The sequence below is a fragment of the Crinia signifera genome, chromosome 2, assembly GCF_055691185.1.
Source record: "Crinia signifera chromosome 2, ASM5569118v1, whole genome shotgun sequence".
Lineage (NCBI taxonomy): Eukaryota > Metazoa > Chordata > Amphibia > Anura > Myobatrachidae > Crinia > Crinia signifera.
The window spans coordinates 19,760,045-20,048,402 of NC_139218.1; the positions used below are offsets into that span (position 1 = coordinate 19,760,045).

General features: G+C 45.7%; 3 protein-coding genes across 5 annotated transcripts in view; 1 reads left to right on the forward strand and 2 right to left on the reverse strand.

The window, feature by feature from the left end:
- Nucleotides 1-36,589: 36,589 nt before the first annotated feature.
- SH3BGR (SH3 domain binding glutamate rich protein) lies at nucleotides 36,590-93,843 on the reverse strand. The gene is made up of 9 exons (XM_083170661.1): nucleotides 93,705-93,843; nucleotides 85,355-85,431; nucleotides 67,835-68,020; nucleotides 66,734-66,814; nucleotides 47,547-47,603; nucleotides 42,419-42,499; nucleotides 40,869-40,895; nucleotides 39,297-39,402; nucleotides 36,590-36,895 (listed from the first exon to the last, which is right to left on the reverse strand). Exons 1-8 carry the CDS (start codon nucleotides 93,841-93,843, stop codon nucleotides 39,322-39,324), a joined length of 729 nt encoding a protein of 242 aa, XP_083026787.1. The 3' UTR covers nucleotides 36,590-36,895; nucleotides 39,297-39,321.
- Nucleotides 93,844-93,875: 32 nt separating this feature from the next.
- On the forward strand, nucleotides 93,876-187,666 carry LCA5L (lebercilin LCA5 like). 3 transcript variants are annotated; one of them, XM_083171687.1, is made up of 8 exons: nucleotides 93,876-93,916; nucleotides 98,703-99,100; nucleotides 101,669-102,183; nucleotides 103,074-103,211; nucleotides 116,075-116,165; nucleotides 139,303-139,403; nucleotides 140,188-140,257; nucleotides 187,423-187,666. In XM_083171687.1, the coding sequence occupies exons 2-8, from the start codon at nucleotides 98,800-98,802 to the stop codon at nucleotides 187,620-187,622; spliced, it is 1,416 nt and encodes a 471-aa protein (XP_083027813.1). In that variant the 5' UTR covers nucleotides 93,876-93,916; nucleotides 98,703-98,799; the 3' UTR covers nucleotides 187,623-187,666. The 3 variants fall into 3 exon arrangements, with proteins under 3 accessions (XP_083027813.1, XP_083027811.1, XP_083027812.1); XM_083171685.1 differs by lacking the exon at nucleotides 187,423-187,666 and adding an exon at nucleotides 145,694-146,668; XM_083171686.1 differs by lacking the exon at nucleotides 187,423-187,666 and adding an exon at nucleotides 145,694-146,668 and having other exon boundaries at nucleotides 116,075-116,156.
- A 14,429-nt stretch (nucleotides 187,667-202,095) lies between these two features.
- Nucleotides 202,096-288,358, reverse strand: part of GET1 (guided entry of tail-anchored proteins factor 1) — a 101,309-nt gene continuing 15,046 nt past the window's right edge. The window contains exons 3-5 of the mRNA XM_083171689.1: nucleotides 254,389-254,456; nucleotides 214,079-214,193; nucleotides 202,096-202,932 (exon numbers count right to left, since the gene is read on the reverse strand). Coding sequence (XP_083027815.1) covers nucleotides 202,859-202,932; nucleotides 214,079-214,193; nucleotides 254,389-254,456 — 257 coding nt within the window. The 3' untranslated portion in view covers nucleotides 202,096-202,858. The remainder of the gene's footprint in view (nucleotides 202,933-214,078; nucleotides 214,194-254,388; nucleotides 254,457-288,358) is intronic.

Here is a 288,358-nt window from a genome sequence, read left to right on the forward strand (position 1 = left end):
GCCCCCAGCCCCTGTGCAACCCCCCAAACTTCTCCCAATCAGTGCACAGGAAATAACCCTAGCTATGCATGATAAAACTAAATAGTATTAACTCTTGCAGTACCAGGGTATTACATAACCCCCTGGCAATAAGCGATGTCACCCCCTGCAAAGACCATATGTAACCACTGGCAATGAGCATGTTACCCACTGGCAAAGATCATATGTAACCACTGGCAATGAGCATGTGGTTCTGGCAATGAGCATGTGCAATGAGCAAATCACCCCTGGCAAAGAGCAAGTAATCCCTTGCAATGAACAAGAAACTCCTGTTAACCAACATGTTACCCCTGGCAGCAAACAATTAACCCCTGGCAATGAACAAAAAAAACTCTTGTAACAAGCACATAACCCCTGGCAGTGAGCAAGAAATCCCCGGCAATGAGCAAGTAACCTGTGGCAACAGGCAAGAAACTTCTAGCAATGACCTCACAATCCCTCGTAACGAGCATGTAATCCCTGGCAACAAGCACATAACCCCTGGCAACGAACAAGTAACCCCTGGCAGTGAGCAAGAAATCCCCGGCAATGAGCAGGTAATCTCTGGTAACAAGCATGTAATCCTGGCAATGAGCAAAGGTTAAAAAAAAATTGTACAATTAATGTATGGTGGGGGGGTGGGGGGGGGATCAATATTTCTAGTTTTGCCGCTAATTACTAGGTTCTTCTACCGTTCCCCAAACTCCAGCGCCTATATGCCACAGAGTGGGAGATTGTGGACTGCATTTGGAAAACCCCTCTAGAAATACTGCGATTACCACTGTGTCATAGCCATCCTGTACAATACGGGTCTGTAACGCATCGTCCGTGATTGAGTCATACCAGCCAGCACACAAGCGGATCAGAAAATAACAACACTACATCCATATCACTTATACATTTCCTAGCTATGATGGAAGGAGATGAGCTGGAAATGAAGAGGAATCATTTAAACTTTTTTTTTCCCATTGAGATGTAACTTTGTAATATGATGCCACTACATGTGGCAGAGTACAGAGACATCATCACCTTACTGCCACCTGCTGGAGGATGCCCATCCACTGTGCCAGTCTGACTGTATATGAGGCACTTCCTGGGACTGACCAAACTACATTCTTACTGCCTTATTTATAAATCACTATAGGCTTCATTCAGGGCTAAGAACAAATAGAAAAGGAACATTGGGGCAGATGTAAATACATCTGCCCCATTGTTCCCTGAATAAATCATTTGGCAATACAAGGGAGCCAATGCATTTAATATTATTGCATGCAAGGAAAATACGGACAGCTTTTGCATGTAACCAACAAACACTGTACAGCTGTACATTGAAATGTAGTTCCACTTGGACAAACCCCTTTTAACCCTTCCCGACATTTGACGTATATATACGTCATGGCCGGATGTACTTCCCGACACATGACGTATATATACGTCATGACTTTAAACTGTCACCGCGTCTAGGGACCGCGGTGACAGAGGGACGATGTCTGCTGTCCCTGACAGCAGACATGTCCCAGCATGCCCGGGGGGCGGCGATGCCTCCCCCCCGTCGGCGATCGCTGCGATTGGCTGTTCAATGTGAACAGCCAATCGCAGCGTTTTCCTGTGTTACCGGCGAATCAGACGCTCGGTAACACAGGGATCAATCACCGCCGGGTGTGAGGGGGCGTGAGGGGGTCCACCGGTGATGACCACACCTCACCCCACCTCACCCCACCTGCCCCCAAGGCTGTGATTGGTCCGTCGGACCGACGGACCAATCACAGCCATGGCGCGTGATTTAAACTAACGGTGACTGCGCTGCAGACGCCATTCCGGTCTGGAATTGCGTGCAGAGCGGTCACCGTGCCAATCTGTCGTGATATACTGACCTGATCCTTGCCTGATACTTACCTGATCACCGCTGGTAGCGTGCTGCCAGCAGCTGGATGCTTCCTCGATCTTGTGACTTTCTGTGTGCTGCTGCTGCAGTGTCATAGAGTGACAGATAGTGGAGGTTATTCTGATCGGTGCGGCCAAACGTGCGTACGTTCCATTTTAACGTACGCTCTCCGTACGCGGCCGTTGGGGTTAAGTCCACCCACAAATCAGCCGCATACGTACGGCCAGAAACAACGCCTAAGGGGAGTGGCGTACAATTGAGCGTACGCCAACGTACACGGACTCCGACAACTGGCGTACAACAGAGTGTACGCCACCGTTTACGGACGTCTCTCGTCCGTCTTCCCGCCGACTTCTTGCGGCTATCTGAGCGTACGCCAGCTTGTACGGACGGGTCCCTATTGTTTTCAATAGAAAACTCAGCTTATATCACCGCTCGTGAGAGTGAGCGTACGTCCGTGCACGCTGGCATACCCTTCACATATATGGACCTGCAAATCTTGCCTTTCAACTAGAATTCTGACAATTAATCTAATTATTCTAATTGTTATTCAATTATTGTTTTCTATTAACTCAATTGAAGATTGTGTGCAAAATAGTGGGCATGGGCTTAAAACATTGCTGAAACATCCTTTGTAGGTGTTAGATGTGGTTTATGTTATTGTATCATAAATACAAAACCTATGTTTGTATTAGAGTGAACACGTTGACACATGTCGACTTGTGTAGATTGAGTGTGCTACTGTGTAAAGTCTATGAAAGCACGTAGTGAATGTGTATAACTGTTTAACAAATACCTACCTTAGCATATATAAGCAGGTCTTAAAAAAGATTCTTACCTTAAATTAAACAAACCTTTAAATGTCGAGAAGTATAGAAAGATAAGCTTACAATGTGTTTGAGTGCTGTGTGTGGCTGGCAGGTAGTGAAATCATGGTTTGGACTTAATAGACTGCAGCATTGCTTATTACATTCAGGTGTATGTGTTTGAGTAGTAATCAGCGTTAATTAGCAAACCCAGGCGCACGCTGGCATGCGGTATCTGTAGGGGTGGTCTGAGCTGGCGGTTGGTGGCCGCCTGTTTTGTGTCCGAAATGAACGGTGCTTTAGCCGATCGTGCGGTAGTAGCACCGTTCATTTTTGGTGCACACCCCCGTGTACGCCCATATTTACGCCCATTTTCCCTCATTATTTCGGCCGCTCCCCTCATCACGCCCCTATGCCGCCCCCAATGCCCGTACTCTCGCGTACAGGTTTTTTCGCACGGAGAGACCCGTCCGTAAGCGTTGTGGAGTGTTCGCGCCTGCGCATTGGAGATGGTACGCATGCGCAGATCAGTAAAAACCCCGGAACGTACGCGTACGGGCCGGCCGCACCAACCAGAATAAGGCCCAGTGAGAGATAGTGAGAGATAGTGAGAGATAGTGAGAGAGAGTGCTATATTTTGTGTCTGCTGCCCCCCTTTTGTGCTGATCAGTATATCTGTGCTGATCAGCAACTTTTTGGGGTTGCATCACTGCATCACTGATCTGCAGTTTTTTTTTTTTGGAGAGTGCAGTGGGGTTTTGTTTTTACACCCACGTTGCTTTTGTGGGTGTCCTGTGGCCGCTGAGCGCTGATCAGTGACGTACATCACTGAACAGCATTTTTGGCACAGGGTTGATATAATTTTTTTTCTGCAGTTTTTTTTAAATTGTTTTTTTTTTTTTGGAGAGTGCTGTGGTTTATTTTTTTTAAATTGTTTTTACACCCACGTTGCTTTTGTGGGTGTCCTGTGGCCGCTGAGCGCTGATCAGTGACGTACATCACTGAACAGCATTTTTGGCACAGGGTTGATATAAATTTTTTTCTGCAGTTTTTTTAAATTGTTTTTTTTTTTGGAGAGTGCTGTGGTTTATTTTTTTTAAATTGTTTTTACACCCACGTTGCTTTTGTGGGTGTCCTGTTGCCGCTGAGCGTTGATCAGTGACGTACATCACTGAACAGCATTTTTGGCACAGGGTTGATATAATTTTTTTTCAGCAGTTTTTTTAAATTGTTTTTTTTTTGGAGAGTGCTGTGGTTTATTTTTTTTAAATTGTTTTTACACCCACGTTGCTTTGTGGGTGTCCTGTGGCCGCTGAGCGCTGATCAGTGACGTACATCACTGAACAGCATTTTTGGCACAGGGTTGATATAATTTTTTTTTTTTTATTGGGATCAAATTCCTGTATAAAGTATTTTTTTTTTCTGCACTACATACACACTACACACTACATACCCCCCGTGTTGAAATAAAGTTTGTACCCCCCCTACACTATACACGTGTTGAAACATTACACTTACAGAAACACAAAAATAAAAATGGCATCCCAAATGTCATCCCAAATGTCATCCCAGTCATCCAGAAGAATGTATTCAGCGGAGGAGGCATATGCCATGCTTGCCTCTGACTCTGACACAGCCAGTGATGCAAGCGGGGAATTTGAAGGATTCGTCTTAACCTCATCTTCCTCCTCTAGTGATGAGGGACCCCCTCAAAGATGCCCCCGTAGAGCAGCTGAGACCCCCCCCCAAATGATTGATCCCGTATGGACCCCACCACCAGACAATTTTGAGCCCCAGGTTCCTGAGTTTTTGGCCATCCCAGGAATCCAAATTGATTCAACAGGTCTCAGAGAAATTGACTTTTTCAAATTATTTTTCTCTGATGATTTTATAAATTTAATGGTGGACCAAAGTAATTTATATGCCCAGCAGTTTATTGCTCAAAACCCCACGTCATCATTTGCTAGGTGGACCCCTGTAGATGCAGTAGAGATGATGACGTTTTGGGGTCTGGTGTTACATATGGGCATAGTAAAAAAGCCAGAAATTAGGCAATATTGGAGTACAGATGTTCTGTACAGCACCCCACTTTACCGTATGGCCATGGCTCGGACTCGTTTTGAGACAATCCTTAAATTTTTACATTACACCGATAATGCACAGTGCCCACCCAGAGATGATCCCACCTTTGACCGGCTATTCAAAGTCAGGCCGGTCATTGATCATTTCAGTGCCAAATTTGCAGAGATGTACATCCCTGAAAAATTTATTTGTATCGACGAGTCCCTTATACATTTTAAAGGAAGGGTTAAATTCCGCCAGTACCTTCCCAGTAAGAGGGCAAGGTATGGCATAAAAATGTATAAACTGTGTGAAAGCACCTCAGGGTACACCCACAGGTTTAGGGTATATGAAGGGAAGGATTCAAGAATTGAACCGCCAGAATGCCCCCCCTCCCTCGTAGGTGTTAGTGGAAAAATTGTCTGGGATTTAGTGCACCCCTTCCTGGATAAAGGTTATCACCTCTATGTGGATAACTTTTACACTAGCATCCCCCTGTTTAAGGCCCTTGGTTCAAGAGGTACAGCAGCTTGCGGTACTGTGCGCAAGAACCAAAGAGGCCTCCCAAAAACGCACGTTGCCCAATTACTGAGAAGGGGTCAAAGCAGGGGAATATGCACCGAAAATATGTTGTTGGTCAAATATAAGGACAAGAGGGATGTCCTTATACTGACAACAATTCATGGAGACAGTACTACCTCCGTCCCTGTACGCGGTACCAGTACCCACACCTCAAAACCTAATTGTATCCTAGATTACAATAAGTACATGGGCGGAGTGGATCTTTCAGATCAGGTACTGAAGCCGTACAGTGCCCTGCGGAAAACAAAAATCTGGTACAAGAAGCTGGCCGTGTATATCATCCAGATGGCACTGTATAACGCTTACGTGCTATTCCGTTCTACCAGCCAGAGGGGGACATTTATGCACTTTCAAGAGGAAGTCATAAAGGGCCTAATATTTGGGAACCAGCAGGCAGAGGGCCCCAGTACTTCTAGTACTGGCCCCCGTATTGTACCAGGGCAGCATTTTCCTAACGAAATCCCCTCCACTGCAAAAAAGGGCAGGACACAAAAAAGGTGCAAAGTTTGCTATAAAAAGGGAATAAGAAAGGATACTATTTTCCACTGTGAAACTTGCCCCGACAAACCCGGCCTATGTATAAAGGAGTGTTTTAAAATATACCACACATCTATGGATTATTAGGTTCATCATTTCACCGTGCTTCGGGGGTCTTGCTAATGCCACATAGTACCCACCATTCATTCCACCAGAATCTGAGCTGCAAAATCCAAAAATCACTCCTTCCCTTCTGAGCCCTGCCATGCACCCAACTGGTATTTTTTGGTCACATATGAGGCATTGCCATACTCGGGAGAAATTGGGGCACAGATTTTGGGGTGCTTTGTCTCCTTCATTCCTTGTGAAAATGAAAAATTTTGAGCCAGAACTGAAGCTCCCGTTTTTCTTATGAGACTGCGTCCCCTCGTGGGGCTCGCTACACTCGCCACGCTTCGGGCACGGTGGCTCGCTGCGCTCGCCACACTATATAAAATCAACTCCATGCGTTGTTGGATAGTAGGGGTATGAAAAAATGGGGTGCATTTACCATGGGAGCCCAGATAATACATAAGTACCGCTTTTTCTCCTTCATACCTTATGAAAATGAAAAATTTTGAGCCAGAACTGCATTTTTGTGTAAAAAAATGTAATTTTTCATTTGCACAGCCCAGTTGTATCAAAATTGGTGAAACCCCTGGGGGTTTGAAATGTACACTATACCCCTAGATGAATTCCCTGAGGGGTGTTGTTTGCAAAATGGGGTCACTTGTGGGGGGTTCCACTGTATTGGTGCTTTGGGGGTCTTGCTAATGCGACATAGCACCCACCAACATTCCACCAGAATCTGTGCTGCAAAATCCAAATATCACTCCTTCCCTTCTGAGTCCTGCCATTTTTTGGTCACACATGAGGCATTGCCGTACTCGGGAGAAATTGGGGCACAGATTTTGGGGTGCTTTGTCTCCTTCATTCCTTGTGAAAATGAAAAATTTTGAGCCAGAACTGCATTTTTGTGTAAAAAATTTAATTTTTCATATTTTCACTGCCCAGTTGTACCACAATTGGTGAAACCCCTGGGGGTTTGAAATGTACACTATACCCCTAGTTGAATTCCCTGAGGGGTGTAGTTTGCAAAATGGGGTCACTTGTGGGGGGTTCCACTGTATTGGTGCTTCGGGGGTCTTGCTAATGCGACATAGCACCCACCAACATTCCACCAGAATCTGTGCTGCAAAATCCAAATATCACTCCTTCCCTTCTGAGTCCTGCCATGCACCCAAATGGTATTTTTTGGTCACATGTGAGGCATTGCCGTACTCGGGAGAAATTGGGGCACAGATTTTGGGGTGCTTTGTCTCCTTCATTCCTTGTGAAAATGAAAAATTTTGAGCCAGAACTGCATTTTTGTGTAAAAAATTTAATTTTTCATTTTCACTGCCCAGTTGTACCACAATTGGTGAAACCCCTGGGGGTTTGAAATGTACACTATACCCCTAGTTGAATTCCCTGAGGGGTGTAGTTTGCAAAATGGGGTCACTTGTGGGGGGGTTCCACTGTATTGGTGCTTCGGGGGTCCTGCTAATGCGACATAGCACCCACCAACATTCCACCAGAATCTGTGCTGCAAAATCCAAATATCACTCCTTCCCTTCTGAGTCCTGCCATGCACCCAAATGGTATTTTTTGGTCACATGTGAGGCATTGCCGTACTCGGGAGAAATTGGGGCACAGATTTTGGGGTGCTTTGTCTCCTTCATTCCTTGTGAAAATGAAAAATTTTGAGCCAGAACTGCATTTTTGTGTAAAAAATTTAATTTTTCATTTTCACTGCCCAGTTGTACCACAATTGGTGAAACCCCTGGGGGTTTGAAATGTACACTATACCCCTAGTTGAATTCCCTGAGGGGTGTAGTTTGCAAAATGGGGTCACTTGTGGGGGGATTCCACTGTATTGGTGCTTCGGGGGTCTTGCTAATGCGACATAGCACCCACCAACATTCCACCAGAATCTGTGCTGCAAAATCCAAATATCACTCCTTCCCTTCTGAGTCCTGCCATGCACCCAAATGGTATTTTTTGGTCACATGTGAGGCATTGCCGTACTCGGGAGAAATTGGGGCACAGATTTTGGGGTGCTTTGTCTCCTTCATTCCTTGTGAAAATGAAAATTTTGAGCCAGAACTGCATTTTTGTGTAAAAAATGTAATTTTTCATTTTCACAACCCAGTTGTACCACAATTGGTGAAACCCCTGGGGGTTTGAAATGTACACTATACCCCTAGATGAATTCCCTGAGGGGTGTAGTTTGCAAAATGGGGTCACTTGTGGGGGGGGTTCCTAACTTTTAGCATCTTATGGTGCCTAGAAACCTACATGGTGCCTAAAAAATAATCTCATAAAAAGGAGGCTCCAAAATCAAGTAGGTGCTCCTTCTATTATGAAGCCTGTGGTTTGGTCAACGTGCACACTAGGGCCACATATAGGATATTTATGAAAACAAAATAATTGGGGGAATCAATTTTTAGTCACATTTCTCTAGTAAAATCTACTGTGTTCCTTAGAAAAATGTATTAAAATTGAAAATCTGCCAAAAAATGAAATTTTGAAATTTCACCTACACTTTGTTTTAATTCCTGTGAAACACCTAAAGGGTTAACAAACTTCCAAAATGCTGTTTTGAATACTGTTAGGGGTGCAGTTTTTGAAATGGCATCATTTATGGGGGTGTCTCACATACAAGTCCCTCAAAGTCACATCAGAACTGAACTGGTCCCTAAAAAAATCAGTGTTTGAAATTTTCTTGAAAATTTGAGAATTTGCTATTCATATTTTAAGCCTCCTAGTGTCCAAAAAATTAAAAGGAGGTTGAAATAATGATGGCAACATAAAGTAGACATATGGTCTTTGTTAGTTATTAACTATTTTGAGTGGTATGATTATTTGTCTCACAAGCAGAAAATTTAACATTTTGAAAATTGCTAAATTTTCCATTTTTTTACGACATTTTGGTATTTTTCACAAAAAAACACAGACTGTATCGACCCAAATTTACCACTAACTTGAAGTACAATGTGTCACGAGAAAACAATCTCAAAATCACTGGGATAAGTAAAAGCAAAAAAAGTTATCCCCACTTAAGTGATACATGTCAGATTTGAAAAAAAGGGCTCTGTCAGGAAGGCAAAAACAGGCTGCGGCGGGAAGGGGTTAAACTCATATAATGTAACTCTGTATACATTATGAGTCTGGGCCTAATTTAGACCTGATCGTTGGGCTGCTAATTTTCGGAACCCTGCAATCAGGTAATCACCGTCCAACCACAGGGAAATCCCGCCCCGTGCAGGCCTGCGAATTGCTTAGCACGGCTCACAAAAAAATGTCCGGTGAACACCCCCAAACGCGAGCTTCCTGTCAATCAACTTGCGTATGACCAGCAATAAAAAACTCAGCAGGATGTTATCGCAGTTGAAGCTGAGGACCGGGGCTTTCAAACGAATCCAGCCCCTCATCGCTAGCCCCCGGGAACTGGAGATACCTCCAGGCAAACCTGGAACATTTTTCCCATAGGATAACATGGGACCCGCTAACAGGGCCGGCAACATAAATCTTGGGGCCCTGTACAATTATATTTCTGGGGCCCCCCACCTAATTCCAAATCCACACAACGCCCTTCTGCATGAGCCTCATTTAACCTTTTGCTGCTCCAGATCCTGCTTTCAGGTGCGGACTTCTCTCGTTCTCAGTCACCTCCCGGCAAGTGCACCTCCATCGAAGACAGCAGGCAGGTGGGCGGAGGCAGGCTGGCGTGCAGGCGGGCGGCGGAGAAGAGGCGGGCAGGCGGAGGCAGGCCGGCAGGTAGGCGGGCGGTCACTGGTGACGTGTGACCTCTACTGTCACGCTACGCAGGCCGCACGCCGGGTCAGTTTACGGGAACAGCCGGGCAGCGTCTGAGCGAGTGCTCAGATGCTGCCCGGCATTAGACTGCGCATGCGCAGTCTAATCCCGAAATCCCGGGATTGAAATCCCGGACTTTTTTAGGCCAAATCCCGGGATCCCGCCGATCCCGGGATTGGCCACACTATCGCCTACCCTCTTTGAGCTTGCCATAGAACCCTTAGCTATTATACTCCGTACCTCCTCCGTAGTTAAGGGTATCGCTCTTGGTGGGCGAGTGGACACTGTCACCCTGTACGCAGATGACACTCTCCTGTTTCTTAATGATGCTGAGGCCTGATTGGGGGCGATGCTTGAGATAGTGGAGACATTTGGATCATTCTCGGGTCTGCTGATTAACTGGGGAAAATCGAGCATCCTTCCTCCTCTCCCCTCCAGTGGGTCCTTAAGTTTAAATATGTGGGCGTCTGGATCTCTCCTAGGATAACAGAATTTGTTTCCCTCAATATTGATCCGGTCACCACTAAACTCAAAGGGCGAATTCATCAGTAGAAAAAGCTCCCGCTCATTGTTATGGGCCGAATTAACCTTATTAAAATGTCGATACTCCCTAAATACCTATATCTTCTTCAACACTCCCCAGTTTACATACCTAAACGTGTTTTTATGAGCATAGATAGTCTGCTTTCTTCCTTCATCTGGGGGAAGAGGCCGCCTAGAATTGCCCTTAAAACTCAAACTAATTCCAGATTAGATGGCGGACTGGGCCTCCCGAATTTTCATCTTTAATATATAGCGGCACAATTAATGCATCTTTTAGACTGGATCCTGGGTCGCTCTGTGATTCTACCTTTGAATGTTCCTATACCGAGTGTGTGGGGTCCCGTCTTTCTCATACTCAATTTCTTCTATCTTTCCCTTTTACCCCTGTCCTCCCTCCTCTGTTCAGACAAGCGCTACTGGTGTGGCGTCAAGCTCATAAATCCTGCAACTGGAGGGGCATATTGTGGAAAAAGGTTTGTTCACCTAGATGAACAATACAGGCGCTTATAGGACGGGATTTAAAGCTAGCTGCTCACACCTGGGGGGGGAGGGTCAGTCCCCTATTTAAAAAATCGAAAGGAAACAAGAAAAGAGGATGGTGGAGCGCTGAACCTATCAATAACACACTATGATCAATTGGGTATTACATTAAAATAAACATGAATTTAATATAAGATATATATAATCTAAACAATACTAAGTTGATAAAAATATGCATAAAGATAAAAATAAGTAGCTACGGACAATGAAGGTTTGAATATTACCACTTGTTCCTAGTAATGATCCCTTATAATGATATTGCCAGATCTCCCCTTTTGTAATCCAAGTGACTGGTATTGTGGGTATCCATATACCTGCAGAAGCCCCAAGTTGTAATTCCTGAGGGTGTTTTTCAGGTACCTGTGTATACAGGTGGGGTCTCCAAATTTTGAGCAGGTGGTGGTGTCCCTTGATGGCAAAGTCCAGTGTTGGAAACAGGTGTATTTTTGTGGGGTCCAGAGAATGTCCGGTAGGGATCTGGTTCAAGTGAATGAAGGATATATTGTCCAATGTCCAGTAGCTAAGCAGCACCTGACGCGTTTCGTTGTTATCTAACAACTTTTTCAAAGGTCTGGAGGGGCATAGACAACGAAACTCCTTTATGGTATAATAAAACATTCCCAGAGTTCTGACAACTTTCAGCTGACAATATTTGATTAAAGGTGGGCCTTAAGGAGCCCATACACGGTCCGTTGTGTAGGGCTCCGTTCTGTACTATGCGATGCGCGCTCCCGCGCATCACATAGTACGGTACAAAAAGTATGTGCTGCACATACTTTTTGTACTAGGTACACATCGGAACGGATCGCAGTGCATGCACACTGCATGCACTAGGGATGCAATCCGATCCGATGTGTACTTTAAAAGTATAGAACGGACCGAAAAAAAACGGACCGTGTATGGGGGGCATCACATCGGTCTCCCAGCTATACCTGGAGGGGTCCATTAAATCATTCCAACAGCTGTCCGAGGAATTCCAATTATCAAAGGGACATTTCTTTCAGTACTTACAGCTCAGACATGCCGCCCAGACTCAGTTTGGCAGCTCTCCCCCCTCCGCTTCTAACTCCCCGATTAAAACTCTCCTGAAAAACCTGACCCGAGGGGCCAAATATCTACTATATACAACAGTCTTAACAGTCAGCTTGATATAAATAGTCTTGACTCCCTCAGAGCAAAGTGGGAACCTAATATTGGGGTCTCGGATGGAAGGCAATGGTTGCAGATCTTAAGTTCGGTCAAATACACAACCCCATGCTTGAAGGACCAACAAATCTCATTTTATGTACTACATAGAGCCTACCGCTCCCTAGTGTCCATGCATAGGGCGGGGCTTAGACCTGATGACACCTGTCCTAGATGCGCCTCATCCAATGGCGATTTCTGGCATATGTTATGGTCATGCCCACCAGTGCACGCCTTTTGGGAGGTGGTCTGGATAGATATAACAACTACTGAGCCCTCTCTGCCTCCCATTGACCCCAAGTACTATATGTTCGCTCTGGACCTTGAAGAATCCTTCTCTCCCCCAATATACAAATATGTATTATGCCTAACTACCTTGGCTAAAGTCCTTATTGCAAGGAAGTGGTTTGAAGCCTCCTCTCTGAATATATACTACTGGAGAGCCCTGGTAAATAAGGTATCAGGACATGAGAGATTCACCTATAAGTCCAGAGGCTCACTCGCTCCCTACCTAAACAAGTGGAGCAGATGGACCTCCTCTAGATTTGCCTCAGCCATTGACATTCAACATATTCTAGCGAGCCATTAACACTTGGGAAGACCTGTTACCCGTGGGTTCCATGCAGTGAGAAATTACAATGTACCCGAACTTCCTCACTTCATGTACATGCTTTGCACCCAGGGCCGGCGCCACCACAAGGCAGCTTTAGGCATTTGCCTAGGGCGTCGGCCACTGGAGGGCGGTGGTGAGCAGCAGCAGTAGAGCTTCTGCCGGCGCCGAGGGGAGAAAGCGGCTGGGAGCCTGGGACTGGAGCAGGTGAGTCAGCCATACCCCCGCCCCTGGATAGCACCGCATCTGTAATCCCCCCCCCCCCCGTGGAGCGATACGGCATGCTGCGGTAACTCATCCCCCAACCCGAACACCCCCTCCCCCCCCCAAAGTGGCAGCCGCATAGACCCCCCGTGGTGGAGAGGGTGAGTGCCACCCCCCCCCCCCCCCCCCCCCCCCGGCCTGGGGAGCTCCAGCGTGTCACACCGGCCCTGTTTGCACCTAGCAACATACCAGTAATGCGTACCTTTAATTTCTTTAATTTTCTTTAATGTAAGGGGGGCGGGGGGGTTCTTTGTTTCTTTGTCTTAAGGTTTAAAAGTAAAAAAAAAAAGAGAATACACAATTTATGTATACACATACAGTAGCATGATTTGTGCAGTTCTACATCTCTGTTACATGTTTGTGCTCATCAAATAACTGTGATTCAAACACGACTGCTGTAAAACAAATGTACATTTATTGTTGCCAACATGTACAAACTTTTCCGGATGTAACTTGTCTTACTGTATAATTATGCTCATTTCATCTTGAATTCAATAAAAATACACAATTAAAAAAAAAAAATTCACTTAATATAGTGTGTCCAGTGTCATAGTCAAATATAAAAACGTGTACAAAGTATGGAATACACAAAAATAAATATCATAAATCGCAACTCATTACAATAATGTAAAATGTAAAAATCTGATCGTATCGGGACTCGCATCTCACGGCATATCCTGCCGTGTGTAAACACCATTAGAGTTTCTTTGAGCATAGAGTGGAACAAAGGGGTTTGAGCAGCGCTGGGTTTCACTGAGAGAATCACAATGTAAATTCAAACAATTTATTGTATACAAATATTTTTACAAGATAAAAACAATAAAATATGAAAATAAAACATAAAAATAAAATATTGTACGAAAATAAGTATAGGGGTCAAGGTTGCAACCTATTATTCCTGCATAGTGGAAGGAAAGGACAAGTCTCCATTATATAAGTGGTCTCCAAGAAGGCCCTTGGGATCTCCAATAATTAGGGGTGGAGAAAGTTAATCTCAATGATGTGACAAAATGAGATATCACAGTGGATTGGGGGTGGGGGGGGGATGAAAAAAAAAGTGTAAATTTTGCATAAATATCATCCCTGCTCCTAGCCTAGTGACATCTAGTGACACTTATATAAAATGTAGTAAAGTAGCTATATATTGTTAAGTGGTACTGCCTCTACTCTAATACTCCAAGTCAAGTATAAGTAAAACTTGGAGAGAAAAATAAGAGGAATACCATTAACATATACCCCCATCCTATACATGTATAAATATTAAAACAAAGGAGGTTATTCTGGTTGGTGCGTACATTTCCGAAATCTTTCGGAGCGGTCCGCACGCCACGCTGTGCGGACATCGTACAAAGAAACGCCCACCGGACCTCCGCTTACAGATGGACTCACACTAGAAGAACAGGGCGTGTTTACAGGCGACATCCAAACCTTGCGTGTGCGGTGGATACACACATATTCTGCACGGTCTTACAGCGTATGCACGGTCTTACCGTGTCGGAACGGACGGGACCCTGGGCGTACGCAGGGATGCGGTGTATTTTCGCAAAAATCACCACTCTTATCTGAACTCCGAAATCGGTCACATGACACACTTATGCAATTAGGTTACCTCATTAAAAAGTGTTTGTTTGCTATTGGAATCAATTAAATCCTAATACATACTTAAACACATTACTACTACATTCATTACAGACATTAACCCTTTCTGTTTGACGTTATTGTAATAAATTTATATTTTTATCCCCAAATGTGTGGTTTTATTGGTAAATGTAGAAGTTACATGTATATTTATATTAGTGATAGGAAGTTCTGTCCATTGGTTGCAGTGTAAATGTGTGTCAAAACTGCAGCATATATTTGTGTGTTTAGTAATGGTCCATTTAAGCTGCAATGGTTCCAATTGAAGCAATGAGAAGAGTGTAATTAATGAGTAATGAGTAAAGGAGTGGATTGTATTGTGTTCAGCTGACATTGGTTGCGGTGCGCCCGTACTGATTGGGCGTTCCGAATGCATAGTGCATGACCGAGTGGTGTCCGCAAAGAAATACTTGCTTATGGACACCGCATATTTCTTGCCTTTTGGTTCTTGTGCATTCGGTGTGCTGTCCGAATGCACGCCTACCAGAATAAGTGCACTCCCTCGTGTACGCCCATGTTTACGCCCAGTTTAGCCCACTTTGAAACTACGCCCCTGTGTAGTTCCGAATGATGCCCATAATACGCCCATATTTCACGAGTTAATGCGGTGCACATTTCTGTACGGTATTAGTGAGAACAAGTACGGTTACCATGCGTGGCACATGCGCATAGCGTTGCCCACGCATGCGCAGACGGCTAAAAAACGCCATCCGAAAGAGTGCGCGAAAGTACGCATCGACCAGAATGAGGCCCAAAGTGACGAGTGCTGACAATTTTCAAGATCAGCCACTAGATGGGGATATTGAACAGTGCATAACAGGGAAAGAGAGCTTACCCGAATTGAGCAAATCCCTGAAATGATCCTATTTGTGTTGTGGGGAATCTATAACTGTTCATAACACCACTGGGTTACCACTGTGTAAATAAATAAGAGGCAATACCTCAATATTTAAAGGTACACACACCTATTACACAGTGTTAATAAATAAGAGGAAATACCTCAACATTAAAAGGAACCAAGCTACTTGCACCCACTACAATTCGTTTGAAAAGCATCAAGAATACTGAAATAAAGATATAAAATCATAAATAAAATCTTTATTCAAACTATTACATACTTATCAAAGATCAGTATCTCCCTGCTACCTAACCTATTTTAATCTATATACACATTTTCTCTTACTTTTCTTCACAAGTGCAATTAGCACTTTATTATATGTTGTGTGTCAAGTGTGTCTAAAACGCTTTAAAAAAACTCCTTCAAAAAAATTTCCCTGCAAGTAGGAGCTCTTTCCTGTAAATCCACTGATTAAAATGGACACAGGATTTTGAAAAAACTATTTTTAAAAAATTGTTTGAAATAAAGATTAAAAGATTTTAACGTGTCTATTAATTTCTGTCCTTTTGGAGTGCATCCGCAGAGCAAATCTTTTCCTTACCCCCCTCTTTACTCTGTATAATATTTGCCTGGATGGCACCCCCGCCAGAATAAATAAGGCGGCACCTTGAGAACCCCCTAAAAAAGCTAATACACAGGGGTAATCTTTTGTGTGCGAAATACCCATATCCCCCTTTCCCCATTTCCCCAGCATCTACGATTCTGTGAGGAGACATGAAATACGTTAACTGTTGGTAGCTCTCAAGGACAGGATTGGCCACCCCTTGTCTAGATCTTAAAATTCAGATTACTGTAAACACTGACTTGCTGCTGCATCACACGCACTGTGATTGCGTTGGTATCACATGTTTGTCTCAGAGTGCGAGTAAAGTAAATATATCTTACACAAAGCAAACACAAGTGGTGGTGATCACACATCTAGCTTATAGGCCAATTAACTAAGGCATGCATGACTTGCTACAGAATGATGAACCCTTCAATGGTTTTATATTCTAGCAGTGCAGTGACTAATACCCTGTTCTCACTGCCGCAAAAACCCGGGTATTTCCCAGGGCAAGCTGAAAATTCCCATGTCCTGTCTCAGTGTGAAAGGGTTTTTGTGAAATTCCTGGGTGTTATGCCCCGGGAATTAGACACGGGTTTTTTGCAGGGTTTTTCCTGGGTAATACACGGGTGTACATCAGTGTGAACAGCACAGACCCGTGTTTTTCACACATGATGCCAAAAAACAAGCTCATTGGGGGATGTAATCATGTGATACGTGACATCCATTATATGCTACGCAAGTACCTATACATTATACGCAATTATTATACATATACAATATACGCATTATACATTATACGCAAGTACGTATACATTATATGCTATACAAGTACGTATATAGTGAAAATCACTTTAATGTACATATGATTAATATATGTACATAAAAACATAAATGTCTTGTCCTTATTATTAATATTTTATTAAATGTTGTAATAGCCATGATAAAATCTATGCAGTGTGCTGGTGAAAAAAGCCCTATTTAAAATGACATAATCTTTAGGCAGCCAATAAAAGCGGTTTTTAAACAGACAATCACAGTAATTAGTACAAATTTCCCAACAGCCAATCAAAGCTGCTATTACATTCCACACACTTGAGGGAAGGCAGACCATGGAAAGCAGTGTGAAAGGGGCAGACACGGGAAATTGTGAAGGTGTGAAGGGGTTCTTTTGAGCTGAGAAGCTCTGTGCCCCCTCAAAAATCCGGCAAGAAAAACCCAGGATTTTGCAGGGGCGGCAATGAGAACATGGTATAACAGAGGATCTTGGTTATAGCCCCTGAATATTCCCTGTATGTACTGACTGAATATGTGATTGGGAAGTTTAAGCAGTGTGGTCTGTGTTCTGAAAGGCTGGCAGGGCGCTAGATTAAGTTGCAGAGTATAATAGTGGCATGACTAGAAATGATGCACCCTCCTGCCAAAAAAGATTCTTGCACCAACCCATACATTAATTATAATTTGTTTTACCTACATGCTCATTTTCATTTACATGCTCGTTGCCAGAGGTTTATTGCACCTTGCCAGGGGTTAAATGCTCGTTGCCAGGGGTTACCTGCTTATTGCCAGGGCCTTCTTGCTCATTCATGGCTAGATGGGAGTGATAACCGTACTCATTTAGGCAGTAGCAGTCCCATTCCTGTGGTGCCCATAAGGGGTGCATAGAACGGTGAATAATCCAAATGGCAAAGTCTCAACACTCACAATTAGTAGGATCCCATTCGATTAAGCTCACTTGCATGGAGCGGATTTCTTGGGGTGGAGAAGAATGGAGGATGATGTTCACCTTATATTTTTCAAGGTCTGGTCTGGGTAATGGCGGTCTACTGCTGAAGAGCCCAAGTTGGGGTTCCAAATTGAAGAGTGCCGTATTGTTTTAAAGAGAGTCAGCTTGTTGGGTACCACCAGTACATGTTCTATATTTGGCAATCTCTGCAACCTGATTGGCTGGAGCAGCTGCCGTCACACGCTTCAATTTCATATCTTCACCCACTGTCTTTCCTCCAACCCTACCAAATCACGGGAAACTGCACAGTATTGCCAGGCGTCAATAGCTGATTTATTGTTAGTGGTGCTGCCAGGGGTGCCCGGGTGGTGCAGTCATGCCCCCAAAAAGTGCTATTTCTCCCTTTAAGAGAGAAACAATAGTGTTTTTGTAAATATCGGAAAGATTCTATGGTTTAGTATATTGTCTGTACTTCTTCTGGGGTCATAACTTTTATTCTCTCAGTGCCAGCATGAACTGTAAGAGATCCACGTCTTGTATAGATTTTGTAAGACCAATTAACCTTAAGATATTGCTTTCTGACCTGTTCTCTGGATCATTGATTTTGGCTTGTAGACCCTCATTTATATTTTCCAATACCCTGTTGGATTATGCTTACGTTGATCTTTTTGCCTATTTTTCAAGGTTATTGATTCTTTTGTTATAACTTCTAGGAGTTTGTTGTGAAAAGTTTATAGGCGGGATGCACTAAAGCAAAAATGCGGTAAAAACCCCGTTATCGGGTTTTTGCATTTTTGCATTTCACATTTTGGTATGAACTAAATCCTGATCGCTGGGTTACTGCAACGGGGGGTGTCGCTAGAAAACCCTGCCAATACTACATAGAGAACTATGGGCTTTTTATCGTGACCCCCACCACCCCGCACCGACCTCCGCCACCCTGCACTGATGCACGCCACTCCCGCTCACCTGTGTCCTTGCAGCCTCCTGCTGTGCTGCCCAGACCAGTGACCTCCTCCACCCTAGCCCCATACTTCCCCTTACGGGTGCAGGGAGGAGGAGGAGCCAACAGCAAGACGGGGTACAGAAGGAGGGGGAGAGCTGCCAGGGACCCGCTGTCACATCGCCAGCTGCATCGCAAAGGGAAGCTCTTAATGCAAGAGCTGTCCTTTGCGATAATAATCACATATGTTAGTGCAAATGCGATTATCATCAATGCGGTAGCCGGCGATGTGTGGCGGAGAGGACCAGCGGATGTTAGTGCATCCTGTCCTAAGTGTTTTAGGATAATGATAATTGGTCTCCATGGCAGCCTCACTACACATGTCATCAAGCCCGCTACCCAGGATGCACTCAGCAACCCGGCGGCGCTGGCATTGTAAACGGATATTTTAAGGATCTCTCACAGCAATGTTGGCATTCAAAGGGTTAATAAAGAAAAGGTTTGCTTGACAATTTCTACGCCTATTTGGACAGATACCCTTGTCACTCAAAGGGTTAACACAGCATTATCTGTAATATTATATAATAATCTCCTCCTCTTCCCTGGGGTGTATCAGCACATTCCCTGTGGTTAACCCCTTCCCGCCGCAGCCTGTTTTTGCCTTCCTGACAGAGCCCTTTTTTTCAAATCTGACAGGTATCACTTAAGTGGGGATAACTTTATTTTGCTTTTACTTATCCCGGTGATTTTGAGATTGTTTTCTCGTGACACATTGTACTTCAAGTTAGTGGTAAATTTGGGTCGATACAGTCTGTGTTTTTTTGTGAAAAATACCAAAATGTCGTAAAAAAATGGAAAATTTAGCAATTTTCAAAATGTTAAATTTCCTGCTTGTGAGACAAATAATCATACCACTTAAAATAGTTAATAACTAACATAGACCATATGTCTACTTTATGTTTCCATCATTATTTCAACATCCTTTTAATTTTTTGGGACACTAGGAGGCTTAAAATATGAATAGCAAATTCTCAAATTTTCAAGAAAATTTCAAACACTGATTTTTTTAGGGACCAGTTCAGTTCTGATGTGACTTTGAGGGACTTGTATGTGAGACACCCCCATAAATGATGCCATTGCAAAAACTGCACCCCTCACAGTATTTAAAACAGCATTTTGGAAGTTTGTTAACCCTTTAGGTGTTTCACAGGAATTAAAACAAAGTGTAGGTGAAATTTCAAAATTTCATTTTTTTTGCAGATTTGCAATTTTAATAAATTTTTCTAAGGAACACAGTAGATTTTACTAGAGAAATGTGACTAAAAATTGATTCCCCCAATTCTTTTGTTTTCATAAATATCCTATATGTGGCCCTAGTGTGCACGTTGACCAAACCACAGGCTTCATAATAGAAGGAGCACCTACTTGATTTTGGGCCTCCTTTTTCTGAGATTATTTTTTAGGCACCATGTAGGTTTCTAGGCACCATAAGATGCTAAAAGTTAGGAACCCCCCACAAGTGACCCCATTTTGCAAACTAAACCCCTCAGGGAATTCATCTAGGGGTATAGTGTACATTTCAAACCCCCAGGGGTTTCACCAATTGTGGTACAACTGGGCTGTGCAAATGAAAAATTACATTTTTTACACAAAAATGCAGTTCTGGCTCCAAATTTGTCATTTTCACAAGGAATGAAGGAGACAAAGCACCCCAAAATCTGTGCCCCAATTTCTCCCAAGTACGACAATGCCTCACATGTGACCAAAAAATACCATTTGGGTGCATGGCAGGACTCAGAAGGGAAGGAGTGATATTTGGATTTTGCAGCTCAGATTCTGGTGGAATGTTGGTGGGTGCTATGTCGCATTAGCAAGACCCCCGAAGCACCAATACAGTGGAACCCCCCACAAGTGACCCCATTTTGCAAACTACACCCCTCAGGGAATTCATCTAGGGGTATAGTGTACATTTCGAACCCCCAGGGGTTTCACCAATTTTGATACAACTGGGCTGTGCAAATGAAAAATTACATTTTTTACACAAAAATGCAGTTCTGGCTCCAAATTTGTCATTTTCACAAGGAATGAAGGAGACAAAGCACCCCAAAATCTGTGCCCCAATTTCTCCTGAGTACGGCAATGCCTCACATGTGACCAAAAAATACCATTTGGGTGCATGGCAGGACTCAGAAGGGAAGGAGTGATTTTTGGATTTTGCAGCTCAGATTCTGGTGGAATGTTGGTGGGTGCTATGTCGCATTAGCAAGACCCCCGAAGCACCAATACAGTGGAACCTCCCCACAAGTGACCCCATTTTGCAAACTACACCCCTCAGGGAATTCATCTAGGGGTATAGTGTACATTTCAAACCCCCAGGGGTTTCACCAATTTTGATACAACTGGGCTGTGCAAATGAAAAATTACATTTTTTACACAAAAATGCAGTTCTGGCTCCAAATTTGTCATTTTCACAAGGAATGAAGGAGACAAAGCACCCCAAAATCTGTGCCCCAATTTCTCCCGAGTACGGCAATGCCTCACATGTGACCAAAAAATACCATTTGGGTGCATGGCAGGACTCAGAAGGGAAGGAGTGATTTTTGGATTTTGCAGCTCAGATTCTGGTGGAATGTTGGTGGGTGCTATGTCACATTAGCAAGACCCCCGAAGCACCAATACAGTGGAACCCCCCCCACAAGTGACCCCATTTTGCAAACTACACCCCTCAGGGAATTCATCTAGGGGTATAGTGTACATTTCAAACCCCCAGGGGTTTCACCAATTTTGATACAACTGGGCTGTGCAAATGAAAAATTACATTTTTTACACAAAAATGCAGTTCTGGCTCAAAATTTTTCATTTTCACAAGGAATGAAGGAGACAAAGCACCCCAAAATCTGTGCCCCAATTTCTCCCGAGTACGACAATGCCTCATGTGTGACCAAAAAAATGGCAGGACTCAGAAGGGAAGGAGTGATATTTGGATTTTGCAGCACAGATTCTGGTGGAATGTTGGTGGGTGCTATGTCGCATTAGCAAGACCCCCGAAGCACCAATACAGTGGAACCCCCCCACAAGTGACCCCATTTTGCAAACTACACCCCTCAGGGAATTCATCTAGGGGTATAGTGTACATTTCAAACCCCCAGGGGTTTCACCAATTTTGATACAACTGGGCTGTGCAAATGAAAAATTAAATTTTTTACACAAAAATGCAGTTCTGGCTCCAAATTTGTCATTTTCACAAGGAATGAAGGAGACCAAGCACCCCAAAATCTGTGCCCCAATTTCTCCCGAGTATGGCAATGCCTCATATGTGACCAAAAAATACCAGTTGGGTGCATGGCAGGACTCAGAAGGGAAGGAGTGATTTTTGGATTTTGCAGCTCAGATTCTGGTGGAATGAATGGTGGGTGCTATGTGGCATTAGCAAGACCCCCGAAGCACGGTGAAATGATGAACCTAATAATCCATAGATGTGTGGTATATTTTAAAACACTCCTTTATACATAGGCCGGGTTTGTCGGGGCAAGTTTCACAGTGGAAAATAGTATCCTTTCTTATTCCCTTTTTATAGCAAACTTTGCACCTTTTTTGTGTCCTGCCCTTTCTTGCAGTGGAGGGGATTTCGTTAGGAAAATGCTGCCCTGGTTCAATACGGGGGCCAGTACTAGATGTACTGGGGCCCTCTGCCTGCTGGTTCCCAAATATTAGGCCCTTTATGACTTCCTCTTGAAAGTGCATAAATGTCCCCCTCTGGCTGGTAGAACGGAATAGCACGTAAGCGTTATACAGTGCCATCTGGATGATATACACGGCCAGCTTCTTGTACCAGATTTTTGTTTTCCGCAGGGGACTGTACGGCTTCAGTACCTGATCTGAAAGATCCACTCCGCCCATGTACTTATTGTAATCTAGGATACAATTAGGTTTTGAGGTGTGGGTACTGGTACCTCGTACAGGGATGGAGGTGGTACTGTCTCCATGAATTGTTGTCAGTATAAGGACATCCCTCTTGTCCTTATATTTGACCAACAACATATTTTCGGTGCTGTCACGGACCCACCGGTCGCCTGCTCCGATACGTCAATCTGAGCAGCTCCGGCCGTGACTGGGGTTCACTCAGGACACTCGGGTCCTTTCCTTGAGGTACACTGCCACCAGCCAAAACCTGATTTTAGCGCCTGAAACTGCGCAAGGGGCGGCTTGGCTCGCCCCTGACCACACAATACAAGATAACAATGGTAACGTTTTCCAGCCTTTCTCTCCTGAGGCTAATGAGTCTTAAGAACACAGAACCAGAACTGGGAATATGTATTATTTATTCCTAGGAATACTACAGAGCTTTAAACAAAATGGTTACAAGACATTACAATGATTTTAAAAGTACACACAACGATTCTTAAATGCAATTTCAAAAATAAAAAGGGAAAAAAGACAGAACCTATCTTACACTTAAATACAGATCCTGACGTGGGGGGGTCCTCCACAAGAAATCTCTCGTCGCCTACAGCCTGATTGCTAGACCCCCAGGTAGTGACGCTGACTATAGGGAGAAAGGTCTTAGTTATACCTTGCAGACTCCCTCATCCCTCCCACCCTTGGGATTCCACTCTTTCCATGCTGAAGGAGTGTGGAAGGTCCCTGGCAATCTACAGTCTGCTGTTTTCAACGTGATTGATCCTCTTTCCTTGCATAGCAGACCCACTGATAAGAGATGTGAAGGAAGGGGACAAACTCTAACCTCTTCTCCTGGACCATGGTTTATGAGGGGCTCAGATCTTATCTTACATCCTAACTCCGGAGGAGTCCACAGTTGTCACACTGAGGGAATACAGGCCTCAAACTCAAACCAGGGTCACCTACAGTTTACATACAAGACATGTCCTGATTCCAATACTCACAGGAGACATAACTATTACACCAATATCAGACATACATTGATTGAACAGATAATCATAACAGGAGGCATACGTTAATTTGATCGATCACCTGATCTGATCGTTACACCTCCCCCTTTTAAAATGGCGCACAGAGGCGGTGACCCACGTCACCGTCTCATCAGTGCGCTATTAACTACATCACCTGGACAGGTAGCAGTGGTCTCTGTGCTGAGACAGACTGCCACTGATTCTGCGGGATCTGTACTAACACTTCACTATACTTGACGTCTGTCATGGCACCACCTGACGCCATAGCCGTGGCTAGGGTGGGCAATGGGCATAGTCCCTGTCCCTCTCGCAGGAGATGGCAAACTAAAAGCACACAGGTGTCCTCGAACCCATAGTCTGTGAGCACACTGATATAGGGGGAGCTGTGTCCATCCCGGCTGGTATTGACACAGCCCACCACAGCTGTGCGTCGGACTCCTGGACACGGATTCTCCCCTGCAGCTGGCAGTTTGGCCTTACTCACTGAGATCAGTACCAGACCATTCCTCCACACCCCAAACGGCCATCCCCCTGGGACTCGTAACTCAGCACGTCTACCTATACCACAGGTGTGGGGCATTCTCCCAGCACTATATACAGACTTAAACATGTCTTCCCGGCACCTCTCCTGAGCTGACTGACCCCCCCTCCCCTTCACTGGGGGGAAGGTCCACTCACTCAACACCTCATCCTTTTGTGAGGAGATTCGCCCTCTGTGTCTGTGTGTGTGAATTGTGAAGGGGGGCACGTTTCTGCAAGGGGGAATACCAGCAGGTCATTGTCACCTGTCTCTGAAACATCCCAGCTCAACTTTTCCGAGGTTAATGGAGCTGAGTTTACCTGTGCTTCGCAGGCCCTCCCACCCTTCTGGTTACACACAGCAGCTTCCCTACTAGCCACTGGCTCTATTCCTGAAACAACCCTCTCACTGTACCCAGGGGTATCTTTCCCACTTCCCAGGTATGGGGCAGCCTGTGCCGGGTTGGTTCTCAGTTCTGCGTGGAAAGCCAAGCTTTCCATGGCCGTCCAGGACACCTTCCTGAGCCTGACCTTCCCTCCCAGACCCGCAGGTTCTGTGGCTGGGGTGGTGCCACTGAGGTTCTCAGGAGAGGCATCCGTTATCCAGTGACGCTGGAAAAATGTACTCTCTGGAGGGTTCTCAGTGTCTGGAGGTAACCCCTGCTGTGTTCCTGTATCTGTGTTTGTGTGGCTACAGGAAGGAGGGGGGTTTGGGGGGAAAGCTGCAGTAAGGGACACTCTCTCCCTATCTGACAGGTCTACAGTGCACACAGGACCCACCGGGTCACTTATTATACCTGGGACCACATTTCCCACAGTAGCGCAAGACATCACATTATCAACAGTAACATCAATATCATAACCTGGGGAGACATCCTGCAATACCTGCAAATTAGCCTGTGCATCTCCCACAACACATGGGGCCCATCCTGCTGGCTTACAATTGCACCATGGCAAACCCGCTATATCTGGATCCCATTGTCTCTGAGCAGGAATGGGGTTATCTGAGCATGTTGTCACCACTAACTTATTGGCAGGTACATGCGCTGCCTGCAACCAACTCAGATCTGTCCCATTTGTGTAGTTAGCGTCCCATGGCCCGATGTCGCAACCAGACATCACTGGAGGAACAGGGTTAACGTCTAGCACAGCAACCTTAATGACATCACCAGCAGCACTCCTACCACTGGTGAGTGAGGGTGTCTCATTCCCAACTAGATTAGGGCATTCATTTAACCCCACAAACTGGCAAGGATTACCCACTATACCTGTCTCTAACTCACCCTCCACCTCCACCGAAGATACGGCACTATCACAGATCATCCCAGGGGCTTCACACAAAATAACAACATTGCAATGTTCAGCATGGTTACATACTACCTGAGATGCATCATATGGTTCAGAAGGGTTAGCGACAGCGGGGACAACGTTGACAGATATGTGTGGAGTTAATAAAAGTCCCACATCAGTAGTCCCACACATACTTGTGTGCATACAGTCAGAAAGTCCCATTCCTATTTCCGACATAGTCTCTCCCCTGCATACTTTCACTATGCAGTCAGCCGCTTCCGGCAACAAATCTGGAGCAACGGGAGGGAACATGCTGCTCACATCTTCCAGCAGTTTAAACTGGGCCTTGTGATGTGAGGTCTCTGGAACAGGTTCCACACCGATTGTAGCCGGCCCGGGTACCATGTCCATGAGGGAAACCCCGGTAGGCTGTGTCGTTGGTTCCGTAGCTGGTGATAGAAGCTGTTCCAGGCGATTTCTTTCAGCATCTGCCCAGCGGCACTGCTCTTTCCACCATGGAGTATCGAGCTTTTTACAATCATAAGCATATTGCTGCGCTATTTCAAAACAGTCCGTCAGGTCTCTCAGCAGTAACCAAGGAGTCGCATCGGGACCCCAGGTTAGAAACTCACCGCGATACATGCCGAAAACATTGCGCTCATCATTTCGTGCACGGGTGAGCCGCTTGATCATCTCCCAGCGGGAATTGTTGGGGCAGGAGATACCTTGCAGCTGACATTCTGTAGTGAGTTCTTCTGGGCTCATAAGCCTAAACGGATAATCATCACCATATGGGTCAGAATACTCACTGGGCTCTTCTGGTGCTGTAGGGGATTGGTACTCTGCAGTCTCCCTGACTGCCACACATCCTACAGTCTCCCTGGTGCTAGCAGAGATGTCACCTCTCTGAGCATCGGCTGTAGTGTCCAGGGCCAGCTCATTACTCACAACCAAGCTGACACTCACTTGGCTTCCTCTGTCTGCTTCCAAGACAGGGAACTGTGCATGACGCGGTCCGGTGAAATTCGCGTCAGCGGTCATTTGGGACCTCTGTCCCTTGTTAGGCTCCCCATGATTGATAACAGAGTCCACACCATGATCCAACACATTATTTACTTCCGCAGACAGTAAAAGTTCAGTACGAAGCCCATCTCCTGCTAACTCAGTAGCCACGGCAGATAAAGTCTCACGTAAAGGTTCGCCATCATGATGCCCTGTATCATCCTCCACTGGTTCACCAACAGCGATCAGCCCCCTGAGCCTCACCAGTTCCAAATGGTACTCACGCTCGGCCTGACGCTCTGCAGCCTCTCTGTCGACAATGGCTTTGCGCTCCGCAGCCTCTCTGTCGACAATGCCTTGGGGTTCACATTCTTCAATTGCCTGCTAGCAGCTAGAAGGTCGCTCTGCAGTGTAGACTTGCTGGGTCCAGCAGAAGTGTTTGACCCTGGCGCGGAATCGTTTGTACTGTCCAGTGCTGACTGAGCCCCTGGGGTAGGATTGTCCATGGACTGGTTTCCTCCAGCAGCTAGAGTCCGATCGGCATCCACTAGTGCCTGAATCATACGTTTTCTACTCTGGCCAGACCAAGGGATATTCCTCTGCACACACACGACCGCCAGGTCATCTCTCCTCATCTGCTGGTAATCAGCCATCCGGAGTCTCACACTTGTCAAATAAAATGATAGGAAAGAAAAACAAGAGAAGGAAGGGAACAGAAATTGCATCCACTGTGTGACTTTTAAAACTATAGTAAAGCTCTGAGTTCTGATTCTGGTGATGTGGGTATTTCTCACAAAATTCTACCCACACTCACTTAAGTTCTTAAAGAGAAAAATGAATTCTCCACCCCACCGCTTGCCGCCAAATGTCACGGACCCACCGGTCGCCTGCTCCGATACGTCAATCTGAGCAGCTCCGGCCGTGACTGGGGTTCACTCAGGACACTCGGGTCCTTTCCTTGAGGTACACTGCCACCAGCCAAAACCTGATTTTAGCGCCTGAAACTGCGCAAGGGGCGGCTTGGCTCGCCCCTGACCACACAATACAAGATAACAATGGTAACGTTTTCCAGCCTTTCTCTCCTGAGGCTAATGAGTCTTAAGAACACAGAACCAGAACTGGGAATATGTATTATTTATTCCTAGGAATACTACAGAGCTTTAAACAAAATGGTTACAAGACATTACAATGATTTTAAAAGTACACACAACGATTCTTAAATGCAATTTCAAAAATAAAAAGGGAAAAAATACAGAACCTATCTTACACTTAAATACAGATCCTGACGTGGGGGGGTCCTCCACAAGAAATCTCTCGTCGCCTACAGCCTGATTGCTAGACCCCCAGGTAGTGACGCTGACTATAGGGAGAAAGGTCTTAGTTATACCTTGCAGACTCCCTCATCCCTCCCACCCTTGGGATTCCACTCTTTCCATGCTGAAGGAGTGTGGAAGGTCCCTGGCAATCTACAGTCTGCTGTTTTCAACGTGATTGATCCTCTTTCCTTGCATAGCAGACCCACTGATAAGAGATGTGAAGGAAGGGGACAAACTCTAACCTCTTCTCCTGGACCATGGTTTATGAGGGGCTCAGATCTTATCTTACATCCTAACTCCGGAGGAGTCCACAGTTGTCACACTGAGGGAATACAGGCCTCAAACTCAAACCAGGGTCACCTACAGTTTACATACAAGACATGTCCTGATTCCAATACTCACAGGAGACATAACTATTACACCAATATCAGACATACATTGATTGAACAGATAATCATAACAGGAGGCATACGTTAATTTGATCGATCACCTGATCTGATCGTTACAGGTGCATATTCCCCTGCTTTCACCCCTTCTCAGTACTTGGGCAATGTGCGTTTTTGGGAGGCATCTTTGGTTCTTGCGCACAGTACCGCAAGCTGCTGTACCTCTTGAACCAAGGGCCTTAAACAGGGGGATGCTAGTGTAAAAGTTATCCACATAGAGGTGATAACCTTTATCCAGGAAGGGGTGCACTAAATCCCAGACAATTTTTCCACTAACACCTACGAGGGAGGGGGGGCATTCTGGCGGTTCAATTCTTGAATCCTTCCCTTCATATACCCTAAACCTGTGGGTGTACCCTGAGGTGCTTTCACACAGTTTATACATTTTTATGCCATACCTTGCCCTCTTACTGGGAAGGTACTGGCGGAATTTAACCCTTCCTTTAAAATGTATAAGGGACTCGTCGATACAAATAAATTTTTCAGGGATGTACATCTCTGCAAATTTGGCACTGAAATGATCAATGACCGGCCTGACTTTGAATAGCCGGTCAAAGGTGGGATCATCTCTGGGTGGGCACTGTGCATTATCGGTGTAATGTAAAAATTTAAGGATTATCTCAAAACGAGTCTGAGTCATGGCCATATGGTAAAGTGGGGTGCTGTACAGAACATCTGTACTCCAATATTGCCTAATTTCTGGCTTTTTTACTATGCCCATATGTAACACCAGACCCCAAAACGTCATCATCTCTACTGCATCTACAGGGGTCCACCTAGCAAATGATGACGTGGGGTTTTGAGCAATAAGCTGCTGGGCATATAAATTACTTTGGTCCACCATTAAATTTATAAAATCATCAGAGAAAAATAATTTGAAAAAGTCAATTTCTCTGAGACCTGTTGAATCAAATTGGATTCCTGGGATGGCCAAAAACTCAGGAACCTGGGGCTCAAAATTGTCTGGTGGTGGGGTCCATACGGGATCAATCATTTGGGGGGGGTCTCAGCTGCTCTACGGGGGCGTCTTTGAGGGGGTCCCTCATCACTAGAGGAGGAAGAGGAGCTTAAGACGAATCCTTCAAATTCCCCGCTTGCATCACTGGCTGTGTCAGAGTCAGAGGCAAGCATGGCATATGCCTCCTCCGCTAAATACATTCTTCTGGATGACTGGGATGACATTTGGGATGACATTTGGGATGCCATTTTTATTTTTGTGTTTCTGTAAGTGTAATGTTTCAACACGTGTATAGTGTTGGGGGGGTACAAACTTTATTTCAACACGGGGGGTATGTAGTGTGTAGTGTGTATGTAGTGCAGAAAAAAAAATACTTTATACAGGAATTTGATCCCAATAAAAAAAAAAAAAAATGAAGGGGTTAAAAAAAAAAAAAAAAGGTCCTGCGCCAAAAATTGAGCACAGATGTTGGTCAGTAACGTCCATCACTGAACAGCGCTCAAAGGCAACAGGTGTAAAAACAATTTAAAAAAAAAAATACCACAGCACTCTCCAAAAAAAAAAAACAATTTAAAAAAACTGCAGAAAAAAAATGATATCAACCCTGTGCCAAAAATGCTGTTCAGTGATGTACGTCACTGATCAGCGGCCACAGGACACCCACAAAAGCAACGTGGGTGTAATAAACCACAGCACTCTCCAAAAAAAAAAAACAATTTAAAAAAACTGCAGAAAAAAAATGATATCAACCCTGTGCCAAAAATGCTGTTCAGTGATGTACGTCACTGATCAGCGGCCACAGGACACCCACAAAAGCACCCACAAAAGCAACGTGGGTGTAAAAACAAAACCCCACTGCAATCCCCCCCCCCCAAAAAAAAACCTGCAGATCAGTGATGCAGTGATGCGACACTGATTAGCAGTGAGGGGCAGCAGGCAGACAACTGTGGGTGCAACCTGACAGGGTATATATAAAAAAAAAAACCCTGGACCCCCAAAAAGTTACTGATCAGTTAATTAATTTAAACTGATCAGCACAAAAGGGGGGGCAGCAGTCAGTTGCACAGGCAGCACAACCTTTGGTGCAACTGACAGGTATATATATAAAAAAAAAAAAAAAAAAGTTGCTGATCAGCACAGATATACTGATCAGCACAAAAGGGGTGCAGCAGACACAAAATATAGCACTCTCTATCACTCTCTGTCACTCTCTGTTACTATCTGTCACTATCTCTCACGATCTGTGACTCTATGACACTGCAGCAGCAGGACACAGGAAGTCACAAGATCCAGGAAGCATCCAACTGCTGGCAGCACGCTACCAGCGGTGATCAGCGGTGATCAGGTAAGTATCAGGCAAGGTTCAGGTATGTATATCACGACAGAGTGGCCGGTGACCGCTCTGCACGCAATTCCAGACCGGAATGGCGTCTGCAGCGCAGTCACCGTTAGTTTAAATGGCGCGCCTTGGCTGTGATTGGTCCGTCGGTCCGACGGACCAATCACAGCCTTGGGGGCAGGTGGGGTGAGGTGTCGTCGTCACTGATGACCCCCTCATGCCCCCTCACACCCGGCGGTGATTGACACCTGTGTTACCGAGCGTCTGATTCGCCGGTAACACAGGAAAACGCTGCGAATGGCTGTTCACATTGAACAGCCAATCACAGCGATCGCCGACGGGGGGGGGCGGCATCTCCGCCCCCCCTGGGCATGCAGGGACATGTCTGCTGTCAGGGACAGCAGACATCGTCCCTCTGTCACTGCGTCTCTAGACGCAGTGGCACTTTGAAGTCATGACGTATATATACGTCATGTGTCGGGAAGTACATCCCGGCCATGATGTATATATACGTCAAATGTCGGGAAGGGGTTAAATATACTGTATCCAGCAACAGGTGACTGCATCCACTGTGCTCAGCAAGGGGAATGCTCTGCTTACATCGGGGAAATACTACATCTCGTGATGCGTTGGGATCAATATACATTTTTTGTGAGTGTCCCAGCCTCTGGGCCTAATTCAGTACGCATCAGTACGGCCCATAGGGCACATGCACAAGGCCGTCCTGCAATGGAATCCTGCTACTTTTTCATCGCTGGCTGTACGCAAGTTGATTGACAGGAAGACGACATTTGGGGTTGGTAGCCGCCCATTTTCTGTGAATGGCAGGGAAAACACAGGCTAAAGGGGAAGTCATGTGACGTCAGCTCCAGCCCCAATCAGCCTGTTTGTATCACAGCCGCTGAGTAAGTCCTGGGCTACGCACACACTGCACACACTGGGGAATCATTACATGGTGAGCGGCTGTTATCTGGGAGTGTCAGGTAATACGCAGGCGTGGCCAGGTGTGTGAGGGGAAGTCATGTGATGTCAGCTCCGCCCCTGATCAGCCTGATTCTATCACAGCCGCTGAGTAAGTCCTGGGCTATGCACACACTGGAAATCATTACATGGTGAGCGGCTGTTATCTGGGTGTGTCAGGTAATACGCAGGCGTGGCCAGGTGTGTGAGGGGAAGTCATGTGACATCAGCTCCGCCCCCGATCTGCCTGATTCTATCACAGCCACTGAGTAAATCCTTTGCTACACACAGACTGCAAACACTGGGGAATCATTACATGGTGAGCAGCAGTTATCTGGGAGTGTCAGGTAATACGCAGGCATGGCCAGGTGTGTGAGGGGGAAGTCATGTGATGTCAGCTCCGCCCCTGATCAGCCTGATTCTATCACAGCCACTGAGTAAATCCTGGGCTACACACAGACTGCACACACTGGGGAATCATTACATGGTGAGCGGCTGTTATCTGGGAGTGTCAGGTAATACGCAGGCGTGGCCAGGTGTGTGAGGGGAAGTCATGTGATGTCAGCTCCGCCCCTGATCAGCCTGATTCTATCACAGCCGCTGAGTAAGTCCTGGGCTATGCACACACTGGAAATCATTACATGGTGAGCGGCTGTTATCTGGGTGTGTCAGGTAATACGCAGGCGTGGCCAGGTGTGTGAGGGGAAGTCATGTGACATCAGCTCCGCCCCCGATCTGCCTGATTCTATCACAGCCACTGAGTAAATCCTTTGCTACACACAGACTGCAAACACTGGGGAATCATTACATGGTGAGGGGCTTGCCAATGGATTTTGCAGCTATTTGCAGGCCTGCAATGTTTCCTCAAGCCATGCTAAGCCATTGGCAGGACTGCACAGGGCAGGATTTCACTCTGGCGGGGCGACATATACCTGATCGCAGGGCTCTGAAATTAGCAGCCGTGCAGTAAGGTCTGCATGTTATAATTGATACTTACATTGCGGATTAGGCCGATATTATCACATCCGTCCCTATGGCGTCACACTGATTTCACAGGAGCTGTCTGAGCCGTCTCAAAGAATGCACTAAGGAATGGGACAAAGGCTTCGGGCAGTATTCAATGAGAAAAATTTGCCGTGTTTTATGGCGAGTTTGTGCTTTTCTCGCGACGGACGGAGACTTTTGCTCTCAAAAAGCCAGCAACCCTATTCAATGTGCACTTCTCGCCGTCTTTCTGAGTGATTTTCGCCGTGTCTCTCCGTGTAGCAATTCTCCATCTTTTCATGGAGAAGTGGAATGTGAACTTTTTAAATAAAAGGGTTTTTGTTTTAATTTTGGTGTAAAAAAATCAGGAATTTTATTCTGTGAAGGGGCATGTTATTTTTATTACATGAATATATATTGTAATTAAAAAAAAATATATATTTTTTTTTTACACAGAGCAGCCAGCAGGGGGCCGGGAGCCGAGCCGCTCATTAGATATATTTACTGCACCCGATCATTACATATGCATGATCGGGAGCAGTGACTATACCCGGTCCCCTGCTGGCTCTGGGGGGGGGGGGGGGCAGCTTGTGCTGCCTGGGTCCCGGGGAGCCCTCCTCCCCTCCACAAAAGTTCTGGGGCAGGCAGGGAGACTTCAATCTCCCTGCCTGCCACCGTCCCACGGCTCCCTGCCGCGGATGCTCGTCCGCTGCAGGGGTTAAAATTCGCCGCAAGGGGCAACTCGCCTCTCCGACATTGAATACAGGGAGAGCGAGTGGCAGCCAGCCCTCCGGAACACAGCAAGTGTGCAGCGAATCCTAAACAGGATTCGCTGCACACGGCGATATTTTATATTGAATACTGCCCTTTGTGTCAGACCAGACTAGCGAACAGGTAAACGGTGATCACTGAACCCCTGCGCCGTCCGAATTGGGATTCTGATGGCAGCGAAAATCCCGACTGTCAGGAGGTCATCCAGAACCCTATCAGTGCATATACTGTACCTATGAATATGTTCAATACGTATGGTAACAATCTATTGTGTAATATTCTCTATTTCATTGTAATTTCCCGCCAGGCCAGAGCAGGTAGCCCGCTACTCCCCGAGCGGTCATACGACTGCCCCTCATATCAGTCATACTGTCATACTGTCCCAGCATCAGGTATAACATGGCGGGGCTGGTGGAAACATGGCCACACACTGAGGTACCTAGCGGAACTATATTCCTACTTCTAAAGACCACATCGGGTGTAAGATGGCAAGGCTGGTGGAAACATGGCTCAGTGTAATCATATTCCTAAAATCAGGTGTAATCTGGTGGAAATATGGTCGCACATTGAGGTGCGTAGTGTGCCTCCTTTGGTAAGGACGTGGGAATGAACCTCTTCGGAGGTGGCCCTCTGAAAGGGATTTTGTAACCCTGTGTTATAATATCTAACACCCAGGCATCCTGGCCTAGAGAAGCCCAAGCGTCCCTGAAGAGTGTGAGACGCCCGCCCACTTTTGTCACTGTCGGGCGAAGCCCCTGACAGTCATGCAGAGGGTTTGTCCTCTCCTTTATTGGCAGGCTTCTTGCGAAAAGAGCCAAATTTTGACTTTTGTGTCTTGCCTCTAGAGGACTGAAACCTTCCCCTGAAAGACTGTCCTCGAAAGGACGCACCACCTCTAGGGGAGGGCCGAAAGGACGGCTTAAAAGCAGAAAATCTGGACGTCTGCTTTGCTGAGGAGGCCGGCAGGAATGTACTTTTGCCGCCTGTGGCCTGTTTTATAATCTCCTCTAATTCGGTACCAAAGAGTACCTTTCCTTTGAAGGCTAATGTTTCCAGAGCCTTCTTGGACTCATTGTCTGCTTCCCAGGCTTTAAGCCAAAGCACTCTCCTGGCATTAATGGAGACTGTGGACACTCTGGTTGCCATTTTAATAGCTTCCTCCTCTGCTTCAACTGCATATTCTGCCGCTGCCTTAATCTTTTCTGCAAGCAGTAATGCACCAGGGTCAGCCTGCAGCATGGTGCATAATTCACCAGCCCACTCTATCATGGCCTTAGAAACCCAGGCTGAAGCAATAAGGGGTCGTAAGGTAAACCCCACCCCTTCAAATATAGCTTTGAGGTTTCCCTCCAGCTTTTTATCCACAGAATCTTTAAAAGCTGCACCGCCTTGTACTGGTAATACAGTAGCCTTGGACAAACGTGCCACTGAAGCGTCCACAACTGGGACCTTTTCCCAGAGCTCCGCATGAGACTCTGGCATGGGGTACAGACTAAGGAATCGTTTAGGCATCTGAAGCCTCTTATCAGGAGTTTTCCAAGCCCCTTCCAACAATTCCTGTAACCCCTCATCTGAAGGAAAAGTAACAGCCTCCTTCCGCTGTCGCTTAAAAACACCTTTAACAGGAGTCTTATCCTCCACAGTCAGCTTTAAAGCCTGCTTCACAGCTACAATGAGATCCTCTATACCAGCAGCAGAGTTCTCTTCCAAATCATCACCCTGATCCCAGGGGATGTCAGTATACTCTCCTTCCTCTTCATCTACCACAGTAGTTAAAGCATAAGACCTTCTAGGGGTCCCTGCCACATCATCCATTTTGTCCAGCATTTCACTGAACCTGTTAATCCCTTTTGCAGTATCCTGCATCACCTGGATCAGTGCAGGATCTGCCTGGGTAAGAGGCAAGGAGCCAGACGACTGCTGAGATGATGGCATAGGTCTCTGTGATTCTACCAGCCCATCACTCTGCCTGTCCAAAAGCTGCACCAAAGCGTTTACTGACCTGCCTAGGGCCCTGGCCCACGCAGGTTCCATCTGCTCTGCCCTATGGGGATCACTGCCCATGGGTCTCACATCAGCGCAAGTAATACATAAGCCCCCCTTGGCCATCTGCTCAGGGACAAACTTTTGTGTGCAAACATTGCACGCGCTCAGTGCACTAAGGGCTCCCTCCCCCAAAACCACAGCCTGATGCTCAGACATGATGCAAGTGATAAATGTATATCTATCAGTATACACAGTGCAAACAATGTACAAGCGTTTATACAGAGCAATGCACCCAGTCACTTATCTGTCTGTTGGTTTCAACTGCGGGGAAGCGATGCCCAGGAAATCCAAGTCACTCTGCCAGGATCAGTTAGCCAGCTCAGCTCCGCTGCAAGCGTTCTGAAAGGCGCCAAAGTCAGAGTGAAGGAAGAGACCACAGGTCCCTGCTGCTGCGGGGTCCGTGACCTTTTGGCGCCAACCACCCCCAGCAAGCCGCTCCTTAGGTAGGATTTCCTAGTTCCAGTGTCTCCCCCTCAAATGGGGATCACTTGGAACATGCCTGTCACAACGCTGCTGTCCTCTCATCTAGGAGCTCAGCGTGTAAGCTCCGCATAAAATGGCCGCCGCCATCACGGAACGCCTGTCCCCCATGATCCCCACCTAAACGTGGAGCCGGTTTCAGGGTACTCCGGAGCCCAGGCAGCCTTTTAGAAAAGGCTATAAGCGCTGCACAGGGAGACCAGACAGTGTCTCCCCTGTGCACAGTGAGCTGACAGGACGCGCTTCTGTCAGCTCCTGCTGCGCAAGCAGTGTGAGGATTCACTATGAGAATCCTCACACTGTGCCTACCTAGCTAGGGTAAAAGTTAATAAAATAATAAAAATCCCCTAACTACTCTAATTCTTCGGCTGCTCCTGCAGCCCTTTAGAATAGCACCCACTCCAGTGGGCACCTAACACGAACTGAAGAGTCCAGGGATGCAGTAGGGGAGGAGCCTACCCTCTAAAACTTTAGGATAGGTGCCTGGCTCCTTCGGACCCTCCTACATCCCAGTGTTGAGCTGTGTCACCAGGACCATTGAAAGAGAAATATTGCTCAGTTTCTCCTTTTCATCAGCGACCAGAGATGGTCGCTGATGAAAGGGAACCTCTGCCGGGCGGTGCCGCAGAGGTAATCAACTGGTCGCAGGAGCAAGCTCCTGCAACCAGAGATTAGAATGGGGCTGAAAACGGGAGCGCGCACCTGGCGATTTATCGCGGGGGGCACACTCCCATCACTGGCAATATGGTCGCCTGCGACCATATTTCCAGCAATTTCAGCCCCTATCGCCCCCGTGTGTACACAGCTTTAGACATGAACCTGGCCACCTGTAGATGATTCAATAAATGTAGCAGAGATCTTTTCTTAAAAACAAATTATTTTCATGCAAATCACATAGGAATATAAAATGACAAATTTCCCAAGTCACCATTAAAAACAATACAACTTTTATTTCTAACTTTATTACAAATTGTGTTCACAATATAAGTTCACATATCCGGGTTCTAACAAATCCAGCGGATATTCAGTGCAAAGTGTTACACGGTCACTCATGTGAAAAGCCCTTGCTGAAATGAGGATAAAGTGCCAAAAAGAGGCTTTGCAGAGTAGTTCTTACATAGTCCTTATCTAGAGAGCCAACCTGTAGGATTCCGAAATATTCATTGTGGGAACAAATTGCAGCGTAGTCTGTAGTCACCAAGTGCAGGTCATTGGTGGGAAATCATTTTGGGCAGCCTACGAGGAAACAGAAATATAATAAAGACTCCAGATTTACTACATGGGGAAAGCCGGTAAGATGTGGGGGAGCAACCTACTCTTCCGGGGCTGCGGGGGACAGTGTAGGCACAGACGGTAGGGACATCTCAACATACTGAGAGGGATTCCATAATATTCCTCCCAGTATCTCCAGTGGCCCCGGAGGATGGGCGGGGGGGTTTGATTGGGTACTTTTTACGCGGGCCCAGGTCCCATGGAGGGGCCCGGGTCTTGCTCTCCCCTCCCACATTGTGGGGAGGAGGGCAGCCAGTGAGAGTGAACAGGTTGCTGATGTAGCACAGCCTCTCTCCCCAGCTCAGCAGCAGCCTGTCCTCTCTCTCTCTTTCGGATTCCTCCCAGCATGCCCCACGGCCAGCGACGTCACTCAGATCCGGAAGTCGCTTCGCAAAGGACAGCTCTTATCGGAATTAACCTTTGCGTTAATAAATCGCATATGTTAGTGCATATGTTATTATTAACAATGCGGTACCCGGCGATGTGGGGCGGTGGATGTTAGTGCATCCCCCCATATGTTCGAAAGTTAACTAAGTGGAGTTTTATTTTCTGTCACAAGGTGGCAGCACAACACAGGCTGACCAACAATGTATGACATTTTTTTAAATGGGAAAAAACTATATACTCCTATATATATACACCGAAACACATTTCATGTTGCAGGATAATGGTGACCTGTTTTGTCTTGACAGTCACACCACAAGGCACAACAGAAGGTTATTGAGGTTTCTCAATTCCAACTAGATATCGGTGACTCTCCTTACAAACACTGGAGAGAAGTTTGCAGTTATTGCTTAAGCATACCTCCCAACTGAGCGCCCGAAAAGGGGGCGGGACGTATGCAAATGAGGGCGCGGCTTATGCTAATTAGCCGTGACTTCATTTTCATACGAGAATAGACGTCTCCCAACTGCCACCCCCCGCAGCGGGACAATGCCTGCCGGGGGTGGGACAGCGGGACAGGACCCGAAAATCGGGACTGTCCCTCTAAAATCGTGACAGTTGGGAGGTATGCTTAAGGCCTGAGGCATAAGTGCCTACACTGCATCCAGTCAAGGCTGCCATCAGAAATTGTAAGACCCAGGAAGGACACATCAGACAAGACACACCACCCCCCCCCCCCCCCCCCCCCCCCCCCCCCCAAAAAAAACACATTTAAATACCAGATCCCAAAAATACATTGAAAGAGCCAGTTCTGCATAATACACTCCAGCTCCCATCATGTGCGCCTCCAGGCCCCTCATGTTTTACTGCAGCCAGTCCCCTCCTATGTCACTCTAGCCCCACCCCCTGACCACTCATATAAAGGCCCCTCATGTGTCAATGCAGCCAGTCCCCTCCTATATCACTCTAGCCCCACCCCCTATTCACTCATCTCCAGGCCCCTCATGTGTCACTGCATTCCGTCCCCTCCTATATCACTCTAGCCCCGCCCACTCATCACTCATCTCCAGGCCCCTCATGTGTCACTACAGTAAGTCCCCCCTATGTGACTCTAGTCTAGCACCACCCTCTATTCACTCATCTCCACGTCCCTCATGTGTCAATGCAGCCAGTCCCCTCCTATGTCACTCTAGCCCCACCCACTCACCACTCATCTCCAGGCCCCTCATGTGTCACTGCATCCAGTCCCCTCCTATATCACTCTAGCCCCGCCCACCCATCACTCATCTCCAGGCCCCTCATGTGTCACTGCATCCAGTCCCCTCCTATATCACTCTAGCCCCGCCCACCCATCACTCATCTCCAGGCCCCTCGTGTCACTGCATCCAGTCCCCTCCTATATCACTCTAGCCCCACCCCCACATCACTCATCTCCAGGCCCCTCATGTGTCACTACAGCCAGTCCCCTCCTATGTGACTGTAGCCCCTCCCCCTATTCACTCATCTCCAGGCCCCTCATGTGACAATAAGTTATTTATGTTATTTCAGGGTTGCCGACTTTTTAATGCTCCTCTCCGGGAGAAGCCCGGAGAGGAGACTTTCCTTACCCGATCAGGGGGCGGGGCTTGACGGTGACATCATTAAGCCCCGCCCCCATGACGGAAATTGTAGAAATGACTGATATCCATGGAGGGGGCGGGGCTAAAATGACGCGATTGTGTCATTTTAGCTCCGCCCCCTCCTCTGAGACCCGCGGATTGCGGCATTTACATGCCGCGATTCGGGGGGCTCAGGGGAGTCCCCCAGATTCCGGGAGGGTTGCCCACCCTTCCGGGGGACCGGGAGGGGGGCCCGATTTTCGGGAGACTCCCGGGAATTCCGGGAGGGTCGGCAACCCTGTGTTATTTAGACAAATATCTACATGATATCAGAGAGTGAACCAGACACATTACTGGATGGTACAGTGATCTGCAAGCAGTACCTGAATATAGGGACAATACTGATCCCTATGACTCTTCTTCTTCTGCTTCTTCCTCTTCTCCTTCCTGTTCCTCTCCTGCTTGCTCATCATCTGCTTCTGCTGCCACCTGGAAATGGAAGACGCATATCACTGGTGGTGAGAGCAGAGCTGGGAAGTCCTAGGTTCCATGCTTCATATTCCAGAGCCCGATAACCCAATAGGGTAGACATGGCCAAACTGTGGTCCCCCAGCCGTTGTGAAACTACAGCATGACTGGCGAGTCCCTGAGCACCCATAGACGTGTGTAGCAGCATTACAAGGGGAGCTACATGGGTATTAGCCTAGGACGCCTGGAACCTTTATCCGACCCTACATATATAGCAATGTACATATAATGTAAATGCACAACACACAAACACGAATTGGTGAGTTGGAATGTATGGGCTCCGTGTGTCATAAAGTTATATTGTAAGTGTGTTTGTGTGTTTTTTTTTTAACTATTTGCTGCTGGGGCACTACTAGTCCCAGCGGGCCCTTTATTGCCCCGCATGCTGGTACTTGTCGTTCTCCAAGTCCCTGCATGAGGTGCTGGCTTGCTGGGAATTGTAGTGCCACAGCAATACACAATGGTTTATTCTTTTTTTTACAATATAATCAGCTTGAGGCCCACCGCCCAGGGGCATCGAGGACAGCCCCGGGCTTCATCATGGTCAGGTAAGTCCTGGAGGGGAAGGACCCCTTCTTTGGGGGGTCCCCACTTCCCCAGGACCCCTGCCCATGCTGACCAGTCAGGGGGAGAATGCTTTGCCCGGGGGGACTTGTATAAAAAGTCTCCCCCCGGCTGTGGCATTACTCTGCTCGCTGGTTGGGCCCGGTGCTGGTTCTTGAAATATGGGGGACCCCTACTCATTTTGTCCCCCCCGTATTTTGGGAACCAGGACCGGCCCTTGAGCCTGGTGCTGGTTTCATAAAATCCTGGGGACCCCTATTTGTTTTGCCCGGTGATTTTATGAAATTAGGACCGGCTCTTTGAGCCCGGGGCTGGTTATGCTCAGAAGGGGGGACCCCATGCCATTTTTTTATTTTTATTTTTGTTTTAACTCTTTTTATACACCAGGACCATGCACAGATCGCAATGATCTGTGCAAGTCTCGGACATATTCGCCCATCAGAACGTAGGGCCAGATTCTCTAAGCTTCAAAAGTGATAAAATGGAGAGTGGTAAACAGCCAGCCAATCAGCTCCTGTCTGACATTTTTCAAACACAGTCTGTGACATGGCAGGTAGGAGCTGATTGGCTGGATGTTTATCACTCTCCATTTTATCACTTTTGAAGTTTAGAGAATCTGGCCCCTGGTCTGAAAAAAGTGCAATTTTTAGACACCTCAAAAGTGCGATTTCCATTAAATAAGCGATTTGTATACTTTTCTATGCGAAAACATCTGGATGTGATAAAACTGCGAATTTTTACCGCCAAGTGAGAGAGTGCGAATTATCACACAAAAAGTGTCACAAAGAATCACAAAGCTTTTATCTTGCCAATGACGAGAAATTAAAAGCAAATCAAATGATACATTTCTGAGTTAACTTTACCTCCTCCACTGCTGCTGCTTCTTCTTCCTGCAAAAGCATCACACAACAGGGAGAGTTATAGAAAATACATTAAGAGATAATAATAATAATAATAATAATTGTATTTATATAGAGCTCTTTCTCCAACAGGACTCAAGGCGGTAAACAGATAGAATAAATGTAATACAGTACAGGAACAATTAAGTACAGAAAAGCTTTTTTATAAACGATACTTAAGGGAATTGCAGAAATGCTTGAGTAAACAGGTAAGCCTTGAGTCTGTTTTTTGAAGGATTCTAGAGTGGTGGCCTCTGGAACTGTGCGGGGAAATGAGTTCCATAGAGTCAGAGCCGCATGGTTAAAACTCGACACCCAGATGAATTATGGGAGATTCTAGGTACTGCTAAAAGTTTTATATGGGGTGAATATTTAAGTGACAAATAGAATGTACGGTACTTTTTTCCTAGCACGGCGCCCGTCGTGGGTCATCGCATACCTTAAGTTAAGGTATGGGATGGACGCGATTTTAGGGCTATTTTTAGTCTTTTCCCCGACAATTAAAAAATCGCGTCCATTGCATGCCTTAACTTAAGGTATGCGATGCGACCGACGCGATTTAACATTAAATTAATTGTATTCAATGTCAAATTCCTATGTAAAATCGGGTCCATTGTATGCCATTATAATGGCATAAAATGCGACCAATGCGATGGACCCGATTTTACATAGGGAACAATGTTAAATGGCCCAATGGACCAGATTTTTGATTGTATACCCACCCCCAAAACATGGCGAGCGCAGCGAGCCCGCGAGGGGCGGCGTTATGTGCCCTCCGACCTTTTCATACCCCCACTATCCACGTTGGCGTGGAGTTGATTTTGGTACTTATTTCCTAGCACGGCGGCTGCAATCAAGATTGTATCCATCGGGTCCAAAAAAGTCGCGTCGATCGCATCGCATGCAACCAAATCGCATGCGATGCGATCGACGTGATTTTTACATTGGAATCAATGTGAAATGGCCCCCAGACCCCAATTTTTATTGTTTGCCAACCCTGATGGGTGAAATGGCGAGCGCAGTGAGCCACCGAGCCCGAAGCGTGGCAAGCGGACGCGCATTACTTCACAGGTATTACGCGTCCGCTCACCACGCTTCGGGCTCGCCACACTATATAAAATCAACTCCACGCCGACGTGGATAGTGGGGGTATGCATAGGACGGAGTGCGTGTACCGCCACCCCTCACGGGTCCGCTGCGCTCGACACGCTTCGGGTTGGCGTTAATCGTGGGGTGGCGTTAACATCAGGGTGGGGATACAATGAAAATTGCGGTCTGGGGGGCATTTAACATTGGGGCCAATGTAAAATCGGGTCTCAGGGACCATTTTACATTGGTTCCAATGTAAAAATTGCGTCGATCGCATCGCATGCGATTTGGTTGCATGCGATGGACGCGATTTTTTAGGTCCCGATGGATACAATTTTTATCGCTGGCACCGTGATAGGAAACAAGTACCGAATGTACAAACGTGAACAGCTGGTAAACGCTAAAACCAGACAGCTCCCTTGTACCTGCTTCTCCTCAGCTGCATCAGTGGCCTCTGCCTGGGTGTCTTCCGGCTTATCCTCAGTTACAGGGGAAGTGTCAGTACTCTGAGAAGTGGAAATAGTAATCAGGTGTTAGTCATTATACTGTATAATAGGAAAAGTAGGATTAGGCGCTTGTACACTATAACAGAGTGCTCGATATATGACTTTGGGCCAGATGTATCAAGATTCAAAAAGTAATAAACAGCCAGCCAATCAGCTGTATAAAGGAACACGGTCACTAGCTCGGCCCAATTTAGGATGACATACATTGTGTTGACCACTGGAAGTCGACATGGCTATGGTCGACAGTGGGAAGGTCGACATGAGAGGTTTTTTTTAGCTGACGTGTCGACAGGTGGTATTTCATACCCTACCATCCACTACGGCGGGGTGGGAGAATAAACTAGTGCGCCGTTTCCCGAATCCTAGAGGCAGCAACATTTTCCCTTTTTCCGCACCGCTGCTGCGTCTACATCTCCTTAATGGCTACATCTCCTTAATGCACCACAAAGAACTCAAATATATACAATAAATACAATAAAGCAACATTAATGGTGTCGATGGAGTTCTGGAAATAAAATGGTGCCTATAACAAATAAAGCAGTTATCACAATGTACGAGTGATGAGAAGACACTTCTAGTAACCATTAGATGCACCAAGCTGTTCATTACTCCATTGATACCCCGTTCTCACTGGAGCCAAATTCCCATGTCTAGCATGTAGACCCGGGAATTTTCCTTTTAACACGGGATTTTTGGCAGTGTGAACGGGTCGCATATCCGGATTTCATACACGGGTAAAACCCTTCCTTCTACCCACGTCTGATACCCCTTTCAGACAGAAAAGTCTGAAAATCCCGGCAAATACACGGCATTTCAAATGCTGTGTCAATTTGCCGGGAGCAGCCTGACCACCCTTCACACAGAAGAACAAATTACCGGGTTGAAAATTTCTACTCGTAATTTGCTGAATAACACGGGTATTTCTTCTGTGTGAAAGGGTTAACACGGGTCATAAATCCCGTGTCCTCGACCCTGGTCAATTCCCGGGTCGGAGACACGGGATTTACGACACGGGTGTGCCCTTTCACACAGAAAAAGGACCCGTGTATTTAATGAAATTCCCGGGTGGAACTGCTTCACCCGGGTATTTCATTTTCTGTGTGAAAGGGGTATGAGATCCGGATATGCAGACACGGGTTGACCCGTGTTTAAAGGCAAATTCCCGGGTAGAACTTCTTCACCCGGGAATTTGCCTTGCAATGAGAACGGGGGTCCAGCGCGTCAGTCCCCGGCATTTTAATGCCGGGTAAAAGCCGTGTCTTTCTCACTCGCAGTGAGAACACGGCATTAGTGAATTAGCACATGTAACCCAACCATGACAGTTATGGGTTAACGCTCTAGGGGGCGCTGTCACCTCAGGCATTAGTGCTGAACAACCAATCAAGAATACACACACAAGTTGCAGCCACCATTAAGGAAAGACAGTCCAAATATTACCAGGAAATAAGTTGCTGAACAGCAGATAAAATGAAGGCACAATAACAGCCTGTTTGTGTCTTTCACCGTGGCAACAGTAAAGTGATAGGTGGGAGGGGGGGGGGGCGGTGTGTGTGTGTGTCAAGCGCGCCCCTAGGCACAGAATACGCCCAATGACAATATTTTCTTGATCGTGCGCCATAAATTCTATACTGAAACCTTGCTACAATGAGAGGTGTGCCTCCTACCTCCTATCTTATCATTTCCAGGGTGCCCCGCACAAGTACATTAATAGTACAGAGAATGTGCTGTGCAGACAGGAAGGGTTCCTGACAATGCTGTGTAACGCTGTACTGCACGGTGACATCATTTCACTATCTGTGCTGTGCAGACAGGAAGGGATCCTGACAATGCTGTGTAACGCTGTGCTGCACGGTGACATCATTTCACTATCTGTGCTGTGCAGACAGGAAGGGTTCCTGACAATGCTGTGTAACGCTGTGCTGCACGGTGACATCATTTCACTATCTGTGCTGTGCAGACAGGAAGGGATCCTGACAATGCTGTGTAACGCTGTGCTGCACGGTGACATCATTTCACTATCTGTGCTGTGCAGACAGGAAGGGATCCTGACAATGCTGTGTAACGCTGTGCTGCACGGTGACATCATTTCACTATCTGTGCTGTGCAGACAGGAAGGGATCCTGACAATGCTGTGTAACGCTGTACTGCACGGTGACATCATTTCACTATCTGTGCTGTGCAGACAGGAAGGGATCCTGACAATGCTGTGTAACGCTGTACTGCACGGTGACATCATTTCACTATCTGTGCTCTGCAAACAGGAAGGGTTCCTGACAATGCTGTGTAACGCTGTACTGCATGGGGACATCATTTCACTATCTGTGCTGTGCAGACAGGAAGGGTTCCTGACAATGCTGTGTAACGCTGTACTGCACGGGGACATCATTTCACTATCTGTGCTGTGCAGACAGGAAGGGATCCTGACAATGCTGTGTACCGCTGTGCTGCACGGGGACATCATTTCACTATCTGTGCTGTGTAGATAGGAAGGGATCCTGACAATGCTGTGTAACGCTGTACTGCACGGGGACATCATTTCACTATCTGTGCTGTGCAGACAGGAAGGGTTCCTGACAATGCTGTGTAACGCTGTACTGCACGGTGACATCATTTCACTATCTGTGCTGTGCAGACAGGAAAGGTTCCTGACAATGCTGTGTAACGCTGTACTGCACGGTGACATCATTTCACTATCTGTGCTGTGCAGACAGGAAGGGATCCTGACAATGCTGTGTAACGCTGTACTGCACGGTGACATCATTTCACTATCTGTGCTGTGCAGACAGGAAGGGATCCTGACAATGCTGTGTAACGCTGTACTGCACGGTGACATAATTTCACTATCTGTGCTGTGCAGACAGGAAGGGATCCTGACAATGCTGTGTAACGCTGTACTGCACGTTGACATCATTTCACTATCTGTGCTGTGCAGACAGGAAGGGATCCTGACAATGCTGTGTAACGCTGTACTGCACGGTGACATCATTTCACTATCTGTGCTGTGCAGACAGGAAGGGATCCTGACAATGCTGTGTACCGCTGTACTGCACGGTGACATCATTTCACTATCTGTGCTGTGCAGACAGGAAGGGATCCTGACAATGCTGTGTACCGCTGTACTGCACGGTGACATCATTTCACTATCTGTGCTGTGCAGACAGGAAGGGATCCTGACAATGCTGTGTAACACTGTACTGCACGGTGACATAATTTCACTATCTGTGCTGTGCAGACAGGAAGGTTCCTGACAATGCTGTGTAACGCTGTACTGCACGGTGACATCATTTCACTATCTGTGCTGTGCAGACAGGAAGGGATCCTGACAATGCTGTGTAACGCTGTACTGCACGGTGACATCATTTCACTATCTGTGCTGTGCAGACAGGAAGGGTTCCTGACAATGCTGTGTAACGCTGTACTGCACGGTGACATCATTTCACTATCTGTGCTGTGCAGACAGGAAGGTTCCTGACAATGCTGTGTAGCGCTGTAGTGCATGGTGACATAATTTCACTATCTGTGCTGTGCAGACAGGAAGGTTCCTGACAATGCTTTGTAACGCTGTACTGCACGGTGACATCATTTCACTATCTGTGCTGTGCAGACAGGAAGGGATCCTGACAATGCTGTGTACCGCTGTACTGCACGGTGACATCATTTCACTATCTGTGCTGTGCAGACAGGAAGGTTCCTGACAATGCTGTGTAACGCTGTACTGCACGGTGACATCATTTCACTATCTGTGCTGTGCAGACAGGAAGGTTCCTGACAATGCTGTGTAACGCTGTACTGCACGGTGACATCATTTCACTATCTGTGCTGTGCAGACAGGAAGGTTCCTGACAATGCTGTGTAACGCTGTACTGCACGGTGACATCATTTCACTATCTGTGCTGTGCAGACAGGAAGGGATCCTGACAATGCTGTGTAGCGCTGTACTGCATGGTGACATCATTTCACTATCTGTGCTGTGCAGACAGGAAGGGTTCCTGGCAATGCTGTGTAGCGCTCTACTGCACGGGGACATCATTTCACTACCTGTGCTGTGCAGACAGGAAGGGTTCCTGACAATGCTGTGTAACGCTGTGCTGCACGGTGACATCATTTCACTATCTGTGCTGTGCAGACAGGAAGGTTCCTGACAATGCTGTGTACCGCTGTACTGCATGGTGACATAATTTCAATATCTCCGTTATAAAGACAAATATACCTTGTTTTTCTGCTTTTGTTGAAGAAATATAACTGTTTGGGGGGGTGATTCCAAACTTCTTGCAGGGCGTTCCAATGGCTACGCGGGCGGGGTGATGTGTGCCGGGCCCGCCCCGCCCTGTCTTCGTCCCAGCACTCAGTTTCCACTGACTTTTATTTGTGAAACCATGAGAAATCACTTGATGGTCGGCAGCGAAGACGTGCGAGGTGATGTGTCTTTGAAACACATCCCCGTGCACGGTTGTATGGGGAATAGGCAGCAGGGGAGGGCTCTCCGATGATTGGTCTTCACAGCATACCGAGCCAAACAGAATGAGGCCCTTGATGTAATCTTAAAAAAATGCTAAATGTACAGAGGAATGCAGCATTGTACTTTCAGCTAGCTCTGAATTAGATGAAAAGGAGGCGTGACCTTGGCAGAAGGGGGCGTGGCTTTACAGAAATGCCGTGATCACAAGCCACACCTCATATTTTTTGCTGTCACTATGGGGGCATGGTCAGTGCACAGTGAGCTGCTGGCCACGCACCCAGTCTATTTCTCTCATGAAAAGATGCTAAGCAGGGGGCATCCCAACCGCCACAACCCACGCCAGGACTGCTGCCTGCGATAGGACAGTCCCATAAAAATGGGACAATCCTGCGAAAAATAGGGAGAGTTTGGGGGTATGCTGTTGGGAGGTATGGTATGACTGAGGCACTTTCATGGGTGCCTTTATTTTATAATAAAATCGTGGAAAATGAATTATTTTGGTAGTAGTGTTATTGCTTCAAAACCAAATCATATTAGGGTTAATTAATTGGGGTTAGGAAATTAACAGGAGCTATACTCATTTATTACCTGGCTGTCTTCTCCTGGGACTTCTCCATTCTGGAGGTCAGGTGATATTTCTATTTCCTATGTTGATATGAGGTGGAAACAAAAACACGTTATGTAAATTTTTTCAGTCTTATTTGTGAAACTTAACCAAGAAAAAACTAATTTTCTACACACATCAGATATTCAGCCAGTAATCCCACTGCTGTACACTACAGCCAAAAAACAAAACTTGATAACAGAGTGCTACAGCTTGCATTCAAGTGAACATGTATGATTTTTCTATTTATGGGAGAGATGTACTACTAAGCCTTGAAAAGTGATAAACTGGGGAGGAACAATTCAGCTCCTATCATTTTTGAAACACTAGTACATTAGCCCCCATATAAGACAATACCATTGGCAGCTACAGAGGTGGGGATGTGGCACAGTTTAATACTCAAATAGGGGATCCTTACCAACTGCCAGTGAGTTTGGCCGGCAGTTTGGGTTGGCAGTTGGTGTGGCTCCCCTATTGGAATTTTGAACTGCACTGTGGCCCCACCCCTGGAGCCGCCATTAGATAACATGTATTTTAGGTATAGAGATTTTGTAAAATCTTAGATTTAATAAAGTATACAAATATTGTAGAATATTTTCTCTTGTGGGCAGGGAAGAACTAGGAAATGTGATGTTTTAACAGAACTTCCTGTATTTCATATCCAATACTCCTGCTTTATTTGTCAAAAACATTGGGTCACTGTCAAAGCTCGTTATGATACAAAAGATCTTCGTTTTACACTCGCCGAGCCGTTTGCTCCAGGAATGGAGGGCTGGGTGGTGGGCAGTGGGTGGACTCAGAGATACACCCATCGTTTCATGCGCATGACCACAAAATGGTGGATGCACCCACAAAAATGCTGGGCGTATCCCTGAGAACGCAGGCGTGTCGATGATGACAAAAGCAGTGAAAAGCCTGCTACAGTGTAAATTATGTAATTTAGCCCCACCCTCAACCCATGCTAATCACAGGCTTTTGCCCACCTTGGGGGCAGGGCCTGATGACATGACATACATACAGATAGTGGTAGATGCTCAATTAGTTCAGTAACACTACTCAGGTGCATGAGGGAGGGGTTAATGACATGACAATCTGGCCCCACCCCCAAAGTGATGTGCTACTTTTCCTATCTGGACTTCTCCCACTGAGGAGAAATAAAAAGTAGGTAAGTGTGTTTCTAACTTAAAGGTGAAATATTAATTTTCTTGTTTTACTTTTTATTCTATTTAGCCTGCTAATAATAATTATAATTCTGTGCTACTATAACAACCACAGTTACCTGGCACAAAACGTTTTTAGTAGAGAGACTTGGGATCTCCCACCTGACCTGGGATATACAGGGGGGGGGGGGGCAGGTGATCGGTAACTATACTTCCCTGCAAACTAACTATATTCCCTGCACCCGGATACTGGCATTAATATTCTTACTGCTGGCATCCCTACCTTTGATCATCCATTTGTATTGCAAATTGGGAATGTGGCGGCATGCCACTCTATAGTCATTCATTTTACTGGGTGTGACCTCACAGCACTCCCCAGTTCTCTGCATGCTGGTCGAGTAGCAGGGCCGCCGACAGGGGGGTGCCGTGGGTACAGCTGTCCCGGGCCCCGGCCTCTGGAGGGGCCCGAGCAGCTGCCAACAGTGGCAAGGTGCCACACCACCACCTCCGCACAATGCATCCCCAACCCGGCGCCCTTCAGCCAGGCACGCACAATACACAGTGCAGCCTGCAAAGTGCCGAGCCAAGGATACAGAGGGACTCGGCACTCTGCAGGCTGCACTGTGCTGTGTGCGCTCCCAACCATCCAGGAAGGAGGAAGATGCCGCGCGCCGCTGCTGGTAAGTAATAGTAATTGGGGGGGGGGGGGGGTTCCAGCGCGTTTGTGCCACTGGGGGAGGGGGTACCGCTGGGGGCCCGGTGGCCTGGACTGAAGGTCAGTCCCGGGCCCCAACATGACTAGTGGCAGCCCTGGCGAGTAGACCAACAAGAGGTTGAGCTGTACATCCAGGCTTTCCCGATGGTCCGGTCCATCAAGCCATCAGCTCTTCTAGCATTTGCCAGAAAGGCCGGTTGGCCAGTCCGGCTCTTGCAGTTATACAGTAATCCCACTGTCTGTTTAAAGACAGTATTTAGTTGACAAACTACAACAAAAAACAATGCTGTTGATTAATAACACATAAAGAGCGGGTGTCCAGTATCTATTATACAGGTTGCTGAGGCACGGCACCATTAGCAGATAAAGCAGGAGTGTTCCCGTAGAGACAACAGGCTGGGAGGTGACACACTGGACATAGCTGATTCTCAGTGCTGCAGCTAATCAGGAGTTAGCTGTGACATCAGCCATCTGCTCAGACAGACACATGCATATTGTATGACAGTCCATGCACTAGACTGGGAGGGCTACAATTCTCTGCCGCTGCTGCTCCTGCTGATCTAAGCTTACTGCCTAGAGCAGTGGTTCCCAAACTGTGCGCCTAGGCTCCCTGGGATGCCTCGGTTTGGTTGTCCAGTACCAATTTAAATTATTTATGGTCCATGTAATAGGCAAAATCAGTGCTTGTGGCTTCCAGTTTTGAAATATGTGGATAAACAGAAGTGGATCCTGTCCCTCACCACATAACTGGACCTAAGGATGACATTGTGGGGGGGGGGGGGCGGGGTGCCGGCGCGCGAGGGGGGGTTGCCGTTGGGGGCTTGGGCTGAAGGTCAGTCCTGGGCCCCAACATTACTAGTGGCGGCCCTGCTCGGTAGCAAACTTTGCACCTAGGGGTGCCTTGACAAATATTCTGATAATCTAGCGTGCCGTGATGCAAAAAAGTTTGGGAACCACTGGCCTAGAGTATACTAAATGTTTGCTTTATACGCTATACAGTACATAGGCATAACGTAAACAAAGCTCTTCAATTGCACAAACATCCACCACTGAATCATCTTGAGCCGATTCTTAAAGAATCAACATTTCTATAAGTAAAGGTTGAATCAATACAGTTACCTTCAGAATTCATTGAATAGGATCAATCCTACAACTGTGCTACATATTGTATAAAGCTCTCTCTGGGCCTTATTCTGGTCTGTGCGTACTTTCCCGCACTCTTTCGGATGGCGTTTTTTAGCCGTCTGCGCATGCGTGGGCAACGCTATGCGCATGTGCCACGCAAGTTCTCCGTACTTGTTCTCACCAATACCGTACAGAAATGTGCACCGCATTCACTCTGGAAATATGGGCGTATTATGGGCGTCATTCGGAACTACACAGGGTCTTAGTTTCAAAGTGGGCTAAACTGGGCGTAAACATGGGCGTACACGAGGGAGTGCACTAATTATGGTACGCGTACATTCGGACAGCACACCGAATGCACACGAACAAAAAGGCAGGAAACATGCGGTCTTCATAAGCAAGTATTGCTTTGCGGACACCACTCGGTCATGCGCCAGGCATTCGGAACGCCCAATCAGTACGGGCGCACCTCAACCAATTTCAGCTGAACACAATACAATCACCTACTTTACTCATTACTCATTAATTACACTCTTGTCATTGCTTCAATTGGAACCATTGCAGCTTAAACACATGGGAGTAAAGGGGCAAGAAAGAATGTTTAGAACTTAGCATGATGTAAGGGTTAATCTAAAGTGGTAGTAAAGTGTTTAATTATCAATTTGAGAAATAATAGATGACCATTAAAAACAATCCCTTTTTAATGAGGTTGCCTAATTGCATAAGTGGGTCATGTTATAGATTTCGGTGTTCAGATAATAGTGGTGAGTTTTGCGTAAATACACCGCATCGGTGCGTACGGGCAGGTTCCCGTCCGTTCTGACGCGCTAAGACCGTGCATATGCTGTAAGACCGTGCAGAATATGTGTGTGTCCACCGCACACGCAAAGGTTTGGATGTCGTCCGTAAACACGCCCTCTTCTTAAAGAGTGAGTCCGTCCGAATGCGGAGGACCGGTGGGCAATTTTTCGTACGATGTCTGCACAGTGTGGCGTGCGGACCTCTCCGAAATAAATCGGAAATATACGCACCAACCAGAATAAGGGCCTCTGAGAGAGTGCCGAAGCGTGCAACCTTGCCCAATGTGCAGGGAGCGTGTAATGCAGTAAGTATCATCCTGACTGATCAAAGCCATCATCATCAAAACCTCCAGGCTTCCCACTTCACTTAGGAAGTGGGCGAAGTGCGGGAGATGTAGCTGACATATACTGTAGATAGATGGTTGAGCTCTGCAAGCAGTCTCTTAACCAAGTGTATACATGACTAAGGCCCTTATTCTGGTTGGTGCGGCCGGAGCCGCACACGGTGCTCCGGCCGCACAAACCAATCCCCGCCCACGAGACGGATCGCCACGGCCGTCCGTACACGGACGGCTGGCGATCCGCATAAAAATGGTGGAGGCGTACGCCTCCACCATGGTGGGAGCTGCCCCCTGCATTCGATGGTCGTCGACCATCGAAGGCAGGTCCGCACGCCCCAGCAGCTCCCGCAAGCTGAGACCACACGGACAATCGTCCGTGTGATAGCTTGTATGGGGGCTGAGAGCTGACATCCGGCGACGTCAGCTTTCCGCCCCCATTAGATTGCGTCAAACCCTCATTACCATGCATACGCCCCGCGTTTGCATGGGAACGCCCATGAAACGCGGGGCGTACACATAGGGAAATGAGGGTATGAAGCCCCTCACGCCCCTATACGCCCCCTTTGCGGCGGACGAAATACGTCTGCGGCGAAGGGGGCTGCACATGCGCAGATTGACCTCTGCGCATGTGCAGAATAAAAACATCGGCGGTACGGCCGCACGCGGGCCGTACCGTCCGAATCAGAATAAGGGCCTCTGTAACCTTAATAGCTTCAAATATCTAATTCAATATTATTCACCAACTTAAAAGGTCAAACTTTCTAGATGTCAGGTGCATGTTGTTTATTTGCCACTAGGAAATGGTCAGCATGTGACAGATCAACACTATTACAGTGTTATTGGAGCATCACAGTGCTGCACGGCTGTAAAGTTCTTAGCCCAGTAGAGATTTATCTTCTATCACCTGTATACTTTTATTTTTAATACAACCGAACCGCCTACCAACCTGCAGGCTTCTGCAATTAGATTGGGCCAATGTTTCCAAAAATCAGGACCCAACCCGAATTTCTACAATAAAGCATTAGGTTCCAACTTAAAGTATGAAATATTGCCATTTACTCCACCTCCCCCAGTAGGTATAGGATCACTAGGTCGACATAGGAAAGGTTAACATGCATTGAGTCAGCCAATGAAGGTCAACAGGATTTCGGTCGACACCTTGAAAAGGTTGATGTGGCTTTAGGTCGTCAGGGTCATAAGATTGACTCAAGCATTAGGTCGACAATGGGACGGTTGACAGTCAAAAGGTCGACATTGGTTTTTCACTGGTTTTTTTTTGAGCGGACACATGCCGACAGGCGGTATTTCATGCCCTACCATCCACTAGGGCGAGTAGGTAGAACATAGTGTACCGAGAGTAGCGAAGCACCATGCCTGAAGCATGGCGAGCGCAGCAAGCCATTTGAGGGGACGCGGTGCACTTTTTTGGTGTCCATGTCGACTGTATCGACATTGGGACAATTTTTCTTGGAAAATCCCATGTCGATTTTACTATTGTCGACCTAATGCTTGTGGCCCTAGAGCCATGTCAACATTTTAAAGGTGTCAACCTATTGTCCTGTCATCTTTCAGTGGTCGATCCATAACGACCCTTGTTGGGACGACCCAATGGCGCATACCCCCCAGTGTAGCTTTCCATTCAATACTAAGTTTGCGGCTATTACCAAAAAAGGTTCAATAATTACAATTACTGTTTAAAAAAGAATTCCCCAAAGTTTGCTCACTGGATATGTTCCAAGCTCACACCCATAAAGCACATACTGACCCTTTTCCGGCCAACTGGCAGAGGGTTGTGGCAAAGAATTATGTTACACAGAATCTGCAGGAGCAGCCACATTGTATAACTCTAATCGGACCACAGACAAACTCCAATATCAGTGCATCCATATCATAGGCAAATGCAGGGTTATGGTTTCCCGGAAACCCCCCACCTCAAATTATGATAACAATGGTATTTAATATTATACCTCCCAACTTTTTGCCCATTAAAAGTTGGTTCGGACATTCAAAAAATTATGTGGGGCTATATCCCCAAATGGATGGGGCCTAGTGTTGCGATCCCCATTTTCATCATTGGGGGCATGCCCACTGTTTTCCGAGCAGCTAGGAAGCCCCGGTTCTCTCCCGGCACTGTGCACATGCTCTTCATCAATTGCCAGCTGTAGGGCAGAGCAGTGGTCTCCGGCTTCCCCCAACTGTCCCCCTCTGCCCACAGGACATTGCCACCAGCGGGAAGGACAGCAGGACAGTCTCCAAATAGCGGAGGCAGTTGGAAGGGATGTAATATGATTACTAGAGCTGGTACGGATTCGGTATGGAATCCCGGTGGTCAAAATCCCGACCACCGAATTCCCGACAAGGGGGGGACGTGGTTCGCCCCCCTTGCAGGCACGCTGCTCTTGCCACGCAGCAGGCCCGGTGCCTCGCTACACTCGGCACGCTAATTTATTCTCACTCTATGGGTGTCGTGGACACCCACGGAGGGAGAAAGTTTCGGGATTCCGGCGTCAGGATTTTGACCGCCGGGATTCCGACCGCCGGGAAATTGACCGCATCCCGCTTGTACCACATCATTCAATTTAACCCCTTCCCGACATTTGACGTACATTTACGTCATGGTCGGGATGTACTTCCCGACACATGGCATAAATGTACGTCATGACTTTAAACTGTCACTGCGTCTAGAGACGCAGTGACAGAGGGACGATGTCTGCTGTCCCTGACAGCAGACATGTCCCTGCATGCCCAGGGGGGGCTGCGATGCCGCCCCCCCGTCGGCGATCGCTGTGATTGGCTGTTCAGTGTGAACAGCCATTCACAGCGGTTTCCTGTGTTACCAGCGAATCAGACGCTCGGTAACACAGGTGTCAATCACCGCCGGGCGTCAGGGGACATGAGGGGGTCATCGGTGACGACGACACCTCACCCCACCTGCCCCCAAGGCTGTGATTGGTCCGTGGGACCCACGGACCAATCACAGCCAAGGCGCGACATTTAAACTAACGGTGACTGCGCTGCAGACGCCATTCCGGTCTGGAATTGCGTGCAGAGCGGTCACCGTGCCTATCTGCCGTGATACTGACCTGATCCTTGCAAATACTTACCTGATCCTTGCAAATACCTTACCTGATCACCTGATCACTGCTTGTAGCGTGCTGGACGCTTCCTGGATCTGACTTCTTGTGACTTCCTGCTGCTGCTGCAGTGTGATAGAGAGATAGAGAGAGATAGAGAGAGAGATAGAGAGAGATAGAGAGAGATAGAGAGATAGTGACAGAGAGTGCTATATTTTGTGTCTGCTACCCCCCCTTTTTGGGGGTGCAGGTTTTTTTTTTATATATATATAACTGTCAGTGCTGCTGCTGCAGTGTCATAGAGTGATAGATAGTGATAGATAGTGAGAGATAGAGAGATAGTGATAGAGAGTGCTATATTTTGTGTCTGCTACCCCCCCTTTTTGGGGCTGCAGGGTTTTTTTTTATATATATAACTGTCAGTGCTGCTGCTGCAGTGTCATAGAGTGATAGATAGTGATAGATAGTGATAGATAGTGAGAGATAGAGAGATAGTGATAGAGAGTGCTATATTTTGTGTCTGCTACCCCCCCTTTTTGGGGCTGCAGGTTTTTTTTTTATATATATAACTGTCAGTGCTGCTGCTGCAGTGTCATAGAGTGATAGATAGTGAGAGATAGAGAGATAGATAGAGAAAGATAGATAGAGAGAGATAGTGACAGAGAGTGATAGAGAGTGCTATATTTTGTGTCTGCTACCCCCCCCCTTTTGTGCTGATCAGTATATCTGTGCTGATCAGCAACTTTTTGGGGGTGCAGGGTTTTTTTTTTTATATATACCTGCCAGTTGCACTGTCAGTTGCACCAAAGGTTGTGCACCTGCTGCCCCTCACTGGTAATCAGTGTCGCATCACTGATCACCTTTTTTTTTTTTTTTTGAGGGTGCTGTGGGGTATTTTTTTAATTTTTTTTTATCAAATTTTTTTGATCAAATTCCTGTTGCCTTTGAGCGCTGTTCAGTGACGGACGTTACTGACCAACATCTGTGCTCAATTTTTGGCGCAGGACCTTTTTTTTTTTTTTTTTTTTTCTGCACTACATACACACTACACACTACATACTACATTTAAATAAAGTTTGTACCCCCCCTACACTATACACGTGTTGAAACATTTCACTACCAGAAACACAAAAATAAAAATGTCATCCCAAATGTCATCCCAAATGTCATCCCAAATGTCATCCCAGTCATCCAGAAGAATGTATTCAGCGGAGGAGGCATATGCCATGCTTGCCTCTGACTCTGACACAGCCAGTGAGGCAAGCGGGGAATTTGAAGGATTCATCTTAAGCTCCTCTTCCTCCTCTAGTGATGAGGGACCCCCTCAAAGACGCCCCCGTAGAGCAGCTGAGACCCCCCCCCCAATAATTGATCTCATATGGACCCCACCACCAGACAATTTTGAGCCCCAGGTTCCTGAGTTTTTGGCCATCCCAGGAATCCAATTTGATTCAACAGGTCTCAGAGAAATTGACTTTTTCAAATTATTTTTCTCTGATGATTTTATAAATTTAATGGTGGACCAAACTAATTTATATGCCCAGCAGTTTATTGCTCAAAACCCCACGTCATTATTTGCTAGGTGGACCCCTGTAGATGCAGTAGAGATGATGACGTTTTGGGGTCTGGTGTTTCATATGGGCATAGTAAAAAAGCCAGAAATTAGGCAATATTGGAGTACAGATGTTCTGTACAGCACCCCACTTTACCGTATGGCCATGACCCGGAATCGTTTTGAGTTAATCCTTAAATTTTTGCATTACAACGATAATGCACAGTGCCCACCCAGAGATGATCCCACCTTTGACCAGCTATTCAAAGTCAGGCCGGTCATTGATCACTTCAGTGCCAAATTTGAAGAGATGTACATCCCAGATAAATTCATTTGCATAGACGAGTCCCTTATACATTTTAAAGGAAGGGTTAAATTCCGCCAGTACCTTCCCAGTAAGAGGGCAAGGTATGGCATAAAAATGTATAAGCTGTGTGAAAGCACCTCAGGGTACACCCACAGGTTTAGGGTATATGAAGGGAAGGATTCAAGAATTGAACCGCCAGAATGCCCCCCCCCCCCTCCCTCGTAGGTGTTAGTGGAAAAATTGTCTGGGATTTAGTGCACCCCTTCCTGGATAAAGGTTATCACCTCTATGTGGATAACTTTTACACCAGCATCCCCCTGTTTAAGGCCCTTGGTTCAAGAGGTACAGCAGCTTGCGGTACTGTGCGCAAGAACCAAAGAGGCCTCCCAAAAACGCACATTGCCCAAGTAATGAGAAGGGGTGAAAGCAGGGAAATATGCACCGAAAATATGTTGTTGGTCAAATATAAGGACAAGAGGGATGTCCTTATACTGACAACAATTCACGGAGACAGTACCACCTCCGTCCCTGTACGAGGTACCAGTACCCACACCTCAAAACCTAATTGTATCCTGGATTACAATAGGTACATGGGCGGAGTGGATCTTTCAGATCAGGTACTGAAGCCGTACAGTGCCCTGCGGAAAACAAAAATCTGGTACAAGAAGCTGGCCGTGTATATCATCCAGATGGCACTGTATAACGCTTACGTGCTATTCCGTTCTACCAGCCAGAGGGGGACATTTATGCACTTTCAAGAGGAAGTCATAAAGGGCCTAATATTTGGGAACCAGCAGGCAGAGGGCCCCAGTACTTCTAGTACTGGCCCCCGTATTGTACCAGGGCAGCATTTTCCTGATGAAATCCCCTCCACTGGAAAAAAGGGCAGGACACAAAAAAGGTGCAAAGTTTGCTATAAAAAGGGAATAAGAAAGCAAACTATTTTCCAGTGTGACACTTGCCCCGACAAACCCGGCCTATGTATAAAGGAGTGTTTTAAAATATACCACACATCTATGGATTATTAGGTTCATCATTTCACCGTGCTTCGGGGGTCTTGCTAATGCCACATAGCACCCACCATTCATTCCACCAGAATCTGAGCCGCAAAATCCAAAAATCACTCCTTCCCTTCTGAGTCCTGCCATGCACCCAACTGGTATTTTTTGGTCACATGTGAGGCATTGCCGTACTCGGGAGAAATTGGGGCACAGATTTTGGGGTGCTTTTTCTCCTTCATACCTTATGAAAATGACAAATTTTGAGCCAGAACTGCATTTTTGTGTAAAAAAATGTAATTTTTCATTTTCACTGCCCAGTTGTATCAAAATTGGTGAAACCCCTGGGGGTTTGAAATGTACACTATACCCCTAGATGAATTCCCTGAGGGGTGTAGTTTGCAAAATGGGGTCACTTGTGGGGGGGTTCCACTGTATTGGTGCTTCGGGGGTCTTGCTAATGCGACATAGCACCCACCAAAATTCCACCAGAATCTGAGCTGCAAAATCCAAATATCACTCCTTCCCTTCTGAGTCCTGCCATTTTTTGGTCACACATGAAGCATTGCCGTACTCGGGAGAAATTGGGGCACAGATTTTGGGGTGCTTTTTCTCCTTCATACCTTATGAAAATGAAAAATTTTGAGCCAGAACTGCATTTTTGTGTAAAAAAATGTAATTTTTCATTTTCACTGCCCAGTTGTATCAAAATTGGTGAAACCCCTGGGGGTTTGAAATGTACACTATACCCCTAGATGAATTCCCTGAGGGGTGTAGTTTGCAAAATGGGGTCACTTGTGGGGGGGTTCCACTGTATTGGTGCTTCGGGGGTCTTGCCAATGCGACATAGCACCCACCAAAATTCCACAAGAATCTGAGCTGCAAAATCCAAATATCACTCCTTCCCTTCTGAGTCCTGCCATTTTTTGGTCACACATGAAGCATTGCCGTACTCGGGAGAAATTGGGGCACAGATTTTGGGGTGCTTTTTCTCCTTCATTCCTTGTTAAAATGACAAATTTTGAGCCAGAACTGCATTTTTGTGTAAAAAAATGTAATTTTTCATTTTCACTGCCCAGTTGTATCAAAATTGGTGAAACCCCTGGGGGTTTGAAATGTACACTATACCCCTAGATGAATTCCCTGAGGGGTGTAGTTTGCAAAATGGGGTCACTTGTGGGGGGGTTCCACTGTATTGGTGCTTTGGGGGTCTTGCTAATGCGACATAGCACCCACCAACATTCCACCACCAAAAATCACTCCTTCCCTTCTGAGTCCTGCCATGCACCCAACTGGTATTTTTTGGTCACATATGAGGCATTGCCATACTCGGGAGAAATTGGGGCACAGATTTTGGGGTGCTTTTTCTCCTTCATACCTTATGAAAATGAAAAATTTGGAGCCAGAACTGCATTTTTGTGTAAAAAATGTAATTTTTCAGTTGCACAGCCCAGTTGTATCAAAATTGGTGAAACCCCTGGGGGTTTGAAATGTACACTATACCCCTAGATGAATTCCCTGAGGGGTGTAGTTTGCAAAATGGGGTCACTTGTGGGGGGGTTCCACTGTATTGGTGCTTCGGGGGTCTTGCTAATGCGACATAGCACCCACCAACATTCCACCAGAATCTGAGCTGCAAAATCCAAAAATCACTCCTTCCCTTCTGAGTCCTGCCATGCACCCAACTGGTATTTTTTGGTCACATGTGAGGCATTGCCATACTCGGGAGAAATTGGGGCACAGATTTTGGGGTGCTTTGTCTCCTTCATTCCTTGTGAAAATGAAAAATTTTGAGCCAGAACTGCATTTTTGTGTAAAAAAATGTAATTTTTCAGTTGCACAGCCCAGTTGTATCAAAATTGGTGAAACCCCTGGGGGTTTGAAATGTACACTATACCCCTAGATGAATTCCCTGAGGGGTCTAGTTTGCAAAATGAGGTCACTTGTGGGGGGGTTCCACTGTATTGGTGCTTGGGGGGTCTTGCTAATGCGACATAGCACCCACCAACATTCCACCAGAATCTGAGCTGCAAAATCCAAAAATCACTCCTTCCCTTCTGAGTCCTGTCATGCACCCAACTGGTATTTTTTGGTCACATGTGAGGCATTGCCGTACTCGGGAGAAATTGGGGCACAGATTTTGGGGTGCTTTTTCTCCTTCATTCCTTGTTAAAATGACAAATTTTGAGCCAGAACTGCATTTTTGTGTAAAAAAATGTAATTTTTCATTTTCACTGCCCAGTTGTATCAAAATTGGTGAAACCCCTGGGGGTTTGAAATGTACACTATACCCCTAGATGAATTCCCTGAGGGGTGTAGTTTGCAAAATGGGGTCACTTGTGGGGGGTTCCACTGTATTGGTGCTTTGGGGGTCTTGCTAATGCGACATAGCACCCACCAACATTCCACCAGAATCTGTGCTGCAAAATCCAAATATCACTCCTTCCCTTCTGAGTCCTGCCATGCACCCAACTGGTATTTTTTGGTCACATGTGAGGCATTGCCATACTCGGGAGAAATTGGGGCACAGATTTTGGGGTGCTTTGTCTCCTTCATTCCTTGTGAAAATGACAAATTTGGAGCCAGAACTGCATTTTTGTGTAAAAAAATTAATTTTTCATTTTCACTGCCCAGTTGTACCACAATTGGTGAAACCCCTGGGGGTTTGAAATGTACACTATACCCCTAGATGAATTCCCTGAGGGGTGTAGTTTGCATGGTGCCTAAAAATAATCTCATAAAAAGGAGGCTCCAAAATCAAGTAGGTGCTCCTTCTATTATGAAGCCTGTGGTTTGGTCAACGTGCACACTAGGGCCACATATAGGATATTTATGAAAACAAAAGAATTGGGGGAATCAATTTTTAGTCACATTTCTCTAGTAAAATGTACTGTGTTCCTTAGAAAAATTTATTAAAATTGCAAATCTGCAAAAAAAATGAAATTTTGAAATTTCACCTACACTTTGTTTTAATTCCTGTGAAACACCTAAAGGGTTAACAAACTTCCAAAATGCTGTTTTGAATACTGTGAGGGGTGCAGTTTTTGAAATGGCATCATTTATGGGGGTGTCTCACATACAAGTCCCTCAAAGTCACATCAGAACTGAGCTGGTCCCTAAAAAAATCAGTGTTTGAAATTTTCTTGAAAATTTGAAAATTTGCTATTCATATTGTAAGCCTCCTAGTGTCCAAAAAAATTAAAAGGAAGTTGAAATAATGATGGAAACATAAAGTAGACATATGGTCTATGTTAGTTATTAACTATTTTGAGTGGTATGATTATTTGTCTCACAAGCAGAAAATTTAACATTTTGCAAATTGCTAAATTTTCCATTTTTTTCCGACATTTTGGTATTTTTCACAAAAAAACACAGACTGTATCGACGAAAATTTACCACTAACTTGAAGTACAATGTGTCACGAAAAAACAATCTCAAAATCACTGGGATAAGTAAAAGCAAAAAAAAGTTATCCCCACTTAAGTGATACATGTCAGATTTGAAAAAAAGGGCTCTGTCAGGAAGGCAAAAACATGCTGTGTCAGGAAGGGGTTAAGGGACAGAGCAGAGCTCCGGCACATAACCATTGGTAGCAGCGTCTTATAGCTAAGGTGCTGTGTGTGGATCTGAGTATTCAGTCAGTGAACTGAACCAGAGAGTAGCTACCAGGAAGAAGAGACAGGAGCCTTACCATGAGGTGGGAGCATGTGTGCTTAAAAACGGCAGAACTGGATCTATTATATTTGTGTATTTATTTATAATGGTAAGCTCAACCTTTTGCTGACCACCTATTTATATTATTTAAATGTTTAATACAACCCATAGTATAGCCCATCTATAGTTTTAAATATCTATACTGTATTCGATACAAATTATACAATATGCATAATATAAAAAGATCAATGGGTTTATTAATTTCAGGGTCGTTGCTCGGTTCTTCTACTTCTCCTCCATACTACTACACTTGACATCATCAGAATTCTTATCCAGTGATCTCTGAGACATCCATCTGGATCAGGCATGTCCACACTATGGCCCGCCAGCTGTAGTGAAACTACAAGTCCCATCATGCTTTGCCACAGTTTTGCTATTAGGGAATGCTATTGCAAGGCATGCTGGGATGTGTAGTTGCACAACAGCTGGAGGGCGGTAGTTTGGACATGCCTGGCATAGAGTAGTGACCACAGATATCCGCTCTCAGCTATTGGTTACAATTACAGCAAAGATTAAAAAACATAATGGGTGTGTAAAGAAGTTATATTCTCATTAACCGCCCACTGTGGCTGATTGCCCCCATATCTATGCTTACTGTCTCAGGCCTAGCATTATTACAGGTATAATGAGGACTGATTATGTACAAAATGTTAGCAGTGTACCAAGGAGAGTGGGAAAACATCCTTTCCTTACTAATCACTGACAATAAAACTGATGGGAAGACAGAGGTGCAGACGGACTTCATGAGCCAAAGGTTCCCTGCATAATTCTGCCGACGCAGTACAATGGGAGCACATAACATGAAAACTGCTACCATATTTTTTATTGTTGTTCTTCTATAGAATCTTTTAGGTGTTGATGTATCAAGCAGTGAACATATTTGGGAAGTAGACCACGCTTTTCTCTGCTTGATGGTTGGTACATCAATCCCTTAATCTTGAAAGTCACCCTGAGAAACAGAATTGCACCTGATCCAGGGTTTGACAGGGTAACCACTGCCCTTAATGCAATGAGGCTTTCCCCAATATTAGATTTTTTGGGGAACAAGACAGGTTGTGATGGCAATGTGAGGTGTATATGGGCGCAGTGCAGATATGAGATAGACATGCTTGGTACCCCTTAAGTGCTAGACTACCCCCAACCCTATTCCCTTCCCAAAAATCGCACTGATGCTGTGCATGTCCTGTTCTGCAAAATAAACTAATAATCACCTAGCAAAGTATCCTAGCAATCCAACTCCTCCCATCTATTGACGTAAACCTCTGCACCAACGCAGACACAGAATTATTGACTTGCTAGTCCACGTGCTAACCTGTAAAACCTGAGGTGCATTTGCATCAAAGTGAACGCTGTAAAAAAAATGTTTAAATGAACTGGACTAATGCAGTCTATTTATCAAGTAGTAATAATCCTTTCTTTTCTGGAGAAAGGGGATGCGAATGTGTGGTATTATAAACTGCAGGGGAACACTGTTTTGTATTGCTGTGATCTAGAAGACATCTGCTGGCACAACCAATATAGATAGTACCCAAATGGTGGTATCCCAGACCCCCCTATCCCCCACCCCCACCCCCGGAATGGGATCATTCGTCAGACTGCATTTAGGTCTACAAGCATTAGGTCTACACCATTAGGTCGACTTGCATTTAGGTCGACATGGGTTAGGTCGACAGGGCCATTAGGTCGACAGGGTCATTATGTCGACAGTGAAAAGGTCGACATGGGTTTTTTTGTTTTTTTTCAAAAAATCTTTTTTTTTTTTTAAGCGTCGACATGCTTTGGGCACGGTGCCTCAATACGCTCGGCACACTATTTTATTCTCCCACCACTCCCTAGTGGATGGTAGGGCATGAAATACCGCCTGTCGGCACATGTCGACTCATAGAACAGTCAAATGACCCCATGTCGACCTTTTGCCTGTCGACCTTCCCCATGTCGACCTAATGACCCTGTCAACCTTATAAAAGTCGAACTAATGACCCTGTCGACCTAATGACCCTGTCGACCTAAATGCAGGTCGACCTAGTGGTGTAGACCTAATGCTTGTAGACCTAAATGCTGTAGACCAGTGGTAGCCAACCCTAGCCTACGAGAGCTACCAACAGTTCACATTTTCCAGACAACCTAGCTGCTGCACAGCTGCACTCATTAATCACTGACACATTTTAAAAGATACACAGATGGAGCTTATTAGCTCACTTGTGATTCTGTGAGGAGACCTGCAAAACATGCACTGTTGGTAGCTCTCGAGGGCTAGGGTTGGCTACCCCAGCTGTAGACAATATGACCGTATCCGTCACCCCCACCCCTCCCCTGCATCTGCCACATGTGTGTGTTTTGATACAGCTGACACTGAAATGCACTGGGGCCACTAGAGGGCACCCAACTCATACAGAGAGAGGGAGGAAGAGGAGAGCATTGGATGCAAACCATTTATAGGTGCGTTTATTTACACACATTTATTTTGGGAACAATACCATACAGTTTTGCTTACACCATTTACTTCGGTAGACAATTTTTATTTACAACCCACCATGGCTGAAGTTGCCGGGTTCCACCTAACAATGTCCCAGCTCTGGTGACATTTTTATTGGCAAAATCCGATCTGCATCCACAGTCTTATATCTTTGGTTTTAAATCAGGGGCTTTAACCCTTTGAGTGCCAGCGTCTCTGTGAGAGATGTGCAAAATATCCGCTAAATATGTCAACGTCGCTCACATTTGTTATATAAATTCAAATAAAAATGTGTTAAAAAATATGATATTTTTCCTATAAAGTAAACATTACAGGTCAATATGATGGATAAAATTTTGTTTTGCAAATGTTCGCACCTATTTTGCCAAATTCGCTTGGCGCTCAAGGGGTTAAACACGTTTAATTCTTTAGCTACTGTACCGACATTAAATGAATGCAGCTCACAATATATAAACTTTATTTATTACCCAGAATAAACCCATGCAAGCACGGGGAGAATATACAAACTCCACAGTTTGGACCATGGAGGGGTTTGAACCCATGACCTCAGCGCTGTGACGCAGAAATGCACATGGCCAAACGCCAAACATCGGGGCTGGGGACGAATTCGGATTGCATCAAGCGATCCTGAATTGGCCCCTAAGTACAGATCTCTTTGTAAAGCTGGCCATACATCTACAGATTTATTGTTTTATCTGACTGGTTGGAACAACAAAACTGGTAATGGATCACAGCAAATAACAGTTGACCATTTGCTTCAAAATGACAGAAAACTGCCAAAACCTGTAATTATATTACCAGGTTTTTGTTCCAACCAGCCAGATCAGACAATAAATCTGTAGATGTATGGCCAGTTTAAGAGGCCCATTTATCTGGGTGGAATGTTACCGCCCAGGATCGCATTGTAAAATGCAATACCAGCGGTGGAATGTATCATACCTGACCATGCTGGGACAGGGCAAGCAGGGACAGTGGACTCGCAGCCTTGCAAATCAACCAGAATAACCCCCATTACACGATGTTCGCGCAGAGTGGTCATAGATACCATGGCAAATCGTATAGTGTGTACCCAGCCTAGGGCCTGATTCATAAAAATACAAAACACAAAAACAGCGACCTATAGTAAACATACAACTCTGGGGTGTATTCAATGGGCAATGGTGAGCTATGATGGCGAGAAGTGCCGATCAACTGACCCCCCCCCCCCCCCTTCACTCGCCGTTTCCACCTTGCCTGCTTGCGAGGTGGGAACGGCAAGTGCGGACGGCCAAACGGTGAGGCTTGCCGCTATATGCAGCATACCCGCCTATGCGGTGAACCTCGCTATTTCAGGGAATCCTCACCATCCTCTCATGGTGAGAATTTCCCCGGAACATAGAATATGGCGAGCGGCCGGCTAGGGGGCTGGACGGCGAGGATGGATTTTCCTCGCCAAAAAAAAAAAAACCCCAATGAATCAGCCCATTTATCTCAAACTGCAATCTTAACCAAATTTAATCAGATTACTTGCAGCTCCAACAAGAATCTTAAACGTAACATTATATAATTAAAAACTAGTATCAAGGAAACATAAATTTGAAGGTATAAAAATGGGAATTAATATGTGTATGAAGACAGACACAATGTTTATTAGATTAAAAAGGATAATGAAATAACATACTGTACATATAGTTTGGGGGATGATTAGATTGTGGACAGGTGTGTACACAATGGCCGATATATTGGCTGTATGATTGAACAGCTGATATATCGATGCAACATCAGCCAGTGTGTACCATCGATATATCTGTGAACAGCGTTGTTCAGATATATATCATGTCAACTGTGCAACACATCATGCTGTGTGTAGTTCTGTTCCACCGACCACCCATATAGCCACGCTGAGAGACGTCTGTGATTGACAGCTCAATGGGCGGGTTCATGCAAATGTGCCAGCGCATTTATGATGTCAGTCCTGAAGGATCGAGCCGTGTGTATGGAGAACATGCTTCCAGATCCGTCTGTTTATATATATCTGCAGATTAATTGATCTGCAGACATATCTATTAGTGTGTAGCCAGCTTTAGTAGCAGACAGAACCCCAAAACCTTGACATTTCTAACATCATAATAGCATTCTTAAGCATTATTTGACTGCTCAGCTTCCCCCACCTCCCCTCTTCTCCTAAATGATTTTACCACCATATTATCACGGCCGGTGGAGGGTGGAAGTTGGAGCAGGTGTCCCCCCAGATGGCATGGAGGTGAGTGGAAAACTCCCCCCCCCCCCCCCCCCTGGAGCCACTTTGCCGCGCATAGCCCATTAAACCCCCCACTCCACCCCCATGGAGTGATTCGCCAACAGCACGCCTGGAACTTCCCCCCCGTGTGTAGCAGCAGGCCGGGTAGCCGGGTCCGCTGCACGCCCGGATCTGCCGCACGCCCGGCACCATCACCCACCACGCCGCATCTCCAAACCCCCCTGGAGTCATCGGCGCCCCCCACACACACACGTGGAGTCATTGGCACTGCCCCCCGTGGAGTCATCGGCACCCCCGATGACTCCATTTGGAGGGTCTGAGCCATGGTACCAAAGGCCTAGAAAATTACCTGCAGGTGGCGCTCAAACATGAAAGAAAGTTTGACCCTAGAGGCCCAATTGACAGTTTGAGAAACCCTGGGGCAGATGTTTTAAGCATTGGAGAGTAATAAAGTGGAGAGCCTGCACTAACCTGCTCCTAACTGTCATTTTTCCAAGTACAGATGGTTGTAATCCAGTTAGGAGCTGATTGGCTGGTACTTTATATATCCAATTAGAATATCTCCCTCCCTATTTCAAGGGTGTTATTTGAATGTGTTTGCAAACGTGACCATATAAGCAGATTCAACATCCAGTATAGCAGAAAGAGGCCAATACGAGGACGACTTTACCTTTGATCTTGCAGGTTGCGCCAGACCCAGAAACACATAGATTTCATTCCCTTCTTTCGCATCAAAGAAGGACTCAAAGTCCTGAAATAAAAAGACTGGAATTAAAAATGGTCTAGTAAACATCCAAGTGGAAGTGTGATAAGAATAATGCTATAACTTAATTCATACCTCCAAACTGTCCCGACTTTTTATCTCCAGCTTCGGTAAGCCTGATTCTATTGCACAGGCTGAGTAGGTTCTGGGTTATGCACAGACTCCACACAGTGGATAAATCAGGGCCATCTTAACACATGGGCTTAACTGGCAGCTGCCCAAGGGCCCCCAAATTATATGGGTCTTTGAGCTGGGGCAGATTGGGTTGTGGGCATCTTCTTTGGCGGCAGTGGAGAATGCTGCCTAGTGACCATGATTGTGAATCACACACAAAAGGAGAAACCAGGCAGCATTCACTTCCTGCTTCCCAGTCTGCAGACAGACAGTGATTGGGCTGTCAGCATGCTGGATGGTGGATGGCTAGAGCTATCCACCAATCAGAGTCCAGCATTCACTTCCTGCTTCCCAGTCTGCAGCCAGACAGTGATTGGCTGTCAGCATGTTGGATGGTGGATGGCTAGAGCTATCCACCAATCAGAGTGACTGCCATTCCATGTATGGAAGCAAGTGGAAAGATGACATAGGACCACAGAAGGAGTGTGTTATGATTTATTTTTTTATTACATTGTTTCCAGTGAATGGGTGTGGAGGGGCCCCAAATGAATTTCTTTGCCCCGGGCCAACAATGCTGTTAAGATGGCCCTGGTTTGGACGGCAGCAATCTGATCACAGAGTCCTGAATCACCCCGCTGCAATTAGGTCTGAATAACCCACTAAGTATCATTATCCGTACAGGTATCAGGCCGAATACATCAATACTGTAGACTCCAGAAAGATGAAAAGTTCTATCATCGGGATCACTGACAATTGAGTAACACTGAGCTTATCACCATAGCGAGTGTTGGTTGGGTAAATATTAATTTAGAGGGGAAAGAGAAGCTGGCGTGTTCGTCCAGAACGCAGATTGTAGGTGTTTTATTCTGTGTTACTTATGACATCACCACCTACCCCACAATACTGCTCCTCGTTAAAGATCTGGGGAGGAAGAGGAATCCCGTTCTTTGGCTTTTTCTCCCCGGGTACGTTGTCTCTCATCCACTGTCGGTTGTCATCATTACACGCAATGTCTTTTGCTTCATAATCAATTCTGTTTGCCTCCAAAAAACCAACCACTTCCTGTTGTTTCTTCTTTATCTGTTTACGGAAGGACAGAATATATTAGATCATTATATTGTTTTTGTTTTTCATTCATAGTAGTTGATGTTGAAAAAAGACGTACGTCTATCAAGTTTGACCATTTTACAGGACCCATTACAGGGTTTGGTCTAGATGTGGTATCCCCATTTGAATATATCTCCTTTGTTTCAACTTTCGGCTAATGGGGATTATGGGTTGTAACCCGAAATGATTTTTTTTTTCTCAATAAATGTTTGTCAAACCTTTTTTTTTTATGTATTAATTTTGTCTGCCAACACCACCTCTTCTGAAAGGGAGTTCCATACCCTTACTGCCCTAACAATAAAAATAAAAAATTTCCTTCTAAGGGTACGTAATCTCCTCTCCTCTAGTCTGAGCGCATGCTCACGTGTCTTAAGCAGCCCATACACGTCCCGATGCGTGCGTGCGTTGTGGGCTGCAATAGCAGGGATCACATTGCATTGCATGTGCATGCATTGTGCATGCAATGCGATGCAATTTGATGAAACCTAAGTACAAAAAGTATGTGCAAGCACTTTTTGTACTGTGCGATGAGGTGCGCGAGAGCGCGCACCTCAAAGCACACATCGGCTCAGCACGCTTAGCAGCGTGTATGGGCAGCTTTAGTCTCCAACCTCAAAGCAAAAAGGGTTCCTGAAAGTTTGTTATATTGCCCCCTGATATATTTGTACATGTTAACGCATCTTTGCCAGTGTAAACCTTTCCTAATAGTTTATGGTCTCCATTCTTTTTATTAGCTTGGTTGCCCTTCTCTGGATTTTCTCCAGCTCTAAAATGTCCTTTCTGTAATTTGGGTCCCAAAAGGGCACTCCAAATTCCAGATGAGGTCTCACCAGTGCCTTATAGAGTGATATAATTACATTGGCTTCCCTAGTTTCCATGAACCTTTTAGCCTAATACCCCTCTCACATGGAAAAAATAATCCGGGTCGACCTGGATCACTGTGCGGTGTGAAAGGACCTTTAGAAAGATCCCAGCTCCAGCAACCCGGCAATCCAACCCGGGTTAACAGAAGGGTTTTACCCGGGTCGGTTCTTGGTTGCTGTGCGGAGTGACTGGGTTACCAAGGTCCCGTTCACACTATGGAGGAGGCAGCGCTTGGAGACATTGTCAGCTCCAAGCAATGCTTCCTCCCCCACTCCCCGATGACACGCTGCTGCTCAGGCCCGTGTGATGGCAGCGACCCAGTTTATTCACCTCGCAAATGTGAGGTCACTCCTGGGACAGATCTGTGTCCAAATCCTGGGAGCTACCCGGGATTTATAATGTGAAAGGGGTACTAGTGGCTGCACCATGACACTGAGTACTGCACCCCAGTTTGTTATCAATTTGGACTCCAAGGTCCTTTTACAATTCTGAAGAGGCCCCAGCACTGAACCCTGTGGCCAGGCCTGACATCAGGGGGAGACTATGGGGATTCCAATCCCGGGCCCAGACAAATCTGAGGGCCTTCATTGGCTCCTTTCGCCAATCGCGGTATAGTGATGCTTGCTATCACTGCGGTGGAGGGTTAAGGATGGAGCAGAGCAGATCTGCTAGACACACAAGGCCAGATGCACTAAGCATCAGAAGTGATAAAATGGAGAGTGATAAACAGCCAGCCAATCAGCTTCTACCTGTCATGTCACAGGCTGTGTTTGAAAAATGTCAGACAGGAGCTGATTGGCTGGTTGTTATCACTCTATTTTATCACTTTTGAAGCTTAGTGCATCTGGCCCCTAGTGAGCAACAACCACTTTCCCTCCCATTTTCTGTGCAGCAGGCAAGCAGGCCACCTGTAAACAAGAGGAGCAGTCACACGGCCAGCACATACTGTACACCCACGATGAAGCGGCTAGTAGCAGCAGCAGTAATGAGTCCTGTACGCTGTGCCCAGCCCTGGCCAGGCTGTAATAAATCAGGAAGACTTGGGGGTGAGGAAAGGCTCTTCCTATCTCTCTCCCATACCTCCCAACTTCTGTCCGTATGAAATAGGCGAAGCCGCGCGAGCGCCCGAAAAATGCAAATGAGGGCGCGGCTTATGCTAATTAGCCGTGACTTCATTTTCATACGAGAATAGACGCTGTGCGCATGCGCACAGCGTCTATTCTACTAGATTGGGGGTCTCCCAACTGCCACCCCCCGCAGCGGGACAATGCCTGCCGCGGGTGGGACAGCGGGACAGGACCCGAAAATCGGGACTGTCCCTCTAAAATCGTGACAGTTGGGAGGTATGCTCTCCTCCCCTTCCTATTCAGGCTTCATGTTGCCTTGGTCGCAGTGCAATGCCTCAGTCTGGGGCTCTGGGGTTGGCAGGCATCAGCACCTTGACAGAGGCGCAGGGGACAGGAGAAAGTCGGCACCCCCCATCTACCTGGCGGCATTCGCCGGGAGGGTTAAAATTCGTCGCCTGGGGCAGAGAGCCCCTGAGGCGTTGAATAGGGCGGAGGGGCGGCTGCCGGGCGAATCTCCCTGAAGGGAGAATTGCGGCGAATCCTACACAGGATTCGCTGCCGCCCACGATTCTACCCATTGAATACCTGCCAATGTATTTGACAAAAAAACTGGTTTACGCACCGATTGATACCACTCCCCCACTATAGCTCCACCAACATTATTCACATCTCCACCCCCAGGACTCTGCCTGTTTTGGTATTCCACTTAGTACCGGTATCAAGCTTGAAAATGCACCATTTACCACCACCATCTGTTCTCTATCCTGCAGCTAGTTTCTTACCTAGCTACAAAATTTTAACCCCTAGTCCAAAATCCTCCATTTTATTAATCAGTCTCTAATGTGACAAGGGCCCTTATTCTAGTTGAATCGGACAGATACCTATTTTGGACAGGAACCGAGTGTTCTTAGCCCCGCCTACCATATGGATCGCTCACACCGTCCGAATGCGGTAAGACGCCGACCGATGGATGTTTCATTTGAACACTTCCCCCATCTAGGGGAACCTCCTCATCCTACGATGGTCGCCGACCATCGAATGATGGACTGAGTGGTCAGTCAACACCGAGTACTCCAGACCACTCTGACATTTTTCCGAATGAAAGCAGTGATATGGGCGGCCAGCTGACATCCGGCTATGTCACCTGTCCGCCCCCCACACGTGCATCACGGAGGATTACCATCCGTACGCCCAGCGTTTTGATGGGAACACCCATGAAACGCGTTGCATACGCATATGGTAATAAGCCAGAACAGCCCTTCACGCCCCTCTCCACCCCCTGCTCGGATGGTTCCGTAGATCATTTTCTGCACGGAACACCAACCATCGGCCATCCGTCCACATTCAGAGCCATGCGACTCAATCAGAATAAGGGCCACAGTGTCAAATGCCTTTAAAAAATCCAGGTAGACCACGTCTACTACATTACCACGGTCTAGGTTTGTGCTAACTCCTTGTAAAAACGTATTAGGTTAGTTTGGCACAATCGATTCTTTACAAACCCATGCTCATTACTGCTAATTATATTATTCCTCTCTAAGTATTCCTGGATACCATCTCTTACAATTAATTCAAATAATTTCCCTAAAATCAACGTTAAGCTAACCGGTCTAAAATGTACAGGGTCGTCTTGTTTTCCTTTTTTAAATATCGGTGCTACCTACACTAATCTCCAGTCCTTTGGTACTATATCGGACGAAAAAGATTTATCACAAATGTAATTCAGAGGCTTAGTTAACTCCTCCATTAGTTCCATCAGAACCCTGGGGTGAATGTCATCTGGGCATGGTGATTTATTTATTTTGATTTTGCAAAGCCTCTTGAGGATCTCCTCTGAGGTGAACTCTATGTTTAGTTCTAGTGGGATCATCCCCTTTGAGGGGATACATTCCACTGACTGCTCCTCTCTAGTGAAAACAGATGAGAAAATGTAACAGTTATATTTGACCACTTTGTTCTCTTTTATTATCTGTTTTCTATTGATCTACTGTATTTAAAAACTTTTTTGGGATTTGTTTTGCTGTCCTTGGCTATTCGCTTTCCTGTTTCCCTTTTAGCTGCCTTGATTTACTTTTTACTAATTTTATTTAACTCTTTGTACTTTGTGAATGCCTCCTCGTCCCTGTTTGCCTTATATTTTTAAAAGCTCTCTTCTTATTGTTTATTACTTTCTTGTTCAGCCATGGGGTTTGTTCTACTGTTATTACCCTTATTTTCCTTTGGGAATTAATGTATCTAACGGTGTTTTGAAGGTTTACCACTTTTTCCCTTCATTTTCCAAAGATGTCAAAAGATGTGATAAAAACCAACAGCACAACAACATCCAGAAATGGATTTATATTCATATAGCTAGTAAATTCCTCACCAACTTACAAAAGATGGTTAATGACATAGGCACTTATTCTGGTTCACTCGCAAAGGCAAATTCCTTCTTAAATGGACAAAACTATATGCACTGCAGATGGGGCAGATATAATTTGTGCAGAGAGAGTTACATTTGGGTGGAGTTTAATGTGTTCACTAGTCTAAAAACAATGGTTAATAGTACCAGAAATTTCTATCCCGACAGTCAGTAGGGGGTGGGGAACCTCAGGTCGGTCTGTGTGGCCCGCTCGGCGGCTTTGCCGGGAGCCAAGTACAGGGGAATTCTCACGAGAGGTCGGTAGTTCTCGCGAGATTGCTCTTAATCAACAGCAGCCGTAGACTGTCAGTCCAATTCAGCGGCAGCCGCCGGAGCGTGGGACGGCTGCAGCAGGACAATTTGAGAAATTTTTACATATGGCCGTCTGAAGGATTTTTTTCCCCATACATACGGCCCTTGGCACAAAAAAGGTTCCCCACCCCTGCAGTAGACCAACAGCAGTGGGATACTGACAGCCAGAATCCTGACACATCCTGGATGTAAGTATCGGGATTGGGGTTATGCACTAGTGGGTAGGGTTAGGCTGGGCGGGGGGGGGGGGGGGGGGGGGCAGATAGGGTTAGGCTTTTTTGTGTTGATAAGTTCACAATATGGCAACTCACATATTTAATTATGTTTTGTTATATAGATATTGATATATCTATGGGGTACAAGATGGAGCAAATCACTACCCATATTGGTTCAATGCTGTTCTTATTTTCCTTAGCTATGCACAGACTACACACACTGGGAAAAAATCATTCGGTGGTGAGCAGCCTGCAAAAGGATTTGCAGCAAATCTCCAGTATAGCTAACGTTGGCAAGCCATGCTAAGAAATTTGCAGGCTTGATCGGGGCAGGAATTCACTATGGGTGGGATTCTGAACTCTGGAGAGACATCATGGTGTCATGACATCTGTCTGCAGACAATGTGGGTGCCTGAGGAGGCATTGCCCACTGCAATGTCTATTTTTCGCAGGCAGAGAAGGAGCTGGGATGCTGCGATGCACCACTACTAACATGCATGACATTACAGATCGTGCCGACAGCCAGTTCTACCCAGAGAGCATCTGCACCACTCTAGCTACAGACCCGAAAAGCAGATTTAGTGGCATCTCAGCTTGAACCTTTGAAGTCCAGGATAACACCCCCCACCACCACCAGCAATGTGGCAATAACAAACAGTTTTAAAAGGTGTAATTATCTATATCCATTATACATTTTTAAAAATAAAATAAAAACACAATTTTATAAATTGCCCTGGACACAAAATTTCAGGCCATTGCTCTACACCACACACACATTAGAAGGGTCTCTTGATTAGATCCTTCTAGAAATTGGGTGAATTGATATAGTTCTACAGCTGGAACAATATGTCAGCCAGAAACATTAGATGAAGCTCGCATCTTGATTGGACTGGCCAGAAAAAAAACATTCAGGAAAGATCACTGTGTGCATTTGGCCAACGCCCAACTACAATTCATGGGCCATGATGATCTATGCGGTCATTCAGCGCAGCTGCCAAATGATTAACCCTGCACAATGGGGCCCTCCAAACTGACCACATGTCTGATTATTGACACTTTCAAAACTGTGGGGCAAATTTATTAAGCTCAGTGAAGTGATAAAGTATCTGGTTTTTATTACCGGCCAATCAGCTCCTAACTGTGAGGTTACAGGCTTGGTTTGAAAAATGACAGGTAGAAGCTGATTGGCCGGTGATAAAAACCAGACACTTTATCACTTCACCGAGCTTAATTAATCTACCCCTGTATTCCATCTCCAACAACCTAACCACTTTCTGTCAATATCATGCCTACATGGACTAGAACACTGTACATTCAAAGACTCAAAAAGTCGGACTGATTCAGACGTATTCGTACAGGTCTGAATTCGGACCCATCCCAGATCGTGGGGGTCTGCGCATGTGCGAAAATGTGCATTTGCAAACCCCCTCAGCGAGTGCCTTCAGGTGAAGTGACAGTCACTGGGGTCGGTTTCACAAAAACTGTGGGTGCGCCCATAGAAAAGCTGGGCGGACCACAGCAAACTCAGGCATGCGCATGACTGCGCGGGGTGGGCAGATGACATCACATGACGTCAGCACCCGTCCTCAATTTGGCGGAAAGCAGTACAATCAGGGCCGGATTAAGCCTTCGGGGGGCCGGGTCACTTTACACAGGGGGGCCCCCTCTCACTTGTCATTACTGGCCACTAACCAGTATAAACTTGGTCAATGGGTAACTGTAGGTGGGGGATTAATATAAACATATATATATATATTTATATATTCCCCAAAAATGGTATAGCGCCTTAAAACTTGAAAATGTCCACAAGTTCAATAATGCTTTATAGAATGGATGATGATAATTTTCCAAGAATCATTTTTATTTCTTTCTTTCAACAGTAGTATAAAAAATTTCCCAACGCGTTTCGTCTTACAAAGACTTCTTCAGGGGAACATTTCACAATCTATAAGTATAAACATTGTTTCAATATACAAAGATGGAATCAGAACAATATCATAAAAAGAAGAAAAGAAACAAAAGGAATGAACAGAATTCAAAGAGAAGACAGGCGGTTGTGAGGGTGAAAAGAAGATAATAATATATTATTATTGTGCGGTAGAGTGATTGATTATTGTGAAAAAAGGATTTTGATTAAAATATATATACCTCTATGAGATTTTCACAATTCTTGTGTGTTTTATTTCCGATATTTCATGAGAAATAAATGTTTGTTTTGGTGTGAGCAACAAATCTTAACATCCTACAAATATAATTTGTTTAGTGTTAGTTGTGAAAAGGTATTTTTTTGTTTATTTTTAATATATAATTTTATATGTGTATATATATATATATATATACTGTATATATATATATATATATATATATATATATATATATATATATATATACACACACATATACACACACACACATTTATATATAAAAAAAAACTAACTAACACTAAATAAATTATATTTATAGGAAGTTAAGATTTGCTGCTCACACCAAAATAAACATTTATTTCTCATGAAATATCGGAAATAAAACACACAAGAATTCTGACAATCTCATAAAGATATATATATTTTAATCAAAATCCTTTTTTCACAATAATCAATCACTCTACCGCACAATAATAATATATTAGGTACTTATGTATTAGCAGGGCGCCCGGCTATGCTACGGTGACAACGTACCTTAGGCTACGTTGTCAGCATAGCCATTGCCGGGCGCCCTACTAATATGTTACTTACTTAGTGCGGGCAGCTTGAGTGGCGGGCTGCCGGAGAGGGGAGATCCCATCGGGATGAAGGGTGGGCGGCTTCAGCGGCGGGCAGCCGGAGGGGGGAGATCCCGGCAGCACCCGTAATTCAGTGTACTGCCGCTGGGGGAGCATCACATGTTTTCCCTGCTCCGCCAGCAGCAGTACGCTAAATGCGTACATTGCTGCCAACGGGGACTGTCATGGCGGAGGCGAGTGCGGGGAGCCGGGTGCCGGAGGAGGAGAACGCTGGCACCGGTGACATCATTGATGGTAAGTATAATGCACTACACACACACTACACACACACAACACCCACTAACACAATCATATCGCCACTATCCACGTCATACCCCCATTATCCACGTGGGTGTGAAGTTAATTTTATAAAGTGTGGCGAGCCCAGCGAGCCCGAATCGTGGCAAATTGAGCGTAGAGAGCCCCGCGAGGGGACGCGTATCCGCCTCCCCTCGCTGCGCTCGCCACACTTTATAAAATTAACTCCACACCCACGTGGATAATGGGGGTATGACGTGGATAGTGGGGATATGAACCATTATGTATTAGCACAGCTCCAGTTTATGTAAGCTACGTAGTTTGCGTAAGTTACGTAGTTTACATAGCCAGCATAGTGCATATTCTCAATACATCACTATGTCAGGGGGGGTGCCGGGAATCGCGGGAGGGTCGCGGGGGGTGCAGGGGGGATGGGCGCGGGGGGTTGCCGCGAATCGCGGGAGGAGGGGGGTCGCAGGGGGTGGGGTGCCCCGAATCGCCGGAGGGGGGGTCGTGGGGGCTGGGGTTGCCACAAATCGTGGGGGGGGGTGCCGTGAATTGCGGTAGAGGGGGTTCGCAGGAGCGGGGGGAGCGCGCGATTCGTGGGAGGGGCCCTGCGAATGGCGGGAGGGGTGGTCGCGGGGGGGGCTGGTGGCCGCGAATTGCGGGAGGGGGGGAGGTTTTTGCCACGAATCGCGGGAGGGAGGGGTTGCGGGGGGTGTGCCGTGAATTGCGGGAGGGGGGTCGCGGGGGGTGCCGCGAATCGCGGGAGGGGGGGTCGCGGGGGGTGCCACGAATCGCGGGAGGGAGGGGTTGCGGGGGGTGTGCCGCGAATTGCGGTAGGGGGGTCGCGGGGGGGTGCCGCGAATCGCGGGAGGGGGGGTCGCGGGGGGGTGCCGCGAATTGCGGGAGGGGGGGTCACGGGGGGGTGCCGCAAATCGCGGGAGGGGGGGCGGCGGGGGACGCTCACCTGGTGTGTCTGGTGAGTAGCTGTGTCTTTGCTGGGTAACATGGGGAGGCAGAGGGTGTCTCACTGGGCTGGTTCTCTGTCATGTGAGTCAGTCATGTGAGTCAGAGGCTCCACCCAGCATTAGAGAGTCAGACACACTTTGAGTGACAGATGTAGCCAAATATATAAGATATATATATATATATATATATATATATACACACACACACACACACACACCACATGAAAAGCCAGTGTTTCTATATCTGTGCCTTACTCTTAAGGAGACCTCACAGACTCAGCCTCTGATTAAAAACCCTCCCATGACGAGGCCGCCGCTGCTGCTGCCCTCCATGGGCCTGATAAGTATGTGATGAGCTCCACCAAGCAGAGCTCAGCACAAGCCTCTTAGCCTCTGACATCTTGTGCAAAGTCTCATGGGACTTAGGGCCTTATTCTGGTTCACTCTCAGAGGCAAATTCTATACGCACATTATATCTGCCCCACCTGCAATGCACATGGTTTTGTCAATTTGAGAAGGAATTTTCCTCTGAGAGTGAACCAGAGTAAGGACCTAAGTCAACTCCTAGTAATGCATTGCACACTTGTGCAGTCAGGGTGCCTTGTCTCTCGATGCTCAGCACCATTGATCATTGTCACAATGGCAGATAGGTGAAGCTGCCGCACTACTTCACACTCCTATGCACAAAACCTTTAGCTAAAAACTGCAGCAGGCCAGCGCTGCAGGCTGTGAGATTGGATCAACAGGTGAACAATGAGTCTACATGCTGCAGACAGCTGAAAATCTCATTAATGCCCCCATACATTACTGAGACATCTCTGAGAGAAGCTCTCACAGCCAATCCCCCTTGAGTCACCCGGGAAGGTACCAGGCGGCAGCATTGCATGTGATTTATCGCTTGTGATCCCGGCAAGTGCTGCTGGAGGATAACACTTGCGATCTAGGGGCATCGGAGTCGATCTAAAGCACATGTAATTTGTCTGATTTCTCAGCCCGGTGTGTCATCATTATTGGGTGATATCGGCAAAATCACTTAAGTGTATGGCCAGCTTTACACATGGCCGTCACTGAGACGCTGTGTATCATATGGCTGTCGTTGTGGCTGTATGCATTGTATGGCTGTCACTGTGATGCTGTGTGTATCGTATGGCTGTCACTGCTACGCTGTGTGTATCGTATGGCTGTCACTGCTACGCTGTGTGTATTGTATGGCTGTCACTGCTACGCTGTGTTTGACGTATGGCTGTCACTGCGACGCTGTGTGTATCGCATGGCTGTCACTGCTACGCTGTGTTTGTCGCATGGCTGTCATTGCTACTCTGTGTGTATTGAATGGCTGTCACTGCTAAGCTGTGTGTGTTGTATGGCTTCCACTGCTACGCTGTGTGTATTGTATGGCTGTCACTGCGATGCTGTGTGTATCATATGGCTGTCGCTACAACGCTGTGTGTATTGTATGGCTGTGACTGCGTCGCTGTATGCATTGTATGGCTGTCACTGCTACGCTGTGATTGTCGTATGGCTGTCACTATTAGCTGTGTGTATTGAATGGCTGTCACTGCTACGCTGTGTTTGTCGTATGGCTGTCACTGCTACGCTGTGTTTGTCGTATGGCTGTCACTGCTACACTGTGTGTATCGTATGGATGTCACTGCTACGCTGTGTGTGTCATATGGCTGTCACTGCGACACTGTGTGTATCTTATGGCTGTCAGTGTGATGCTGTGTGTATCGTATGGCTGTCATTGCTATGCTGTGCGTATCATATGGCTGTCACTGCGATGCTGTGTGTATCATATGGCTTTCAGTGGAACACTGTGTGTATCGTATGGCTGTCACTGCGACTCTGTGTTGGCGGTCACTTCAACGCTGTGTGTATTGTATGGCTGTCACTGCTACGCTGTGTGTATTGTATGGCTGTCACTGCTATGCTGTGTGTGTCATTTGGCTGTCAGTGCGACGCTGTGTGTATCGTATGGCTGTCAGTGTGATGCTGTGTGTATCATATGGCTGTCAGTGTGATGCTGTGTGTGTGTATCATATGGCTGTTACTGCTACGCTGTGTTGGCTGTCACTGCGGCACTGTGTGTATTATATGGCTGTCACTGCGAAGCTGTGTGTATTGTATGGCTGTCACTGCTACGCTGTGTTGGCTGTCACTGCGGCACTGTGTGTATTATATGGCTGTCACTGCGAAGCTGTGTGTATTGTATGGCTGTCACTGCTACGCTGTGTTGGCTGTCACTGCGGCACTGTGTGTATTGCATGGCTGTCACTGCTACGCTGTGTGTATCATATGACTGTCATTGCTACGCTGTGTGTATCGTATGACTGTCATTGCTACGCTGTGTGTAGCATATGGCAGTCACTGCGACGCTGTGTGTATTGTATGACTTTCATTGCTACGCTGTGTGTATCATATGACTGTCATTGCTACGCTGTGTGTATCATATGGCTGTCACTGCGACGCTGTGTGTATTGTATGGCTGTCACTGCTACGCTGTGTGTATCGTACGGCTTTGATTGCGACGCTGTGTGTATTGTATGGCTGTCACTGCAACGCTGTGTGTATTGTATGGCTGTTACTGCTACGCTGTGTGTATCGTACGGCTTTCATTGCGACGCTGTGTGTATCGTATGGCTGTCATTGCTACACTGTTGGTATTGTATGGCTGTCACTGCAATGCTGTGTGTATCATATGGCTGTCACTGCTACGCTGTGTGTATCATATGGCTGTCACTGCGACTTTGTGTTGGCTGTCACTTCGATGCTGTGTGTATTATATAGCTGTCACTGCTACGCTGTGTGTATCATATTGCAACACTGTGTGTATCGTAACGCTGTCATTGCTACGCTGTGTGTATCGTATCACTGTCATTGCTACGCTGTGTGTATCGTATCGCTGTCATTGCTACGCTGTGTGTATCGTATCGCTGTCATTGCTACGCTGTGTGTATCGTATCGCTGTCATTGCTACGCTGTGTGTATCGTATCGCTGTCATTGCTACGCTGTGTGTATCGTATCGCTGTCATTGCTACGCTGTGTGTATCGTATCGCTGTCATTGCTACGCTGTGTGTATCGTATCGCTGTCATTGCTACGCTGTGTGTATCGTATCGCTGTCATTGATACGCTGTGTGTATCGTATCGCTGTCATTGCTACGCTGTGTGTATCGTATCGCTGTCATTGCTACGCTGTGTGTATCGTATCGCTGTCATTGCTACGCTGTGTGTATCGTATCGCTGTCATTGCTACGCTGTGTGTATCATATCGCTGTCATTGCTACGCTGTGTGTATCGTATCGCTGTCATTGCTACGCTGTGTGTATCGTATCGCTGTCATTGATACGCTGTGTGTATCGTATCGCTGTCATTGCTACGCTGTGTGTATCGTATCGCTGTCATTGCTACGCTGTGTGTATCGTATCGCTGTCATTGCTACGCTGTGTGTATCATATCGCTGTCATTGCTACGCTGTGTGTATCATATCGCTGTCATTGCTACGCTGTGTGTATCGTATCGCTGTCATTGCTACGCTGTGTGTATCGTATCGCTGTCGTTGCTACGCTGTGTGTATCGTATCGCTGTCATTGCTACGCTGTGTGCATCGTATCGCTGTCATTGCTACGCTGTGTGTATCGTATCGCTGTCATTGCTACGCTGTGTGTATCATATCGCTGTCATTGCTACGCTGTGTGTATCATATCGCTGTCATTGCTACGCTGTGTGTATTGTATGGCTGTCACTGCTACGCTGTGTATTGTATAGCTTTCAGTGCGACGCTGTGCGGATTGTATGGCTGTCATTGCAATGCTGTGTGTGTGTTGTGTGGCCATCAATGTACTGTTGCCTGTACTGTATGGCAGCCAGTGTATGCTATCATTACTGTTAGGTAGTCAGTGAGTTTTGCAGAGCCAGAGCAAGGTTTATCAGCACCCTAGGCAAAACTTCCGGAGCCAGATTCAGGATTACTGTGGCAGCGGCCTGAAGGTTTCTACTGGTAGAGCTGGCCCTGTGGTTTGGGCTGTGTTGCTTTATACTCAGTGGGCCGGGGGGGAGGGGTATTATTTACCTGAGCCCAGGTCCTATGGAGGGGACCAGTGGGGCCCCTGTTACCTGGAATAGTGATGGAACTTGTGGGGGGTGAGCCCAGGTGCAAAAATATAATTTGGGCCCCTCTTCTTCACCCCAACCCAAATTTCCAATAGGCAACACGGCAGTGGGTGCAAGGGAGAAGCAGAGGGTGACAGGGAAAACTTTAGTCCTCAGGGGGCCCCAGTGCACCAATGTTAGTTCCACCACTGACCTGGCATCAGCTGCTCTCCCCCATCCTGTACATGCCGCTGTGTGCCGGGCTGCAGTGTGGCCAGGGAGGTCCTAATGTACTATTAATTCTGTATTTTATTCATGGGGTACATGGCCCCTGCAATTATGCCACACTCGCTGAAAAGTACCTGGGCCCGGTCAGGCTCTCTACTGCCCTGTTTATACTGTTTCTATGCTGCATGTGTTCAGTGCATATGGGCCCATGTGTCCCTTGGGGATCCACCCTGCACCCATTCTCTTTTAATTATTACCCTCCGGAGTCCCGTGATGAAGTAAGCAGCGCTGCTGCAATTGCCATAAAAATGGGCCATTTTTTGTGGGTTTGCGCATGCGCAGAAAAGTGCTCTAGTGCTCAGACACTACAACACTGGGTGCTGCGGCGGGCACAGAGGAGGGGGCCCAGCCAGAAGAGGCTGCACACGGTCCTCCTCCCCTCTTAAAGTGCCCCTGGGTGGTAATGTAGTGTCAGATGCCAAGGTTGTATTTTATGTTTATATTTGCATTTACAAACACATTTCTCCCAACATTTAACGGTGAGGAAGAGGGACGTTTGCGTGGAATTTGGGGGCATGGCTTTCAAAATGCATCACTCACGCGAGGCCACTCCCCCATTTTGCTGCTGCTGCCCCTGTGTCTGCGGGGAATAGACATTATGCGCATACGCACATAGTCTATTCATCGATGTCCAGCGGGTGGCAGCAGGGACTCCCAACTGCCGCGGGACACTGCTGGGCCCCGGGAGCGTCCCCAAAAAACGGAACGTTCCCGCAGAAAGCGGGACAGTTGGGAGGTATGCAAACACAAGGAAGTTATTTGTCCATCTGGACTCCCCATCCAGTCCCAAGCCGGCTAGGCCACTGAAATACAGCCTATCATTTTGCTGGAAACTACTGACATCAAAAGTATTTTAAATAGGCTTCAAAGTTTGATCCATTAGACATTACTTAGATGCGTTTGCTTTTCAGAACGAGCTGTCTGGAAGTTTCCGAACATTCCCTTATTATCTACGACAGCTCCACAAGAACAGTCTTTGAGTAGCTGCTGCATACTAGGCTCAAATTCATTGGAGATCAGCTGTCAAGCAGGGATATATAAGGAAACAGTGTCCCTTCCCCCACACTCGCTCTCTGTGTCACACTCACTCACTGATCAGATATACACTTGCACGCAGTCTCGCAGTAAACATATCTTTGATTCCGATAAATATATCGGCTCATCCGGGACTTCTATAGAACTAGATATCACTTATAATAATTAACTTTGTGCTGTATAATCTGCAATTTATAGACAACCCAAAGAAACAACTGATACGGTGCTAACGGCTGGGTTTTTCAATACACCATGAAGCGCTGACAGGCAGGTTACATGATGAACGTATACAAATTTGTAGCAGGTTTGTAGCTTAATTACAATTGGAATAAACAATTCCAACACAGGGAAAGCTGCTGCAGCAATACATAAGAATTTAGGCCAGCTTCTTAACTATACAAAATGTGAATACAGATTATTAATATATGAGTAAAATTATATAGCAACGTCACTAGAACTTTTCTCTTAGATTTAATTATCCAATGAGTGAGTTCGTTAGAAGAACACACAAAGGACAAAAGAGTATTCAGTAATTGCTAACGACCTGCAGAGCTTAAATAATTTAACGGATGTAAGAAAGTAGACAGGTAACACAGAACATCGGAGGAAAGTGATATGGAATTTATATACTGTAGATATATATACATAGTTGTAAAGCGCAACGGAATCTGCTGCGCTATATAAGAAACTGTAAATAAATAAATAAAATAGTTGCTTCATTGTAATTTTAGGGGCTTATATATTAACCCTTAGAGAGAGATAAAGTGGACAGAGATAAAATACCAGCCAATCAGCACTAATAGTGACCATATGCTATACAGCAGATAAGAAATGTTCCATAGACTTACCGCAGTGGATCCTGCCACAGTAGCAACAAACACCTTAATGACCATTGTGGCTGCGGAATTACGAGAAGCCTGTTGATACGTAATAAGAGGGATCCCTGAGCGTGTTCCCCAAGCAGGCTCCCAGTGCAGTGAGTGAGAGTAACCCTAACCAGCTCTCTGGACTCTGCACGCTGCAGCCTGATCATTGGCTGGGAGATATTTTTGGGAGCGATTGGTTCTTAAAGGGCATCTGTTGTGTCTAGCAACTGCATCCCATCAGGTTAGGTTGGCCACAGTCCCTAAATGGTGAGGGAGGACAATACACCAATCAGAATGTACTTGCATAGTTATTGTGCTGTGTGGGGTGCAGGCTGCTTAGGACAGGAGTGGAGGAAGTTGTGAGAATGAGGGGAACACAAAACAAATAGCATGTGCTCTTGTGTAGTTGTTAGCATAAAGCAGATACTAGGATACAGCAGCTGGGGAACTATTTCCAGCCCTAGTGAAAGGAAAGAGTTAAAAAGAAAAGTCCAGTAAATGTTGCAAAGTGTGACTCAAATAGAGGTGGCTTATACACTAGCCAACAGTGAAAATGCTTCCGAAACAAAAATAGTCATTTCTAGTTTATTCGAGCATGGGAAATACGAATATGGCATTTCAAATGCTGACTCTTAGCTCTATGTTCTGAGATCATTAAATGCAAGAGAATTTGAGGGTTTTTCGAAAAATACTAGGGATTTTTTTTATTTAATTGTAGGTTGGCAATCCTTACTACAGGTATCCTGAGTTATTGGCAGCTATATTTTGTTACTCTATATATATGTTACTATGTCATCTATGTCAGTCAAAATTCATTTTCTCCATTCTCATCTGGACTTCGTTCCTCCGAATTGTGGTGCAGTAAGTGATGAGCATGGTGAGAGATTCCACCAAGATATTTCAACTATGGAAGGAAGATATCAGGGTAAATGGGACGGTTCCATGCTTGTAGACTACTGTTGGCCGGGGACAAGACATGCTCCAGGACAAGAGGACAAACGACAAGCAAAACGAAGGCGCACTCATAAATAGGTCGCCATACGAAATAGCAGGCTTGTTATCTTATGTTCTGCTAATTTACCTGTACATAGATTGAATTAAAACAATTGCTACTTCTGTTGCGTACAGATATCATATTAATATAATATTGTTTTTTACTACAGAAGTATCACAAGTAGTGCAGTCATATTCGGTTTTCCTGACCCAAATTTAGTAAAAAAAAAAAGACTATTTTTGTAAAAGAAGCAAATAAAAAGTTTTTTTTGTTGGCTAGTGTATTATCAATATAATTATTATATTGTTATTATTTACGTTAGTTAAGCCTCTATGATGCGCCATGGTCCACAATTAATTATAACTGCAGAACTGGAGCTCTCCAAACAGCGGGCCCCGATTTCAACCTGATCGCGCAAATTCACAATTATCGATACACTGTGCACACGTATGGTTCACAGTATGCACGTGCAAGGCCATCCTGCAATAAAATCCTACAACTATTTCTATTTTGCTTACAGAAGTCGAATTGGAATCGAAGGGTTTATGCTTTCGATCCGCCCGGCACGGCCTACCCCCCCCCCCCCCTCGCAGCATGTGATCGCACACACTGGCTGCAAATGGATGTTGATCTTTTGCTGTTGACCATACAACCGCATCCCTCCATGCAGGCCCATGAGTATAAGTGGAGCTAAAATGTCCTGTAATCAGTTGCATACTACTGTACCACCATTTGTATGCATTTGCTGTAACTTGATAATCAGACATACAGTATATCTATGAATGTTTGTGATGTATGTTGTTCATTTCAGAGTTATTACGAGAAACCATGGCACGCATCGACTGAGGCTCACGTTGGGCAGTGGCACATAGCGGGATTAGAATGTCACAATAAAATTTGCATAATAAGGCTACAATTCCAAATATAGGACTCTGGTTGCAGAGGTATTCAGCAGTGTAGTACCAATGGGCAGCTGGATTGGCAATGGTGTGCTCACCTGTATGAAGGAGTATCTGTAGTTGTCAGCAGGGCCTGATAGTGATATATACTATAGATGTAACTACAGGGGCTAGATATGGTCACACAGTGGCATGTCTGTTACACCACTTGTCCGGTGCAACTTTGAGGGGTGGTGTAGGCGGTGCGGTGCCTGCTGCTTTGCAGGTGTAGGTGAACCACTTACCTGGTGCCACACCCTCTCACCTTCAGACCGTGATGAACCACCATCCTGGTAACTCGCCTGGACCCGGACACAATGACCTAGGAGGAAGGAGATGAGATAAGTTCTGTCCTCCTTTAGAGCAGGCCGATGCGCCCTCCGTCCCATGATGTTTCTACAAAAGGAGTGTCAAGCCTACATGAAGGTCTGTAGTCTTGGCCTCATAGCCTGAAATAACACCTACTGTATCGGCACTTGCGCACCTAGGTGAAAGGTTCATGGTCCGCCCAGAAGAGAGGGGGATAGGCAGAGACAGACACACAAAAGACAGACAGAGATGAAACTCACCAGCAGTTATCTTCTGTTTCTTCAATTACAGGTCCCCCACCTCAAAGCCCAGCCCCCCCCCCCCAACCTGCGGCCCCGGTTTTACCATTTACCCACATAGCCAGAGGATGGTGATGATCTTCCTCAGGGATGGTGGAGGTGACGCCCGGCTCCTTGGCTAGCGGATATTTTGAATTATATCTAAAAGGCTACCCGCCGGTTAAGCGTCACTGACCTAGCTCGCTATGTTTACACAACTAGAACCGCAGCCGTGGTTGTGGGGAGGGGAGACTGGCGGAGCCACGACCTGCGGGAATGAAAGGGCCCACAGTCGTGGACTTTACTATTTATTTATTAACAGTTACTTATATAGCGCAGCAGATTCCATTACAGTTTCTTATATAGCGCAGCAGAGATAAAACAAACTAGGTAACAACAGAGAGACTTGGAGGTAGGAGAGCCCTGCTGAAAGCTTACAATCTATAAGGATATAGGAGGGAAACACAAGGACAGGCACCAGTAATAGCATAGCAGTCCCACCAAGTTACAAGTCCAGAAGGGAAGCTATATAATACATAAGTGCCTCAGAGGGTTATGCTTGTGGACCTTAAATATGATAGGCTGCCTGAAGAGGTGAGTTTTCAGGGAACGCTTGAAAGTTTGGAGGCTAGTGGAGAGTCTTATTGTGCGTGGTAGGGCATTCCATAGGATGGGAGCAGCCCAATGAAGGTCCTGTAGTGAATGGGAGCTAGTGATTCGTGCAGAAGAGAGACGCAGATCTTCCTCAGAGCGGATTGGTCGCGATGGGAGATATTTTGTGATAAGTGAAGATATATAAGCTGGTGCAGTATGGTTAATAGCTTTATATGCGAGTAGAAGTGTTTTATATTGAATACGGTAAGATACAGGCAACCAATGGAGGGACTGGCAGAGCAGATCAGCAGACGATGAGCGTCTTGCAAGGAAGATCAGCCTCGCAGCAGCATTTAAAATGGATTGCAGTGGTGAGAGTCTGTTCTTGGGAAAAAGAGAAAATTTAACACCAACACGCTATCTGCGCCTCCACCTTTACATGTATAAATAAGAGAATTATACAACCCTTTTCTGCAAAGGGTTGTAAAATTCTCTTATTTATACATGTAAAGGTGGAGGCGCAGATAGCGTGTTGGTGTTAAATTTTCTCTTTTTCACTTGTACTCTGTTGGGGTAATTTGGGAATACCCCTTTATCACCACTCACGTATTTGCCGACTCTGCCTGAGGCGCACTGTGTCTATACTACTTTTATCCTATATCTGTTCTTGGGAAGACCAGTTAGGAGACTATTGCAATAATCAATGCGGGATATAATGAGTACATGGAGAAGAGTTTTGGCAGTGTCTTGTGTGAGATACAGTCGTATTTTGGATACGTCTTTTAGATGCATGTAACAGGATTTCGAGACAGATTGAATGTGGGGAAGAAAGGACAGTTCAGAGTCGAGGATGACCCCTAAGCAGCGAGCTTGTGGGGTAGGGTAGATTGTTGAGTTGTCAATAGTTGGAGATGGAGATATCAGGATGGTAACTGTTCTTAGCTGTGGGAATATAAAAAACAAAACGAGGGTCAGGTGGACGCCGTGTGAGGGTGTCCACCTACATGCGCTCAGTATGAGTGGTTGGTCACAGCAGGTGCATGGGCGGGTTAGTCGTACCCGATACAGGCAAAGAAAGGGAAAAGATTGAACACGAGGTTCTTGTGGCAGCGCTGATGAAGATGGTGAAGAATGGAATAATAATGAAGTGATTGGATGATCTATTACAATAAATTTAATAGTTGTTAAAATTGGAATGTTAGACAGGGTTTAAATACATATAACATAAAACAGGGTATTGCACACATTGATAATTACACTCTGCTTGTTGAACGCCCCTGAACGTTCCCACTAAACCTACTTGGGGACCAAAGAGGTGACAGCAGCAAAGCCTGTTCACCTATCAGTACACTGGAAAAACGTAGCCCCCAGCCTTAGGAACGCCTTCAGGTACTTGTGTAGTTTCACGGCGGCACTGCCTACGGATCGCATTGTATGATTTGCCTACAATTTAGCCCACCCCCACCATCACTATCCACTAGCGATGCGATTTAGCCCACCCCCACTATCCACATCAGCCTGAAGAGTGCAGCGAGCCCCTGGAGCTTCCGAACTGTTCATACCCCCACTATCCACGTCGGCGTGGAGTTGATTCTATAAAGTGTTGCGAGCGCAGCACGCCACTGAGCCCCGAAGCATGGCGAGTGCAGCGAGCCCCGAGACGGGACGCGGATTACTTGACGTGTATTTCGCGTGCGCTCGCCGCACTTTGGGCTAATTTTCGCTACGGTTTGGGCTCGGTGGCTCGCTGCGCTCGCCACACTTTATAAAATCAGCTCCACGTCAACATGGATAGTGGTATGAACAGGTTGGGAGGACACGTACCCCGTCCCTTCGCAGGGCTCGCTGTGCACGCCACGCTTCGGGCTGACGTGAATAGTGAGGGTGTGCTAAATCGCATCGCATGCGATTTGCATACGATGCGATCCGCGGGCAGTGCGCCATGAAACTACACAAGTACTCACCTTTATTCCCCTATGGAGGATTACAATACTGGGCCTAGCACCCTCTAATTGTGCACAGGCCTAAGACCTAATCATTGGCCACGGGCCTAGTGCCCTACTACTACACCCACGGACCTAGCGCCTGGCTAATGGGGCCACAGGCCTAAATGCCTGTGCTAACTGGGCCATGGGCCTGGAGGGCCCTGCTTTATGGGCCACAGCCCTGGAGGACCTGACGATATTGCTCACAGGTCAGGAGGACAATACCTATATATATATATATATATATAATATATATATATATGGGGTCTATACCCATAGGCCTAGAGGGCCTGACTGTGCGGCCTGACTATGTCCCACAGACCGAGAGGGTCCAGATGGCCAAAACATGCTGGGTTTAAGATTGCCAGTGCCAACAAGAACAGCAGCGCCACCGCTGGCGAGGATGGGCCAGCAGTGGAGCAGCTTCTCTGGTCAGAGACCTGTTAGGAATATTTAAATATCTACCACAGAGGGCAAGAGTAAACAAGATCGGACACGTGCATCTTCAGACTCGGTATCTTATGGAGTCAGAGAGCATTTTTACACCAAGTCTGTTGTAACATTTGTCCACTGGATTTGGAACTAATTAGAAATATGCCCTATACCAGTGGTACCAAAAAAAAATTTAATTGTGGCACCCTGAAGTATACTAATATTCTTTCACTGGGCCAAATGTTTATTTTTGAGAAAAATATTAAATTAAGTAAATTGTGTTTAGCTGTCATCCCTAGGTCTAATTATGTGGTGAGGAACAAGACTCACTTCTGTTTGGCCATATATTCTATGATTGGCAGCCACCAGCACTGGTTTTGCATATTACATTGACCAGAAACAATATGAATTGGTCCTGGACCACCAAACTGCGGCACCCCTGGAAGTGTTTTCTGAGGCACCCCAGGGTGCCACAGCACACAGTTTGGGAACCAGTGCCCTTTACCATTACAGAAAACTGGAAATCAGTGTAACAATAATTAGATGCAGAGTGTGAATGAAGGTCTGAGTGTTACTCTGTAATTTGGAGACAGCTACTAGGATGCCACCATGTGTTCAGTACGGGGAAATGAAAATGACAGTGAAGTCACACCAAGGCCAGACCAAAATATACAGTAACATCAATGTGAACAAGAGGCTGCTGGAACCTGCATAAGGCAAACACTTATTTGCTGGTAAAGGGCTTTTTGGGGGATTCCTATACCACCTCCTAGACCGCACCAAGATTGGGTCATCACAGGATGTCCCTGGTTTTGGCAGGTGAATGGTGGAGGGATGGCTGGTATCAGTTATCTGTATCAAGAAAGGGACTGATTAAAATTTAGTAAGAATACAATTGCTATGGGTTACAGCACATTTGCGCACTGCACTACTGACGCTTCTGCGGCACTTTCCGCAAAACACTAATCGCATGCACTGGACCCATACTACACATAAGCAGCATGGTTCTGTGATGTCAGTTGCACTACTGCATCAGACTCAGTGATTGAGAGTCGGATTCCATCTGGGGATGGGGTGGTGGTGGCGACGGCCTCCATTTCTCAAAAGTTCTGCTGCTGTGTAGGGGAGGGTCAGGCCAGGATTACCGAAGTGTGTGTCTGTCTTATACTGCTTTCATATTGCAGAAATGGGTAATGACACGGTATTCTTAAATGGGACTTTAAAACGGGTCAGAGCCTTGAGACCTTTCACATTGCAGGTGAAAACCGTTTTAAAAATCATTTAATACCATTCAAACATTCAACCCGTTTAACCCCCAAGGGACACGTTTCAAGTCATTGAAATAGAGCCATTCACACTGCCTAAAAAACGGCTTTAAAACGTGTAGGACTCTGCTTTTTAACCGTGTTGAAATACTAGTTAACTTTAACCGGTAAATCAACTTTGGCACTTTCACATTGCAGCCTAAAACGTTTTAAAATGGGAAAAAACCGGCAATATACCGTTTTAAAAGTGCGATTTGAAAGGGGTACTAGTATACAAGCACCGGATACCAGGCACCTCCAGTGGGTGTTTGTATACAAGTCCCAGTAGGAGCAACGTTTGTATATTTTTATGGTATCCAGATGGCTGACAGACAATGTCTAGGTCAACAGTTAATAGATTGACACCAAATGCTGGACATGCATAAGACAAATGACATGCATAAGACATTGACAAAATGGAGAATATCAACAACAAAGATGTGGAATGCTTACTAAAGAAGCAAGGAACTGAGCATCAGTTGACCATCGCATACACGCCAGAACAGAATAGTGAAAGTGAGTAGAGCCATAACTAGACATTTTGGTGCCCTTTATCCAAAAGAGCATAGGTGTGACCCCCCCCCCCCCCCCCCCCCATAAATTAAATAGGGTAACACTAAAATGGGCACGGTCACAGTGGATACAGGTGGGAACAGTTGTGGCCACACAATAAAGAAAGAAGTTTTCGTTCCCTTAGAAGGAAAAATGTCTTTACAGTCAGGGCAGTCAAACTATGGAACTCTCTTCCTGGTGAGGTGGTGTCGGCAGACACATTAAATACGTTTAAAATAAGGTTGGACAAACATTTATTGGTTAAAAACATCCATGGGTACAAATAAGAATCATAACCTGTCTTAAAAATATCAGAATATATGGTACTTATGTAGTATCTGGGCGTCCGATTTTGTGATTGTATGCCTTACCTTAAGGCATACAATCAGATGCGATGCGATTCGATGCGATTTTGCATAGGATTCAATGTTAAGAAGGTCCTGTTCATTTCCCCACTATCCAAGGGGGCATAGAGTTGATTTTATATAGCGTGGCAAGCGCAGCGAGCCACCGAGCCCGAAGCGTGGCGAGCGAACGCATATTTCTTAAAAAGTATTCTGTGTCTCGCTACGCTCGCCACGCTTCGGGCTCGGTAGCTCGCTACGCTCGCCACAGGTTTATATCCAACTCCATGCCCACTTGGATAGTGGGGAAAGGAAAAGGATCCCTTTTTCCCATTGAATTCTATGTTAAAATGGACTCAGACCATTTTAACATTGAATCCTATGGAAAAATCTTGACCATCGCATACGATTTGGTCGCATGCGATGCGATGCGATCCGATCCGATTTCTAAATCGGACGCCCAGATACTACATAAGTACCGAATATATCATATAACAAGGGAAAAGCTATTAAAACCTAGGTTGAACTCGATGGACGCAAGTCTTTATTCAGCCTTATCTACTATGTAAAAACTATGTAAAATATGCAAAAATATGTAAATACTACCCCATTTCAAATTATGCCACACAGTAGTGCAACCTTATTCGCATTGCACAGCACAGAAGTGCGCCTTATTCATTTTACACTACACAGTAATGCCCCTTATTCACATTATGTTACACAATACACATTTATCACATCATGCCACACAGGACTACACCATATTCATGTTACGCACACAGCTGTATCTTTTGTACACATTACACCACACAGTAGTACCCTTTATATACAGTACATTGTGCTACACAGTATTCTCTGACCTCCTCTGTAATGTGATGTGGTGGATTCACCTACGTCTTTGGCTATAGTTACTACTGTATTGGTAGAGGAAGAGGCATTCCTCCACTTGGTGACTCCGGAGACTTGCCTACAACTTGACATGTCCAGAGATGTGACTTAAATGGTAGGCACATCAGTCACACTATCAAAACTTGCAGAGGTACTATGGCAGGGGCAGTATCTCCATCTGAACATGGCCTTCTGTGTGATCGGTTTTACGTCTTTAGATACAGGCGCTGTTTGCAACACACTGGTGACACGTCCACTATGCCTGGCTAGTCACCCTGCTATTAGCTCCCTGGAGCACCCACTAATACTACACCCACATGTGTTCTGCACTGAAATGCATGCGTAGTGTAACAAATTGTGAGTTGCCTGGAGGATTAATTCAGCTAATAACCAAACCTCCCAACTGTCCCATTTACAGTGGGAACGTCCCAGTTTTTGGTTACGTTCCCGCATCTATTCCCCGCAGGCAGAGGGGCAGCAGCAGCAAAATGGGGGCGTGGCCTCGCACGAGTGATGCGATTTGAAGGTCACGACCTCTCACCACAAGGCCACGTCCCCAAAATTTTGGGCGCGCACCTACACCGTGCGCCAAGGTCCCACTGGACCACCAATGAAAGTTGAGAGGTATGCATAACTACCATGTTACAGGCTGGTTGTTGGTAGTTTATCACTCTCCACTTTATCACTTTGTGAGGCTTAGTACATCTGACCCTTTAACATACATTAAAGCTCAGCGACCAATGTACTTTGGTAGAAATCTATTATTGTACAAATGTGGGACACGACCCGGCTAATGCTGACATTATACTTGTACTAAACGATATTCACATTTACTGAGCCTGGATCCCAAGCGTACGTTTGTGGGCAGCGATAGCATTAGGGTGGGATAAGGGTTATCCATTAGTGCAGGGTTTAGGCTGTGGGTAGAAGGTTAGGCTGCTAGGAGTGAGGGTTAGGCACTTATAAGTGGGGGTTAGGGTTACGCAGCGGGCAGGGAGTTAAGTTTAGGTGGTGGTGTATGGGGGTTAGGCACTAGCGGGGAGGGCTAGGATTAGGGTGGGGGAAGGTAGGAGGAGGGCAAGGGTATGGTAACTATATATATATATATATATATATATATATATATACCTGAACCCTGCTGGGATTCCCTTCTATGGGATAGCGGTGTCGGTATTCTGACTGCCGACACCCCCCACTGCCCGTCATCTGCATGTTATCCATTGGACCATAGGGCTTGTTCACTGCTTAGTGCAGATAGATCTGAGCACTATGACTCCATTTTGTACAGTCCAGATTAGTGGACATGAAAATGGTGGTGTTTGTGCGTGGATAGGGGTGTGGTTTATGTGGAGTGGGGAATTGAACCTACGAGCTCGATAAATCACTAAATATTAAATAAATATTAGTTTCCAGCCTATCAATTCCTAGATCCACGGCAACCAATTCCAGCAACATAGCAGTCAATTCAGCTCTGGCGGCTGCGCGTCCAAATGAAGCAACACTTCAGTTGATCCGTCAGGCCTCAATGTGCAAAACACTTGAATCCCCCCCCCCCCCCATAGAGGTGAGGAGCAGTATTAGCATTTTCATTATATAAGATTACACCATCCGTAATTATTAGATATTGTCTTTTTTTATTATTATTATTTTGGCTTTTTACATTCAAATATCTGATTAGCTACAAACACACATCTGCAAAATTTGTGGGGGAAAAACTAGTCATTTACACTAACGACTCCATGTTTAGACACTGCTAGTTAGTTTTAAACACCCTTTTACAGAGCTTTATTACAAGCATGGGAATTACTAGTTACTAAGCATAGAATAATATTTGACAAAATAATCAGCAAACATAAGCTAATGTTATATATTAATCCCATAATGAATAGAAAAGAGCAGAAGCCATTACCTAATGTTACAGCATTCTTCTGTCCTGCTGCTACAACAGCAAGAATTGGAAATCCTGTACCACAAACTGTCCACAAGATGGAGTCCTTGACTCCAGGAACTACACTTCCCAGCATGCATTGCTGATGCTTTTTCTCCATAGCAACGAGATACATTTTTTTTATTTCTCCCAGAAAACATCTGTTGGAGCTTGTTGATGGGAGCAGAGCACAGGTAATTAGGTAATAGAGGGCGAGCAACTGTGGCTGCTGTATAAACCGGAAACATTAATGGATGAAGTGAGAAAAGCAGTGTGCTGCATGTTATCAGTATTATTAAATAAGGCAGTACTTGTGTATTTGCAGGGCGCCCAATTTACATACGTAGGGCACCATAGGAAAATCGCATTGCATCGCATGCAAATTTGCTGTGATATGCGATTTTCCTTAGTAAATTTTTAGTGCACCCCTGCCCGCGTATCGCATCGCATCGCAAGCCATTTGCGGTGCAATACGATGCGATTTTTCATTGTATTAGCACCCATGCGATGAGATGTGCTGGTACTTCATTTTAAAAGCACCCATGCACACCCCCACTATCCACGTCACGTGGTGAACGCAGCGAGCCCCGCGAGGGGACGCGGTTACGCGCCCTCCTGACCTTTCCACCCCCCCCCCCCCCGTGTGGAGTTTATTTTATAAAGTGTGGCGATCACAGCAAGTAACCGAGCCCGAAGCGTGGGGAGCGGACACGGAATACATGTAATCCGCATCTCCTTGCAGGGCTCACTGCACTCACCGCACTTCAAGCTCGGTGGCTCGCTGCGCTCGCCACACTTTATAAATTCAACTCCATGCTGACGTGTATAGTGTGGGTATGAAAAGGTCGGGAGGATACTTAACCGCGTCCCCTCGCCACGCTTCGGGGTGACGTGGATAGTGGAGGTGTGCATGGGTGCTTTTAAAAAGAAGTACCATTATATCTCATCGCATGGGTGCTTATACAATGAAAAATTGCATTGCATCACACCACAAATGGTATGCGATGCGATCCGCGGGCAGGGGTGCACTAAAAATAAACTAAGGAAAATTTGCATTGCACCGCAAAATTGCATGCGATGCGATGCGATGCGATTTCACTACACAGAATAGCCCACTAAGCAAATAGCTTAGTGGGCGCCCTGCAAATACACAAGTACCAATGAGGCTGCGCTGCCCCCACTGAGCAACAATAAAAATATTAGCTTAATAATACATCATATATATGTCATATATATCATTTAAATAAAGACTCCATCAGGAGTACGCCCTGTACCGGTTTACAGCTGGGCCTTCCTTCCCCATACTTGCCTTCTTTTGAAAACTAGTTTAAGGGAGATAGTTGGTAGCAGAATTTTGTACAGCGCCCCCATTGAGGGAGCGTGTTATGCTTCACCCGAATTGCGTGTCTAATTCCATATATGGAGAGATTGTGAAAAGAGATTGTGAATGTGGCACCTAGAAGCATGGGTGTGTACTGCTACATCTGAGAGGAATCTTTTAAAATGACTTATATCCAAATGTAGATGAGCCCCAAAGCCGTTAGTAAGAGCTACTATACTTGGTAATGTGCTGGGAAATGGTGCTGATAATTCAATGTAAATGTACAGTATCTGTCTCTCATTCCTTTTTCCCAAAAAAAATGTAACAGTGTATTGTGGGCTAGGACACATGAGGGAGATTGCTAGACTAATGAGGGATAGAGGGAGATTGCTGCTATTTCAGGGAATCTCCTGCAGAATGCAGGAGGGGAGGTAACTATGATGTAACAGTGTAATGTGGGCTAGGTGACATGAGGGAGATTGCTAGACTAATGAGGGAGAGAGGGAGATTGCTTCTATTTCAGGGAATCTCCTGCAGAATGCAGGAGGGTAGGCAGCTATGATATACAATGCTGTACTGTACATACAATGGTAAATGGTAGAGGCCTTCCCTTATACATCCCTACAGAGTAGGACAGTGGTCTCCAACCTTAATTGAGCACGAGCTACTCGAGACAAAAAAAGACAAAAACTCCCGGAGAGCTACTAAATTTGCCCCTGATACTATGCCGCACAAATTAATGCCCCTGCACAATATGCCGCACACTGTAATGCCCCCAACACATTATGCCACGCACCGCAATTCCTCTGACACAATTCCTATGGTACTATGCTGCACACTGTAATGCCCCTAACACATTATGACACACATTGCAATGCACCTCACACCTAATGCATACCTCCCAACTTTGCCAGCAGAGAAAGGCATACATGCGCAACTGGTTTTGTCACTGTGGGGGCATGGCCAGTGCTGTGTGAACTGCTGGCCATGCTCCCAGCCCCTCTGCCTGCCTGCCTGCCTTGCACAGTGTCTAACCCCCGCAGGATGTCCCTAAAAAGGGTTGTCCTACAAAAATCTATACAGTTATGCCACACACCACAATGCCCGACACATTATGCCATACCACAATGCCCGACAAATGATGCCACACCGCGATGCCCCCAACAGTAAGGCTTCTAATAAATTGTAAATTACCTGCTTATTGCCAGGGGTCAATACTCCTTGCCAAGGGTTTAATTTCCGTTGCTAGCGGTTAATGTCCTTTGCCAGGGATCAATGCTCGTTGCCAAGGGCGGTTAATGTCCATTGCCAGGGATTAATGCTCATTGCCAAGGGGTTAATATCCATTGCCAGTGGGCGGGGAGAGCATGCTGAATGATGTCATATCAGCACGCCCACCTCCTGTTTAGGGCATTTGGATGCTCCGCCCACTACGTATCTTGGTTCAATCCTGCTGTCTGCACCTGAGACACCTCTTTTTTGCATAAAAAGCTTTAATAGCTGATCAGAGCGTTATTCTATAGCTGTCCATGTCAACTCTGGGCATGTGGCCCCCAAAATAGTATACCATGTCCCCGCACATGGCCCGTTACCGCCGTGCTCGGTACAATTTTCCGCTTCCAATTGGAGTCCACATCGATGATAAAGCCTGCAAACGCCCAATAGAATAGCAAAAATCCTAAAAAAACACGTGTTTCTTGTGTCAACCATTGTCAGCGTCAATATAGTGCTAACTACTCCTCACCTCTATGAGGCGACGTACCGCCAGTGACCACTAGAGGCCTCTTGAGGGACCAAATTACTCCTTTGTGTGCTAAAAGATGGCATAACCGAAAGTGAAAGCAATTTTCGCAGAGACACCGATCTGTTACCAACATGCTGGATGTGGCGAGAGGGAGCTGTGAAGACAGAGATTGGAGGTAGGAGCAGATAGGGACTGGGGGTGGGGTGGAGAGTTTGTGGGCTAAAAACTGTCACAGCTCAAAGTGACCGTAAAAACGGTCACAGCTCAAAAGTGAAAGTAAAAACTGTCACAGCTCAAAGTGAACTGACATTGCAGAAGCCGTCATTTTGTTGGGCTATTAACTAGTAAAAATAATAAAATCTGTAAAACACTGAAATAATGCTTCATTCATATTGTCTAAAAGAATAAATCATTTTTTTCAAACAGTTGTATCTGTTATCACTGCAGATTTTGGGGGGCCGAGGAGTCTGTCCTGACAGTTGGGCCCCAATGTTTATATCAGAGGCCGGTAGCCAGAGGGTCTGCAGTGCCTTGAGACACTAGGGCACATTTTATGCCTGGGGCTATTATTGGCACTGCTTTGGAGTATTAGACCCCCTAGATGCCGTTCTATGCAAGACCAAGAAAGGGAGTCAATATTCTTTGTTATTGTGTGTATCACAACAATGCAGGGTTCCCGGAAAGGGGGACGACTGCGAACCGCCCCTCAGCGGGGGGTGGTGGGGGGTCGGTGGGTCAAATGATGCGAATTGCACCATTTTAGCCCCTCCCCCCCCCCCCCCCACAGTGCAATGCCTAAAATACCGGCATTGCATGGCGGGGGTGTGGTTAAAAAGATGTAATCACTCTCACCACGCACCCAAACAGCCAGCCCTCCCGTTGCGCCACCCCACCCCTTTTCCCTCCCGATGACGGCCCACCCTTCTGCCTCTCTGGGCTGGCTGCCCTCTACCAGAGAGGGCAGCCAGAAAGTCGGCAAGTATGCTACAATGGTCCTGGAAGAGGAGAGGTAGGGGCAAAGATCAAACAATAGAGGAAATACCATTGTTATTACTCTAATTCCCATTCCCGACGTCTCTGCAAAATTGATGCTAAATCATGGTTGCCTACCCTCCCAGCCCCCCGCCGATCTCCCACAAACCACCCATCAGGGGGGAGGGGGTGAGAGGCAAATGATAAAAATTGGGTCATTTTAAGCCTAACCATCCCCTTCTGCAGTCGAACCCTAACCCTCTGCCAAGTGACTAACTGTAACTGTTCCCAGTAGCAGTCTAACCCTCCTCCTAGTGCCTAACTCTAACCATCCCCTTCTGCAGCCGAACCCTAACCCTCTGCCAAGTGACTAACTCCAACTGTTTCCTCTGGCAGCCTTACCCTCCCCTAGTGCCTAACCCTAAACATCCCGTTCTACAGCCAAACCCTAATCCTCCACCAAGTGACTAACCCTAACTGTTCCCTCTGGCAGCCTTACCCTGCTCCCCTAGTTTCTAACCATAGCCATCCCCTTCTGCAGCATAACCCTTTGCCAACTGACTAACGCTAACTGGAAGCATAACCCTAAGTGCCTAAAGCAACCCCTAACCCAAAAATCATGAAAAACCATTTGTGAACATTTTGGTATCAACCAGTTGTGCGTTGATTTTTTTGACTCATCTGTTGACCACCTATTGACTATATATGTACTGTCTATCTACCACTTGGATACCATTGAAACTGACCATTAAAGGTCATGGCTAGAATCGCAGTGAATAGTTAGTAGTTGCTGGAAGTTTGACACAACGTTGATAAAGGTCACCTTCCCATTTCATGTCTGGTTAGGGTTTGTAGTGGTTGGAGCTGTTTTCTTTGGTATTGTATCAGAATGTAAAATATCAACTAAAACAAATTGTGACCTATTTTACTTTGCTATTGACAGGGTAAAAGATGTCTTCTCTGGAGTAGAACAGTGAGAACATTGTACAGTGGTCGGATGGGATTTGACACTGGTTTATTCCACTGGGAGATCCTTTAGGATGAGTGATGATGGTTCAGGTGAAAGAGGAGTTTGCAATCCAGTGCCTTCTACTAATACAAAGCAAAGTCCCCAGAGCAGTGACGGAGACATAATTCATAGTCACAACAGCCAAAGCCCCAATGACAAGTCTTATGCGAGTAGTAGCAGCTGCTCGCTCAGCAACCAATCATCTTCAGGTGACTCTGAAGGTGGAAATACACAGAAGACATCAGAGTCCCCCAAGAAGGTTCTCAATGAGCTGGAGCAGACACCTCCAAACACAGGCATGAAACAGAACAGAATTAGCAACACCAAAACTGGTATGTGAAATATATTAGTCGAGGCAATGGCAGTAGGAGGAGCCAGAACTCTTAGGGTTCCTCTCATGGCTACAAATTATTTATAGAATGACTTAGGATATATTTACTAAAGCCTTCGGGAGAGATAAAGTGCACAGAGATAAGGTTCCAGTCAATCAAAAGCTGATTGATTGGAACCTTATCTCTGTGCACTTTATCTCTCTCAAAGGCTTTAGTAAATATATTCTAAGTTACAAACTGTTTGAAAAATAACAGTGCATACACACTGTACAATTTTTTTAGACCAATTTGGTTGAAAGACATTTCCATTGAACCCAGTGTCCTGGACAAAAGATGTTGATGAAAGATATTGACGACAGACAAAAGACGAAAGATCTAGCTACAGTTTATAGGCTCTTTTAGAAAGATATCCAAATTGAGCTGCATGGACAGTTGATGAACAATCTTGATGAACAACTGGCGGGTATGGGCATCATCATTCGACATTCGTCTGTCATCAATATCTTTCGTCAACATCTTTTGTCCAGGACACTGGGTTCAATGGAAATGTCTTTCAACCAAATTGGTCAAAAAAATTGTACAGTGTGTATGTCTGGACTGACCTAGAATTGCGGCATCCGGGTCGGAGAACTGGGCGGGTGGCTGACGTAGTGTGACATCAGCTTCCCGTTCAGGGAAGGCAGGTGCCTGTTTTCCTGGGGGCACCCACTGTTTTTCTGGGACCGATTGAATTAGAATCAGGCTCTTTATCTCCATCCACTGTATCTCTCACCAAGACGTAGTACATAGACCCTATGGTAAATGACGAGGCAGCCATTTTTCTAGCAATCTCCCCAGTGCTGCTGCCACCATCACTGGACTCTGGGGGGGTGGGGGGGGCATTAAAAAAAATGGGTGCAGCATGTACGGTGTTGGCCCGTCTGGGACTCTGGGGCCTGTGTTTAACCACTGCACCCATTATAAATATGCCCCTGTATGTTGGGAACCCAATAAACATTTCCAAGCATACAGTAACTACTGTGTATTATTACCTACTAACCACGTTTTTAATCTGGTGTTGGTGTCATTATTTTGCTCAAGTTAATTCGGTTTTCATAAGAGAAGACACCCGTCTCTCACCCGTTTCCTGGCATGGGAGCAAACCCCCTCTCGCATGTGGCCAAACCGGGGAGAAATCATTTGATGGTCGATCGCCATCAAATTATTTTTCTCCCCCTAAACTGACTTTTATTCTGGCAGCTATCCACCATATTTGGGGCGGGCACTGACGTCATGTGACATAAGCTGCCCGCCCCGAGCAGGCATCGCCTACATTCGTAGGGGAATGCCCAACACTTTGAAAATGCTGGACGCTCATCTGCTGCCACCCTTGCCCGCCGCAGCCCCTCTCTTCCCAGAGTGAATGGCTCGGCGAGTATGAAACCCGCCAAAGCCATCTGCTCTTGGGATTTGCACATGCGCAAACCCTGAACATCGTTAAACTTATTATAAATGTTCCCCTCAAAAACTTTAAAAAACATTCTAAAATTGTAATATTCTTTCATGCCACAATACAAACGGAAATATAAATCAAGTAATGTGAAAATATGAAGGAAATTTGAAATAACAGCAATCACATTGAGTTACAGTACCTAGTAGTAAACATCAGTGGGAGGAGTCAACATGCACTCAGCCAATCACATACCTCTCAACATTGTCAAGCTGTGAAGAGGGCGTGGCCTAGCGATACGGGGCGTTTTTGCCGCTGTGGGGGCATGGGGCTAGCTTTTTCTGAGCTGCTGGCTATGTCCCCAGCCCCTCAGGCTGCAGAATAGATTCTGTGCACATGCGCATAGCGTCTATTCTGCAGCCTGTGGGGCTGGGGAGATAGTGACAGGGGGGGCTCCCAACTATCCCCCAGCGACGGAACACTGCCGGCCCATTGGCGGGACGCAGGAACATCCCAAAAAAACGTGACTCAGTACTGCAGCTGGTAATTATCCTTGCCATTTCATCTTACACCAGCTCTCCAGCACCTGCAAGATACTGTATATACCTGCTGACACATCTTTGTTCAGGTCTACTTAGGGTGCAGTTATATGAACATGTCCCTTACTAAACGCTGGTGTGTTATCACCATGGCAGCCATCGGGGGGGGGGGGGGGGGGTGGAGCGCTGCGGGACTCCAGTATACTATCAAGTATACAGTAAATTATCATAATCAAAGTTCACATTTCCCATGAAGTAATATGGACACCAGAGGTCTCAGACACAACGTCGATTCAAGAAGGGGGACCCTGCCTACTTTCTCTATCCCGGGTCCCACAATTTCTGATGACAGTCCTTCCACTTTATCTCTTCACCAGGCCATACCTTCCAACATGACCCTCTCCAGGAGGGACACAATGCTTTGCTCCTTGACTTCCCTGACACCTTTTTCAATCAATATTAATCATACATTAAGAGGAAAGTCCAGGAGCAGAGAGAGGGTAATGTTGGGAGTTATGCCAGGCTTAATACATCTTCCCCACAGTATGCACAGCGCACTTGGTAAAACCTATAAGTGTAAGCTATTGTTTTTGTTAACAGGAAGCAAAGGATTCTGGTGGAGAAAGTCCCTTCCTTGGAAAACTTTATATTCCAAATCTCAACCGCTACGCGGTGCAAACACAGAAAATGACATCACAGAACGCATCTCCTCAGCGCAACTCCACAAGATTAAAACTCTGTCCAGTGAGTTGCAGAACGTTCAGCGCATGCTGGAGGAGGCGACTACTGAAAACAAGTTACTGACACGTCTGCAGCACAGGTACACAAAGGCACTGGAGAAATATGAGTCCTCAGAAAGCAGCGTCCACCAACTGGTCACCAGGCACAACAGCGAGGTCCGGGCGCTGACAGAGATCCTAAAGTCCTCACAAGAGCGGGAGCGCCATTTATCAAAGAAACTTAAAGAGGCAGAAAGTGAATTGCTGAAGACAAAGGATCAGCTGCAGAAGTTGCAGAAAATCTCAGACGACAAGAACCTCGCTGAGAGGGAGGAGCTGAGCAATACGTTATCGGAACTCGTACTGAAGGTGGAAATCGATGAGAAGAAAGTAAAGGTAAATTATTTTTAAATACACAAAGGGCCCGATTCAGACCTGTTCTGCAGCATAGCAAAAAAACATTCCCCAAAAAACTCATGGCGATTTTGATTATGTCGACCATTTGACCATGTTGACCATATGCTGTCGATCTAGACATTGTCTGTTTGAAATCCAAATACTATCTTCAGTATTCAGCCTCGTAGGTTCAAGTACTTTACAACTCTGGGGGTCATTCAGACCTGATCGCTCAGGTCTGAATTAGACCCCGGCCACGAACATGTTCAAGTCCCTGGAGCGAATTCCTTATACACTCGTCGGGACGTTCGCTCACTGATGGCCGGGCAGAGGGCGGTTGCCGAGGTCCGGCCAGTGTTTCATGGGCGTGCCCACAAAAATGGTGGGCGCGCCTATAGAAACGCTGAGCAGGCCTGTCAGTATGCAGGCGCGTCCATGCCTGCTTGAGGCGGGTGGCCGACGTCACATGACTTTTACTTTTTTCTTGAGGGAAGAAAGATCATTCGATGGTGAGGAACCATCAAATGATTTTTCTTTCTTGCGGCCGTATGCGAGCAGATGTGTGAGCGTTAACCTGCTCGCTAAGCACCGAATATACGCTGCCTAGCGAGCAGGTCTGAATCGTGTCCTTTGTCAGAATATACTGATCTTCATAAATATTATGGGTGGATATTGTAAGTGAAAAAAAAGTCCGGCCCAGGAATATTGTAAATGAAAAGAATCGTGGCAAGAATTATAATTTGCTATTTTATTTAATTATTTGGGGGGGGGGGGGGGGGGGGTGGAATTATTTATTTATTAAATTATTTTGAATCTCTCTCCTGCCAGAGGTGAGTTCTGATTTGACCAATCAGGTTGCTGAATCCATTCTATTGTCACGTTTCTTGCAGGCACTGGAGAAGCATCATCATCTGATGGTTAACTTCTATGATCGGCAGTTGTATCTAGAAAGTAAAAAGGTTTCTGATGTCCGGGACACCAACCAGAAGCTGCAAGATGAGATTCTCTCCCTGCAGAAGAAGATAAAGGTACCGTACACAGCTGTTCATGTAATACAGCTGAGCGCTGCACAGAGCACTGGTAGCCACTAGACATTGCATCAGAGGTGCCGAGGGACTGGGTAGAACTGCGTTCCACCACCTGTAGTGGTAGGGGAACTATTTCGTCCTCCACCACACCCCTTTTGTTTATAAGGGGCACTACTACTGTGGGCATTTAGTATATAAAGTACACTACTACTGTGGGCATTATGTGTAGGGGGCACTACTGTGAGCATTGTCTATAAGTGACACTACTGTGTGGCATACAGGTATAAGGAGTACTAGTAAATAACATGTATAAGGGTTACTACTGAGTGACAGAATGTGAATAAGGGGCACTACTGTGTCATATGTGGCATGAGTTCCACCACCTCTCCAGGACCACTTTAAGCTCTGCGGATTGCATGATATCAGGTTTCTGTAGCAAATAATGATAGGGAGGTATGTATATAGTCAAGGCCAGATTAAGGGCCTCATGGGCCTGGCGCTGAAGATGTTCAAGGGCCTATACTGAGAAGGGTGGGTGCTGAGACCAGGGCATTGTGGGTGTGGCCAGGGCTGTGTGGGTATGAGCAGGGCTTTGGTACTGTGTGGCATACATGTATAAGGAGTATAGTCAGGGTTTAAAGGGGAATGGGGTGGAACTGAGTTCCACCACCTCAAAAGGTGAGGTGGAACATTTTAACCTCCACATTGGCCCTGCACAGTAATTCTCACAGAAATGCATTCTAGTTTGCAGGGGATGCCAAAACCCTACCACTGGCCCGGTCTTTGCCTAATGGGGGGAGGGGAGGGGGTGTAAATATGTAGCATAAAGAAATGACTTCCCCCACCTCTGCATGACCACTTTATGCACTAAAGTAATATGTATAAGGGTTACTACAGAGTGACAGAATGTGAATTAGGGGCTTTACTGTGTCATAACGTGAATAAAGGACACTGGGGCAGATGTATTAAGCCTGGAGAAGAGATAAACTGGAGATAAACTGGAGATAAAGTGAAAGGCCATAAAGCACCAGCCAATGAACTGTGTTAGAAAATGACAGCTGAGAGTTGATTGGCTGTGCTTTATCTCCTTTCACTTTTTCTCCACTCTATCTCCAGTTTATCTCTTCTCCAGTCTGAATACATCTGCCCCAGTATGTGGTATAAAATAAATCAGGGGCATAGACATAAGGAAAAATAGCTCATATAAATTTGAAAATGTAAAGTAATATATCACAGTTATGCTTCTAAAAAGTAATGTTGATATTCTAAGTAAAATAAAGTGTGTTGCCTTAGCTTAACAAACGGCAGCCATTTTGTGCTTTGAGCTAATATTCATGAGAATGAGGCCTATTAGTTCATGAGCAAATATTAATTCACAAGGAAATATCATTCATTTATGAGGAAATATCATTAAATCATGAGCAAGTATCATTAATTCATGGGGAAATATCATTAATTCACAAGGAATTATCATTAATTCATGAGGAAATATCATTAATTCATGAGGAAATATTAATTCACAAGGAAATATCATTAATTCACGAGGAAATATCATTCATTCATTAGGAAATATCATTGGACAGTTGGCGCTTTAACCCCTTCCCGACATTTGACGTACATTTACGTCATGGTCGGGAAGCACTTCCCGACACATGGCGTAAATGTACGTCATGGATTTAAACTGTCACCGCGTCTATAGACGCGGTGACAGTTTCAACATGTCTGCTGTCCCTGACAGCAGACATGTCCGTGCATGCCCAGGGGGGGCTGCGATGCCGCCCCCCGTCGGCGATCGCTGTGATTGGCTGTTCAGTGTGAACAGCCATTCACAGCGTTTTCCTGTGTCACCGGCGAATAACGTTCGCCGGTGACACGGGATCGGAGGTGATTGGTGCTGTAAAGTACAGCACCAATCACCGCGGGGTGTAAGGGTGACACTGGTGTCACCCCACCTCACCCCGCCCGCCCCCAAAGGCCGTGATTGGTCCGTCGGACCGACGGACCAATCACAGCCATGGAGGGGGGTTTAAACTAACGGTGACTGCACTGCAGACGCCATTCCGGTCTGGAATAGCGTGCAGTGCGGTCACCGTGCCCACCTGCCGCCATATACTGACCAGAACCTTGCTCCATACTTACCTGATCACTGCTTCATCACTGCTTGATCACTGCTTGATCTGTGCTTGTAGTGTGCTGGATGCTTCCTGGATCCTGTTGCTACTTGTGCCTTCCTGTGCTGTGAAATTGTGCTGCTGCAGTGTAATAGCTAGATAGAGAGATAGATAGAGAGAGATAGAGAGATAGAGAGAGATAGAGAGAGATAGAGAGAGAGATAGTGTCAGAGAGTGCTATATTTTGTGCTGCTGCAGTGTGATATAGTTATAGATAGAGAGAGAGAGATAGAGAGATAGAGAGAGATAGAGAGAGAGAGATAGATAGAGAGGCCTAGTGACAGAGTGCTATATTTTGTGCTGCTGCAGTGTGATAGTTATAGAGAGATAGAGAGAGATAGAGAGAGAGAGATAGAGAGAGATAGTGACAGATTGTGCTATATATTTTTTTATATAACTGACTGCTGCCCCCTCCTTTTGTGCTGATCAGTATAAATTAACTGATCAGCAACTTTTTGGGGGCGCAGGTTTTTTTTTATATATAGATATACCTGTCAGTGCTGCTGCTGCAGTGTCATAGAGTGATAGATAGTGAGAGATAGAGAGATAGAGAGAGATAGTGACAGAGAGTGATAGAGAGTGCTAAATTTTGTGTCTGCTGCCCCCGCCTTTTGTGCTGATCACTATATCTGAGGTGATCAGCAACTTTTTTGGGGGTACAGAGGTTTTTTTTTTTTTATATATATACCTGTCAGTTGCACTGTCAGTTGCACCAAAGGGTGTGCACCTGCTGCACCTCACTGGTAATCAGTGTCGCATCACTGATCACCTTTTTTTTTTTTGTGAGTGCTGTGGGGTCTTTTTTTAATTTTTTTTTTACACACACTGTGATTTTGTGGGTGTCCTGTGGCCACTGTGCGCTGATCAGTGACGTACATCACTGATCAGCTTTTTCGGCACAGGGTTGATCTATTTATTTTTTTTTTTATCAAATTCCTGTTGCCTTTGAGCGCTGTTCAGTGACAGACGTTACTGACCAACATCTGTGCTCAATTTTTGGCGCAGGACCTTTTTTTTTTTTTTTTTTTAACCCCTTCAATTTTTTATTTTTAACCCCTTCATTTTTTTTTTTTTTTATTGGTATAGAGTATTTTTTTTTTTTCTGCACTACATACACACTACACACTACATACCCCCCGGGTTGAAATAAAGTTTGTACCCCCCCCTACACTATACACGTGTTGAAACATTTCACTACCAGTAACACAAAAATAAAAATGGCATCCCAAATGTCCTCCCAAATGTCCTCCCAAATGTCCTCCCAGTCATCCAGGAGAATGTATTCAGTGGAGGAGGCATATGCCATGCTTGCCTCTGACTCTGACACAGCCAGTGATGCAAGCGGGGAATTTGAAGGATTCGTCTTAAGCTCCTCTTCCTCCTCTGGTGATGAGGGACCCCCTCAAAGACGCCCCCGTAGAGCAGCTGAGACCCCCCCCCCCAACAATTGATCTCGTATGGACCCCACCACCAGACAATTTTGAGCCCCAGGTTCCTGAGTTTTTGGCCATGCCAGGAATCCAATTTGATTCCACAGGTCTCAGAGAAATTGACTTTTTCAAATTATTTTTCTCTGATGATTTTATAAATTTAATGGTGGACCAAACTAATTTATATGCCCAGCAGTTTATTGCTCAAAACCCCACGTCATCATTTGCTAGGTGGACCCCTGTAGATGCAGTAGAGATGATGACGTTTTGGGGTCTGGTGTTTCATATGGGCATAGTAAAAAAGCCAGAAATTAGGCAATATTGGAGTACAGATGTTCTGTACAGTACTCCATTTTACCGTATGGCCATGACCCGGACTCGATTTGAGACAATTCTTAAATTTATACATTACACCGATAATGCACAGTGCCCACCCAGAGATGATCCCACCTTTGACCGGCTATTCAAAGTCAGGCCGGTCATTGATCATTTCAGTGCCAAATTTGAAGAGGTGTACATCCCTGAAAAATTTATTTGTATCGACGAGTCCCTTATACATTTTAAAGGAAGGGTTAAATTCCGCCAGTACCTTCCCAGTAAGAGGGCAAGGTATGGCATAAAAATGTATAAACTGTGTGAAAGCACCTCAGGGTACACCCACAGGTTTAGGGTTTATGAAGGGAAGGATTCAAGAATTGAACCGCCAGAATGCCCCCCCTCCCTCGTAGGTGTTAGTGGGAAAATTGTCTGGGATTTAGTGCACCCCTTCCTGGATAAAGGTTATCACCTCTATGTGGATAACTTTTACACTAGCATCCCCCTGTTTAAGGCCCTTGGTTCAAGAGGTACAGCAGCTTGCGGTACTGTGCGCAAGAACCAAAGAGGCCTCCCAAAAACGCACATTGCCCAAGTAATGAGAAGGGGTGAAAGCAGGGGAATATGCAACGAAAATATGTTGTTGGTCAAATATAAGGACAAGAGGGATGTCCTTATACTGACAACAATTCACGGAGACAGTACCACCTCCGTCCCTGTACGAGGTACCAGTACCCACACCTCAAAACCTAATTGTATCCTGGATTACAATAGGTACATGGGCGGAGTGGATCTTTCAGATCAGGTACTGAAGCCGTACAGTGCCCTGCGGAAAACAAAAATCTGGTACAAGAAGGTGGCCGTGTATATCATCCAGATGGCACTGTATAACGCTTACGTGCTATTCCGTTCTACCGGCCAGAGGGGGACATTTATGCACTTTCAAGAGGAAGTCATAAAGGGCCTAATATTTGGGAACCAGCAGGCAGAGGGCCCCAGTACTTCTAGTACTGGCCCCCGTATTGTACCAGGGCAGCATTTTCCTGATGAAATCCCCTCCACTGGAAAAAAGGGCAGGACACAAAAAAGGTGCAAAGTTTGCTATAAAAAGGGAATAAGAAAGCAAACTATTTTCCAGTGTGACACTTGCCCCGACAAACCCGGCCTATGTATAAAGGAGTGTTTTAAAATATACCACACATCTATGGAATATTAGGTTCATAATTTCACCGTGCTTCGGGGGTCTTGCTAATGCCACATAGCACCCACCATTCATTCCACCAGAATCTGAGCCGCAAAATCCAAAAATCACTCCTTCCCTTCTGAGTCCTGCCATGCACCCAACTGGTATTTTTTGGTCACATGTGAGGCATTGCCGTACTTGGGAGATATTGGGGCACAGATTTTGGGGTGCTTTTTCTCCTTCATTCCTTGTGAAAATGAAAAATTTTGAGCCAGAACTGCATTTTTGTGTAAAAAAATGTAATTTTTCATGTTCACTGCCCAGTTTTATCAAAATTGGTGAAACCCCTGGGGGTTTGAAATGTACACTATACCCCTAGATGAATTCCCTGAGGGGTGTAGTTTGCAAAATGGGGTCACTTGTGGGGGGGTTCCACTGTATTGGTGCTTTGGGGGTCTTGCTAATGCGACATAGCACCCACCATCATTCCACCAGAATTTGTGCTGCAAACTCCAAATATCACTCCTTCCCTTCTGAGTCCTGCCACTTTTTGGTCACACATGAGGCATTGCCGTACTCGGGAGAAATTGGGGCACAGATTTTGGGGTGCTTTGTCTCCTTCATTCCTTCTGAAAATGAAAAATTTTGAGCCAGAACTGCATTTTTGTGTAAAAAAATGTAATTTTTCATTTTCACTGCCCACTTGTATCAAAATTGGTGAAACCCCTGGGGGTTTGAAATGTACACTATACCCCTAGATGAATTCCCTGAGGGGTGTACTTCGCAAAATGGGGTGACTTGTGGGGGGGTTCCACTGTATTGGTGCAACATAGCACCCACCATTCATTCCACCAAAATCTGTGCTGCAAAATCCAAAAATCACTCCTTCCCTTCTGAGTCCTGCCATGCACCCAACTGGTATTTTTTGGTCACATGTGAGGCATTGCCGTACTCGGGAGAAATTGGGGCACAGATTTTGCGGTGCTTTTTCTCCTTCATACCTTCTGAAAATGAAAAATTTTGAGCCAGAACTGCATTTTTGTGTAAAAAAATGTAATTTTTCATGTTCACTGCCCACTTGTATCAAAATTGGTGAAACCCCTGGGGGTTTGAAATGTACACTATACCCCTAGATGAATTCCCTGAGGGGTGTAGTTTGCAAAATGGGGTCACTTGTGGGGGGGTTCCACTGTCTTGGTGCTTGGGGGGTCTTGCTAATGCGACATAGCACCCACCAAAATTCCACCAGAATCTGAGCTGCAAAATCCAAAAATCACTCCTTCCCTTCTGAGTCCTGCCATGCACCCAACTGGTACTTTTTGGTCACATGTGAGGCATTGCCGTACTCGGGAGAAATTGGGGCACAGATTTTGGGGTGCTTTTTCTCCTTCATACCTTCTGAAAATGAAAAATTTTGAGCCAGAACTGCATTTTTGTGTAAAAAAATGTAATTTTTCATGTTCACTGCCCACTTGTATCAAAATTGGTGAAACCCCTGGGGGTTTGAAATGTACACTATACCCCTAGATGAATTCCCTGAGGGGTGTAGTTTGCAAAATGGGGTCACTTGTGGGGGGGTTCCACTGTCTTGGTGCTTGGGGGGTCTTGCTAATGCGACATAGCACCCACCAAAATTCCACCAGAATCTGAGCTGCAAAATCCAAAAATCACTCCTTCCCTTCTGAGTCCTGCCATGCACCCAACTGGTATTTTTTGGTCACATGTGAGGCATTGCCGTACTCGGGAGAAATTGGGGCACAGATTTTGGGGTGCTTTTTCTCCTTCATACCTTCTGAAAATGAAAAATTTTGAGCCAGAACTGCATTTTTGTGTAAAAAAATGTAATTTTTCATGTTCACTGCCCACTTGTATCAAAATTGGTGAAACCCCTGGGGGTTTGAAATGTACACTATACCCCTAGATGAATTCCCTGAGGGGTGTAGTTTGCAAAATGGGGTCACTTGTGGGGGGTTCCACTGTCTTGGTGCTTGGGGGGTCTTGCTAATGCGACATAGCACCCACCAAAATTCCACCAGAATCTGAGCTGCAAAATCCAAAAATCACTCCTTCCCTTCTGAGTCCTGCCATGCACCCAACTGGTATTTTTTGTTCACATGTGAGGCATTGCCGTACTCGGGAGAAATTGGGGCACAGATTTTGGGGTGCTTTTTCTCCTTCATACCTTCTGAAAATGAAAAATTTTGAGCCAGAACTGCATTTTTGTGTAAAAAAATGTAATTTTTCATGTTCACTGCCCACTTGTATCAAAATTGGTGAAACCCCTGGGGGTTTGAAATGTACACTATACCCCTAGATGAATTCCCTGAGGGGTGTAGTTTGCAAAATGGGGTCACTTGTGGGGGGGTTCCACTGTATTGGTGCTTTGGGGGTCTTGCTAATGCGACATAGCACCCACCAAAATTCCACCAGAATCTGAGCTGCAAAATCCAAAAATCACTCCTTCCCTTCTGAGTCCTGCCATGCACCCAACTGGTATTTTTTGGTCACATGTGAGGCATTGCCGTACTCGGGAGAAATTGGGGCACAGATTTTGGGGTGCTTTTTCTCCTTCATACCTTCTGAAAATGAAAAATTTTGAGCCAGAACTGCATTTTTGTGTAAAAAAATGTAATTTTTCATTTTCACTGCCCACTTGTATCAAAATTGGTGAAACCCCTGGGGGTTTGAAATGTACACTATACCCCTAGATGAATTCCCTGAGGGGTGTACTTTGCAAAATGGGGTGACTTGTGGGGGGGTTCCACTGTATTGGTGCAACATAGCACCCACCATTCATTCCACCAAAATCTGTGCTGCAAAATCCAAAAATCACTCCTTCCCTTCTGAGTCCTGCCATGCACCCAACTGGTATTTTTTGTTCACATGTGAGGCATTGCCGTACTCGGGAGAAATTGGGGCACAGATTTTGGGGTGCTTTTTCTCCTTCATACCTTCTGAAAATGAAAAATTTTGAGCCAGAACTGCATTTTTGTGTAAAAAAATGTAATTTTTCATTTTCACTGCCCACTTGTATCAAAATTGGTGAAACCCCTGGGGGTTTGAAATGTACACTATACCCCTAGATGAATTCCCTGAGGGGTGTAGTTTGCAAAATGGGGTCACTTGTGGGGGGGTTCCACTGTATTGGTGCTTGGGGGGTCTTGCTAATGCGACATAGCACCCACCAGAATCTGAGCTGCAAAATCCAAAAATCACTCCTTCCCTTCTGAGTCCTGCCATGCACCCAACTGGTATTTTTTGGTCACATGAGAGGCATTGCGGTACTCGGGAGAAATTGGGGCACAGATTTTGGGGTGCTTTGTCTCCTTCATTCCTTGTGAAAATGAAAAATTTTGAGCCAGAACTGCATTTTTGTGTAAAAAATGTAATTTTTCATTTTCACTGCCCAGTTGTATCAAAATTGGTGAAACCCCTGGGGGTTTGAAATGTACACTATACCCCTAGATGAATTCCCTGAGGGGTGTAGTTTGCAAAATGGGGTAACTTGTGGGGGGGTTCCTAAATTTTAGCATCTTATGGTGCCTAGAAACCTACATGGTGCCTAAAAAATAATCTCATAAAAAGGAGGCTCCAAAATCAAGTAGGTGCTCCTTCTATTATGAAGCCTGTGGTTTGGTCAACGTGCACACTAGGGCCACATATAGGATATTTTTGAAAACAAAAGAATTGGGGGAATCAATTTTTAGTCACATTTCTCTAGAAAAATGTACTGTGTTCCTTAGAAAAATGTATTAAAATTGCAAATCTGCAAAAAAAATGAAATTTTGAAATTTCACCTACACTTTGTTTTAATTCCTGTGAAACACCTAAAGGGTTAACAAACTTCCAAAATGCTGTTTTGAATACTGTGAGGGGTGCAGTTTTTGAAATGGCATCATTTATGGGGGTGTCTCACATACAAGTCCCTCAAAGTCATATCAGAACTGAACTGGTCCCTAAAAAAATCAGTGTTTGAAATTTTCTTGAAAATTTGAGAATTTGCTATTCATATTGTAAGCCTCCTAGTGTCCAAAAAAATTAAAAGGAAGTTGAAATAATGATGGAAACATAAAGTAGACATATGGTCTATGTTAGTTATTAACTATTTTGAGTGGTATGATTATTTGTCTCACAAGCAGAAAATTTAACATTTTGCAAATCGCTAAATTTTCCATTTTTTCACGACATTTTGGTATTTTTCACAAAAAAACACAGACTGTATCGACCCAAATTTACCACTAATTTGAAGTACAATGTGTCACGAAAAAACAATCTCAAAATCACTGGGATAAGTAAAAGCAAAAAAAAGTTATCCCCACTTAAGTGAGACATGTCAGATTTGAAAAAAATGGCTCTGTCAGGAACGCAAAAACTAGCTCTGTCAGGAAGGGGTTAATAGACAGTATTCTCACATTGATTCATCCCTCAAAATGGCTGCCTATTCTGTTCTGTCACTGCTACCTTGGTGAATTAATATACTTGAATTCCATTAATACTGGCCAAGTTTACAAAAAGGCCATAACCTCAGTTGTTAAGACAACGTTGGATGTAATTGGGCACTAAGGTGGTTTTCTATATTATGGGTATTATTGTAATTTACTAGTTCCCAGCCCATCAAAATGACTGGCAACATAATGTCAGCGGCGACGGCTATGCACACCGAAAGGAGCAACCCTTGAATTGGACATCTATTTGGGTGGATGCATGCTGCATACATGCTCACATTCTTCAACCTGCTGGCTGGACTCTAAGGAGCACATACACCTAATTGACACTTGCTGTTTTCAAACGGTAGCTAATACTGAAAAAATTCTAAGGTGCTGTGTCCAGTGTGTCAGGGGCTGTGTCCAGTGTACAGGGACTGTGTACAGGGGTTGTGTCCAGTGTACAGGGGCTGTGTCCAGTATACAGGGGCTGTGTACAGGGGCTGTGTCCATTGTCCAGGGCAGGGGCTGTGTCCAGGGGTTGTGTCCAGTGTACAGGGGCTGTGTCCAGTGTACAGGGGCTGTGCACAGGGGCTGTGTACAGGGGTTGTGTGCAGGGGCTGTGTCCAGTGTACAGGGGCTGCGTCCATTGTCCAGGGGCTGTGTCCATTGTCCAGGGGCTGTGTCCAGGGTGACGGGCTGTATCCAGAGTCCAGTGTGGCGGCCTGTGTCCAGGGGCAGTGTCCAGTGTGACGGCTGTGTCCAGTGTACAGGAGCTGTGCCCAGGAGCTGTGTCCATTGTCCAGGGGCTGTGTCCAGGGTAACGGGCTGTATCCAGTGTCCAGTGTGATGGCTGTGTCCAGTGTACAGGAGCTGTGTCCAGAGGCTGTGTCCATTGTCCAGGGGCTGTGTCCAGGGTGACGGCCTGTATCTAGTGTCCAGTGTGACGGGCTGTATCCAGTGTAACGGGCTATGTCCAGGGGCAGTGTCCAGTGTCTAGGGACAGTGTCCAGTGTCCAGGGGCAGTGTCCAGTGTGACAGGCTGTGTCCAGTGTAAAGTAAGAAAAATAAATAAAAGTAATAAATAAAATAAAAACAAATTTTTGGAGGATAATGGAGGAGGAAATAGTGGTAGATCAGCAACCTGATAGAAGTGCTGAAGCTGCTACCACCAGTCATGACAATGATTGGTTTGTTAAACTGTGTATGTTCTGTATACAACATAAGGGTGAGTGGGTGGGTGGGCCCAAGGACAATTTCATCTTGCACCTCTTTGTATTTTTTGCTCTTTGGAGCATTTCTCTTTTTTGGGGTAGTTTATTAAACTGCCACCGTGTCTGCCCCTGCAGCGCCGCTCTGCTTCCAAGATGTGCCAGGTTGGAAGTGTAAGGTCCACATGTATGTGATGCCCACTGCTGTCGCTTAGCTTAGTCATCCAGCTACCTCGGTATAACCTTTTGGCCCAACTACAGTGAATGAAAACAATTTTGTGAGCTGAGAAGTTATCAAAATTGACTAGAAATGAGTGCAAACTAATATTATTGAGGTCAATAATACTTTCGGGGCAAAAACAGGCCCAAATTCTGTTATTTTAGCCATTTTTAGCATTTTTTTCATAAAAATCCAAAACCAAAAACCGCAAGGGTGGTTTTGCCAAAACCAATCCAGATCCAAAACACGAAGGGAGATCCAGATACAAAACCAAAACCCGAAAAAGTGGCCGGTGCACATCTCTAATATATATACAATGTCTATATATATATATATATATATATATATATTTTTTTTTTTTTTTTTTTTTTTTTAACCCCCCCCCCCCCTGCAGTTACCCATTGACCAAGTTTATACTGCCTTTACTCTGTGTATTGACAGTGTAATATTCTCCCTTGCAGTTTGTGGCCAGTAAAGACAAGTGGGAGGAGGCCCCCCTGTCTAAAGTGACCCAGGCCCCCAAAGGCTTAATCCAGCACTGATAAGGGCCCTCATACACAGTGGCGTAACTATAGCACCGCAGCCCCCGCGGTCGCGGGGGGGGGGGGCTGTGCATGTGGGGGCGCCGGGGGGCTGCGGTGCTATAGTAATGCCCCCGCCCCCCTTACCAGGCTTACCTGTCTGCGCGTCCCGGCTCCCCTCCTGGCTTCAATCAATTCTTTGGAGACGGACCACGATAAATTGGCCGCCCCATAAAGCAGACAATTCTCTGAAACTGTCTGCGGTATGGGGGAGGCCATTTTATCGTGGTCCGTCTGCATAGAATTAATTGAAGCCAGGAGGGGAGCCGGGACGCGCAGACAGGTAAGCCTGCGGCGATGGGGGGGGGGGGGCACGGGCGGCCGGGGGGTGGGGGGAGGCCAGCGGGGAGGGGGGGAGGCGCCCAAAACCTAGCTACGCAACTGCTCATACAGATGTGGTTGGAGATGCTATCACTGCTAATAACACCAATATGGTAATAGCAGGCTGTGCCACGACTCCTGCATGATTTACTGATCTGATTGGCATCCTCGGATCATAAACACCATTGGCTGGATGCGTGACCCATGGGGTCGCATTTGCTACACAAAGGCCAGGAATTCTGCATCGTCTCATGGAGATCCTGGCTTCTTCCCTCCCCTGCAATTCTGGTGTCACAGCTCGGCATTAAGAAACAGAGGTCATCGCTGCTCTCTTCCAATCCCAAATGGCAGCAGACTGTTAATCACTGACAGTCTAATGCCGTCCTGCATCCACCGCCGCAGACCTGTACTGCACATGCCCGAACATTGTTACTTTGCAACATTTTCCATAGGATCTGAATAATAGCCAATATCACAAAGCAGCACCTGGACCTCTTTGTGTACCTTCTTATATATACTGTACATGTTTCAGTGGCGTATTTATAATGGGTGCCGTGTGCCCCAGAGTCACAAGGAGGCTCACATTGCACATGCACAACCATTTGTTGCAATAGTAGCCCCGCGATTAAGGCAGCAGCACTAGGGAAATCACCGGAAAAATGGCAGCCGCTCCATTCTTCTGGAGATGTACACATTCATTAGAGTCTGAGCCCTCTAGTGGTCAGACTCTATAGTGCTATGCTGTGTCGTGCTGCTGCTGGCAGAGAGGAGGAGGAAGACTCCTCTTCCTCTCTTAAAATTCCTCTGACTTTTTGTGACTGTAAAAGGAAATCTCTGATAATTGGGATCCTATGATTGATGTCATTAAAGAACATTAGCAATGATTTACTCTTTATCCTCCTGGTTAGTAGTTTTCTGGGAAGCGGATTGCCAGATAATATATTCTTTACATGTGTTGGGTTTTCAAATGATTGTAATGTCATTTTCCTGTATATCTTATTTTGAAGGAAAAAGACAGAGAATTGGATATCAAAAATATATATGCCAATCGAATGCCAAGAGACCTATATAAATATGGGAGCCTGTTTGGTAAGAGAGGTATGTGTTATATTTATAGGTTGGTATTTCACAATTCGTTATAAAAGAAAAAGCAATGACAGCAAATTAACATTCTACACCGGCATAATAGGATTTGCTGCCAAAATGAGGGTCAATAGAGGAACAAGGGGCGTATTCTGCAAAGTAACCAGGACCAACAGATTATTACTGTTATTAACTTATTTATAGGGCACAACAAGATGACCACAGCGCCAACAGTAATAGCAAAAATACAGAGGATAAGTATAAACACACTAAAGGGTACATTTACTAAACTGTAAGTTTTTAGAAGTAAGAGATGTTGCCCATAGCAACCAATCAGAGTTCTATTGAAGATGGAATGTTGCTATGGGCAACAATCAGAATCTCCTTTCCTTTAGTTAGCACCTCCTAGAAGATAATAGATAGAATCTGATTGGTTGGCCATAGCAACATCCTATCTTCACTAGAACTCCCATTTAGTTAATGTACCCCCTAAGTGCGCACACAGGATCAAAGGTCCCTAGTGGAAAAAAAGCAAAGGGTACATAAGCATACTGGTGACTGGCAGGGCCAGATTAATTATAGGGCAGATGGAGCGGCAGCATGATGATCACCAAACACCAGCTGGCCACATAGTTGACCATAAATCAAGTATTAATATTGCATTCCTATTTTATACATTTATGCAAGTTTTTTATTTTGATATATTATTATGGAGAAACGGGCTTATAGTATATGGGTCCTACATCTCTACATGGCATTGGCCTTACCTCCTCCACTTCTCATAAGAGGCCCATGAACACTTTCAGTTCCAGTCCCATTCGGCCACCCAGAGATGGTAAAAATGGGACACATACGGGTGACCAGCGGCCACAATACAGTAAAGTGGATGGTGGCCAAAATAGACCCGTCATGTGTGCAGCTAGAAAAGGGGGGTGTCCACATGGGAAGGGGGCGTGGCCTCCACCCATGTCCCCATTTTTATCACTCCAGAAATGCTGGGTTGCCCCTGGAGACTGGAACTGCAATGCCGTTTCATTCTCAGCTGACTGTCACTGCAGAGACGCCAGCATTTTGATGTCTCTCCCTACCTCCTCCACAACCATCACCCTCTAACTGCAATCTTCCCCTAGAAGCCCAGCATGTCGTGACAGCATGGCAGTGTCATGTGACCCAACAGGTGTATGGAGCTTGTGCCACCCATGGCCCAGCCCCATAGGCTGCAGCAGACAGATACGATTATGGTTAAATGCAGCTAAGAGACGCCCAATGCTAGCAGACGAAACTGCAGCAATGATGTTTGAGAACATATCTGTAGCCACATTAAGCGCAAGAGAAATGGGGACCTGTCTCTTTCTTTTTACACATCAACTTTTTATTTAATTTTTTTTTCAAAAAGCAAGTTGGGATGGGGTAAGTGAAGGACAAGAAGGCACAAAAAGAGGGATAGGTGGTATATTAGTATATCCATGTATGACCAGAAGCAGTATAAAATGACCAAATGCATATAATAAACATTACAGTTACATCAATATAAACAAGGGTACTTATTTCCTAGCACGGCGCCCGTCGCAGGAACTTAAGGTATGCGATGGACGTGACCGACGCGATTTCAGGGCTATTATTAGCCCTCCATCGCATGCCTTAAGTTAAGGCATGAGATGCGACCGATGCGATGGACGCGATTTTACATAGGGAACAATGTTAAATGAGCCAATGGACCCGATTTTTCATTGTATAGCCACCCTTATGGGTATTTGACATGACAAATGCCCCCCCCCCCCATTGTTAATGCCACCCTACGATGAACGCCAACCCGAAGCATAGCGAGCCCGTGAGGGGCGGCGGTACGCGTCCTCCGACCTTTTCATACCCCCACTATCCACGTCAGCGCGGAGTTGATTTTATATAGTGTGACGAGCGCAGCGAGCCACCGAGCCCGAAGCGTGGCGAGCGCAGCGAGCCCTGCGAGGGGACGCGTAATACCTGTGAAGTAAAGCGCGTCCCCTCGCGGGGCTCGCTGCGCTCGCCACGCTTCGGGCTCGGTGGCACGCTGCGCTCGCCACACTATGTAAAGTCAACTCCACGCCAACGTGGATAGTGGGGGTATGAAAAGGTCGGAGGACGCTGCACTCACCACGCTTCGGGTTGCCGTTGATCGTGGGGTCGCGTTAACAATGGGGGGGGCATTTGACCCATCAGGGTTGGGAAACAATAAAAATTGGGGTCTGGGGGCCATTTAACATTGGGGCCAATGTAAAATCGGGTCTCAGGGACCATTTCACATTGATTCCAATGTAAAAATCGCGTTGATCGCATCGCATGAGATTTGGTTGCATGCGATGCGATCAACGCAATTTTTTGGGACAATAAACCAGAATAGATGGACGGATATATATGAAAAAGAGGACACTTGGCTACTGGAGGCATCTCACTGGAAGTCACTGCATTAAAGCCCCTTAGTTCATTGGCTGAGGGGTTTAGTAAATGATAGCCATGGGGACCAGGTAGAGGAGAAGAGAGCAGTTTTATTGACACTTATGCAAGATAAAATTTCCATGTGACAAGTAAACCAGATTACTTCTTTGATAGGGGTCAGAGAAGGGGGTAGGGGAGATTTCCATTTAAACGCTATGCAACATTTGACCACATTTAAAATATTCTCAATGAACTACTGCCTGGGTCTGTGCAAAACGGAACCAGTTGGAGAGGTTGGCATGGCAACGTTAGTAATTTATAGTTTCAACTGCTGCCTTGATTGGAAAGCAACCATTGGACAGGACAGAATGTTATGGGGGCAAGGTTCTCACCACTGACTGCCTGCAAAGCTCTGAGGAAGCAGGAAATATTGTATGTACAGTAGGTGTTGTAGGACCATGGACCAATACAAATATATTTTTAGAGATTTCCCGCGTTTCTGAAACAATGAGGCTGATGAGACCATGTTGGATCAAACTTATTCCCAGAAAATCGCACCCAGGATCTCCCCCTTGTGTCACAATCTCACATCTCCTCAAGTGAGGCCAGAAGAGTTATAAGACAGTAGAGCCGTGTACACACAGGATGCAGCCCCGGCGAATTCGGCTGTGCTCCGTGTGTATCAAGATGTAGTTAAGCCGTCAGAGAGGCAACTCACTACACAGTGTAGCAAGAATATTATTTCCTGCGCTGTCTATTTGGCCTGGCGATAGCGACATTGCGGGGTGATTCAGGCAAACTGCAAACACGGGGCGATTCAGGCAAACCGACTAAGGGATTTTGACGATGTAGTTATATCGCTTAGAAGAATCGCCCCAAGGGATGATACTTTTAATGTTATAAATAGTAAGCCCCCAAATACATAAAGTACCTACTCAGCAGCTCTTAACATTTATGTCTTATTATTTCCATCAATATGACTTTCAGAAGACAATGTTATATCTTAGAACAGTTTCCAGGAGGGAACCAGGAACTACAGGTTATGTACCTGGGACCTGGGGCGTAAACAACATATGGCCCCTTACATGAATGTATAACGTACCTCTGTCACAGGGCGGCTAAAGGCTGTTTGGAGAACAAAGCTAAAAGGTGAAAAGAACCTTTGTGTGAATAATGCATACAGGGCCGGCGCCACCACTAGGCAAGTCTAGGCATTTGCCTAGGGCGCCGGCCACTGGAGGGCGGCATTTCGCCTCCCATGCCACGGGTACCTGTTGTGCCGTCTGGGGAGGAAGGGGTGTCTATGCCGGAATCTGACAGGAGCCCGCGCAGGTACCTGTCCTGCGACGCTTTGTGACCAACACGGGAACTAGCATATAGCTAACTGCTGATCTTTGCGTATAGCAGTGCCCTTATGCACAATATTCCCAGGCTCTGATTTACGTTCTGCCACTTATACAACACCTACTGGTCGACACAGGTGTATCACAACCTGGCGGCGGCGGCGGCGGTCCCTGCAGTGAATAATAAATAACAAGCTCTATCCGGCGGCGCGGGAAGTGCTTCTATTTTGAAAACACTGGCCGCACGCTGATTCAGCCAATCAGCGTGCGGCCAGTGTTTCTTCAAAATAGAAGCACTTCCCGCGCCGCCGGATAGAGCTTGTTATTTATTATTCACTGCAGGGACCGCCGCCGCCAGGTACACAAAGCGTCGCAGGACAGGTACCCGCGCGGGCTCCGCCTCCTGTCAGATTCCAGAATAGACACCCCTTCCTCCCCAGAAGGCGCAGGTACCCCCCCCCACACACACACACACACACCATGGCACTGGGGCGCCCCCACCCCGACTCGCCTGGGGCGCTCCGGTGCCTTGCGCCGGCCCTGAATGCATATGGAGAGGAACACATGACAATCATTCCTTATTGTAGTTACATAGTGCAGAAAGCTCTCAGTGGGGCCGGTACAGAGTGAGGGCCACACCAGTTTGGTTAGCAAACATTGGGTACTTGTGTACTTTCACGGCTCCCATCGCATGCCAAATGTAGTGGCATGCGATGGAATGCGATGGGATGCGATTTTTGCAGTTTTGAAGCATCTTTGAAAAATCGCATGTGATTCAATCGCATGTGAATCAATCGCATGCGATCGCATCGCATGCGATCACATGCGATTTTTAACAGAAATGCATCCAAATGCATTGAAATTAGTATCAAACATGTTCAATGGCCCCCAAATGTCATTTTTGAGGCTGTACCACCCCCACTATCAACACGAACCCGAAGCGCAGCGAGCCCGCGAGGGGCGGCGGTACGCGTCCTACGACCTTTTCATACCCCCACTATCCACGTCGGCGTGGAGTTGAGAATAGAAAGTGTGGCGAGCGCAGCGAGCCACCGAGCCCGAAGGGTGGCGAGCGGACGCGGACACCTGTGAAGCCCGCGAGGGGACGCGTATACCTGTGAACGCTTTGGGCTCGGTGGCTCGCTGCGCTCGCCACACTTTCTATTCTCAACGACGACGTGGATAGTGGGGGTGTGAAAAGGTCGTAGGACGCGTACCGCCGTCCCTCGCGGGCTCGCTGCGCTCGCCACGCTTCTGGTATGCGTTGATAGTGGGGGTGGTACAGCCTCAAAAATGACATTTGGGGGCCATTGAACATGTTTGATACTAATTTCAATGCATTTGGATGCATTTCTGTTAAAAATCGCATGCGATCGAATCGCATGCGATGCGATTTTTTACCATACAATGGACATCGTGGGAGCCGTGATTGTACACAAGTACCTACATTGTATACAGGGCCTCATGGGCGTCCATATCACCCATGGACATCACATTAGCTTACACACCATAAGGTCAGGCTCCAATAACTTCAAGTGGTTCTTCATGCAAGTGATCCAGAATTTCATATCACAAAGTTGCGAGAAGAAGTTATAGACCTGATAATTAATAAATACACCCCAAAATCACAGTAAGCATTACCAGTGCTGGCACATAAATATAAGCCCATCACCATGACAGCATGATGTCACCAGTCAGACACCAGCAGACGACATGGTTGGTCATAAGTCCGAAGCATTAAATGGCATTTCTAGTTTACACAGTTCTGCTTGTACTGTTATTACATATGTAGGGAGCCATTGGGGCTTATAGTGTACGGGTCCTACATGCCTACATGGCACTGGCCTCACCTCCTCCACTTTACTTGATAGGCCCTTGAACATTTCCAGCTTCAGGTTCATTAGGTCCCTAATCCACCTATACATATATATAATGCTAGGTGTTTCATCGCGCCCTACGGGCGCTCTTCACGCCGTCGTAAGGGGCTGCGCCCCATTAAAATTATAAATATATTTTAATGTAAATTATGTTTGTTATTTGTGGATGAATGTGTTTAATTTTGGGTAGGGTAGATGGTGTTGGCGGGAAGCGGTGTGTTGGGTTAGGGATTTTGGTGGTGTGTCTGCGTGTTGACCTGGGAAGTGGGTCAGTGAGTAATGAGTACACCTGTGTGTCAGCGCGGTGACCTGGGAAGTGTGTCAGTGAGTAATGAGTACACCTGTGTGTTTGCGCTGTGACCTGGGAAGTGTGTCAGTGAGTAATGAGTACACCTGTGTGTTTGCCCGGTGACCTGGGAAGTGTGTCAGTGAGTAATGAGTACACCTGTGTGTTTGCGCTGTGACCTGGGAAGTGTGTCAGTGAGTAATGAGTACACCTGTGTGTTTGCCCGGTGACCTGGGAAGTGTGTCAGTGAGTAATGAGTACACCTGTGTGTTTGCCTAGTGACCTGAGAAGTGTGTCAGTGAGTAATGAGTACACCTGTGTGTGTCTGCACGGTGACCTTGCTGCTGTGTGCAGGCGGGGGTGTGTGTGTGTATGCCAGGGGTGGGTGTGCAGGAGGGTGGGGTGTGCAAGCCGGGGGGGGGGGGGGGGGGAGTGGGTTGCTGCTGCCTTGTGCACCCCCCCCTAAGTTATTATAGACAACCTCCTCCTCTCCCCCTCCTTCCCCAGACTTGCTGGCATCCCCCTCCCACATGTGACATACCTGTGGCGCCTGACACTCACAGGGCAGTCTTGCTTCACCCGGCCAGCAGCAGATTGGAAATACCTGAGAGGAGCTACAGCCAGCCCAGAGCTTTACTATAAAGGAGGAGGCAGCTCTGCCGAGTCACAGCTGCATCATGCTTCTCTCCTCTCAGGCTGTGACCATGTGACTCTGTCTGCGACTCGAGGTCAGCCTGAGAGGAGGCAGAGCTGCTCCCCCTGGCTGCCAGAGGCTGCAATGTCAGCACCACAGATCTGCAGCTGCGCAGACTTAATTTATTCACTGCACTCCCTTCCGCCCCCATCCACGCTGGCTGAGCTACATGTGTCTGTGAGTATTGTAGGTGTGTGGTATTGCGGGGGGTGTAGTGCAGGCAGGCAGGGGCCAATATGTGTGTATTATCTCTTATATATTAGGCTACATGTGTGTGTGTATTATGTGTGGTGTGTGTGTATAAGGCTGGGTGGGGGGTGGAGTTTCATGTGTGACCCTGTCCAGTGTTATACACACACTCTCAGGATGATTGACACATGTAGCCAAATATATAAGAGATATATGAGTATACACACACACACACGTGTATATATATATATATATATTTTGAAACACCCTGGAAATTTGGTGTGCTTGGGTTCTCTGAGAACCGATCCAAGTCATCTCTAGTTCAAGGATGTTTGACCTTGAATGCTTAGGAGGTTAATGTCATACTTACCTGCTCTCCCGGTTCCTACAGGAGACATCCAATTTTTTGGGTAGTCCCCCACACTCCCGCCTCATCCTGCCACTTTCTAGTGAAGTGGGCAGAATCTATCAAATAATAATGGGCATTTCTGGTCACCTGGGATGATGTTGGCCGAACGAGGCAATTCTATTATAAGTGCATAATTTTAGCCCAGCCCCAATTCAAATATGTGAGAATCACTGCATTTTCCCTTGGGGCGAGGCTTAATGATGCACCTAGACTGGCCCCACCCCCATCTCCACCTACTTACGTCTCCAGGCTTCTCCCAGAGGTGCAATATAAAATTTAGCACATATGGTTAATGTATCAAGCAGGGAAAACAGTGTAGGAGTGGACCGGTGAAGAAGTTGCCTAGAGTAACCAATCAGCTTTAAGGAAACATTTATCATGTACATTTTATAAAATGGTAGGTAGATGCTGATTGGTTGCTATGTACAACTTCTCCACTGGTCCTTTAAACTGCTTAATACATCAAACTTTAAATTGTGTATGGTATATTTAAAGTTCTGTCATTCAAATATCAAAATGACCTTCAGACTAGACTGACAATAATGTTTGCTGTTCAGATTATAAAATTTTGAAAAGCACAGTAATATGTCACCACAATGTCAGGCAGAAAGGGTCACACGTTATCTTATCATTTAACATCATGCTGCAAATGTCACTTAAGGTGGCTGTCAGGGTGCTGGCATTCAGAATTCTGATGTCAGATCCTGACTGCATGCAGGAGACCAAAGCCAGGTACCAGTCATAGTAACTGCAGGAAATCATTGCCCTTACAAATTATTTGGTCCTACCTACCATAGCTGCAGTAAATAATCCTGGAGATTTGATTTATGATGCAGGACAGCAGTAAATAAGAATTTTAAACTGGACTCTCCAGTCCAGTTAAACATCAGCTGCCCGCCTCCGGCAAATCCCTATTCCAGGGGTTCCCAATCTTTTTTGATTCACGGCACCCTAGAGAATCAGAATTTTTTTCACGGCACCCCTAGGTCCCAAAAAAATTAAGTAGATTGGGTTTATACGTGATTCTTAGCGGCAGTTATGTGGTAACGGGCAGGATTTGCTTCTGTTTGTACACATTCTATGATTGGCAACCACCAGCACTGGTTTTGCTCATAAATAATTAACCATTAATTGCATGTGTCCCGAGGCACCCCAGGGAGCCGCGGCACACAGTTTGGGAACCACTGCCCTATTCCCATGGGTACGCTCAGCGTTTTCATGGGGATGCCCATGAAATGCTGGGCGTTCCCATGGGCACCACCCGACTCCGCCACATGCCCAGGCCCGCACCGCTCCATGGGAACGGCTGGGTGACTATGCAAGTCGTTAAAGTCGTTCGCACATTGGCAGGGCCGGCAACAGAAATCTTGGGGCCCTGTACAATGATATTTCTGGGCCCCCCACCTAATCCCAAATCCATACAACCCTCTTCTGCATGAGCCTCATTGAACCTTTCACTGCTCCAGATCCTGCTTTCAGGTGCGGACTTCACGGCTGTGCGTCTGCAGCCCCAGGCCGTGCGCACACACAGAGTAGATGGCTCTGAGCGCCAAGTGGCAGGGCGCACACACAGTAGATGGCAGTGGCACACAGTGAGTAAGTCACACTCAGCCACACACAGATGGTGCACAGTAGACAACTGGGCCGCGAGGGTCACTGACAGGCCAGCTAGTACAGGCGATGGTCATACCGGGGCATGGAAGCTCTGGGGCCCTTCAGATCGCTGGGGCCCATCACACTTGTCCCCCTTGACTCCCCCTGTCGCCGGCCCTGCACATTGGACCTGTACATGCGCACAAAAGACAATGCACATGCGCAACCCAACCATTGTAGCGGGGCCGAATTTGTCGCCGTCCGAACAAATAAGAATAACCCCCAATGTGTAATGGGCATCACGGTGTGAGCCATAATGTGTAAAGGGCATCACAGTGTGAGGCATAATGTGTAATGGACATCACGTGTGTGGCATAATGTGTAATGGGCATAACAATGTGTGGCATGTTTTCTAGGTATTACATTGTGTGGCATAATGTGCAATGGCCATCACAGTGAGTGGCATAATGTGTGATGGCATTACAGTGTATGACATAACATGTAAGTGGCATTATGGTGTGCAAAATCAAGAATAGAATTGAAGCAAAGGTTAAAAAAAATAAGGCGGGGCAAGGGTGGGTAAATGGGTAGGCTGTGGGTGGGTCAAGGGGCGGGCCTCTGTCTGGGAATTTCTCAACACAAAGATGGTAACCCTATGCATCCCATAGGTAAAATCTGCCACTGCTAGTGTTATTATACTTCTATATCTGTTTCCTGTAGACTTTGTTTGTAGAAAATCCTAATCCTTAACTTGGACTTTAATACAGAATTAATATATAGTGTAAGAAAAGAAACTTAGTACATGTGCAAGAACTACAGGCTTTAGTATCACAGCTTCTAGAGAATCCCCAGAATCCTCAGCGAGTCAGCAGTTGCCCGTTTTATCACTGCTAACATTGGCGAGATTTAATGCCACCCGAGTTCAGCAGCAGTGTGATATCTCCGGTGAACTAGTGCGTTTCTTTAAAGGGGAATTAACTTACAAGGCATTAAATCTCGCCCTATATTACAATAATTATACTGGACTGAAAGGCGTCGCTTTCCCTTTCAAGTCTCTTGTCCGTAAAATAACAAATAACCATGTCACATTCCTCTGACAGGGATATATATATATATATATATAGAGAGAGAGAGAGAGAGAGAGAGAGAGAGAGAGAGAGAGAGAGAGAGAGAGAGAGAGAGAGAGAGAGTAGTTCTTTGGCCTCTCAACAGCCCTTTAAGTGACCTTGGAGATGTTACTATGTGTGCCAGGATTGTGGTCATAACAATTACTACATTATAATATAACTGTAAGTTTCTACTCATAAAAACACCTCACCCTTTGTGACATTCCTATAACCACTGTCACCATCTATTATAACAGTAAATACTGCAGCATACTTGGCTACTTCCTGCCTGCCCACACTGAGAGGCAGGTTGGAGCAGCGCCTGGCAAGGCACAGGCAAATGGCGCATGGTGTTACTGTGGCCTCAATGAAGTGCCTCAAGGCTAATTACATCATCAAGCCACCACTTTGCTCGAGAAGTCTTCTTCACAGGACGACCTCGATGGAGCTCTGAGAAACTTGTCTACCTTTGTAGGGGTCTGGAAGAACCACCTTCCCACTACCAACAACAGCACCTAACCTTTTGGTTTGGCTGCCCCACTGCTTTCTTTGGTTATGTGGCTGCTGCAGAACTGTTTATAAACCACATGCATGTCCGGCAATGGTTTGTACCATAAATCACTTTTTTGTTCTGTTCATACTTTCTCTGTTTACATACTGCTGCGGACCCCTTGTATTCAAGGGCAGATTGGCCCTAGAGCTCACAGGAAGATTACTGGAGGGTCATTGCCTCTGTGATGCCACCTGTTGCCCACAGCCTCAGTTGAGTTGTTCAGCACTGCTTGTATGACTTTCTGTGTGGACAGTCGGTGCTGGAGGTGGAACGGCTGCTGCGGAAATTAATCTGCCTCCACCCAGGACCCTTCAGCATAACTGGGTGTATGACAGGGGTTAGTCCCAAGTAGATGTGATGCTTAAATAGCAAATAGGCTCAAGTGGCTGAGATTTCAGCTGTCTCCCCTAGATGGTGGTCCCAGAGAGGTGAGGCTGCTGAGCATGCACAGATGGGGGAAAATAATGGGGCCGTGGATGACTCATGGACTTTTACATGACAATGACAACTATTGGGGTGGTGTGGGATCATGGGTGTAGGCTGTAGCTTCCGGAAGTGGTATCTGGGCCTGCACAGGGTAGAGGTATATCTTCAGGTGATATATACTTTTAAGAGAGAACATCCTCAGGGATGTTTATTTATTTATTAACAGTTTCTTATATAGCGCACACATATTCCTCAGCGCTTTACAGAGGATATTTGATCATTCACATCAGTAACTGCCCTCAGTGGAGCTTACAATCTATGTTCCCTACCACATGTACACGCACACACAGACATTCTAGGGTTAATTTTTTTGCTGGAAGCCAGTTGACCTACCAGTATATTTTTGGATTGTGGGAGGAAACCGGAGTACCCGGAGGAAACCCATGCAAACACGAGGAGAGTATACAAACTCTGCACAGTTAGAGCCATGGTGGGAATGGAACTCATGACCTCCGTGATTACACCATCCGTGATGTTGGGCTATGTTGTATGAGTGGTTGCCCTCTGGGATGTTGGGCTATGGATCTATGAAAAGCAGTTGCCTTAAGGGATGCCAGGCTATGGATGTACGAGGAGTCGCTGTCCTCAGGGATGCCAGGCTATGGATGTACGAGGAGTCGCTGTCCTCAGGGATGCCAGGCTATGGATGTACCAGGAGTCGCTGTCCTCAGGGATGCCAGGCTATGGATGTACGAGGAGTCGCTGTCCTCAGGGATGCCAGGCTATGGATGTACCAGGAGTCGCTGTCCTCAGGGATGCTAGGCTATGGATCTATGAAAGCGGTTGCCTTACGGCAGGCATGTCCAAATTATGGCCCTAAACATAACATTCCCTAATAGCAAAACTGTGGCAAGCCATGTTGGGACTTGTAGTTTCACAACAGCTGGAGGGCCATAGTTTGGACATGCCTGCCTTAAGGGATGCTAAGCTATGGATGTATGAGGAGACCCTGTCCTCAGGAATGCTAGGCTATGGGTGTATGAGGAGACCCTGTCCTCAGGAATGCTAGGCTATGGATGTATGAGGAGACCCTGTCCTCAGGAATGCTAGGCAATGGGTGTATGAAAAGTGGTTGCATTCAGGGATGTTAGCCAAGTTGTGTAAATATAGAGGGTGCAGGGGGTGCAGTTGCTATCGGGCCTGGCAGGTTTGGGGGGCCCGCGGGCCCAGCAAGCTACCCCCTGCACCACCTCTAAGGTTAATGTACGCCGAAGCTGACGCGGGCCTGGGGACACTACCCGGCTGCGGACAAGGGGACACTAACCTGCCACGGATACTGGACACAATTCGCGGCCGCGACTCTGGGGACACATTTCGCGGCCGCGGCTCTGGAGACACACTTTAAGGCTGCGGCTCCGGGGGACACACTTCCTGGCCGAGGCTCTGGGTACACGCTTACTGGCTGTGGCACTAGGGACACTTCATATGCGCGTCTCCAGGAGAGTCAGTAGCCACCCCCTACGAGCAGCAGCGTGATCACGATGCCTGCCAGCCAGCACATTCTGCAGCAGGCCCCAACCAGGAGCAGTGCTGAGCTGTCTGCAGTGGCAAGAGACAGGGACCCTGACCAAGAGCAGGGAGCGGGAGATGGCAGCAACACCAGGGGTAAGCTGCCCTTTGTTGTTTGTTGTGGTGCCAGGATTAGTGGCTACATGGAGTCACTATTCATACAACGTGATATCAGTGTTCCTTGGCACAGGGGTGTGTATACAGTATGCAGTCAGTATATAGATGTATATATGGATGGGTGGACATATGTACAGTATGTATGTGGGAAGCAGTGTATGGACGTATGGATGTATTTATGTATGTTAGAGGCAGGGTATGAACGTATGTATGTATGTATGAGGGAGGCAGTGTATATGTATATATGTATGCATGTGTGTATGTATGTATTGTAGAGGCAGTGTATGGACATATTTATGTATGTATATGGACATATGTATATTAAAGGCAGTGTATGGAAGTGTGTATTTATGTATGATAAAATGATAAGCAACATTATACCTCCTGCATGGCTCTAGACATGCCAACTCTAGTGAAGACCTGAGTTGGGGGGCCCTTACATTTTTTTTGCTATTGGGCCCACAAAGTTTGAGAAGGGTTTGCCCTCAGGGATGTTGGGCTATGGATGTATGTGGAGCAGTTGTCATCAGGGATGTTGGACTATGGATGTTTGATAAGCGATGTTTGAGGAGCGGGTGCCCTGGGAGTGTCATGAGTGTGTAATGGGAATGTCATGGTCATTCCTTGACCCTGACTACAGGCCAGTATAAAATCGTCCTTTTCTAGAAAAAGTTATTGAGAAAGTGGTTGCAACTCAACTAGAGACCCACCTGTCAAACCATGACATTTACGATCCATTCCAGTCAGGATCCAGGAGAAGACATTGCACAGAAACAGCTCTGGTATGTGTGCTCAATGATCTTCTAAATGCAAGGGATAGAGGAGACTGTTCAATCCTAATCCTTCTGGACCTCTCTGCAGCATTTGGCACCGTTGACCATGGGATTCCAATTGAGTGCCTGAAGAATTTCTGTGGTCTGGGTGGCACAGTCCTGAGCTGGTTCAAATCATTTCTCGCTGGCAGGTCACAGAGAGTTTCATCGGGAGTATACTCTTCGCCACCAGTGCCGTTGTCTTGTGGTGTCCCACAGGGTCTATACTATCTCCCATGCTTTTTGCAGTATACATGCTCCCACTGGGTGACATAATCAGACGTCATGGCCTGGTCTACCACTGCTATGCAGATGATACCCAACTGCATATCTGATATCTCATATCTTAGATGATCATTCTATCATCTAAGGAATATAGCCAGAATCAAGCACTTGATTCCCTCAGAAGACCTGCCTAAGTCATACATGCATTTATATCATCAAGCCTAGACTACTGTAATGCTCTCTACCTGGGTCTCCCAGCAAAATAATTGCACTGTTTACAGCTGGTACAAAATGCAGCTGCCACACTGTTAACTAACCAGCCCCGCACCAGCCACATTACACCCTTTCTCTACTCCCTACACTGGCTACTTGTAAAATGGCGAATTGTTTTCAAGATTGGCTTACTCACTTCCAAGGCCCTACATGGCCAAGGCCCAAGGTACCTGCAGCAGCTGTTGATTCCTTACTGTCCTACTCGATTACTACGATCTGTTGAAGAAGGACTACTAACAGTACCCAGAATTTCCCTGAATTCATCTGGGGGTCGAGCTTTCAACTTTGTTGCTCCAACTTTATGGAACTCTCTTCCTCGCACAGTGCGAGAAGCTCCCACTGTAGAATCCTTTAAAAATAGACGTACCTATTTACTCAAGCATTTTACTGATATCTACTGTTAAGCTTGTTTTGTATTTTGAGCTGTAAAGACAATGGTAAAGCACTTTGAGTCCTATTGGGAGAAAAGTGCTATATAAATATCATTATTAATTATTATTATGGGAGTGTCATGCACAAAATATATAGTAGTGCTGTAGGCGTCTTATGAGAGTGTCGTGGGAATGTTTCAGCATTCACCTGCAATCTCTTTCACAGTACTGCAGCCACACTGGCCAAGTTACAAAGGAAACCCCTTACCAGAAATGAGCTGCTTGAGGAGTTGATGCTGGGGACCAATGGTGTGTCATGATCTGGTGGGCTGGAGTCTCAGGACCAGTGTCAGAGCTGAAAAGAGGCTGAATAGTGGAGTGTTGGAATTGTGAGGGTGGATGTAATTCGTATACATAAAGGAGGACAGTCAGCAGATTGGGTGTGTCTCAGGAATAACAGGACCAAGAGTACAATAGGAACAATAACCAGAACTGGATGATTGGCAGATACACAGGCAGGGTCACAGAATCTATCCTGCCAGTGATCTTCACAAGGAAACCCTGCAAGGGGATTCCAACTTTGCAGTGGCCGATAGGGCAGTCCGTGGCTGCCTGCCTGAGTTACCCAAAACCGACACTAGAAATGTCTTGGAAGGTTTGGGTACTGCATGGATCGGAGCAGATTGTGCTAGAATTATCCATCTAGAAGCGATGGGGCAGAGGTTGTCAGACTAGAACTGATTGCAGAGGTTTTCAGACTGGAAATTATGGTGCCGAGGTTGTCAGATTGGAACTTATAGTTCAGAGTTTGTTGATCTGGAACCAATAGTGCAGAGGCTGAATACACTGAGGAGCACAGATTCAAAGCTTACATTCAGAGTTATGTGACTTATGGCACTGGCACCATGGGCTTGTTGGACTGCTTGGAAGCAGTGATCATATAAACAGCATGGGTAGCTCGCATTGGCCAAGAACTGGTCACACTGGTGTAACAAACATGGCAGTTTGGGGGCCAAGTATAATGAAATTTGATATACCGTAGAATAAATACCAATGATCCCTTTGGTGCAGACAATACTACAATAGTGTTACACAATTTTCATATATCACATAAAATAAATGTAAAATGATTTCTGTAGGTGAGACTCGTACCAAATATATTAGTCTACTATTATGGTAGTCAATATTCACCTTTTGAGGGGAGCGGTAACGTCACCGTCAAACTGAAGTATATTGTTGCCATCTACTTCTTTTATATATGTTTTGTTATAATTTGATTATTTTTTATGTAGATTTCTAAGTCGAGGAATGTGATATTGTCTTTGTGCGTCACAGTTGTAAACTTGAGTCTGATTTGGTTAGAATTGATGTGTCTGATGAACCCTGGGTGGTTGTCTTCTTTGCCCTTCCAGATGAAGAAGACATCATCAATGTGCCAACAGGCCATCTGGCCTAGGAATGTTTTTTTTTTTTAGTAATGTTTATTGAGCAGATCCCACAAGAATGCATCAGAAACAAAAAGCAGAAGCATCCAAATAGCAGAGGCAGTACATATGTGAATTTCTTCTAAATAAGAATGACAACATATTAGTGATCTATTTTTCTAAAAGACAGTGAATAGAAAGCATTCTCAATAAAGACAGCATTCAAAGCCCCCATATGTGAAGATGAATGGGTTATTATTCTAAATCTGGTCTTCCTCCCATTGAGAAATTAATAACTTAGCATATGAAGGTGCAAACAATATTCCCATAGCTGTTCCCTGAATTTGCAGGCAATATTCTCTCTTGTACCAAAATTAATTATTGTTATTGCTCCATGATAAAGTTATAAATGGACTTTATATCGCTGGGGCACTTTATTCGTTTCAGAATTTGTAAAATATTTAGAGTTTTTTTCAGATATGCCTGTTGTTTCTGTACCATGGGTTTGTAAAAAGTGATCGACATAGTGCGATAAATTTGTTGTAAGTGATCCAGTTCTGGAAATAATTGGTCTGCTCGGTGGGTTATTGATATCTTTTTGAAATTTAGGTAAATTATTAACTGTAGGAATTTTGTGATTTGTTATGGTTAAAAATGTGTTATTTCTTTGAAATTATACCCATCTACAGTCCTTCCTCAAATTGTGTGTTTCGATTATTTTGGAATATATTTGTTCAGTTGACAATTTCTTGTATGTGTCATCACTGATAATAGTACCTGTGCCTCCATGTCATACTGTTCACGAACTAATATAACCCTTTGGGTTAGCTTTATAGAAGAAAACAAATAAAGGTGACACAGAAATATTTAATCATATTATGAAACTAGGTGATTCATCGCGCCCTACGGGCGCTCTTCACACCGGCGTAAGGGGCTACGCCCCTTAATTTGTGAACATTTGTATTGTGAGAAATATGGTTAGAATTGTATGAAAGATGCCTGTATTGCAGCTTCTGGCAGTGGGTGAGGGTCCAGCGTGGCAGCACAGGAGTACCGGACGGTGGCCCTGAGTCAGTGTCTCCTCCTACTGGGTGGGAGTTAGGGTGCATGAGAGCAGGAGGCTGGGATATGAGGCATGATAGGGGTATGTGGGCAACACAGCGTCAGCGATTACCCAGTGGTGGAAATTACAGTTCAGGAGAGCAGGAAGCTGGGTAGTGATAGGGGTGTGTGGGCATACGGGGGACTAAAGAGGGTGGTGGACACTGTGCAGCTTCTGCCAGTGGGTGAGGGTCCAGCGTGGCTGCACAGAAATACCGGAGTCAGTGTCTCCTCCGACTGGGTGGGAGTTAGGGTGCATGAGAGCAGGAGGCTGGGCGGTAAAGCATGATAGGGGAATGTGGGCAACACAGGGTGAGCGGGTCTCCACTGGCGGAAGTTACGGGGCAGGAGAACAGGAGGCAGGGCAGTGTCCTCCCACATTGATGGCAAAAGTATTCAACATCGGCCATAAACCATCGATTATTTGAAAATCATTGATGGTCGATGGGCATCCCTAGAACTGGAGGAGGGTGGGGGACAGTATGCAGCTCCCGGCAGTGGGTGAGCGTCTCCTCCCACTGGGAGGGAGTGAGCGTGCATGAGAGCAGGAGGCTGTATAATAGTGGTATGTGGGCAAGACATTGATAAAAGTTGTGGCGCTGATGCAGAGGGCAGTGGGGAAACCTGCAGTGCGGCAGCCAGGGCCGGATATCCCACCTAGGGGCGGTACCTGCTTGTGGTGGTACAGGATCCCCCATTGTCACGGGGGTACGTGAAATGCGGGAGCGGGGGCCGCGGTGGTCCGCTGGGGGGTGGAATTGCCGGAAGGGGGTCTGCAAATTGCGGGAGGGGGGGTGGTGTGTGGGGATCCGCGGTTAGCGGGAGGGGGCGGGGGTCCGCAAATCGTGGGCGGGGGGGCTTGAATCGTGGGAAGGGGGGTCCGCCAATTGCGGGAGGGGGGTTGTCAGGGTTAGTGAATTGCGGGAGGGGGGGTTGCGGAGGTCCGTGAATTGCGGGAGGGGCGCGTGGGGTGCCGTGAGTCAAGGGGGGGTGGTGCGGGGGTCCGTGAATCACAGGAGGGGTCATGAATCGCAGGAGGCGGGGGTCGTGGGGGGGCTGCGAATCGCAGGAGGGGGGGTGTGGGGGGTTGCCGTGAATTGCATGAGGGGGGCGTGAATCAAGGGAGGGTGGGCGCAGGGGGGTGGTGCGGGGGTCCGTGAATTGCGGGAGGGGGCATGAATCGCGGGAGGGGGGGTCGTGGGGGGTTCCGAATCGCAGGAAGGGGGGTATGGGGGGTGCCGTGAATTGCGTGAGGGGGGCATGAATCGCGGGAGGGGGGGTCCCCGAATGTGTGAATTACGGGGCGGTCGCAAATCGCGAGAGGTGCCGAGGGGGCCCGCAAATCGCGGGAGGGGGGGCGCTACGGGGGGTTTCGTGAATCGCGGGAGGGGGGGTCGTGAGGGGTTGCGAATCGCAGGAAGGGGGGTGTGGGGGGTGCCGTGAATTGCGTGAGGGGGGCATGAATCGCGGGAGGTGGGGTCCCCGAATGTGTGAATTAGGGGGCGGTCGCAAATCGCGAGAAGTGCCGAGGGGGCCCGCAAATCGCGGGAGGGGGGCGCTACGGGGGGTTCCGTGAATCGCGGGAGGGGGCGGCGCGAATTGCGGGAGGGGGGTCGCAAATCATAGTAGGGGGGGGTGCCGTGAATCGCGGGAGGGGGGGGTCGCGGGGGGCCCTTTTAATGCCGGGAGGGGGGTCGCAGGGGTCCCGCGAATCGCGGGAGGGGAGGATGCAGGGGTCCTACGAATCGCGGGAGGGGGCTCGCGGGAGGGAGGGGTCGCTGGGGTCCCGCGATTTGCGGGAGGGTCGCGGGGGTCCCGCGTTTCGCGGGAGGGGGTGGTCGCGGAGGTCCAGCGAATCGCGGGAGGGGGTGGTCGGGTCTGGGACGGATATTAGACAGCACTTACATCGACAGCCATTACATCGACACCATTAGTTCGACAGCTCAATAGGTCGACATGGTTTTAGGTCGACATACCATTAGGTCGACATGTCATTATGTCGACAGCTCATTAGGTCGACAGCTCATTAGGTCGACATGTTTTTAGGTCGACACTGCCATTAGGTCGACAGAGTCTATGTCGACAGTCAAAAGGTCAACATGGGTTTTTTCACTGTTTTTTGGCCGAAATGTCGACACAGTCGACATGGACACAGTTTGAAGTGTACCGCAGCCGCTCGCTATGCTTCGGGCACGGTGCCTCACTGCGCTTGGCACACTATTTTATTCTCCCACCACGCCCTAGTGGATAGTAGGGCATGAAATACCGCCTGTCGGCACATGTCGGCTCAATAAACAGTGAAAAAACCCATGTCGACCTTTTGACTGTCGACATAGACACTGTCGACCTAATGGCAGTGTCGACCTAAAAACATGTCGACCTAATGAGCTGTCGACCTAATGAGCTGTCGACCTAATGACATGTCGACCTATTGAGGTGTCGAACTAATGGTGTCGATGTAATGGCTGTCGATGTAAGTGCTGTCTAACAATAGTCCGGATACCGGGGTGGTCGCGGGGGTCCCGCGAATCGCGGGAGGGGGGTCGCGGGGGTCCCGCGAATCGCGGGAGGTGGGGGGTTCGCGGGGGTCCCGCGAATCACGGGAGGGGGAATGCGGGAGGGTTAAAAGCGGGGGTCCCGCGAATCGCGGGAGGGGGAATGCGGGGTCCTGCGAATGGCGGGAGGGGGGGTCACGGGGGTCCCGCGATTCGCGGGAGGGGGGGGTCGCGGGGGTCACGCGATTCGCGGGAGGGGGGGTCAGGGGGGGTCCCGCAAATCGCGGGAGGGGGGGGTCGCGGGGGGTCCCGCAAATCGCGGGAGGGGGGGTCGCGGGGGGTCCCGCGTATCGCGGGAGGGGGGTCGCGGGGGTCCTGGCAGAGGGTAGGGATGTGCAGGAGTAATGGTGGATGGTGGCTGTGGAGTAATGGTGGATGGTGGGCGTGTACTGTAGCCCTGGCTGGGCGGGGGGAGGTGATGTCAAGGGGGTGGAACGTCAGACACATGAAAGTGAAACTGTTCTACACAGGAACGTTCTCCACAGGGGTTGAGTGACAGATCTGGCTAAATATATAAGAGATATATGAAATATTATTATTTCAATAATACAAAATATGCCGGGAAATGACAAAACAGAGGTAATATACCTCCTAGAATGCCCCAGTAGTTTCCAATACATTTGGCAGATGAAACGGTAGATAAATGTAAGAATTTTTCTAACACATCTATAACATTAAAAAAGGTTTGGACACACAGCGGGTCCCGACACTTCTCTGAGACGCACAATAAAAACCCCCATAGGCTTAAAGTTTATTGGCATGCAAAAACACCCGTTGGAACTCAATGGACGTATGAACTCATAACATTGAGACCCAACGGGCTGAACATAGATATTGAACTGAAAGTTTTTCTTTAAAATACAGCTTTTGAGCCTTTTATTGTATGCAGGGCCGTAACTAGGGGGGGGCTGGGGGGGCACGCGCACCGGGCGCTGGAGGCAGGGGGCGCTGGAGGCAGGGGGACGCTGGTGTGACCAGCGGCAGCAGCGGGGAGCTAGCGCCGCAGCCGCTGCCACATCAAAGATGGCCGCCCGCCGCCGCCCCCTCGTCTCCCCGCTCCCCCGCTGGCTGCCCTGCTCCCGTCCCCTCACGTCTCCCCCGCTGTGTATGCGGGAGAGACGTGCTGCTGCGGTGCTGCATATGCTGCTGGACCGCTAGCCAATGGCCGCTCGCGGTCCAGCAGCCACCAGTTGATTGGCTGCTGGACCGCGAACGGCCATTGGCTAGCGGTCCAGCAGCGGGAGTTAGAAATGTTAAAATCATACAGCACAGCAGCAGCACGTCTCTCCCGCGAATACAGCGGGGGAGACGTGAGGGGACGGGCAGGCAGGCACAGGCACACTGACAAGCCTGCCTGCCTGTCTGCCTCCCGCAGGCGGGGGAGGGGGGGGTTCTATCCCCCTTGGCAACGAGCACACTGGCATTCTATCCCCCTTGGCAACGAGCACACTGGCATTCTATCCCCCTTGGCAACGAGCACACTGGCATTCTATCCCCCTTGGCAACGAGCACACTGGCACAGATCAATCCCCCTCGGCAACGAGCACACTGGCACAGATCAATCCCCCTCGGCAACGAGCACAGAGGCACAGATCTATCCCCCTCGGCAACGAGCACAGAGGCACAGATCAATCCCCCTCGGCAACGAGCACAGAGGCACAGATCAATCCCCCTCGGCAACGAGCACACTGGCACAGATCAATCCCCCTCGGCAACGAGCACACTGGCACATATCTATCCCCCTTGGCAACGAGCAGAGGCACAGATCTTTCCCCCTCGGCAACGAGCACAGAGGCACAGATCTATCCCCCTCGGCAACAAGCAAATTCAGTCCACCTTGGCATCGGCATGAAGCCCCTGGCATTGAGCATATAGGTAAGTGGCACTTATGTGTCAAATGTGTATGGTGTGTTATACAGTATGTCATGGGCATTGCGTCGTGTTATATAGTATGACATGGGCATTGCTTAGTGTTATAAAGTATGACATGGGCATTACGGAGTATTTATTTGTAATGGGCATTGCGGTGTTATATAGTATGTCATGGGCATTGCGTAGTGTTATATAGTATGTAATGGGCATTGCAGTGTTGTATAGTATGTAATGGGCATTACGGTGTGGCTGGGGGCTGGGGGCATGGCTAGAGGCTCACAGAGCCTCTGGGTCATGCCCCCATAGCGGCAAAATGGGGGCGTGGCCTCGCGGGGAGCAGCAATTATAGGCCACGCCCCCAAATTAGGCCACGCCCCCCCGAAAATTTCGGCAGCATCACTAGGGTGGGGGGGGGGGCACCAAAAGACTGCCTTGCCCCGGGCGCCGGAAACCCTAGTTTCGGCCCTGTTGTATGTTTTACAATTCTCATAGAATCGCTAATATTTTTACAAAAATTCTCTCAACCTTTTAAATCGAGTTACCTCAAAACTTAACTTCTGCCGGAGCTTCTACCATTCTGGGTGCAAAAACACATACTTTACAATGTGATGTCAGCCGCCCGCTCAGAGCAGGCATCGGCCCGCCTGCATTCCCAGGGTACCGCCCAGCATTTTCATGGGGACGCCCGTGAAAACGTTTGGCTTTCTCCTGCTCCAGCCCAATGTCCGCCCTCGCCCACCCCCTCTAAAGTGAAAAGCCTTTTGATCCCGGGGTCTGCACAAGCGCAAATACATGCATGCCCCCCGCCATCAGAACAGGGCCGAATTCGCCCCATTCCGATCCAAACTGAATCAGGCCCACAGACTTACTTCAGCAGGCTCATTGGCAATGAACCCATCAAGCAGGACATACCTGGAATGCAGGACTAATGGCAGAGGTAAGTCACTAGACAACAGGAAGTAAGCTAGGGTTGTGATGTGGTACATCAATGGAGGTGAGATCATATTCATCAGCACACTCCAGCATTCATCATTTCTGCCGTCCATCACACAGGGGACACACGTAAACGGACATTAGCATATTTTCGCACTTGAGAATCAGTGAGAGATCAAAGCTGTGCATGATCTGCCTGCACCTTTGAATCAGGCCCAGTGATAGCGTCCCTGAACCGATGCGTTTCGTTGTTGATAACTTCCTCAGGGATATCTTATGTTAATCATTAGATAATTTATGAATTGTAGAGATGCATCATTCCTTATATGAAAAAAAACTATGGGGCACTTCACTTTAGAAATGTCTTGCATCCCACATTAGCTTTCAATATGGTTGGCATAGGTTGCCAATTTTCCATGGGAATCATGGTGACACAGTGGATAGATTTGCTTCCTCATAGCACTGTGGTAATGTGTCCATTTCCAATCAGCACCTTGTGGGCCTTATTCAGACCAGTACAAATTTGTTTGGAAAATGGGCAAAACCATGTGCACTGCAGGTGGGGCAGATGTAACATGTATAGAAAGAGTTACATTTTCTGTGGGGTGTGCTGAAACTGAAATCTAAATTGCAGTGTAAAAATAATGCAGCCAGTATTTACCCTGCACAGAAACAAAACAACTCACCAAAATCTAACTCTCTCTATATATGTTACATCTGCCCCACCTGCAGTGCACATGGTTTTGCCCATTTTCCAAACAAATTTGTACTGAGCTCAGATCTGAATAAGGTCCTATATGTGTACAGTTTGATTGTACTCTGTATTTTTTTTTCCACAATCCAAATATATACTGGTACTTGAAAAAAGCCCATAGATGTCTATTTGGCAGTGATTATAGATTGTAAGCTCTGCTGTAGCAGGGAAAATGGGCAAAATGGGCAATTGGCCTGAGAGAGCTTTTTGCCATGCAGAGTTCTCCTGAGTGACTTGTACCATTTTGATTGGCAGGACTGACTGTGACACAAGGCACCCAGACAGCGAGTGACATGTCAGTACAGGATCAGCAAGATAAATACATAGGGGCAGAAGGTGCCGATCTCCAGGACCAGGTAACACAACCACACACATGGCAGAAGTTAAATGATCCTACTACTATACATAGAAGGAAGCTTTGCCACAGTTACTACAGCTCTGATCATTTGATTATTTAGATTCAGGTTCACTCACAAAGCACTTTTGAGTTGCTAATGGACAAAACCATGCTGCACTGCAGATGGGGCAGATGTAACATGTGCAGAGAGAGTTAGATTTGGGTGAGTTATTTTGTTTCTTTGCAGGGGAAATATAGGCTGCTTTATTGTTACACTGCAGTGCACAATCTGCCACACCTGCAGTGCACATGGTTTTGTCCAGTTGCACACAAAACGTGCCCTGTGATCAGGTCTGAATTAGGCAATATGTGTACTGTTGTTTTGTATTTTAGCCATTATTTTGCTGTTATGATGCTGAAAGAGCCGCTGTTTCCACTTGGGGACCCCAGTTTGGTCATTAACGAAAAGCATCCCTTGGTTTTGGACAGCTGCAACCCCAAGATCAGCTCATAATTGTACACCCTTGCCTTTTTTTTTCATTGGATGAAGTAAAAATGGAAAACATTTGGGCAAGCATTGGGTATCCTGCATCGTTAGAAGCTTACACACTTGGCGATATAATGAACGATATCACTCCAAAGAGTTAAATGAGTGATATCGCTCATTGTCTACCGGGCTTAAGGGATTTGGTTGTGATCATCTAAATGATATCAATACGATCTTATATCAGCCCAGTTTCTAATATATTTCTGCCATATATTTTGTTTATAATCAGCTGTATAAAGCATAGCTATAATTACAGGACAATGAATCTGAAACTGACAAAGGAAGAGAGGAAGAAAATAATTCTAATTCTCAGAGGACAAGTGAAGGTCAGTCTAACAGGGGAGTAAGTTGTCCCAAACAGCCCATATAAATTATGGTGTAAGTAAGTGTGTACTGAAGTCATGTATGTATATATATATATATATATATATATATATATATATATATATATATATATATATATATATATATACAAAAAAGGGAACAGAGTGCGCTTAAAGGTAAAGGTACACAACTTAATTTCCTCAGTTATAAAATTTATTACATAAAAAGCCAACACTTCAGCTTATATAGCATACACAATACATATAGTCATTTTGACAATTGACATAATGTACAATTTTTCCAATACAACAGCAGGCCCAACGCGTTTCGTCAGCTACGTGACTTCATCAGGGGCATTCGATGATATAGTTGACAAAGATACAGTTGCACTGTAAATAGTAGAAATATATCAAAAAACAATATGTATCGCATTTTGAACAATGACAAAGAGTAAGAGAAGGTTGAGGAGGACAAAGGGGAGAGGCTAAATCCAATAGTCAATTTTAAAAACCATTGAGAAAGAATAGATCAAAATATATAAATATTAATTAAAATTTTACTAGATTCCAGCGAGTAACCAGCTCATAAAGACTATTTAAAAAAAGGGACCAACTCATTATTAACCATTTTTACATATATATATCACATTTTTACACTAATTAATAAAATATACTGACCATTTTACATATATATATCACATTTTTACATTAATTAATAAAATATACTGACCAAACAAAAACAATGATAAATTAACAAAAAAAGGTACCTTGATGTAGTATCTCAAAAGTAAAAGGGTACAAAGAATGTTTTTTGCAGGAATAGATCTAAATGGAAAAATTTAACAATGTCCGGAAGTTAGGGTTTTTATTCCCCATTGGAATGACACCGTCACCAACACCCGTCATAAGTGGGCTACCATAAAAAGGTATAGCAAGACTTACGTTTTACCAGTAACCAGCGCTCTTGTTTAAACTGGCCCATACAAATAAACAGTATAGAATCCCAATAGTACTGAGTACACCCACTCAGTAGCCGATAGCATCCAGGTCGGCTTTAAATATAAACATAAAGACCCAATCAGTCAACGTACAAAGCAGATAAAACTATATAGGAAAATGATTACAAGCAGGAGCATTATAAGTCCAAAGAGATAATAGTAATGCCAAAAAGTACTTACATAAGGCTGTGTATCCAGGAAGTAACCTCAAGTGTATCCAAAAGCTGAATGACAGCCTATACCTCAAAGAGGCTATATATAGAGCTTGAGCTCAAACGTCACTTCCTGTTATAATTAAGATATATAAATATTCCCCTATCGCTTAATAATACTATGCCACCAACTTATAATACACCCATTAACTAGAGCAATGAGTTAACCTTCCAGTGAAGTTTTTAGGGCTTATAATACAATAAGGAGCGCTGCCGCTGACTTAGAAGAGTCAAGCGGCATTCACGCTATGCGTTCCATATAGCCGCCATTTTGGGAACCTTGGAACGCATCCGACGCGTCATACGCGTCATACTTCCGCTCAGCGGAGTTATTATGCGTTCCAAATGGACGCCATTAGTGTATAATGAAGCGCTAGCGCTTCCTGACTCATTTTTCATTTTTGTTATAATCCTAAGGGAAAACGGGGCTAACTCTTCACCGCATACTGTTATTTACTTTGTTAAAAGTGATTCTATTATCAACCCAGTGATGCAAGCGGAGCACACCACGCTTCCATTCTATAAATTATGCGTTCCAAATGGACGCCATTTTTTTTAAAATATGAAACGCAAGCTAATATACAGACTATCTAATTATACCTAATATGAGTGACACCTAAGTGTTATACCGCCCACTACCGAGGTCGTGGCTTTTCAGAACTGTAAAAATACTTTATAAGGATATAATTTAGGAAATACATATATATTTTAGAGTTCTATATCTTCTTATACATTAATTTAAAGTGAACCTCTATTTTAATTAGGAGTTAATAAAAAGTGCATACCTTAATCGGAATATTATATGATTTAATACCACCCCATTAGTGCAAATGATTAGATAATTGTTATTAAATCATTTTATCTATTATTACTATTTTTATTTTATTTATTGAACCTTCTAAAAAACCTACCAAAGTGGTGCATTAAATATACTTAATCTTATTTGCCCAAATTATGTAAATTTACAAAATGAAAGAGAAAAATAGAATAGAAGAAAAAAAGAAAAAAAAAAAAAAAATAGAAGAAAAAAATAAAAAATTCAAAAAATTCCAACTAAAACCGGACACGAACGGTGATCTCACGAACCCGAATACGGGCTCAAAAAAACCTCGATAAATGCTCCTGCTAGTACATCACTTACCCATTTCCATCGAGATATCATCTAAAAAAACAATAACAAATATATACAATAATTAATATGCCTTACAGCAATAATTCATAAAAATGAAGGAAAAGAAAGCGGAGTTGATAGAGGAGGGAAAAGGAGCTATAGGAATGCTACTATGTCTATGCCCTCATTTAATCCGTTCGGTGTAAGGGAATTTAGGGAGTAGATCCAGAAGCTTTCCTTCTTAATTAATTCTTGGCCCCTATTGCCTCCTCTAGGATTGGCTGGTACACGCTCCAAAATAGTAAATTTAAAATTCTCTTTGGTGACTGAAGAATTGTGTTTCTCCAAGTAATGTCTAGGGAGACTGTGTACCTTGACCTTGTTCTTGATGTTACGCATATGTTCTTGTATCCTCAATTTAGTTTGTCTAATAGTTTTCCCGACGTAAACCAAGTTACAACTACAGGTAATTTTGTAGATCACATGATCAGAGTTACAGGTCACTGCGTCTTTGATTGTGTACTCCCTGCCATTATCCATCACATGGTGAAAGGGAGCTTTCTCAAGGAAAGGGCAACATATGCACTTGTTGCATGGTAGAGTTCCTGGTTTTTTAGTTAGAAAATGAACTCCTTTTGAGATAGGTAGAGATTGAGATTTCATTTTGCTCGGTGCCAGAATCGATTTTAGATTCCTGGCCCGGCGGAAGACCAGATTCGGCCTAGCGGGTAGATGTTGACCGAGAATTGGGTCACGCAAAAGGATAGACCAGTGCTTCTCTAGCACCTTTCTGATTTGATGGTTCTCGCAATTGAATTGCGTTACGAATGGTCTGCTCTTAAATTCTTTAGGCGTCTTCTCGGAATTGGAGAGTAATTCATCCCTTCCATGTGAAAAGGCTTTCAATCTGGCTTCTTCAATAGACTCTACTTTGTAGCCTCTTTCCACAAAGCGATCGAATAAAAGTTGTGATTGGGCCTGGAGCTCACTATCAACACTACAATTACGCCTTATTCTCAAAAACTGCGCATACGGAACACTATTCTTCCATGCTGGGAAATGGCAACTAGTTGCTGGGATAAAGCTGTTAGCATCCACAGACTTAAAGTGTGTACGGGTAGTTATTTCGTTGCCTGGTGTACCCTCTAATTCCAAATCCAAGAACTCGATCTTAGTGGGGTTGGATTTAAACGTAAATTTGAGGTTGAGGTCGTTATTATGAATATGCGACATGAAGTCAGTAATACTGGACTCATCGCCTTGCCAGATCAAGAGCAGATCGTCTATGTATCTCCTATATAGAATTATATTGGTTTCAAACCGGGACCCATAGACGAACTGCTCCTCCCAGGCCCGCATGTGTAAGTTCGCACAAATATATATACTTTCACCATAGACAGGGCAATGCACCAGTAGACAGAGGGCTCACCTGAATATGCCTTCCGGGCCATGGACAGTACAAGTAGGTTGGGAAGCCAGGGGCTGAGTATTTGCATATAAGCAGGCGGGGATACAAGATACCACCAGCGGCCACTAAAGAGTCCGAGCAGGAACAGCACAGACTTACTGACTCGGGCTCACTGCTTTTGAAAGACCCCGGCTTGAGGTGACAGGCAGCGGAGGAACCCCTGCAGGGCTTGGTGGCCGGCGGTGGGAGCCTGCCTTTGGGAGTTTTGCCACTGAGTCTAAAGGAGAAATCAAAAAAGCAATTATTATTGTCTTTATTTATATGGGACTAACATATGACACAGTGCACAGTGCTGCAGCAATCACAACAGTCTGTTCCCCATTTTCCACCCAGAGAGCGAGGAAATTGGCGCACATGGGGGGGGGGGGGACCAATGTAACCTGCACAGTGATGCTTGGATTGGAATCAAGAGGCTACATAACAGCACTGATGAACCCCCTACCAGCATGATTGTCTGTTACCATATATCATCACTGAGACATATTATCGAGGCAACAGAGGATTCTGGTTGGTGCGGATGCTGGGACATGGCCACCGGAGGGGTTAAGTCCCCTTGTTTACATATACAGCTGCGGCTCTGCCCTTCTTAGCCATTTGAGAAGTGGAATTAGAAAAATACATCTTTACTGTATGCTGTAAAGTGATAATTTGAACAGTCAAATATTCCCGTGCTGTGGTAGGTATTATCTAGTCTGGGACTTTATATGGATCCAGATAATTAATGTAAGGCTATGAAGGACAGCCCAAAACCCTCTGATATGAAAACCACTCTCAGTAGGACCTTACCTGTATAGAGGCTAACCCATCTGTCCTTCCGAAGCTATTAAAGCTTTCAGTACATAAAATACACCTTTTTCTCAGACAGACAGATCTTTGAAAAGCGTCACCCCTGTGAGTTATTTTCCACAAAAAATTGTCAGCTTAATTGTAAGAAATGAGTCAGAACCAGTTAGACAATGCGGTACTGGGAGTCAAGTAGAATCAGGTCAGTATATAGCCAAAGTCAAAATCAGATCGGGTGCCGGACGGCTCCCGACAGTCGGGATTCCGACAGTCATTACTCTGACGTCGGAATCCCGACTGCTCCCTTGTGGGGGTCCATGACCCCCATAGAGGGAGAATAAAATAGGTGGCAAGCGCAGCTCGCCACCGTGCCCACAGCATGGTGAGCGCAAAGAGCCCACAAGGGGCTTCATTGCGCTCCCCCCCCCCCCCGCTGTGCAGTCGGGATTCCGACGTCTGAGTAATGACTGTCGGAATCCCGACTGTCGGTGAAATATACCACACCCATCAGATCAATCTAGTGAGATTGCTTAGAAAATACCTCTTACTCACTACATGTGTAGGCCCCATAACAGGCAGATGCTGGAGTGCAGGCCGCAGAACTAATAATCTAACATTTTTTTTCCCTCTACAGTGTCTATGGGGGTTGTGCTCTCACTTGGAGCCATATAGACCATAAACGGCCCTGACACCAATCCCACAAATGATCACACAAAAATATTTACCCAAAAGTAGTATAAGTAACCTACATATAGGCCGATAAAGTTGCAAAATGATCAAAATTGTGATTTGAACATCATTTTCCCAGCTATGTACATGATAGTTGCAGTAACGTTGCTCTCTTGTGATACTACCGGTTGTTTTTAGATTTCTCAGACACCTTGACACATGAAGTCCAGCAGACAGAAGAAGGTTACTCTTCAGAAACCAGTTCAGAGAAAGCGGAACAATATTGTGAAAATGAAAAATTAGAAGAGGAACTAGAGAAGCTTTTGGGTAATGGACAACAGTGTAGGAACAGCCAGCATGATGAGTTGTTTCATGAAAATAAAGTTGAAATAGGAGGACGAGGTGAACCAAGTCTTAACATTCCTTCTAGATCAATCCTACCGAGGCTCAGAAGGGATTACAAATTCACCGTAGCTACTGAAAACCTCCATCAAGGTCTTCCCGCAATTGGACCACTTTCTAGCTTAAGCAGCATCCGCAGAAATCTTAGGCTTCAAGATGACTCAAGTCCTGGCTATGAACCTTCTTTTCCAAAAATGAAGACCAACAAACCGAATGTCGTCAGGGAAGAGAAAATGGAAAAAGATTCTGAAATTTCCTGTCGTGACAAGAAGAACAACTTGATGGTAGAACTCTTTGGACCTGGGTACAGTTTCAAAAACTAGTTTCAAGTACAGTAATGATTCCTAAACAATAGCTAAAATCCAGATATTAAGCCAAGTCTTCATTATACATTTTTACAAAAAGTTCATGAAAATATTCATAGGAGTTCATTAATAAAAAAAGGTCTAATGAATATATTCTTTACAATAGATAATTATTACACTGTTTTGACAATTACATTTATTTCAAAGAAATTAAATGTGTTTATTGATAAGTTAATGCACCAGTATTGCGTATTGGTTTACTGTATTGATTTTCTTGGACTTACTTTACAGTTTATTTTGAAATGAATATTTATTAGAAATAACTGAGTGAAGTGTCACAGGCAGTTTGTGAAAGAGAAAATGAAGAGATACAAATTGAGTGAATATTTAGTCAGTGGTTATACAAGTTTTTGCCTTTTATTATTACTGTTTATGTTTTCTTCTCATCGTGGAATCAAAATGGATTTATGCGGCCATTTATTGGATTTTAAATCCAAATTTCATTATGAAGAAGACATTAATTATAATTCAAATACTGTTGTATAAAGCACATTAATGAAACATCACAAGGCAAGCAATTAAATCAACAATTACAACAGAAGTGTACAAGTTGTATGCAAGAAACATACTATACTTCTATCTTCTTTGAATTTTATATTATTTTCTAACATAAAAGTAACCAGTAAATCAAACATGAAACAGGTCCTAAAATTATTGGATCTAAAGAGCGCAAAAGAGGAGAAAAATAGCAAATTAAATAGGGTGAGATATTTTAGACAAAGTCCAAATTCACATGCGCTGTATGGCGATATTTAGTAACGGAAAAGTGCAGTTTTTTTTTTTACATATGTGGATTTTTAGTAACAATGTGAGATTTTTTAGTAATGGGAGTGTATGATTTGTAGTAATGGGAGTGTGCGGATTAAAGTAAAAATTTAAAGTACAAATGGCATAAGTCATGTGGGGATCGCCCATATTAAAGAAACCAGCACTGAGCTCTTGGACTGGTCCTGGTTCCGAAAATACGATGGACACAAAGGGCAGTATTCAATGAGGCTGATTCGCCATGTTTTATCGCGATTTTGTGCTATTTTCGTGCTGTACGGAGATTTTTTGACTAAAACGGTGAATCACCCTATTCAATGACCAGATGGCGAATAAATTTCAAGGTTTTTATCGCCATGATTCACCGAGTAGCAATCGCTATCTTTTTATGGTGAAGTGGAATGTGAACTTTTAAAATAAAGTGTTTTTTTTTTTTACATTTGGTGTAAAAAAATCAGGAATTTTATTCTGAGGAGGGGCATGCTATTTTTATTCATGTGCTGTAAGCACATGAATATATAGTTAATTTAATTTTATTTTAATTTTTTTACACAGAGCAGCCAGCAGGGGGCCGGGAGCCGAGCCGCTCATTAGATATTCATATATTCACTGCACCCGATCATTACATATGCACGATCGGGTGTAGTGAATACCCGGTCCCCTGTCCCGGGGGAGCCCCTGACTCGTTGAATACTGGAGCCGGCGAGGCTCCGGAACGCGGCGGGCAGTGGCGAATGTGCAGTGAATCTTAAACAGGATTCGCTGCACATCGTCAAAATTCTCATTGAATACTGCCCAAAGACTGTGGTCCCCCGTATTTTAGAACCAGCACCAGGCTCCAACAGCCAGCGGTATCATGCCACAGCCAGGGGATACTTTTTATGCAAGGTGCCCCAGCCGAACCATGATCACCCTGGCTGGTCAGCCCTGAATGTGGTACCTGGGGAGTGGGGACCCCCCAATAAAGGCCCACCCCCCAGGGACCTCTGGGCTGCTGGTGGTGGTCTGATGCTTTTGTGTAAAAAAAAAAAAAAGTAAAAATACATTGGTTGTTACAGTCGAATTACAAGTCCCAGCAAGCCTCTCCCGCATGTCAGACTTGACGGACCACAAGTGCCAGCATGCAGGGCAATAATGGGCCCTCTGGTTCATGTAGTTCTACTGTGAGAAAAATGTAGAAAAAAACACACGCACAAACTTTAATATAAACAACCAAACCCTCACTTAACATACTGTACTCACCCTTCCAGGTTCCGGTGATGGAGCGGCTCCTCTCTGGTACGGATTTCCAGTGGCCTCCGTCATGGGGACTCAGCTCGGCTGATCCCTGATTGGTCCATAAGTGTTTTCAAAGAGATGTCTACAACCAATCAAGGCTCAGCTTAGGTCTGATGGCTGTAGGTGTCTCCATGGAAATGCTTAGTCAATCAGGGCTGAGGGAAGTTCCCCTGATAGACGTCACTGGGAATCCCTGCCAGTCACAGGGGATGACCGGCAGTTGGGATGTTGACGGTCAGAACACTGCTGCCAATCTTCTAAACCTTGGGATGCTGACTGCAGCCATGAAACAAAGTGACCATGGAATTTGTTGGAAATGCCTGTTGGACAGTAAATGACAGCTACTCAAAAAGAGATCAGATTGGAAGAGGAGCATTGTATAGCATGGACCCCAAATGTAGAAAATGTAATGGCAGGTTCTGGGTTTATTAATTGGAATAACTTGATGATAAAAGGACCCCAACCCTACGACCATGTCGACAGGGCCTTTGGTGAATGTGAGGCCACCAATGGAGAGACCACTGGAATAAGTGGTGTCAGAGGGGTAAAGCTGGGTTTCTGTAATGGCTAGGAGATTTAAGGAGTTGGAAATTAAAAGGTCATGGTTGAGGGTAGCGGCTGGAAGAGGCCCTGGAAATAGTTCTTGAAGTGGCCTCACGTGGGTGCACCAAATCAAATGTATGCAGAACCAACACCAAAATAGGCGGCATTATACATCACTACACCTGTGTGGAAGCTGATGGTTTTAGTAAGCTTGACTGGTGGCCCCCAGACCTTTAATCTTCTGTGAGAAACCACAAACCTCCCCATTTCACATAATACCCCACCTCCGTCCCACTCAGACTTAACAAAACCATCAAAATTCCACCATCAAAGCCCAGAAACACCCCAGAATGATTACACCCACTCCTGTGCCTTTAACAGATGTCACAATGGGTACCTGCTCATTGCACTGATAAAGGCTGTTTGTGTAGGAGACAGGAGGTGGACAGGGCTACATCTTAAAAAAAAAAAGTCACTGGCACCATGAAGCCTCACAGGTGCACTGGCCTACCGGAACTCTCCCCTGCACGGCCTATGGCTAATCCACTCCTGGGTGGGGGTAAGACTATTTGTTACAGAGAGATCTGGCATTCCAGAGGGCTCAGGAGAGAGGGAGAGTCAATGAGATTATCAGGGTTACTGTAGCACTGAGTAGAGATTAGCTTAAACTGGCCATACACTTATTCAAGGTGTCCCATGCAGCCTTGCATGCAATACCTCTGCCCATAATGTACAATGTATCATATTGTAACCCCCAGCAAATGCTGCCAGATCCTCCCGGATCCGACAATTCTTATGTGCAGCGGCGTAGCTTTATTTGGGGCGCCCCCCCCGCCGTTAATGGGGGGGGCGCCCCCCGTCCGGCCGCCCCCCCCCCCCCTTGCCCCCTCCCCCCATTGCCGCATGCTTACCTGCCCACGCGTCCCGGCTCCCCTCCTGGCTTCAATAAATTCTATGCAGACGGACCACGATAAAATGGCCGCCCCCATACCGCAGACAGTTTCAGAGAACAGTCTGCTTTATGGGGCGGCCATTTTATCGTGGTCCGTCTCCATAGCATTGATTGAAGCCAGGAGGGAAGCCGGGATGCGCGGACAGGTAAGCATGCGGGGGATGGGGGGCGGGGGGATTACTATAGCACCGCAGCCCCCCCCCCCCCCGGCGCCCCCATATGTACAGCGCCCCCCCGCGACCGCGGGGGCTGCGGTGCTATAGTTACGCCACTGCTTATGTGCAACACTAGCTATCTCCAGATCTGATCTGTGCTCAAATTGTACAAGTGTACATAAGAGGGTAGGGATGATGAGAGAGTAGTAATGTGTAGGTGTCTGAGATCAGAAGGGCAGGGGTGGTCATGGAGGGAGTTCTGGGTGATGAAGGTGGAGGTGAGATAACAGGGGCCCTTATTCTGGTTGGTGCGGCCAGAGCCGCACACGGTGCTCTGGCCGCACAAACCAATCCCCGCCCACGAGACGGATCGCCACGGCCGTCCGTACACGGACGGCTGGCGATCCGCATAAAAATGGTGGGGCGTACGCCTCCACCATGGTGGGAGCTGCCCCCTGCATTCGATGGTCGTCGACCATCGAAGGCAGGGCCGCACGCCACAGCAGCTCCCGCAAGCTGAGACCACACGGACAATCGTCCGTGTGTTAGCTTGTATGGGGGCTGAGAGCTGACATCCGGCGACGTCAGCTTTCCGCCCCCATGAGTGGCGTCATACCCTCATTAGCATGCATATGCCCCGCGTTTGCATGGGAACGCCCATGAAACGCGGGGCGTATACATAGGGAAATGAGGGTATGAAGCCCCTCACGCCCCTATACGCCCCCTTTGCGGCGGACGAAATACGTCTGCGGCGAATGGGGCTGCACATGCGCAGATTGACCTCTGCGCATGTGCAGACTAAAAACATCGGCGGTACGGCCGCACGCGGGCCGTACCGCACGATGCAGAATAAGGGCCAGGGAGAGGAGGGAGCAGGGCTGAGTTGCGGGGTAATGGGACCATGGTGGGGGAGAGGTGATTGAAAGTAGGTGAACAGGAGATAAAAGGAAAAGAAGGGGAAACAGGAGGGGAGAGAGGAGGAGGTGTAGGAAACTAGAAGGAAAGGATAGAGCTGGGAACAAGGGGAAAGATATAGGGGCCCATTTATCATGATCGCATTTACAATGCGATCTGGGCGGAATATTACCGCCCAGGATCGCATTGTAAAATGCGATCATATCAGGGCAATGTATCAATATTAAGGGTGCAGGGACAGGGCTCCGATAGGAGCCCGTCCCTGCGAAGCCCTAACCCGGAAGCCGGGAGGTCAGCGCATGCGCGGTTATGCGCTGACCCCCGCCGACCCCTCTTACCACACTGCCCGGTGTAGCCATAGGTTACAATGGGCTATCGCCACATTACAATGGCGATAGCCCAGGGGTGCGATGCCGGGCTGCCTGATATTGGGCCTTATTCTGGTTGGTGCGGCCGGCCCGTACGCGTACGTTCCGGGGTTTTTAATGATCTGCGCATGCGTACCATCTCCAATGCGCAGGCGCGAACACTCCACAACGCTTACGGACGGGTCTCTCCGTGCGAAAAAACCTGTACGCGAGAGTACGGGCATTGGGGGCGGCATAGGGGCGTGATGAGGGGAGCGGCCGAAATAATGAGGGAAAATGGGCGTAAATATGGGCGTACACGGGGGTGTGCACCAAAAATGAACGGTGCTACTACCGCACGATCGGCTAAAGCACCGTTCATTTCGGACACAAAACAGGCGGCCGCCAACCGCCACCTCAGACCACCCCTACAGATACCGCATGCCAGCGTGCGCCTGGGTTTGCTAATTTACGCTGATTACTACTCAAACACATACACCTGAATGTAATAAGCAATGCTGCAGTCTATTAAGTCCAAACCATGATTTCACTACCTGCAAGCCTACACACAGCACTCAAACACATTGGAAGCTTATCTTTCTATACTTCTCTACATTTAAAGGTTTGTTTAATTTAAGGTAAGAATCTTTTTAAGACCTGCTTATATATGCTAAGGTAGGTATTTGTTAAACAGTTATACACATTCACTACGTGCTTTCATAGACTTTACACAGTAGCACACTCAATCTACACAAGTCAACATGTGTCAACGTGTTCACTCTAATACAAACACATACCTCCCAACTGTCACGATTCCGTCGGGACAGTCCCGATTTTCGGGTCCTGTCCCGACGTCCCACCCGCGGCAGGCATTGTCCCGCTGCGGGGGGTGGCAGTTGGGAGACCCCCCAATCTAGTAGAATAGACGCTGTGCGCATGCGCACAGCGTCTATTCTCGTATGAAAATGAGGTCGCGGCTAATTAGCATAAGCCGCGCCCTCATTTGCATACGCCCCGCCCCCTTTTCGGGCGCGCGCGCGGCTTCGCCGCGCGAGTGTCCCTATTTCCTCCCAACAGAAGTTGGGAGGTATGCAAACATAGGTTTTGTATTTATGATACAATAACATAAACCACATCTAACACCTACAAAGGATGTTTCAGCAATGTTTTAAGCCCATGCCCACTATTTTGCACACAATCTTTGTATAGTACCCAAAATACAGACCTGTACCACTATCTGATCTGCTATGAATTGGATTTTACTACACTCTGGATGTAAGATGCCACCAATCACAATATTGCACTCACATCTCTCTAACAAAGGATTCCTACATCTGCTTATGACACTGTAAAATCATATATATGTACAAAGTTAAACATGTTTGTCCACAAGCAATTTTATCATGTTTGGCCGATTCACACATCTTTTTTTAGGGAGGACACATATGCATTCCTACACAAATGTCCCTTTTGACCCTTGTTTGTCTACCTCACCCACTCCATGAGGAAAGCATTGTTCTGGACCTGCTTTTACCTACTAATGTAGGAGCTACCTCACCTGCACACAAACTGCTTTCTCACCTATTAAGTTGCTCTGCACATGTGCTGACACAAACTAATTAGCAGGGAAAAGTTGGATAGGAACATGTGAATGGCCATGGAGAGGGTTACACATGGGAAACTTCTACCACACTTCAAGAAATGCTCAAAAATACCCTGGTCAGTAAGTACACATAAATGTAGTATTTGTTTCACACAAGAAATTACACATACAACAATTGTGTTTTAATTGGTAAAATAAATGTATTTGCTGTTCAGCATCACAGCTTATTTGACACTTTAATGTCATAAATCAAATAAACAAATAAAATATACACAAAAATAAACAATCAGCCAGAACAAGAGGTTGCATATCTCCAAACATGTGTTACCCTGCAAATGCAATGGTGAAAGAAATGGGGACACCAGAATACGTACTGCAACAACCAGGGTGAATACTAAGCAAGATACACACCACCAAAAATTTATCCTGCATTTGTAGAGGTCAAAATAAGAACTTTAATGCCCATGGCACGAAAATGGATCGATGGCCAACTCAGGAAGTGGATGTCCAGTGCAATTTAAACATTTGGGGTCCAACCACAGAGGAAGTGAACCAGGTCTCATTATTTGGGCCCTTTTTTCCCCTTTTTAGATGGGGCCTTGGGGACAGGGGCCTTTGGCTCAGATGGCTTGCGGCGTCTTCCCCTAGTGGACACAGGAGGGCCAGCAGAGGTGGAAGGTTGGGGAGCAGCTTGGGGTGGCCCAGCAGATGGGGGATTGTCCCTTAGGGACCTGGCAGTGGTGAGCAGCTCCACCAGAATTTCATTCTGGCGGCTGAGTTGTTGGGCAATGCTTTGCATGCCAGCCGCCAGAGTGTCATTCGTGCGGTTGAAGGCCTAACACTGCTGCCTGTTTGTGGCCTTCCAATCCGCCAGAAATTCCCCAACCTGCTGCTGACGGACCGCAGCCTCCACCCCTTGCTTCTCGATCCTCTCCAGCATCACCATCCACCTGGCATCCCATGTGTCCTGTGGCTGGGGGTGTCGTGTTGGTGGAGGCTGGACCACTTGCTCCACCTGTGGCTCTGCAGAGGAAGATGCTGCCGGTTCATCCTGTGTTTCTGCTTCTTCTAGGATAATAATTGAAAACAATGTCACCATCACATACGCACTAAAAAATATCTTTCCAAATACAATGCATTACTGTGACTTACCATCAAAAGCAGCAGCAAAGACCTCCACCGGGAGCTCACTATCCATATTGGATATCCCCCTGACCTCGGCCACATCAATTACATCCAAGGCCTCCTGCTCCAGGGGGGTATATTCCAAGGTGTCTGGCATAGGCCCCCTCCCGGTGGACATGCTGTGGTTGTACCGGTCAGTCATCTTCCTCTTCAGTGTCGTTTTGAAGTCTGTCCACCTACAAGTTTAAAAATACAAATATCACCATGAGATATGTGCACCACTGTGCTAGTGAACATCATGACTACGTTACATTTCCTAGTGTGGGTGATCTTATGTTTTTTAGCCATATGTGTCCCACACACACATTAATGTCTCCATTAGGAGGCATTTTAGTGTCTCATCTCATTCATTAGGCCACTAAATGCACATACATAGATCACTATGCAGAAATGACATCATCCATGGCCAAATTATGCACCTCCACCTGTTGTGAAACTACACATTCCACCATAGCTTGACAGTGTGGTTATTATGGAGTAATTTAACTATGGGAAGGCATACTGGGATGTGTAGTTTCTCACCAGCTACATGTGCACAGTTTGGTCATTCTTGTTTCAGTAGCATCATATGGAACATGTTACAACAACTCTTTTTCAAAAACACACTTTCTCTTGTCCCATCACATACTTCACATACTTCACATGAGCAGAACTGTGCCCATAACCTCACATCACACCAATGGTGCATGTTTCATATATAAATGTGGGTTATTAGACATGGTTGTGTTCACATGTGACATTGAAGTGTAGCACTATCTACAAACACACCTTTCTATTATTCTCAAAACATACATGTAACATATGTACACACATATGACATTATCAGGGGGAGAAACACATGCCTTTTCTTCACCGCTAGCCAATCTCTGACCACTGGTGACACCTGGTTCACTTCCTCTGTGATCTTGTCCCAAAGGTTTCTCCTTGCACTGGCACCCGGCTTCCTGGTTGGCAATTCGATCCATTCGCGTGCCCTGGGCACTAAAATTCTCAATTCTGCCTCTACAAATGCAGGGTTTCTCTTTTTGGTGGTGGTATCCTGCTCAGTCCTCACCCTAGATGTTGCAGCTCGTTTTCTGGTGGCCCCAGTTCTCTCACCATGCACCTGCTGGGTCACACCTGTTTGGAGAGATGCAACCTCTTGTTTTGGCTGGTTGCTTGGCCCTTGTGGAGCTGGTGGAGTTTGAACAGGGCCTGTTAGTGAGGGGCCCGCTTGGTCTTGCAGGCTACTTCTCTCTTGGGCCCTCCTTCTCCGCTCCTGTTCCCTCTTCTGCAAAGCTTCAAGCAGGGATTCTGCTGTAGCTCTCTGTAGAGCGTCCTCAGCTGCGGAATCATCTGAGCTAGACATGTTTGCAGCAATTCTGGCATGCATCTGACTGAATATTTATATGGTAATCTCCCACCATGAACAAGGGGGAGTATATTTTTCCCCGCAATGTAGTAGCTAATTTACGCCGATATTTCCCGGCGATAATTCCCGCTTAAATTACGCAGGTCTCAACGCACCTGAACATTCACCTGTATATGCACATACACAGGTTGTGGAGCATTGTGTGCTACATGGTGAAATGTGTGCACCTGTCATTCCAATGATGAGTGTTGTCAGCTGGTATCTGTTGGAGTTCGTGTATGCTTTCTGAATGACATTTCAAAACATCACGTTATAATGCTTTCCTTACATATGTAATGAGTATGAAATTGTCATACACCAACATGTTGCATTGTGCCTTTTTTAGCAGCGTATTTATTAGTAGACGGTTGCGTGTATTATTTTACGCACACTGTATATACAGTACGTCTCTCTATACATTGAAAGCATGCTGTTGGTTATGGTGTGTGTATATCAGAACGGTCCGCATAAGTTTCTATTCGCATCCAGTTTGTTAATGTAAGAAGGATTAATAAAGTTAATACTAAACAAACAAGTTTTTAGACCAATCAGCAAGCACCAAAAGTGATATATGTACCTGCAATTAATAACTGCGCCATTGCCAATATGACTTCAACCAGGGCTAGCGCGTTTTCTACCCAGGAGCTGGTGGCCTTGGTTGAGGTCATGGACCGGCGCCTGGGGCCCAGGGGCCCATATGTGTCCAACATGGACAAGCGGCGGGCATATAATGCTGCCCGCCGGCTAATATACGCCCGGACCGGCGTCCAGAGAAGCCTGGCACAAGTCGAGCGGCGCTGGTCTGACCTGCGCCGGCGCCAGCCAGTGATGCTGAGTTCGATTCGCCGCCATATTGCCCAATGTAAGTTTTTAATAACTAGTATGTCTGCGTTTTTTTGCAATGATTTCTGTACTTTTTATAAATATGTTCATGAGTATGTGGGTGTATAGGGGGTGTATATGGGGTGTATATGGGGTGTATATGGGTGTATATGGGGGTATATGGGGTGTATATGGGGGTATATGGGGTGTATATGGGTGTATATGGGGGTATATGGGTGTATATGGGGTGTATAGGGGGTGTATATGGGGGTATAGGGGGTGTATAGGGGGTGTATATGGGGGTATAAGGGGTGTATAGGGGGTGTATAGGGGGTGTATATGGGGTGTATAGGGGGGGTATAAGTAGTCGCTCTGTTTTTGGGTGTAGCATATCAATTATTTAGCATGATAAATGTCTGAAATATCACAGAAATTAAAATTTGTAAGGTTATGAGCATGACTAATGCAAATTTTTCTTTCCCACATTTTTATGAAACCCAACCTTCGATTTCTATGCCATCAACATTAACATTTCAGCACGGGCAAGGGCACGCATGGAAGCCCGGGAGGAGGCAGCCCGGGAGCAGGCAGCCCGGGAGCAGGCAGCCCAGGAGGAGGAAGAGGAGGAGGAAGAGGAGGAGGAAGAGGAGGAGACTATGGGTCCTGCTGGTGACCACCAAATTTCCACATCCCCTTCCACCAGCCACTCCCCTAACCCCACCCCCTCCCCTACCCCCACCCCCTCCCCTACCCCCACCCCCACCCACACCCCTACCCCCACCCACACCCCTACCCCCACCCCCTCCCCTACCCCCACCCCCACCCCTACCCCCACCCACACCCCTACCCCCACCCCCTCCCCTACCCCCACCCCTACCCCCACCCCCACCCACACCCCTACCCCCACCCACACCCCTACCCCCACCCCTACCCCCTCCCCACCCCATTTCCAACCCCCCTACACCTCCCCACCACCCACCCCCAAACCTCTCCAACCCACTACCTGTATCCCAAGTCCTATCCCATCCCCCTTGCTCCTGACCCCCCCAACCACCGGACACCCAACCAGCGGCGAGCAGGATGGCTCAACTAGCCGTAAGTATTTAATGTGTCTAATGTTTACATACACATTTCTACACATAAACAATCACAACAACCACATATGTGTATCCAACATCAACATTAGTTGCAACATATCACTGCAGGGCGACCATGAGGTGTGGCCTGTCCTTCTCCAGGAACAAGGGTCCCCTTGGTGGTTTTTTGGAGTGTGGCCATGCCTCACCCCTTGAATAATTGACATAACAGTACATCCAATGACATATCCAACATTAGTGGTGTGGAGGTTATGTGGGTCCAGGTGTTGTGTAACTCCACTTCCCAGCATGATGTGCAACATTAATTTATAGATTGTTTTGTTAATAGTGTGTGAGGCCATGCGGATGCATGCTTTACAAACATAGCTTTAGGCCTATAATTAGTACAGCAATGGTCAACATTTTACTAAGTAAGGAGTGCTTAAGCCGCAACAATGTCATAACCCTTAAATAGCACAGCCTAATTGTGAGGTTAGAGGTGAGTCCCCCAAAACCAAACTACCAATTGGGATACAGCATACATTCATCCAATAAGGAGTAATTTTTATATTTTTATGTAATATGTACAGTATGTGTGTGTCAACAGAATAGTATTTTGGACCATGTTTACAGCATACCCATCTTCAATGTAGTGGAAAAATGTATGTGGCCTTCACACTTAACTCACAAATTCATATTATGTTACAATGCAATAAACATTTATGTATATGATATATTAATTATAATGTGTTTTCCCCTTCACTACAGACACTGAACAGCACCAGGAGGAGGTGGCCCATATACTAGTGGAAATGTTCCTGACCATCCTCTACCTAAATATTCTTTTCGCCCAACTGCAGGTCCTTCTTTAATTTTTTTTTCATATTGTTAATTTCTATTATTAATAAAAAAAGTTGATGTTCAGTTAGAAGTTGGCTGTGTTTTTAATCATAAATATGTGAGTGGGTTTGTAAGGGCAGGTACATACAGATGTGTCATGTAAGTTTTATTGGTAATTTGAGGTGAGGGGTAATGAATGATGTGTGAATGTGTGTGTTTTGGGGTGAAATAACACATAGTGAAAAGGCATGATTTTTTATTGTTGTTAGATGAAAACATCACACATAACATCAGGGTAGGTATACATGTTAAAAAAATCAGATCAAACTAATTAGGGACATAATTTAGTACATACACACAAACACCAACATAAATGTATTTACAAGTAAAAGCAATGTGGGGACACATAGATAGTGATTAAAATGCCACATTAGAACATAACAAATATACATGTAATGAGGGTTAAAATGTTGTTTTATTAGGGTCTTTATTAAGGTAGACAATTGAGTTAATAGAAAACAATAATTGAATAACAATTAGAATAATTAACTAATTGTCTGAATTATAGTTGAAAGGCAAGATTTGCAGGTCCATCTATGTGAAGGGTATGCCAGCGTACACGGACGTACGCTCACTCTCACGAGCGGTGACATAAGCTGAGTTTTCCATTGAAAACAATAGCGACCCGTCCGTGCAAGCTGGCGTGCGCTCAGATTTCCACAAGAAGTCGGCGGGAAGACGGACGCGAGACGTCCGTAAACGGTGGCGTACGCTCTGTTGTACGCCAGTTGTCGGAGTCTAAGGGCTGATCCGTCCGTGTACGTTAACGTACGCTCAATTGTACGCCACTCCCCTTCGACGTTGTTTATGCCCGTACGTATGCGGCTGATTTGTGGGTGGACTTAACCCCAACGGCCGCGTACGGAGAGCGTACGCTAATATAGAACGTACGCACGTTTGGCCGCACCAACCAGAATAACCTCCATTGATACATCGGGCAGTGCAACTTTATTCACATTATATCATGCGATGGTGTCCCTTATTCACGTTACATCACACAGTAGTACCACGTTACCTTATGTACATTACTCCTCACATTATTCACATTATACCCTTAGAAAATAATCCTGAGAAAATATTGTATTTTAAGCACCTCCAAGGCCACACTGCAACCCAGCACAAAGCAGTGTGTGCTGGGCAGAAGAGAAGAGCTGCAGCTGCTGTCACTTAATGGGAGGGGGCCCGGGGCCCCCACTGGGCTCTTCCATCAGACTTTGGCCTGGGTAATTTGTACCCCTTACCCCTTTCTCTCGGCACCCCTGATAATACCACACAGTAATGCCCCTTACACATGACACACATTATTAATGTCATTTTAACCATAATGCCCCTTACACATTATGCCAACCTTTATTAATGCCCTTCATACACATAATGACACACATAATGCCCCTTACACATATGTTGCACATTATTAATGCCCTTATACACATGACACACATAATGCATGTTACACATATGTCACACATTTTTAATGCATTTATACATGACACACCTAATGCCCCTTACACATACTGTATGCCGAAAACTACTGCACAACCAACCCACCCGCAGACAGCACTCGCACAGCCGCTAACACTGTGACCTCTGCCTCTGCTTGGATACAGATGTTTCCTCATACATCTTGTCTCAATAGGCCATGCAGCTCCTGGCCAGTCCTGCTAACGTTGGGTGCCTTTTTTGCTGAAAATTTGTCTTATTTGCATTGTTATGACGAGCACACACAAGGAGCTTCCAATGATTAAAATGATATGTGGCATGCCTATATTCTGTGTGCGACTGTGGCTGTACCTGCACAGAATGCTATGTTACAGTGATTTCCATGAATACACTATTTCATATGCAGATACAGCCTCACTCACACACAGAATATAGGCATGCTGCATATCATTTTAATCAGCAGAAGCAGAATGCCCTAGGCAATTGCCTAGTTTGCCTATGCCTAAGGCCGGCTCTGCTGCCCTCATTCCTCTCTCTACACTGTGAATGGCCCAGCTATTGTGTAACTCGCCAAGGCCACTCACAGGGCGGGATTCTCCATCATCCTCCGCCACACGTCACCGCCATTCGCATTTTTAATAATCACATATACACTAATACACTAACATACTGTATGCACTAACATATGCGATTATTAACACAAATGACAGCTCAAAGCCCATAGGCTTTTATAGGGTTACTCCATCTAGAACTGGCGTAACCCCCCCCCCCCCCCCCCCCCGCGCGCAGCGAAGCTTTGCTGCATATTAAAATGCGGGAAAGCCCCCCAAAAACTGAATTTTACTGCATTTTTGTTTGGAGCATCTCACCCACAGTCAGGGTTTTCATATGAGCAAAACTGAACATGCCCAAACCCTGACCATCGGGGCAGTGGCCCAAATTCGGATCACTAGGAGTAGCTAACTTGCACCGAGTAGCTATGGTAGATTCTAAAACACCGGAGCAATTCAACATTGCTCCAGCACAGAGCTGATCTGAAAATCATCAGTCCCCGCATTCCCTACCACCACTACACTTGTAGCAATGAAAATGAACACTGCTTAGTCTGTTAGTGCACATGCGTGAACTGGGGATGAAGAGCTCAAATTCCAGGAAAGGGATCAGAATGGATCCTTTTTCACAACCCAGACCTCCTTTTCATAGAATGGAGCAGAACATTGAGAGAATGCAGAATGGATGTGTGTAGCCCTGCTGTGTAATGCAGTTGTGATGTAATGGAGTAGCAAGTTTTTACTTACCACTACAAGACACACCCCTGAGTAACAATAGATACGCCCATTGGTGCACATAGACACGCCCCTTGGGTGTAATGTGACACCCCCCCTCAACTGGGCGCTGAGCAGTACATTACAATTTGAGCTGTAAACTCCATGAAACTACTTTTCAAAAGTAGGAAAGTATGTTGTACATAGATCCTGTTTATCTAACGCTGCACCCACCAGATACTGTGCACATTCATAATGTACGGAACAGAATATAAGCCAGCCCAAATGCGCCCACACCTGTCAGTTCCCTGGGTTTTGCACATCAGAGCCATGGCTGATATTTCTGTTGCCTCTAATAATCCCTGTTCTCACACGCTGTTCATTGCTCTCATTCGGTGTTATGACAGTGCCACAAAACTTTACTGCCTGGCAGATGTGTGTCCCCAAACGCCGAGCGTCTAATCAGATGGACGGAAGATATATTAACCCTGAGTGAGAGGCCCAGAATAAACATGTTGCAGAATAAACATCGATCGTAATCCTCGACCTCAATAGGAATCGTTGTTTTGGGCAATTCGAATATGCCAGTCTTGCCGGGTAACGTTCTTTTATTTTGCACCAGGAACAGGCAAAGAAGCGTTCAGCAGCTGTAATTATGGGAGGGAGCTACTGCAATTAGGCTCTGGCAGTCCGTCGGAATACATCGCTTTATTTTTAGACGTGGCTATCCGTGTTGTGAGCTGGGCAGAGCAGGCAGCCCTTGTCTCTGGGTGTCGGCGGGAAGCAGTGTGTGTGTGTCGGTATTAAGTATCCTGCACTAGGAATGATTTCTGGCCCTAGAAGCTGAGCTGTAGTTTTGTTCCTTTCACTGCGGCTGCATAATGTCTGTTTAGATTAGAGCAATTTTCCAAGTCGGTCTGTTTGTTCCCCATCACTGGCTGGAACAGCCTGCACAAAGCACCAGAATGTCTTTCTCCCTGCTGCACTGTAGCCCCCGCCCCTGGTTCCTTCTTTATGTCGCGTTTTATTTCCCCACATCAGCCTGGGGAAGCTGGGGACATAACCAGCAATCCATAACAGGGCCGTGGTGTCTGGAAGACCGGCCGTCATAAACACAGAGGATTGGGCTAAAATAAATGCTTTTGCAGTAAAACATCATGGTATACTTTACATAGAAACATAGGGTGACATTCTATGGAGTGTGATTTTTTTTGTTTTTTGCGATTTTTTTCTCGCAAAAACGGCCGAAATCGCATGTTTTTCCATTTTCGCATATTTAATGAGCTGCGAAAATGTGAAAAAAAGTGCGATTTTGGCCAACAAATTGGACATTCTGGAAATGCGATGGCTGTTTTTTGCAGCACATCGCATCCAGATGTTTTCACATTGAAAAGTATACAAAGCGCATATTTAATGGTATGCGATTTGTATAAATGTGTCTAAAATTCGCCCAAAAATCAGACCAGGTTCTGATGGGCGAATTAGCCAGAACCCTGCACAGATCATTGAGATCTGTGCAGGGTTCTGGTGGAAAAAAAGGGTTAAACAGTAAAAAAAAAAAAAAAACTTTTCCCGGACCAGCCCGGGAACCAGGACCAAGGCCCCGGAACCGGACTCTTCAGCCCTGGAGCCAGGACCCCGGACCCCGGATCCAGGGACCGACCCAAGGGCTCGAGGTAGGTAAGTATCAGTATGTGTGGGCTGTGGATGTATTAAACGTTTATTTTTCTGGGTGTCAGTGTGTGTTTTATTTAACTATTTCTTGTACTGTGGAACTACAAGTGCCAGCGGGCCCTTTAATGCCCCGCATGCTGGGACTTGTGGTTCTCCAAGTCCCAGCATGCGGGGTAGGCTTGCTGGGACTCATAGTTCTACAGTATAAGACAATAGTTTTTATTCTTTTTTTTTACACTTTTCATCAGCCCGATGCCCACCGCCCAGGGGCATCGGGGACAGCCCCGGACTTTCAGCATGGGCTGGTAAGTCCTGGAGGGGGGGGACCCCTTCTTTGGCGGGGTCCCCACTTCCCCAGGACCCCTGCCCATGCTGACCAGCCAGAGGGATAATGCTTTGGCCGCGGGACCTTATATAATAAGTGTCCCCCGGCTGTGGCATTACCCTGCTGGCTGGTTGGGTCTGGTGCTGGTTCTTGAAATGCGGGGGACCCCTAGTCATTTTGTCCCCCGTATTTTGTCCAGCGCCGGACCTTGAGCCTGGTGCTGGTTTCATTAAATCAAGGGGACCCCTATTTGTCGGGGACCGTGATTTTATGTCACCAGCACCGGCTCAATGAGCCCGGGGCTGGTTATGCTCTGGCGGGGGACCCCGCGCAGTTTTCTTTTTTTTTTTAATTGCGATTTCCTGCAAATGTGCGATTTTCAGACCTGAAAATCGCACTTTTTCAGGACTAAAGAAATCGCATCAAATCGCACCTAGTCGCACTATTTGGGCCGTTTTTCGCATCTCATTAAATATGGGAAAAACGGCCCAATCTTGCGATTTTCAAAAGTGCGATTAGGTGCGGTAAAAATCATGTGTTTTTTACCGCTACACATAGAATGTCACCCATAGAATTTGACGGCAGATAAGAACTCTTGGCCCGTCCAGTCTGCTCTATGTGCACACTGTAGGGCTATTAGTGTCAGGAGCCAATTAACCTACCAGTATAGTTGTGGATTCTGTTAGGGAACCGGAGTACCCGGAGGAAACCCACGCAAGCACAGGGAAAATATACAAACTCCACACAGTTAGGGCAGCGAATTTACAAATAAGTCTAGCAATGATTGTATGTAGGCAAATGAGGAGTAAATCAGTGATTCTTAAAAAGTATAAAACTAAACATCACTGCAAATTATTATATTTATATATATTCGACCATCAGTAATTTCTCCACTTCAGTAATAAAAGTCAGTCTGAACTGACTTTAATTGCCGTCGGAGATGGTCGAACAGGGGGGCGGGTGCTGATGTCAGCTCCCCTATATACCTGTCCCATTTATACAGCTCCCCTATATACCTGTCCCATTCATACAGCTCCCCTATATACCTGTCCCATTTATACAGCTCCCCTATATACCTGTCCCATTTATACAGCTCCCCTATATACCTGTCCCATTTATACAGCTCCCCTATATACCTGTCCCTTTTATACAGCTCCCCTATATACCTGTCCCATTTATACAGCTCCCCCATATACCTGTCCCATTTATACAGCTCCCCTATATACATTTCCCATTCATACAGATCCCGTATATACCTGTCCCATTTATACAGCACCCCATATACCTGTCCCATTTATACAGCTCTCCTATATACCTGTCCCATTTATACAGCACCCCCATGTACCTGTCCCATTCATACAGAACCCACATATACCTGACCCATTCATACAGCTCCCCTATATACATTTCCCATTCATACAGATCCCCTATATACCTGTCCCAATTATACAGCACCCCATATACCTGTCCCATTCATGCAGCTCCCCTATATACCTGTCCCATTCATACAGCGCCCCTATATACCTGTCCTATTCATACAGCCCCCCCATATACCTGTCCCATTCATACAGCACCCCCATATACCTGACCCATTCATACAGCACCCCCATATACCTGACCCATTCACACAGCACCCCCATATACCTGACCCATTCATACAGCACCCCCATATACCTGACCCATTCATACAGCACCCCCATATACCTGTCCCATTCACACAGCACCCCCATATACCTGTCCCATTCATACAGCACCCCATATACCTGTCCCATTCATACAGCGTCCCTATATACCTGTCCCATTCATACAGCACCCCCATATACCTGACCCATTCATACAGCACCCCCATATACCTGTCCCATTCATACAGCACCCCCATATACCTGTCCCATTCATACAGCACCCCCATATACCTGTCCCATTCATACAGCACCCCCATATACCTGATCCATTCATACAGCACCCCCATATACCTGACCCATTCACACAGCACCCCCATATACCTGACCCATTCATACAGCTCCCCTTTATACCTGTCCTATTCATACAGCACCCCCATATACCTGTCCCATTCATACAGCACCCCTATATACCTGTCCCATTCATACAGCTTCCATATATACCTGTCCCATTCATACAGCACCCCCATATACCAGACCCATTCACACAGCACCCCCATATACCTGTCCCATTCATACAGCACCCCCATATACCTGTCTAATTCATGCAACACTCTATCTGGCCTGCATTCATTAACCCATCTTCCTGCACATTGCACATTTTCATCCAAAAAGACATACCTATATGTCTGTGCACCAGCGTCCTCCTGCATGATGCTTTCAGCAGTCAGTCTGGGACCTGCTGACTCTGCCCGCTGCCTACCCTGCTGCCCGGATGCAAGGTACCAGCTGCAAGGTACCAGGGGAGGGGGGAGGGGGAGCAAGCTACCAGGGCAGGGGGGGAGGGTGGTACCAGGGCAGGGGGGAAGGGGGTACCAGGGCAGGGGGGGGAAGCGAGGGTACCAGCTGGCAGGTACGGGGGGGAGGGGAGCAGTACAGGTACCAAGGGACAAAAGGGGTTTAAACGGTATTACTGCAATGTTAATGGTACTTAAACAGTATTTAAAACGGTAATCTACTGCAATGTGAAAGCTAATGCCGTTTTAAATACTGTTTAAAAATACCGGTTCTTTAAACGGCTTGGCAGTTGGAAAGCAGCATAGGATTCATCAAAGTTAGGTTAATCCAGACCCATTTAATTTCCAATAATTCGGGTAAATGTTAGCTTTTGGAAAAACTTTTTGGAATTCAGGAAAATCTGTTAATCGATTCATAACCCAGCACCAGTCACCAAACTAGTTCAAAGCAAAAAAAAAAGGGGGTGGTAGTGATCTGGTGGCACAAATAATGATGCTGTAAATCAATATACAAAAGTGTACTATGCAAAAACTACAATAAAGATATAATACGTCCCTTTTGACGATGGCGGTGGGTCCTTCGGTGAAATAAAGTTCTTTTAGTGGAAAAGTTACGTGGTCGGTGTGTTGCTTTTGTAGTCAATATTCCAATGTGAGGAGTTATTCCTTGTGCTCCAATGTGATGATGTTCACTCGATATACGTGAAAAAGCATAAATAAAACAATGTGAGGGGAGTGTACAATTAACATATATTGGATGGATTAAGTAAATCAAGAGAAGAATAGATGTGTGGGTGTATCTCGCTCCCCTCTAAATGAGGGGTGCAGAAATACGTAGAGGTAACTTTAAATGGTGGTTTTTTAGGAGGCGCACCCCGCTCACAGTAGATGTGGTTTTGACTCCGCACATAGGCCCTTATTCTGATCGGTGCGGATATTCCCGCATGCGGACGGACCGCCGATGTTGATCGTCTGCGCATGTGCAGAGGTCACTCTGCGCATGTGCAGGCGATTTCGCCGCACAGATTCTTTATACGCCGCACAGGGGGCGTAGAGGGGCGTAGAGGGGCTACTTAGCCTCATTACCCTATGCATACGCCCCGCGTTTCATGGGCGTTCCCATGCAAACGCGGGGCGTATGCATGGTAATGAGGCCGTGACGCGTGGGTACGGGGCGGGCATCTGACATCGCCGGATGTCAGCTGCCCGCCCCCATACATGATTTCACACGGACAAGTGTCCGTGTGGTCTTGTGTGGCGGGACCTGGTGGAGCGTGCGGCCCTGCATTCGATGTTCGGCGACCATCGAATGCAGGGGCTGCTCCCAAGACGGAGGAGGCGTATCCCCGTCCAATTTCATGCGGATCGCCACATATCCGCGTACGGACGGCAGGTGGCGATCCGTATGGAAGGCGGGGATTCGCCTGCACGGTCGCGGCCGCATATTCTGATCGGGCCGCACCGATCAGAATAAGGCCCATAGAGGTTTCTTTTCCAGGAGTACCTCTCTCACCTCCACGTGAGGGGTAGGCAAGTGAAAAGAGGTTTCGGTACTTGTTTCCTAGAACGGCCACAATCGTGAGTGATCGTGGCTCTTAATTAAGGGACACGATCCTCACGATGTGGCCGATTTTTTACAATTTTTTCACTTTGATTGACAGAAATCGGGTCAATCGGTCGGTCGCGACCAATTAAAATCGGCCGCGATGCGACCGACCGATTGACCCGATTTTTCCATAGACTTCAATGTTAAAAAATCTTTTAACATTGAAATCGGTCGGTCTTGTGCCATTATAATGGCACAAGATGAGATGGACTTGATTAAGTCCATCTCACATAGGGAAAAATGATAAAAAAGGTGAAATGGGCACATTTTTTATGTGCCCGCCATGACCCCACGATAGACGTGAACCCGAAGCGTGGCGAGCGCAGCGAGCCCGCGAGGGGCGGCGGTGCGCGTCCTCCGACCTTTTCATTCCCCTACTATCCACTAGGGCGTGGAGTGAGAATATAATAGTGTGGCGAGCGCAGCGAGCCACCGAGCCCGAAGCGTGGCGAGCGCAGCGAGCCCCGCGAGGGGACGCGTATACCTGTGAAGTTAGACGCGTCCCCTCGCGGGGCTCGCTGCGCTCGCCACGCTTCGGGCTCGGTGGCTCGCTGCGCTCGCCACACTATTATATTCTCACTCCACGCCCTAGTGGATAGTAGGGGAATGAAAAGGTCGGAGGACGCGCACCGCCGCCCCTCGCGGGCTCGCTGCGCTCGCCACGCTTCGGGTTCACGTCTATCGTGGGGTCTAGCACACTTATTAACATTTGGGGGGGCAATTTAAACAAATCTGGTGAAAAAAAAAAAAAAATCGGGTGAAAAATCGGTCGATCGGATCGGTCGCATCGTATGCGACCAAATCGCATGCGATGCGATCGATCCGATTTTTTATCTTACGACCACAACGATCTAAATCGTTGTGGCCGTTCTAGGAAACAAGTACCGAGGTTTCTTTTATTACTTTCATATATCAGATGTACGGTTTTAAATGCTGCGTACTCACACAGTGTATAATGGTGTTCCTCACATAAAGGTATCTTTTGGAGTTCCTCCCAAAACCTTCTATATTAATGGACAGCTTTAAACAGGTATAGCGTACCATGCAATGGTATGACCCACATCAAGGTTTCTTTTGACTCTCACACCTCTCTACACCTCCTGTATAGTAACTTTAAATAGACAGCTTCAAGCTTAAATATAGCGTACCATTACTCAAGGTTTCTTTTGTCTCCAGAGTGTTAATAGCCTTTGCAGTACTTTTCAAGTAAAATAAAAAAATGGGGTATTCCCAGGTATGATAAAAATGTATGTTTAATGTACAAGAACCATCCAGACAACATGGATACAAACCAGATCGCATTCACAGTATGTGTGTCCGGGCACAGAATTACAAGAGTCCAAAATAACTGAGAAAAAAATCCCCAAAAAAGGCCTTATACAGTCCAAATAATGGAAAAAATATATAAAAAAGGTAAAACATTTAAAAAAAAAATTTAAAAGAAGAGAGAGTGTTTAAAATGCCCCCAATGCCATTTTGACGCCCATTTTGATGCCAGCACTTACACTGCGGTCGCATTTTCCGGAATGCGACTGTAGTTTAACCCTTTAGTGGTGTTATTTTTTTTTAGGGATTCTCCCCACTGTGCGAGTTTTTTCTGGGGAGGGCTCTCTAAATAAAAACCACCGCTGTGTCCCGCTGAACCGTCAATCAGCTGTTGCCCTGTCCCTACATGCGGCAACCCGGCCTGTCATAAGCCGGTGCCGCAGGCTGTAATGCAGCAGCCGGGGGTGTGTGTGTGTGTTTGTGAGCCGGGGCGCGGCGGTGGAGAGGGAGAGGGAGCCGGGCAGCGCTGAAGCCAGCTATGAACTCAGCAGCGCTGCCCGGTGCTAAACACTGGCAATCCCAAAAATGTCCTGGGCATTAAAGCATAGCCCGGAAAATTCTTGGGATTACCAGTGAAGGGGTTAAGGACTTGCGCTATTCTGCAAATTCCGCACTTAGGGGGTTATTCTAGTTCACTCGGAAAGGCACAATCACTCTTTAATGGAAAAAAACATGTGCACTGCAGGTGGGGATGATGTAACATGTGCAGAAAGAGTTAGATTTGGGTGGGGTTTGTACTTCAAACTGATATCTATATTGCAGTGTAAAAATAAAGCAGCCAGTATTTATCCTGCACAGAAACAATAAAACACCAAAATCTAACCCTCTCTGCACATGTTACATCAGCCCCACCTGCAGTGCATATGGTTTTGTCCATTAGAGAGTGATTGTGCCTTTCCGAGTGAACTAGAATAACCCCCTTGTTGCCAAACCATGAAAATCATTTAATACTGAAAACTGGAATTTTACTCCCAATGATCTTATTCAGATATTTATGCAGGTCGAAAAGTCAGGAGGTTCTAGAGCAGAAAGAGGATCAGAGAGGCTTAGTAAAGGGAACACCACCTTACACAAAATATTGTATGGCAATTCTGTGTGTAGTATTAGGATGAGGGATTTTTTCTGCGCTTTACTTTATTTTAATTGTTGCTTGTAAAAAAAGTGTTTTAGTTTCCAATGTCTGTCGGTAACTGCTGGTAATGTTTGGCAACTTTGATGACAGCGACGCACACTAATAACTTATGTTATGTCAGCCAACAGTGTGCAGCAGACATGCAGAGCATGGTAATATAATGTAGGGAGAAGTCTTTGTAGTAAATAACCAAAGAAAAGAAGCAGGTAACCAGGGCCGGATTAACAATAGGCCTGATGGAGCTACAGCTCCAGGCCCACTCTCCAAATAGGCCCATTTTGTAGCCAAGGGCCGGGGCTTTCCAATGAGCCAGGCCCCGTGTCGCTAGCCCCCCGGGAACCGGAGATACCACCAGGCAAACCTGTAGCGTTTTCCCCATAGGATAACATGGGACCCGCTAATTCCGACCCTCACCCGGTTCCAACGGCTGCCAGTTCCCCCTCCTGCATTACAGAAGCTGGAGATTGATCTCAGTCGAACCCAAATTGCTGGGCCTTCAATTTGATACCAGGCTGGTCCATATGAGTCAATTGGTTCCGGACATACTGCGGGTAAACCGATTTTTTTTATTTCTGAAATGTAATGTTGTTTGAGGGCAGAATTCTTTGGAACCAAATGGCTCAGTTTTACGGGACCAAAATCATTCGAAGCCCACTCAAAAAATTACTCATGTAAATGGGTCAGTTGATTCTGAAGATATAGCTGGTTGGTTAAAGGGGTTTAACCAACCAGGTTTAATCTCCCCCTCACACCAGAAAAAGCAGGGACTAGGCTGGTGTAAAAGGGGCCAGCCCGGGAATGTCCCTGCATGATCCTGGGACCATATTTCCTGGTAAGTCCCTGCATTTTCAGATGTGAAAGGGGTATTATTTCAAATAGCCGGGACCTGCAGTGCCCTGAATACAGCCGGGAAGCCCCCTGCTCTCTGCCTGGCTGTCAATGGCTGTCATTTCTGGCCGGTGGCGGCTGTCCCCCAGTTACCGTGAGCATATATTCCCCCTTGGCAATGAGCATGTAATCCCACATGGCAATGAGCATGGAACCCTTTTTAATGAGCATGGAACCCCTGGCAATAAGCATGTAGGTAAGCAGCACTTATGTACAGTGGTGTAGCTAGGTGCCATGTTGCCCGGAGCAAGGGCATATTTCGCACCCCCCAACTCCGGTAATGAATTGGGGGTAGGATAGCATGTGTTGGCATGTTACATTTGAAAAAAAAAAACTTAAAAAATAAGACACTATATAAGACATTGTAACGGAATCTGCTGCGCTAAATAAGAAGCTGTAACAGAATCTGCTGCACTATATAAGACACTGTAACGGAATCTGCTGCACTGTATAAGACACTGTAAAGAAATCTGCTGCGCTATATAAGACACTGTAACGGAATCTGCTGCGCTATATAAGACACTGTAACAGAATCTGCTGCACTATATAAGACACTGTAACGGAATCTGCTGCGCTATATAAGACACTGTAACGGAACCTGCTGCGCTATATAAGACACTGTAACGGAATCTGCTGCGCTATATAAGACGCTGTAACAGAATCTGCTGCGCTATATAAGACACTGTAACGGAATCTGCTGCACTATATAAGACTGTAACGGAATCTGCTGCGCTATATAAGACACTGTAACGGAATCTGCTGCGCTATATAAGACACTGTAACGGAATCTGCTGCGCTATATAAGACGCTGTAACAGAATCTGCTGCGCTATATAAGACACTGTAACGGAATCTGCTGCGCTATATAAGACTGTAACGGAATCTGTTGCGCTATATAAGACACTGTAACGGAATCTGCTGCACTATATAAGACGCTGTAACGGAATCTGCTGCGCTATATAAGACGCTGTAACGGAATCTGCTGCGCTATATAAGACGCTGTAACGGAATCTGCTGCACTATATAAGACACTGTAACGGCATCTGCTGCGCTATATAAGACACTGTAACAGAATCTGCTGCGCTATATAAGACGCTGTAACGGAATCTGCTGCGCTATATAAGACGCTGTAACGGAATCTGCTGCGCTATATAAGACGCTGTAACGGAATTTGCTGCGCTATATAAGATGCTGACGGAATCTGCTGCGCTATATAAAGATGCTGACAGCTGTAAATATATATACAGATAAAGAATAAAGATATATACAGCACCCAGCAGGGCCGGGGCGGCAGCAGAAGCCAGAGATTTTCCCCTGAATATATATTATATATAAAAGCACACAGACTGACTCTCCACAAACCCAAAAATATATTCACCTGGGTGCCCTCATGGAAATGATACAGGTACAGTCCCCAAAGATAGTGGCAATATAAGCGACAGATAGATAGAAATAAGAGCCCAGACACAGGTCACTTAGTTCCTGATGAAAATGGTATGTTTGCAACTGAAACATTGAACTCAGCGACCCGTGTCTGGGCTCTTATTTCTAACGGTGGAGTGTCGCTTATATTTCCAGTATATATATATATATATATATCAGAATGGAGGCATGACAGAGGTAAGTAAGGCCAGGAATTGACTTAGGTAGGGTGGGAAGGCCATGATGATATATATATATAAAATATCTTTATGAGAATATATAACTTATTTATTCATACCTAATAGAAGCCATCCATAGGCATCAGCGCTGCAGAGGAGGGAGGATCAGTCACTCCAGCAGTCCTGGAGAGAACATTATGCTTAAGGGTGCAGTCAGTGGTTGGTTGTAGCAGCGACCTCTCATGTGAAGAGAGTTCAGTGCGCTGCTACTCTGTGTGAAAGTCTTCCCCGAATCGCTGTGTGAGGTGGCACGCTCCTGTGGGGGGAGGTTGCCTGTCGTTAACCTCCCGGTGTGCGGCGGCGGCGGCTGTTCGAGGCAGGGGGTGAGGGGGGAGAGTCAACTGCATGCAGAGCAGGTGCTGTTGGTGTCGGGCGCTGCCCAAACAGCGTGCGGTGGCTGTGTGTGGCCGGGGACATGTCCACCATGCGGGCGGGCGCTGTTGGTGTCGGGCGCAGCTGCCTGCTTCTCAGTCTATCTCCTGTTCCCACAAACTTCTGCCCTAGGCTAGGCTTGGTATGCCCTTGGCATTTGCCTAGGCTGCCTATGCCTAGGGCCGGCTCTGCTGCTACGCTGCGCTGCCCGGAAGCCGGACCGAGCAGCAGCAGCAATTTAGAGAAGAGCAGCAGCAATTTAGAGGATTATCAGCCCGCCGCCCGGCCTCACCGTCCGTGACGCTTGGCGGCAGGCGAGCAGGGCAGGACGGAGGAAGGCGCCGGTGCACGCTGTCCGTTATTATACCTGAACTTGTGCAGGTATCATTTGCGGAGGGGGGGCGGGTCGGTGGCGCCATTCGACCAATCAGCGCCCGGAGCATGAGCTCCGGTGGCTCCGCCCTCCCTACGCCTCCGCTTATGTAGCATTATTTTTAATAGGCATTATGGTGTTTGGCATGATACGTAATGGACATTATTGTATGTGGCTTAATATGTAATGGGCATTATGGTGTTGAAGCATATTGTGAATTTTAGCTCAATCCGTTTGGTATAGTGTGTATTTTGGCTCAATCCGTTTGGTATAGTGTGTATTTTGGCTCAATCCATGTGGCAAAATGTGAATTTTGCCTTAATCTGTGTGGCATATTGTGAATTTTGACTTAATCCATGTGCCATAGTGTGAATTTTGGCTCATTCCATGCGGCATAATGTGTAAGAGGCAAGTACAGTATAAGGGGGTTACTATTGTGTTGCATGATTTGTATAAGGTGTATATGGTGCGGTAAATTTAGGTGACCACATACAAGGTGCTGAAATGTTGTCTACCAAGTTTTGGCTTTCGCTATTTTTTTCTATGATTGGAGTGCCACATCACCTCGCAAGTATTTTAGGACATCGGCATCCTGTGGGTGCACCTTTGGAGGGTACAAGTCAATATATCTCCTGGCATTTTTCCTATATATAATTAATTGAAAGTATTTACACAAATAGAGACATGAGCAGACCACCCAAACAGAACACTGGTCACGCCCCCCACATTATTAGGTGCTGGCCACAACCCCTATTATTGCGCATAATAGGCCCTTGATAATTTTTAGCTCCAGTCCCATTAATCCCACGTGCAGCCCTTGTGATCTTTGGCTCTGATCCGATGTGCGCGGGATCTCGCATCGGATTGGAATCAGAGGTTATGCACATAAGATTTGTGCAGAACTTTTCACTCGATTTCCGGATGCGTCAGAATCTGCTGAAAAGTGCCCAAATTGTACAAGTGTATGGGCACGTGAAGACCTCTTTTTGTCCCGGTACTTTTACAATGCATGGGAAAAACACGACTTTGAACGCTGTGTGACCTCAAAATATTTGTGCAAGAGGGGTGAAACTTGCAAAAACTGTTTTGGGATAGCCCATGGTCATTGTTCCCCCTCTCCCCTTTAACTCACACAGTATACAGTCTTGTTAATAGCCACAAAAGAAAGAAAAATATGTGTGTAGTACCACTAGGGTGCTAGACAGGCACTGGCTCAATTCAAATCTAGCAGCAGTTTTAAAAATAGGGGTGGTCAGCCCATAATATGGAAACAAGAAAAAAGAGGTTGGAACTGCGCTTTTGAGGACGTAAATCACAATAAACAATTTATTAAGAAATATGTAAATTAAGCACATTAAAACACCTTCATGCAAGGTACTGCACAACATTAAAACACCTTCATATGGGTATGGATATTGCATTACATCACAATGATGCTGGCGTGCAATTGGTGCAAGTCTAAAATAAATAAATAAAGACCCCTTTGAATTGATTGGGGATAATTTTAGGGAAAGCACCCCGCTGATCCTGTATGGATCCTGTTCCTATTTGGACTCCAAATGGACAATAGTTATTTGGGGGGACAGTTGGATGACTCACATATCCGGGATGATTGCCACAGTTCTTGTTGCGGTGGAAAGTAGTCCCCGTGAGTTGATGCACTGTCCTTATTTGTAGTTATTGTAGAACCCCAGTGGGTAACACGGTCCACTTTGTAGTCCTGGTTCAGGTATCCTTGTGGAGAGTTTGAGCTTTGTACCACAGATTTGATAGGAAGGACAGGCAGGGGTGTTGTGGCTACACCTGTATATTTGCACTATATAAATAAACTAGGTGATTCATCGCGCCCTAAGGGCGCTCTTCACACCGGCATAAGGGCTGCGCCCCCTTAATTTGTGAATGTTTGTATTGTGGTCACGACACAGGAAAACAGGAGGCTGGGTAGTGATATGGGTGTGTGGGCATAAGGGGGACTAAAGAGGAGGGTGGGGGACACTGTGCAGCTTCTGCCAGTGGGTGAGGGTCCAGTGTGGCAGTACAGGAGTACAGGATGGTGGCCCTGAGTCAGTGTCTCCTCCTGCTGGGTGGGAGTTAGGGTGCATGAGAGCAGGAGGCTGGGCTATGAGGCATGATAGGGGCATGTTGGCAACACAGCATCAGCGACTCCCCAGTGGTGGAAGTTACGGTTCAGGAGAGCAGGAAGCTGGGTAGTGATAGGGGTGTGTGGGCATACGGGGACTAAAGAGGAGGGTGGGGGACACTGTGCAGGTTCTGCCAGTGGGTGAGGGTCCAGCGTGGCCGCACAGGAGTACAGGATGGTGCCCCTGAGTCAGTGTCTCCTCCTACTGGGTGGGAGTTAGGGTGCATGAGAGCAGGAGGCTGGGTGGTAAAGCATGATAGGGGAATGTGGGCAACACAGGGTGAGCGGGTCCCCACTGGCGGAAGTTACGAGGCAGGAGAACAGGAGGCAGGGCAGTGATAGAGGTGTGTGGGCATGAGGGGTAGTAAAGGTTTTTGGCTGTTGCTGAGTAGGGATAGGCATTGGTGCAGACGCCATCGATGGTTGGCATTGATGCCGATTTTGCACCCTGCCATCGATAATAGTAACATATTACTTGGATAAACATCAATAGTTGTAGCTATCGATGGTCATCCATTATATCTGACTCAATAGGCCATGGGTCAATCAGAACTTGGTGGCGGGACTTCCGGGTGTGGGGGGCGGAGCTATGCTCCGTGTCACGGCACCTTAAAAAAAATTGTAACTTGATCGGTTCTCCTTTGCCATCGATGTAGGGAAACCATCTGGTCCTCCCACATCGACAGCAAAAGTATTCAACATCGGCCATCGATTATTTGAAATCATTGATGGTCGATGGGCATCCCTAGAACTGGAGGAGGGTGAGGGACAGTATGCAGCTCCCGGCAGTGGGTGAGTGTCTCCTCCCACTGGGAGGGAGTGAGGGTGCATGAGAGCAGGAGGCTGTATAATAGTGGTATGTGGGCAAGACATTGATAAAAGTTGTGGCACTGGTGCAGAGGACCGTGGGGACACTTCTGGCAGTGGGGAAACCTGCAGCACGGCAGCCAGGGCCGGATTTCCCACCTAGGGGTGGCACCTGCTTGGGGGTCAGGGGGGTCTGCAAATTGCAGGAGGGGGGGTGTGCGGGGATCCGCGATTAGCGGGATGGGGCTCCGCAAATTGTCGGAGGGGGTGCGGGGGGGGCTTGAATCGCGGGAAGGGGGGTCTGCAAATTGCGGGGGGGGGGTTGTTGGGGTCAGTGAATTGCGGGAGGGGGGGTTGTAGAGGTCCGTGAATCGCGGGAGGGGCCGTGAATCAAGGGGGGGTGGGCGCGGGGGTCACGGCAATCACGGGAGGGAGGGTCTTGGGGGTCCTGCGAATCGCAGGAGGAGGGTTGTGGGGGTCCCGCGAATGGCGGGAGGGGGCGGGAGTAATGGTGGATGGTGGCTGTGGAGTAATGATGGATGGTGGGCATGTACTGTAGCCCTGGCTGGGCGGGGGGAGGTGATGTCAAGGGGGTGGGGTGTGTAGAACGTTATACACATAGAACACTTTTCCCTGGGGGGGGCGGGTTTGTGTATCCCGCTGGGCGGAAACGTTAGATACACAAGGGATGAGTGACAGATCTGGCTAAATATATAAGAGATGATAATTAGAGATGAGCGGTTCAGATTTACTTGGTTCTTACTGCCAAATTAGCACAAGTTCGGATTGGTCTTATTGGCTATCCAAAACATGTGACAGCCAATAAGATCCCGCTTTGAAATCCGAGTAAATCCGGGTATATCTGAACCGCTCATATTTGATGATAAGACGTTCCATATTCACTGAGATCTGAGAAGCTGTCACTTTTCTTGACACCAGAGAGGCCCATTTATCACTTCCAAATTAAAAGGTCTGCAGCGTGTAGATAGACAGTCAATAGGCACCGGGCGCACTTTATGGCGGGCTAAATTGGTTTAAAAGAGCTCCCAAATTTATGTAACCAAGATCACTGAATTCTATTACCAAGCAGTATTCAAATCTGGATGCTGGTGTCACTCATACCCCTTTAACACCAGCCCTGCAATCGCTCAGGGTTGAACATGGGTTCAGCCTGGATCGCTGTGCAGTATAAACTGTAACTCGGGTGGATGTGACTTGGGATCAGTTCACTGCAATGGAAAAGCCGGTGTCTCCCAGCAGCAGCTCAGGCCCGCTTCCAGTGACGTCACCCGCCCAGCATTATGCCAGGTCGGGACTCCTGTCTAGAAGGGGTCACATGCCTTTAACACCCACTAATCTCTTTACCAACAATATTTTTTTAATATTTTAATGACATTCATTATTTTTGCACCACATTTTGTATATAGCTCCAGTGGCAAACGCAGGATTTTCAGAAGGGGGTTTCCAGAGGGGCGGAGCAAAGCACGGAGATGGACACTTAGGTGACCCAGTATATGCTGGGTCAGTTAAAGTACACACACACACACATTTATATATATATATATTGATATACATACATACACATACACACATACATACATACACACACACACACACACACACACACAATAGATTTCTTAGATTGTAATGTAATTAAAAACTAGAGAATCCCACCTACCAAATGGTATTAGGGACTAGGGGATCAGAGTTCAGGAGGCAGAGCAATCTGCCAACGAGAATATAAAACTACATACCAGGGGCCAAATGTAATAGGGTGAGAGTTTCAGAAAGTGAGAGATTTTGGGAGAGTTTTCCCATGTTTTTTAAAGCAGCAATCAATTACATAGCAAAATCAACCTGGTTTTGCAGTGTAATTGATTGCTGCTTTAAAAAACATGGGAAAACTCTCCCAAAATCTCTCACTTTCTGAAACTCTCACCCTATTACATTTGGCCCCTGGGTGTGTGGAGCTGGGCAGTAACCAGCTGCTGGAAGGCTGATATCTCTGGTTCTGGGAATAGTATAGACAAGCTACTAGTGTCCATCAAAGGGGGAGAGTCTCAGCTTTTGGAATATACCCTCAGAAAAACTCTCAGTCAGACAGAACATGAAATATCTGACTGGGAAAAGCAATTAACAGGCTTGGATGGGGACCACTGCTTTGAAGTCAGATATCTCCGGTTTCCAAGGGCCGATTTTTAAAATTCTTGTACCCATGGAAAGAGGGGACCCTCAGCTTTCAGCCTCCTTAACACTTATTTTTAAACATAGAATTTGACAGCAGATAAGAACCACTTGGCCCATCTAGGCAGCCCCTTTTTTAAACATGTTACCTCAAACCATATTTGATCCTTATTTTTTTGTAAGGATATCAATATGCCTATCCCAAGCATGTTTAAATTGTACTACTGTATTTGCCTCTACCACCTCTTATAGGAGGCTATTCCACTTATCTGCTACCCTTTCTGTGAAGTAATTCTTCCTCAAATTTCCCCTGAATCTTCCTCCCTCTAGTTTCAGTGCATGTCCTCGTTTTCTGTTGCTCCTCTTCCTGTAGTAGTAGTAGTACATTTATTTATAAGGCGCCACAAAGTGTCCGCAGCGCCGTACATAGCAAACAAAAAAACAAATTACAAGGTAACGTACAGGGTGTGTTGAAAAATACAGTATAAATAGGGGTATAGCTGGTAGAACTAAAATCAGCATCAGTTCAGAAGTAGGTGTCAAAATTTTTGAGGAGACTGAGGATGAAGTAGAGGAAGGGAAGAACAGGACAGCACAGGTGAGGTAAAGACAGGGGCTGGCTGGCAACTTTCAGCCTGGGGGGCTACACAAGCAAGTGGCCCACGACCATCGCCATCATTTCACCACCCTACCCTCTCACTTCAAGTATGCAGCAAGGATTAAACAATCATTTTCCCACACACATATACACCAGAAATGGGGACAGTGAGCGCGGATGGCGTGGTGCAAAAATTTACAATGTAATGCCCATTACACATAATGCCAACAACATAATGCCTATCTCTTATATATTTGGCTACATCTGTCACTCAAAGTGTGTCTGAAGCTGTAACGCTGGGTGGAGCCTCTGACTCACATGACTGACTCACATGACAGAGAACCAGCCCAGTGAGCCCACAGACAGTGCCAGACACCCTCTGCCTCTCCATGTTACACAGCTACTCACCAGACACACCAGGTGAGCGCCCCACACCTCCATACCTCCCAACATGACCCTCTCCAGGAGGGACAGAATGCTCTGTTTGTGGACTTCCATCTTAATATATGATTGTCATCACCTGTTTTAAACAGGGTAATTGATAAGAAAGGTGTTTAAGCACAGGTGATGGTAATCCATAAATTAAGAAGAAACAGAGCAATGTATCCCTCCTGGAGAGGGTCATGTTGGGAGGTATGCACCTCCCCCCCCCCCATTCACGGCAACCCCACGATTAAATGGCACATGTAAAACACTGACATGGCTATGGTCGACAATGAAAAAGGTTGACATGAGTTTTTGAAGATTTATTTTTCACTTTTTCAATGTTTTCATATTCATTCTCATGTGTCGACATGGACACCAATGAAGTGCCACACTTATGTCAACATTTACATGTGTTGACCTTTCTATGTTGATTTTTTCTTGTGGCGATTCGCGGCACCCCCCGGTGACCCCCCTCCCGTGATTCGCAGCACACCCCCCCCCCCCGCAATTCGCGGCGACTCCCGCGATTTGCGGCCCCACCCCGTGACACCCCGCGACCCACCTCCCACGATTTGCGCCAACCCCCCGGGCCCCCCTCCCGCGGTTCGCGGTACCCCCCACCCCCCGCGACCCCCCCTACCGCGATTCCCCCCCCCTCCTGTCATTGCGGCAAACCCCCCGCCCCCGCGACTCACCCTCCTACGATTCACTGCAACCCCCCGTGTCCCCCCTCCCACGATTCGCGGCACCCACACCCCTCCTCCCGCAATTCACGGCATCCACCCACGACCCCTCCTCCCGTGATTCGCAGACACCCCTCACCTCCTCCCTCCCCCCCACCCCCGCTCGCGATTCACGGCAACCCCAGGATTAAATGGCACATGCAAAACACTGACACGGCTATGGTTGACAATGAAAAAGGTTGACATGAGTTTTTGAAGATTTATTTTTCTTTTTTGAATGTTTTCATATTCATTCTCATGTGTTGACATGGACACCAATGAAGTGCCACACATATGTCAACATTTACATGTGTTGACCTTTCTGTGTTGATTTTTTCTTGTAGCAATTTTTTTCCAGGGACAACTATGTGCACGTCAACCTACACATCATCAACCAATTCTTTGTATAATATATAACACCTGTTCTGTTTTACTGTAGGTGTTTTAAGTCAGATCTTTTACTGCTACTATTACTGTTTATGTAAATGCATTCTGAATGACAGCAACATCCTACCATCCTTCTACAAGAATATATAACCAACTAGGTGATTCATCGCGCCCCGTGCCCCGCTCTCCCGCAATTCACGGACCCCCCGCGCACCCCCCTCCCACGATTCACGCCCCCTCCCACGTTTCACGTCACCCCCCGCACCCCCCCTCCCGCAATTCGCAACCCCCCCTCCCGCAATTCACACCCCCTCCCACGCTTTGCAGACCTCCGCCCTCTCCCGCGATTCGCGGACACCTGCGCCCCCTCCCTCCCTTGATTCATGGCACCCCCCGCGCCCCTCCCACAATTCACGGCACCCCTAAGCCCCTCTTTAGTCCCCCGTATACTCACACACCCCTATCACTACCCAGCTTCCTGCATTTCTGAACCGTAACTTCCATCACTGGGGAGTCGCTGACGCTGTTTTGCCCACATGCTCCTATCATGCCTCATAGCCCAGCCTCCTGCTCTCATGCACCCTAACTCCCAGCCAGTAGGAGGAGACACTGACTCAGGGCCACCATCCTGTACTCCTGTACTGCCACACTGGACCCTCACGCACTGGCAGAAGCTGCACAGTATCTCCCACCCTCCTCTTTAGTCCCCCTTATGCCCACACACCCCTATCACTACCCAGCCTCCTGTTTCCCTGTGTCGTGACCTCCGCCAGTGGGGAGCCGCTGACTCAAAAACACCCTACTATACTATTGCACACACACACCTAAACAACATGCACACACAGCCCCCCCACACCCACAAATGTCACTGTACCATCCACACTATCAATGTACATTTTACTCTGTAACCGCTTTTTAATTAAACAAAACAATATACACCCCCTTCCACATCATATGCTCTCTATTTAACACATTTCACCTATAACTCAAGTTGCAATACAGGCCATCTTACATACAATTCTAACCATCTTTCTCATATACAAATGTTCACAAATTAAGGGGGCGCAGCCCCTTACGACGGTGTGAAGAGCGCCCGTAGGGCGCGATGAATCACCTAGTTAAACATAATTTTACACACTGTAATGTCAATTAAATATAATGCCACACACAATAATGCCCATTAGACAAAATGCCAACTCCGTAATGCCCATTACACAAAATGCCACATACTGTAATGCCAATTAGATATAATGCCAGACACCGTAATGCCCATTCCACATAATGCCAACATAGTAATGCCCATTCCACATAGTACCAACACCGTAATGTCCATTACACATAATGCCAACAACGTAATGTCCATTACACATAATGCCAACACTGTAATGCCCATTACACATAATGCTAACACCATAATGCCCATTACACATAATGCCAACACCGTAAAGCCCATTACACATAATGCCACACACTGTAATGCCAACACCGTAATGCCTATTACACATAATGCCACACACCGTAATGCCTAATACACATAATACCAACAATGTAATGCCCATAAAAAATAATGACACTTGCCGTACTGCCCATTACACATAATGCCAACAACGTAATGTCCATTACACATAATGCCAACACCGTAATGCCCATTACACATAATGCCAACACCATAATGCCCATTACACATAATGCCGACACTGTAATGCCCATTACACATAATGCCACACACCGTAATGCCAACACCGTAATGCCCATTACACATAATGCCACACACCGTAATGCCTAATACACATAATATCAACAATGTAATGCCCATAAAAATAATGACACTCGCCGTAATGCCCATTACACAGAATGCCAACACCGTGATACCCATTAAACATAATAATGCCTATTACATATTATACCATTTAACTGCTGCTTACCTGCATGCTCATTATTAGATGAATATCGCTCGTTGCCAGGGGTGACATGCTTCTTGCCAGGGGTTTCATTTGTTGCCATGGGGGATTTACATCCTCATTGCTAGTGGAAATGACATGCTGTTGCTATGGAGTGCTACATGCTTTTTGCTGGAGGAAGGGGCATGTAATGCTCCATAGGGTGAGTGCTGTTGCCATGGGGAGTGATATTTTTTTGTCAGGTGGGAGACAGGGTACTTGCTAGTTGTCAAGGGGTTCCATGCTTCCATCTAGTCTCACTACCTTTAAATAGCGTGCCAGCGCTACCCGAATCCGCACTTCCGAGTAACGCTGGCTGCGCTGCTCTCATCTTACAGACACTAGAGGTATGGCAGTACCTCTAGTGTCTGTCTCCATCAAGGCGGCGGCCATTTTTGCAGGGGCCGTCGCCTTACATTCGGGCGGCCGGGAAGCACAGTGTGGCAGTGGATATGGAGCCTGGAGGAGGCAGCTGCGGCAGCAGGGGACAGCCCACCGGGCCCGGGTCCAGCCAGTACATACCGGCCTGGGGGGCATGTAGCACCCTGCCCCCCGGCCCAGCCCGCCCCTGGGTAAAGAGGTAGGGTGAGTATGTGAGGAAGGAGGACCCTACTCATAAGAGTTAACATACTAAAAGGAGGTGGGTGGATGAACGAAAAACAATAGGAAAGTAGGAACAGATGGGAACGGAGGCAGGATAGGAGGATCAAAAGGGGTTAGGAGGAGGGATAGGCTAGTCAAAAAAAGTGGGTTTTGAGGGAGCGCTTGAAGGAGGTAAGGGAATCAGAAAGCCTGATGGGTGGTGGGAAGTTGTTCCAGTGCAGGGGGGCAGCGCGAGAGAAGTCTTGAACACGGGAGTGGGAGGAGGTGATTAGGTGAGAGGTCAGTCGGCGGTCAGCGATGGAGCGAAGAGGACGGGAGGGAGTGTGGATAGAGATCAGTGAAGAGAGGTAAGGAGCGGTGGAGGAGGAGAGAGCCTTGTAGATGGTGGTGAGGAGTTTAAAGAGTACTCGGAAGGGAATGGGGAGCCAGTGAAGAGATAGACAGAGGGGGGAGGCAGAGGTAGAGCGGCGGGAGAGGAAGATGAGCCTAGCAGCAGCGTTAAGAATGGATTGGAGAGGTACGAGGCGGGTGAGAGGCAGCCCAGAGAGAAGGATGTTGCAGTAGTCAAGACGGGAGATGACAAGAGAGTGAATGAGAATTTTGGTCGCGTCAGTGGAGAGGAATGGTCTTATGCGTGAGATGTTGCGTAGGTGAAAGCGGCAAGACTGTGCGAGAGCACGAATGTGGGGGTGAAAGAGAGGGAGGAGTCAATGATGACACAGAGGCAGCGCGTTTGGTCGGTGGAGGTGATCTCTGTTTCACCAATGCTGATGGAGATAGTGGGAGAAGAGGGGATGTTCGGGGGATGGAAGATTAGAAGTTAGCCATGTTTAGTTTCAGGAAGCGTTGGGTCATCCAGGCTGAGATGGCCGTGAGGCATTCGGAGACCTTGGACAGGAGTGATGGGGATAGGTCAGGGAAAGGTGGTAATGAAAACCATAGGAGCTGATGAGGGTGCCCAGAGAGGTGGTGTAGAGGGAGAAGAGGAGAGGGCCAAGGACTGACCCTTGGGGAACACCGACTGGCTGCGGGGTAGTAGGAGAGGAGGAGCTTGGAGTGGAGACAGAGGAGCGATCGGAGAGGTATGAGGTGAACCAGGAGAAGACCGTGCCAGTGATGCCAAAGGAGCGGAGGGTGTTGAGCAGGAGAGGGTGGTCAACAGTGTCAAAGGCAGCCGACAGTTCAAGCTGGATGAGGATAGAGAAGAGGCCTTTGGATTTAGCCGATAGTAGATCGTTAGTGACTTTGGTCAGGGCAGTTTCAGTGGAATGTAAAGGGCGGAACCCAGATTGGAGGGGTTGTATGAAGAATGTATCCCACCTGTACCTTGTTAAAACCCTTGATATATTTGAAAGTTTATTTCCCTTCTTTTAGTCCTTTCCTGGTACGTTTTGTGATGTAGGCCATGCACCATTTTAGTTGCCCTTCATTGTACAGTCTCTAATGTATTTATATCCTTCTGGAGATATGGCCTCCAGAACTGAACACAGTCTTCCAGATGAGGCCGTACCGTACCAATGACCTATACAGTGGCATTATTACTTCTTTCTTTCTACTGCTGATACCTCTCCCTATGCAACCAAGCATCTGACTTGCCTTCTTCATTGCTTTGTTACATTGCCTAAAATAGTGACACCTAGATCCCTCTCTTCCTCAGCAGTTTCTATTATAGTGCCATTTATACTATAATCCGTGGTCGTTTTTGCCGGTCCACGGCCTTTCGACACTCAACAGCCGAAGCATTGAAATCCGGCTGTCGAGTTTCTGTTGGAACGTTCCGACAGTCGGAATCCCACATTGAATACCCTCCTTTATCTCTTTCTGCATTATCACTATTCAAGGCTTAGTACTTCTGCCCCAAAAGGAGTGAGAAAAGCAGAAGGACGATTATCATGTATCAAGAAAATATGAATAAAGTCAGAAACATGGGGCTCATTTATCAACAGTGACAAACTGGTTGGGAATGACTTTCGGTTGCAGACACAAAGGTCCACTTGTTGGGAATGACCCCATAGTGCCCGTTTTTTTTTTATTACCTCCTTTTTGGGAAAAGCTGAACCATTGTAATTACAGCTGATTTCTGTTCTTATAAGAGCTTATTGCTGCAATTACTAAAGTCTACCCTACCCACCAGGAGGGGTAAATCAAATGACTGATGATCTAGGTAAACGAGAATTGGTCAAGAGAATGGCAACTACAGTTTAGTGCTAAAAAATGCTAAATTATGCACTTGGGACTCAAAAACCCAAAGGCTCAATATAGTATAAATGGCACTATAATGGAAACTACTGAGGAAGAGAGGGATCTAGCTGTCACTATTTCAGGGGACTTAAAGGCAGGTAGGCAATGTAACAAAGCAATGAAGAAGGCAAGTCAGATGCTTGGTTGCATAGGGAGAGAAATCAGTAGTAGAAAGAAAGAAGTAATAATGCCACTGTATAGGTCATTGGTACGACCTCATCTAGAGTACTGTGTTCAGTTCTGGAGGCCATATCTCCAGAAGGATATAAATACATTAGAGACTGTACAAAGAAGGGCAACTAAAATGGTGCATGGCCTACATCACAAAACATACCTGGATAGACTAAAAGATCTTAACATGTATAGTTTGGAGCAGAGAAGGGAAAGGGGGGACATGATAGAAATCTTAAAATATATCAAGGGTTTTAACATAGTACAGGAGGGAAATTTTCTTCAAAGGAAAAGAAGTAATAAAAAATGAGGACATGCACTGACACTAGAGGGAGGTAGGTTCAGGGGAAATGTTAGAAAAAATTACTTCACAGAAAGGGTAGTGGATAAGTGGAATAGCCTCCCATCAGAGGTGGTAGAGGCTAAGACAGTACAACAATTTGAACATGCTTGGGATATGCATATGAATATCCTTACAAAGAAATAAGGATTAAAAACGGTTGAGATTACCTGAAGAATAAAAAAGGGGCAGACTAGATGGGCCAAATGGTTCTTATCTGCCGTCAAATTCTAAGTTTCTATATTTAGTCTTTGGAATTTTGAGACCCAAGTGCATGATTTTGCATTTTTTTGGCATTAAACTGTAGTTACCATGCTCTTGACCATTCCTCTAATCTACCTAGATCATCAATCATTTGTTTTACCCCTCCTGGTGTGTCTACACTGTTGCATACCTTTTTGTCATCTGCAAAAAGGCACATTTTACCCTCAATTCCATTTGCAATATCACCAATAAAGATATTAAAAAGCACTGGTCCAAGTACAGATCCCTGGGGTACTCCAGTGGTAACCTTTGCCTCCTTTGACTGTACTCCGTTTACTACAACTCTCTGTTTTCTGTCCTGCAACCAAGATCTTATCCATTTAACCATCTTTGAATCCAATCCCAAGCTTTCAAGTTTATTTAACAGTCTGCAACGTGTCAAAAGCCTTACTAAAGTCTAGATAAGATACATCTACAGCCCCACCTTGATCTATTACTTTAGTCACCCAGTCAAAAAAGTCAATAGATTTGTTTGACATGATCTTCCCCCAGTAAAGCCATGCTGTTTCGGATCCTGTAAATCGCTGGTTTTAAAATAGTCTACAACTCTTTGTTTTAAGAGTGTTTCCATCGATTTCCCTACTACTGATGTGAGGCTCACTGGTCGATAGTGGCTTACCTCTTCCTTGCTTCCACTTTTGTGCAGTGGGACTACATTCGCTGTTTTTCAGTCCTCTGGGATTACTCAAGTAGCTAGTGACTGGTTGAATAATTCTGTTAAAGGTTTTACCAGCTCCCCTGTAAGCTCTTTTAGTATCCTTGGATGTATCCCATCTGGCCCCATTGATTTATCCACTCTCAGTTTTGAGAGTTCTGTGAGGACTTTCTCCTCTGTAAATGTACTTGTTTCTCCCTCATTTTTCTGACTATAAATGCAACTTAACCACTTGAGTGGTATGCCTGGAAATTTTCCGGGCATACCACTAATATCAAGGTGTGCGTCTGTGGTGCCTGCAGATGTGCACCACTGGAGAATCGCCTGTCCAGGCACCCCCCACCTCTTCTCTGGATGTTCGGGGCGGGGGGGGACTCTGGAGCTCTCAGAAAATCAGGCACCCAAGTCCTCCTGAGCTGCCCCGAACATCCCAGAGCCTGCCGCCTGTGGTCACTGCTGTGACTGACAGCTGGGGCAGTGGCAGAGAAGCTCGACCCGTTTAACCTGTTCATACTGCACTGCAACACGGCAATGAAACAGTAAGAAACCTGCTTTCTACCCGGTTCGGATTGCCATGTTGCTACCGGTTAGCTGTAACTGGTAACCCCTTTCACATTGCACTAATTACCAGGTCGAACGGCAAGAAACCGGCTTGTACCCGGTAATTAGGTGCGATGTGAAAGGGATATGAGTGTACTGGGGAAACAATGTATTTTTTCTTACTCTGTATTACCTCGCCCATGCACCTGAGTGATATTTGGGTACTGATTGAACATCTGCCACTATATATGTACACCCATAGTGCAGTGTATTAATTCTGCTTTTGCAAATGCATAAGGTGCACTACAGTAAATCCAGTCCATTATGGTCTAAGACCCTTTTTAAATTCCTTCTTTCCCCGAAAACATCCATGTTTACTTCTGACACCCGACTTCTTGGTAACAGATGTACACAGATATGTGCGAAGATGTAAAATATGGGTCAGCTCACACAGGGCTGCAAATGGCCCCCATTAGATCTCTAGAGGGCTTTACCACCCCCCTTTTCTATCTGCTTCCTGAAAACATGGTTAGCGGACTGGATGAGAATTCCCCTGCTCACACACTAACAGATGAAATATGGGTCAGTCCGTGGAATGAGAAAATGCGATCTGCATTGTCTTTTGTTCTGAAGCATTCTCCCCTGTTGTCTGTTGTGAGCAAGAGGAGAGCAGCTGACGGCAAGAGGCAAAATCAACATTTTATTTATTGGTCTTTTTTTACCTCCTGTTGTAGACACAAACTGCAGAGCGGTGCGCTGGCAGCCAGACCACGGGGACAAACGGGGTGAGCCACAAGAAGATTTCTTAGCAGGGTGGAAAACATCTCCTGGAAATAAAGAGCATTTCCTCTCTGCCACCATCATCATCCGTGTGAATTACAGTCACATTATTAACAATTTCCCTTTCAATATAATCAATAATATTTATAGATGAAAAATAAAATGATTTTTCATTGCAAATAATGAATTTTAAATTCTACTGGGCACATTCAATAAAATAGATTTTGCATTTTAAACAAAAATGTACAGAACAATATTTTTTACCATTTTTGGTTTTATTCTGTATTACTTCAGTTCATAATCCCTTTTTATATATTTGCTATGAATGGTATATTCAATCGGTATTCAACCAAACACACACAATTTTATATATACAGAGAGAGTTAAATTATTTATATTTAATAAATATATATATATATACACACACACGTTTTTTTCAATTATTAAAAAAAACCAAAACATTTTAATTATTTAGAGAGAGAGTTTTATATATACCATTTTATATATTAAATTATATATACTGTATATATATATATATATTTTTTTTTTTTAATTTATTTAAATTTTTTTACAGACCATGTATATTCTGCAGACCATACACAAATATAAAATGTCAGGTCCCTCTTTAGACGATTGTTTAAGGAGAACTAGATATATAATAATCTGTAAGGCTGCTAAAACGATTAAATCTGAATTCGGCACCGACCGACCCTTCTGGTGCAGTTGGCTGCAACTGCGGCCCTAAATCCAAAATAATAATAATAAAAAACATTAGCATCTGCTAGGTTACAGCTAGGTTTGTCTGTCTTTTTTCAGCAAGCCTTCCTGAGAGCTCATTAATGAGTGTTCAGCCTCTCCCTGTACTTCAGTGATTGGTGGATCCATTGTGTGCATGTGTGTGTGTGTGTGTGTGTGTAGCTGTGCCTTGGCATTGAGCCATCGCTGCATTAAAATGGACGTTTGGAAATAGAATCTGTGCTGATAATCAGAATGGCACAAGTCAGATGTATACACAAAAGGAAATGCCCATTGCAGTGCATGTTTTTTGTTTTTTTATAGAAATAGTTTTCCCTCTAAGCGTCATGTCCGTGCTGCACGGAGAACCTGGCGTTCTGTGTCCAGGATCAGGAGAAATATCTGTCTTCTGTCTGAATTCACATCCGTAACTTTCTTATTAACCCCGAATGCTGCAGATGTTTAGCACTGAGAGGTGTCTCATGGCATCAGGGAATGATTGTGACGGTCGGGATGGGAGAACATATTGTTAGTCACGCAGATTGCTCCATTTTCTGTCTGTCTCTTATTTCGACCCTCACACCATCCCTCTTCTCTGATTTAATTTAGACATCCGGGACAGCAGTCCTAGAACAGTATAATGACATGAATGTCCTTTTCCCCTGTGAGCTGCAAGGCTTAGCATTCGTGAATGATTGCCCTGAGCTGCACTCTTCATAGAAGGTGATTTCACATGTTCCGTCTACAGCACATAAAGCCAGCGGACAAACACAGATTAAACAAGAGGGGAGGGGGCAGCAATCGGAACACCCAGATAAGTCGTAAAATGTATTCCGAATTTCTATCCCTGCGCTGCTGCTAAACCAGGGATTTTATGTCAATGAGAGAAATGATAGAAAAGCACAAAAAGACGTAAGAAAAACGAAATATATTTCTGATATTACAGGATAGACTACACTGATTACAGTAGCTGGGAATATCTACAATATTCATTGTAGATTCTACGGACTAAGGGGCCGATTCACAGCCGTTCGCTCCAGGAGGGGTGGAATGGGGGTGGGCAGGGAGTTGCAGCAGGGGAACCGCCCATAAGACGCTGGACGTTCCCCTGCACACACAGACGTGGCGATGCCTGCTCTGGGCCGGTGACATTTTTTCTCCGGTGTCTTTATTCATGCTTTACGATCCACGTAGACTGCAATTGAGAATGTATTGGGGAGGACAGAGAAAGGGTGTCTTTAGTTGGTGCACCAAAAGAGAATGTAATAATAAAACATGACTTTTATTGGTTTCATTAAAATAGTTGCGAAGATATATAAAAACATGAAAAACACATAGGACACATAGGGTCCTGAAGAAGCTTTTGCAAAAGCGTATGCTTGACTGCACACCTAGTGTGTTAAACCCCACTTCCCTTCCCCCCATATGATTGTATTTTGATCTGTTTAGGCTGGTGGCGACACAGAGTATCCGTAGCACACGGTTCCCTGTAGTACAGTGACACGGACTCTAGCGCAAGAGCCATGTACACTCCTGTCTGATCTGACACGCAAGAGCGAGGTAGTGCACGGCGGCACACCTCAGACACAGCTCTGCGGTCAGCACACAGGCTGTGGAACTAGCGGCTCCAGCCAGCCAGCGTTAGCGCTGAAACGGGATCACACCCGTGTTCAGGTGCTTATCAGTACTGCATAGTGAGCCCCAGGAATATATACATTGTATCTGATAATAGTTTCATCATCCTGGATAAGCATACACACTGTAAAACTGTCAATACCAGACATAACTTTTCCACTCTTAAATTTCAACCACCGTGTTTTATAAAATTATTCAGGGACAGTGTGAAGTGGGGTCCCACTAGGTGAGGATATATTATATCCTTTTTAAATCACTCAATGTTGTCCTATGTGTTTTTCGTGTTTTTTTATATCTTCGCAACTATTTTAATGAAACCAATAAAAGTCATGTTTTATTATTAAATTCTCTTTTGGTGCACCAACCAGACACCCTTTCTCTGTCCTCCCCAATATATTCATTCGGTGTCTATGGTAGCACACCCTCGCATATCGAAATATTGAATACTAATAGTGCACAAAGAGGGTCCACCTGCATAATAAGTTTGTGATTTCTGTGCGACTGGCACAGCTCTCCCCAATCTCCTTTGCAATTGAGAATGGTAAAGTGCTCGCTCGCCATGCAGGGGTATGCACTAGTTGGGGGACCAGGCCGACAGATGTCAAAAAAGACACACAAAAAAATCTAACACACGTTGACCATTTCCTGTGTCGACCATTGCCATGTTGACCTACTGCTTGTGTTGACCTTTTGGCCATGACTAGTGTATATCAACCTGTTCACTGTTGACATGACTGTAGACCTTCACATTGTCCACCTTATAATCCACATCTTCTGGCACGCCGGCTGCTGGATCTGGCAGGTCAGTTACCAGATTTATGGGTATATACCTAAAGGCCCCCATACATTACCACGCTTTGGGCCAATTTCATTTCTCAGTCGGGAACGGGTGGAGAAATCAGGCCAAATCAGGTGTGGCATCCCTCAGGTCTGATGCACGGCCCAGTGTGCATCGGACCTGAGTCGTAGGTCGGACCGGCCTCCCTCCCGGCACCAGGGAACAGGGGTTGCATGCGATCCATCACATGTAAAGGACCGCATGCGATGATATGCATGTGATCACCTTCCGGGGCATCAGTTGGCGAGAGATTGTAGTAGTTTATGGCCAGCTTTAGAGGGAGAAAACACCCAATACAACGGAGTATCACCGGTATTATAGGGATATCACTCAGCTGCCCCACAGCAAGACAGAAGATCTCCATACTGAACTGTAAATAGGCCCCTAGGAGAAATGGTTTATACGTGATCGCCTGGCTGGGAATTTGAACAGCGTCCGATTATCGATAGACTGCACATGTGTACGGTTCGCAGTACTCATGCGTGAGGCCATGGTGCAATGGACTCCTGCAACTATTTCTGTTCACTGGCTGTTGGTAAGGTGATTGACAGTGCGTAGGCATGTAGGGGTGGACACCAACTGTTCTTTGGGAGTGGCAAGAAAAGCGCAGGGCCGGAAAATCACTGGGAGTGTCAGGGAAAATGCTGGCATGCAAAAGCTTGTTAGGGGAGGGTGTGTGATGCCAGTAGCAGGCCGGATATGCCTGTATTCATTGCAGCCGCCGAGTCAGTCCTGGGCTACGATGAGTTGTAGTGTAAAAATCAATCGATGGTGATCCTGTTACGATGGTTTTGAACATTTTTGCTCGGATGCAAATGGATGTGTAGCCGTAACATCCGTTCACACAGCGTATACATTCATTTCAAAGGCGGGTTTCCAATGGAGCAGGGCAGAGTTGAAATCAGACCCATCATTTTAATCAGCAGAAGATGTTTGTGCATTCTATGGCATTCCTTATGTTAAGAAGATGCATTAGCTGAGGAAAAATGTCCAAATATGGCATGTACAGTACTATTTTGAAAGAACAATATACTTTTAAGGTTAGAAATATATTTAAAAATGTTGATTTGTTAAATATGTGCTGTAATAGTGTCCTTGTTGATTTTTCAATATTGAACTCAACTCACCCAAAAAAACAGCTCTATGTCCGACTTTTCGAGAACTGTTTTACGGAAATGGGAATTAAATGGGTAGTGGGGGGGGGGGGGACGGGACGGGACGGACTTGCTTTCATTGTACCTGTAAGGTGCTTGGCAACACCTCCTTGGTGGTGAAGGCGCTCCTCGATTTGGACACAAGCACTTACTTTTCTGCAATAGTGCAGGTGCAATAGGAAGTGGATGGAAAAAGAGCGTTCTTTGCTAAGAACACTTAAGTACAAGGTTGAGTGGAGCAGTGCAAACATCAGTTTTCATTTTGAGGTGTGAGACTTTTGGGCCTAATTTGTATTTGTAGCTGGAATTTTCTAGGCTGTGGAACTGCCAATGTTAGCAAGTAAAGCCGCCGTCGAGAAATGAAAAGACGCCCAATGGTCAACTCATTGCACTTGCGTGAACATTTGCAGCCTATACTAAAAAGCGAGGAACAGGCGGAACCATAACTTCTTGTATTTAGGCTGAGCAAACTTGGTAAAGATGATTTTACTCCCTTTATCCCATGGGTCTTCAAACTGTGGCCCTCCAGATGTTGTGGAACTACATGTTCCAGCATGCCCTGATGGTTTTGTCATGCTGTTAAAGGAAAAAATGTGGCAATGCTTGTTGGAACATGTAGTTTCACAACATCTGGAGGGCCACAGTTTGAAGATCCATGCTTTATCCTCTGCAATGTCTTCCTATTTTATTGACCAGGAGTGACACTCTGGGGCTCGGAAGGGCCAGTCACACATGTATTTGTAATGGTAAGGAGGGCTAGGATTGATCTTGTTAAGCTTCAACAAAGTACAGTAGATCCAATGGTGGTGCTAATTCTCCCAATATTAGTGGTAATAGCTACACTGCCCATCTTCAAGAAAAAGGGATTTTTGTAAGAACTTACCATTCGAATCCCTTTCTCTGATATGGTCCTGGTGACACAGCTCAACACTGGGATGTAGGAGGGTCCGAAGGAGCCAGGCACCTATCCTAAAGCTTTAGAGGGTAGGCTCCTCCCCTACTGCATCCCTGGACTCTTCAGTTCAATCTTTCAAAGCCACTGGAATACATTAACTCAGTACAAACGCCTGCACATATTATATGCACATTTTATAACAGAAACTGTTAACTTTTAACCATTTTAACATGAACATCATGAAACTTCTGGCATACTTACTGAGCGTAAGGGAGGGATCGCTGTGTCACCAGGACCATATCAGAGAAAGGGATTCGAACGGTAAGTTCTTACAAAAATCCCTTTTTCTCTTTCAATGGTCCTGGTGACACAGCTCAACACTGGGATGTTCCAGAGCCGGTCCTTTGGGAGGGTACGCTCAGGTCTGCAGCTCTCAGCACTGCTCGCCCGAATGATGCGTCCTCCGACGCGAACTCATGGAATCTATAGAATTTGGCAAATGTGTGAACAGATGACCAAGTGGCAGCTCTGCAAACCTGCTCAGCTGTGGCCCCATGTCGAACCGCCCAAGAGGTGGCAACTGACCTGGTGGTATGCGCATTAATTCTGGCCGGTACAGGCCTACCCACTTTGGTGTATGCAAAAGCTATCACAGATCGCAACCACCTAGCAATAGTCTGCTTAGAAGCAGGCCAACCAATTTTGTGTACGTCATACAGTACCAACAATGTGTCAGTCTTTCTGACACTCTTCACTCATCCACATATATGCGTAAGGCACGCACAACATCCAAAGTCTTCAACTTGTCCCTTTTCTTGGAACCCTCTGGGGGTTGAAACACAGGTAGAACTATCTCCTGATTTAAATGGAAGGCAGAGACTACCTTCGGTAAAAATTGAGGCACTGTTCTCAGAACAGCCCTGTCATCATGAAAAATTAAGAAGGGAGATTTGCATGACAAGGCTCCCAACTCTGACACTCTTTTAGCAGATGCTACTGCTAACAAAAACACTAGTTTCCACGTGAGAAACTTAAAGTCAGCCGACCTTAAAGGTTCAAAAGGTGCCTTCTGAAGGCAATCCAAAACCAGTGACAGATCCCAAGGCGCTACTGGTTGCTTGTAAGGGGGTTTCAGTCTGGATACCCCTTGTAAAAAAGTTTGAATCTCCGGCAAAATGGCTACTCTTTTTTGGAAATAGATGGATAAGGCCGAAATCTGCACCTTCAATGATTGAAGGCTTAAGCCCGATGAAAACCCATCTTGTAAGAATTCCAACATTCTTGATAACTTGAAGTGAGATGTGTGAGCTTTTCGCCTCTCACACCATCTAATGTAAGTCTTCCAGACTCTATAATAATTTGCCGACGAAACAGCTTTCCTGGCTTTTATCATAGTCTGCACTACTGCGTCAGAAAACCCTTTCCTTTTCAAAATGGCGGCTTCAATAGCCAGGCCGTCAAAATCAATCGATCGGAATCCAGGTGATTGAATGGGCCTTGTCTTAGCAGATCTGGTCTCAGAGGTAGACGCCATGAGTCCACAGACAACCTCTGAAGCCTCGAGTACCAGGACCTCCTTGGCCAATCCGGGGCCACAAGGATCACCGTAACCTTCTGGTCCTGTATCCTCTTCAAAAGTCTCGCTAACATTGGAACTGGAGGGAATGTATAAAGAAGATCTCCCTGCCACTGAGTCGTCATGGCATCCACTGCCTCTGCTAGCGGATCTCTCATTCTGGCATAAAACCTGGGCACCTGATGGTTGAACCTGGATGCCATCAGGTCCACATCCGGAGTTCCCCACATCAAAGTGATCTGGTGAAACACCTGAGGGTGTAAGCTCCATTCTCCTTCCTTGAGCTCCTCCCTGCTCAGGAAGTCTGCTTCTATATTCTCCACTCCTGGAATGAATATAGCCGATACAGCAGGAACATTCTGTTCCGCCCATAGGAAGATTCTGGACACCTCCCACATGGCCAATCTGCTGCGTGTACCTCCCTGGTGATTCAGATACGCCACAGCTGTGGCATTGTCGGTCTGAATCCTCAAAGGGAGGTTCCGTAACCTGTCTCTCGCCAAGGAAATCACTTTCCAGACAGCTCTCAGCTCCAAGATGTTGATTGGTAACACTGATTCCTTTGCCGTCCACAGGCCCTGCAGCCTGAGATCCAGGACTACTGCCCCCCAGCCCCTGAGACTGGCGTCGGTAGTTACTACCAACCAGTCCCAGGTCTGTAATGACCGACCCCACTGAAGGGAATCTACTTCTGTCCACCATTTCAAGGAGTCTCGAGTGTCCGAAGACAGCACTATCATCTCCGCCTTCATGGTCAGAGTGTTTCCTGACCAGGCTGACAAAATGTTCCATTGGAACACCCGAGAGTGGAACCTGGCAAATTGAAGCGTCTCGAATGATGCCACCATTTTCCCCAGGAGCTTGAGGCACCTCCATACTGACAAGCTCTGAGCTCTGAGAATCTCCTGCACTAGAGTGACCAGATCCCTGGCCTTTACCTCCGGGAGAAAAACCAGATGGAGATGGGTATCCAGTATGACTCCCAAGAATTGAAGCCTCTGTGATGGTACCAACTGAGATTTTTGTAAATTTAAAATCCAGCCGTGAGCCTGCAAAAAACTGATGGCCTCTGCCAAGTGACTTTGAAGCATGGCTGCTGACCCTGCTTTGAACAGGAGATCGTCCAAATAGGGTATTACTGTGATTCCTCTGAGCCTCAGCACCGCCGCCATCACTGACATTATCTTTGTGAATACCCTTGGCGCGGTCGCTAGCCCAAAGGGTAACGCCCGGAATTGTAAATGCAGGTCTCCTATAGCAAACCTCAACAGGGTCTGATGTTCCGGGTGAATGGGAACGTGCAGATATGCGTCCTGGACATCCATGGACGCCAAAAATTCTCCCTGGTCCAGACTCAGGAGTTAAAGACTCCATTTTGGAATGGTCTACCCATAGATGGACATTTAAGGATTTCAAGTTTAGTATTGGTCTGAAAGACCCGTCCGGTTTGGGCACCAGGAACAGCGTGGAGTAAAAGCCTTTCCTCCACTCTGTCCTGGGAACCGGAATAACCACCCCTTTTTCCAAAAGGGAATGAGCCGCTCTCATAAGAGCTGTGCGAAGGAGCGCCTGTTTTGGCACGGGTGTGGGGATGAACCTCTTCGGAGGCAACCCTCTGAAAGGGATTTTGTAACCCTGGGTAATGATCTCTAAGACCCAGGAATCCTGGTCTAGAGAAGCCCATGCGTCCCTGAAATGTGTGAGACGCCCCCCCACCTTTATCACTGTCGGGCCTATCCCCTGACAGTCATGCGGAGGGTTTGTCCTCTCCTTTGGAGGCAGGCTTCTTATGGAAGGAGCCAAACTTGGACCTTTGAGTTTTGCCCCTAGAGGTCTGAAACTTTCCCCTGAAAGACTGTCCTCGAAAGGACGCACCACCTCTAGGGGAGGGCCGAAAGGACGGCCTAAAAGCAGCGAATCTGGATGTCTGCTTTGCTGAGGGGGCCGGCAGAAATGTACTCTTGCCGCCCGTGGCTTGCTTTATAATTTCCTCTAGCTCAGAACCAAAAAGCAACTTTCCCTTGAAAGCTAACATTTCTAGGGCCTTCTTGGACTCATTGTCCGCTTCCCAGGCCTTAAGCCAGAGCACTCTCCTGGCATTAATAGAGACTGTGGACACTCTGGTCGCCATTTTAAGAGCTTCCTCCTCTGCTTCCACCGCATATTCTGCAGCAGCCTTAATCTTCTCTGCTATAAGCAAAGCACCAGGGTCAGCTTGCAGCATGGTGCATAATTCACCAGCCCACTCTATCATGGCCTTAGAGACCCAGGCTGAAGCAATAAGGGGGCGTAGGGTAAACCCCACCCCTTCAAAAATAGCCTTGAGGTTTCCCTCCAGCTTTTTATCCACAGAATCTTTAAAAGCAGCACCGCCCTGTACAGGCAATACCGTAGCTTTGGATAAACGTGCCACTGAAGCATCCACAACAGGCACCTTTTCCCAGAGTTCAGCATGAGACTCTGGCATGGGGTACAGACTAAGGAATCTCTTAGGCATCTGTAGCCTCTTATCCGGGGTTTTCCAAGCCCCTTCCAATAATTCCTGCAACCCCTCATCTGAAGGAAAAGTAACAGCCTCCTTCCGCTGTCGCTTGAAAACACCTTTAACAGGAGTCTTATCCTCCACAGACAGTTTTAAAGCCTGTTTCACAGCTACAATAAGATCCTCTATACCAGCAGCAGAGGTCTCTTCAAAATCATCACCCTCCCAGGGGGTGTCAGTATACGCTCCCTCCTCCTCATCTACCACAGTAGGCATAGCATAAGACCTTTTAGGGGTCCCTGCCACATCATCCATTTTGTCCAGTATTTCACTGAACCTGTTGATCCCCTTTGCAGTATCCTGCATCACCTGAATAAGCGCAGGATCTGCCTGGGTAAGAGGTAAGGAGCCAGAAGACTGCTGAGATGATGGCATAGGTCTCTGTGATTCTACCAACACATCACTCTGCCTGTCTAGAAGCTGCACCAAAGCGTTTACTGACCTGCCTAGGGCACTGGCCCACGCAGGTTCACTCTGCTCAGCCCTATGGGGTTCACTGCCCATGGGTCTCACATCAGCGCAAGTAATACATAAGCCCCCCTTGGCCATCTGCTCAGGGACAAACTTTTGTGTGCAAACATTGCACGCGCTCAGTGCACTAAGGGCTCCCTCCCCCAAAACCACAGCCTGATGCTCAGACATGATGTAAGCGATAAATGTATAACTAGCAGTATACACAGTGCAAACAATGTACAAGCGTTTATACAGAGGCAATGCACCCAGTCACTTAGCTGTCTGTTGGTTTCAACTGCGGGGAAGCGATGCCCAGGAAATCCAAGTCACTCTGCCAGGATCAATTAGCCAGCTCAGCTCCGCTGCAAGCGTTCTGAAAGGCGCCAAAGTCACAGTGAAGAAAGAGACCAAAAGTCCCTGCTGCTGCGGGGTCCGTGACCTTTTGGCGCCAACCACCCCCAGCCAGCCGCTCCTTAGGTAGGATTTCCTAGTTCCAGTGTCTCCCCCTCGAATGGGGACCACTTGGAACATGCCTGTCACAGCGCTGCTGTCCTCTCAATCAGGAGCTCAGCGTGTAAGCTCCGCATAAAATGGCCGCCGCCATCACGGAGCGCCTGTCCCCCATGATCCCCACCTAAACGTGGAGCCGGTTTCAGGATGCTCCGGAGCCCAGGCAGCCTCTTAAAAGAGGCTAAAAGCGCTGCACAGGGAGGCCAGACAGCGTCTCCCCTGTGCACAGTGAGCTGACAGGACGCGATTCTGTCAGCTCCTGCTGCGCTAGCAGTGTGAGGATTCACTATGAGAATCCTCACACTGTGCCTACCTAGCTAGGGTGAAAGTTAATAAAACAATAAAAATTCCCTAACTACTCTATTTCTTCGGCTGCTCCCGCAGCCCTTTAGAATAGCACCCACTCCAGTGGGCACCTAACACGAACTGGAGAGTCCAGGGATGCAGTAGGGGAGGAGCCTACCCTCTAAAGCTTTAGGATAGGTGCCTGGCTCCTTCGGACCCTCCTACATCCCAGTGTTGAGCTGTGTCACCAGGACCATTGAAAGAGAAATTGGATTCATGACAGCTATACATATACTAATGCTACTTTGCAGTCTGCTTTCTTGAACAACATTAGTTTAACTTCTTTCTTGCACCTACATGATAGTGAGATACCAATGTCTGTTCAAGCAAAACCATAATATCCACCCATAAAATGTGGCCCAACTCGAACTATAAGTACTCCCTGAAACCGTACGTATCTCCATTTCTTCCTTTTATAAATAATCCAAGCTTCCAAAATGGGTCTGCAAGGTATCCTGTTACCTTATAGGACAGACAGGGCACTACTTTTGTTCGACAGTTAATGAGTGGTGTGAAGGGGAAGCCACTGTTACTTACACAGGTGGTGGACCAAAGTCTAGAGCTTAGACCTTTTCCTCTGGCTTTATTGGCTGGTCTCTCTATGCTGATCTCGCTGGGTGGCTGTAATAACCCTTAAGTTTAGTTGATCTGTTAATGAGCAATTTCAGCTCATTCTTCTTTTCTTTGTTCTCCATTTACAATATGATCAGGCATGGAGTAATGTAGAGATCAGTTTAGGTCTTTAACTGTAAAGAAGTTGTGGTGCACACTGGAGTCTTTTAATAGGTTCATACCTGCTGGGTCCTATGTTGATTTCTTTCTAAACATATTTCTCAACATATCTGTCACCTCATTGTACCTGAAGGCACTTAAGAAGTGCGCAAGGGGGACAAAAACTGTTGCTAGCTATGTCAGCTGTAGCTAAAAAAAATGTATCTAGCAACTCTGGATACAGCCTGTGTCCCCCTGGTTTCTGTCTTTTAAGAAAGGCTACAGTATTTCTTACTTTCAGAAGGGAAAGGCTGGAGGCATCACTACAGAAAGAGGTTTACTGAGAATTGTTTTCAAAACATGGAAAAGTTGGGGAACATAAGATCTAAGGGTTGACCGGTGACTACACAGATCCTGTATGTTTTTCTTCTTTTCACACTGTGCAAGCTGCAAGTATAAGCAATTACAGGTAATGTATAGGTTGCTCTACTGATGGCAAGTAGCCAAGCTGCAATGGGCTGATGCAAATAAGGTCTAGAGCAGGGACATCTACCAACGGCCCATGTTTTCCAGATCCCCTAGCTGGTGCACAGCTGCATTCATTCCTACTACAGATCCACAGGCTGTCGGAAAAACATAAACTGTTGGTAGATCTTGAGGACAAGCCCTGCTCTAAAGGATGTGATGATGGAATTGCAGGCTGCTCAGAGGTGTCCCACGGCTACACAGACTGCATGAGTAGCGATGATGGTGCCATGTTTTAGCATGTACGAGCCTGCAAACACAGCCCCAAAAATGGACAGGACATGTCTGCGTATTTTCAACCACTCACTGTTAACACCTCCAAAAGGGCACTTCCTGTCAATTACTTCTCCATCAAAGTCTTCTGGTAATCGTTCCATTGCATGCACATTGGACACTAAGGGCCTTATTCTAGTTCACTCTGACAAAATCCTTCTTAGATGCAGAAAACCATGTGCACTGCAGGGGGGCAGATGTAAAATGTGCAGAGAATTAGATTTGGGTGAGTTATTTAGTTTCTGTGCAGGGTAAATACGGTCTGCTTTATTCTTACACTGCAATATAGATCTCACTTTGAAGTAAAACCCCACCCAAATCTAATTCTCTCTGCACAAGTAACATCTGCCCCACCTGCAGTGAACATGGTTTTGTCCATCTAAGAAGGATTTTGTCAGAAAGAGTGAACTAGAATAAGGCCCTAAGTGCTAACATGAATTTGGCCCATTAACAAGAGTTGAAGGAGCTGAGAGGACACATTAGTGGAGATTCCTGAAGGCAGATGGGGCACTCAATTATTTTCATTGAAGAAGAAAAACAATTGTATTTTGGACCAGCCCAATGCTGGTAACAAACTCATTCCAAGCTTTCTAGCTGTTGGAGAAGAATTTTCCAAGGTCCAATATAACTAGTAAACACTCAGAGGTTCTAGGTGGAGGTGTCTCCTGATCGCGCACAGTAGGTAAGCACTATGTAATGCACTGGGTCTACCATGTAAGCTCACCGCCGAACCATTATGATTTGCAGTTGCCATCCAGTTTACCATACTTAAGTTCCACCTGTGGTGGCAGCCTCTATGTGGGCAACGCAAATTTGTAGATGACAAAGTTGCTCCTTCAGCAGCTAATCACTGGATATCTGGATTTTATACATGGGATTTGGTTACATCTGACACCAAATAAAGAGCAAATTTCTGTTTTATTTTCATTTTTATTTTATTGGCTTTTCTGGGGATGCTACATTGCTAGAAAGCCCCTTTTCCTGAAACCGGTCAGGGACATTGACACTGACATTGAGTGCCCACATGTTACGGTCTGACAAAGAGTTTGCTACAAATATTCTGCTGCCTCCTTCCCTGGCAATTATTCTTGTAACTAGTCCTCAGAAAAAAAAGCATTAATATTTTTTTATTTTACACCCTTTGGTGTGGGCATGTTCAGAGAATGTGGTGCATGACACCTTCCGTCTAAAACTAGCATCTTTAGATGCAAAAACACTTAACGTGTAAAACTTGGTAAGTCAGATCTCCGATGTCATCCAGGAATCACTCGCTGGTCTTGAGGGGGGTGCCTTCAGACTATGAGGAACAGGTCTTCATACACCCTGACATAATGCACATGGTAGGCATCATAAAAACCAAGGAGGCCTCCACTCTCCCAAACTCGAGTCCTTTTTACATAACTCTTCAGACCAGAAGAGCGAAGAGATCACTTTCCTTTTAAGTTTGATCTTGGTGCAAAATCAGGATCACAATCGGTATACACACAAGGGGCATACACACGTGGCAACAATAGCTCATTTTCTAAGCATTCTGTCTTAGAAATGAAGCATGGATACCCCATAGCGATGCAAATTCCCCTTTTTCGCCATCACCTGACTAGATCTTGACTACATGTAGTGAAGATCTAGTCAAATTGCCAGTGTTCTAACTTAGAGAACACTGGTTAGCAGCACAGGTCGCCTATACACACATCGCTATTTGCGTATGGGCAATCTAGCCACCGGGAAGCTCAAGGGTGATTTCCCTAGTCTACTTAGCCAAGCATGTAGGCTAGACAAAATCTCCCTGTGTGTATGAGCCTTTATACCCCTTTCAGATCGCAAACATGCAATGCATTTACTTTATACCTGTATTATTTAACCTGTATAATGGGCGACCCAGATTTAACCCTTTCTTAAAACCTGGGTCGAATTGCCGGGTTGCTTGACCCGGGTTATAGGGTTTGGTGCTTTTACACCGAACCTCGATCCGTGTTGTTACAGCCGCAACCAAGCAACATCCCAGGTCCGAGGTACGGTGTGAAAGGCCCATAGACCATAGACACAGATGACACTGGGCACAGATTGTGAGATTGTAATATGGAGGTAGCAGTGGTGGATTCCAGGGTCAGGCTGGTGGGTACAACATGTATTAGTTAGGGGATATCTGTGTGCCAAAATGTTTCATGTCCACTAATTACTCTTCAGCCCTTAGTGCATTTTTCATTGGATCGAACTTGCCCATGTCGACCATATGTCAATGCCGACATATGGTATGTCGACTGCTTCAAGGTGTCGACCTAGTCACTGCCGACCATTAGTGGTCGACCTACTGTAGTGACTGTTGACCCAGACATTGTCGACCCAGGGACCGCATCCCCTAAATAGGCCTGTAGAATGCCTTGATAAATGTTATATTAGAACCATTTACTCTCAGAAGATAGAACCACACACTATTCAATGAGATGAGTCAATTTATTGACAGTCAAAAGGGTAAAAGTCACAATGTCGATTGTTAGAATATCGACAGTTACAATGACGCCAATAGAATTTTTATGGTTAGGGCATAAAATTGGCTGTCTGGGTAATGTACCAGACAACATTTTGAACACGTTGATTCATTCTCAGTGTCAATATATCAACATTATGAACATTTTGGGCCAGATGTACTAAGCTTGAAAAGTAATCAAATGGAGAATGATAAACAGCCAGCCAATCTGTTTGTAACTCTCATGTCACGAGCTGTGTTTGAAAAATGACAGTAAGAAGCTGATTGGCTGGTGGGTTATCACTCCATTTTATCACTTTTCAAGGCTTCGTATATCTCGCCCCTTTATCTGTCAACATATAATACGTGTCAACATTATGGTGTCTATAATTACTGTCGACTTGTGATTTTAACAAAACGGGCAGGAACTCCAGCTGCAGTAACTTGTACTGAGCTTAATAACATGGAGTGGTCGGAGAGGTCAGTAAGACGCATCAGTAGAGTTGGCTACATTCGCCATTCACTGCTTTATTTCAGATGGGAAAAGAAAAAGAATAATATACATGATGAATTGATTAGATGCTCTGACATGATTTAAACACAGATATATAATGAACAGAAAATAATAAATATATCCTAGGGTTTCGGAGGGCATATTAACAATATATTACGCACATGAATGAATAGGTTGCGGCTTGCAGGAATGTTGTCTTGTCAGGACTCTGTTCTTCTCAGCTTATAGGGTACAACAAAATGGCTACAACTTTGTTGCAGACCACAAGCCAGCAGGTAATTCCTACACCACCTGCAACAAAGACAACCATAGTTTGTGAGTAATCAGGATGCAGGATATGTCTACATAATATAACATAAATATTATTAACAGCGCACAGTAGAATTGGGTCTCTATATTGCGTTAAAAGCCTTTTTTCAGCATAAATGCTTTTCTTACCTATACCAGTGTTGCAAGTAAGGGGGTACTGTGTGGTACGGAGTACCTGTAAGAAATATGTTGCAGGTACGCAGTACCACTTACCCCCTGACCCACTGTCAATTCTATTTTTATTTTAAGTCTAAATATAATGCATCTGCAGCACGCCCACCCAGCGTTATGATTGGTGCTGTATGCAGCTACCGGCTACTGCTGATTTAGCCTGTCACACTGACAGGCATCAGCGGCACCGACAGCATGAAGAGCAGGCTCCACAATTGTAAGCACAAGCTGCCCGGCTCTCCCCCAAGCAAGAGCCAACCCACCCCAGCCATTCCCTGTTTCTCATTCCCTGTCTCCTGATGCCACGCCACTATTGTCATTTAGTCACTTCTCTAGCTTTGTGTGACTACGCCCCCCTCATGACACATGGCCACGCCCATTTTTGGTGGAGGCTATCAGTACCACCAAGAAAAAAATTCTACTTGCACCACTGCCTATCCCAGAAATCATATCTTGGTTTTACAGTGCATATAGAGCTCAGAGGAACATTCCAAAGCATCTCTGGGGCGAAATGTAATAGGGTGTGATTTTTGGACGAGTTCCAAACTCGCCAGAAATCGCACCTTTAAAAATCGCGTTTTTTGCCGCGAATTCACAGCCGGCTCCCCCCGCACTGACAGGCAGCGGGGAGAACCGGCTTCCTCCGTTGCCTCTAACAGCTTCTGTAGCGCTGTCCGAGTGCTACAGAGGCTGAGAGCGCGATTGGCTGAGCTATGCGTCTCCATGGAGACGCATAGCTCAGCCAATCAGGACTGAGCTATGCGTCTCCATGGAGACGTATCGGCCAATCGCGCTCTCAGCCTCTGTAGCGCTGGAACAGCGCTACAGAAGCTGTTAGAGGCAACGGAGAAAGCCGGTTCTCCCCGCTGCCTGTCAGTGCGGGGGGAGCCGGCTGTGAAGCAGCCAGACCAGCGCTGGATCCAGGAATGGTAAGTAACGCTGGTGTAAAAGTGAGGTGTGTGTGTGTAATAAACTTTTACTTCTCTCTGTGTGTTTTTTTTATAAACATTCTTTTTACAGGTGGACTACAAGTCCCAGCGGGCCCATTAATGCCCCGCATGCTGGGACTTGTGGTTCTCCAAGTCCCAGCATGCGGGGGAGGTCTGCTGGCACTTGTAGTTCTCCGGTATAAAGCAATGTAATGATATGTATGATCGATTTAACCCTATCAGGCCGGCGTCCACTGGCCACGGACGCCGGTGACAGCCCCGGGCTTCAGCCCTGGACGGGTGAAGCCTGGGGGGGGGGACCCCTTTATTGGGGGGGTCCCCACTCCAGGTACCCCGTCCAAGGCTGACCAGCCACGGTGCTCATGTTTTGGCCGGGGGACCTTGTATAAAAAGTGTCCCCCGGCTGTGGCATGACACCGTGGGCTGTTGGAGCCCGGTGCTGGTTTCAAAATACGGGGGACCCCCAGATTTTTTGTCCCCCGTATTTTTGGAACCAGGACCGGTCCAAGAGTCCGGGGCTGGTTTCAGAAATACGGGGGACCCCTATGCTTTTTGTCCCCCCGTATTTTTGGAACCAGGTCCGGCTCAATGAGCCCGGGGCTGGTTATGCTTAGGAGGGGGGACCCTACGCCGTTTTTTTTTTATAAAAACACTTTTACACATTTTTATTAACAGGACCATGCACAGATCTCAATGATCTGTGCATGGTTCTGTCAAATTCGCCTGTCAGAACCTGGTCTATTTTTTTTGCGATTTTTGGTAACATTTACCAAAAATCACACCCTATTACATTTGCGAGTTGTATACTTTATAATGGGAAAACATCTGGATGCGAATTGAAATGTGACTAAAAATCGCACTTCTAAAAGTGCAATTTCGCGGTAAAAAGTGCGATTTTTTTACCGCGATTTTCAACCTATTAAATGTGCGATTTTCGGAAAATGTGCGATTTCGGCCGTTTTTGACCCAAAATCGCACATGTCCAAAAATCACACCCTATTACATTTCGCCCCTGATCTCTACATTATATGCCATGTGACTGTGTTTGACAGGGCTGGATTGAGGCCTACATGAGCTAGGACAGCGGCTCCCAAACTGTGTCCTGTGGCACTTACAGGGGTGCTGCAGCCTAGTGGTCCAGTCCCAAATGAAATTGGGCCAGCAATTTATAAGGCAGCAGCTGGTTGAATCCTGCTTTAGCCATAGCTACAGCATGCGGCCATTTACACAGCTCCGGCTATGCCCCCTCCCTTCTCCACCATGTATGGTGTTTGGAGCTAGATAACACCCTCTCCCCTGCCCTGTGGCTTTCCCTGGGGCCTGTGTCCCTTACTTGTCATGTACTGGCTGCGGTGGTGGTAGCTCATCCACTCAGCTGAGACCCTGGTTGAAGAGAGCGAGACTGCAGCTGGCCCCACTGAAACAGGATGGTGCCGCTAATAGATGCTGATGCTGCTTACACATTACTGTGCTCAGTGGCTGCCCTGCCAATCCGACCAAACCAGCCAGCCGGCATCAGGTGATCAGTTTCTTTACTTGCTTAGGGGCTGTGGCCTGCTGGCAAACTATTGGGCCAATGTGTGGAATGCAGTTTATTTTTGGGGGCTCACGTGAGGCACTATTGTGTGGGTTTATCTATGTGGCAAGGCAGTACGGATGGTGTAATGGTTAGCATTACCGCCTCACAGTACTGAGGTCATGGGTTCAATACCCACCTCGGCCTTAACTGTGCGGAGTTTGTATATTCTCCCCGTACTTGCGTGGGTTTCCTCCGGGTACTCCGGTTTCCTCCCACAATCCAAAAATATACTGGTAGGCTAATTGGCTCCCAACAAATTAACCCTACAATGTCTGTGTGTGCGTGTACGTGTGGCAGGGAATGTAGATTGTAAGCTCCACTGGGGCAGGGACTGATGTGAATGATCAAATATTGTCTGTAAAAGCGCTGCGGAATATGTATGCGCTATATAAGCACACAGCGCGGGATCTCTTGTCGGCACACTATCGCTGCCACTTTAGCTCTCCCTGCCACACACTGTAGGAGCGCTGTGGTAACGGACACAGCATGGGGACACACATGGGGAGCAAAAACATGGTTATGGATGAGAGCAAATGACAGTTGACCAATTGCTTGGAAATGCTGGAAAACTGACAAACTGTCATTCAGAAATAACCAGATTTTTGTTCCAACCAGCCAGATCTGAAGATAAATCTTACTAGTGTATGGCCACATTTTAAGGTAAGCAGCGTGCTGACTGGTCAATAAAGGCACGCTGCCTGCTGATGGGCTAAGTGCGCTGTCACTCTGAGATGTGACAGCGTGCGTGGACGCTGAGGCCGCCTAACACTGACAATGGTGGCCCCAAGGGGACAAAACAGCCTGCTGGCTGAAGCTGCTGCTGGGGTTGCCATGGAGACAGGTGCAGAGCACACCTTACTATGGCCCCTACACACGAAACCATGTTGGGGCATTTTCTAGTGATCTAGTGAGAATCTTAAGATTGCTTCGAAAAAACCCCATAATCTACATGTGTAGGCCCCATTACAGTACCTCTGGCCATGTACATATTACTCCACTCATCCGTTCAAAGTCCCTCCAAGAATTCACACAGAGCCAATCACAACACACAATGCAACTAAACCTAAAATCACATAACAAATGTCACAGCACAAATGGTCCTGGATGGAGATAATGTGCTGAATAAGGATTTTTATTCCCCTGTGATGATGGGTCGATCCCAGTTTGTTGTTAGAAAACCGTGGTGTAGAGCAGGGGTGGTGGCCAAACTGGTCGTCAAGATCTAACAACAGTTTATCATTTTCCAGACAACCTAGCTGGTGCACAGGTGTAGACATTACTCACCACCTGTACTGCTACCATGAGACCAGGACATATATGACACTATGAAAATAATGATTCCTAAATTGTCCCCCTTTTATCAGTCCCCTGCAAAGGGTGTTTTTATCATGTCGTTCCCCCCCTCGCGCAGCATACATCTACCCCACCATGTGCTATTACTGTAATGTGTACCTCCACAAATTGCAGCGGTGACCTACGCAATGCACCCAAGATGGTTGCTTCAGATGGTTCCTCTGCGGGCAGGATTTGCTTCACATGGATGTTCCCATGCAGGGTATATCACACTACTACACAAGCCGCTGCTTTCCTCTATCTGCATTACGCCCTTGTATGGCTCACTTCCCACAGTTTAACCTTTGTAGTGTGTCCAACATGGCTGCCTCAACTGGTACACTTGTGGATGGGGTGAAAAATACATGGACTTGAGTGTCTTGTTTGGACCCTACTCTACACTTAAATCACCCATAGTGTGTAGTTTCTTCTAGGAGTAACCTATTCTACCCAGGGAAATTCCGCAGTGCGCCCAAGATGGCTGCCTCACCTGGTACCTTGTCAAGGTGGAGTACACGTCCCATAGAAGTTATTATCCAAAATGCTGCACAAACACTGCATTGTGCTTACTGTGCTCTCAAGGTTTTCTTTTATGCCTGTGTGACTATCTATTACTGTACTACCCAAACCCTCTGTAATATGTGCACTGGTTTGATGTCTGTCAAGTTCCTTGATTCCTGCTGGAGAGAGCGCGTTATATAAATTAAACTTACTAGCTGTCACATTTTCAAATTACACATTGTACGGACACCACGGGTGGCCTGGAAAACGTGAACTGTTTGTTGGTAGAGGACCGGTTTGGTCACCCCTGGTCTAAGGAAGGCCCCTAGGGGAAAAGACTGCACACTATACACTTGGTACAGAGTCTGGGGGTGCAGTAGAAGACAGGGCCCTATATGGACCAGGCACCGTGAATAGATGTCTCATCAGTCTCATATAATATAGCATCCATACTAATAAATTAACCCTTTGAGTACCAACATCTCTGTGAGAGATGTGCAACATCTCTACTAAAAATGCCAGGGTCTCTCACATTTGTTATATAAATTCAAATAAAAAATGTGTAAAAAAAATAATATTTCCTATATAAAGGTAAACATTACAGGTCATGATGATGATGAATAAGGGCCGCATTTATCAACTAATATTTGTGGCTAAATCCCCGAAAACACCCATTTTCTGGGGTTATTCGCAAATATTAAGTATCCCCCTAATGTATCAGAGGGAACCGCAGCAGGAATCTCCGATCCCTGCTGCGATCCCCCCCCAGCAGCGCCGCTGCCCGCATCCCCCATAGGTTTCTATGGGGGATGCGAAGCTGCCCGATGTATCAACATCGGGCAGCCCGGCATCGCACCCCTGGGCTATCGCCATTCTGATATGGCGATAGCCCATTGTAGCCTATGGCTACACATCGCACTGCCCGGGCGGCAGTGCGGTCAGCGGGGTCGGGTCAGCGCGTAACCGCGCATGCGCAGACCCCCCGGCTTCCGGCTCCAGGCATCGCAGGGACGGGCTCCTTTCGGAGCCCTGTCCCTGCGCACAGCAGGTAAAACATTCGGGCGAAATGATCGCCTTTTACAATGCGATCCTGGGTAATATTCCGCCCAGATCGCATTGTAAATGTGATCAATGATAAATGGGGCCCTAAAAATGTTTGCTTGCCAATTTTCACACCTATTTTGACAAATTCACTTGGCACACGGAGAGTTAAGAAATTGCAGTGGGAGTGGTCAATAAGATAATCAGTTGTGGCTAGCTCATGCTGCTGATCTTTGTTATCATCACCGCGTCCAGCACCTGCAATGATAAATGCTACCTGACAGGTGCGTATGCATTACTTTCCACAAAGAAATAACACACAAGTAGAGATATCCAACTCTATGTGAGAACCTTAATGTTCTGTGAGTGACGTTTCATACCCTGCAGGATATTGCTGTGACATTAAGGTAATTTGTCAAAATAGGTGTGAAAATTGGCAAGAAAACCTCTTTAGTAACCCTTTCAGTGCCAACGTTGCGGTGAGAGATCCTCAAAATATCCGTTAAATATGCCAGCGCCGCTCACAGCGACTGTTCCTATTTAGGGTGCAATATTTAACTAAACTTAAAATGATTGACTCGCCCGTATGTGTGTTTATTTATACTAAAAGAACAGCGGCTGTGAGTGATGCTGACATTTTTTGTGGATATTTTGAGGATCGCTCACAGCAACGTTGGTGCTCAAAGGGTTAATAGCTTGAGGCCTCTGAAATTAATCCGTTCCCAAAATTCAGCTAAATACTGTACTGAACATTTGGGTTAATTTGCAAATGGACAACAACCACAAGGAAGGTCGGGGATGATCTTATCTGCAGTTAGCACCTCTAGCTTCAATTTAAGTCCTGGGGGTATATTTCGGCCCATCAAAGCTGCCAATTGGCAGAAGCTTTGCCCACAGTATTTAATATAGTTTAGGGAGTGGGAACCTTCGGCCTTACAGCAGTTGTTGAACATCCCAGCATGCCCTGCAACAGTTTTAGCATGGCCAAAGAGCAAAACTGTAGTTCAACAACAGCTGGAGGGCCAAAGGTTCCCCTTTTTTTAATAAGCTATCCAGGTAAGATCACCCAGTAAAAAGCTTGAGTTCTCTTAAAACCTGAGACAGAAATAAATTTTTTATAAAAAAAAAAAAGGTGAATGTGTCATCAAACTGCACTGCAGCCGTATTCAATAACATCACTCATTCACTCGGGATAGTGACATCACTGACGTATAACTGCACTGCAGCTGTATTCAATAACATCGCTCATTCACTCGGGATAGTGACATCACTGACGTATAACTGCACTGCAGCTGTATTCAATAACATCACTCATTCACTCGGGATAGTGACATCACTGAGAAATAACCACACTGCAGCCGTATTCAATAACATCACTCATTCACTCGGGATAGTGACATCACTGAGAAATAACCACACTGCAGCCGTATTCAATAACATCACTCATTCACTCGGGATAGTGACATCACTGACATATAACTGCACTGCAGCTGTATTCAATAACATCACTCATTCACTCGGGATAGTGACATCACTGAGAAATAACCACACTGCAGCCAATAACATAACTCATTCACTTGGGCTAGTGACATCACTGAGAAATAACCACACTGCAGCTGTATTCGATAACATCACTCATTCACTCGGGCTAGTGACATCACTGACTTATAACCACACTGCAGCCAATAACATAACTCATTCACTTGGGCTAGTGACATCACTGACGAATAACTGCACTGCAGCCGTATACAATAACATCACTCATTCACTCGGGATAGTGACATCACTGACGTATAACTGCACTGCAGCTGTATTCAATAACATCACTCATTCACTCGGGATAGAGACATCACTGAGAAATAACCACACTGCAGCCGTATTCAATAACATCACTCATTCACTCGGGATAGTGACATCACTGACATATAACTGCACTGCAGCTGTATTCAATAACATCACTCATTCACTCGGGCTAGTGACATCACTGACGTATAACTGCACTGCAGCTGTATTCAATAACATCACTCATTCACTCGGGATAGTGACATCACTGAGAAATAACCACACTGCAGCCGTATTCAATAACATCACTCATTCACTCGGGATAGTGACATCACTAAAAAATAACCACACTGCAGCCGTATTCAATAACATCACTCATTCACTCGGGATAGTGACATCACTGAGAAATAACCACACTGCAGCCGTATTCAATAACATAACTCATTCACTCGGGCTAGTGACATCACTGAGAAATAACCACACTGCAGCTGTATTCAATAACATCACTCATTCACTCGGGCTAGTGACATCACTGACTTATAACCACACTGCAGCCAATAACATAACTCATTCACTTGGGCTAGTGACATCACTGACGAATAACTGCACTGCAGCCATATTCAATACCATCACTCATTCACTCGGGCTAGTGACATCACTGAGGTATAACTACATTGTAGCCATATTCAATACCATCACTCATTGACTCAGGCTAGTAACATCACTGACGTATAACTGCACTGCAGCCATATTCAATAACATCACTCATTCACTCGGGCTAGTGACATCACTGACGAATAACTGCACTGCAGCCATATTCAATACCATCACTCATTCACTCGGGCTAGTGACATCACTGAGGTATAACTACATTGTAGCCATATTCAATACCATCACTCATTGACTCAGGCTAGTGACATCACTGACGTATAACTGCACTGCAGCCGTATTCATCAACATCACTCATTCACTCAGTGCTAGTGACATCACAGAGGTATAACCACACTGCAGCCATATTCAATATCATCACTCATTCCCTCTGGCTAGTGACATCAATGAGGTATAACCACACTGCAGATATGTTTAATAACATCACCCATTCACTCGGGGCTAGTGACATCACTGAGGTATGACCGCACCACAGACATATTCTAGAACATCACTCATTCACTTGGACCTAGTGACATCACTGAGGTATGACCGCACCACAGACATATTCTAGAACATCACTCATTCACTCGGTACTATTGACATCACTGAGGTATAACCGCAATGCAGCCATATTCAAAACCATCACTCTATCACATTGACCTAGTGACATCACTGAGGTAAAACAGCAATGCAGCCATAATGAATAACATCACTTACTTACTCAGAGTCACTGAGGAAAAGAGGGTTCCTGAATGAGGACACAAGTTACTTTCCAACTTATAAATGTAATGATTGGAGCACCCTGCAAGCAGCAGTAGGGTGTGACAGATCTTCCACTTTATTAAATAAACTATTGAGGTGGAAATGAAAATGTTGTAGTTGCTGAAGGAGGCATTGGAGAAGCCGAGAGGCTGGATCACCCCTCTGTGGTGGATTGGAATGTGCTGTAAATGTAGCCACAAACCACCAGTAGGTTTAATAATCCTCTAAGCACAACACCACAGTGACAGTGTTATGAATGAGAAGATGTATATCATGCCGTACAGCAACATTTCATAATAAAAGGCTATTATTGTGTAGATAACACAAAATACTATGTTATCAGTACCTTCGTGTCAGCGCTGTCCAAAAAATTACAGGCAACACTTAAATGGTTGTGTAATACATACGGGGGCCTTCATTTAGAGCAGGCATGTCCAAACTATGGCCCTCCAGCTGTTGTGAAACTACACATCCCAGCATGCCTTGCCATAGTTTTAGCACTCCCTAATAGCAAAACTGTGGCAAGACATGATGGGACTTGTAGTTTCCCAACAGCTGGAGGGCCATAGTTTGGACATCCATGAGATAGAGGGTTGGCGTAGTGGTATTTAATCAGGACCGGCAGGCGCTGTTTGTAATGTATGATATATAAGCCACAGCACATAATAAATTATATCACTTTATTACAGAATTTCCTTATTTGATTACATGTATTTGCCCCAGTTTGAAAATTACCAGCAGGAGGTGACTCAGTGTAAGCAGATGGTCACCGGCACTTGGTACAGAGGTGTCCTCGTAAATCTATGCCTCGCCAAACAGCCCCTCTTGGCACGCCAGGCCGTGTGGGAATCCTCTAGCATTGAGCATCTATTTTGCCTTAACATCTTAGATGCAACATAATGTCACAAAGACGCAAAAGGAGACTGCGTACATTAATGTGATAAATGACAATTGTATATCTGTGTGCGACTGAGTCTCTGAGTCTTTACACAAAGTGCTACAATGTAGCAGCTGTTTTTTTCCAATACAAGTTCTGTTCTGCTCCGTATACAGACTCAGCCACATACACAATCTACAAGTGCAAAACAGGGTAATGAGTATGAAAAAATGGCGCTGGGGTGATAAAAGATGTTCCAAAGACAATCTTTTTTTTTTTCTTCAGGTGAAAATTTTTTTTTGTCTTTGGAACATCATTTATCACCCCAGCGCCATTTTTTTCATACTCATTACCCTGTTTTGCATATGTTAAGGAGTTGGTTTTTTTCTCCTTTTGTGTATGAAAAGGCTGCATGCTGTGATATCTAAAGTGCGCAACATTTAAAATAACCAAACTTGGTTTGTACACAATCTACAAGTGTCAGATTACTTTGCACAGTCTCCACGTGCATCCTAGTCATCCAATGTTAAATAGGAGCGAGCGGCGACTAGCCGGGAGAGACCGTAAACTATTAGTCTGCGCTCCCAATGCCATGAGATGCTACCATTGTCTTGCTGGTATTAGGATGGGGGCAGGGAGATAGCAGTGAAAGGATAAGGGGTGATAAAAGGGGGGAAGGTAAGAGAGAAGCAGGTAGTAGGCGCCTCCCCATGGGAGTAGACTTATACTTAAGGACAGGACAGGTAGGGGGAGGATCAGAGAGAGCAAGAGGGCACACCGTAAGGATTGTGGAGACTCACCAGCAGCTTTAAAGTTAAAAAGAAGCAATGGACTGTCCTAAGAGATCCAGAGAAGTGCGAGCGAGATTTAAGGGACCGGAGCAGCAGCAGAGGAAAGCAAGGAGGGCTCCAGCAGCAGGAGATCTGAGATCGGCGCCAGGAGGAACGGGCCGGCCGTGAGGAAGAAAGAGGCAGAAGACAGGACTCTAGCAGTTTTGCAGAGTTGCACAGGGCCTGGCGGCTGCTGCCCACTGATGCCAGGCATCTTGTCCTGCATGGCATATTGAGGCTGGATGTATAAGGACGCATCTGTATGTTGGGAATTAAGTACATTTGGGTTTCCTGCATTTTCTTCTACCAGAAACATGGAGAAAGATAGGATCACATAATCTGCAGGGTTGGAACATGAATCCAAATAGGATAAATATCTGTGTTAATTGTCACTTGTACTCTAAAAGTAGCTTCCCAAATAGATTTAGAATCATTTGGGCTAAGGAACAGCCTTTCATTCCAAAAGCTGGGATGACCCCCTAGGAAATGACATAACTGTCCTGTGTAAAATTAACCCTTGTGAAAATAGTGTTCACTATGGGACACTCCCCCCAATCTGTGTGCACTGAATGCAGGATTGTGGTCTCACCACTTTAGCCTCCATATTCAAGACTCATTGAGTACATGGAGACAAAACTGGAGCTAATGTTACCTGCTACCCCGGTGGGGAATGCTACCAGCCGTTCCAATGGTGCAATCCATTTACTGGGCAGGCTGGTTACTGGCTCCGCATAATATTTCCATATAAGGCAGATCATCAAGGCAGCCTGGTTAAAAAAAATAAAAGCACAGTCAGTAAAGTTGGCACATTTTTTATCAAACACAGCCCAAAGTATGATAACAGAAAACAATTACTGAGAGTCTATAGAGATTGTAAGCTTGCAGCAGGGCCCTCTTATGGCTGGATCCATAAAGCCCAGGTAACCGTACGTTCCACTTGCTCACTATTTCTGAAACGCAGCACAAGGGAGTGTAAGGATCAACGCACAGCTGTACTCTCTCTGATGTCACAGACACAGAGGCTTCTCATTGGTCCTCTCATGTATGGAGCAACACACCCCTCCGGTATTAAGCAGGGGCTATAAAATGAACCACAGAGTCCCAAGAAACAGCAGTCCCCAGAGCAGAAGTGATTGCTTTCTCCCTGAATGCAGTGCTGCTGTAAACCTGGAATTAATTATTAATATCTGTCAATGCTGTGCTAGGTGTAATGTAGGTAAGCAATGTGGTGCAGTCCCCAAGCAGTAGCAATTGTCCCATTTTTTAAAAATATTTCAATAGCAAGTCCAGTTCGGTGATGAGCGGGAGGGAGGGGGGGGGGGGGGGGTCTCCAAACAACTTTGTCATTAAAATAAATGAGCTTTAGGGAGGCCGATTCTGTATAGCCATGTTCTGCTGTTCTCTGAACATTGGGACAGTTGTATTAAGTCTGGTGAAGTTATAAGGTGCCCACACACTAGAACGATTAATCGTCCGATTTCATTGTTTTTGCTCGTTTGGACGGTTAATCGTCCGATTTTTGTGTGCACATCGTTCAGTATTTTTTATACTTACCTTCCGATGCGTGTCCCCCTGTGTCTTCTGCAGCGTCGGCTCATCTTCCCTGCTGCAGGGAAGATATGCAAATATTCTGACCAATTTCTGGTCATGTGTTGGGGGCGTGGATTACCCGGTGCATAAACCCGGAATCTGTCCTCCTACTTTTCTGACAGCCGGACACGTGCGGCGGGGACATGGCAGGAGACGCGGCGGGGACCTGGCAGGAGACGCGTCGTGGGAGTCAGCGTGTGCATCGGGAGGTAGACACTTCCTGCTCCCAGCCACACTCAACCCTGCTCTGTCGGAGCCGCATAGCCGCCAGCCAGCTCCAGACACTGTGTGTGACACTTTTTCAGTAGTCACACAGACATTATTGCTGTATGGTGGATAATGGCATCTTTGCTTTGCTTTGGCATATTTGATGTGATGAAGGTGGAGGTATGTCAGTGTGGTGGGTAAGGGGTCTAGTTTTAGGGGCCCTGGAGTGAAGAAGGGAGGTTGTATCCATGTGAGCAGACAATTATAATATATAGATAGATAGATACAACCTCCCTTCTCCACTCCAGGGCCCCAATAGCTCCAGGGTCCCAATTTATATAATGTATGCTTATGACATATTTCAATTGACACAAGGAGAAAATAAAACAAGCTCCTGTTTTTAAAAGAGAAAGAAAGGGTATGTATCAACCCTGCACCCAGGGCACAGTACTGGTCCCCCTGCACACCACTGGTGCCCCCTGCACCCCATTACCTTCTACATAGCCCAGCCCATTATTATAATTTTTTCTGAAATCTTAAGATAAATCTTTTGTCAAAATGTACTCTTTTGAACTAAATCTTTTGTGTTGGGAAGATGGGGAGTTTAAGGGAAATCTTAAGATCACAGATCTTTCTAGTGTGTGGGCACCTATAAAGTGGAAGGCGATAATGCAGCAGCCAGTCAGCTCCTACCTGTCGTTTTTCAAACCCAGCCTTTAACATGACAGTTAGGATGACTGGTTGGTGGGTTATCAAATTCCACTTTATCACTTCACCAGGCTTAATACATCTGCCCCATTGTGAGGCGTGCGTAATCTCATCATGTAATGTCCATTCCTTATTAATAGAATTTGTGTGAACAAACAGTATACACAGAGGGTCGCTTTGGGGTCCTTTAAGAAATAACAAAATAAAAATCAAACCCTTTGCCAAAGGGGTGTTTAATATGTGATATATTTTTTTGTAGCATTAATATATTCAGCCTCTGAATTTGTAAGGCCCAAGCACATTTTTGTGTCCTCTGCAAAAGGCATTGCTAATAGTAATGTAACCCAAGTACAGATCGATGGCCATTGGTAACCTCTCTCACTATCCTGAGTGGTGCACATTGCTGTGTGTGGAGGCCCTTTAACTTTAGGTTGAGTAACAGAATATTTATTCATATTAAAACCGCTCTGTTACCATTAATTTCCCCTTATCGGGTTAGACTCTCTGGAGTGCCAGTGTGACCCACTGTGAGAGGCTGCACCAGTAGAGGAGTGAAGGTGAGGCGGCTGTGCAACTCATAAGATGTGACCTCCCGATCCCCTCCATTGTAAGGCCTCCATACATTACTGAGACCTCTCTGAGGGGACAAGTCGCAAGTCATTCCCCTTGAGCTGCCTAGGATTGCATGCGTCACAGTTCTAACCTTTGTAAATGGGATAATGATGGCCTGTTTGCATATAGCAGTGGTTCCCAAACTGTGTGCCTGGGCTCCCTGGGGTGCCTCATGACACTTGCAAGGGTGCCTTGGGTTGGTGGTCCAGGACAATCAAATTATTTATGGTCAAATTAATAGGCAAAACCAGTACTTGCGACTCGCAATCATAATTTATGTGGACAAATAGGAGCAAATCCTGTCCCTCTCCACTAAATTGAACCTTGGAATGGAATATAAACACAAATGACTATTATTATTTTTTTAATGTGTTAATAAGAAACTTTTGGCCTAGGGGTGCCGTGAAAAAAATTCTGATTCTCTAGGGTGCCATGAATCAAAAAAGTTTGGGAACCATTGGCATATAGTAATATCCCAGTTATAAAACTGAGGTTGAAGCAGTGAGGGACAAGTGAGGAAGAGGAGTAGTGGCCAATGGCGACCAATGAGCTGCTCTGTATAATTTTATATTATGCAAAGGATAGATGTTACTTCAGTGCCAATTGGTTGCCATGGGCCACGTCTCCTCTCGCTCACTGCTCCTACCTTATACATCTACCCCTAAATAAGGTTTTGTTCCTTGTGTACTTAAGGACTGTGCCATCTTCTCATCATTATCCCATTTATTTTCTTCGTTGTCCTCTAGTGAACTATGTAGATATACTAATATATGACCATTTTCCTGACGCTACCTAATATGGTTCTTAAAATATATTTTATTGTTTTGAATTTACAATATTTCCTACCTCCTAAGAGAAAGACAATAACTTTCTTCTCCTTGTGTTTTTTCTAATGGGTCTGACGCAATGGGCCAAATGTAATGAGGGTGTGAGAATCAGAAAGTGAGAGATTTTGGGAGAGTTTTCCTATTCTTTTTAAAGTGGCAATCATTTACACTGAAAAAAATCAGGTTGATCTTGCCATGTAGTTGACTGCCGCTTTAAGAAAAATGGGGAAACTCTCCCGAAATCTCTCACTTTCTGATTCTCACACCCAGCTACATTTGGCCCAATATATATTACAAAGAAATTGAGCCAATCAGTTCAGCAAACCCTCCTCTGCTTTCTACCCAAACTTGGAGCTTTTGGAGATCGTGTCTTGTCTGATACTGTTAATGGGGTGGACATTGCACCTAGTTGCATTTCAACAATGAGGCGCATTTCCTAAACGCCCGGTCATGCCTTCATTTTCCCCGACACTCCTAGAAAATGGACTGCTACCACCCACACCGCTGGCGTCCTGTCAGTCAAACTGCGAGGGGACCGCAATACCGATCCATAGGCTATTTCTGTCGCTAATTGGGCTCGTGCACGCACGCAGTGATCCATATGCCTGCGCAGTCATTCGATTATCCAATGACTACACATACGCACGGATCGTGAATTCGCGCAACAGCGATCAACTCTGAATCAGGCCCTATGTGATTAGTTTATAGCCACCCAGCTGCTTGTCACTGCACAGAATTGCGGACACCTTGAGTGGTGCCCTAGAAATAAAGGATAATCCAAATTTTAGCTTGATGCCTCTATACTACTGTAAATTACTCAGGCTGGGGGATGATTTCCTCCACAATATAAAATTCTGTCTTCATGACAATCCACCATGTTTTGCCTGTGCCCAGATGCTGCTGACCATGTTGCTGCTGGCACAAATCAGGCTCAGCAAAGGAAGAGAATCCCCTGACATCTGCTATTCTCTCCCGTCTCCTGCTGACCTGCTCTGCTGTCATACACACACAGCAATCTGACCGCTCTGCGATGCCAACCCAGCAGTGTCGGGGGCTCACAAACACACTGGATGACCTACCACATTGCAGAAACATCGGATCACAGGTTTCTGGATTAAACTTCAGGCTGAATTTTCAGTTCTGGGTGGAATGATCCGATAGGGCTTATTCCCATCTATTCATATTTTTTACATTTTTCACAGTTAATAAATGCATCAAAAGTACAGCTCGTACCACAGCTCGCTAATATTCAAATATGTTGACAGAGAGTTGAAACTACACTCATTTACATATATGCGTGCTCACAAACCGTGCGTGCAAATTACGAGAATACGAGGGGGGTGCATTTATGATCACATTAACGTTTACAATCAGAATGGTGGAAAATGGAGCGTTAGGGGCGGTCTCATGTAGGGATCACTCAGTATGGGCGTGTCTAGGAAAATACAGCACGTGCGCACAACATGCAAATACTCTAGGTCTGTATTTGCACAAATACTCTATTCTTCCATGTTTGTTTATTTAACATATTCGGCCTGATTCAGGTTGTGTAGCGAGGCAGCATACATAAACACTGCCTGGCCAAACCCCCTCAGTACCATGGATGTGTACATAAACACATCCTCGCATGCGGCGGAAGAGGACAGAAATCATTGGATGGTTGCTGATGGTTACAGAATGCGCAATTCCTCATACGATAACCTGCACGCTAAGTTGCAATGGTAAAAGCACAATGGAAGAGGAAGAACCACAAGGAAATTTGGTTTATGATAAATAACATACATAAAAGTCATGGAAAGAGCGCATTAGCTTTCTCGGGGGGGTTTCCCCTGTTTACTGACAATTTTTACGGCTCCTAATTACCCTGAAATGATCATTTAGCGTGTTATGCACGCAGATAATCCTGCTTTCATAATGCTACATACAAAAGAAAAAAAATGTCCTTTAAATCTGCTTAGGTTTCCCTCAGTAAACCACAAACGGCTGCAAATGCTAAACTGCATCGTAAGGGCTACGAAGTGAATAATGTGTGATTAAACCCCAACACGGCACATAAGAGGGCATATAGGAAACGTAATCTGGAATGTGAGGACGGGTGAAATGCTCCTGCCTTCATACATTGCTGCTGTACAGGGCTAGACCTTTCAGGACGGACGTGTTGACGTAAAGCCTGTGGCTGTTTGTGTTTCACCCTTTGTACGCGACAGGGGAATTTCTCTGCATGGAATCACAGCAGGATGAATGTAACTTGATGGGGCAGCTGACGGGATCGTACATCCAGCCTTCTAATGCAATCACTGCGAGCGCCATTTCCCTTTCTTCCAAAATAATTCAAAGCAAAAGAGCATGTAACATTTGAAAAAGCAGGTGTGCGGGTTGCACCCTGGAATGTACGGTCGTGAAGTCTCAGCATGTGATGTTCCCAAACCACCAATAACAGGAGAGACAGGAGAAGAAAAAAAACATATAATCCGAAATGCTGTTTTGTAAGTCGGATCTTGCCAAGGGCAAAATTTCAACTGTCCCAATGCCTTTTATGCTTGAATTCTTTAACATTAGGGAGGGGCAGCTGCCTGGGCATGAGCTATGTGTCGCTGAGGGGAATCAACTATATACCCATTCTCCAGCAGTGTACACAGGGTGTGGTTAGACTCCATGTCAGCTGGTCTGATTGTACAGCACTGAGAACAACAGAGCGCTGGGAGAACGAGTGGAGGCTGCTTATTATCCCAACCGAACCATTCAACCAAGCCGGAGCTTCTTTCATGTAGACACATGCAAATATTGCTTACATTGCAAATATATACATGCACACGTGTGCAAATACACACTGATATATATATATACCGTTTAATAAGTAATATTTGCAGAAGCCACAATGCAACACAGTTGAGCAAATGCAAATTCATTAGCTAACGGTGCAACAATGTCACCACTGGCAAAATCTGCGACAGATATACCATAAAGTGCAATGTTGTGTAGTGCTGTGTGCATTATTTACACATAAGGAAGTTCCACATGAAGGCACATAGGCACTAGACTACCCAGAGTATTCCCGCTGCGAGCTGCCTGATTTACCTTGTGCCACAAGCTTTTAAGCAATCCAATAAATAATTTACAGGAACGGCTTATTGGTAAGAATAAATTAATAGTAAAAAAAAAGAAAAGAAAAAAAAAGAAATGTTTTACACATTGAAGGGATTATATTTAAAAAAAAAAAAAGATAGATATAGTTTTACACATTGAAGGAATTATATTTATATATATATATATAATGTATGTAGCTTATTTATATTGTCTATATATTTATATTTTGTGTGATGTAAGAGTTAAGAGGCTTTATAATTCACAGGTGAAAATGTAGCATTGTCCCCGCTAATGTGAGCTGACAGTTTCACGGTTGAAGCAAACATAAATACACATGCAAAGCAGCAACACAGATTTACATAATGTCTACTTAAGAGGAGAGCTGCAGCAGTAATTCCTTTCTGAGCGGACGCTCTGAGTGACCCGCTGCCAGTGCTCATCAATGTGTCCATGCTTGTTATGGGAGTGAAGAAAAAAAACAGAGCAAGTAACTTTGCCTCTTGGTGAAACCAGGTTGCGCTGCAGGTGGGGGTAGATGTAACTTGTGAGGAGAGAAAGCAGTAGATTTTTGAGGGGTGTGTACAAAATAAAGCTGTCCAGCATTTGTGGGCTACATGCAAAAGCAGGCTGTATTTACCCAGCATACAAAAAAATGTATTTAAAGCTGTTGCATGGCAACATAGTTTGTCCACAAGTTACTTGCTAATTTTTGCTTTACTTCCACCTCAGAACTAGGCCCTATACACACATGGGAACCTTGCATTATTTATTTTGGGAACAAACAGAGCTTCCTTATGGTAGAACAGTGGGATAAATAGATTTGTATTTCCCTAATATAGGATAAAATGTAATCTTTTTCGCTTATCTGATAACATTTACCCAGACATGCAAATCAGGTTCTTCTCCTAGGTGTGTAGATGCAAATGTAGTCTGACACTGTCGAAATGTTGGTCTGGCTCATTTTTACCTCCATAATAATTATGGAGGTAAAAATGAGCCAGACCAACATTTTGACAGGAAAATGTAGGGGTGGGGGGGGGGGGGGGGGGGGGGCGCGTGGGGGAAGGTTTTCAGTTGCTCGGAAACCACTACCCTTCCCCACAGCCTTGACTTTCGTATGCATAAGGTGGGGCATACTTGCCTACCTTCCAGAAAAATCGGGTTTGACCCCCGGCCCCCCAGAAAGGTGGGCAATTCCTCCGAATTGCTCAGCGTGTATGCAGATCGATCATGTAAAAATCACTGGCTGGAAAATAGCTTAGTGCATACACCATACCTCCCAACTTTTGATGTGCTGGGGTCGGGACACAAGCGTCATATAGAAAATTAGTTCTGGTCATACCTCCCAACTGTCCCGCTACCGGGACATTCCAGCGGTTACATCAGGCATGTCCAAACTCTGGCCCTCCAGCTGTTGGACTACAAGTCCCATCATGACTTGCTATTAGGGAATACTAAAACTATGGCAAGGCATGCTGGGATGTGTAGTTTCACAACAGCTGGAGGGGCGTAGGGCAGATGGAACCCTTAAATCAGGTCCCGAGTATAACACACATTAAGTCATTAGACCTGAAATGGTTTAACAAAAGGTACTGACTGTAAGCGATGAATAAGTTATAACTGCATGCTACCAGGATAAATGTCACAAACATCAAAAAATATGTCAGAGCCTAGAAAGGTGTAATCCGAACCTAGAGCCACACAAAAGGGGCAACACATAACTCCTGTAACGAAACGTATGTGCTAACACATAACCAAATGTTTAACACTGTATTGCATTGGGGTGTGGTATACAAGTTCAACATTCACTATGCAAACCTTCAAAACGCTGACACAAGAACGTCAACATTGTCAAAGTAGTGTCTCCACGCTGGACATAATTTTGACATAATGCATGTCGACGGTGTCAGCGCTATCTAACCCTAACCCAAAACACGGATAATGTCGCCATTTTGAACATGTCAATGTCAACATTCCGAATGCAAACACACAGAACCCATAGATATTACAGGGTCGACGTGCGAGCGCCAGCAATAGGATAGCATACCTTGCTTGCGCTGTGCTCAGATATAAAACACAAGAGTACACTGCAGGTGTCAACTGGTGCTGCCAACTAAGAAGAAAACTAGGCAACAGGCTAATAGATACCTAGTTTGTAATACCTAAAGGGGGAAAAGTATGACTGTGTAATATATTAATGTCACATGGAAGAAAGAGTAAACCATGATCATTACTGACAATAAACTATTTGTTTGCACAATGCGAAGATCAGTTTAAACATAAAAGGACACATGGGAAGTACAGATGGCGGCCGTCATTTGCCAGAAGGGGGCGTGCGGGCGCACAAGATGCTCACGCGCTCTGTTCTGACTAAGCGCGCCGCCACATAGGAGGGAAACACAAGGACAGACACCACTAATAGCATAGAAGTCTGTCCAGAAGGGAAGCTATATAATACATAAGTGCCTCAGAGGGTTATGCTTGTGGTTATGATAGGCTTGCATGAAGAGGTGAGTATACTTAGCAAACTGGTCTGTATAAAATGAGCAACCATTAATACAGAAAGGAAAGATGAGGCTGTATTATATACTGATGTTCAAGCCCACCTTGCTGCTGCGGTCAGGTTTGGATACTAGTGGCCCTTATTCTGATCGGTGCGGATATTCCCGCATTCTTACGGAGCGGTCCGCACGCCACGGTGTTTTGCCGCATGCGGCCATCGTCCGTAGAAACGCCCACGTGTCCTCCGCATTCGGACGGACTCACTCTTTAAGAACAGGGCGTGTTTACGGACGACATACAAACCATGCGTGTGCGGGAGAAACACTCCGATTCTGCACGGTATTACAGAGTATTACAGAGTATGCTCGGGAATACCGCATCCGAACGGGAGCCAAGCGGTGCTACCGCCCGTAAGCGGAGTATTTACGCCAAACAACCCACTATTATGTATCTTCTGCAAGACATCACATGACCCACTTATTCAATTACCTATCCTCATAAAAAACAGCTTATTTGGAATTGGAATCAATTAGATGCCAATATATCCTTACAAGCATGCCTAACACATGCATTGCACACATTAACCCTTACAGCAATGTAAGTGCAATGGTTTGTATTACACCCTGTGTATAAGATTATAAACAATCTACACATATACTGTTTCAAGTGCAAATAAAACCAACAACTGTGAACTTGCATAAAGAATTTATTTCAAAACACCATTAACATAGAAAAAAAAAAATATTAAATAATAAATTAAAGCAATAAATAATGAGTAAAGGAGTAGATTCTATTGGGTTCAGGTGTTAATGCTTGTAGTCATTAGGCGGACGTTCGCCTCCCGCATGAACGAGTGGTGTCCGCAAAGCAATAGTACACTTGTGGACACCGCACATTTCTTCCCCTTTTGATCGCGTGCATTCGGAGTGGTATCCGAATGTACGCCCCCCAACATAAGTGTACTCCCCCGTGTCCGCCCATGTTTCCGCCCCGTTTTGCCCACTTTGAAACTACGCCCATGTGACATTCCGCATGACGCCCATAATACGCCCATATTTCCCGACTGATAGCGGTGAACAGTTTTGGACGGGATTTGGCCGAACTGGTACCGAGTCAAGGCGTGGCACATGCGCGTAGCGTTCTCCACGCATGCGCAGACGCCGTAAAGACGCGATCCGAAAGTATGCGGTAAAGTACGCGTCAATCAGAATAAGGGCCCCTGTCAGGACAGCTCCCTCACCACCTAAACTCCTTGGAGGTGACTTCTATACAAGTGAGAACATAAAAACACAGGTGCTATTTGGCATCTAACCTATGACCGTTTGCCCACAGATATTGCTCCGTGTGTATCCCTCCAATACAACCTCCAATTAATACATGTGACTGTTTGCCCACATTGATTGCTCCATGTGTAGCCCTCCAATTATAACCAAGATCTACTCTTCCAGATAAAAATCGGCCGATTTGGATTACTGTTGTATTCAGTTTTAAATTGGAAGCACAAACATCTCTATGGATTTGAGACTGTGAAGGCTTAAGCAGCCAATATTGGAGTATAACATCTTTCAGGTTTTTGGAAACTGACCATTTGGCAAAATTGGCTTGTTGTGACATCTGTTCTTGTCCCCCTGCCCCTCTTTTCCCATCCCTATCTTATATTTTATATTAAATTGTAATACATCTGTATTTGTGTATTAACTGTTATTGATGTTTTTTGTATGTGATAATTTACATTAATACAAAATAATTTAAACCTGTGTTGCTTGCGCTCTCTAGTTTGGACTATTTTACTTGTGCAAGTGTAGAGATTTTAAGGAATCAGGGAGCCTTAATTGGGAGCAGCAGGCTACACATTTATTGAATTTTTATTGATTTTTATATCAAATATAGTAGATTGGTGCGCCCGATTGTCCGGCTTTACTCTCTCCTTCTCGGCTTTCCCCGACACGTGTGTTTAAACATATCACACGTCTGCCAGAGGTTTACCGTGTTGGGAGCGAGAGTGAGCCGGGCTTAAATACTGTTGTTTCTGCACCAGAAGGTGTACATGGACCAGTAGAGCCGCATGTCCATTCCTCCAACCACTGCACCAGAAGGTGTACATGGACCAGTAGAGCCGCATGTCCATTCCTCCAACCACTGCACCAGAAGGTGTACATGGACCAGTAGAGCCGCATGTCCATTCCTTCAACCGCTGCACCAGAAGGGGTGGCTGGACCAATAGATCCATATGTCCATTCCTCCCACCGCTGCACCAGGTGTACCTGGACCAGTAGATCCACATGTCCACTCCTCCCACCGCTGCACCAGAAGGTGTGCCTGGACCAGTAGAGCCACATGTCCATTCCTCCCACCGCTGCACCAGAAGGTGTACATTGACCAGTAGAGCCGAAAGTCCATTCCCCCCATCGCTGCACCAGAAGGGGTGGCTGGACCAATAGATCCACATGTCCATTCCTCCTAATGCTGCACCAGAGGCTTTACCCGGACCAGTAGATCCGCATGTCCACTCCTCCCACCGCTGCACCAGAAGGTGTGCCTGGACCAATAGATCCGTATGTCCATGCCTCCCACCGCTGCACCAGAAGGGGTGGCTGGACCAATAGATCCACATGTCCATTCCTCCTAACGCTGCACCAGAAGGTGCACCCGGACCAGTAGATCCGCATGTCCACTCCTCCCACCGCTGCACCAAAAGGTGTGCCTGGATCCAATAGATCCGCATGTCCATTACTCCCACCGCTGCACCAGAAGGTGTACATGGACCAATAGAGCCGCATGTCCATTTCTCCCACCGCTGCACCAGAAAGGGGTGTCTGGATCAATAAATCCATATATACATTCCTCCTACCTGTGCGTGTACAGCTGCTTTTCAATTTACTTTTCAAATTCATTATGACATAATGTGCCAGGTCATTACTTTACATGGTATATAAAACACATGTACAGTACACTAAACATTATATAATTATGAAGGTTATAGTAATCAGATCTTTGTCACTTAACACAAATACTTTTTTTTTTAACATTCACTGTTTCTGTGGCAACACAATGTATTGGAGGCAAAACAACACCAAACTTGTGTAGTGATGAGCGCCAATGCATTCTGGGAGGGGAAAAGGAGAGCGTTACACGGACATTACAGCTCGCTTTAAGCTTTCTCTGTTTACTTTGTGATGTAATTGGACGTGAACATTTCAGTGACAGCCTAAATTCCTAGACTATGCTGAATTGTTTCTGCCTTGTTCATTATGTAAAACAAAGGCTGTACAACAGCGCTCGAAAAATGGTACAACCTAAAGTTGTACCATTTCTGAAGCGCTGTTGTACAGTCTTTGTTTTTCTTGCAGTCTTTCTGGGGACTGAGCAGCCCACTGTATTTCAGCTGCAGACATTTTCGTTACACTTTTAAGGAATCTAAATAAGGGCTGAATCTCAGGGCGCTAAACTATTTTTATATTTATAATTTTTGTTTATTAAGTGTGGGAAATTAATTTCACCAACTGTAGGGTCAAGAAATGGGAAGGTCAGACAGGACAAAAACAGGAATGATGAAGGACCAGAAATAAATGCAGAAAAGCAGCTGGTGGTACTCGTAACAATGAAAGCCAGTAATGCATACACTGTACATAGAGAAACAAGTCGCCAGAATAATAAAGGTCTGCACCTAGAGGCTGGACTGTAACTTAAGCATGTCATCTAAAGCAGTGGTTCTCAACCTCGGCCCTCAAGTACCTCCAAAAATTCAGGCAGCGGGGGGAGCGCAACGAAGGCCCTTTGGGGCTTTTTATTCTCCCTCTATGGGGGCCGTGGACAAGGGAGAATAGCCGCTGCCCGTCTGTTGGCCTTTTAGTAGTCGGGATTCTGACTTCGGTGTAATGACTGTTGGAATCCCGACTGCCGGTCAGTCATCCAGCACCCCTGCATTTGGTACTCTCATAAGTAGAATTAACAATGAATGGGTTTGCTGATTTTTTAAGGCTAATGGATCTTGCTGTAGAATTATTTAGCTTCCGCTTCACTTGCTATTTATTCTATGCACTGGTTACTCTTCCCAGTGTAATATGTGAAGTACGCTAAAGATGGCTGCCTTCTGACATGGGTAGGATGAATAATGCTTGGAATGGATGACCCAAAATGGCTGCCTGACCAAAAAGAGAGGAGAACCCACCATAAGGAAAGTACAGCAAGTTCCTCCCACAGTGCAAACACATACCGATAGATCAACCGATGCTAAAAACAAACCCTAGTCTGTGCGTTTCTATAAGAAAGAGTATTTAGATAATAAACTTACATTGGCCAATGAAGGATGTCAGTGATAATATCTCTACAGTACTGTGAATTTGGTTCTAGGTTACATAACTTAAAGTAGTGTTTTTCAACCACTGTGCCGTGGCACACTGGTGTGCCTTTAGCTCTGGTCTCACACTTGTGAACAGCTCGAGATGTCCACATCAGTTTACAGCAACCACCACCAGTTCAACTGTTATTTACTGGTCTATTGTTTTCATGTGAGGGACAATATATTTTATTTTTATTACCTGTGGGGACCAGTGTTTTTTTCATATGGGGGCCAACGGGTTTTTTTTTTATTTCCTGTAGGGGCATGATGGTGTGCCTTGCCAATTTTAATGCTTTGTTTTGTGCATTGAAAAAGGTTGAAAATCACTGACTTAAAGATCATTTTATTGACTATTATAAATAAACTATAGTAAACTTTTAGAAATGTCCATGTGAGAAATGCTGTAGTGGTGTAGTTATAACACTATAGTGCCAGCTTCCACTCTCGCTACACTGACGGGTTGGACCTGGTTGCTCAAACAACAAAAAACCTAGTAATAAGAGAGGGGAGGTTCTCCAGCCTACTGGGGAGGGATCAGAAGATGCCGCCCCAGCGGGAATTTCAGAAGAGGGAAAAGCAGCTAATGAGGTTAACGAATACAAACAAGAGAGCTTCTTAAATGAAACATCACCATTTCCATAGAGAACGTATTTGCATGCATGTTTGTACGGACTGCATGAGATTATCATGTGCTACAGAATTCTTAAATAGGGTGATAATTGCCTTGCCTAAAACATGCGTCAGGCAGTAATTTATGCATGTTTTACATAGAGTAATGATTTGATAACTAATTTCCTTGGTCTTTAATCTACACGCTGACGTACTTTGACTCTTACCGCCTCCCAAGAAGAGCTGACAATCACTCAAGTTGCACATACTGGCCGGACCTAACCGCACATACCACATAAAATGTGGCATGCCACATAAAATGTGGCATCTGGAATATTAGCTCGATAACTATTAGTTAACATGCACTAGTTTGGCATGGAAAATAGGTCAACTCAAGCAAAAGTTACTAATGGTAATTGATGACACATGAAAAGGTCGACAATTTAAAAAAAAACTTTTTTATACTCTATAATCCACATGGACAACGATTGGGGTAAAGTGTGGTGAGCAAATACGGTACTCTCTAATTGAGAGGTCCACGTACAAAATGTAGAAATTGACTAAAAAAGTGAAAAGCTCATGTATTGACCATTTCTGTGTTGACTTCTTGCTTGTGTCAACCCTTTTCCCTTGTCATTGTTGTGCATGATGACATTTTGGTATTGACCTAGACACTGATCTTGCAGTGCTGGCGTTGGTTTTCTTATCTTGTGCGTCACAGATGCTGGATCCAGAAAAAAAATAAAACTTCCTGGGCACATTTCGCTGCTCTGTGCATCTGTGTGGGATTCTATAGGAAAATATCACTAATTAGCTGGAGTATACAGAAGAGTGCAATGCTATTTTATTATGCATCTCATCCTCAGGCATTGCACAAACCAGTATCCTCCAGCTGTGAGCAGATGCGCTGCTTCGCGAGGAATCTGGCTGCATTGCAACCGAGTCAGGGCAACTGGGGAGCTCTGCAGCGTTGTTACCTACTGTCATCGTCTTGTATTTTATGTTGTGCGACATTTCTAAAAATACTAAATCGCTGGAAAACATGGACAACATACGTGCATTGTGACAAAATCTCATATAGAAATGTGCGGCAAACTGAGTTACTAAATATATTTATTATAACAAACAATAGCAAATATTCCTGGATGAATATATAATGGGGGAAATTTACTAACAAAAATTTGTGAGAAAAAAAAACGTATTTTCATACGAAAATACGATTTTTTTTTGGGCGTATACGTATTTTTGGCATTTACTATGACAAAAATACGAATTTTCGTATTCATATTGATGGGACATTCGTATTTGTATTTACAAATACGAATGAATACACCATCGATAGAATACGCCAGGAATCACCATTTAAAAGAATGGTGGTTCCTGATTTACTAAGCGGCCGTGTTGAAAATAATTAGTGTAAAACGGCCGCGAATATACAGCAGGAAAATACACTTTATTTTCCTGTAGTATTTGGCAGAAGCCTGCACGGATCAGTCAGATCCGTGCAGGCTTCAGTGTTAAAAAATTGAGAAATAAATGTTTTTTAAAAAAAAAACAGCGTGGGGTCCCCCCCCACAGCCATAACCAGCACCAGGCTGAAAGAGCCGGGGCCGGTAATAAAAAAATCAGGAAACCCGACAAATAGGGGTTTCGCGATTTTTTAAAACCAGCTGCAGGCTCCAGGTCCGGGGCTGGTTCCCAAAATACGGGGACAAAATGACTAGGGGCCAGCCCCAGGCCAAACCAGCCAGCAGGGTAATGTCACAGCCGGGGGACACTAATACCCCTTTCAGACAGAAAAATCCCAAAAACCCAGGTATTTCCCGGATACAAAAACCCGGGTACAACTAGGCAGCAAGGGGCTGACCCCCTTTCACACAGGAGCAAAAACCCGGGTATTTCCCGTGTCGACCCCTTTCACACAGAAGCCGGATTTTTCCTGCAAAACTCTGTGTGTCATAAGAATAGGACAGTTTTAAAGGCACACAGAGATGAGGTCATCAAAAGTGGGTGGTGACTGCTCACTGCATTGCATTAACCATGGCATGACACAAGGATATGTTGTAAACAAGTGTTATTGTTTTTATATACTGGAAGGTACATGTTACCTCACATGGCTGTCAGTATATTTGCAATGTTTGAGTACACTGTGGCATCTTTGACTGTCCCAGTCATCTGCCGATATCCTCCTCCCCTCTCACTGCCAGCAGCTCTCACCTCTTGCTTCTACCAGTGGGCCATGCTATACTTTTTTCAGCTCCCTAATGACCTCAGAGGCCAGCTCCATTGCCATGCCCTCCCAGCCAATCAGAGAAGCCTATCCTCACAACCAATCAGCCAGCACCCCACCAGGAGAGCCAATCAGTGCCTAACTTTGTGTAATAATCCCAAAAACCCAAGTAAATACCTGGGTCGAAGTCCCGGAACTTTAGACCCGTGTTGACCCTTTCAGACAGAAGAAAAACCCGGGTCGACACGGCAAGAGCAGGGAAATTCCCGGGTCTTTTTTTCTGTCTGAAAGGGGTATTATTTATATTTTTTTTTACACCTTGCAGCCTGCACGGATCTGACTGATCCGTGCAGACTGCCTGTAGGAATTCGTATTAGCAGCCGTATATACGAATTAATACGACATCGGAGGGTTACAAAGCAGTGGTATATGACTGCTTTGTAAATCCCCATCCGGAACATGACTTTGCATATGACGTATGCAGTCGTAGTCATTTGTATCAAGAATACGAATACAATTTTTTGTATTCATATTCTTAGTAAATTTCCCCCAATGTGTCTAATGAAAATAGGAAGAAATGCTGATAACAGCTGTGGGTAGGGTAGACTTTAGTAATTGCAGCAATAAGCCCTTATAAGAACAGCAATCAGCTGTAATGACAATGGTTCAGCTTTTCCCAAAAAGAAGGTATTTGAAAAAAACGGGCACTATGGGGTCATTCCATAGAATGTCACCCTATATAGCTTTCTCTCTCACACATGCACAAACACAGAGGCAATCACAAAGTAGCAGACTAGCTTTTGGAGCATTTACTTCGAGTGGCCTTACACTGCCATCTGTTGGCAGCAAGTGAAACTACTTCTACTAGCTTTCTAAGCATTTACTTGGAGCAGGCTTACTAGTGTACTAATGAGCAGTAGAAAAATGGTTTTATTGAAATATGTAAAATAAATCAAATCAAACCTATTAAGTTTTCAACTTTAATGTTAGAAAGCGAGACAACATGGTAAATCAAAGTTTCCTATTTTTCACAGTATTACAAGAATAAGCAGGCTTCCATTAAAAAAATAATGCACAATGTTTTCTTTTCACTTTTTTTGTTCCAACCCTATTCTGGAAGATGAGGTTCAATGTAGATAAATGTAAGGTTATGCACCTTGGGAGACACAACCAGTGTGAAAGTTACAACCTTAGCGGAGAGGAACTGGGTAATTCCATACTTGAAAAGGTTCTAGGAGTCCAAATAGACAGCAAACTAGGATGTAGTGCCCATTGTAATGTAGCTACAAAAAAGGCCAACAAAATTCTGGCATGTATTAAGAGGGGAATGGAAACTAGGGACTCAAGGGTAATTATGCCACTGTATAAAGCATTGGTGAGACCTCACCTAGAGTACGGAGTACAGTTCAGGGCCCCACACTATAAAAAGGACATCATAGAATTAGAAAAAGTCCAAAGGCGAGCAACAAAGCTTATTAGGGGAATGGAGAATTTAAGCTACGGGGAGAGATTAAGCAATTTGGGACTATTTACATTAGAAAAGAGACGTTTAAGGGGGGACATGCTCAACATGTACAAGTATATCAAGGGCCAATATAAGGAACTGTCACGCACCCTCTTTTCTACTAGAAAGGAATCTAGGACGCGAGGGCATGAGTATAGATTAGAAGAAAAAAGATTTCATTCAGCTAGTAAAAAGAATTTCTTTACGGTCAGAACAGTCAAACTCTGGAACTCTCTTCCCAGAGAGGTGGTAACGGCTGGCTCATTAAATGCGTTCAAGGCAAAGTTGGACAAACATTTACTGGAGAAAAACATCCATGGGTACAAATAAGAAATATAATTTGTCTGTAAAATACCAGAACCTACCAAATCAGCAATGGATATCTATACCAGGTTGAACTAGATGGACGCAAGTCTTTTTTCAGCCTTACCTACTATGTAACTATGTAATAGAGATAGACAGATAGATAGATAGATAGATAGATAGATAGATAGATAGATAGATAGATAGATAGATAGATAGACTGATCATGTGACTTGCTTTAAAACGAAATCAACTGTATCTGTTTATATGGCTACGAAACGCATAATGTAATCATATTTCTACATAAATGTTAGGTAGACAGCAATTACAAAAGCAGAGTGTGAATGCTTTGTAGAAAATGCCCAGATAACAGAACCTGTCCTCAACATAAATAATTTATGAATATGCAAATAATGTCAGATAAATAGATTAAAAATACATATACAGCAATGCTAAAATAAAGACAGGAAGTGAGTTTTCGGTACTTATGTATTAGCAGGGCGCCCGGCTAGGCTACGCTGACAACGTACCTTATAGTGTTCCCGCTAGGCTGTTTTAGCGGGGCGCTGCGCCCTGCCCGATTTTTAAAGGGCAAAATGCGCCCTGCCCCATTAGCAGCGCCCCGCTAAATCAGCCTGCATTCTGCCCGCCGGAGTGCCCGGGCCGTCGCATCGCTGAAGGGGGCTTGCCCGGCCATGGCTACGTCCCGGCAGCTCAGTGACGTAGTCATGGTCGGGCAAGCCCCTTCATCGATGCGGCGGCCCGGGCACGCCTCCTGGGGTGTTGCGGCGGCCCGGGCACGCCTCCTGGGGTGACGTAGCAGCCCGGGCACGCCTCCTGTATTGACGCGGCGGCCCGGGCACGCCCCCTAGCATGACGCGGCGGCCCGGGCACGCCCCCTAGCGTGACGCGGCGGCCCGGGCACGCCCCCTAGCGTGACGCGGCAGCCCGGGAACGCCCCCTGCCGTGACGCGGCAGCCTGGGCACGCCCCCCGCCGTGACGTCGGCGTACCCGGTCCGCCAAACCAGCGCCCTGCCCCCCATAATTCCTAGGGGGAACACTACCTTAGGCTACATTGTCAGCGTAGCCTAGCCGAGCGCCCTGCTAATATGTGTCTTAATACTTACTGTGGGCTGGCGGGCGGTGGGGCTTGAGCGGCGGAGTGGAGTGTGGGCGTAGGGGGGAGATTTCGGCAGCACCTGGCTTACTGGGGGTTGGCGGGCGGCGGGGCTTGAGCGGTGGGGAGTGAGTGCCGGAGGAGGGGCACTGTCAGCGGGGCGATGGACGCGGTGACCAATCCAGAGGAGGGTAAGTATAAAGCCCATTACACACACACACTAACAATTACACACACACACACTAACAAAGTCATATTCCCACTATCCACGTGGGCGTGGAGTTACATTTATAAAGTGTCGCGAGTACAGCGAGCCACGAGACCTCGCGGGGCGTGCCGCGCTTCGAGCTCTGTCACTCATTGCGCTCGCCACACTTTCACGTGGATAATGGGAGTATGACGTGGATAGTGGGGATATGAACCATTGTGTATTAGCACAGCTCCAGTTACGTAAATTACGTACTTTACGTAGCCAGCATAGTGGTGTATTGGTATTCTTAATACACCACTACGCAAACTACGTAATGGCCGCCCTGCTAATACATAAGTACCAAGTTTTCACCTAAGTATGCTGATCACATGACTTTCCCACATCATGTGACGTCACTCTACTTTGGTAGAAAGGTCACTGCTGAGTTATGTCATATATGAACTTTTCTCTGCTGGTAAGACATCTTACAATGTAAAGGTATGCCTATATCAACCTAAATGCTTTATGATAATAATGTTATATACAGTTGTGATTTCTAACCTCAAAAGGCTGATCCTGTGATTCACTATAGAAAGGTCAACTGCATTTGTTACTATGTCTAATGACCGTGTAATGGAAGCTTATTTTAACCTAACTGTTAGATTGATTTAGTTTGATATATAGATTGGTTTTAAATAGATAAATTGCCATGCTAAAATGCAGGCAGGATGTGACTGCTTTCTAGAAAATTGTCAAATATCAACTGTACCTGCTGATATGACATTTTGCTAAGTAAAGTATGCTTATTTTATACTAAATATTATATGACAAGAATGAGCACAATTCAGCTTCAGTTGTTAAAGTGCGGAAGTATCTCAAAACTACAACTCAAAATGTATTAGGCCCAATGTTAGATAAATAGGTTATAAACAGGTAGCAATAGTAAAATGATGACAGGATCTGCTGATCATGTAACTTGCCCATATCATAAACAACGTTTGTGATGTCACTCTGCTTGGGCAGTCAGGTCACTGCTGTGTCGAAAATTGTCAAATATTAACTTGTCTGATGATATGACATCACAATGTAAGGTATGCCTACATTAACCTAAATGATTTATGAAAGTGATGCTACAGTATATTAATAGCAGGATTAGCTGGTTTAAACCAAATAAATTCCTTTCAAAATTAAAAACGATTTTTTTTATTTTTATTTTTATTATGCTGTGACTACAGGCACGGTATATCTTCTTTAAAAAGAAAAAATATTGGTACTTGTGTATTTTGGCGGCGCCCGTCGCGGGCATCGTGTGCCTTAACTTTAAGGCACACGACGCGACACGATGGACGCGATTTCTCCATAGGCTTCAATGTTAAAATATTTTTAACATTGAACCCGATGGAGAAATCGGGTCCATCGCGTCGCGTCGTGTGCCTTAAAGTTAAGGCACACGACGCGACCGACGCGATTTCTCCATAGGCTTCAATGTTAAAATATTTTTAACATTGAAATACTGTCGGTCGCGTCGGACTTGTGCCATTATAATGGCACAAGATCAAATGTAGTTGATAAAGTCCATCTAACATAGAAAACAATGGGAAATGGGCCAATATGGCCCATTTCTCATTGTATATGGCCCCGTCATGTCCAAATAGAAATGGCCCCCATTGTCAGCGGCACCCCAGTATTGACGCCAACCCGAAGCGTGGCGAGCGTAGCGAGCCCGCGAGGGGCGGCGGTACGCGTCCTACGACCTTTTCATACCCCTACTATCCACGTCGGCGTGGAGTTGAGAATAGAATAGTGTGGCGAGCGCAGCGAGCCACCGAGCCCGAAGCGTGGCGAGCCCCGCGAGGGGACGCGGATACCTTCACAGGTATCCGCGTCCCCACGCGGGCTTCACAGGTGTCCGCGTCCCCTCGCGGGGCACGCTGCGCTCGCCACGCTTCGGGCTCGGTGGCTCGCTGCGCTCGCCACACTATTCTATTCTCAACTCCACGCCGACGTGGATAGTAGGGGTATGAAAAGGTCGGAGGACGCGCACCGCTGCACTCGCCACGCTTCGGGTTGACGTCAATACTGGGGTGCCGCTCACAATGGGGGGGCAGTTATATTTGGACATGACGGGGACATATACAATGAGAAATGGGCCATATTGGCCCATTTCCCATTTTATTCCATGTAAAATGGACTTTATCAAGTCCATCTTATCTTGTGCCATTATAATGGCACAAGACCGACGCGACCGACACGATTTCAATGTTTAAATATTTTAACATTGAAGCCTATGGAGAAATCGCGTCCATCGCGTCGGTCGCGTCGTGTGCCATGTTAATGCACACGACGCGACGCGATGGACCCGATTTTTCACACACGATGGACGCGATCCTCATCGTGGGCGCCGCCAAAATACACAAGTACCAAAATATTCTAGGGGAATCTCCCTGTTATTATAACACATCGATATTGCTTGTGGTCTAAATTGGAGTATGCTAATCCAATGCTGCAAATGCACACGCACAACAGAGATATAAAAAAGGAGGGAAAGTGAACCAGATCAGAAATGTACCAAATCTGCCTAGCATCAGCTAAAACTCCACAATCTCTCCCCTAACAATCCATTAAGACAGGAGAAATCCACAACCTTCTTATTTTGTCTCTCTCGGAGTATAATTGTATGTTTAAATATCTTCTATACTGCAACGTTTCGAATTTTATTCGTCATCATTGATGCCTGATGACGAATAAAATTCGAAACGTTGCAGTATAGCTGAGTCTGCTATCTATTATTCCTGATTGATACCGAAGTGCGGCTGGAGCTGCCCTACGAGGCAGTCGGGATACATATTTGGAGTTCCCTGTGTGGAGGTCCTACAGCCAGCACCGGGACAGTATACCTGCAAGCTGGGAGTGCACAGCATCAAGGACGCTATATAGATAGATAGATAGATAGATAGATAGATAGATAGATAGATAGATATGCTAAAAAAGCAATACATTTTTTTTAATTAAAACATAAAAAATAAATCATACCAAAGCCTAATAACTTTAGCTTTTTAGCGTTAGAAAGCATTAAAACATGGTTGATCATGGTCTCTAACACACAGCAATGTTTCAGTATTAATATAATAAGGAGGATTAAATGTTTTCATTATAACATTAATGGGTACTTATGTAATATCTGGACTCCCGTTTTTCTTATGAGACCGCGTCCCCTCGCGGGGCTCACCACGCTTCGGGCACGGTGGCTCGCTGCGCTCGCCACACTATGTAAACTCAACTCGATGCGTAGTTGGATAGTAGGGGTATGAAAAAATGGGGTGCATTTAACATGGGAGTCCAGATAATACATAAGTACCCATTAATGCAAATAAATGGGTTTGAAAAAAAATGTTTAAATAAAAAAAAAAAATGTTTACCCCAACCCTAATAAATGTTACAAATGAAAACTAAAATAAAAAAAAAGCCATATATAATAGTAAGAAAATGGCGGCTGCGCGCTAGATAAACCCAGTGTGTAGGCACCAATATACTTTTGCTATTCAAGCTACAGTGCAATGTGGGTGCTACAAAAACATGGAAGAATATAGACAAAGAATAACAAGCCCTGCGCTAAAATAGAAAAAGGTTTTAATGTTCAATTTAAACTCATAATACAATCATAAAGACTATATACAGTATAATGATAAAAAATATAGCATAATACAGAAAGAATGTATTGAAGTGTGATCCTGCAGGTAGGTCTGTCCAAAACAGATCAGAATCCCTAAAGAGGTTACTTTATCAACTAATACCCCTTTTACACCGCCTCAAAACCCCGGGTCTTCGGTGGGTCAGACCTGGGTCAGAGGCGGTGTAAATGTGACACACCGTGTCCCTTTACACGGGACTTCTACCCAGGTCCTGACCTGGGTAGAACACGGCCAGGACCTGGGTAGAGGGCGGTGTAAATGGGTACGCTGGGTCATCCGACCCAGCTCCCATTTACATCAATGCGGGATGTGCAACCTGCGGACTGCAGCGTCTGCAGGTTGGACGGGGGGCACAAACAGCCTGCGCTGCTGTCTGCTATACCCTGTGTGCGGCATCCATTCACTTTCCGGACGACGGCTGGGGGGGTGCACGGGGGCTGGGGGCAGCCCAGCAGCTTACCTTGGTGCTGGGCTGCCCCCAGCATGGCGCTCGGTGTATTCGGTGGGGATCACCGCGGTCCCGGCGCTTGGAGATGTCATCTCCAAGCGCTGCCTCCGTCAACACTGCGGGTGGGCACCGCAGTGTAAATGGAGTAAATCCCGGATCCGGAATTTTTGGTGTAAAAGGGGTATATTAGAGCAGCTAGAGTCCCAGTAGAGTAGTATAAATGAAATTCTTAGACCAAGCAAGAAGCAGTCCCTGCAGAAGCTCAATGTCAGAACAGCAGAAGATATGGCTATTAGTTGCTTGTTAGGCCAGATAAACTGTGATAGTTGCAGCATTGAGCGAATATATGTGACAGAGATTATATATTAGTTACCACTCCTTTAGATTTGTGATTTGCAGTGATTGACCAGGCTGAGAATATTACAAGTAGTATACAAGTGTCCACCTGGTGTTGAAGATGATAAAGGGCTCCTGGCTCACACTGGTTAGCACCCCAGATAGGCCATATCAGGGTCCGCTCATCAAGGATTTATCTCCAACCAAAAGAACAACTGGTACCAGAAAGGATATGGGTATCCACCTACGCGTTTCTCCGCCTCCTATACCTCAGCGGCTTCCTTAGGGATAGTTAGGATCCTATATTTTCAGCCTTGACAGTGACTGCTAATCAAAAATCTAAAGGAGTGGTAAGTATAATATAATATATAATCTCTGTCAAATATCTGCTCAATGCTGCAACTATCTCAGCTTATCTAACCTAAGCAACTAAGGGGGTATGCAATCTGGGATCGCGGCTGTGGATCTCCGCCGACAGCCGTGATTCTGGCCCGTTTGCGGCCAGATCGACCGCATAACGACAGGCGGGAGTCAATGTCCCGCCTGCCGATGGGTGCAAAGGGGGCGTGGCCGCGAAAATGGACGTGGATTGTCGATCTGCAGCCCAGACCGCGACAGTCCACGGCCGTTATAAGCAGAACAGGCCCAACAGATTCTGAAGTCGGGCCCGTTCTGCCGTGATCCTGCATCAATGCTGTCGTTAATGACAGCATTGAATAGGGAGCCGCCGCTATTTCCCACATCGGAAATAGCGGCAGCACATTGCATACCCCCCTAAGTGTTTGATGTGTTTATACAACATAATTGCAAGATACCTCATTTTAATATAAAAAATAAGGAATAATCCATTATCCAAAATGCTTCTAGTGCCGAGCATTTTGGATAAGGGATACTCAACCTGTATTATAACAGGCTAACGTTGCTACTTACCTCTATGGGGGGAATTCAAGTGTTTTGTGCTGGTGACCAGTAGATGGTGCATGGCGGAGCAGTTAAAATGTTGCTCCGTTCCATCATATTCATGTGCTAGTAACTAGTTTAGTTATACAATGCCAACATGTTCAGTGGTACGCTGTACACAAATCCACACAAACGTATACCAAGATGAGACAGCAGGAAGAGGCGAGAATACATCTACCGCTGATTCAGGTAAATAGACTATAATGAATTAAAAGTAATTCCTTACTGCTGTTAGGATACATGCCTCACATCCGGTGCAGGGCTGTCAGGGCACAGCTACCTGGCTCCTCAGTGACAGCCATCGCCAGCGGCTAGTGCAGCCTAGTGTTGCGCCATCACTCAGGGTAGTATTGTACAGGGAAATCATTCACCACAGGGGTGGAAGCGCCCAGTACCCCGCATAGCATTGGCTGTCACGGTGGAGCCAGGGAAATATGCTGAAAAGGCGCGGCACTGCGCTCAGGTGCGCTCCTAGCATACAGGATGGAATATGGTAAATAGTAAACAGTGTTGATAAGTTACATCAACTGCATTCTGATTATACTGTGCAGCGTCAGGAGAGAAATGACTGCGAAGAGAGATCAGGTAAACAGAACAGAGAAGAGCTGACGACCAGCTCCCCCATCTAGGCTTGGATGAGATAGCTGTCTCTATTTCATCTGCTGTGTCATACTGTATATTTTCCAGAAGCACTTATTATCAGGGGGGTTCTGTCCCGCCACGCAGAATGCTATTTTTCTTTTTGTTACCTATATCAAGTTTTGAATATGAAAATTGTAAAACTGCGGGGGAAATTTACGAAGATCGAATGGGTACAAAAGCACCAATTCGTAGTTATATACGACCGAGACACGGTGCCTGGCTAATTTACAATCAGCCAAATTCGACTGAATTGACGTTTTTACTGATGGCAACTTCAGCCAAATTCAGCCGTACGAACGAATACACCATCGATAAAACTCGGCCGTATATGGTTCTCTCTGATTGGCTCATTTATAATCATTTGTACTGCTAAATCCAGCAAAAACCTGGTGCTGGTTATAGAAATACAGGGGGCCCCATTTCATTCCCCCCCTGTATTTCTGAAACCAGGACCGGCTCAATGAGCCCGGGGCTGGTTGTGCTCGTGGGGGGGACCCTATGCCCTTTTTTTTTTTTTATGATTTATTTTTCTTTTTATAACAAAGAGAAGCATAGTACATATCTGACTGATCCGTGCGATGCTTCATGCTGGTCCGTATTTGACTTCCGGGAAACTTATCAGCCAAATACGAATCACCGTCAGAAAATACGGATACGGAGAATATGGCAGCTTTGTTAAATTAGCCATATTCTCCGTTCATATTTTCTGGGCCGATTACAGCCGATCCCATTCGTACAGGGGATTGGCCATAATCGGCCTTCTTAGTAAGTTTCCCCCTGCAAGTCCGTAACTATGCCTATGCCACAGTCAGGTAAAAAATAATATTCTTGTAGAATTCACAAAGCACCCAATGCTTCCTTTCCTTATCCCATTATCGCTTCTCTCTTGCTTACATGGTTTTGCCCCTGTCTGTCTTCTGCACCCATTAGCGAGGTATTAGGTCCAGCCACTTTTGTGGTTATAGTGACTGTGGGGGAAATTTACTAAGATGGGAGTTCTACTGAAGGACGGTGTAATGGTTAGCATTACTGCCTCACAGCGCTGAGGTCATGGGTTCGGTTCCCACCATGACCTTAACTGTGTGGAGTGTGTATATTCTCCCCGTGCTTGCATGGGTTTCCTCCGGGCACTCCGGTTTCCTCCCACAATCCAAAAATATACTGGTAGGTTAATTGGCTCCCAATAAAATTAACCCTAGAATGTCTGCGTGTGCGTGTACATGTGATAGGGAATGCAGATTGTAAGCTCCACTGGGGCAGGGACTGATGGGAATGTTTGAATATTCTCTGTAAAGCGCTGAGGAATATGTGTGTGCTATATAAGAAACTGTTGATAAATAAAAAAAATGAGTCCATGTTGACTACGAGTGTGAACGGTAAAATGTGCCGATTGCAGCAGTAGCGGAGCAAGGCGTCCGGTCTGAAGCATGGTGAGCTGGTCTGTGCCAACCTTTTGACCATTGACTTTATTGATCTACCCGCTCAGTACTATCCCTTTGCTCACCATTGTATTCCGCTGTAGAAATGCCTCTGAATTCCCATTAAAGAAAAGACCACCTAGGCTTGATGCAGAATCAAACTTTAAATCGCCTTCATCCAATCTTCCCAGTCACTGACCACATCTTGCTGTTTTAGGAAGCTTTTTTATTTTTAGGGTACATTAGATTAAGGTTTAGTCACTGTATTACATTCCCTCTCAGTAACAGATTCATTTAAGATTGAGGGGTGTATTTAATGCCGGGCGACATTTTCGCCAGGCGAATAATCTGCAATTTTTGCCCATTTTTGGGTTGAGTTCGACTTGTCTTATTCAATCCCCATGCAGATTTTTCGCTTATGCCAATTTGTCCCTAAAAAAGTTAAATGGCATGGATGAAAATGTACTTTATATTGATTAAGATTGAATACTGATAGGTGAATCTTTGCCGTTTTTTTTAACCTGGTGAAAAACTCGGCCCTGAAACTTTAGTCTTTGTTCAAGCCTAAGGAGGCTCAGAAATTTGCAAGTAAGTCTTTCTGACCCTATTGCGGTCAGTGCACACGTATTAACAGAGCACTTATCCTGGGATCTATGGGTTAACGGGCGTTAGTCACAGAATTTACATTTTCATCACCGAGTTATGTAGGGTACACACCAGAACGATTAGGGCTCAATCCCATCAATCGGGATGCATAAAGCGGGTATGGATCATTTGGTCGACCATAAATTGGTCGACAGTCATTAGGTCGACACCACTAGGTCGACATGCTGAAAGGTCGACATGGGACAAGCTCAACAGGTCATTAGGTCGACATGGGCTAGGTCCACAGTCCAAAGGTCGACATGGGGTTTTTCACTTTTTTTGGCCCAAATGTCGACACAGTCAACATGGACACAGGATAAAGTGCACCGCTACGCACACCATGCTTTAGGCTCAGTACCTCGCTATGCTCGGCACACTATTTTATTTTCCCACCACGCCCTAGTGGATGTTAGGGCATGAAATATCGCCTGTCGGCACATGTCGGGTCGCAAACCAGTGAAAAACCCCAAGTCGACCTTTTGACTGTCAACCTAGCCCATGTCGACATAATGCTTGTGTCGACCTAATGACCTGTTCACAATGTCCCATGTCGACCTAGTGGTGTCGACCTAATGACCATATCCCCATAAAGCATAGAAAAAGTTGATTTTTGGTGTAATTTTAGACCTTAAAAAAAAAAATATATGACATGTAAATATTGGACTAATTAAGCTAATTAAGAATGCTAATTTCCTATTTACTCATTTAGGGGTGGCAGAGGGTCCCAACATCTTGACCTTAAAATAAGGATGTTCCCTACCATCTCCCACACTCAGGGTCAGATGCACTAAGCTTCAAAAGTGATAAAATGGAGAGTGATAAACAGCCAGCCAATCAGGACCTACCTGGACATCACAGTCCATGACATGACAGGTAGGAGCTGATTGGCTGGCTGTTAATCACTGTTCATTTTATCACTTTTGAAGCTTAGTGCATCTGTCCCTCAGTGAGGTGCAAATGGAAAACTGTGAGTTATCTTGTTTAATGTGAGTTTCTAAATGCATTGCAAAATGGAATATGCAGAGAAAACTGCAATTTGCGCCTAACAGGAAGGGCCCCTAAGCTTTCAGTTGATGAGAAATAAGCTGAAGCCAAACAGATCAAAGGCAACACAGCAGAAGATGAGTCTGTTGATCAACTGGGAGCAGATTACTTGTGTGATTATTTACTAAGGGGGGGTACTGTTGGGTCACGGCTGTGACCCTGTCCCATTCTTAGTCTGCTTGACCGAGATTTTGCAGGCGGGGTTCAATGTCCCGCCTGCCACAGGATGAGAAGGGGGCGTGTCCGAGAGCTGTGCCCGGGAATCGGCGAGCTGCAGCCGGGTGCTCGTCAATTCCCAGACGTTCTCGGCAGAACGAGCCCAACTGCTTGTGAAGTCTGCCGAGATCCCCTGTTCAATGCCGTCGGGAGATGGCTGCAGGAGATTGAATATCCCCCCTAAGCCAGTGGTGGCCAACCTGTGGCTCTTGAGCCTCATGCGGCTCTCCCCCTTGTAAAGTGCGGCTCCTGCTCCCACTGCTGCCCGCCGCCCACCGTCTGTCCCAGTCACCCCTGCTGCCGGTTCCCTGAATCCCTTCTCCTTCTGAGGGGAGAAGAGCGCGCATCGCGCATCTCTCCTACCCCTTACTGTGCATCCTTGTGACTGGGCCGTCCGCCAATCAGAGCTCGTGGTCCAGCAGCCAATCAGGAGTCGGCCAGTGAGCTTTGATTGGTGGGTGGCCCAGTCACAGGGAAGTGAGGGGGAAGGAGATGCGCGGTGTGCTGTGCTCTCCTCCCATCTGTGACATGACTGGACTGCAGGAGAACACCAGACTGTCCTTTCCCCGCCTGGCAGCAGCAACAACAGTGAGTGCTGCTGATGGGAAATTTGCACTGTGGGGGCATAGCAGTTTGTGGCACTGTGGGGGCATAGCAGTTTGTGGCACTGTGGGGGCATAGCAGTTTGTAGCACTGTGGGGGCATACCAGCTTTTTGGCACTGTGGGGGCATACCCGGCACCGTGTGGTGCATACCTGGCACCGTGGGGGCATATGTGTATCTGGCACTATTGGGGGCATATGTATATATGGCACTGCACTATTGGAGGCAAATTTTTTGGGCGCATGCGCCTTCGGCGCGCGCATGATGTCGGCTCTGTAGCTTGACTACCGATATTTTTCGGCTCTTTACCTCTGACCGGTTGGCCACCCCTGCCCTAAGCCTTGCAGAGAAATAAAGTAGCAGCCAATCAGCTCCTAATGGTAATTTTTCATACACAGCCTGTAACTTGGCAGTTGGGAGCTGATTGGCTGGTACTTTATCTCCGCCCACTGTATCGCTCTACAAGGCTTAGTAAATAGATTCAGATGTTGGTGTCATGATGACAATGTTAGAATGGAGGAATTAAGTAGCAGGGCTGCATATAACTACTGCGGTGACTATAATAATCATCATCGATAGAAGAAGTGGTACTTGTTTCCTAGCACGGCCACACCGATTAAGATCGGGGTGGTCGTGCTGAAAAAAATCGGGTCGATCGCATCGCATGCGATTTGGTCGCATGCGATGCGATCGACGCGACCGACCGATTTTTGACCCGATTTTTTCATTAAATCCAATGTAAATTGGGTCCCTGGGACCCAATTTTACATTGGATTGAATGAAAAAAATTCCAAACCCCCCCAAATTGAAGCGCGTACACAGCGCCCCACGATAGACGGCAACCCGAAGCTTGGCGAGCGCAGCGAGCCCGCGAGGGGCGGCGGTACGCGTCCTCCGACCTTTTCATGCCCTACTATCCACTAGGGCGTGGAGTGAGAATAGAATAGTGTGGCGAGCGCAGCGAGCCACCGAGCCCGAAGCGTGGCGAGCGCAGCGAGCCCCGCGAGGGGACGCGGATACCTTCACAGGTAATCGCGTCCCTTCGCGGGCTTCACAGGTGTCCGCGTCGCCACGGACACCTGTGAAGCCCGCGAAGGGACGCGTTTACCTGTGAAGGTATCCGCGTCCCCTCGCGGGGCTCGCTGCGCTCGCCACGCTTCGGGCTCGGTGGCTCGCTGCGCTCGCCACACTATTCTATTCTCACTCCACGCCCTAGTGGATAGTAGGGCATGAAAAGGTCGGAGGACGCGTACCGCCGCCCCTCACGGGCACGCTGCGCTCGCCACGCTTCGGGTTGCGGTGTATCGTGGGGCGACGACGGGGAGATTTATAATGTGAAATGGGTCATATTGACCCATTTCACATTTTTTTACATTTTGACACCATTTCAATGTTACAATTTTTTTTAACATTGAATCCTATGTAAAAATCGGGTGCATCGCGTCGGGACCAATGTTAATGGTCCCGACCGACGCGATGCCCCCGATATTTTACCGTTCCCGACAAGATTTCAATGTTAAAAATTTTTTTAACATTGAAGTCAATGCAAATATCGGGGGCATCGCGTCGGTCGCGTCGGGACCAATGTTAATGGTCCCGACCGACGCGATGCCCCCGATTTTTGTTTCCTAGCCGGCAAAATGGACCTGATTTCAAAAGAAATCGGGTCCATCGGGGTAATCGTGTCCCTTAATTAAGGGACACAATTACTTAAGATTGTGGCCGTGCTAGGAAACAAGTACCGAAGAAGTTTTGTACGCGGTGCATTTTTTTAGTGTCCATGTCGACTGTGTCGACATTCGGGATAAAAGAAGTGAAAAACCCCATGTCCACCTTTTGACGGTTGACCTAGCCCATGTCGACCTTGTGACTTGTCGATCTAAGCCCATGTTGACCTCTTTCATCTGTCGACCTAAGCCATGTCGACCTTCTGTGTTTGACCCAATGCATGTCAACGTAATATTGGCCGACCCAATGACCCATACCCGTGAGCAGTGGGTGAAGGCACTGCTGACACTAGTCTGTATGGTGGTTCATATCACATGGGCCACTCCATCTACAGGGCCCCTACTTTGACATGGACACAAGGCCGGCATGCAAAGGGTCAACACTGACAAAATGTAGATACAAGCAAAAGGTCGACATGGTGATGTTCAACACAAAAAAAATTGACGTGAGTTTTTCATGATTGTTTGACATTTTCATACCAGGCGCTACACAAATTGGTCAAGTACGTGCTTGGGTGTTGACACCGGGAAAAAACCTGAGAAATTAAATTTGAAATTTTTATGTGGTGACCTTGAGTGTGTTGACCAATTGGCAATGTCAACCTTTTGTCTGTCTATCTAGACACTGTAGACCTTTTAATCCGGAACCATGGAGAAGCCGGGGGTACAAGCCTGTTACAGCTAAGAGTTGCCAATTAAACTTTGGTGGAAATTTTTTTTATTCATTTCTGTAGTACGTTGTTTTGTTCATGCCAAACATCAATATTTATCTGTCCACAAAGTGTACTCCGCTATGGAGGCTGGGGAAAGTATCACCTATAAATGAATGGCATGCAGGTGAAGGGGAACCCCGCCAAGAGACTGAGGTTCTGGGTGCTACAAGGTTCCAGATCCGCTGCACTGCTGGGGCATAGCAGATGTACCAGGAACATCTCCCCTATACCTGGGATATCAGTGAAGCAGAATCTGGCACTTTAAACGAACTGAGATTTCTAATATGCCGTTTAGTTGAATAAATTGATGGTGTGAATTACATGAGTTCTATCACCTCCATGGAGACAGCGTTACAAACTCCTCAATTCCACATAACACAGACTGTATGTTGTTGGTGTAAACCCTGAACAGCTTAATGTTCCCTACTGTGTGTTTTACTGTAAGGTTTACTAGCTCTCAAGTCAGTGAACAGATCTTCCCCAGTGCCATACAGCAGGGAAGGCTGGGTAATTATATAGGATATCAATACCTTACATTTACTTTTTTACTTTAAGTTAGGGATGGCCATCGACCATTGATGATTCAAAATCATCGATGGTTTATGGCCGATGTCGAATACTTTTGCCATTGATGGGGGAGAACCAGATGGTTTCCCTCCATTGATAGCACAGCAAAATGGTGTTTTGCTGGGGTTTTTTTTTCTTCAAAGTGTCGGGGCACGGAGCATAGCTCCGCCCCCCAACACATACAAAGCCCCACCCCCATGTTTTAATTGGCCCACAGGCCAATTGGTCAAACACAATGGATGACCATCGACAGTTGCACTATCGCCATCGATGCCAATATCAATGATGGCCATCCCTACTTTAAGTTAGTAATATTTTTGCTATTTTAACTCCTTCGCCATTGAGCCTCGGAGAGAGATAAAGTGGAAGTACCAGCCACTCAGCTCCTAACTGCCATTTCTCAAACAGCCTGTAATATGGGGTTAGGAGCTGATTTCTGGGTACTTTATCTCTCCACCTTTATCTACCCCCAATGCTTAGTAAATAGACTCTACAGTTTGGAAAATGACAGAAGCTTTAACAAGACTGTGCCGCAGAATGTATAGTGTGTTGTTATCTAGTGATCCCCAGACAACAACTAATAAGAGGGCAAATAGTTTGAACCAATGAACTACCCTATTTTTAATGAGATGTGGAGATTGTGCCCTCCCACATCCACCGGTTCTAGATTTATTTCTGCAGTGCAGAATGATATGGTCTGATGACTGCCAGATGACAACCAATAGGGGGCCATCGTCTGAAAGAGAGCACTGTTGCTTTTGAAATCAGTATGCCACAGAGTATACCCCGTTCCCTGGACTTGATTTCTTATTTATTTATGAAGAGTTTCTTATATAGCGCAGTATACTCCGTTGCGCTTTACAAAAGGAGACAGTGATACAACAAACTGGGTATTTACAGACAGTCAAAGGTATGAGGGCCCTGCTCACAAGCTTACAATCTATAGGGAAATAGGCATTGATACATAAGGATAGATACTGTATTCTTTATTGCATTAATTCCACCAGAATGCAAAGGTTCCTGGTGTGCTGTAAGATATGATGACCCAGCAGTTTGGCCCGGGGTCAAAGGGATGGAAAATGCGAAAAAGAAAGAGAATATATGTGGACTGTACAGTTAGGATGTGATTAGATAGGAACGGTATATGAAGGTTAAGTGGCTGGTTCTGGAATTTGATAAGCTTGCCTGAAGAGATGAGTTTTCAGGGAACGCTTATAGGTTTGGAGACTGGAGGAGAGTCTTATTGTGCTTGGGAGGGCATTCCACAGAGTGGGTGCAACACAAAGAAAGTCCTGTAATCAGGAATGGGAGCGAGTAATGAGTGTGGATGAGAGATGTAGATCTTGTGAGAAGCGAAGAGGTCGGGTTGGAAGATATTTTGAGAGAAGAGATGTAAAATGGTGTAGTTTGGTTTATGGCTTTGTGTGTAAGTAAAATAATTTTGTATCGAATACGGTGGAATACAGGTAACCAATGAAGTGACATTTCTTCAGGTCAGTGTTGGTCTCTGCTGATCACAACAGGGGACATCTCTGGGTTTACCTAATTGTTTTTAACAAGATTACCCTTGAGTTTGTGGGTGGATGGAGAAGATAGAGCACGCTCCTGGCCTTTAAAATGTCTATTTTTTAATGGAAGGAGCTTGATAATGACCCCCATCCCCACCCCCCACCTCCAGGGGGTCATTATCCCTTGGCCCTTCACAGCTCAGCTTGGCAGCAGATGTAAGGGAAGGGGATATTTTAGGGAGGCTCCCCCACCCCATTTGAACCCCTGCAGTGCATATGATGAATCCCACATGTCCTTAGCAGTGACTGGGGTTAATAAAAGCTGAGGACATGGGTGAAGTTAATAGGTCATAAAGAAGAGAATAAGGGCGAGATGTATCAAACGGAAAATGCGGTAAAACCCCCCAAAGGTGGCGATACCCTTCAATGCGGTATCAGTTTTGATACATTGGAAAATGCGGTAAAACCGGGGTTTTACCGCATTTTCAGTTTGATACATCTCGCCCTTAAACATTCCCCTACTTCCTTTGATGGCATCTAATCCCTCATTATTTTTGCCACTTTAATTCTTATTTCAGTATTGTCTGCTGATACAGATATTTTTATATACTCTGTACTTGTCCTATCCTGTCTTGACCTGTAAGTCACTGTGTTCTTGATTTGCTCTGTAACTGGGCACTGCGGAACCCTTGGGGCGCTATATATAAATAAAGGATAGTAATAATTTAATTCAGAAGAAAGTTATCGCACTGTTACCGCTCTATACACCAATGTACAGTATGTGAATGATTCTGCTGAATATTATACCTGGCGTTGGTGTAATTCCCAGCCTGAGTTGTGTGCATACATGCGGCAATACACTGGGTGGACAGGACAACACTGCAGAACATCTACTATCATTTCCTTCTGGCTGTATTGTAGATTTTCACGTTTCTCCAACACAATTTAGTGACTTGCCGCCTGTAGTTGCTCTGTGCAAGCACACACTTGTCGGTTTGGAACACGCTCACACGCATCTGGTTCAGACCCAAATTACTCTTTGCCTAAATAATAAGTGTTACTCTAAGGCAGTGGTCGCCAACCCGTCGCTCGCGAGCTACCGGTAGCTCGCCTGAGCGAAACGGGTGGCTCGACCACTGCTGCCTGCTCTGCCCAGTCCGCCCGCCCGTTGTTGCTGCTGGCTTGCGGCGCTATAGCCGCCGCTATAGCCGCCGCCTTGCCCCGCTGTAGTCCGCGGGGACCAGAGACAGCACACAGGCGCTAGAAGTCATATTTGACCTCTAGCGTCTGACAGGGAGCACCGCGCTAAGCGCTCCCGGCACTTCCGGGTAACGCTGCAGCAGCGCAGCTCTGTGTTCCCTCCCTGTCATAGGCTAGAAGTCAAATATGACTTCTAGCATGGTGGGGGCTGTGGGGGGGAAGAACGCTAAATGCCAGCAGGGTGATGACGGAGGCAGCAGGCTAGAAGTCAAATATGACTTCTAGCATGGTGGGGGCTGTGGGGGGGAAGAACGCTAAATGCCAGCAGGGTGATGACGGAGGCAGCAGGCTAGAAGTCAAATATGACTTCTAGCATGGTGGGGGCTGTGGGGGGGAAGAACGCTAATTGCCAGCAGGGTGATGACGGAGCTGAGCACCAGCAGCAATTATTCATTTATTATGCCCATGTGAAGACGGGCATAGTGGAGGGGGCAAGCAGTGACCCCCTTGTCAATGAGCATTAACCCCTGGCAACAAAATTCAACCCCTGACAGCAAGCAGGTAATTTACATTTTTTTATTAGAAGCCTTACTGTGGGACATTGTGTGCAATATGTGTAATGGGCATCATTTGTGTGGCACATGTTTAATGAGCATCAAGGTGTGGGGCATATGTATAAAGGAGCTTCACGTTATGGGTCATAGGCATAATTGGCATCACGGTGTGTGGCATATGTATAATGGTGCATCACGGTGTGTGTCATATGTATAATGGTGCATCACGGTGTGTGGCATATGTATAATGGGCATCACGGTGTGTGGCATATGTATAATGGTGCATCACGGTGTGTGTCATATGTATAATGGTGCATCACGGTGTGTGGCATATGTATAATGGTGCATCACGGTGTGGCATATGTATAATGGAGCATCACGGTGTGCGGCATATGTATAATGGGCATCACGGTGTGCGGCATATGTATAATGGGCATCACGGTGTGCGGCATATGTATAATGGGCATCACGGTGTGCGGCATATGTATAATGGGCATCACGGTGTGTGGAATATGTATAATGGAGCATCACGGTGTGTGGCATATGTATAATGGAGCATCATGGTGTGTGGCATATGTATAATGGAGTATCACTGTGGGATATGTATAATGGTGCATCACGGTGTGGGGCATATGTATAACGGAGTATCACGTTGTTGGGCATATGTATAATGGGCATCGTGTGTGTGTGTGTGTGTGTGTGTGGAAAAAATGGGGGATGTAGCCTCGCAGGAGTTCCACGGTAGTAGCTGAACCTTCTAATTTTTGGCGCGTGCCTTCGGCACGCGCAGATGACTCTTCTCCTCTGCCTCCAGTGTTGGGAGGTATGTTTTGGGGCATTACAGTTTGTGGCATTATGTGTAAAGGGCATTTTTTGGGATATTATGCAGATTTTTTATTTTTTTTTACTTTAGTAGCTCTTCGGGCGGTTTATTTTGTCGCGAGTAGCTCCCGACCCAAAAAAGGTTGGAGACCACTGCTCTAAGGTGTACATTAGATCCATAACAGGTTTTTTGGGTAAATCACACCCCTATCTCTCCCCATGACAAAACTTGTACCATAAATACCTCTGATAACAGGGAGGCAGGGATAAGCGGAGAATTCCGCTCACTGAGTGCAGGCCACTCCCGGCGGCAATATCTATGGAGGAAGTTGCCCTTTAACTGTTTATTGGGTTTGTTGCAGCCCCTGGTATATGTAACAATGTAAACGCTGCTCCCATACAGTATACATACATAACAGACTAATACCAAACAGGACCGATAAACGTGGGGGAGGGCATTCTGGTTGCTAGGTACGTGTCAGTTTTTAGTTGCAGATAGGGTGGGATGACCGTCCATTGAGTTTATTAGGGAAATTGCTTCAAGGAAAAAACTGTTCCTGTGTCTGGCTTTCCTCGCCAGGCGAGAGCTGAACCTCCTCCCAGAGGGCAGCCTTCTGAACAAGTCATGAGCTAGGTGAGAGTGGTCACTTATAATCCTTCTAGCTCGCTTCGTAACCCTAGACCTGTATATGTCCTCAATCACAGGGAGATCCGAACCGATGATTTTTTCTGCTGCTTTTACAATTCGTTGTAATCTCTTCCTGTCGTGAGCGGAGGCTGAGCCATACCAAACTATAATGGAGGTACTGATCACGGATTTGGATAATAGCTGAGTAGAAGAGCACCAGGAGTTCCTGCGGTAGTTTGAGTTGGCCGCGGAAGAACAGCCTCTGCTGGGCTTTTCCCACAATGGCGTCTATGTTGACCCTCCCACTAAGGTCTTTGGCAATTGTGGAGCCTAGGAATCTGAAGGATTCCACTACCACTACTGCACTCCCCTCAACTGTTAGTGGGGGGAGCGTAGGGGGGTTCTTCCTGAAGTCTATGATCATCTCAACCGTCTTTGATGTATTCAACTGTAGGTTGTTGGCGCCGCACCATGTGGCTAGCCGATTCACCTCTTGCCTGTAGGCAGACTCTACTCCCTCTGTGATCAGTCCAATTAGTGTGGTGTCATCTGCGAATTTGATGAGTTTTACAGACGTGTCCTCAGGGGTGCAGTCATTGGTATAAAGAGAGAAGAGGAAGGGGGAGAGGACACACCCTTGGGGGGCTCCCGTGCTGGTGGATCGTATGCCAGAGGTGAATTTATCCATCCTGACTCTCTGCTCCCGTTCCGTTAGGAAGTTCAACACCCACAAGCATAGACCTTCCTTGATGCCTAGTTGTTGCATTTTCAAGTCTAGCAGGCCTGGTAGGATGGTGTTGAATGCCGAGCTGAAGTCCACAAACAGTATCCATGCGTACCTTCCTGGTGCGTCCACATGCTGCAAGATCTGATGCAACCCCAGGTTCACTGCGTCCTCTGCCGATCTGTTGGCTCTGTAGGCGAACTGGAGAGGGTCGAGGAGGAAACCCACTGTGGACTTTAGATGGGTCAGTACCAGCCATTCCAACATCTTCATCACCACCGATGTCAGTGCTACAGGCCTGTAGTTGTTCAGATTTGCAGATGCCGCAGGTTTCTTTGGAACAGGGATGATGGTCAAGCGCTTGAAGCAGGCTGGCACTACACCGGTGTCAAGCGACTTGTTGAAGATGGCTATGAAGACTGGAGCCAGTTGAGCCGTGCACGTTTTTAGGGCAGATGGGGATACGCCATCAGGCCCGGAGCTTTCCTGGACTTCAGTCGTCTAAAAAGCATGGTAACTTTTCCGATGTCCGCGTGAGGAATTTGCACAGCGTCAAGTGAGCTCGAGGGAGCCGCCATCCCAGCAGACTTGGGCAGGGAGTTATTTGCGGCATTCGGCTTTTCGAACCTACAGTAAAATTGATTCAGGTCTTCCACCAGCTTTTTTTTTTGATCCCGCGAAGGGAGTGGAGCCCTTGTAGTTAGTGGCTGCCTTTAGGCCCCTCCATACCAACCGAGGGTCGTTTGCCGAGAAGGCTTTTTAGCTGCCCTGATTTCTTTGTTCAAGGTATTCCTGGCTTGTATGTAGCTGGGTTTGTCGCCACTTCGGTGGGCCTCTTGCTTGGTGAGACGTAGCTTCCTTAGCTTAGCTGTAAACCAGGGCTTGTTGTTAGCATATATGTGGACAGGTTTTGATGGCACACACAGTTCCTCGCAGAAGCTGACGTATGCCGGAACAGTCTCCACTAAGTCGTTGAGGTCGTTAGCTGCAGACTCAAAAACATTCCAGTGGGTGCATTCAAAGCATGCTTGCAGGTTTTGTTCGGTTTCACTGATCCACCTCCTCACCCACTTGACGACCGGCTTGGCAGATCTCACTATTTGCTTGTAGGTAGGAAGTAGGTGTACCAGGCAGTGATCAGAGAGCCCGAGAGCCGCACAGGTGACAGCATGGTAGGGGTTCTTTATGTCGGTGTAGCAGTGATCCAAAATATTGTCACCACGCGTGGGGCATTTCACATGCTGATGGTATTTGGGTAGCTCCGTGGTCAAGTTGGCTTTGTTGAAGTCGCCCAGGATGATGAGCAGAGAGTCCGGGTGCTCATGTTCCATCTCATTTATGCAGGATGCTAGATGTAGCAGCGCTGTTCGTACGCAGGCCTCCGGGGGGATATAAACTCCGACAAGGATAAAAGATGCAAACTCTCGAGGGAAGTAGACGGGTTTGCAGTTGATCCACAGGGTTTCCAAGTGTGGGCTACAGGATTGTTTCAAGATGACCGTATCACTGCACCAGCCATTGTTGATGTAAAAAAAAATACCACCACCCTTTAACTTCCCTGACAGGACCGCAGACCGATCCGCCCTGTACATGCGGAACCCCGGTAGTGACAGTCGACCAACTAAAGGTGACACGCATTAGGTCGACCATTGAAGGCCGACATGACTAAGGTCGACATGGAAGGTCGACAGTCAAAAGGTCAACATGGGTTCTTCAAAAAATGTATTCAGAATGTCGACATGGACACTGTATAGGTGCACCAAGTCCCCTTGCCTTGCTTCGGGGCATGGTGCCTCGCACTATTCTATTCTCCCTCCACACCCTAGTGGATGGTAGGGTATGAAATACCGCCTGTCGGCACATGACGACTCAAAAAATAAAAAGTGAAAAACCCATGTCGACCTAGACACTGTCAACCTAATGCTCGTGTCAAACTTCCATCCATGTCGACCTTAAGCATGGCGACCTATTAGAAGTGTCGACCTAAGCCATGTCAACCTTCAGTGGTGGACCCAATGCATGACGACCTTTGGTATGTCGACCCAACGACCGCATAAGGATACCACCTATCTGCAAACTCAACAAGGCACATTCTGTAAGGGTAACGTGGAAAGGGTGTGGATCAGCCCACAAACATTGTCTAGGTCGACATCCATAAGATACAGTGACAAAAGACCGACAAGGAAAAGGTTGATGCGTGAAAAGGTACCTCCAACCACGTGGACCCCCAAACAGTGTACCGCTTCGTTCGCCATGTCTCAGACCCCTTTACCATTCCCAATCAGTGTCCACATGAATGGAAATGCATGAAAAAGTCCAAAAGAACTGAGAAAAAATTGTTGAAACTCATGTCGAACCCTTTTATATGTCGACCCTTGCCATGTCAAAATTTTGTCTCAATGTCGACCTTGTGCATGTAGATCCATTGACTGTCGACCTATACATTGTCTGTCAGTCATCTGAATACCATGTGGCTAAGGGTTATGTGGGTGGAGCTCACCTTTAACCCTTTGAGTGCCAACTGTTGCTGTGAGAGGTGTGCAAATCTCTCACAGCAATGTTGTACTGAAAGGGTTAATAAAGGAAAACTGGTAAAACCTAAAAAGACAGTTCCAAATGAAAGGGGGGAATAAACCAGGAGCCTATATCAGGTAATTTTCCAGTGGAATGGTAAAAATGTACATACCTGTAAGACGTAGAACACAATGCTGACCACCCACTTGATGGTTGCTAGCTGAGATGTCCTGGTTTTTACTGTTGACAGAAAACAGGGAAGTGCAGAACAATAAAACGTTAGAAATGATTCATTTAACAAATGCACAAAAGAAAGACTTTCCGCGGCAGAGTCACTGATACCTTCCCTCTGAGTGTAAGCTCCTTGCACAATGCATGCAGCACAATCTGTCCCTTATACAGTATGCAGCGCCGTTTGCATCCAATATATGGATCGGACCAAACAATGACCTATATTCATCATTAATATGTAACAATTAGGGGTTAAGGGCCTGATTCTGGTTGATTCGGGAAGCTACGACGATTGTAGCTTATCGAGTTTTTTAAAGTGCCCGCCCTGACAGGAAAAGAACGCCGACTGCGCCCCACCCCCCCTTTGTATCCCCTTACATTATAAAAACACATCCCTCGCATGTGGCCGCAGCAGGATAAATCATTCGATGGTCAGTGACCATCGAATGAGTTCAGTCAGTGGCACTGAGGCGAAGACAGGGCGGGCAGCTGACGTCATGTGACATCAGCCACCTGCCCCCAGCACACTTTATCCTGCCCACATTTGCATGGGAACGCCAATGAAACACTGGCCGTTCCCATGTCCCATCACCGCCACCGTCACTGCTGCAAACGGCCCAGCAACAGTGTAAATCGCCAAGGCCGTTCGCAGTGAGGGTTTGCGCTTGCACACAAATGAGCAAGCGCACACCCTGACTATCGGGGGAGGGGCTGATTTTGGTTCATTGCGAACAAACCAGAATCAAACCTTAAATTACTAAAGGATGATTTTGAGCAATTTCAGCTCAATCAACCAAGACTGATGTTGGGTGTCCAGCGCTAAGACACATATTTACTGACATTTAAAGATAATTATAAAAAAAAAAAATCATCTGTTAGTACTGTAAATGTGTTTTAGCCCTGGATACCCAAGATTAAGATCAATGTTCATCAATTTAATATCAATGGTGATCGACCTTTATATACTGACCATACTGATCATACGGGCCTCTTCTGCATGTACCTACTGATCATACCTCTGCACGTACCTACTGATCATCCCTCTGCACGTACCTACTGATCATACAGGCCTCTTTACCTACTGATCATACCTCTGCACGTACCTACTGATCATACCTCTGCACGTACCTACTGATCATACCTCTGCACATACCTACTGATCATACCTCTGCACGTACCTACTGATCATACAGGCCTCTTCTGCATCTACCTACTGATCATACCTCTGCACGTACCTACTGATCATACCTCTGCACGTACCTACTGATCATACCTCTGCACGTACCTACTGATCATACGGGCCTCTTCTGCATGTACCTACTGATCATACCTCTGCACGTACCTACTGATCATACAGGCCGCTTCTGCATGTACCTACTGATCATACCTCTGCACATACCTACTGATCATACCTCTGCACGTACCTACTGATCATACCTCTGCACGTACCTACTGATCATACGGGCCTCTTCTGCATGTACCTACTGATCATACCTCTGCACGTACCTACTGATCATGCAAGCCGCTTCTGTATGTACCTACTGATCATATGGGCCGCTTCTGCACATACCTACTGATCATACAAACCGTTTCTGCACATAACTACTGATCATATGAGCCGCTTCCGCACATACCTACTGATCATACGGCTGCTTCCGCACGTACCTACTGATCATACGTCCGCTTCCGCACGTACCTACTGATCACACGGGCAGCTTCTGCACGTACCTGCTGGTCATACAGCCGCTTCTGCACATACCTCCTGATCATACAGGCCGCTTCTGCACATACTTACTGATCATACCTCTGCACGTACCTACTGATCATACTTCTGCACGTACCTACTGACCATACAGGCCGCTTCTGCATGTACCTACTGATCATACCTCTGCACGTACCTACTGATCATACGGGCCTCTTCTGCATGTACCTACTGATCATACCTCTGCACGTACCTAATGATCATACCTCTGCACGTACCTACTGATCATACAAGCCGCTTCTGCATGTACCTACTGATCATACGGGCCGCTTCTGCATGTACCTACTGATCATATGGGCCGCTTCTGCACATACCTACTGATCATACAAACCGTTTCTGCACATAACTACTGATCATATGGGCCGCTTCCGCACATACCTACTGATCATACGGCTGCTTCCGCACGTACCTACTGATCATACGGCCGCTTCCGCACGTACCTAATGATCACACGGGCAGCTTCTGCACGTACCTACTGATCATATAAACCGTTTCCGCACGTACCTACTGATCATACGGCCACTTCCGCACGTACCTACTGATCACACGGGCAGCTTCTGCACGTACCTACTGATCATATAAACCGTTTCCGCACGTACCTACTGATCATACGGCCGCTTCCGCACATACCTACTGATCATACAGGCCGCTTCTGCACATACTTACTGATCATACCTCTGCACGTACCTACTGATCATACCTCTGCACGTACCTACTGATCATACCTCTGCACGTACCTACTGATCATACCTCAGCACATACCTACTGATCATACCTCAGCACATACCTACTGATCATACCTCTGCATGTACCTACTGATCATACCTCAGCACATACCTACTGATCATACCTCAGCACATACCTACTGATCATACCTCTGCACGTACCTACTGATCATATGAGCCGCTTCTGCATTTACCTACTGATTATACGGGCCGCTTCTGCATGTACCTACTGATCATACGGGCCACTTCTGCACATACCTACAGATCATACGGGCCACTTCTGCACATAACTACTGATCATATGCGCCGCTTCTGCATGTACCTACTGATCATACCTCTGCACGTACCTACTGATCATACAAACCGTTTCTGCACATAACTACTGATCATATGGGCCGCTTCTGCATGTACCTACTGATCATACCTCTGCACGTACCTACTGATCATACCTCTGCACATACCTACTGATCATACAAGCCGCTTCTGCATGTACCTACTGATCATATGGGCCGCTTCTGCACATACCTACTGATCATACAAACCGTTTCTGCACATAACTACTGATCATATGAGCCGCTTCCGCACATACCTACTGATCATACGGCTGCTTCCGCACGTACCTACTGATCATACGGCCGCTTCCGCACGTACCTACTGATCACACGGGCAGCTTCTGTACGTACCTACTGATCATATAAACCGTTTCCGCACGTACCTACTGATCATACGGCCGCTTCCGCACGTACCTACTGATCACACGGGCAGCTTCTGCACGTACCTACTGATCATATAAACCATTTCCGCACGTACCTGCTGATCATACGGCCGCTTCCGCACGTACCTACTGATCATACAGGCCGCTTCTGCACATACTTACTGATCATACCTCTGCACGTACCTACTGATCATACCTCTGCACGTACCTACTGATCATACAGGCCGCTTCTGCATGTACCTACTGATCATACCTCTGCACGTACCTACTGATCATACCTCTGCACGTACCTACTGATCATACGGGCCTCTTCTGCATGTACCTACTGATCATACCTCTGCACGTACCTACTGATCATACCTCTGCACGTACCTACTGATCATACAAGCCGCTTCTGCATGTACCTACTGATCATACGGCCGCTTCCGCACGTACCTACTGATCACACGGGCAGCTTCTGCAAGTACCTACTGATCATATAAACCGTTTCCGCACATACCTACTGATCATACAGGCCGCTTCTGCACATACTTACTGATCATACCTCTGCACGTACCTACTGATCATACCTCTGCACGTACCTACTGATCATACCTCAGCACATACCTACTGATCATACCTCAGCACATACCTACTGATCATACCTCTGCATGTACCTACTGATCATACCTCAGCACATACCTACTGATCATACCTCTGCACGTACCTACTGATCATATGGGCCGCTTCTGCATTTACCTACTGATTATACGGGCCGCTTCTGCATGTACCTACTGATCATACGGGCCACTTCTGCACATACCTACTGATCATACGGGCCACTTCTGCACATAACTACTGATCATATGGGCTGCTTCTGCATGTACCTACTGATCAAACCTCTGCACGTACCTACTGATCATACAAACCGTTTCTGCACATAACTACTGACCATATGGGCCGCTTCTGCACATACCTACTGATCATATAAACCGTTTCCGCACGTACCTACTGATCATACGGCCGCTTCCGCACGTACCTACTGATCACACGGGCAGCTTCCGCACGTACCCACTGATCATACGGCCTCTTCCGCACGTACCTACTGATCATATGAGCCGCTTCCGCACGTACCTACTGATCACACGGGCAGCTTCCGCACGTACCTACTGATCATACGGCCTCTTCCGCACATACCTACTGATCATATGAGCCGCTTCCGCACGTACCTACTGATCATACGGGTAGCTTTTGCACGTACCTACTGATCATACGGCCGCTTCTGCGCTTAGCTACTAATCATACAGGCCTCTCCTGCACGTACCTACTGATCATATAAACCGTTTCCGCACGTACCTACTGATCATACGGCCGCTTCCGCACATACCTACTGATCACACGGGCAGCTTCCGCACGTACCGCCTGATCATACGGCCTCTTCCGCACGTACCTACTGATCATATGAGCCGCTTCCGCACGTACCTACTGATCATACGGGTAGCTTTTACACGTACCTACTGATCATACGGCCGCTTCTGCGCTTAGCTACTAATCATACAGGCCTCTCCTGCACGTACCTACTGATCATATAAACCGTTTCCGCACGTACCGACTGATCATACGGCCGCTTCCGCACGTACCTACTGATCACACGGGCAGCTTCCGCACGTACCCACTGATCATACGGCCTCTTCCGCACGTACCTACTGATCATATGAGCCGCTTCCGCACGTACCTACTGATCATATGAGCCGCTTCCGCACGTACCTACTGATCATATGAGCCGCTTCCGCACGTACCCACTGATCATACGGCCTCTTCCGCACGTACCTACTGATCATACGGCCTCTTCCGCACGTACCTACTGATCATATGAGCCGCTTCCGCACGTACCTACTGATCATACGGGCCGCTTCTGCGCTTAGCTACTAATCATACGGGCCTCTCCTGCACGTACCTACTGATCACGTGGGTCGCATGTACCTACTGATCATACAGTCGGCCAGCACTGCCCGGGCATCCCAAGGCCTCTGCAGATGGCATTACTGCAGCCATACTTGCTACTGGTTGCCGTTACAGGCCCCCTACTAGCCAGAAGCTAGGACAGTAGGACAGTTATAACCATATTTCCTTAGTTATTGAAGATACTGAAAACAGCAATAAAAACACTTATGTGACTGATCCCCAGGAATCTTTTGCTGGCGATACCCCCGCAACAGAAACCCGGCGTGCGGGTTTTTCTGCATACCAAAACCCGATAACAGGGTTTTTACCGCAATTTTGCTTTAGTGCATCCCGCCCCATATCTGTCAATGTAGACTACTCTACAGGTCTCTCATCCACTAGTGCAATTTGGGCCCTTTGCATGAAAAGGGCCCAAACGCATGTGTTTAACCTCCGGATCCGATCAGTCCTGTGCTCATCGGATTTGAGCCAGAGATCGTCACTGCTACACCAAGGATCTATCATTGTATTTAAAAGGACCCCCCCCCCTGTACAATCCTTTAAAAATAGACTAAAAACTTTCATGTTCCCTTAAGCATTTCGCTAATATCCTCTGTTAAGATGTAAAGGCAAATGGAAAGCACCTTGGGTCCTACTGGGCAAAAAGTGCTATATTAATAACATTATTATTATTATTATTATTACTACTACATAAGGCTACATGCAAAAGCAGCCAGTATTTACCCTGCACAAAAAAAAATATATACTTGTATTTTCTCCTCTTTGCAACATTGTTCAGGCCCTATTTCCATATCCCCTGTTCGATTAAGGGAATCAAATATGCAGCGTGTTGATTTACACTTGGTCACTACAGTAAATAGTCTTGTTAATGGACTAACATTAACATTATTCTCACTTCTTTATGTTCAATGAAAAAAAGGCCTAAGGCGTGCATAGGAATGACGACATGACGGTTCCTGCTGGGACTGCACACCTTCCTCGCACTGCTGGGCAGGACCCTTGTTTACATGTAGATTGCAGCGAATCATTTCTATTTACAAAAGACTCTCTGCAATACAAACATCTCTTTATAATGCAAAGACACACAACCTGAGAACTTTTCCAGAGGCTTTATCACAACAGGGTAGAAAATAAAAGTCGTTTACAATGCAACACAATATAATCATACAGGAACTATAGCAGGCCAATAACGAACTAAGCAACAAGATAAATCTATATTGCCAAGTTTAATAAAATAATGAAACATCAGCGGCCATTTTAAAGTAGGGCGGTAAAGTACTATAAACCCCTAGCGGAGCTGGCAATGTAAATTCCTTATAACAAGGGCAAACAGTCCGGGATTCATTTAATCAGAAGCCAAATGGCCTAGTTGGTAACCTACCATCTAATTAGGTAGCCCACTATGAATTGTATGCAGGGATGGGTCTTGTCATTCTGGTGGCTGAAATGGCACCTACACAGTATACCACTTCTTTCACTAGGGCAGACATACAAAAGGGCATACACACGGGGAGATTTTGCTGAGCGTTGTGAGTGATGCTGGATCGCTCAGCACACAGCGCTGCATAGCAATGTGCCAGCGAGATGTACTGAGCGATCTATCTGGACCAGCGTTCTCCGGTGTGGACACTGGCCCTGACTGGTGATAAAACTAGATTTATTCAGCATGTACACACGGAGCAATATATTGTAGGGGCATTTTCTAAGCAATCTAATGAGTTTGCTTAAAAAATGCCCTGAAATCTACCTGTGTGTAGGCCCCATAAGCCTTGACGAGTGATAACGTAGAGAGATAAACTATCAACCAATCAGCCATTTTTCAAATAATGGGAAAGATGTATTATGCCTTAGGGCCAGATGTATCAAACTTCAAAAAGTGACAAAGTGGAGAGTGATAAACAGTCAGCCAATCAGCTCCTACCTGTAATTTTTCAAACCCAACCTGCAACACGGAGGTTAGGAGCTGATTGGCTGGTTGTTTATCGCTCTCTATTTTATCAAATTTTAAAGCTTGATACATCTGGGCCTTAAAAAGCGATAAACGCAATGTTGATAAATAATGACAAACGTCTAGCCAATCGGTTCCTAACTGTAATTTTTTCCAAACGCAGTCTATAACATGAGAGTTAGGGCTGACTGGCTGGATGTTTATCACGCTTTATCACCCAAACCTTTATCTCTTTTACAGGAGGGTATTCAATCCCCCGCCACTATTTCTGACAGGGGAAATAGTGGCGGGTGCCTATACAATGCTGTATTTCCCGACAGCATTGAACAGGGATTTAAGCAGAACCGACCCGACTTTAGAAACAGTCGGGCCCGTTCTGCTGAGAACGGCCGTAGATTGTTGAGCTCCCGGCCACAGCTCGACGTATCTTGCGAACACGCCCCCTTTTCTGCATTCAGCAGGCGGGACATTGAATACCTGAAGCCTGCTGATTCTTAGCCGAGCCGGCCAAGAACGGGACAGGGTCGTGGCTGTTGAGCCAGCCCGACAGTCGTGACACGGGATTGAATATCCCCCTAAGGCTTATTACATCTGCCCCACAGTCTGTATCATGGCAGTTAGGAGCTGATTCCTGGGTACTTTATCGCTCTTCTTTATCACTCTCCATGGCTTAGTAGATCTGCCCCATATGCCCACCTGGAAATAAGGTAGCACATCCCCACTTAGCACTTTCCTTTGATAACATTACACCTTTATCAAAAGCCTATTTCCCTCTAGATTGTCCCCCTGCCTTGCTGTCTGCCTCTTATTACCCAGTCTTCTTTTATTACCAATTGTAAAACTGAATATGCTGGCACTATATTAATAACCGTTAATAACATTTTCTGTTTCTGTGAATGCAACTAATTATGCGTCTAGTGAATTCATTGTGAAGCATCACAGCTAGCAAATACCAATGCTGTACAATGTGAGTACTGCAGCAGGAGGAAAAGTCTTGTATGCCTACTTTCCCACCTTATCCTGTAACTTATAGCTGTACTTTGCAGGGATGTGCGGTGAAGTAAATGGCTCAAGAGTCCCTGGCAAGTACCAAAGCCAGATTTGCACACAATATATAAGCCATGGGGTACATACCAGCATTATACACATGTGCAGCAGTATGCACTGCTGGAAATTTGCTGGGTTTTAATAAGAGACGTGCAGAAAAGGTAGCCAGGTGAGGCACTGCCTCACCTGCCATAGACTTTTTACTCCAGAGTTTTGATTATAACAATGATTAGAATAATTAAAATAATAATTTTTTAATAAATTATTTGTATTTTTTACATACTTTATCAATTCAAAAAGCCGGCATATACGCTAGTATGACAGGAAAGGCTGTACCTCACCCCACCGCACGCCACTGGTACTTTGCTGGTTTTCTGGACTTTACTGGTTATCTCTGAATCATTTTGGCCTGTCCTTTTTTGATACCACTGCGCATGTGTGTGTGGTCTGCTCTTCCCAACACCGCTCAGTTACTGACCGAGACCGTCAAAGGTCGCCTGCGTTACCAGTGAGACCCATCCCTTTAATGTCCCACCTCCGCAGCTGCCATGTGAACTTACCAATGCCATTAGAACACCAGGACCAGGCCTACATGGACCTGACCATTACACCAGGTCCCTACTCCTACATACCTTCCAACATGACCCATTCCATTAAGTACAAAATGCTCTGTTCCTGGACTTCCCTGCCAGTGGCAGTTACAGAGGTTGGACTTCAGCACAGTCCAGTATTCAAAGAGGGGGGGGTCACATCAACTGTCAGTGAGTCCAGGACAGTGATGTTTGGGGTGGCAGTAGATGTGACCCCCCCCTTTTTTGAATATTGGACTGTGCTGCAGCCCCACCTCTGCAACTGCCACTGGTAAGGAAGTCCAGAAACAGAGCATTTTGTACCTAATGGAATGGGCCATGTTGGAGGGTATGCTCCTAGGGTTGGACAATGTAATCACCCTATTTTGTGTCATCTCATCTAGATGTGACTTATTCCACCAATGGTAATACTACATAGTGCACCTAATATGGCTGCCTCGTCTGATACCATTTGTCAGTGGAATATATAACCCATGGATGTCTGCACCAGAATATCTGCACCAACCCTGTAATATGCTGTATTACTGTATTAATCTTCTGCACTATGGGCAGCCGCCCACCCGGAGCAGGGAACGCCCATAAAACACTGAGCATTGCCCTGCCCTTCCTCCCCTACAACTGACCATTTGCTCCCAAACACTGGAAAAATGGACATTCAAACAAATAGCTTAAATCCATTTGATGTAACCAATCCACCGAAACAACCAATTTTTGCTTATTTTATGGATTTTGGGAGCAAATGGTTCATTGACATTTGCTCCCACACATTACCAGATTTCTGTTCCATCCAGAAAGATTGGACAGATAATCTTATGGTGTGTATCCTCATTAGGCTGCAAAACAAAACGTTTTAAATGTGGGTGCACCGCTAGGGCTCCAACAACATGATCTGCTCAGGTCCCCCAATCAGATGCAGAAGCGGATGTGAAGACTCACAATGGGGCGTTTTGGCACAAATGTATGCTGCTAGTGAGCCAACCTGAATCAGGGGCCCAATGTCTGTAAATAATTGATTTTAACCAGCTTGCAAAAATTTTTAGAGACTAGCCGTCATAAAAATCATGGCGAGACTTTTCCCATACTCTTTGGGTGCTAGACTAAATAAATAAAATTCAGTTTCAAGCAAACACCTGTTGCCAACAGCAATCACGGGAACATTTGTTCAGAATTTAGCTTAACCTCCACTCAATTATTGTGCTAATAGTGCCCGTATCCCTTTTGTTCATAAATAGCTGGGAGCAAGCCAGAGGACTTGGCCTTAATGATTGCACTTGGGGGTGGTGACAAGGAAAACAGATAATGACCATTTGTCCACACTCTCTCCCTGGTGCAAACGTAATTAAAAGGTGAATGGAATCCCGACATCTGAACATTTTATTTTATAACTGCTTTATAATAAAAATGAATATCTTTCATCATGTCTACAGCAAATTTGAAGAGAAGCGTATGTATTGCATTCCCCTGTGGCGTGTCTGATAATTATATAACAATCTATTTACAGAGAAAGATGCACCATCTGTAATAATGATAATCATTTTAATTATAGAAAACTTTCCTCCAATAAGATTTAAGAAGCTTTACAGAGACCAAGAACATAATATAGAGGTAAGGCAGCCATTTTGGTTCATTAGTTCCAAAGAGTATTCATCCTACTCACTGAGGTATTAGTGGAGGCAGCCATCTTGGGCAGGCTACATAGGTTACAGTGGATGGAATAGGCAATACCTGTAAGAAAATGCATTACATATTTCTGAAACACCCTTCCCGTCAAATTCAAAATCCAATGAAGTCTGCTATCTGGTTGCAACTTGCTAAGGAGGTGATAGTGTGTTCTAAATGCTTACAAAAACTATGCAATTTAGGTATTAAGTAAAAAAAAAAAAAAAAAAACACGGGGTACCACCTAACAATAAATTAGATGTAACTATTCTGCTTACAAAAAAGTATATACTTCATAAATATTTCAAAACACATTGAATGTATAAGACCAAATTTCATGTATAAAAGTATAAAAAGAACGCGTAGCTTTTAAACATGAGGTGAGGTAGGTCTCAGAAGCTGCCCGACATGTTTCGTCACATATGACTTCCTCGGGATGATTTGGCGACCATCGAATGATTTTCATTCACAAAGCGGCAGGGATGGTGGGAGTGCACCCGGGTGCGGGCATTCGCACGCCCGGAGGGCGGTGTTAGAAGGCTCACTAAGCATACTTATGTATTTTAGTGTGGGAAAAACATTAGTTTTCAGGGATTTGGTTCTTTCTGTGTGAGGTAATAAGCGCTGGTATCAGGGTTAATTGGATAGCCCAGACGATGGTTACTAGCCAGGAAAGTCCCAACTCCCCCCTACCCGCCACTTCTGAGCAGATGGCCTGTCTTTTTCCCAGCATGCCCCATGATCAGGCTGTGTCACATGGTAAAGCAGAGTCACTGGTCACATGACATCACACTGCTCCCTGTGTCAGGCAGCAGGAGCTGCTTCTGCCCTGATGTTAGGCTGAAAGAGAAGGCTTCCCTCTCTGGGGAGACCTGTGCCCACTGCCAATGTACGCACCATGGCCTGGGCCACTGCCATAGTCCAACCACAGGCCATGATGGTAGTTGGAGTAGTATCCTCTAGTGCCACTACACACTGTACCCGCCTCCTGCATCCCATCACAGCATACCACCTTATTGTGCCCCCCTGCACTGTACCAGCCACATGTGGGCATCTCACTATACCAGCCTCCTGTGCCCCCATCACACTGTACTAGCCTCCTGCACCCCATCACAATAAATTTCCTTCTTGTGCCCCATCACACTGTACCAGCCTACTGCACCTCATCACACTGTACCAGCCCCTCCTGTACCCCATCACACTGTACCAGCCTCCTACACCCCATCACACTGTACCAGCCTACTGCACCTCATCACACTGTACCAACTTCTATGTACAAATTGGAGTCTTTCAATTAATTTTGCATATAATAAGCATAAAAAATTGCAGGCTATACGTCAGTGCTGCAATAATAATTAGGACACAGCCAAGAAAGCAATCACGATAAAGCAGGCATTGCACTGACAGGAAAAAATGTATATGTAAACACATTATGTTGAAAAAATAAATCCCTATCGAGCCTAAAAGAAAACCCGAATATCACAATGCAAAATTCCCTGTGGTACACTAAATATGTATTGCTACAGTAATATACAGATTGTACCAATGAGAGTATAATTGCAGAACGTTAACATTTACATTATGGATAAAGCTACTGAAAAGAGCTTACAATTTAATCTGTCTCGCTTGACCTTGAATGTCAGAACAACTCAGTTCATTTAAAAACCAACATCATTTCACAGTTATCCACAGAAAGCTAAAATATAGTTATAGTCAGGGGCGTCACTAGAACTTTGGGGGCCCCATAGCAACATACTGAAAGGGCCCCAGTCCCAACGATACTTAAGAGATGCCTCCACCGCATAATTAATCTCCTAGTTTACTTTCTGAAAAATAGCAGCGCCCTAGTTTATATATTATCATAGTTCATAATATATTGTGACAAGGATCACAAACACCCGGTCTCGAGAATAAACAACAAAGTCATCATCCAACAGCAGGGGACAGCATAGCCGGTTACATTCATATGCAGTTGTATCACAGGCAGTATCATACAGGTTATCTGAGCATAGCAGACTCTTAAAAGGCTCCCATGGTCCCTATACTATAACACCCCCGGCCTATCACTCAGGTAGATATTCCACAATCGAGAGCAAGGTGACTCTTCCCTGGAAATCCGTATAACAGAAAATCCCAGGTGCTACTGATTACGCCTGGGATTCTGCTACTGCTACCAAAACCTGGTCTGGATCCTACACATTACTTTCATGTGGGGGAATGCTGGCTCTACCACACTCCTCCCCCTTAGCTTCAATCACCCTGGTGAAGCTACACAATTTTCAGGCAAGCTCTCTGTCTCGGCCACCTCTACTTGTGACCTTTGGGCTGGGAACACAGTCCTCCACCAATTTCCAGAGGTCACTCGCCTTGCTTTCTTCCTCCTCCCCTACCTTCACCAAAGGGTTGCTTGGAGGATCAGGACCAACAATTCTCCTGGAAAGGGCATCGGCATTGAGGTGCTGTTTCCTCAGACGATGCAAGGCCAAAAACCAATGGGTCACACCAGCATTCTACTCTTTATTTGTATGCATCCACTGTAAAAGTGCATGGTCTGTGACCAACAAAAACTCTTGCCCCAATAAATAATACCTTAATGATTCAACTGTCCACTTATATCTCTTTCACACCAGAAAATGCAGGAACCCACCGGGGAATTCGGCCCAGGGATCAGCCCAGTGATCATGCCCTTTCACATCAGAAAAGTCGGGCAGGAGGTGTGATGGCAGAGGAGGCGGTGGGCAGTATTCACCCCAGGTTGCCGGTCCTCGGTGCAGGCCGGTGATCCACGCAGGCGCAGACAACAGGTCATATGGCAGGCGCAGATGACACAGCTCTCTGGTTGCAGTGAGGGCGCCGGAGTGCTGCGTCATCTTCATCAGCCGCCTGTACTGTAATCTGCGCCCACCATCTATGTGGATCCCCGGCCTGACCACACACACCGAGGACCGGCAAGCCCGGGTGAGTACCCCTACCCCTTTCACACAAGCCAGGACCCCAGGTAGAAGCCGGGAACAACCCTGCTCCATAGCAGGGTTGAAATCCCTGCAAATTTTCCCAGGATGTTGGCCCACAAACCTTACAAACCAGCGCTAGACGCGGGTTGTTCCTGGGTCCAACCCGGGAATTTAGGCTGGTGTTAAAGGGGTATTAATGGCCAAGCACACCTGCCACAACATTTATTATATAGTTAATATTATACCCAGTAGTAGTGCCCTAGTTTAAACCATCGATCGTAGTTTCCTAGTTATTTGATGTCACATTTTAGGGCAACACTATCACTAGCAGCTAGGGGGTATCCTAATAGTCAAAATAAATTACCAAGGCTAATGGATCCCTCGAGGGTTATCAAATAAACCCTGACCGCCAGCAATTAGCGGGGATTAGGCCTGCATGTAAACCAGAATCTCCGATTACAAGCATTATCAGACCCATTTTTCCCATGCGTTATTGACAGAAAAATGGGCTGCAATTGGATAGCCCAATAATAAAAATGGGCTGCAATTGGATAGCCCAATAATACTATGGCGCTAAAAAGTCTGTTTTTGTTGTGTGGTAAATTGGCGCTGGCAATAAGATACTACCCTTGGGGGCCTATTTACTAACATTATTTTTACACCCTTCACATTATTTTAGTTTCACCTGAATGTACTAAAGGGCTTTTGGAGCAGTTTTCGGTATTAGAATTGCCCAGCTGCTAAAACGCATTGGGAACACTGACCCTCTGTTCTGAACAAACATATAACAGGATGACAACAAAAAAGACTGAAAAGTCCCAAGGCGCTACCAGTCCTTGCAGCCGAAATTCCAAAACGAGGACCACTTAGCACTCCTCCTTTACGAATCTTCCAAAACAAATGGGAACTCCTGGCGCTAGACTTGTATATTCAAACTCCCGATAATTCTCTCATGCAAATATGGAGACAAGGAAACGTGTGTAAATAATGGATAAGGTACAGCTAAATTGGGGGTGAGTGGGCCCAAAAAATGAAGTCGTACCACGACTCACACTTTGCGAGTGGTTACAAGTGTGTAACGGTTTCTTTAAGGTCCACCAATGTGTGAGACTGAGGGTATTACCAAGGACAGGTGAAATCAAAGGTGCATACCGTACTCAACTGTATAAACAGGAGTTGGAAACATATAAAGGTTTCTTTTAATCCTAGGAATCACATTAATACGTGACAATGAAGGTACTTCGTACCATACTCACGAAAAAGTACTGGTACCATAAACACATAAAGGTATCTTGTGGTGGGACTGGTGGGTGGCAAATCTCCACTTGATAGGTCCCCACGTAGCAACAGATGTACCCAAAAATGAAGGGATACCAGTCTCAGTACAAGGTGATTTATTTTAAAAAAACTGTAAAACGTGACCCATTGGCCAAGGGCACGATACAGATTAAAAAGTGCAAATAAAGCAAAATGGACATAAAAAAGCATAAGAACTCACTTGACATCCAACATGTTTCGGCGGGCTCTGCCGCCTTTTTCAAGGATAATCAGTGAGTGAAGCATACAGAGTTCTTATAGCAAGATGGAGGAACCGTTTCCGGGTCATAGTGCATTACCCTAGAGTGGTGTAGATAACACTCATAGGGTCTAATAAATAGCTTAATTCTACCCATTACTAGGTGAAGTGATGAAGTATAATGATATAAAGCATAAAGTGACAACGTAAAAGAAATAGACAAGGGAATAACCTGTACTCGGGCGATGGTATCCGGCTATTGGAACGCATCCCCGGAAGTGTTGAGACGCATATCCGGTTAGTGCGCCGGGTAATGCGTAGGTGCATACATTGCATAGAATATTGGTTCCCCTTATGTGAGGTATGAAATGCGGATGCGCACAGAGGAAGAAATCTATGTGAAAAGGCCGGATGAGGCACGTGACTTGGTGGAACGCAGGCGGTGACGTCTGCGCTCCACGATATAGGAAGTGGGATAACTCCTATATTGTGTAATGGGCGAACTAATGATATATACGTTCTCCTAAAAGTACAAACGACTATACTAGACAATAAAGTGCAGTAGTGTATGTAAAAACATATGTAAAGTGACCAGATGAGATGCGTGACTTCCTGGAACGCAAACAGTGACGTCTGCGTTCCAAAATATAGGAAGTGGGGTAACATATATATGGTGTAATGGGCAAACTGATAATATATGCGTTCACATCAAACTGCCCTAGATAATAAAGTGCAGTGGTCCATGTATTCTAAACATGAAAAGGTTCCTCCATTTACAATATATATAACAACGAAATGAATTTATATACAAAAACATACAAAAATAATGTACATTAATTAACATGAATAAAAAAGCAGCAACATCATAAAAAACTATTTTCACTTAAAATGACGGTGTACACAAAATTCATATAGATAAAAAGGGGGCTGGAACATCATAAAAACCATTTTAACTCGAATTCATGATTAAGGCCAGACGGGGAGAGAGTGGACAGATTAAATATCCACCTCATCTCCGTTTGTGCCAGTCTAACATCTCTGTTATGGTTTCTCCAATCACCCTTGACTGCCTCTAACCCCCAAAAACCTGTGATAAATTTCACAGAACTATCATGAGTTTCTGCGAAATGTAGGGAGAAAGGGTGGTCCTTAAAGCCTTTTTTAATGTTACGAACATGTTCGGCTAATCGAACCTTTAGATTTCTTTTGGTTTTGCCAATGTACAGCCTATCACATGCACATCGGATCGCGTAAATAACGTAATTCGTGTTGCATGTGATAAACTGTTTGGGCTTCACAGTGATGTTATTAAGTTTTATCTCTGTGAATTTCCTAACAGTAGAGGGGTGGGATTTACACATAGAGCAATCTCCACATCTGTGGAACCCGTTGTTTCGTGTAGACATAGTACCTCTTTCCATAAATGCGCTCCTGACTAATTGATCTTTTAAGCTAGTCGCTCTTCTATAGATAAATTTGGGGTTCTGCGGCAAAATACTAACGAGGGCCGGATCTTCTAATAACACTCTCCAATTTCTCTTGATGATATGCTCAATAGATTTATGGTAAGCATTATACTGAGTGCTGAAGGCTATAGTATATTCGTTAGTGTTGGTAGTAGAGGTAGGTTTATTCTTAAGCAGATCTGCTCTAGGGAGCAATCTAGTCTCCTCCAGAGCTCCCTCAACAAGAGTGATGTTATACCCTTTATTAATGAATTTATTTTTCATTAAAGCGGCGCTTTCTTCAAAGTCGGTAACATTAGAGCAGTTCCGTTTCAAACGTACGAATTGCCCTTTGGGAATATTAGAAATCCATTTCTTGTGGTGATTGCTCGAAGGGTTGATGTATGAATTCGAGTCTGAGGGTTTATAATAAACAGAGGTTTCAATCTTATTATCTTTTATATAAATCCTGAGATCGAGAAAGTTTACCTCATTTTTACTGATATTGAAAGTAAGGTGAATATTAAATGGATTAGTATTAAGGTAATCACAGAACTTTTTAAGTTCTGCCTCCGGACCTCTCCATATAAACACTACATCATCTATATACCTCCACCACTGGACCAGATTTGCCTCCCAGTCATGACCATGCCATACCATCAGGTTTTCCCATCTGGCCATGAACATGTTGGCATAACTGGGGGCAAATCTGGTCCCCATGGCTGTACCAACCTCCTGATTGTAGAAGGTACCGTTAAAATTAAAATAGTTATTCGTGAGAATAAACTCTATACCTTGTATAATTAAATCTTGCAGTTCGGGGTTGATATTAGTTTCCTGTAAGGAAAGTTTCACTGCTTGTATACCATCAACATGCCTAATAATCGTGTATAGGGATGTTACATCCGCGGTGATTAGAAAACATTCCTCATCCCATTCAACCCCACCGATTTTGTTAAGTACGTCCTTGGTATCTTTTAAATGAGACCTATTAGTAAGGACAATAGGTTGGAGGTGGTGATCTATAAAGTACGATAAATTGGCCGTAATACTGTTGGTGCCTGCAACAATAGGTCGCCCTGGGGGGTTCTGAGCATCCTTGTGAATCTTTGGCAAAAGATATAGGACAGGAATGGAGTAGTCTTCCCTTACCAAAAATTCAGCAGTTTCATTATTCAGAGTACCCAAATTAACAAAATTATCAATCAAACTCTTTAAATTGGCGAGAATTTTATAAGAGGGGTCTGTCTTTAGTTTTTTATAAGTGACACCATCATTGAGTTGGCGGGCTACTTCGGCTGTATACATGGACTTATTAAGAACAACTACAGCTCCGCCTTTATCGGCGGGCTTAATAATTATATTCAAATTACCTTTAAGGCTATCAACAGCATTTCTTTCTTCCAAAGTCAAATTATGCTTTAGTGACGGGAGGTTATCTTTTAATATTTTAAGTTCATTGTTGACCATTTTTTGAAATGACTCAATGAAACAACCTCTGACATGCTGAGGGTTAAACGTAGAAGGTTTTCTGAAAGGATTAGTGGTCCGATCAGTTGTTTCTGAATTTTTTTCCTGAAAAAATTTCTTTATTGTAATTTTCCTAATAAATTTATTAACATCAAGGTATAAATCAAAAAAATTGATGGAATTACTAGGTGCGTATTTTAAACCTTTTTGTAATATTTTGGTTTCGCCCTCAGTTAAAGTGTGGTCACTTAAATTATATATTTTAGTGACTTGGTCCTCTGAATTAGGGGGGGAGATTTTAGTGGAACCTAGTTTCCTTCTACTACGTTTTCTTGTACCTCCTCTTTTACCCCTTTTGATTCTCCTATAAAGAGTGGGATTCGTTGGGATGGGTGTGGCTAGTTGATTCTCCATGTCTGACGATTCCTGTCTAAAAAATCTTCGTTATGGTGCATAGACAATCTATTGGATGGATGCTCCAGATTCTCAAACCTATTCTGAGATGAGAAACGATCAACCCAATTAGATGGACCCTCTCCTTCATGGAACCTTCTCCTGCCAGGAGGCTGCTCTGGAAAGACTGGGTCATTCCTCCTATCTACCCAAGGTCTAGAATTCTTTTTGAATGGTACCCTTTTCCATCCTCTTTGGTTATAATTTCTAGGAGTTCTAGGTGGTAGTGGAGTTCTCTCATGATTAGAATTAGACCTCAGAATTTCGCTATAGAGAGGTTTGGGTCTGGAGGGTGATTGATAACTCTGGGGTTTCTTTTTAGGATCCCTTTTTGGGACAGTGGTCCCGGAGACGGGTCGGCCGCATATCACTGGTGGCCCTGGAACGGGCCTCCCAGGTAATGCTACCTCTTTTATCCCGTCAGCGGAAGCCCTGTCTCTCTGGAACTTTTTTTGTTTCCTCCTCATAAGTTTCCTTTCGTTTTTTTGGAGTTTTAATTTGATCTTACTTTCAAATTCTTTATACTCCAGTTGATCCTTAAATGGATCAGTCAGAGTTTCAAGCTTTTTTAGGGTGGATTCAACCTCCTCCATATCTCTTTTCCTCTCCTGAATAATTAATTCCATCAGTGATATGGAGCATGTATTGAGGGTTTGTTCCCATCTTTCTAAAAACATATCTGACGGTTTGTTAAATGACGCCTTTTTGATTATCTGAAGTCCCCTGGGGATAAGCTTCACTGAGAGATACTTCTCTAGTGTAGTGACCTCCCACCAGAGACGGCTCTCTTTTAATAAGGTGGTCTCTAGTTTAGACATCACATTTTCTAAGGTGTCATCAACAATTTCAATGTCACCTATAGTATCTAAAGAGAATACTGTATCGATGTGTTGGTGACGTATACTGCGATGAACATACATGGTGGCAGCCTAGAACAATATTTCAAAAGTGAATGAACAAACTGACAACAAAAAAGACTGAAAAGTCCCAAGGCGCTACCAGTCCTTGCAGCCGAAATTCCAAAACGAGGACCACTTAGCACTCCTCCTTTACGAATCTTCCAAAACAAATGGGAACTCCTGGCGCTAGACTTGTATATTCAAACTCCCGATAATTCTCTCATGCAAATATGGAGACAAGGAAACGTGTGTAAATAATGGATAAGGTACAGCTAAATTGGGGGTGAGTGGGCCCAAAAAATGAAGTCGTACCACGACTCACACTTTGCGAGTGGTTACAAGTGTGTAACGGTTTCTTTAAGGTCCACCAATGTGTGAGACTGAGGGTATTACCAAGGACAGGTGAAATCAAAGGTGCATACCGTACTCAACTGTATAAACAGGAGTTGGAAACATATAAAGGTTTCTTTTAATCCTAGGAATCACATTAATACGTGACAATGAAGGTACTTCGTACCATACTCACGAAAAAGTACTGGTACCATAAACACATAAAGGTATCTTGTGGTGGGACTGGTGGGTGGCAAATCTCCACTTGATAGGTCCCCACGTAGCAACAGATGTACCCAAAAATGAAGGGATACCAGTCTCAGTACAAGGTGATTTATTTTAAAAAAACTGTAAAACGTGACCCATTGGCCAAGGGCACGATACAGATTAAAAAGTGCAAATAAAGCAAAATGGACATAAAAAAGCATAAGAACTCACTTGACATCCAACATGTTTCGGCGGGCTCTGCCGCCTTTTTCAAGGATAATCAGTGAGTGAAGCATACAGAGTTCTTATAGCAAGATGGAGGAACCGTTTCCGGGTCATAGTGCATTACCCTAGAGTGGTGTAGATAACACTCATAGGGTCTAATAAATAGCTTAATTCTACCCATTACTAGGTGAAGTGATGAAGTATAATGATATAAAGCATAAAGTGACAACGTAAAAGAAATAGACAAGGGAATAACCTGTACTCGGGCGATGGTATCCGGCTATTGGAACGCATCCCCGGAAGTGTTGAGACGCATATCCGGTTAGTGCGCCGGGTAATGCGTAGGTGCATACATTGCATAGAATATTGGTTCCCCTTATGTGAGGTATGAAATGCGGATGCGCACAGAGGAAGAAATCTATGTGAAAAGGCCGGATGAGGCACGTGACTTGGTGGAACGCAGGCGGTGACGTCTGCGCTCCACGATATAGGAAGTGGGATAACTCCTATATTGTGTAATGGGCGAACTAATGATATATACGTTCTCCTAAAAGTACAAACGACTATACTAGACAATAAAGTGCAGTAGTGTATGTAAAAACATATGTAAAGTGACCAGATGAGATGCGTGACTTCCTGGAACGCAAACAGTGACGTCTGCGTTCCAAAATATAGGAAGTGGGGTAACATATATATGGTGTAATGGGCAAACTGATAATATATGCGTTCACATCAAACTGCCCTAGATAATAAAGTGCAGTGGTCCATGTATTCTAAACATGAAAAGGTTCCTCCATTTACAATATATATAACAACGAAATGAATTTATATACAAAAACATACAAAAATAATGTACATTAATTAACATGAATAAAAAAGCAGCAACATCATAAAAAACTATTTTCACTTAAAATGACGGTGTACACAAAATTCATATAGATAAAAAGGGGGCTGGAACATCATAAAAACCATTTTAACTCGAATTCATGATTAAGGCCAGACGGGGAGAGAGTGGACAGATTAAATATCCACCTCATCTCCGTTTGTGCCAGTCTAACATCTCTGTTATGGTTTCTCCAATCACCCTTGACTGCCTCTAACCCCCAAAAACCTGTGATAAATTTCACAGAACTATCATGAGTTTCTGCGAAATGTAGGGAGAAAGGGTGGTCCTTAAAGCCTTTTTTAATGTTACGAACATGTTCGGCTAATCGAACCTTTAGATTTCTTTTGGTTTTGCCAATGTACAGCCTATCACATGCACATCGGATCGCGTAAATAACGTAATTCGTGTTGCATGTGATAAACTGTTTGGGCTTCACAGTGATGTTATTAAGTTTTATCTCTGTGAATTTCCTAACAGTAGAGGGGTGGGATTTACACATAGAGCAATCTCCACATCTGTGGAACCCGTTGTTTCGTGTAGACATAGTACCTCTTTCCATAAATGCGCTCCTGACTAATTGATCTTTTAAGCTAGTCGCTCTTCTATAGATAAATTTGGGGTTCTGCGGCAAAATACTAACGAGGGCCGGATCTTCTAATAACACTCTCCAATTTCTCTTGATGATATGCTCAATAGATTTATGGTAAGCATTATACTGAGTGCTGAAGGCTATAGTATATTCGTTAGTGTTGGTAGTAGAGGTAGGTTTATTCTTAAGCAGATCTGCTCTAGGGAGCAATCTAGTCTCCTCCAGAGCTCCCTCAACAAGAGTGATGTTATACCCTTTATTAATGAATTTATTTTTCATTAAAGCGGCGCTTTCTTCAAAGTCGGTAACATTAGAGCAGTTCCGTTTCAAACGTACGAATTGCCCTTTGGGAATATTAGAAATCCATTTCTTGTGGTGATTGCTCGAAGGGTTGATGTATGAATTCGAGTCTGAGGGTTTATAATAAACAGAGGTTTCAATCTTATTATCTTTTATATAAATCCTGAGATCGAGAAAGTTTACCTCATTTTTACTGATATTGAAAGTAAGGTGAATATTAAATGGATTAGTATTAAGGTAATCACAGAACTTTTTAAGTTCTGCCTCCGGACCTCTCCATATAAACACTACATCATCTATATACCTCCACCACTGGACCAGATTTGCCTCCCAGTCATGACCATGCCATACCATCAGGTTTTCCCATCTGGCCATGAACATGTTGGCATAACTGGGGGCAAATCTGGTCCCCATGGCTGTACCAACCTCCTGATTGTAGAAGGTACCGTTAAAATTAAAATAGTTATTCGTGAGAATAAACTCTATACCTTGTATAATTAAATCTTGCAGTTCGGGGTTGATATTAGTTTCCTGTAAGGAAAGTTTCACTGCTTGTATACCATCAACATGCCTAATAATCGTGTATAGGGATGTTACATCCGCGGTGATTAGAAAACATTCCTCATCCCATTCAACCCCACCGATTTTGTTAAGTACGTCCTTGGTATCTTTTAAATGAGACCTATTAGTAAGGACAATAGGTTGGAGGTGGTGATCTATAAAGTACGATAAATTGGCCGTAATACTGTTGGTGCCTGCAACAATAGGTCGCCCTGGGGGGTTCTGAGCATCCTTGTGAATCTTTGGCAAAAGATATAGGACAGGAATGGAGTAGTCTTCCCTTACCAAAAATTCAGCAGTTTCATTATTCAGAGTACCCAAATTAACAAAATTATCAATCAAACTCTTTAAATTGGCGAGAATTTTATAAGAGGGGTCTGTCTTTAGTTTTTTATAAGTGACACCATCATTGAGTTGGCGGGCTACTTCGGCTGTATACATGGACTTATTAAGAACAACTACAGCTCCGCCTTTATCGGCGGGCTTAATAATTATATTCAAATTACCTTTAAGGCTATCAACAGCATTTCTTTCTTCCAAAGTCAAATTATGCTTTAGTGACGGGAGGTTATCTTTTAATATTTTAAGTTCATTGTTGACCATTTTTTGAAATGACTCAATGAAACAACCTCTGACATGCTGAGGGTTAAACGTAGAAGGTTTTCTGAAAGGATTAGTGGTCCGATCAGTTGTTTCTGAATTTTTTTCCTGAAAAAATTTCTTTATTGTAATTTTCCTAATAAATTTATTAACATCAAGGTATAAATCAAAAAAATTGATGGAATTACTAGGTGCGTATTTTAAACCTTTTTGTAATATTTTGGTTTCGCCCTCAGTTAAAGTGTGGTCACTTAAATTATATATTTTAGTGACTTGGTCCTCTGAATTAGGGGGGGAGATTTTAGTGGAACCTAGTTTCCTTCTACTACGTTTTCTTGTACCTCCTCTTTTACCCCTTTTGATTCTCCTATAAAGAGTGGGATTCGTTGGGATGGGTGTGGCTAGTTGATTCTCCATGTCTGACGATTCCTGTCTAAAAAATCTTCGTTATGGTGCATAGACAATCTATTGGATGGATGCTCCAGATTCTCAAACCTATTCTGAGATGAGAAACGATCAACCCAATTAGATGGACCCTCTCCTTCATGGAACCTTCTCCTGCCAGGAGGCTGCTCTGGAAAGACTGGGTCATTCCTCCTATCTACCCAAGGTCTAGAATTCTTTTTGAATGGTACCCTTTTCCATCCTCTTTGGTTATAATTTCTAGGAGTTCTAGGTGGTAGTGGAGTTCTCTCATGATTAGAATTAGACCTCAGAATTTCGCTATAGAGAGGTTTGGGTCTGGAGGGTGATTGATAACTCTGGGGTTTCTTTTTAGGATCCCTTTTTGGGACAGTGGTCCCGGAGACGGGTCGGCCGCATATCACTGGTGGCCCTGGAACGGGCCTCCCAGGTAATGCTACCTCTTTTATCCCGTCAGCGGAAGCCCTGTCTCTCTGGAACTTTTTTTGTTTCCTCCTCATAAGTTCCCTTTCGTTTTTTTGGAGTTTTAATTTGATCTTACTTTCAAATTCTTTATACTCCAGTTGATCCTTAAATGGATCAGTCAGAGTTTCAAGCTTTTTTAGGGTGGATTCAACCTCCTCCATATCTCTTTTCCTCTCCTGAATAATTAATTCCATCAGTGATATGGAGCATGTATTGAGGGTTTGTTCCCATCTTTCTAAAAACATATCTGACGGTTTGTTAAATGACGCCTTTTTGATTATCTGAAGTCCCCTGGGGATAAGCTTCACTGAGAGATACTTCTCTAGTGTAGTGACCTCCCACCAGAGACGGCTCTCTTTTAATAAGGTGGTCTCTAGTTTAGACATCACATTTTCTAAGGTGTCATCAACAATTTCAATGTCACCTATAGTATCTAAAGAGAATACTGTATCGATGTGTTGGTGACGTATACTGCGATGAACATACATGGTGGCAGCCTAGAACAATATTTCAAAAGTGAATGAACAAACTGACAACAAAAAAGACTGAAAAGTCCCAAGGCGCTACCAGTCCTTGCAGCCGAAATTCCAAAACGAGGACCACTTAGCACTCCTCCTTTACGAATCTTCCAAAACAAATGGGAACTCCTGGCGCTAGACTTGTATATTCAAACTCCCGATAATTCTCTCATGCAAATATGGAGACAAGGAAACGTGTGTAAATAATGGATAAGGTACAGCTAAATTGGGGGTGAGTGGGCCCAAAAAATGAAGTCGTACCACGACTCACACTTTGCGAGTGGTTACAAGTGTGTAACGGTTTCTTTAAGGTCCACCAATGTGTGAGACTGAGGGTATTACCAAGGACAGGTGAAATCAAAGGTGCATACCGTACTCAACTGTATAAACAGGAGTTGGAAACATATAAAGGTTTCTTTTAATCCTAGGAATCACATTAATACGTGACAATGAAGGTACTTCGTACCATACTCACGAAAAATTCACCTTACTTTCAATATCAGTAAAAATGAGGTAAACTTTCTCGATCTCAGGATTTATATAAAAGATAATAAGATTGAAACCTCTGTTTATTATAAACCCTCAGACTCGAATTCATACATCAACCCTTCGAGCAATCACCACAAGAAATGGATTTCTAATATTCCCAAAGGGCAATTCGTACGTTTGAAACGGAACTGCTCTAATGTTACCGACTTTGAAGAAAGCGCCGCTTTAATGAAAAATAAATTCATTAATAAAGGGTATAACATCACTCTTGTTGAGGGAGCTCTGGAGGAGACTAGATTGCTCCCTAGAGCAGATCTGCTTAAGAATAAACCTACCTCTACTACCAACACTAACGAATATACTATAGCCTTCAGCACTCAGTATAATGCTTACCATAAATCTATTGAGCATATCATCAAGAGAAATTGGAGAGTGTTATTAGAAGATCCGGCCCTCGTTAGTATTTTGCCGCAGAACCCCAAATTTATCTATAGAAGAGCGACTAGCTTAAAAGATCAATTAGTCAGGAGCGCATTTATGGAAAGAAGTACTATGTCTACACGAAACAACGGGTTCCACAGATGTGGAGATTGCTCTATGTGTAAATCCCACCCCTCTACTGTTAGGAAATTCACAGAGATAAAACTTAATAACATCACTGTGAAGCCCAAACAGTTTATCACATGCAACACGAATTACGTTATTTACGCGATCCGATGTGCATGTGATAGGCTGTACATTGGCAAAACCAAAAGAAATCTAAAGGTTCGATTAGCCGAACATGTTCGTAACATTAAAAAAGGCTTTAAGGACCACCCTTTCTCCCTACATTTCGCAGAAACTCATGATAGTTCTGTGAAATTTATCACAGGTTTTTGGGGGTTAGAGGCAGTCAAGGGTGATTGGAGAAACCATAACAGAGATGTTAGACTGGCACAAACGGAGATGAGGTGGATATTTAATCTGTCCACTCTCTCCCCGTCTGGCCTTAATCATGAATTCGAGTTAAAATGGTTTTTATGATGTTCCAGCCCCCTTTTTATCTATATGAATTTTGTGTACACCGTCATTTTAAGTGAAAATAGTTTTTTATGATGTTGCTGCTTTTTTATTCATGTTAATTAATGTACATTATTTTTGTATGTTTTTGTATATAAATTCATTTCGTTGTTATATATATTGTAAATGGAGGAACCTTTTCATGTTTAGAATACATGGACCACTGCACTTTATTATCTAGGGCAGTTTGATGTGAACGCATATATTATCAGTTTGCCCATTACACCATATATATGTTACCCCACTTCCTATATTTTGGAACGCAGACGTCACTGTTTGCGTTCCAGGAAGTCACGCATCTCATCTGGTCACTTTACATATGTTTTTACATACACTACTGCACTTTATTGTCTAGTATAGTCGTTTGTACTTTTAGGAGAACGTATATATCATTAGTTCGCCCATTACACAATATAGGAGTTATCCCACTTCCTATATCGTGGAGCGCAGACGTCACCGCCTGCGTTCCACCAAGTCACGTGCCTCATCCGGCCTTTTCACATAGATTTCTTCCTCTGTGCGCATCCGCATTTCATACCTCACATAAGGGGAACCAATATTCTATGCAATGTATGCACCTACGCATTACCCGGCGCACTAACCGGATATGCGTCTCAACACTTCCGGGGATGCGTTCCAATAGCCGGATACCATCGCCCGAGTACAGGTTATTCCCTTGTCTATTTCTTTTACGTTGTCACTTTATGCTTTATATCATTATACTTCATCACTTCACCTAGTAATGGGTAGAATTAAGCTATTTATTAGACCCTATGAGTGTTATCTACACCACTCTAGGGTAATGCACTATGACCCGGAAACGGTTCCTTCATCTTGCTATAAGAACTCTGTATGCTTCACTCACTGATTATCCTTGAAAAAGGCGGCAGAGCCCGCCGAAACATGTTGGATGTCAAGTGAGTTCTTATGCCTTTTTATGTCCATTTTGCTTTATTTGCACTTTTTAATCTGTATCGTGCCCTTGGCCAATGGGTCACGTTTTACAGTTTTTTTAAAATAAATCACCTTGTACTGAGACTGGTATCCCTTCATTTTTGGGTACATCTGTTGCTACGTGGGGACCTATCAAGTGGAGATTTGCCACCCACCAGTCCCACCACAAGATACCTTTATGTGTTTATGGTACCAGTACTTTTTCGTGAGTATGGTACGAAGTACCTTCATTGTCACGTATTAATGTGATTCCTAGGATTAAAAGAAACCTTTATATGTTTCCAACTCCTGTTTATACAGTTGAGTACGGTATGCACCTTTGATTTCACCTGTCCTTGGTAATACCCTCAGTCTCACACATTGGTGGACCTTAAAGAAACCGTTACACACTTGTAACCACTCGCAAAGTGTGAGTCGTGGTACGACTTCATTTTTTGGGCCCACTCACCCCCAATTTAGCTGTACCTTATCCATTATTTACACACGTTTCCTTGTCTCCATATTTGCATGAGAGAATTATCGGGAGTTTGAATATACAAGTCTAGCGCCAGGAGTTCCCATTTGTTTTGGAAGAAAACATATAACAGGAAACCACAGGTGCTGTTAATTAACCAAACCATGATTCAAATCAGATTGAGAAAACATGGACTGGATATAATCAGTCCTGCTACTACTGCTCTAAACCCTGGACTGGATATTCCATAGTTACTTCATGTTGAATTATGTTGTCTCAGCCACATAACCATTAAATCATCCGTGGTCCTAGCAAGTAATTTTGCGTCTGGACCTAACCATGCAGCTATGCAAGGGAAGAAAATACATTAATATTGTTTCTGTGCAGAGTAAATATTGGCAACTTTTGCACGTAGCCCACAGATGTTAGACAGCTTAATTTTGATACTGCATTTTAGATTTCAGTTTGAACACACCGCACACACGTCTAACTGTCTCTGCACATGTTGCATCTGCCCCACCTGCAGTGCAGCATCGTTTCGACCATTTGCATGTTTTTTTTTTGCATTGCGAACAAAGCTGAATCAGGCCGATAGCCTGGTGCAGGTTTGCCCCTTATAATAAAGAACATTAAGCCAGGTGCGTCGATAGGGGGGTGCAGATTGCAAGCATGGCTGCTACGCTGTGTGGGCACAAATAAGACCCATGTATCACCTTGCAGCACATTACAGCTGGTTTCTGTTCATTGCCACATCACATAATGTCCCCAGGACATCTCTACATATTTGGAATCAGGTCGACTCCTGTGGACCTGGACAAAACCATGTGCACTGCAGGTGGGGTAGATGTAACTTGTGCAGAGAGAGAGTTAGATTTGGGTGGGGTTTTACTTCAAAGTGAGATCTATATTGCAGTGTAAAAATAAAGCAGTCAGTATTTACCCTGCACAGAAACAAAATAACTCACCCAAATCTAATTATCTCTGCACATTTTACATCTGCCCCCCTGCAGCGCAAATGAATTTATCCATTTAAGAAGGAATTTTCCAGAAGGAGTGAACCAGAATAACCCCCTATGTGATTTGGGTCCAATTTCACCCGATTCAGGGGGATCAGGCTGAGAAATTGGGTGAAATCAGCCCAAATTGCATGTGTATGACATCCGATCATTTGGAGACCGCATGGGCTGCACATAAGATAAATTGTATGTGAAGCCGTCAGCGGTACATCGTGGGTGCTTTTTTGCACCCGAGATACATATCGCATCCAATGCGGTAAGTAGGTGTGTGCCAGCGATGCCGCACTGCTGGCACACACCTATCTGACGAGCGGAAAAGCGCCAGCTCCGCAGGTGGCGGGCAGGCCTTTTGAAACTCCAATACAAAAGAATGGGTGGCATCTGATTGGTTTTGAGAGCTTTCCCATCCAATCAGCAGCCGCACATTCTTTTGAATTGCTGTTTTAAATTCTCCTGCCCCCTGCCTGCAGCTAAGTGGGCATTACATGCGATAAATCGCATGCATAAAATGGAACATCAAGTGTCAAATCGTATGCTAGCCCTCCCGGGGAGCTGCTGGGAAAGCTCAAGGGAAATCGGGTCAGACTTGTCTTTAGGACAAATCGGACTAGTGTAAGGGGGCATTCAGACAATAACATCCTAGACTTTCCATTACACCTGGCCAAACCTGAAACATTAGGAGCCACTTTTCCAGGTTGACTTATAACATGACAATTTTACCATTTATTTATTTTACCATTTATTCAGCCCGTGTGCCAGTGACAATAAGAACTGCCGAGTCCTTTAGTGCGGCTGTGGGGTGTAGCCCCGTGCGTAATTGTCTCGTTTAACAAAGCACTTACACCAGTGTCCATTATTTTACACAACAGCTTTTCATTGGTCACTTTGTAAAAACTTTAATAAGATGTAAATATATCACAGTAGACACACTGCTTCATCTAAATGTTAATGTCGCAGAGAATGCGATTTGTTTACAGTAACCATGAAGTGGGGTTTTTATTGTTATTAAAGCCAGGGCTCCTCAGTCTGTCTCCTCTCATGTCTGTAGAAAGATTACAAAGTGCCCCCATCATGTTGGCACATTTTTACCAACTCCCATGTAATCTGGATAACAGTTCCCACAGCTATATACATTTTTCTTAGACTGCTATACGCTAGCCAGTGGCCCCTGCCAACCCATGATAGAAGTATGCATGCAAGTGGGCGCAATCCCCACAGATTGCACAACAGGTCTGCAAACTAAAAACATATAAACCAACTTTGGCCACTTAGAATAAACATTAATGACTATGCTGTTATGGGGCCTACACACCTAGCGATGTGTGGAGATGAGCAATCTGTCAGGGACAGTGCTCTACATGAGAACAATGGCCCTGATACCGGAGATTATAGATTTATCCAGCATGCTGGATATTAATCGCCGGGAGACAGACTAGATGGGCCAAGTGGTTCTTATCTGTCGCCAAATTCTATGTTTCTATAGAAATGCATGGGGCCGCACATCACTACGGCCCCTACACACACAGTGATGTAGGGACATTTTCTGAACAATGTAGTTAAATTAAGTAACATCGCTCAGAAAATGGCTTGAATTCACTACGTGTGTAGGCCACATTAGAACACATCTTGCGCATAAAATTGCATTCACGCCAATGCTTCCTAAACGCAGATGCATTGTGCCCTATTACCTAGTATTTGGGTGTGTAGTACATTGGCACTCAAAAGTAATCTTCTGCCCTAAAGAAATGCTCCATAGCCTTTTATTCCTTGTCACTGTTCTCCCGGGAGCCAAATGTAAGTTAGTTTATTGCACTGGGGCAGTGAAATATAGCTGCAACACTGGAGACATATAGTGGAGGGGGGGGGGGGGGGGGTTCAATTGTGTCTGAAAAATGTTTGCTCATTTCAATTCTAGCCCATGTTTCAACCCCGTGTTTTGCTGGTTTTCTTTTGTGTCAATCGCTACCCATCGGCATCGCATTGCTTTCATTGTTTCAATGGAAGTCCCGAACTTCCGGTTATGATGATGTGGGCGACAACTTTTTTTCCTCAGTGAGGAGAATACTTTCCGCATTTTCAAACACAGCGGTGTAGTAGTAGTTACTTGTTCTAGGTTCACTTTTTAGACTTTTTTGACTGACTGGCCTCTTCTCTACAGAAGTCTCCTCCTGTAGCCAGCCAGCCCCTCCCACAGTGAGAGCCACATTGCTCCGACAGCTGCAAAGCCGTTCAAATACATGCCGTGTCAGGAGCACACTGGTGGTGGGTGGGATACACTGGAGACAGCTATTTTGAGGTGACTGAGGGCGAGATGCTCCAAACAAACAATGCCGTAAAAACCCAGTTTTCAGGGGTTTTACCGCATTTTTATATGCAGCAAGGCCCACTGCTATGGCTTCACTGTGGAAGGGTTACGCCAGTTCTAGATGGCGTAACCCCATAGAAGCCTATGGGCTTCCTTTCACATCCCCCGCGATGAGGAAAATGTCGACATGGTAATGATCGACACGTGAAGAGGTCAACATGCGTTTTTACACTTTATTTGCCAATTTTTTGGGGGGACTTTTTACCATCCATGGGTGTAGATTATTAGCTAGACAGTGTCTGTCTATCTAGACACTGTGGGGGAATTTACTAAGATGGGAGTTCTATTTCACATGGGGTGTTGCTATGGGCAACACCCATACTTCTAATTTATTTAGCACCTTCTAGAACATAATAGATAGTATCAGGTTAGTTGCCCATAGCAACATCCCATCTCAAATATAACTACCATTTTAGTAACTGTCCCCATGTAGATCTATAAACCGGAACCAAACATCCACAAGGACCCAGATTGGGAACAGTAAAGTGTGTAGACTGCAGCAAAGCAGCTAGCCCCAAAAATGGCTGTGTCACCCGTTTGTCTGCCCCTTCCCTATAGAATGTAAGCTCTAATGAGCAGGGCCCTCTCTCCTCGTGTGCTTTTTCTCAGAATATATATCTGCCACTGTTATAATTGCATCAGTGGCCGTTGCTGCAACTGCCGTTGATTTACCATGTACTTGTCCTAATTGGCATTTGCGCTGTAAATCACAATCTTTCTTGTTTTGTTCTTTTGCTCATCTATGTATTGTCAGGCGCTGCGGAACCCTTGTGGCGCCATATAAACAAAAGATTATAATAATAATAAATGGTGCGTAAAGCAAGCCATGTGAGGATACAGGCTACAATAATTAGTGGTTCACGTGCTCAGGAGTCAACATTGACAAAACAAAAAAAACCTGAAAAACGCATGTTCCCACAGTTGGAATCAACCACTGAATCCTTTGTATAGTTACATACAGAAAACTATTAATATTATAATCACTTCTGTTTTACTTTAGAAATAAAATAAACAAAACTAATGACAAATTCCTTCCCGGACCCCTGCCATCAACGTAGGTTTGCGTTGCAATGTGCCACCCAGGGCTTATACAAAATGGGAGCAAGGACCACAGTCCTCTGCCACCCATGGGGTTTACTGCTGTAAAGGAGAGGTAAGCTTATTCTGAAGCTGCAAAGGCTCTAAATTTTAGCTTTTGTATAGACTATTGCAGAACATAGGAAGACCGGTTTGAACAAAAACATAGACATGTCATGATATTCTTTATAACACACATTTACCCTCCGTTTTATGTCATGCATCCTAGTATTCAGTGCTGACATACTGCCTAGCATGCTTTTCTTGAACCTAGTACGGTGTAAATGCGGTGGACTGCTCTGTGGCATAATATTAATTGGGGACACTACTGTGTGGTAGAACATGTACTGTGGTCACTACTGTGTGGCACAATATGAATTGTGGGTACTAATGTGTGGCATAATATCAACTGAAGGCACTACTATGTAACATAATGGGGGTTATTCTAGTCCATTCTTTCTGACAAAATCCTTCTTAGATGGACAAAACCATGTGCACTGCGGGTGGGGCAGATGTAACTTGTGCAGAGAGAATTAGATTTGGGTGGGGTTTTTCTTCAAAGTGAGATCTATATTGAAGTGTAAAATGATGCAGTCAGTATTTTCCCTGCACAGAAACAAAATAACTCACCCAAATCTAATTCTCTCTGCACATGTTACATCTGCTCCCCTGCAGTGCACATGGTTTTGTCCATCTAAGAATGATTTTGTCAGAAAGAATGAACTAGAATAATCCCCCATGTGAATTAAGGACAATACTGTGTGGCAAAATATGATTTGTGGCCATTACTGTGTGGCATGTGATTTAGGGGCACTACTGTGGCAAAATATGAATTAGGGCACTACTGTGTGGCATGTGAACTGAAGGCATTACTGTGTGGTAGAACATGTACTGTGGTCACTACTGTGTGGGAGAATACGAATTGTGGGTACTAATGTGTGGCATGTGAACTGAAGGCATTACTGTGTGGTATAATCTGATTTATGGGCAGTACTGTTTGGCTGAATATGAATTGTGGGCATTACTGTGTGGCATAATGTGAATTGGGAGCGCTATGTGGTCAAATATGAATTTGTGGCACTACTGTGGGGCATAATATATACCCAAAGCACTATTTTGTGGCATAATATGAACTGGGCACTACTATGCATCATAATATAAATCGTAGATATGATGATATTGTGGGCACTACTGTGTGGCACAATAAGTGGGAACTACTGTGTTACATAATATGATTTGGGAATACTACTGTGTAGCATACAATGTATTATGGGCACTACTTTGTGGCATAATATGAACTGAATGCACCAACTACTGTGTGGCATAATGTAAATTGTGGGTACTACTGTGTGAAATAATAGGAGTTGTGGACACTAATATGAACTGAAGGTACTACTGTGTGATATATTTGAATTGTGGGCACTAATATGGGGCATAATATGAACTGAAGGCACTACTGTGTGATATATGTGAATTGTGGGCACTAATGCGGGGCATAATATGAACTGAAGGCACTACTGTGTGATATAGAAACCAAAAAAATGTGGAGCGCTAGTACGGATCAATTGAATATTACAATGTTAATTTATTAAAAGATGATAAAAATACATAAATAGCAATGACAATAATAAATTGATGTGTGTATCAATCGCAGAAAAGGACAATAAAGGTTAATACTTATTATGTCTGGAACACTGCTTGATTTGTATTGTTCCCAGGGAGGTGGTGACTCCTTGAATCACTTGGGGGTATGTCACTAGGAATGCCGTACCGGATAAAGAAATTTTGCTGGAGGATAATCTTATTCCCGATTATTTCTGGGGTCCTCACGATAAATGCAAATTTTTGTAATCCACAGTGGGTTAGTTCACGCTGGAGGAAGATCTTATTCCTAATTGTTGGAAAGGTCCTCACGATTTATGCGGAATGGGTGGTCCACAGTGTGTGTGTGTGGGGGGGGGGGGGGATGGAGTCCCATGCAATAAAAAGCAATCCGGGTGGTCGGCAATGTAGTCGTCCAAGGGTGGGCAGAAAGTTGCAAGTGGCAATGTCCAGATTAACCTCTAGAGTCCAGGATAAAATTAAAGGTAGCAAGTACTGCCTAACATGTTTCGTCGTAGCCTTATGACTTTATCAAAGGCTACTTTAATCTGGACATTGCCACTTGAAACTTTCTGCCCACCCTTGGACGACTACATTGCCGACCACCTGGATTGCTTTTTATTGCATGGGACTCCATCCCCCCCCCCCCACACACACTGTGGAC

Excerpts from the sequence above, each read along its gene's own strand:
- SH3BGR (XM_083170661.1), bottom strand. The coding sequence starts at position 93,843 with ATGGAGAAAAAGCATCAGCAATGCATGCTGGGAAGTGTAGTTCCTGGA. Across the intron at positions 68,021-85,354 it reads GTGAGAGGGTGTGGCACCAG|ATAAAGAAGAAACAACAGGA; the intron begins GTAAGTGGTTCA and ends TTCCGTAAACAG. Across the intron at positions 40,896-42,418 it reads ATGCAGCTGAGGAGAAGCAG|GAAGAAGAAGCAGCAGCAGT; the intron begins GTACAAGGGAGC and ends ATGCTTTTGCAG.
- LCA5L (XM_083171685.1), top strand. The coding sequence starts at position 98,800 with ATGAGTGATGATGGTTCAGGTGAAAGAGGAGTTTGCAATCCAGTGCCT. Across the intron at positions 99,101-101,668 it reads AATTAGCAACACCAAAACTG|GAAGCAAAGGATTCTGGTGG; the intron begins GTATGTGAAATA and ends TTTTGTTAACAG. Across the intron at positions 139,404-140,187 it reads GTGCCGATCTCCAGGACCAG|GACAATGAATCTGAAACTGA; the intron begins GTAACACAACCA and ends CTATAATTACAG.